The 223589-nt window shown below is 43.9% G+C and overlaps 1 protein-coding gene across 2 annotated transcripts; it reads right to left on the bottom strand.

The window, feature by feature from the left end:
- Positions 1 to 11756: 11756 nt before the first annotated feature.
- On the bottom strand, positions 11757 to 221193 carry LOC145346807 (1-phosphatidylinositol 4,5-bisphosphate phosphodiesterase gamma-1-like). Of its 2 annotated transcripts, none has more exons than XM_080194556.1 (32): positions 220459 to 221193; positions 125553 to 125702; positions 124676 to 124769; positions 123783 to 123830; positions 105053 to 105137; positions 98475 to 98555; positions 97271 to 97305; positions 95447 to 95519; positions 92533 to 92634; positions 90270 to 90388; positions 87777 to 87862; positions 84392 to 84512; positions 80738 to 80906; positions 77861 to 77980; positions 75107 to 75214; positions 73279 to 73469; positions 66935 to 67135; positions 65979 to 66098; positions 64663 to 64846; positions 63723 to 63800; positions 63057 to 63160; positions 61077 to 61173; positions 58665 to 58731; positions 49616 to 49779; positions 44771 to 44867; positions 41509 to 41733; positions 36921 to 37069; positions 34326 to 34440; positions 30936 to 31097; positions 27584 to 27672; positions 17573 to 17757; positions 11757 to 12972 (listed from the first exon to the last, which is right to left on the bottom strand). In XM_080194556.1, the coding sequence occupies exons 1-32, from the start codon at positions 220676 to 220678 to the stop codon at positions 12912 to 12914; spliced, it is 3900 nt and encodes a 1299-aa protein (XP_080050682.1). In that variant the 5' UTR covers positions 220679 to 221193; the 3' UTR covers positions 11757 to 12911. The 2 variants fall into 2 exon arrangements, with proteins under 2 accessions (XP_080050682.1, XP_080050683.1); XM_080194557.1 differs by having other exon boundaries at positions 73279 to 73466.
- Positions 221194 to 223589: the final 2396 nt, after the last annotated feature.

The following is a 223589-nucleotide window of genomic DNA, read 5'->3' as shown; positions in this document are numbered from 1 at the left end:
GGCCTAAAAACAGATCCTGTTCTTGTTTCCTGCCTCTATGGTGAAAATTCAGTTTCATGTGTCTGTCATTTTCAGATTCTCAGAAATCTGTGCAAAGAAATTCCATCAAAGTCCTTTCTTCTTGCATCTGGGCCCATTTGACCCAACTGGCCTATGCCAATACATACGTGCCACACGAACCTTCTCCCACTGAACTTTATCTGACCATATCTATCTGTCCTATCCCTTTCTCCCTCATGTACATATCTAATTTCTTCCTAAATGCACCTGTATTATTGACCTCAACTACTCCATGTGGCAACAAGATAGATATTCTAACCACTCTCCTGATAAAGATATTTCTCCTGAATTTCTTATTGGATTTATTAGTGATCCTATTATACTTATGAGCCCTAGTTTTGGATTCCTGACAAGTAGGAACATAAGAACTAGGAGCAGGAGTAGGCCATTTGGCCCCTCGAGCCTACTCCACCATTCAATAAGATCATGGCCGTTCTTTTCATGGACTCAGCTCCATTTACCCGCCCATTCACCATAACCTTAATTCCTTTGCTGTTCAAAAATGTATCTATCCTTGCCTTAAAAACATTCAACGAGGCAGCCTCAACTGCTTCACTAGGCAGGGAATTCCGCAGATTCACAATCCTTTGGATGAAGAAATTCCTCCTCAACTCAATCCTAAATCTGCTCCCCCTTATTTTGAGGCTATGCCCCCTAGTTCTAATTTCACCCGCCAGTTGAAACAACCTCCCTGCTTCTACCTTATCTATTCCCTTCATAGTTCTATATGTTTCTATAAGATCCTCCCGCATCCTTCTAAATTCCAATGAGTATAGTCCCAGTCTACTCAGTATATCCTCATAAGTCTATCCTCTCAACTCCAGAATCAACCTAGTGTATCTCCTCTGCGCTCCCTCCAGTGCCAGTACATTCTTTCTCAAGTAAGGAGACCAAAACTGTACACACTACTCTAGGGTGTGGCCTCACCAGCACCTTAGACAGCCGCAACATAACCTCGTTGTTTTTAATCACCATCCCTCTAGCACTGAATAACAAAATTCCATTTGCCTTCTTAATAACCTGCTGCACCTGCAAACCAACTTTTTGTGATTCATGCACAAGGACATCAGATCCCTTTGTACAGCAGCATGTAGTCCATTTTGTTGTTATATCTGTCAAAATGGATGACCACACACTTACCAACATTATACTCCATCTGCCAGACCTTTGCCCACTCACTTAGACTAGCTATGTCCCTCTGCATACTTTCAGCTTTCTCTGCACACTTTGCTCTACCACTCATCTTAGTATCATCTGCAAACTTTGACACACCACACTTGGTCTCCAATTACAAATCATCTATGTAAATTGTAAACAATTGTGATTCCAACACTGATCCCTGAGGCACATCATGAGCCATCATCAACCAGAAAAACACGCATCTATACCCACTCTTTGCTTTCTGTTAGTTAACTAATCCTCTATCCATGCTAATACATTACCTGTAATGCAGTACACCTTTATCGTATGCAGCTTATATCTTTTGTGTGGCACTTTGTCGGATGCCTTCTGGAAATCCAAATACACCACATTCCCGGTTCCCCACATCCACCACACTCATAATGTCCACAAAGAATTCCAGTAAATTAGTTAAGCATGACCTGCCTTTTCTGAACCCATGCTGTGTCTATCCAATGGGACATTTTCCGTCCCGATTTCTCTCTATTTCTTCCTTGATGATAGATTCAAGAATTTTCCCCACTACAGAAGTGAAGTTAACCGATCTATAATTACCATCCATTTGTCTACCTCCCTTTGTAAACAGTAGCATCACATTTGCTGCTTTCTAACATGCTGGAACCACCCCCGAGTCCAGCAAAATTTAATATATTACCACTAGTGCATTTGCTATTCCCTTCGCCATCTCTTTTAGTACTTTGGGATGCATTCCATCAGGGCCAGGAGACTTGTCTACCTTTAGCCCCATTAGCTTGCCCAACACTACCTCTTCAGTGATAATGATAGTTTCTAGGTCCCCACCTGCCATCGCCACCTTGTCATCAATTTTTGGCATGTTATTTGTGAGTTCCACTGTGAAGAGCAACACAAAATACCTTATAAATGCCTCGGTCATTTCCTCATTTCCGATTTAAATCCCCCTTCTCATTAACTAAAGGACCAATGTTTACCTAACCACTCTTTTCCATTCTATATATTTGTAGAAATCTTTGCTATCTGTTTTATATTCTGAGCTGGTTTACTCTCATCATTTATCTTTCTTTTCTTTAAGGCTTTTTTGTGGTTTTCTGTTGACATTTAATCCTCTAGTTTCCCACTTTGTATGTATTTTCTTTCAATTTGATACTCTCCTTTATTTCCTTAGATATTCATGACAGATTACCCCTTTTCCTATAATCCTTATTTTTCACTGGTGTATACTTTTGCTGAGCTCTGTGAAAAATCACTTTGAAAGTCCTCGGCTGTTCCTCAATTCTCACACTATAAAGTTTTTGCTCCCAGCCCACCTTAGTCAACTCTTCCCTCATCCCATTGTAGTCTCCTTTGTTTAAGCACAAGGAGGGATATTACCTTCTTACTTCCATCTGTATTTTAAGTTCAACCATACTGTGATCACTCCTTCTGAGAGGACCCCTAACTGTGAGATCATTAATTATTCCTGTCTCATTACCCAGGACCAGATCAAAGATAGCTTGCTCCCTTGTCGGTTCTGTTACATATTGTTTGAGGAAACCATCGCTGATATATGTTAAGAACTTCTCCTCGAGGCTGCCTTAACTGACCTAGTTTGACCAATCGCATGTAGATGAAAATACCCATGATAATTGCAGTACAATTTTTACATGCATCAGTTATTTCTTTGTTTATTGCCCACTCCACTGTCTTATTATTTAGTGGCCTTTGGACTATGCCTATCAGTGACTTTTTCTCCTTACTATTTTTGGTTTCCACCCATGTGGAGATATCAACCAGGATTTTACCCATTTGCCCTGCCCATGGATGGGTGGAGCAAGCCAGTAAAATCACACGAGAGCTGAAAAATCAGGATCACACCGGATTTCTTGGTTCTCGCAATCTTACAAGAGCCGGATTTCTGGTGAGGTCAACCTCTTGACAAAAATGGGCGGAGGCTGAATACATCATGTAAATGTGTTTTAATTCTGATTTAAGTGGCATTAGCGAGCCTGGGACTTAATCGACCAGGCTCGGTTGCCGTTCTGGCCTTGCCGGAAGAAGTTCTCTCCGGTGAGGAAATCACCTGATCCTCATGGAAGGGGAACAGTCACGTTGGCCTTGCCAGTGGAGCCAAGGGCCATTGAGGCCCTTCAGGGAGCCTCATCTTAGGACTGTGGGAGGAAACCGGAGCACCCGGAGGAAACCCACACAGACATGGGGAGAACATGCAAACTCTACACAGACTGTGACCCAAGAGAGGAATTGAAACTGGGTCCCTGGCGCTGTGAGGAAGCAGTGCTAACCACTGTGCCAGCATATAGAATGGGAGGCAGAGATGCAGTATGTATGGAAGACCGTTCCTCCGGGTGCTCCGGTTTCCTCCCACAGTCCTAAGATAAGCAGGTTCGGTGGATGGTCATACTAAACTGCCCCTTAGTGTCAGGAGGGCTAGCTAGGGTAGATGCATGGGGTTATGGGGATAGGGCCTGGGTGGGATTGTGGTCGGTGCAGATTCGATGGGCTGAATGGCCTCCTTCTGTACTATCAGATTCTGTAATTCTATGATTCTATGATCACATTGCGTCATTTCCTTGCATACATTACTACAACAGGTCTCTACAGTGAACCAAAAGGTGAAAATGTATAACACTTCCTCTCCCCTTAATTTGAATATCCTCAAAACAAGTTCAACATGAACGATACTCAATAGGTTAGTCATTACTATAAATTCAGGCAGTTTGGAGGTTGTTATGCTCGGAATGGTTGATACTGAACCTCTGGCATTTTCACCTTCACGCTGATGTCAGCAGTGGTTGGTTTAATCCACATTGACTTGGGAACTCTAGGTTGTCTCTGCAATTCCTGGCTTTGGGTCACTGTCTGGAGTTTGCACATTCTCCTTGTGTCGACATGGACTTCCTCAGGGTGCTCCGGTTTCTTCCTGCAGTCCAAAGATGTGCGGGTTGATTGACATGCTAACTTGCCCCTTAGTGTCAGAGGGACTAGCAGGGTAAGTAGATGGCTCTACAGGGATAGGGATGGGTGAGATTGTAGTCGGTGCATACTCAATGGGCCGAATGGCCTCCTTCTGTACTGTTGGGATTCTATGATAAGTGCTGAGTTTCAAAACTTCACATTCAGTGGTATCAAGCACATTAGACCTGCACCTAACCACTCAGCATCCAACAGACTAGCCGAATAAGCTGTCCTAACTTTCAAGTCTGGCACAAAGAAGCTCATGATTCCTTACTGGCTCGCAGGTCACTTCACAAGCAACATGCCAGCAGAATCATTAATGAAGCATCATCTCAGAATGAAACTGAGCCACATGATTTTAAATTTGCCACCAAGAGAAGAGGCCAACCAAAGCAAGTCATGATTCATGTCAGTCAACATTTATGGTGGATGATGCTGCGTATGTGAAGAATTTTGATAGTGGGTTGAGTTGGGCTCCTGGAATCATTGTCTCTAAAATTGGACCCCTATCTTATCAAGTGAACAATAGAAGGAAGGATTATCCAAAAACAGAGAATATGAGGGATGCCCCAACAGCCAATTTTGCCATCAGGAAGTATATTGCCCTAGGAAATGTTGCTGGGTGTTTTAGCACTGAAGTACCTGGTCATCCTGTGGCAGGCACAACCAGCATCTCCATGGAAACAAAGAGAACTGAGCGGCTTGGACCCGAAGAGGCATTTGTCATTGTGGTTTCAGCTGACAGCAATCCTGTGGAGATGTCTCAGAGAGAGAGATCCCCAGGATTCAGAAACTCGTTGAAAGACTTAATTTGTAATTGATTATCCATGTACTAAACGTTTAACAATATGGGAGAGTGCAAATTGAATATTGACGTTTGTATACAGAGACTTAAAAGGGGAGGGATGTAGCGATTGTCTTGTTAAGAATCAATCTTCAGAGGAAGGTGACATGACCCGGGGAACCAGTCGGGGAGCAGGGTAGCAGATTACCCTGATGGGCGTGGGCTTCTATACTTAGAATCCTCTTGGGAGCTGATTGCAGCACGTACCTCTGTATAGTTTAAACCTGTAAATAAGTGAATTGTGTTTTTCCTAAACTGGTGAATGAGTATCTTTACAGAGAATCATGTGCATAATTTGTGCTTAAGAGACTTTCAGAAATTTTGAATTGGAGATGTGTGTAATGACACCACTCGTGACAGGCTTGTTTGCGGCCTGTGCAACAAAACAACACAAAAATGGCTGTTAACTGAGAGTGAGAGTAATCTCAACCCGCAGAAAATCAATGAAATCGCTGTCTCCGTGGAGCTGGCTTCAAAGGAACCCCAGCAATTAAGTTGCTTGAATGCACAAAATCCCCGCTGAATCGACAACCAAATCTGCCAGGGCCTGTACATGTTGCCGGTGTTTAAATATCGAAGATATGAGCAGGACGAGGCCATTTGGCCCTTTGAGCCTGCTTCGCCATTTATTACAATCATGGCTAATCGTCCAACTCAATACCCTAATCCTGCTTTCTCACCATAACCTTTGATCCCATTCATGCTATATCCAGCCATCTCTCGAATACATTCAATGTTTTGGCATCAACTACTTCCTGTGGTAATGAACTCCAGAGGCTCACCACTCTTTGGGTGAAGAAATGTCTCCTCAGCTCCATCCTAAATGGACTACCTAGAAAGCCAGGGCGTTCTGCTGCTGAATGCTGGTGTAAAGACATGGAATGTCAAAGCTGTGGAGAAAGAGGGCACATAGAGTATGCTTACAGGAACGAAAATCAAACCATAAATAAAAATAAAAAACAGGAACACACCAGAAAACGTTTGAACAAAATAAAAGGAGAAATGTCCAAACTGTACAGCGGGGTTGAGAAGAGCAGAGACACACAGTCGGAGGAGAAGCTATTACATTTGATTTGATTTTATTTATTATTTTTGCATGTATTAGTATACATTGTAAAGTATTGTTTCTTGCCTGCTATACAAACAAAGCATACTGTGCACAGAGAAGGAAACAAGAGGGTGCAGAATGTAGTGTTACAGTCATAGCTGGGTGTGGAGAAAGATCAATTTAATTGCAAGATAGATCCATTCAAAAGTCAGACAGCAGCAGAGAAAAAGCTGTTCTTGAGTTGGTTGGCACGGGACCTTAGATTTTTGTATCTTTTTCCCAGCTGAAGGAGGTGGAAGAGAGAGTGTCTGGGGTGCATGGAGTGCTTAATTCTGCTGGCTGCTCTGCCGAGGCAACGGGAAGTGTATGGATGGGAGGCTAGTTTGGGTGATGGATTGGGCTACATTCATGCTGCCATTCATGCTACATTGGGCTACATTCATAAATTCTTGCTGCCTGGGGCAGAGCTGGAGCCATACCAAGCTGTGATACAACTAGAAAAAAGGCTTTCTACGAATATTGATTGGAGTTGCTATAGTTCTAGCTCGCTAGAGGGGTCAGTGTTTGTACAAAGCGTGCAGGAAGGTTTTTTGTCTCAGTATGTAGACAGGCCAACTAGAGGTGAGGCTATATTGGATTTGGTGCTGGGAAATGAGCCAGACCAGGTGCTAGACTTGGAAGTTGGTGTGCATTTTGGTGATAGTGACCACAATTCGGTTACGTTCACCTTAGTGATGGGAAGAGATAGGCATGAACCTCGGGTCAGCAATTTTAGCTGGGGTAAGGGCGATTATGAGGCTATCAGGAGTGAATTAGGAAGCATGGATTGGATTAGGGGATTACAGGGACTGGGAACGTCTGAAATGTGGAGTTTTTTCAAGGAGCAGCTACTGCGAGTCCTTGATAGGTATGTCCCTGTCAGGCATGGTGGATTTGGTAGATCTAGGGAACCGTGGTGCACTAAAAGAGTTGAGTCGACGGTTAAAAAGAAAAAGGAGGCTTATGTTCGGATGAGATTGGAGGGCTCAGATAGTGCACTAGAAAGCTTTAGATTGGCTAGGAGGGAGTTGAAGAGTGAGTTGAGAAGGGCTAAAAGAGGACATGAGAAGACTTTGGCTGAGAGGATTAAGGAGAATCCTAAGGCGTTCTATAGGTATGTCAAGAACAGAAGGTTGGTCAGGGCAAGATTAGGGCCAGTTACAGACAGCAGGGGGAAGTTGTGTGTGGAACCGGAGGAGATTGGAGAAGTATTGAACCAATATTTCTCTTCGGTGTTCACGCAGGGGGACATGAATATAGCTGAGGAGGACATTGGGTTGCAGGGGTGTAAAATAGACAGTATTACGGTTGATAAAGGGGATGTGCTGGAAATTCTTGAGGGGCTGAAAATAGATAAGTCCCCTGGTCCGGATGGGATCTACCCTAGGATTCTCTGGGAGGCTAGAGAGGTGATTGCAGAGCCTCTGGCTCAGATCTTCAGGTCGTCATTGGTCTCTGGTGTAGTCCCGGAGGATTGGAGGATAGCGAATGTTGTCCCATTGTTTAAGAAGGGGAACAGAGACTTTGCCGGGAATTATAGACCGGTGAGTCTTACTTCTGTTGTGGGCAAGGTTTTAGAAAAAATTATTAGGGATAGGATTTATAGTTATTTGGAGTGTAATGAATTGATTAGAAATAGTCAGCATGGTTTTGTAGCGGGTAGGTCGTGCCTTACTAACCTTATTGAGTTTTTTGAGAAGGTGACCAAAGAGGTGGATGGGGGCAAGGCAGTTGACGTGGTATACATGGATTTTAGTAAGGCGTTCGATAAGGTTCACCATGGTAGGCTTCTGCAGAAAATGCAGATGTATGGGATTGTGGGTAATCTAGGAAGTTGGATCAGGAATTGGCTATCAGATAGGAGACAGAGGGTGGTGGTGGATGGTAAATATTCATCATGGAGTACAGTTACGAGTGGTGTGCCTCAGGGATCTGTTTTGGGGCCACTGTTGTTTGTAATTTTTATTAATGATCTGGATGAGGGTATAGTTGGGTGGATTAGTAAATTTGCTGATGACACCAAAATTGGAGGTGTGGTAGATTGTGAGGAAGGGTGTCATAGTCTGCAGGGAGACTTAGATAGGTTGCAGAGCTGGGCCGAGAGGTGGCGGATGGAATTTAATGCGTGAGGTAATTCACTTTGGTAGGAGCAACAGATGTGTCGAGTATAGGGCTAACGGGAGGACTTTGAATAGTGTGGATGAACAGAGGGATCTAGGTGTGTGTGTACATAGATCCCTGAAAGTTGGGAATCAAGTAGATAAGGTTGTTAAGAAGGCGTACGGTGTCTTGGCGTTTATTGGTAGGGGGATTGAATTTAGGAGTCGCAGTGTAATGTTGCAACTGTACACTACTCTAGTGCGGCCGCACTTGGAGTACTGTGTGCAGTTCTGGTCCCCGCATTACAAGAAGGATGTGGAGGCGTTGGAGAGGGTGCAGAGGAGGTTTACTAGGATGTTGCCTGGTATGGTGGGGAGGTCCTATGAGGAGAGACTGAGGGATTTAGGGTTGTTTTCGTTGGAAAGAAGGCGGCTAAGAGGGGATCTTATTGAAACATATAAGATGATTAGAGGTTTAGATAGGGTGGATAGTGATAGCCTTTTTCCTCGGTTGGAGAAAGCTAGCACGAGGGGGCATGGCTTTAAATTAAGGGGGGGTAGCTACAGGACGGATGTCAGGGGTAGGTTCTTTACCCAGCGGGTGGTGAGGGATTGGAATGCCCTGCCTGCTGCAGTTGTAAATGCGTCTAGTTTGGGGGCGTTTAAGAGATCTCTGGATAGGTTTATGGACGAAAAGGGATTGGTATAGGCTAGTGGGTCATTGTTTTTGTAACTGGTCGGCGCAACATCGTGGGCCGAAGGGCCTGTTCTGCGCTGTAATGTTCTATGTTCTATGTTCTATGTTCTATGGTGAATCTGTAAAAGTTGGTGAGAGTCGTAGCTAACATGCCAAATTTCAAATTTTCTGAAAAAGTAGAGGCATTGTGGGGTTTCTTAACTATAGTGTCGGCATGGTGGGACCAGGACAGGTTGTCAGTGATCTGGACACCTAAAAACTTGAAGCTTTCGACCATTTCTACTTCGTTCCCATTGATGTAGACAGGGGCATGTTCTCCTTTATGCTTCCTGAAGTCAATGACAATCTCCTTCATTTTGTTGACATTGAGGGAAAGATTATTGTCATTGCACCAGTTCACCTGATTCTCTATCTCATTCCTGTACCCTGTCTCGTTATTGTTGGAAATCCGACCCACGATGGTGATATAATCCACAAACTTGAAAATCGAGTTGGAGGGTAATTTGGCTACACTGTCATAGATATATAAGGGATATGGTGGGGGGCTGAGAACACAACCTTGTGAAGCACCGGTGTTGAGGATGATCATGGAGGAGGTATTGTTGCCTATCCTTACTAATTGTGGTCTGTGGGTGAGGAAGTTCAGGATTCAGGTGCAGAGGGAGGAGGCAAGGCCCAGACCATATAGTTTGGAGATGAGTTTCATAGGAATAATGGTGTAAAAGGCTGAGCTGTAATCAATAAATTGGATAATAGGGGGCATGAGAAACAGGACAGTGAAATTGAAAATTGAAGAAGGAAGCCAAACAAACCGTTTAAACGCGAGGTCTGTACCACGTGCTTTTACGCCGAAGGTGGAGGCTGATTTGGAGTGACTGATGGTGATTTTCGAACCTGCCAGCATCATCAAATGGGCCATGCCTATTGTTCCAGTCATCAAGAAAGATGGTTCCATGAGGGTTTATGGCGACTTTAAGGTCATTATAAATCCAGTGTTTTGTCTGAACATTGCCACTACCTCACATTGAAGATCATTTGTGGGATTGGCAGGGGACCAAGATTTCAGCAGAGTTGACCTGAACCAGGCCCACTTGCAGATGTATGTGGACAAGAAGTCACAGGAATTTCTGACAATTGTAAGTCACACAGACTTTTTCTGGTATCGTATTTGCTCCTGCATTGTTTCAAAGGGCATAGGATCAGATCCTGAGTGGACTGAGCAGAGTCCAGTGCTTTCTGGACTAGTTACTGGAAAAGCTGAAGAGGAATACCTTTGAAACTTGGATGCCACTCTCCAGAGATTGGAAGACTATGGTCTGAGAGTCCGTAAGGACAAGTGTGAGTTCTTTCAGACCTCCGCTGAGTATTTGGGACATTGATTGATGATAGAGACATTCACCAATCTCCTTTTAAGGTTAAGGCCATTACCAAGCTGCCTGAACCTCAGAATATTAACCAGTTACGTTCCTTCCTGGGATTGTTGAATTACTATGGAAGATTTATCCCAAACTCGGCAACAATTCTGAAACCATTACATAACCTTTAGTAACAGGATATGAAAGTGGTCAGACTAATGCATTAACGCCTTCATGCAGGTTAAAGAAGCATTACTTAAGTCTGAAGCTTTCATGCACTCTGACCCTTGCAATTAACTTATGATGCATCCCCTCAAGTATGGGAGCAGATGTCTCCCACATCATGCCATTGAATGAAGAAAGACCCATTGTTTTTGCTTCTTGAGCATTAAACAAAGCTTAAAGTAACTATGCCCAGATTGAATGGGAAGTACCTGGGATCATCTTCGGAGTCAAGAAATTCCATCAGTTCCTGTCTGGGAGAGGGTTTACATTGTTCACTGACCAGTGTCCCACTTACTACCATTTTTGGACCACACACAGGAATTCTGTCACCTGCGGCAAGTAGAATGCAAAAGATGGACATGGCTCTTGTCTGCACATACTTATACCATTAATTACTGACAGTCAAGTTTACACTGTAATGCAGATGAAATTTCAAGTTTGCCACATACATGCATACATGCATACACGTCACATTCATTTTCCATGAGTAGAAAAACACTGGTGTAATCTTTCAATGGTAGTGTGCAATGTTGGAGAGTTCACCTCAAAAACACTCATCCACTTAGAATGTGCATTAGCAATGAGCAGAAACATTGTATCCATGAATGGACAAACAATCAATATAGACTCATACCCATGGCCAGCTATTCCCAAGGGTGCAGTGAGGCTACAGCAGGCAACCTTTGGCACTGTTCGCAGTGCTTGACCAGGCTCCCGATGTGGGCATCAATGTCAGGCTATCAGCTAAAAACTTCTGATGATCATCTTCATCTTTGATACACTCGGATGAGCTCTGTGTAATTCCTTTAGAAGTGACTCACTGCCTGGTACAGGCACTACTACTCTTACTCTCTAGAGTGTGATGCCATCCTGACGCTTCAGTTCATCCTTATGGGTAACAAGTGGCTTCAGTTCTTCAGAATATCATGTCACTTAGTAGAAACCGCTGATGCACACCATGTCATGTTTTTATAATGATATAAAGGTGCCAGTCACTCACAGGGGATTGGGTAAACGTGTTGTGGATTCATTTATTAAGAACAGGCACACGGTAACAGATATACAGGAGAATAAAGCTTGAAGACAAGGGCAACAGAGCTGTGTTTTCTGCTTAAAAATGAAACTAAATCGGATTGCATGACTCACTTCCTTTACAACACAGGAATGAAGCATGATCAGCTGGAAGAATCGCTGGAGAAAATATACCTGAGTTTGAATCTGCGACTTCAGGACAAAATGGCAAAGGGTGGGAGGACAAAATAAATTAACGCAACTACAATAAGGTATTAACACTGTTTATTGAATCTGCTCGTACTCATGTATTTAATGTCAACTTAAATGCTGGGATACATATTTTCCTTTACATCTTTTCTATTTATTAATGTTCGTGCTCGGTTCTACCTGTACGTCGGGCATTATAGACCCCCTTTTTTTTAAACTTTGTACAATTGAAACTTGGAAAAATAAAAATTTTCTCTAAAAAAAAAATCCACTCTTGCTCGTCTCCCAGCAGTCTGTCTGAGAGAATCAATCGGCGGCATCGAAGGAGCCTGCCTCCCAACCCCCAACCCTGACGTGGCCTTAAGAGTGGATGGCTGGAAGGGGTGGGGAAACCTGTCAACGGGAGCATAAACAAAGAAACACCCTCTCTTTGGAGAGCGACTCAGCAAGCAGAAAAGACTGACCTTTTTTTTAATTTTGAAATAGCAATCAATGCTTTTTCCAAACACTGTTGTTCCCTTTTATTCCAGAGCTCGGGGCTCTGGTGGATGGAACAAAATGTCCCCATGAATGTAACAATAACTGACCACCAATGTCCTCACCATGGTCACATAGGCATGGGACATTAAAACACCTTCACGATTTTTTTTGTTGAATGTACGGGTAGGTCCCCATTGGCTTTTTATAATAGTGGTGTCATCTGCAAAGTACGAGGGGAAAGCTTTCCAGGAAATAAGCGTGACACACAGGAAGAGTGATTGCTAGGCAGGACATCTAATGTATCGATAGTCTGGGCAAGAACCAGCAAGGGAGGTGGAGAAAACGCCAAGGAACTGGATATGCTGAATGAACTTCTCCATATTTGCATGAGACCTAACCGGCTGATGTGGTGCTAAGTTTCAGATCTGATGTAAGTGCATCTGTTTCTCTTCTTTATAGTGACACTTCTAAAAAAATAATCGGTCATCTGTGGATGTTACATGGTAAAGAGGGAAAGAAACGGAAATGTTAAAAAGGCACCAGAGCTGTATCATTAGTCTCTGAAATTGTCTCCAAAAAGCTTAGGCCAGCTTACACCATGTGCTAAATGGACTTCATACAGAAATTTTTCAGGACTGCCTGATCGTAGGTCGAAACTGCAAAGGGCTTCCATGGAAACCGATAGACGTCTTAACAACCTGCAGCCTTGGCGCTGCCAGACTCATGTGAATCTTTAGTTTTTCTTGTTCACCATTTGTTGCCGTAGTCTGTCTCTCTTTTTCTTTTCTATGAGTCTGAAAGGTCAAAAAAAGAAACAAAGGATCGTTGAGTTTATCAGTTCACTATAAAAGGCAGATGTACTTTGTTTCTGTGCTCCTCTAAATGAGGCAAGTTAGTGCTGGCGCTGGAATACTTCCCATTTCACATGCCCATCATTCGCATTAGGCATTCCTGGGTCAGATAAAACTCTGTGGCAGCAATCACACTTTGGGGTTAGTATGCCCTGGATCCAGCTTTCACTTCTGAACATTGAGCACACAATCTACGCTGACACCCTAGTGCAGTATTGAAGGAGTGCTACACTGTCAGAGGTGCTGGCTTCTGAACAATATCTTAAACTGAAAGCTCGTTTGCCCTCTCAGTTGGGTATAAGAGAATCTACAGCAATATTTGGAGAAGAGCTGGCCAATATTAATGCAGTAAGAAGTCTCATAACACCAGGTTAAAGTCCAACAGGTTTATTTGGTAGCAAAAGCCACTAGCTTTCGGAGCGCTTGCTGCTTTTTTCGTCAGGTGAGTGGGAGTTCCATTCACAAACAGGGCAATATAGTCCAACGCTGGCATTTCCACATCAATATTAATCCCACAGCCAAAACAGATTTGGTATTATATCCCATTATTTTTTGTGAGCACTTGCTGTAGGCAAATTGGTTACTCCATGTTGTACAGTACACAGTGACAACACTACAAAAGGCCTCATTGACTTAAGGCACTTAGGGCAACCTGAAGTTGTGAAAATACTGAATATAAATGCAAGTCTTTCTTATATGCCAAGTTAAAATCTCTATACTTTGTTCCAAAAACTCTTGTCTTTCAACCCAAACTCAGAGGTCTATTACACAACAGTGATATTTATTTCAGTTTTGTACATGAGCTATTCTGTGGCTTCTCTGAGTGAAATGGCCAATTTTTAAAAATCTATTCTTCACCTTGAGCTGCTGATTTGTATTGTTCAATCCTGGCTTCTGTGCAAAAATGGTGGCGGGCCTTTAGGGTTTGGCACAACTGAATAACCTGTGCAGATACTTAAGAAGCCAGTTTAAGTACAAGCATGTAGGTGTGGGAGGGGAGTCACATATGCAGCAGGCTGGGTCAGCAGGTTTCCTTGCCTGCAATATGCTGGATTATATCTTGGTGAGGTGGAGCACCTCAGGACATCTACTGCTAGCTTTTTTTCTTTCTCCCTTTAGTTTGACTTGTTTAGCAGATAGTGAAATTTGAATTCAATAAAAAAAGCTGGAATTAAGAAACCATTGTTGATTGTCAGAAAAACCCATCTGGTTCACCAATGTTCTTTAGGGAAGGAAATCTGCCATCCTTACTTGGCCTGGCCTACATGTGACTCCAGAGCCACAGCAATGTGGTTGACTCTCAACTGCCCTCTAAAGGCCTAGCAAGCCACTCACCTGTATCAATTGCTAACTGCAGTATTTACATAAGAATAGAACTAGGAACAGCAGCAAGCCATCTGGCCCCTCGACCCTGCTGTGCCATTCAATAAAATCATGGCTGATCTTTTCGTGGACTCAGCTCCACTTACTCGCCCGCTCACCATAACCCTTAATTCCTTTACTGTTTAAAAATTTATCTATCCTTGCCTGAAAAACGTTTAATGAGGTAACCTCAACTACTTCACTGGACAGCGAATTCCACAGATTCACAACCCTTTGTGTGAAGAAGTTCCTCCTCAACTCAATCCAAAATCTGCTTCCCCTTATTTTGAGGCCATGCTCCCCAGTTCTAGTTTCATCTGCCAGTGGAAACGATTTCCCTGCTTCTATCTTATCTATTCCCTGCATAATCTTATGTGTTTACATAGCGTCTCTCCTCATTCTTCTGAATTCCAATGAGAATTGCCCCAGTCTGCTTAGTCTCTCCTCATAAGCCAACTCTCTCAACTCCGGAATCAACCTAGTGAATATCCTCTGCAACCCCTCCAGTGCCAGTATATCCTTTCTCAAGTAAGGAGATCAAAACAGTCTCAAGAAGGCAGCTCACCACCACCTTCTCAAAGGGAACTAGGAATGGACAATAAATGCTGGCCTAACCAGCGATGCCCATGCCCCACAGATGAATAAAAAAAATCATAACTTGCTGGAAGTATGAGCTGACAAGAGGAGAGTCATGAGGCATCTGAGGCTTTGGTGAATGGCAGAACCAACAGTGTATCTCCTTCATCAGTGCGATTTAAGGATTGAGAAAGAAGCAGAGGAATGACAGAGGAACAGGTGGATTTGTGTCAAATCAGTTATAGAAAGATAAATAGAGGGAAAAAAAAGGACGGATGATTGAAAGAGAAAAAGGGAGACAGTGGAAAGTGAGAAATAAATTCAACATCCTGGACAGCTTATTAATTGCAACAACATGACTGAGCAGTTCAAATTGTTTTCTCCTCTGGGCCACTTGATTTGCATTGCATTAATGTCATAAAATTACTATCATAAAAAGGTACATGTGTCATTACATTCCAGCCCTAATTGGTTTAATGTGTAATTAACATGCAAATCCAGGAGGTTCTTAAAAATGACAGGAAACCTAAGATTGAGATGTCCCTTGTGTGAAGCAACGGCTGCCATGTGACACCAGCAAATTGGCCAGAAAATGCTGGAAAATTGCTATGATTCTCATCAATTCCCTAAACTTGCTAGCTGACTTGTGCATTAATAGCTTTATTTTTCCAGCAATTTTCAACCCGTTCATGAACCGTTCATGTTGAATTAGTACGATGAATCCAAATTTAATAGGAATTGGATGGAGACTATTACAACTCATTTTACAAGGAACTCTATGAGAAAATACCGGATGATTGGAAAACGGCTAATGTTACGCCGTTGTTTAAGAAGGGTGCCAGGCAAAAGGCAGGGAATCATAGGCCGGTTAGTTTAACGTCTGTGGTAGGTAAAATGTTAGAATCTGTCATTAAGGAGGAAATTGCGAGGCAACTTGAAGGGAATTGCTTGATAGAGCAGACGCAGCACGGTTTCATTAAAGGGAAGTCGTGTCTGACAAATTTACTGGAGTTCTATGAGGATGTGTCTAGGGCGGTGGATAGAGGAGAGCCGGTGGATGTGGTCTTTCTAGATTTTCAGAAGGCGTTTGACAAAGTGCCTCACAAGAGGTTATTGCAGAAGGTCGAGGGACATGGAGTTGGGGGTAGGGTGTTAGCGTGGATAGAGGATTGGTTGTCAAATAGGAGGCAGAGAGTGGGGGTCAACGGGTGCTATTCGGATTGGCGGATGGTGACTAGTGGAGTGCCCCAGGGGTCGGTGCTGGGGCCTCAGCTTTTTACCATTTATATAGATAATCTGGAGGAGGGAACCGAGTGTAGAGTGTCGAAATTTGCTGATGACACCAAGATTGGGGGAACGGCAAATTGTGCGGAGAGTGTGGAGAGTCTGCAGAAGGATCTAGATAGGCTGGGCGAATGGGCCAGGAAATGGCAAATGGAATTTAATGTTGGCAAGTGTGAGGTGGTCCACTTTGGTAGGAAGAAAGGTAGGAAGGACTATTACTTACGGGGCGAAAAACTGCAGCAGGCGACGGTGCAGAGGGACCTCGGGGTCCTTGTGCATGAGTCGCAAAAACCCAGCTTGCAGGTGCAGCAGGTGGTCAGGAAGGCGAATGGGATGCTGGCCTTCATAGCGAGGGGGATTGAATATAAAAGTAGGGAGGTCTTGCTGCAGCTGTATAGGGCATTGGTGAGGCCGCAACTGGAGTACTGTGTGCATTTTTGGGCGCCGCACCTGCGCAAAGATATTTTGGCCTTGGAGGGAGTGCAGAGGAGGTTTACTAGGCTGATACCGGAGTTGAGGGGGTTGAGCTATGAGGAGAGGCTGAATAAACTGGGCTTGTACTCGTTAGAGTTTAGAAGAATGAGAGGAGATCTCATTGAGACGTATAAGATGATGAATGGGATGGATAGGATAGAGGTGGAAAGACTCTTCCCGCTCAAAAAAGACAATAGGACTAGGGGGCACAGCCTCAAGATAAAAGGGGGGCGGTTTAGAACGGAGTTGAGGAGGAACTTCTTCACTCAAAGGGTGGTGAATCTCTGGAATTCTCTGCCCGTTGAAGTGGTGGAGGCTGCCTCGCTAAATATTTTTAAGACGCGGGTTGATGGGTTTTTGATAGGAGAGGGGATTAAGGGTTATGGGGAGAGGGCGGGAAAGTGGAACTGAGCCACGACAGATCAGCCATGATCTTATTGGATGGCAGGGCAGGCTCGAAGGGCTGGATGGCCTACTCCTGCTCCTATTTCTTATGTTCTTATGTTCTTATTCCATCTGTCCGGTGCTAGGTTTGAATCTAGGTTTCCAAAGTAAAAGGCCAGCACGTAGCCTACTGCTTTAAATTTTACCAGGCTGGGACAATTTTAACAAGGAGAGAAAAAGAGTTCTTTTAATTGTAGGAAACCAGTTGGTTGATTGTTCTATTAATGGCTCTTTGTTACAGCAATCCAGAAATAATCCCAGTGTACCATGGTCTCCACCGATGAATGGAACTGCATTCCTGTGGCCCCAGTTATTGTAAGAAAGTATCCCAGCCAGAACATTATCAAACTGTGTCTGAACATTCATGTATACAATTTTCTTAATGTTCCAATTTCCCATTTACCGTTTGTTTCGAGCTTCTGTTAGTTCCATCAGCTGATCCTGCGCAACCCTTAGCTCATCCAGTTGTTGCTGGTATCGGGAGTCACAGCCGTTGTTCCGCTCAAAACTTGACACCTGGTTGGAAAGCTCATTTGTCCGATCGCGTAGCTGCTGGATGGACGAGTAGAGGTTCTCATCGTCTTCCTCCTGTTTGAAAATAGTGTAATGACTGATTGTCATTTCTAATGCAAGTCACATTCAGACGGAGGTCTTTCGTCATACGTAGGCAATAGCAATTACTGCATTCTGCTTCACCCAGCATGTCAAGGCCACATATACATGGGATCAAATAAAGCCCGCCCAAGGGAATTCTAGTACATTAAGATAAAAGTCCTGCATTATCTTAATTTTTGTTTTTAGGCTGCAGTGACCAATTTTGCTGAGCAAGCCAAAGGAAACTCCAGAAATCTCATCAAAGATTGGTCCAAATTAATGGTCAATTGTAAATGCCCATAACTGGATGAGAGCAGACTATCTGATATAGATAGTGTCGGACATATGTTTAATAATAATAAAGTGGGAGATTGCTAGAAAGTTTCAAGTGATGATTGGGTACAAACTTGACAAGGAAAATATTGCAGAACTATGAGGAAAGAGTGAGGAAATAGGACTCGATCAAGGAACAGCTAGACGCTTGATGCTTGATGGGCAGCATGGTGACACAGTGGTTAGTGCTGCTGCCTCACAGCGCCAGGGACCCGGGTTTGATTCCGGACTCGGGTCACTGTCTGTGCACAATCTGCATGTTCTCCCCGCGTCCGCGTGGGTTTCCTCTGGGTGCTCCAGTTTGCTCTCACAGTCCGCAAGACGTGCTGGTAGGTGCATTGGCCACGCTAAATTCTCCCTCAGTGTACCCAAACAGGTGCCAGAGCGTGGCAACTAGGGGATTTTCACAGTAACTTTATTGCAGTGTTAACGTAAGCCTACTTGTGAAATTAATGGATTAATAAATAATGAATGCATGGCTTTCATCTTTGTTGCAAGATTCTATGAATATATCAAATTCATTTCCTCCACACAGGAAAAACAGGCAAGCAAGAGAAAACCAACTGTTTCAGATGGAGCGAGATTGATTGTTATAGAGAGGACAGATTCAAATAATCAAATGCGTGGACCATAATAAGAAAGATTTACTGCTTCATTGCTGAGGACATAAAGATCACATCGCTGACCCACACACAGAAATGTTGGTCAGCAAGAACTATACAAAATAATGTAATTCATCAATTTAAACTAGAACAAAAATCCCAGACCTTTACTGTATTGTTGAGGTTGGGGGAAAATGTTTTTATATAAAAGACTGAAAGCACTGAATGGTTCAACACTAAAAAATGGCTATCCAGGCATTAAATTTATTCTAATCGTTTCCTGAGGTGTTGAGGACTTGAGATGTATGAAAATGAGAACTTTGATGACCTTTATCATGCTACACAGTCTTTTATGTTATATTTTCATGGGCTGTGGCATCAACAGGCAAGACAAGTATTTCCTACTCAGTGTTAATTGCTCTTGAGATGGTGGTGGTGTTCTTGAACCACTGCATTCCATGTGGTAAAAGCAAAATACTGCGGATGCTGGCATCTAATTCATCACATCACCCACATGTGACACCACTGCTTGTGTGTGTCACTCTGTCTACCTGAAAGTGGTGGTTTCTGTATGCTCTGATGAAGGGCCATCTAGACTCGAAATATTGGCTCAATTCTCTCCCCCCAGATGCTTTCAGACCTGCTGAGATTTTCCAGCATTTTCTGCTTTTTTTTGTTGCAGTTCTTGTGCTCTAGGTACACCCATAATTAAGAAAGGGGTTCCAGGATTTTTGGCCCAGAAAAGGAATGGCGATGTAGTTCCAAGTCAGGATGGTGAGTAATTTGGAGGCGAACTGTCGGAGGTAGTGCTGTTCCCATTCATCTCCTGCCCATGTCCTTCCAGGTGCTGGAGTGTTGTGGATTGGGAAGGTGCTGTCAAAGGGCCTTGGCAAGTTGTTGCAGTGCATCTTGTAGACGGTACACACTACTGCCACTGTGTATCAGTGGAGGATGGAGTGGATGTTAAAGATGGTGTATGGCATACTGATCAAGCAGACTGCTTTATCATGGACAGTGTCAAGGTTCTTGGGTGTTGTTTGAGCGGAACTCAATCAGGCAAGTGGACAGTATTCTATCACAATCCTGACTTGTCGATGGTGGAGAGGCTTTGGGGAGTCAGGAGGTGAGTTACTCACCACAGAATTCATAGCCTCTGACCTGCTCTTGTAGCTACATATTTAAGAAGGTTATCTAGGATTGCAACAGGATCTTGATCAATTGGACTAGTGGGCTGATGAATGGCAGATGGAGTTTAATTTAGATAAATACTCGCATTTATTGCGTTGATGGAACTAGGGTAGGTCTTACTCAGTTAATGGTAGGGCGTTGGGGAGGGTTATAGAACAAAGAGACCTAGGGGTGCAGGTTCCATGAAAGTAGATTCATAGGTGGACAGAGTGGTGAAGAATGCATTCGGCATGCTTGGTTTCATTGGCAGAACATTAAATCCGAGAAGTTGGGACGTCTGTTGAAGTTGTACAAGACATTGGTAAGGCGACACTTGGAATACTCAAGTGCACAGGTCACTGTATTATAGAAAGGATATTATTATAGTGGTTAGCACTGCTGCTTCACAGCGCCAGGACATGGGTTCAATTCCTGGCTTGGGTCACTGTCTGTGTGGAGTTTGCACATTCTCCCCATGTCTGCTTGGGTTTCCTCCGGGTGCTCCGGTTTCCTCCCATATTCTGGAAGATGTGCTACTTAGGTGCATTGACCCGAACAGTAACTTCATTGCAGTGTTAATGTAAACCTTACTTGTGACTAATAAATAAACTTTACTTTAACTTATTAAATTAGAAAGAGTGCAGAAAAGATTTACTGGGATGTCACCAGGACTTGATGGTTTGAGTTATAAGGAGAGGCTAGATAGACTGGGACTTTTTTCCATGGAGTGTAGGGGTGATCTTACAGAGATCCATAAAATAATGAAGGACATAGAAAAGGTAGATAGTCAACATCTTTTTCCCAAAGGTAGGGAGTCTAAAACTAAAGGGCATAGGATTAAAGTGAGAGGGGAGAGATACAAAAGTGGCAATTTTTTTAGAGAGGGTGGTGAGTGTTTGGAACAAGATAGTAGTAGAGGTAAGTACAATTTTGTCTTTTAAAAAGCATTTGGACATGGATAAGATTGGTATAGAGGGATATGAGCCAAAAGAGGGCAATTGGGACTAGCTTAATGGTAAAAATTGGGCAGCATGGACAAGTTGGGCCAAAGGGCCTGTTTCCATGCTGAAAATGTCGATGACTCTATATGGCTAGTCCAGTTGTGATAACCCCTGAGAACGTTGATTGTGGGGCTTCAGCAATGGCAATGCCATTGAACGTCAATTACTTAAATCAAGAGACACCCAGAGCAAGTTTGCTGACAATACAAAGCCAACTGGGAACACAAGCTGTGAGGCCTAACTCTTCTGGTCATGTGTGCTATGGGAACCATTGTGGGTGTAACAGAAAATTTGACAGATCAGCCAAAGATCCATTAATCTTGGATGGGAATTGGCGGACGGGACTGGAGAATCTTGTCTAAAGAGGCTGCAATTTAAGTGAGTGGGTAACACAATGACATACAGGTACGATGTGGGGAAGTGTGAGGTTATTCACTTTGGACATTCTAATAGAAAAGCAGAATATTTTTTCGAAAACATGAATTGAATAGGTTGCCTCAGCAGATCAATGTAAATTTACACCCTGTATGGCTAAAAGCATTTGGCAAATCATTAGTCATACAATTACAAAGGTATAAATTGTGAAGTGATTCATCACATCATCCACATGTGACACCATTGCTTGTGTGTGTCACTCTCTCTACCTAAAAGTGGTGGTTTCTGTGCATACGTAAGTGTGTGTGAGCGTGTGTGTGTGTGTGTGTGTGTGTGTGTGTGTGGTTTCCGGTTCTGTGAGCTGCTGCCCTCTCTCACTATATGCAGGCTAATTAAACATTTTATCGATGAAAATAGCAAAATCTTCCTCTAATTACTCAAGACATTGTTATTCACTTCTACTGACTGCATCAAAGCTTCCAATGCTTCCATCCCTGCCCTACTGAGAGGGTGCCACTCAGTTCTCCACCATTCCTTGGCACGAGGGCTGAGCGTAAGAGTTTTTTGCGCAGTCAGTTGTAGTCACATAACAATCCTTTCCCACAGCATCTAATTGCCACGTTTTCTGTGTGGGAAGTTAAATAGGTCAACTATCTGCTTTCAAATTTTCCGCTTTCTCCACACAGTTACAGCAAAGCTCTTGCAAAGCTTTCTTGGAGTTTCCTTTTAACTGCTTCCTCTGTGTGCACAGGAGCTGATGAAGGCATTCGATGTGGAGGGTGCTATGCCTCATGGCATCTATTTTAGAAAGGGTAAGACTAGTATCTGGATATAACACCTCGTTCATTTCTGCCCTCTTTCTAATCACATAGCTGAAGGTGGGCAAGAAAATAGTGGTGTAAGGAATGAAAAGACTCTTTGGTCGGGTTGTGGAATTGGTTTGGGTGGAGATGAGGAATAGTAGGGGAAAAGAGTCACGAGTAGGAGTGGTCTACAGGCCCACTAACGCTAACCACAATATAGGCGTTTGCAATAAACAGGCAGCAATAATCAGATGATTTTAATCTCTAAACTGGAAAAATCAGATTGGTGGGAGAAGCCTGGATGAGGAATTTATAGAATATTTTTGAGATAATTTCTTACAGCAGCATGTTCTGGAATCAACCAGAAAGTACAGAATCATAGAATTCTTTCAGTGCAGAAGGAGGCCATTTGGCCCATTGAGCCTGCACCAACAATAATCCCACCCAGGCCCTATTCCCGTAACCCCATGTATTCAGCCTGCTAGTCCCCCTGACATTAAAATTTAGCATGGCCAATCAACCTAATGCACAAATCTTTGGAGTGTGGGAAGAAACCAGAGCACCCGAAGGAAACCCACACAGACACAGGGAGAATGTGCCAACTCCATGTAGACAGTGATATAGCAGGTCATATTAGATTCGGTATCATGTAATATAACATGATTAATTAATGACTTCAGAGCGAATGCACCCTGGGTAGCAGTGACCACAATATAATTACATTTTACATTCAGCTGAAAGGGGAGAAGAGTGGGTCTAAGACTAGTATTTTAAACTTAAATAAAACAAAGTTATCAAGAAAGCTGAGCTAGCTGAAGTGAACTGGGATACTAAGCTAGTGGTTGGATCAACAGAGAAGCAGTGGCAGACATTGAAGGAAATACTTCAGATTACTCAGAATAAGTATATTCATACTATGAAGAAAATTTCGAAGGGGAGGACCCATCATCTGTGGTTAATTAAAGAAGTTAAAGAAAAAGCATATAACCTGCAAGAAGTGAGTGGAGGATCTAACGATTGGTCAGAACATAAAGTGGAGAATGACTAAAAGGTTAATCAGGAGAAATAAATTAGAGTATGAGAGAAAGAAAACTACAAATGTAAAAAAAGATATAGTAGGAGTTTTTACAGGAAAAGGAAAATAATCAAGTGACGTGAGTTTTGGTCCTCTGGAGAGTGAGAATGGGTAGTTAGTGGTGGATAGTAATGAAATGGTGACTGGAATGAACAAATATTTGCTTTTGATGTCACAATAGAGGATACAAAAACATTCCAGTAATGACTATGTATCAGGAGATGGAAGAAGAGAGGAGCTTGGTGAAATTGCAATCACAAGGGAAGGGTACTGAGCAAACTGATGGAGCTGTGGGCTGACAGATCTCGGAGCCCTGATGCACTTCATCCTAAGGTCATAATAAAGGAGGCTAATGATGTAGTAGATGCATTGGTATCAATTTTCCAAAATTCGCTAGATTCAGGACAGGTTCCATCAGCCTGGAAAATAGAAAATACAACTCCTCTATTCAAGAAAAGAAGGCAAAAAATAAGAAATTATAGGCCAGTTAGCTTGATGGTAGTCATGGGCAAGGTGTTAGAATTGATTATTAAGGAGGTTAAAGCTGGGCACTTACTAAGTCTCAAGGCAAATGGGAAAAGTCAGCATGGTTTCATGAAAGGAAAATTACATTTGACTCATTTATTGGAGTTCTTTGAAGGATTAACACACGCTGTGGATTTGGATTTCCAGAAGGCATTTGATAAGGTTATTGTGAAAAACAAAAGCTCATGGTGTGTGGGGTAACGGATTAGCATGGATAAAAGATTGGTTGGCTGGCAGAAAACAAAGAGTATGCATAAATGGGTCTTTTTCTGATTGGCAGGATGTGATAAGTGGAGTTCCCCAGAGGTCTATGCTGGGGTCTCAACTTATTACAATTCATACAAATGACTAAAATGAAGGGAGTGAAATCATGGTAGCTGAATCTGCACACAAAACAAAGATGGGTAGGAAAGTAAGTTGTGAAGAAGACATAAGGAGGTTGCAGACAAATATAGATAGGTTAACTGAATGGGTAAAAATCCAACGGATGGAGCATGATGTAGGAAAATGTGAAGTTGTTCACTTTGACAGGAAGAATGATAAAAAATTGAATTATTAAAATGGAAAATGACTGCAGAGTTTCAAGGTGTAAAGGATCTGGGTGTTGTAATGCATAAGTCAAAAAAATTAAGAAGGCTAATGGAATGGTATCAATTATTACTAGAGGAATCAAACATAAAAAGAAGGCCGTCACGCTTCAGTTAGAAAGGGCATTGGAGAGACCATTGCTGGAATTTTACCAGCACACCCAGCCCAGAATTGGGGAGGGCAAGACTCCCAGAATGGAATTCTCTGTTGGCCTCGGGCGGGATTTTACAAGCCTCGCCCAAGTGAGGTTGTAAAATCCCGGCCCGTATCTCGAATACTGAGTGCAGCTTTGGTCCCCTTATTTAAGGAAGAATATAAACGTGTTAGAGATAGTTCAGAAGAGATTTACTAGCTTGATACCTGGAATGAGCGGCCTGTCTTATGAGGCAAGGTTGGACAGGTTGGGCTTACTTCCACTGGAGATTAGGAGAGTGAAGGTGACTTGATTGAAATATATAAGATCTTGAACAGTCTTGACAAGGTAGATTTGTAAAGGATGTCTCGTCTTGTGCATAAATCCAGAACACGGGAGCACTGTTTTGAAATTAGAGGTGGCCCTTTTAGGCAGAAGTGAGACATTTTGTTTTCTCTCAGAGTGTGTGGGACTTTGGAACTCCCTGCCTCACAAGATGGTAGAGGCAAGGCCGTTGAATATTTTAAAGGTGGAAGTACATAGAATTTTCTTAGGCAAGGGAATCAAAGGTTATCGACAGGTAGATGGGAATGTTGAATTTGAAACACAAACAGATCAACCATGAACTCATTGAATGGCAGGAGCAGGATCGAGGGGCTGGAAGGCCTACATCTGCTCCTAATTTGTATGTATATAGGAAAAATAGAAGATAATATAGCTCAAAATATTTGGAGCACAGTTACATCCTATTTCATCCTCATATCAAAAGAATGGGGAAATGGAATGCATGGCAGTTTTGAAATAATGAGCATTTAAGTAACCATATATTATAGTAATAAATTTGAAGATTACAAGATGTATCCAATTTAAAAGATTTCTATAGAATTTGGACTCCGATATAGTTGCTGGTCAAGATTTCCATAAAAGGTTGTGTGTGGAACACATGTCAAGTACAATGATGTCATCCTACCCAGAATGCACAGCAAAGGAGAGGAAGGAGTCCCCCTGGTGGTGAAAAGATGAATTATTATCTCCGTGCTATGTGGTCGGAAATAACTCTTGATATTTGACTCAGTAAAGAGAACCATTGCTTCTTTAAAAATGAACCATACTTTTCACATATTTTAAGGAAACTCTTTTCTTCACTAGTGAATTAACTAAAAATGCTGAGGTGCTATCTGTGGATAGGATTGAGAGATGGTGAGCGCTATGCATAACGTAAGACCATATGACAGTAAGATGAAGGAGCAGAAGTAGGCTATTCAGCCCATTGAGACTGCTATGCATCCCAAAGAGATCAGGATTGATCAGATATTGTCCACAACTCCAATTTCCTGCATTATCTCCATAACTCTTACTGATTAAAAACCTGTCCTTCTCAGCCTTAACACCCCAGTCTCCATAGATTAACTACCCTCTGAGAGAAGAAGATCCTTGACATCTCTGTCTTAAATGAGCAACCACTTATTCTGCGATTGTGCCCTCTGATCTCCCACAAGCTGAAACAACCTCTCAGCATCCACCCTGCCAAGCCCCCTGTAAAAGCCATTGGGTAGAATTCTCCCAAAAAAAATTCTAAGTGTTGTGAAAAAATTGGAGTAAACCCCACTGGTTTTTTCAGCAGGATTTTCAGAATGAATCTCCCACACACTGCCCCGCAGAGTGCACTGGTGAGAATATCATTACAAGTCTGGGGGTGGGGCCTGTTCCCGTTGGAGAGGACGGCAGCATAGCGCTGAGCGGATCATGGTCACGGTAGAGATCGGCACATCTGCAGCAGCTCCGCACTGTTGGCCTCCCGATCACTGGCTGTGTGACCACCCCATGTCCCGATCGCTGGCCACTTTGATCTCCCCCCACTCCCTCCGCATCCCTGGCAGACCCAACCTCTGATTTACCACCCCCCCGCCGCCATGCCCACAACCTGCAGCCCCAACCATCCCGGCAGGCCAAACCCCCAACCCTAATGGCCAGCCCCGATTGCTGACCTCCTTCCCTCTGTCACTGCTGACTGCAGAGTGACAGTGGGACCACCAACTCCCCACCAATCTCCCCCATCTGAGGCCCTGGACCCTACAGACACTGCCCCTGCTTTGGCCCCACCCCCTTTGCACTGCCCAATGCCTGATGGACAATGCCAAGGTGCCATCGAAGCATTGTCATTTTGCCCCTTGGGCAGTGCTGTGGGAGACAGTCCGGCACTGCCAAACTGGTTATGCCCAAAGGGCATCCCTTACCCCAATCTCCTGGGAGACTTCAGTCCTGGGCCCACTAATTATATTTAGATGAACATTTAAATAATTTATGTGGCCACATGCCAATTTCCAACGTGGAACTAACGATGCCAGAAGTCTGGCTATTTAAAAGCTTTGACTTTTCAGCATTCACTTTGTCTTTATTTTGCTCTTCTAAAAATGATTAAAAAGTGAAGAATAATTTACTTCCCATGTCGCTGTCTATGCAAATTCTCCAATGTGCTTTGGTAGCTTAGCCTACTTGGTGGTGTCATTGCTGCTTGACACTGAAATCTCCTTGAGCTGGAATCAAATTAACGTGGGCTAAGTTAAGATTCACAATTGAGATTTAGTGAGCTGGATTTTAGTGAGCTGAGTTTCTTTGAGGTCAGCAGTGAGTGCCATTACCTCATTGCTGACCACAAAATCTGTGCTCTTGATGAACCTTATTGGTAATTACTTATGGTTATTAGTAATAAACCCTTCGGGTAAATTCGTGATGGGTAAGGATCCATTTGGAATGACTCTTTAATGCTGTCATAATTCTATGTGATTTCGTGGAAATAATTTCTGAATCACTTAGAGTATAATAGCACTTAATGCACTGAGGGCAACACATGTAAAGTTAAAGTTAAAGTTTATTTATTAGTCACAAGTAAGGCTTACATTAACACTGCAATGAAGTTATTTTGGAATTCCCCTAGTCGCCACATTCCAGTGCCCGTTTGGGTCAATGCACTGGGTCAATGCACTAACCAATACTGGGTGAGGGTCTATTTTGATAGGCTGTATGGACACACATATCCATGAATGATTCTCTGCATAAATACTAATGTTTGAATGACTCAATGAAATGTGCAATTCTGTGAATGATTATGACTAGATGTTCTTTGCAAAGAATTTTTGTTTTAACAAGACAGTACAGTCATGACGCCTTTGATATGAAGGGGTAGATCCACTGTAGATCAAAAAACAAAGGTTTACCTTGGCATTGACTATCTCAATGTGAACAAGTAGAGAGGCCAGCTCTAGCTCCTCACTGTAACTGTTTTTCAAAGGCACGGATCTGTAACCTGTAAATAGAACAGGAGCTTGATATCCATCAGGGCATCACTGACAGTCAGAGGCATCAGCAAATAAAGACCATTCCAACCAGCTCAGTAACGTACAACGCAAACTCAGTGAGCACACCCAATATCAACACACCCACACAGACGTGCAGTCATATACACATGCAGTCAGTTACAGTTTGTGAACGGGCATTTACCCAAGAATGTTGGGATATCGAGCCATAAAATTGTAAATCGTAAAGGTCAAGCTTCAGTTCAAATGATAATATCCAGCAAGGCAATTTCTTCTACGTTTAAAGGGTGAGATAACAGCACTCCATAGCTTAGAGTCTCATAGTTATGAGCAATGTCTGTGAAAGTCTCAACTTATATGGGGAAATTATAGAATTCCTACGGTACAGAAGGAGGCCATTTGGCCTATCGAGCCTGTACCAACAACAATTCCAGCCAGGCCCTATTCCAATACCACTGACACTAGGGTCAATTTAGCATGGCCAACCAACCTAACCTACACATCTTCAGACTGTGGGAGGAAACTGAAGCACCCGAAGGAAACCCACGCAGACACGGGGAGAACATGCAAACTCCACACAGTGTGGACAAATGTTAATGATAACATAGGAATATGTGTATGTGTATGTGTGAATATCATCAGATCACTGATATAACTGTCTGTCTTGAAAGCCAAGCCTTATCTTGACAGTATCCAGCAATGATAATGGGAAATAATGTGCAGACATGATTAAATAAGATCAGAATGTAGGGATTGCACTTGCCTATGGTCATCACTTGCCTATGGTCATTTGTCCTTGCCAAATCTTGCAAAATAAGCCTTCTAAGAGAAAAAAAACCCATCATCGATGGATTCTACTGGTATGTATCAGAGGTGATATTGGGATTGAATAGAAAAACTGCTATCTATGATGGTATCAAAGAAATTTTATGAAATAAATTTTAATTGTATTTCAGGCAGGTGATCTGTGCGAGATGTCCTTTCAATAAAGTGGTCCATCCACTGGCACAGTTTGTTGAGTCCTGATGTATATAATTTGATAAAGAGTACATAGATGTTGAGAATCTAGGAATCATAGAGGTGCAAAGAAAATCTGAAGTCAAAGTTCATAAATAATTTAAAGCTACTGCACAAGTACAATGGGGAATCAAAAAGACTAATTTTGATTTTTATCTCAAAGGGGAGGAAGTTATGTTTCAATAACATCAACTTGCATTTATATAGCACCTGACATGTTTCAATTCTCTTCCCATGAGGTTGTAGTGATATTGTCACTGGAATAGTAGTCCAGAGACCCAGAGTAATACTCTGGGGACCGGGGTTTGAATCCCACTATGGCAAATGAGAAAATTTTAATCCAATAAAAGCTGGAATTAAAAGTCTAATGATGACCACCCATCTTGTTCACTAATGTCTGGCCTACATGTGACTGCAGATCCACAGCAACGTGGTTGACTCTTAGATGCCTTTTGCCCATGAACGAATAAAAAAACAAAATTAGACATCTAACCAGGTAACGGCACAGCAGAACAGGTGACCAAAGTCTTGATAAAATGTAGTTTAAAGGAATGTCTTCAGAGAAAAAAGAGGCAGAGAAATTTAACCAGGGGATTTCAGTCAATTTCAACAGATATGTTGGCTTTGAGTGTATAAGGGGACATGGAGAGTTACTGGGGACATAAGTTGACATTGAGTTGGCATGGGAAGTATGAAGGGCATAAGGAGTACTGGAGGGCGTACGTTGATATGAGGGACATGAGTACGGTCTTTTCAAAGGGTTCCTGAATCCAGATTTTGGTTCACAATTCCTCTGAAATACCAGGGAACAGGAAAGCTGGTCTGACTCCATGAAAACTGCCAGGGGTGGGGTGGGGTGGGGTGGTGGGTGGTTGGGGGGAGAGGTGGTGGTGGGTTTACCTTTCATGGAACCGACCAGGTTGGGGGTGTAGAGTGTGGGCTCGTTACCAACCATTATCCAGCCACAGAAGAAAACTGCCAGCAGACTTGGACTAATGGACTAATTCTCTTATGGTCCTTATGGAATTTTCAATGGCTCCAGATCATCCAAACTCCATGCAAATCGAGGCCAAAATATTAAAGCTAGAGTCAGGTCATTCAGGAGCAAAAGCAGAAAGCATTTTCATACAGGGTTGTAGAAATCTGGAACTTTCTCTGCTGTGGGTGAATGATCTAACCACTCCTGTTCCTAATCTTCCTAACAGTCCCATCTGGTAATGGCTTTGAAATTAAATGGCATCTCCAAATCTGTGTGTGGAAACAGAAAAGATGTTGATCTGATCTTCATGAGGATTGGCTGCCAGGCCTGTATCTCTACCACCATTCTCTGTGTCCATAGGTGGGCATCCCACTGGCTCCTCAACTGATGCCCTTTTCCATTGGAGGGGCTAGTATGGCTATGGTACAAACCCCCTTTCTTATCAAGAAAGAGTCATTTTTAAAAAATCGCACTTGTATAAGCTAAATCATATTATGTGTACATTGTTTATTTCAAAATGGCATGCAAGATAACATCCAACATGTCCAACACTTAACTGGGCAGTGGCCGGACTTCCCTAGGATCAAGGACTCCAGGGGAAGAAGCCTCACCCACTGAGAGCTACTGGCCAATCAAAGGCATACAGCTCTATTGAATGGTCATGTCACTGGGGAGGTGATGGCCACTGCTGATACGACACCCACTCAAGGCCTCGTATCATTACTGGACCCCAGACCATAGATGTGTGTTTTAGTGAGGTGGGGGGGGTGCGGTTGGTAGCAATGGCAAGGGATAAAGTTCTCAGCAGGACCCCCCCTTTTCTGAGACTGGGTCACTCAATCAAAGCTGTGATGTTACCATACCTCCCCCTTCAAGAAGCCCGCAAGGAAATATGAAAGGATTTGCTTGTTGTGTTCTCCGCATGGTGAGTTCCCTGCCCACTCGCTGTTGGGTACCATTGGCATTGGGATGAGACCCTTGAGTGGGCATTAATTCATTCACAGACTTATTTGACATAAAACGTGCCAGGGTAAGAGGACATTAAATTCTGCCTGGTCCCTCATCCTCCCCGATGTGGAGCAGAAGAGGACAAATTCGGAGTTGAATCCATGTTACACTGGATGTGGGTGTGCCCGGTGCTGTCAGCCTGTGCATCCCCAGCACTGACATCCCTCACACTTTCACTTTATTAAGACACAATGAAATAATGGGGGCGATTCTTCCACCCAATATTCTTCATACTAGGCTGCTAGTTACCTGTTTTAAGTCCTTTTACTGGATAGGTTGCCTGGGCTAGGAAGTTGGGGTCACTGAACATGTCCTCATCATACACAATGAACTTCAAGAAGGCAAACTCGGGATTGTTGATGTCAAAGACAAATTGCTTGAAGAGCCAGACAGGATTTAACCCATTATCCGCTAGAAGAAAAATAAAACATAAGGAAATGCAATTGAATAATGTTTCATTTAACATTTCTTTTGTCTGTGTTTCTTCACTTTTATTCCCACCTGTGTGGAGGTCCCTGTATAATTTCTGCAAGTAGCCATACCTTACCTGCCAAAACTCATTTCCAACATGGATAATGATCAGGAACTGGAACCTTGGCTGATTTTCTATCCATTTTGACGACAGTCATAACACCTCGGCTGAGACCATAGAATCATAGAATCTCTACAGTGCAGAAGGAGGCCATTTGGCCCATCGAGTCTGCACTGACCACAATCCCACCCAGGCCCTGTCCCCGTAACTCCATACATTTATCCTAGCTAATAACACAGGCCAGGGACTGAACCTGCAACCATTCTGGTCTATGTCACTGAGTCCATACTGGATACAGGACTTAACAACTGAGTAAATGTGTCAATGAGTAAATAGCTTAATATAAAAGTGACAGGACTCTTCAAAACATTATCTGGAGGAGTCTTACAATATGTGTTACAGAGCAAGACAAGTTACATGAGAAGGTTTATTTAATGGTTGCTCTTACTCTACCAACAATACCCTCCGCCCCCAACACATGGACACATCACATATACCATATAGCAGGCAACACTACACAATACAAAACGGAATATCCCATATTTGATTGCTCAGTTAGCTAGGGCAGCATAAAGAGACAATTGTGCCTTCCTCCCGGACTAGAAACAGGAAGAGTCAGATTTCCTCAGCTCAGCATTATAACTCAACAACCCATCTTGGACTCCTGAAGAATGGATCAGGTCTAGGCATACCAGAGAGTTGTCAATGAATGTGGATCTGTGTACTGGATAACAGACAAAGCCCTCCTGGGGAAGGGACAAGAAGTATTATAGGCCCTCCCTTATTATAAAAGAATATTTAGAATGGTTCATTTATTAATGAGGGAGACATGTACAATGAGTGTTCGAAGATTACATACTTCCTATTATTAAGAGAGATTAATGCAGTCGGCGTCAGTTTTATATATCAGTTTCGTGGTGGCTTAGGGTGACATTAATGGGAAATCCCATTAACAGCAGTAGGACCATTGAATCCTACTTTAGCGAACAGTGTGTCACCTCCCACCACCGAGAAACATGCGGCTGGGAGTTTGGAGAACCTTGCTCTGTATATTCACAGAGTGGTGTGTGTGAAAAAATGAACATTACACTGCAGGAGAGTCCCTTCTGATTTTGGGATATATTCAAAGGCATATTAAACAGTATTTTCTTTCTGAAGAGGATATTTTAGGGTACAGTATATGAATCGTTTAAGACATGATGGGCAGAGTTTTACTGGTTCGCGCTACCCATTGATGGAGGAAACCGGTAAAACTGCAGGAGAGCGGGAAATCAGGGTCACACCTGATTTCTCAGCTCTTGCAATTCTGTGAGAGCCAGGTTTCTGGCGATGTCAGCCCCTTGCCAGAAATGGGCAAAAGACTGAATAATTTATTCACGTTTATTTAAATGGAATTAGCCAGCCCGGTGCTGAGTTGTCCAGGCTCACTTGCCTTTATCGCCTTGCCAGGAGAGGTTCTCTCCAGCGATGAAACTAATTGCTTCCCATGAATGGGGAACAGTTGTGTTGGTCTTGCCATTGGATCGAGAGGCCATTGAGGCCCCCCTGGAAGGCTGAGGGCAGGGGGTTCTGCCTCTTGGGCATGCCAGCCTGGCAATGCCATCTGGCTTGGCACTGCCAGTCTGGCATCTGGACAATGTTCACTGGTCATCTTGGCATTGCTTGGTGGGCATGCCAGGGGCTGGGGCATAACAAAGAGGGCCTGAATGACGGTGGGGCCTGAAGGGGCAGCCTAATGGGGATGGCCCCTCAGATGCAACTGGATCATGGGAGGGAGGGGGCTGGCTGCTGCTCTTCAATCTGATTGGATTGGTGGTGGGGGCAGGGCGGCACGATTGGTTTGGTGGTGGTGGAGCAGCGTGGATAGCCTCTTGGGCGGTGTGCTCCTCACAATCGGCAACAGGTTCCACGATTGCTGTGGTTCTATTGAGGCTGCCTGCAGCAGCAGGGGCCTGACTGCTCTCCCTGTCTGTCAGGCCCCTGCTGTTGGAATTGCACATGTGCATCATCAGAGGTCTGCATATGCGCAATAACTCCCACTACAGTTGCTATTGCACACATGCAGACACAGAGGTCTACATATGTGCTATGGCACCCTCTGCAGGCTGGCAGGCAAATTAAGCCCAGTGCACTGCTTGCAGCAGCTAGAAACAGTCTAGGCCATATTTTCAATGACTAAGTGCATCAGGTTGGGCATGGAAACTCACGCAAAAAAACAGATCAGGAACTCTTCCATTTTCACACTAACTGGACACTGAGAATCAATCTCGTAAAATTCCACCTCATGTGTGAGTAAACGGCACATATTTGTACGGAACTTGAATCATTGGTTCCTAAAGTTCCTCATGTCACGTCAGGATCTGTTGCAGACTAACTAAAAGGGACTGATTGCTATGATTAGCCCAAAATGTCATGCTTGTCTTATCATGTGACTGCCAGGTGGTAGAAGATCTTTCTTCACCTCGCAATTCCTGATGTACACCATTGGGAGCAGAATAGAAACAGCTTCACTCTGTATACACTCCTGTTACACCCGAGTGTTCATTAGAGTAGTGTGGAGTGGACTTTGCTCTGTGTCCAGCCTGCTGGTACTTTGTGTACTTGCGCTGGAAGTACTTGACCTAGTCCCGTGAACTTTGTATCTGTTCCGTGCTGCACCTAATTTTGCATCCAAGACGGATCAATAGGGAGGGAATGATATATTGATTCTTGGCAAAAGGCCAACTGTTCTAATGGAAGGTCAGTGCATTGTAATGTTAACCCTGCACTCCCCACAGATGTCACCTGGTCTATTGGGTGCAAATCTCCAGCATTTTCCATTTTTACTTCAGATTTGCAGCAAGTGCAGTATTTAACCTGTTGTGTAGATTACTAATGACTCTAAATGTTGTGACTGACTGGGACAGTGCATGGGGTGCTGAGAATATCATCAGCTGATCTTCAATGTCAAAGCTCATGTGAAGGACTTCCCTTCTGTCTCCCCCACCCCCCCACCACAAAATATTTGCTGTTTTCAGGAAGTAAGAGAGAAAGTAAAAGGGAGGGAAGGAAAAAAGTGAGACTGTACATTCAGATCACCAGATAACAAGGGGAGAAGTTTCACTTACCCACCACCTCTGTCTTGTACTTGCTGGTATCATACTCTGCCCCACACACCTCAACCTCAACAAATGGACAAACAATACTCCTCCCGTTCTTGGGCAAGTGTCGCGCTCCCAAAATCTGTCAGTTTAAGAGAATGGAGTCAATAAGGACACACTCCCACAATTTCTCCTCCTATATTTTGTTTTAAAGGAGTGAGAACGTTGAATTTATCTTTCTTGCTCTCTGTTCCCGAAGAAATGAGGACATTTGCCATGGAGCTCATGGCAAAAGCTGAAGTCCTTTAATGGGGGGGATGTTGTTGCGTTGCTGCGGTTCAGGCTGACCATGAAACTCTACCACTCTTGCCACTGTCCATTAGTCCATCAGCAGAATTTGCAGGTTGGCAATTTACCACACCACATACAACGCCTTCTGGGGTGGGACTCGAACCTGGAGCTTCTGGACTCAGTAATAGGGCTGCTCCCCACTTTGCCCCAGGACCCCCTAAGCTAAAATTACATATCACCCTGTAAAATATCCATTTGCAATACCTGGCAGTACCATAGTCCAGTCGGGAGCTAAGCCATCCCAGTCTATGTTGATAGAGCATTCGTGTTGCCACAACCTACTGCGTGTCAGAGCTGAAGAGAGGCGCAAAAGCACACAGAATTCCTACAGGACAGAAGGAGGCCTACTGAGTCTGCACCAACTCTCGGACTGAGTATCTAACCCTGGCCTTCTATCCCGTCCTATCCCCGTATCCACAAACAGTTACCATGGCTAATCCATCTAACCGACACATCTTGGGACACTAAGGGGAAATTTAGCATGGTCAATCCACCTAACATACATATCTTTGGACTGTGGGAGAAAATCAAAGCATCCGGACAAAACCCATGCAGAAATAGGGAGAACATGCAAATTTCACATAGACTATCACCCAAGACTGAAATCGAACCTACATCCCTGGGGCTATGAAGCAGCAGTGCTAACCACTGTGCCATCGCGTCACCCAAAATCAGAACTGCACTATTCCATGATTTCTGCTGGCACAGATCATGGCTGAATAACCCAGCCACAGGAATTACCTGGATCTAATGAATAACCAAAGTACCAAAGCAGAGCAGGAAAGAATTTGCTTCTGCAAATGATCTGATCTGGAATGTAATGCCTGAAAGGGTGGTGGAAGCAGATTCAATAATAACATTCAAAAAGTGTATAACAGAAAAAAGGACAAAAATCGCAGCACTATGGGGAATGAGCAGACCTGTAGGATTAATTGGATGAGTCTTTCAAAGAGACAGCATAGGCAAAATGATCTCCTGCTGCATTTGTTCTATGAATGTGGAGGTAGATGGCGGACAACTAAAGTCTTGGGAGCTAAACTATAAAATCTGCATCGTAAAATGAGACATAAAGAACAAGAATCCACCTTGCTGCTTCAGTGATTATATTTGTTGGACTGAAAGACTGTATTGAGTGGGGTCCCACGTAGATCAGTGTTGGGACCCTTGTTGTTTGTGATTTATGTAAATGATTTAGACTTGAAAGTAGGAGGGTTGATCAGTAAGTTTGCAGATGATACGAAAATTGGTAGGGTGGTAAATAGTAAGGAGGATAGCCTTTAATTACAGGAAGATATAGACAGGCTGATCAGATAGGCTGATCAGTGGCAAAAAGAATTCAATCTGGACAATGGGGGAGGTGATGCACTTGGGCATGACAAACAAGGCAAGGGAAACAAGGACCCTGGGAAGTACCAAGGATCAGAGGGATCTTGACGTGCATGTACATGAGCCACTTAAGGTAGCAAGACAGGTGGATAAAGTAGTCAAAAGGCATATGGTATACTTATCTTTATGAGCCAAGGCATAAAGTTTAAGAGTAAGGTTATGTTGGAACTATCTAAAATGTTGCTTAGACCACAGCTAGAGTATAGTGGTGCAGTTCTGGAACCCACATGATAAATGGGATGTGACAGCACTGGAAACGGTGCAGAGAATATTTACTAGGATATTGCCTGGACTGGAAAGTTTTAGTTATGAAGAGAGATTGGATAGACTGGGGTTGTTTTCCTTGGAGCAGAGGAGACTCACAGGGGACATTCTTGAGATGTATAAAAATTATGAAGGGCGTAGATGGGGTGGACAGAGAGAAACTTTTCCCCTGAGTGGAATAACTAAGGGGCATAGGTTTAAGGAAGGTCAGGAAGTTTAGAGGGTGGTGGGAATTTGGAATTCACTGCCTGAAAGGGTGGTGGAGGCAGAGAGCCTCATAACATTTAAGAAATATTTAGATGAGTATTTGCATCTGCCAACCAGCTGCAAACCTGTTTCGAGTTAATGGGGTAGGTGTGGGGACTCCATACACAATGCCCAGCCAAATTAACGTCATCTAGGGACATATTGACATCGTAATAAAACATGAGGCTCCAACTCGATTCTGGCAAAAAAACAAAACCAGTGCCATTAAAATCAGTGGGAATAGAGCTAAAAATTAAGCTTTCCATCTTCACTGTTCCCACTCAGAGTGAAGGGGTATAATTCAACATTTGGTAGTTTCAACATTTGTCAGGTTCCTCAGATCTCTTGTGTTGAAACAAAATGGCGGCCACTTGCCTGAAGCTGCACAGTGATTGGCTCCACACCCTTGAGCGTGTTCTTGTCAAAAGGGTCAAAGCTTTCGTCTCTCATGATGTCGGGGTGTAAAACATACCCACATTTTCCATTCATGGCGAAGATTGCCTGGTTCAGCTGCATGGGTTTATCTGCAGAGAGAAAAAAAAGTCCCAAAGCCCTTTCAGATTCAAAGTTCATTTCCATGTTTTACCGTGTCAGTGATTAGGGTGGCACAGTGGTTACCACTATTGCCTCACAGCGCCAGGGACCCAGGTTCAATTCCTGCCTCTGGTGACTGACTGTGCGGAGTTTGCACGTTCTCCCTGTATCTGTGTAGCTTTGCTCCAGGTGCTCCAGTTTCCTCCCGCACTCCAGAAATGGCCAGGTTGGGTAGATTGGCCACACTAAATTGTGCCCCTTAGGCCAGAATCTTAGCACTGTTCATACCGGTGGAATTTTCCTATCCCGTTGCAGTGAGTGGAGATTTGGTTGAACACCAAATTCTCTGACTTTGCCGCAGCAGGAGCATGGCGTGAACGCCCAGTAAGATCGCGCCTGCAGTGTCCAAAGGTATGTAGGTTAGCTGGATTGGCCATGGTAAATGTGCAGGTGTGGGGGTGGGCCTAGATAAGATGCTCTTTTGGAAAGTCGGTGCAGATTCGATGGGCCAAAAGGCCTCCTTCCGCACTGTAAGGTTTCTGTGATTCTCCTACAACGCTCCCAATATTTACAGTACCTTCTCTGTTTAATACTGGAGTCTCACAGGGCTCTGATTTTCATGAATAATTCTGGAAGAGAGCAAGAGGGTAAATCCCCATTTTCCCGCTCATCCTCAGCCTTGGAAACCCTAAGTGAGTGACGTAAAAGTTACTCCTTAACTGGCAGTGCTTAGCAATTGGGAGCTTCACAGCCCAATTCTCATCGACAATGAAGACAGTCTCACAAAGGGTCACCAAATAGCAAACGGGAAACTGATCTCTAATCGGTTTAATCAGCTCTCTAGCTGAGGGATGCTAAATCCAAGTTTAATACCCTTAATACCCAATCCATCTGAGATCAGCTCGTTCAGCAGACCAGATTCGTCCGACTTTAGTTAATCATTAGCTCAATTCACTGAGCTTCTCTAACCCGTATGGCTCTGCTCTACATTTAGTAAAGGAGCCACCAGAGGGCATTTTCACATACTGGATATATATTGTATATACGAAATATTAAGGACTGGTGTAAATGTATTTTGTGTTGCTGGAGGAGGCCATTTGAAGCCGTTTGGGCTAGGGTCGAGTAGATTATAGTTGATGCCAATGCTATTGTTATAGTTATTGCTCCTGTAATTGTTCTTCAATCCAGCAGATGGGGCTGCAGTCCAATTATTTAACTCAAAGATGCCTTTACCACAACAACATAGAAAATCATTGCAGGACATTTCACACGTAGGATTGCCAAAGGTAGGACAGTGACTTCTGACTGCTCCCACACAGCTGCTATTGGGATGGCCCGGCCAGCACATGATGTAGCACCTCACCGTGGCAGTCATAAAGGTAACACGTGGCACATTGGTTGCCTCACAGCAAGACATCTCACAACACCAAGTTAAAGTCCAACGGGTTTATTTGGTAGCACAATTTTGGTAGCACAAATTTGGTAGCATCATGGTCTCACAGCGCCAGAGACCCAGGTTCAATTCCGGCCTTGGGTGACCGTCTGCTTGGAGCCTGCATGTTCTCCCTGTGTCTGCATGGGTTTCCTCCGGGTGCACCGGTTTCCTCCCACAGTCCAAAGATGTCCAGGTTAGGTGGATTGGCCATGCTAAATTGTCCCTTAGTGAATAAATTAGGGGCATTAAAGGGGCAGTTGTGTGGGGTTTCAGAGTAGGGTGCTGGTTATGGAGTCAGTACAGACTTGATGGGCCGATTGGCCTCCTCCTGCACTCAAAAGGATTCTATGCACTTTTCATTTTCTGATTGGATAATGCTTGGCTGTCAAACAGCCTTTAATTCCACATCCCTATTTTTATAAATAATAATAACAGAAATTTTCAAAGAAATTTTATTAAAAAGGTTTATGTCCTTCTAATTTCTCTCTGGTGTTGGCTGCAGGCCGATGTACAGACGGTTACTGTCTGTGTGGAGTCTGTACGTTCTCCCCATGTCTGCATGGGTTTCCTCCTACAGTCTGAAAGATGTTATGACCTGAACAGGCTCCAGAGTGTGGCGACTAGGGGAATTTCACAGTAACTGCATTGCAGTGACGAATAAATAAACTTTAATTTAAGTACAAGGCAAAGATTCCCTGATTGGCCCATCAACAGGATTCTTAATCAGGGAGTTCATACTCCAAAGGCCAACCTCAATGGTCCGAATGAAGTCATTACAGCAGAACTACAGATCTTTGATTGGATCTGTTGGTTATCTCTATTGTATGGCCTTTCCACTCTTTACTATTCATGTAGTGCTAGGCCTTAGCTTCAGCAGGTAGACATCTCTTTTTTGACATTATGCCCAGTGCTGCTCCTGGCATGCTCTCCCACACCTCACATTGAACCAAGGTCGGATCCGTAGATTGATGGTGAATGTTGAGCCAGGTTATGAGTTCACAGATTGAAGTAATTACAGGAAAATTAGGGCTGACCAAACTCTCGATTAAAGAGTTGTATCTTGGAGAGTGCCTTAGAGGAGATGGAGAGCGATTTAAGGAACAAATTGCAGAACATGGGTTCCCAACGGACTGGAGACCGACTGACAGTCAGAAAAGTTGGATTGATAGGATAGTGGCAGCGGAATTTTGGATGAGCAGATTTATGGATCATCAAGGTAACATATCTGGATGAAAGCTTAAGTGGGTGAAGGGCTGAGGTACAGGTGGGAGGTGGACAATGTTATGGAATCGTGGTCACTGTGATAGAGTGACAGTGGGTTTGGAAACTTAATCCAGATTGCTGAGGCTGTGAACGCTGGGACAGGTTAGAATCAGTGGCAGGGTTAAGAAGAATATGGTGGAAACTGAAGATGGTTGCTTTGATTTTCTCAGTTTTTGTCTCGAGGGAATCACAGTTTATCCAGTACTTGGTGCCAGACAGCACGAGGTAGGGAGAAGTCAAGAGAGATAGTGACAAAGTAAAGCTGGGTGTCATCAGCCCAGTTCACCAAGGGAAAACGTCTCAGGACTCTGGGTCTGTACTTGATGGAGTTTAGAAGGATGAGGGGGATCTGACTGGAACTTACAGAATACTAAAAGGCCTGGATAGAGTGGATGTCGGGAAAATGTTTTCATTAGTAGGAGAGACTAGCACCCGAGGGCAGAGCCTCAGAGTAAGAGGGGGTGAGGAGGAATTTCTTCAGCCAGAGGGTGGTGAATCTATAGAATTCATTTCCACAGAAGCTGTGGAGGCCAGGTTATTGCATATACTTAAGACAGAGATAGATAGGTTCTTGATTGGTAAGGGGATCAAAGGTTACAGGGAAAAGGCAGGAGAATGGGGTTAAGAAACATCTCAGCCATGATTGAATGGTGGAGCAGACTCAATGGGCTGAATGGCCTCATTCTGCTCCTATATCTTATGATATAGATAAGGAAGAGATGATGGACCACAGTGTGGATCCTTGGAGGGATCCTGAAATTATGGTACTGGGATGGGAAGGGAAGTCATTACTAGAGCTTTTCTGGATATGATCGAATAAAGTGAGAATGGAACCAAGTGTTGGAAATCCCACTGAGCTGGGCATCAGATGGAAGGGACTGGAGGAAGATAGTGTCAATGAGAACAATGCTTTTGAGGTGAAGAGAAAGAATTTGGGAAAGGTAGTTTGTTAGGGAAAAGAGAAAAAAGGCTGGGAATACTGCTTTGGGAGTTGAAAGGAAGAAAGCTGGAAAGTATATCCAGAGGATGAGGGAAAAGAAGCTGAGATCCTAAGCCAAGAATATTTAGATTTATGGCACTTTGGCCTGGCTTCCAGAGAATGCTGTAGCTGCCAGTCTCTCTGTGTGATTTCTATCAGGAGCAGTGCTGAGTGGGAGGTGCAAAAAGAAAGATTTATATAGCACTAGTCACACCACAGGATGTCCTACCTCTGAGAAAGCTACATCTCTTCACAGCTTTGGATACAGAGATCTAAATGTGCCTCTGTCCTGTTTCTGATATTGATTGAACAAGACTGAACTATAACCATCAAAAACCCACTGAAAATATAACATAGTAAATATCTTGTTTTAAAAAAGATTCTAGCAAAGAACCAGCACAAGCACGTAGGACTCAGTTGGAGATTTCTTTGGCTCTACAAGAGGGACTTAACATCCTTGTTTACTTTGCCAGTTCTCAGGTTGTTTTTGAACTTTCTGAAGCCCCCTCCCGTATCATTTTATTTATTTCAAGGCCAGACTTTTGAGGTTGAGAAATATGGACTGTGGATCTTTCTGAATCAAATAGCTGAATTTATATTTCAGAAAATACCCTGATTGCTCCCGGTGCATGGGTATGGGGTGGTTGTGAGGGAATGGGGGGAGGGGGTGGTAGTGGGCCCTTGCCTTCCTTTGGTTTGGAGCCAGTTTAACCCAGTCCCTGGCGTAGCGTAGCTCGTTGTCATGGATTTACCTGGCGTCTGGAAGTTGAGTGCAACCAGTTGGCTACCGCAGATCCACATGGGCAGGGGGTCGTAGTTGGAGGAGTCCAGGCGTTGCCCCTTGGGGTAGACACGACTCAGCTGCCGGTGGTTGTACTGAAGAAACTTTTTGCCCTTACTTTTGTTGGCGTATTTTTCCGCCTTCGTTTCGGGGAAGGACGACATGTCCCTGTAACAGGCCTTGTCTGTTCCGATCTCTGCCAGCGTGACAAAGCAAGGTTAGCAAAGAAACATCAATACAGAGTGGGCTAACCAGGTACATCAATTCACAAGAATCATTGTTCATCAATGATATACTAACCTTCCTGACACTTAGTGACTCCTTCTCAGGGTTGTGCAGCACAGAGAATATTTTATTTGCTGATCAGGAATTTCCTCGGAGCTCCCTGGCATTCCACACCTGTTGCTTTGGCAGAGGTGGGCGGGATTCTCCGGCCACGCTGGTTTTAATGCCAGAAATTCCCACCCGATTGTCAATGGCGTTTCACATTCTCCGCAACCTGCCCACTAAAATTCCGCTGGCGGACGGGATGGGAGAATTCCGGCCACTGTTTCCCACGATGTTACATCAGCAGGATTTGTGGAAATTCTGCATTCGCCAGATCAGAGAATTTTGCATTCCTCAAGAGCTCTGAGGGAGATAGGGACTTCCATTTCAGGTACTCAATGTCAGCACCGAATGCTCCCAGGTCAGAGTAGCAGAGGTACGAGCAAAATAAGGCTTGTTCTGGACTACACCAGCGATGGGCCTCAGTTCCAAAGAGAGACCCTACTCCACCAGCTAATCTGTGGGGCATTCTGTCCAAAGATGTGCGGGTCAGGTGGATTGGCCATGCTAAATTGCCCCTTAGCGTCCCAAGATGAGTAGGTTAGACTGATTAGCAATGGCAAATGTGTGGGGTTATGGGGATAGGACGGGGAGAGCGGGCTTGGGTACAATACCCTGCAGAGAGATGTCCCAGACTCGATGGGCCAAATGGCCTCCTTCTGCACTGTAGGGATTCCATAATTCTATGAGGCTGAAAATCAAACCCAGCTGCATCAATCTACAGATGCAAATTTTGCCTAAGTGGTGACAGATTGATTACCTCAGGTTAGTGAATGTCTTTCAAATGGCCTCACAGGATCTCTTGTCTGCACTCAGCTGATGTGAGTTACATTAAAGCCTTTTTAAGGGTGCAAAGGGCTGAATTCTCAGGGCAGCTTGGAGAGTCAGTCCTCATCAACTCCTTGATGTAAAGGGTTTGTGTGGAAAATCAGCTCGCTACTGCTGTACTGGGGAAAAAGTGAAGTCTTATTTTCCATGCCCTGATCCAGGGCCTGGGTTTATTCCCACACTGGCAGAGAGGAGAGGTTGTTAAAATGATGAAGAGTTTTGACCATGTGAATAGGGAAAGATCATTTCCACCAAGTAGGAACATCAGTGCTGTGGGGTTGTCGATTTAAAACTATCATTCGGAATGAGAAGGGAGGTTAGGAGAAATTTCCACAGACAATGGGTTTATTTGGGAGCAAATGCCACTAGCTTTTGGGGCTTTGCCCCTTCGTCAATTGAGTGGGGAGTTCTGATCACAAACAGAGCATATAAAGGCACGTGCTCTGTTTACAGAATACTGATTAGCATGTGAGTCTTTACAGCTAATCAACTCTTAAAGATTAAAGATTAAGACTTGATTAGCTGTAAACACTCACATTCTAATCAGTATTCTGTAAACTGAGTGTGTGCCTTTATATTCTCTGTTTGTGATCAGAACTCCCCACTCACCTGACGAAGGGGCAAAGCCCCGGAAGCTGGTGGCTTTTGCTACCAAATAAACCTGTTGGACTTTAACCTGGTGTTGTGCGACTTCTTACTGTGTTTACCCAATCCAATGCCGGCATCTCCACATCATGATTTCCATCAGAAAGGCAGATCAGATTGGGAGAAAGTGTCAGCAAATTCAGGACTTTCATTCTGCAGGGCTTCTGACAGGAGACAGGAGTCGGGCACACTCTCCACCCCACCCCCACCCCCCCACTCTCCCCCCATACCCCACCACCACCGGAGACAGTGTGGAGGCAGCCACAGGGGCTGCTGGGTGCTGAACTGGCTGTTTCAGAGGCATTTTGGAAACAAGAAGTTCCATTAGCCCTCACACCCCCTTACCCCATCCTCCCCCCACACTCCTCATGCCTCCATTCATGCCACCTCACAGTGTTTTGAGGGTGAATGGGCATAAAAGTCCCATAACTTGACATGGAGGTTATGTGGGGTTTTGGGGTACAAATGGAGGGGCACAGCTTGACATGAAGGATATCAGCGGCTATGGAGGGACACAAGTTGGGATGAAGGATACAAAGGGCCCTGAGGTGGATATGGAGAGACACAGCTAGTTTGGAGTGTATGAGAGGCCATGGAGTTAGATGGACGTCATAGATTGGCTTGCTGGGGTAGGTCCTGCTGGGAATCAAGGTAACTTGAACTAACCTTTCAAAAGGTTCCCTCATCAGGACTATGGTTCACGACACCTCTGAGAAGCCATGAGCCGTGACTCCATGAGGATTGCAGGGAACTAGTTCATGCCTATCCCCACAATGGAGCTGGCCAGCTAAGTGAGTGCAGCAGGCGGGCTCACGACCAGCAACAGACAGCACTGAGAACCCCCACTGGTGAAAATCTGAAACCCCGGGAATGAGATCGGGAAACTCGGAATCAGGTCTCAGCCTCTATTTTCCTGCCTCCATGGAGTCTATGAGAATCCAGCCTCAGAGGGTGGTTGGGGCATGGAGTGTTTACGCTAGGGAGTGATTGAGGCAGATTTCATTCCATCGCTAAATGGAAATGTGGGTAGATATTTGATGAAGGCAAAGAGATCTGGAGGGAAATCAGGCAGTCTGATTTGTTTTGGATTAGCCTAGTCAACAGCTGCCTGATAACAATAGCTTGTATTTTTAGCATAATCTTATCATAAGAGAATCTTTAGCATAGTAAAACATCGTGAGGCATTAGGGCCAAAGGCCACCTTCTGTATTGCAAACATCAATGTTCTTTAATAATGAGCTAAGCCTCGACCCAGACAACAACAGCATGCCCAATAAATGTGTTGGATTAGAGTCATGTTCCATCCTAATCTTGTCCACATGACAATTTGATTTGAAGGCAAAGGTAACTCAACAAAATAAACTGCAAGTAAATAAAGGGAAGGAAATTGAATGTTTCCACCTGAATGGCGAAATGTATTGAGTCAAACTCACTTTCTTCGTCAAAAGGCACAGGACGGCAGTAGACGACCAGCTCTGACAATTCCAATGCAATCTTCTTTCGCCTTTCCATGATTTTTCCTTCCTGCATCTGTTATAAAGAGAGATGGCCATTTAAAACCACGGTGGGAAGATGGTCACCACACAGACTGCAGCGGTTTAAGGAGAAGGTTCACCGCCACCTTCTCAAGAATAATGATTAATGCCAACTTTGCCAGCAAAACCCATACCCTGAAAATAAAAAGCAAACTTTCTTTCCTTATTGTCCTCTTCTGAAGTAGTTGATTCATCCTGGGTTTTGTTCCACTGGTTCTGCCTGTACCTTGGTCAAGTGACTACATGTAAAAATCTCGACAGGTCACTCAACCTTGCAATCCATCACCCTGAAATCTATCTGAGTCTCACCGAATGTCTATTAGCAGGTAATTTCTCATGGGGCAGCACGGTGGAACAGTGGTTAGCACTGCTGCCTCACAACGTCAGGGAGCCAGGTTCGATTCCCAGTTTGGGTCACTGTCTGTATGGAGTCTACATGTTCTCCCCGAATCTGCTTGGGTTTCCTCTGGGTGCTCCGGTTTCCTCCCACAGTCCAAAGATATGAGGGTTAGGTGGATTGACCATGCTAAATTGTCCCTTAGTGTCAGGGGGACTAGCTAGGGTAAATGGTTATGGGGATAGGGCCAGGGTGAGATTGTGGTCAGTGAATTCTAGATGGGCTGAATGGCCTCCTTCTGCACTGTAGGAATCTATGAATTCTATGAAGATAACAGGGTGGCAACCAGGAGTGGGATCTCTGGCTGACTTTTCTCCTCACTAGCCAGGGCATCTGAAGGACAGCAAGTCAGAGCTTGAGATGTGAACAGCATATCTGCCTCAGATGCACAAGAATCATTATATTCCTGTGGAATATTTGAGCATCTGAGTCCCGACCGATCTCACTCCATCGCCAATCAATCCCATTCCCAATCACACATAGAACATAGAACATAGAACATTACAGCGCAGAACAGGCCCTTCGGCCCACGATGTTGCGCCGACCAGTTAAAAAAAAAACAACAACAATGACCCACTAACCTAAACCAATCCCTTTTCGTCCATAAACCTATCCACAGACCTCTTAAACGCCCCCAAACTAGGCGCATTTACAACTGCAGCAGGCAGGGCATTCCAATCCCTCACCACCCTCTGGGTAAAGAACCTACCCCTGACATCTGTCCTATAACTACCCCCCCTTAGTTTAAAGCCATGCCCCCTCGTGCTAGATTTTTCCATCAGAGGAAAAAGGCTATCACTATCCACCCTATCTAAACCTCTAATCATCTTATATGTTTCTATAAGATCCCCTCTTAGCCGCCTTCTTTCCAGCGAAAACAACCCCAAATCCCTCAGCCTCTCCTCATAGGATCTCCCCTCCATACCAGGCAACATCCTGGTAAACCTCCTCTGCACCCTCTCCAAAGCCTCCACATCCTTCCTGTAATGTGGAGACCAGAACTGCACACAATACTCCAAGTGCGGCCGCACCAGAGTTGTGTACAGTTGCAACATAACGCTACGACTCCTAAATTCAATCCCCCTACCAATAAACGCCAAGACACTGTATGCCTTCTTAACAACCTTATCTACTTGATTCCCAACTTTCAGGGATCTATGTACACATACACCTAGATCCCTCTGCTCCTCCACACTATTCAAAGTCTTCCCGTTAGCCCTATACTCAACACATCTGTTATTCCTACCAAAGTGAATTACCTCACATTTCTCTGCATTAAACTCCATCCGCCACCTCTCGGCCCAGCTCTGCAACCTGTCTAAGTCTTCCTGCAAACTATGACACCCTTCCTCACTATCTACCACACCTCCGACTTTGGTGTCATCAGCAAATTTACTGATCCACCCAACTATACCCTCATCCAGATCATTAATAAAAATCACAAACAGCAGTGGCCCCAACACAGATCCCTGAGGCACACCACTTGTAACCGAACTCCATGATGAATATTTACCGTCAACCACTACCCTCTGTCTCCTATCCGCTAGCCAATTCCTAATCCAGTTCCCTAGATCACCCCCAATCCCATACATCTGCATTTTGTGCAGAAGCCTACCATGGTGAACCTTATCAAACGCCTTACTAAAATCCATATACACCACGTCCACTGCCTTACCCCCATCCACCTCTTTGGTCACTTTCTCAAAAAACTCAATAAGGTTAGTAAGGCACGACCTACCCGCCACAAAACCATGCTGACTATCTCCAATCAACTCATTACTCTCCAAATAACTATAAATCCTATCCCTAATAATTTTTTCCAAAACCTTGCCCACAACAGAAGTGAGACTCACCGGTCTATAATTCCCGGGGAAGTCTCTGTTCCCCTTCTTAAACAATGGGACAACATTCGCTAACCTCCAATCATCTGGTACTATACCAGAGGCCAACGACGACCTGAAGATCAGAGCCAGAGGCTCTGCAATCACTTCTCTTGCCTCCCAGAGAATCCTGGGGTAAATCCCATCCGGACCAGGGGACTTATCTATTTTCAGACCCTCCAGAATATCCAGCACATCCTCCTTATCAACTGTAACACTGTCCATTCTACTCCCCTGCAACCCAGTGTCCTCCTCAGCTATATCCATGTCCCCCTGCGTGAACACCGAAGAGAAATATTGGTTCAATGCTTCACCAATCTCCTCCGGTTCCACACATAACTTCCCTCTGCCGTCTATAACTGGCCCTAACCTTGCCCTAACCAACCTTCTGTTCTTGACATACCTATAGAACGCCTTAGGATTCTCCTTAACCCTATCAGCCAAAGTCTTCTCATGTCCTCTTTTAGCCCTTCTTAGCTCGCTCTTCAACTCCCTCCTAGCCAATCTAAAGCTCTCTAGTGCACTATCCGAGTGCTCACGTCTCATCCGAACATAAGCCTCCTTTTTCTTTTTAACCAACGAATCAACTTTTTTGGTGCACCACGGTTCCCTAGCCTTACCAATTCCACCTTGCCTGACAGGGACATACCTATCACAGACTCGCAGTAGCTGCTCCTTGAAAAAACTCCACATTTCGGACGTTCCCAATCCCTGTAATCTCCTAGTCCAACCTATGTTTCCTAATTCTCTCCTAATAGCCTCATAATTACCCTTCCCCCAGCTAAAACCACTGGCCCGAGGTTCATGCCTATCCCTTTCCATCACTAAGGTGAACGTAACCGAATTGTGGTCACTATCACCAAAATGCACACCAACTTCCAAATCCAACACCTGATCTGGCTCATTTCCCAGCACCAAATCCAATATAGCCTCACCTCTAGTTGGCCTATCTACATACTGAGTCAAAAAACCTTCCTGCACACTTTGCACAAAAACTGACCCCTCTAACGAGCTAGAGCTATAACAATTCCAATCAATATTAATAAAGTTAAAATCCCCCATAACAATTACCCTATTACTTTCACTCCTAACCAGGATCGTCTCCGCAATCCTTTCCTCAACCTCTCTAGAACTTTTAGGAGGTCTATAAAAGACTCCCAACAGGGTGACCTCTCCTCTCCTATTTCTAATCTCCGCCCATACTACCTCAACAGACAAGTCCTCATCAAACCTCCTCAAGATCCTTTTCCAAGAAGTTGATCACCTGGCTTCAGCTGCAACATGTATCACTGATCCACACTTCCAGGGAAAAGACCTTCAGTCGTGCAAGTGATATATTCATTTTAATTCACTGCTCATGTTAAAACCCATACCATGTTTTGGTGTTCTGTTCTGCAGTCATCTTGCTTGTGTCAAAACACACACACTACATGCAAATGTGCACACACACACACATGCATACATGCACACACACACACATGCGCACACACACAGACACATAACACACACACATGTGCACCGATACACATACGCACACACATAGCCACATGGGTACATACTCCCCGAATAGTCGTCAGGTGCAAAATATTCTCCTTTCCCTAACTCAGACTATGCCATGGCTAAAATCAGCTAACTCAACAAACAGCAATATAACAACATGCATTTATGTAGCATTTTCACTATGGTAAAGGTACTTTACAGCAGCATTATCAGACAAAGATTGACATCAAGCTGAAGAAGAAGATGTTAGACTTGTTTAAGGCAGTGGGTTATAAACTGTATTTTAAAGGATAAAAGAGGCGGGAGGGGTGATGGGATTTGAAGAGGGTATTCTGGAGCTTAGGGCTCAGGCATGGTGACCAATGGTTGGGGGAAGGAAATGGAGAGTGGACAGGAGGCCACAGACAGAGGAACAGAGAGTTCCTGGTGGAATATGGGGCTGGACATGGTTGAAGAAATAGAACAAAGAACATAGAACATTACAGCGCAGTACAGGCCCTTCGGCCCTCGATGTTACGTCGACCAGTGGAACCAATCTAATGACCCTCTAACCTAAACTATTCCAATGTTATCCATACGCCTATCCACTGACCATTTGAACTCCCTTAAAGTTGGCGAGTCAAATGGGGAAAGGTGAGGCCATGGAGGGATTTAAACAGAAATAATCACACATTCCTGTGTTCCTAGCAGAGCACAGTAAACAGGATGTGGTGCGGGGTGAGAATATAAGTTGTTCCTGGCTGTCTGAATTGGCTACTCACTAATCAAACTCCCAGTCAGCCGGAGAATGAAGTTAAATCATATTCTACTCCTTGTAAAATCAGCGAGGCCTCATTTAACATACACAGCTCCTTTAAGAACTGGGTAGAGAAATTGGGTGGAATTACTTTCTGCTTCACACGATTGATAATGAGGATGAGTTCAATTGTTCCAATATTTCTCAAATGGCTTTTGTCTCACACTTACTCTGGCATCTGCATTCTGTGTTGCCTCCCTGATCTTGGCAGCCCAGTCATTCAGATCCTCTTGACTATCTGCAGCCACATCCAACATCTGGACAGGATGGGACATTTGTTGGGAGTGGATGGTAAAAACGTACTGCTTGCTTCCTTTCCCTTCCTTCTGAATAACTGTTGAAGTAAATACTGAACACGTTAATATGGTGCGGGCAGTCGAGAGCACTCCATTAAAGCATCTAAAACATATTTGCAAAAAATCATTGGGCTCTGGTTTTATCTCCTCCACTCCCCCCTCCTTGGTGGAAACTGGGTATGGGGGAGGGTGGAGGAAATGGGCAATGATAGCTTCTCAGTGAGACTAGCTGTGACAGGAGAAGGTTCGTGAGTCAGCAGAAGTCCTCCTTGGGCTTCACAAGGAAACCTTAGAGAGGGTTAACGGAGTGGGGTATGGACCTGATAATAACCTCCAGTGGAAGTACCTGCCCACCCCCTCCCCTACACCACAACAAACTGTCTAGTGGGTTGCCAGCCTTGCATCCCCTTTCTCCAACCCAACTTTACCCCAATGACGTCATACTGAGGATTTTCACATAACTTCATTCTAGTGTTAATGTAAGTCTACTTCTGACGCTAATAAATAAACATTAAACTTTTAAACACTGGTTAGCACTGCTGTCTCACAGTGCCAGGGACACGGGTTCGATTCCTGGCTTGGATCATTGTCTATGCATAGTCTGCATGTTCTCTCTGTGTCTGCATGGGTTTTCTTTGATGCTCTGGTTTCCTCTCACAGTCTGAAAGATGTGCAGGTTAGGTGCATTGATCATGATAAATTCTCAGTGTACCCAAACAGGTGCCAGAGTGTGGCAACTAGGGGATTTTCACAGTAACTTCATTGTCATGTTAATGTAAACCTACTTGTGACATTAACAAATAAAGTTAACTTAATAAGATTGGTGAGCTACAGGCACAGGGTGACAAATGAAACTATGATGTTATTGCTAATACAGAGACCCTAGATAGACACTAGTTACTGGGAGGTTGTCACACCACAGGTTCAGACAGGCAGATGGGTGACTGCCAAGAGAAGCAGGCAGGTAGTGCAGGAGTCTCCTGTGTCTATTTCCCTTTCAAACAGGCATACCATTTTGGATGCTGTTGTGGGGGATAGCCTACCAGTGGGAGATCCCAGCAGTAGCCAGGTCTGTGACACCACAGCTGAAGCAAAGAGCAAGCAAGCAATAGTAATAAGGGACTCACTAGTTAGAGCCACAGACACCCATTTGTGCAATCGAAACTCCAGGGTGGTGTGTAGCCTCCCTGGGTGCAAGGATCAAGACATGTCTAAACGATGGCTGGACATCCTTAAGGGGGAAGGTGAGCAGCCAGAGGTCGTTGTACATATTGGTACCAATGACATAGATAGGAAAAGGGATGAGGTCCTGAAGTGTTAGTATAGAGAGTTAGGCAGAAGGCTAATGTGCAGGACCTCAAAGGTGGTAATTTCAGGACTACTACTGGTGCCATGTGCTAGTGAGAGTAGGAATAGGAGGATTAGGTAGATGAATGCCCGGCTTGATGGCTGGTGCAGGGGGCAAGGGTTTAGATTTTTGGATCATTGGGATCTTTTCTGGGGAAGGGCTGATCTGTTCAAGAGGGATGGGTTCCATTTGAACTGGAGGGAGTCTAACATCCTGGCAGGGAGATTTGCTACAGTCACTCGGGACGGTTTAAACCAGTTTGGCAAGGGCTTGGGATCCAAAGCAGTAGGGAGACAGAAGAGAAGTTTGAGGACAGCATGGAAGTTAAAGAGAGAACATTAATCAGTAAAGGCAATGTCAGTAATCCTAGTACCAGACAGATCAGACAGAAGCAAGACAGAGCAAGGGAAGTCCAGATTAAACTGCATTTATTTCAATGCAAGAGGCCTGACGGGCAAGGCAGATGAACTCAGGGCATTGATGGGTATGTGGGACTGGGGTGTAATAGCAATTACTGAAACATGGCTAAGGGAGGGACAGGACTGGCAGCTTAATGTTCCAGGATACAGATGCTATAGGAAACATAGAACAGGAGGTAAGAGAGGAGGGGGAGTTGCACTTTTGATTAGGGAAAGCATCACTGCCGTACTGAGAGAGGATAGATCCGAGGGTTTGGACTGAGTCTATATGGGTAGAACTGAGAAATAAGAAGGGGGAAATCACTTTGACAGGGTTGTACTATAGGCCCCCAAATGATCAGTGGGAAATTGAGGAGCAAATATGTAAGGAGATTATAGATAGCTCCAAGAAAAATAGGGTGCTAATAGTCAGAGATTTTAATTTTCCCAACATTGACTGGGACAGCCATAGGATTAGAGGGTTGGATGGAAAGAAATTTGTTGAGTGTATTCAGGAGGAATTTCTCATTCAGTATGTGGATGGCCCGACTAGACAGGGGCAAAACTTGACCTCCTCTTGGGAAATAAGGAAAGGCAGGTGACAGAAGTGTTAGTGATGGATCACTTTGGGACCAGTGACCATAATTCTATTAGTTTTAAGATAGCTATGGAGAATGATAGGTCTGTCCCAAAAGTTAAAATTCTAAACTGGGGCAAGGCCAATTTTGATGGTATCAGGAGGGAACTTTCAAACGTTAATTGGGGGAGTCTGTGGGAAGGCAAAGGGACGTCTGGTAAGTGGCATGCTTTCAGAAGTGTGTTAAACAGGATTCAGGGTAAACACATTCCTCTTAGAGTGAAGGGCAAGGCTGGCAGAAGTTGGGAACCCTGGATGACTCAGGATATTGAGGCACGTTCAGAGGCACATGACATGCATAGGCAGCTGGGATCAAGTCAATCTCTTGAAGAGTATAGCGGGTGTAGCAGTAGAGTTAGGAGAGAAATCGGGAGGGCAAAAAGGGGACACGAAATTGTTTTGGCAGATAAAGCAAAGGAGAATCCAAAGAGCTTCAACAAATACATAAAGGGCAAAAGAGTAACAAGGGAAAGAGTAGGGCCTCTTAAGGATCAACAAGTCATCTAAGTGTGGATTCACAAGAGATGGGTGAGATCCTAAATGAATATTTCTCATCAGTATTTACTGTTGAGAAAAGCATGGATGTTAGAGAACTTGGGGAAATAAATAGTGATGTTTTGAGGAGTGTACATATTACAGAGAAGGGGGTGCTGGGCGTCTTAAAGCGCATCAAGGTAGATAAATCTGCGGGACCTGATGAGGTATATCCCAAATGTTGTGGGAGGCTAGTGAGGAAATTGCAGGTTCCTTAGCTGAGATATTTGAATCATCAATAGTCACAGGTGAGGTGCCTGAAGATTGGAGAGTGGCAAATGTTGTGCCTTTGTTTAAGAAGGGCTGCAGGGAACTACAGGCCAGTGAGCCTCACATCTGTGGTTGGTAAATTGTTGGAAGGTGTTTTGAGAGACAGGATCTACAGGCATTTAGAGATGCAAGGACTGATTAGGGGCAGCCAGCATAGCTTTGTGAGTGAAAAATCATGTCTCACAAATTTAATAGAGTTTTTTGAAGGGCTAACCAAGAAGGTAGATGAGGGCAGTGCAGTTGATGTTGTCTACATGGACTTTAGCAAGGCCTTTGACAAGGTACCACATGGTAGGTTCTTGCACAAAGTTAAATCTCACGGGATCCAGGGTGAGGTACCTAAATGGATATAAAATTGGTTCTGGAGAATTGTTTTTCAAACTGGAGGCCTGTGACCAGTGGTGTGCATCAGGGATCAGTGCTGGGCCCACTGTTACTTGCCATTTATGTTAAAGATTTGGCTGAGAATATAGAGGGTATGGTTAGTAAGTTGACAGATAACACCAAGGTTGGTGGCATATGGGAAAGTGAAGAAAGTTATCTCCTATTGCAACAGGATCTTGATCAATTGGGCAAGTGGACTGACAAATGGCAGATGGAGTTTATTTAGACAAATGCAAGGTGATGCACTTTGGTAGACTGAACCAGTGCAGGACTTGCTCAGTTAATGGCAGGGCGTTGGAGAGAGTTACAGGACAAAGAGATCTGAGGGTGCATGTTCATAGCTCCTTGAAAGTGGAGTCACAGGTGGACAGAGTTGTGAAGAAGGCATTTGGCATGCTTGGTTTCATCAGTCAGAACATTGAATACAGGAGTTGGGATGTCTTGTTAAAGTTGTACAAGACATCGGTAAGGCCGCACTTGGAATACTGTGTGTAATTTTGGTCACCCTATTATAGAAAGGATATAATTAAACTGGAAAGAGTGCAGAAAAGATTTACTAAGATGCTACCAGGACTTGATGGATTGTGTTATAAGGAGATGCTGAATAGACTGGAACTTTTTTCTCTGGAGCGTAGGAGGCTGCGGGATGACTTTATAGAAGTCTATAAAATAATGAGGGGCATAGACAAGGTAAATAGTCAGTATATTTTCCCAAATGTAGGGGAGTCTAAAACTAGAGGGCAAAAGTTTAAGGTGAGAGGGGAGAGATACAAAAGTGTCAGAGGGGAAACTTTTTCACACAGAGGGTGGTGAGTGTCTGGAACAAGCTGCCAGAGGTAGTAGTAGAGGCAGGTGCAATTTTATCTTTTAAAAAGCATTTAGATAGTTACATGGCTATGTTGGGTACAGAGGGACATGGGCCAAATGTGGGCAATTGGGATTAGCTTAGAGGTTTTCAAAAAAAAAGGGCAGCATAGACAAGTTGGGCTGAAGGGCCTATTTCCATGCTGCAAATCTCTATGACTTTACGACCTGGCTCAAAGTAAGTCAAGACTGGCCAAGAAATATTCCTGTGTATAAGGTGTTTAGGAAAGGAAGAAAAACGGAAGGTGGTGGGAGTAGGAGTGGGTCGGAGGTACTGGGGGAGGGGAAGTATAGATTAAAGATGGGATTACTGGAGAGAGAAAATATTCCGGAGGGGCAAGGGTGATATCTCTCTGGTTAGAGATAAGAAATGAAAAAGGTGCATTAAAATTGATCAGTGTGTTATGTAGACCACCAACTGGTAGAAAGATTGTAGAGAAACACATTTGCAAAGAAAATACAGAGAGGCGCCAGAATTATAGAGTAAACATAATGGGGAGCTTCAATTATCCAAATGTAGACTGGGATTAAGTCATGGAAAGAGACAAGAGGGGCGAGAATTCCTGGAATGTGTTCACGGTCATTTTCTGCAGCAGTATGTTTCCGGTCTAACAAGAGAGTGGGCGTTCTTGGACATGGTTCTGGGGAATGAATTAGTCCAAGTGGATTAATTATATCAGTGGGAGAGCATTCTGGGGACAGTGACCATTGTATCATAAGGTTTAGTTTGGCCATGGAAAAGGACAAGGAACAATCCAGAGCAGGGATAATTACTTGGGAGAAAGCCAACTTCAATGGGATAAGGATGCATCTGAGTCAAGTGAGTTAGAACGAAATGTTGGCAGAAAAGACGGCGGCTGAACAATAGGCTACTTTCAAAAAAAATGTACTGTGGGCGATGTCAAGGTATATTCTGTTGAAGAGGAAAGGTCCAACAAATAAACCCAGAGCATGCTGAATGGAAGAATGCGTTCAGAGTGGCTAAAAGTAATGGGCGATTAGAAGATTGGGAAAGGTTTAAAAATCAACAAAGAATGACTAAGAAGTTGATAAAGAAAGGAAGGATAGACTATGAAGCTAAACTAGCACTAAATATAAAAAAGGACAGAAAGAGTTTTTACAAATATATAAAGAAGAGGAGGCTGGCTAGAGTGAATGTTGGGCCCTGAGAGGATGAGAGGGGGGATTTAGTGGTGGGACATGAGGAAATGGCTGAGTCCTTAAATAAGTTTTTTGCCTCGGTCTTTACGGAGGAGGGCGCAAATAGCTTTCCGGATATTAAAGATGGAAGGATGGTAGGAGTTGAGGGCTTGAATTCAATTATTGTCACTAGAGAGGTAGTGCTTAATAGACTAACGGGACTGATGGTGGACAAGTCCCCAGGACCGGATGGAATGCATCCCAGGGTTCTGAAAGAAATGGCAGCGGTGATAGTGGATGCCTTAGTGACTATTTACCAAAATTCTCTGGATTCCGGGGAAGTGCCGGAAGATTGGAAAACGGCTAATGTTACGCCGCTGTTTAAAAAAGGTAGCAGACAAAAGGCAGGGAATTATAGGCCGGTTAGTTTAACGTCTGTAGTTGGAAAAATGCTTGAATCCGTCATCAAAGAAGAAATAGCGAGGCACCTGGAAAGGAATAGTTTTGATAGAGCAGACACAGCACGGATTCGTTAAGGGGAAGTCGTGTTTGACGAATTTATTGGATTTCCATGAGGATGTGACTAGTGCGGTAGACAGAGGGGAACCGGTGGATGTGGTGTTTCTTGATTTTCAAAAGGCGTTTAATAAGGTGCCACACAAAAGGTTGCTTCAGAAGGTTAGGGTGCATGGAGTTGGGGGTAAGGTGTTAGCGTGGATAGAGGATTGGTTGTCTAATAGGAGGCAGAGAGTTGGTATCAATGGGTGCTATTCTGATTGGCGGTTGGTGACTAGTGGAGTGCCGTAGGGATCGGTGCTGGGGCCTCAGCTATTTACCATTTATATAGATGATCTGGAGGAGGGGGCTGAGTGTAGAGTGACGAAATTTGCTGATGACACGAAGATGAGTGGAAAAGCAAATTGCACGGAGGGTGCGGAAAGTCTGCAGAGGGATCTAGATAGGCTGAGCGAATGGGCGAGAACCTGGCGGATGGAGTACAATGTTAGCAGGTGTGAGGTTATCCACTTTGGCAGAAATAATAGTAGGAGGGATTATTATTTAAAGGGTGAAAAGCTGCAGCATGCCACAGTGCAGAGGGACCTGGGGGTCCTTGTGCATGAGTCGCAAAAACCCAGTCTGCAGGTGCAGCAGGTGATCAAGAAGGCGAATGGGATGCTGGCCTTTATAGCGAGGGGGATAGAATATAAAAGCAGGGAGGTCTTGCTGCAACTGTACAGGGCACTGGTGAGGCTGCAGCTGGAGTACTGTGTGCAGTTTTGGTTGCCACACTTGCGCAAGGATATTTTGGCCTTGGAGCGAGTGCAGAGGAGGATCACTAGGCTGATACCGGAGATGAGGGGGTTGGACTATGAAGAGAGACTAAATAGACTGGGTCTGTACTCATTGGAGTTTAGAAGGATGAGGGGGGATCTTATAGAGGCGTATAAGATAATGAAAGGGATGGATAGGGTGGAGGTAGAGAGATTCTTTCCGCTTAGAAAGGATAGCAGGACTAGAGGGCACAGCCTCAAGATAAGGAGGGGGCAGTTTAGATCGGAGTTGAGGAGGAACTTCTTCACTCAAAGGGTGGTGAATCTCTGGAATTCTCTGCCCGTTGAAGTGGTGGAGGCTACCTCGCTAAATATATTTAAGTCACGGGTAGATAGGTTTTTGACAGACAAGGGAATTAAGGGTTATGGGGAGCGAGCGGGAAAGTGGAACTGATCCACTTCAGATCAGTCACGATCTTATTGAATGGCGGGGCAGGTTCGAAGAGCTAGATGGCCTACTCCTGCTCCTACTACTTATGTTCTTATGTTCTTAAGAAGTGTGACAGATGTCAGGTAGAAAATTGGAGAATCAGGCAAAATATGGAAGGACCAGAGGGGTAGTGTAGTTAAGAGTAATGAGAAAGCATGAAAAGAAATGGGCAGCGAACATACAAGAGAATCTTAAAGCTTTCTACAAGTATATAAATAATAAAACGTGGTAAAAGAAAGAGTAGGGCTGACAAGGAATTAAAAAAAAGACTGGCACGTGGAAGTTGGAGAAATATTGGACGCATTAAACGAATACCTTGCATTCATCCTTACAAAAGAAGAAGATGCTACACAGTTCGGCGATTAGATTATCAACTGCCTATCCTAACAGCTAACTAAAGAGCCAGTAGTTGTCGCGTTTGTCTCAAGAGGGATTTTTTTGCCAGACTGGTCATTCTGATTTGCCCAGTAGTTAAATTATCCAAGTTCTGCCTGTGTAATTTTGAAGCTTGATTGATTGACAAGATGACTTTGGTTAGCTGTGAATGATACCGAGCTGTCCTATTGCTCGTTTGGACATCGAACAAAAGAATGAGATATAACTGAGATTGCTGCATGACGCTAGTCAGTCCCTTCTCGCCCTGCTGCTTTACAAGGCACAAGCTTGAAGGGATATACAGCGAGCAGTCTTTCACACACTGACTTTTCATCGAAGAATCCTGGTCCCAGCCTCAGATGTTACCACAGGGGTGGGTTTTAGGATGGTGCTAATGTACTAGCGAGCAATCAAATATTCAATTACTGCATGCATTCTATCTATTGCTCCATTTCAGCCTTTTTCTACTTCTTAAAGGGCACTAATTAGTAACTAACATTATCGTATCCCTCAGCTCCTTACTATACTCCTTATACACCTCTGACTGCACGGCCAAATTCCCCTCCAACTTGATTTTCAAGTCTTCAGATGTCACCACTGTTGTGGGCCGGATCTCAAACAATGATGAGACACAGTGCAGGAAAGAGATAGAGAAACTGGTGAGCTGGTGCGACAACAATAATCTCTCCCTCATTGTCAACAAACCAAAGGAGATAGTCACCTGGAGCGAATTCAAACCCACAACCGTCTGACTCAAAGGTGAGAGCACTGAGCCAAGTCTTACACAAAATGAAAAAGTGCTATACTGCAACTGTATAAAAAGTGGTCTTCAAAGTTGGGGCTAAGGCTGGGTGTGGGGGAGCTCTACTGTTCCTGCATGTGCTGTAACTGCAAGTGCTTAATGGTAACATTACTTTGGCATGAATATTTGCAGCACTGAACGAGGGCATTCGGCCCATTAAATCTGTGGTAGCTCTTTCTTTTGCCAACTTTGTTACAAATATGTTTGTACTATATGTCTTTGTGAATTGCTGTAGTGCCTTCATGGACCCTCTTGAGTTATTTTTAGGTGAATTTACTAAATGGTGCACTGTAAGACAAAATTAAACCTTTGGGTTTGTGAACATTTTCTGTCGCTCATGTTGCGGCTCAGAATTTAACAGAAGAAAGGAAGAATATAAAGGAGTGCAAGATCTTTGCGATACTGCTTACCGACATGACAAGTTGGAACATCTATAAATCCTTTGAGGAAACTTCCCAATGGACTGTTTTCCACAGACTGCAGATACAGAAGAGAAAAAAAATACAAAAGCACAGATGTAGCTGCATTATTTACAATACACATATAATACATACATACAATATATAACATATGTATAAAAGTTTCTGCCCTGCATCTGTCACACTTGAGTGTCATGCTGCCACATATGCAAATTTTAGAGATTTGTTTATAAAAAGAGGGCCAATTATTTTCAGTCTACAAAGGCATTTCCAAAAATTGGGTCTGGGATTATTCCAAAAGGATCCATTAGAGTAAAAGACAAAATACTGTGAATGCTGGAATCTGCTCTGGTGAAGAGTCATCCAGACTTGAAACATTGGCTCCATTCTCTCTCCACAGATGCTGTCAAACCTGCTGGGATTTTCCAGCATTTTCTGTTTTTGCTTTGGATTCCAGCATTTGCATTTGTTTTAAATGTGTGTCACTGTCAAACCAACATCTGGTGCCCATCCCTAACTTCCCTTGAGAAGGTGGTGGTGAGCTTCCATCTTGAACCTCTGCTGGCCGTCTGGTAGGGATACACTCTCAGTCCCATTGGGAAGGAAATTGCCTGGATCATGTTTAACAACTGCGGCAAAGCTGAGATGAAGGCCTGAATTTTTGTAAAGCCAATCTGTCATTGTGAAAATAGCTGTGGAGGAATCTGGAGCCCCGCTTCCGAACATGACACCGACCATTTTAACAGGACTGGGGAAATAGGGGCAAATTCCATATTGCACAGATGTGGTTAATGGGGGCATCAGCCCAGCCACCTCCAGTCATGGTGGGATTTTATGAATCGGAAACATGATGGATGGAATTTTTCCATCCTACCATCACAGGAATTGTAGTGGGCAGGATAGGACTATGCAAAGGTCCATTGACCTCGGGGGGGGGGGATTTTCCAGTCTTGGGGTGAGCATGGCTGGAAAATCCTGCTCAACATGTGCAGATTAGACATGGGAGGAGCAGGGGTGGAGTTGTGGAATTGCTTGGATAGGTGGGTTATCCTTTTGATGTGGTAAGTTAGCCTTTTCGATAAAGACCCAGGACACCTTTGGGGAGGTCAGGTGACCTTTTGGAGGCTTAAAGGCGCCTTTTGGGATTGTTAAAAGTGGTTAGGAATGTAAGTAAAATGCATAAACTCATTGGAACCATCAAGCTCAATGGAACTGTCAAGACAGCTTTAAAAGGAACTGTCAATAGAGCTGTGTCAAAACAGTCTGTCAACAGACCTGTCAAAAGGAACCACGGACAGAGCTGTCAAAATGAATTGTCAAAAAGAATTGTGAAGCTGTCAGAGAATTTAAAACTCCTGCCCTTTTTAATATCTGAAAAAAAAAGTGCTTGCTTATTTTACCCTATCTGTTGACATAATCCTGAGGGCGACTATTACTTTATTAGTGCTGCATCACTGACTTGACAACCTCCTATTATTACAGTGGGGTGCCTCTCAGTTCATAGTTTGATTATCAGTACCAACTGGTTATAGATTCTTTGAAGTGGGAATATGAATTCCAATGCTTGGTTTCAGAAGTGAACAAAGGAATGGGCTTTTATTAGAGAGTGGTTTTATTTTGAATTAGTGACTTCATCAATAGACGTTTAAGAACTTTAATTTTGCTCATCTTAACATGGCTCCGGAGATCTGCCCATGGTCGCCACCTCGTGTGTTAGTATGATAGGTGTAAGGGCTAATGGTGCTGGTTGGGAGGGCATGATTGTCACTAAGTTAGTATTTAGGCTATAAAGGGCCATGGGGGGAGGTGGAGAGAAGGTCATAGATTGGTATTGAGGGTATGAGAAGGGTGGGTAGTGCGGCATGGGTTGACTTGGAAGATATGAGAGGCCATGGGGCATAGGTGGTGGAATGAGGCATGGGAAGTGTGTGAGGGCTGCTTTATGTTTTATTGTTCTTTCAAAATACTTTGACACAGTGCTGGTGCAACAAATCAGTCCAGTCCACCTTCCCACACACAGTCTTTGTGCTTATTCCAGTGTTACCTGCCACAACTGCTATTTTCATCTACCCACCCCTGCGCTGAAGCCCCAACCAACCAGGGCACTTTCTCCCAGGTCAGTTTGAGGTGCTGTGAATTGTATTCACTCCACCCTCCTGGTCTGGGAGTGTAAAATCAGGATGAAGAGCTCAGTTAAATGGCTGGATTCTGCTCATCTACTGCAACGCTACACTAGAGACTGCACCCAGGAAGGACTGAACCCTTCTCCATTGGCATTTAATCCTCAGTTGGGAGTTGATTGGCAGTGGGCGGGAAGGGAGTCCCACCCATCTGCATTGGCAGCCATTCAGATTCACTGGCTTCCAGTCACACTATCGTGACAGATGTAAAACTCCTGCTTACCGCTTCGTCCTGTTCAGGAACCAGTGTGTTGGTCATCTCCTCCACATAATTTGCAGGAAACCACAGCTGTTTTTTTCCTCCATAATCTCCTCGCCACCTAATAGGGATGAGAAAGAAAACCCTTCAGGCAGAGGAAAGAAATTCAGCAGAAAACAGGAAATGAGCCATCTACAATGACATCTCCACTTTTTCTGGTACTTTCTGTTTTTGTTATTTTCTTCTCCTGGTCTTTTATTTGCTCCTCCCTATTATAATCACACAATGTATCACTGCAATTCTCCCATTCTCCTTACATCATACAGTGGGACTACATTAGGCTATTCTTTACCCATCTCTGTTACCATACAGAGACATGGATAATGTTCACTTCCTTCCATCACTATCACACCATACTTGAGGCACTGCAATATAGGCCACTTACTCCCTTCCACCTCACTGTAAATTGATCCACCACAAAGTAAAGTTGATAGAAACTGTTCCTAATTTTAACTGGAAACACAGCTGCACTGTTAAGGAGATATTTTGAGGTGCGATCAGAACTTTAGCATATATTCACATAAACACATACCTACGAACATGTGTGGACAGATATATATGCACATCCACAATAGCATAAAAATACGCACACAATAAATACACATTGTCAAAAATCAGAGAACAGTTAACTGAAAATTGAAGGTTACACTGCAGGGATAAAATGAGATGGGAGGGGAAGGCATTAACCTCTAGCCTTTGAACCTGGGAACTCGTGAGAAAAGATTTTCTTCTCTATTGTGTAGAAATGAACTTGGTGTATAGCTTCTATATCATTCCAATCGGTCATGAGCCAACAGTGAACAAGTGTCTGTAACCTGCCGTGAAATGGTCCACTCACATGGTAAACTCAGAATGGCTCTTGTGAGAAACACTGGGAGAATGGTGTGAAGGTACGTTGTCAGGCAGGGCATAAGGAACTTAGCTCCAGGCTTTTGAGTACTGCTGATAACTCTGTGCCTTGACATGTACTAACTGAAATCACCAATGCTGTGTTATAAGTTCAAATGGAAATGATTAAATTTTCCCTCATTTTGGGACCATGAATGTAAACTTTAGAGCAATGCAAGCCAATATATAGGCCGTGAGATTTGATTTCTGTATGTTTATTTATTGTATTTTGGGTAGATATATGTTTGGATATTATATAGTCAATGACTGTATGTTTATATATTGTATATTAGATGATTATATATTTGTATATTGGCAATAAGGTGGCTATATGTTTATATTTTGTATATTAGATGACTATATGTTTTTCTCCAAAGGAAATAATGCAGGGGATTTAACAAATGGGATGGGGCCATGTTGTTCAAATATATTAAGTAAAAAGTATTCTTAGTGTATGTTTTCTCATATTATGAGAGTGAAGTCCTACCTTTAATTTCTAGTTCTCACCATTTCCATTATAAACTGAGTGAAAGTTGGCGGTGGTGCATATACCCAATTTACTTAGTATATGACTTCATACTAGCAGTCCTTGGCTTCTTGTATTTCCAGCTTCTCACACAAATTCCCAATTATCAGTCTCTTCTATTCTCCCAGTCACAAATGAGCTCTCTACCTCTAATACTCTCAGCTCTCAGTCTCACACAGGTGGGCTTTCGGCCTCTCATATCTTCAATCATCCATCTCCTAAATTGGAAGTAGCTCAACACTCTCCCAGTTTCTCTTTTTTCTAACCTTTCACTCCCCAAATTCTCCATTCTCCTTTTCTTACTTCTGATGGCTTGATTTGTTCCCATCCCATATTCTCCATTTCCATTTATTAGAGACATGACCACACATCCTGTCGTGCTAACTTCGCAAAATTATGGCATCCCTCATTCACTTTTTCCACTTAACTTCTTGATTGCCAAATTTTCTTTAGAATCTCAGTTAACATCACAATCTATCTGACATAAATTTCAATTTTGAACAGCAAATCTGTTCTTTCAGTGAACTCACCATCCACCATCTTGCTTGTCGACATTGTGGATCAGGGCCTGTTTACAGAAAGATAGCTCGTCCTCTCTCTGGGCTTTATAATCGTACAGCGCTTTAACTGTGCACTGGAAGAGAGCAGAGTCAGAGTCCCACTGAAATGTGCTATTACTTTACATCTATTTATGAAAAAAGATCAAGCACTCTTCAATTGTCTCATAGTTTTTGGTTTGATCTTGAAGATTGGGACTAGGTGGTCTCCAACATGACAAAGCCTTTGGTCAGTGGATGGAGCCCAGTGCGATCATCTGTTTCTTTGAAGGCAGACGTCTTAACTTACACTCAGGTGGAATGCAAGCAATCCAAGGCAGTCTGGAATGTGGCTAGATGTCAGCCCATATAACAACGGGTTAGAGTGAGATTTCTGTATTTTCTTCCCTTACAATCTCTAAATATCATCAGCAACATTACTTGTATTTTCCACACCTTCTAATTGAGAAAAATTGCCAGACTGGTGCCCAGTTTTGCCCATGTCAATTAAAAACTGAATTAGGGTGGTGGTGAACCCATTCTGCTGCAGGCACTCCACCAACCTGGACCAATATAGACCCCAGAGATGAAAGGACAGTGTGATGGCCTACCGTGCCACCCAGCTGCATGGATCAAGATACTCAGACATCTACAACTTACCCTTGCAGTTGGCATCTTATTGGCTTCAACGTAAAAATGAGGAGTCCGCACTTCATACAGGGCTCCATAGTCCAGTTCCTGAAAGGAAAGGCATCAATAATCAGTGAGGAACACAGCCATCACGCAAACCAGCCCTCCATCCATTGACTCTGTCTACACTTCCTGCTGCCTCGGCGAAGCAGCCAACATAATTAAGGACCCCACGCATCCCGGACATTCTGTCTTCCACCTTCTTCTGTCAGGAAAAAGATACAAAAGTCTGAGATCACATACCAACCGACTCAAGCATCGCGTCTTCCTTGCTGCCATTAGACTTTTGAATGGACCTACCTCGCATTAAGGTGATCTTTCTCAAGATAAAGGGGGGGGGGGCGCGGTTTAGAATGGAGTTGAGGAGGAACTTCTTCACTCAAAGGGTGGTGAATCTCTGGAATTCTCTGCCCGTTGAAGTGGTGGAGGCTACCTCGCTAAATATTTTTAAGACGCGGGTTGATGGGTTTTTGATAAGCGAGGGGATTAAGGGTTATGGGGAGAGGGCGGGAAAGTGGAACTGAGCCACGACAGATCAGCCATGATCTTATTGAATAGCGGGGCAGGCTCGAAGGGCTAGATGGCCTACTCCTGCTCCTATTTCTTACGTTCTTATGTTCTCTACATCTAGCTATGACTGAAACACTACATTCTGCACTCTCTCATTTCCTTCTCTATGAATGGTATGCTTTGTCCATATAACATGCAAGAAACAACATTCTTCAATGTATACTAATACATATGACAATAATAAATCAAATCAAAGCCTGATAAGTGAATCTCTACACCAGCAGCAGCAGCTGAATGTCCTTATGTTGTTCTTGTCCTCAATACAGGCATCAGAGAATTGAGAGAGACAAAAGCAAACTTGAAAAGTGAAGGAACAAAAATCCCTGCTCTCCTCACTTACCGTTGTGCCCATCTTCTCCAAAGTTTCCTCATTAATTGGGTACCGCAGTTTCATTTTACGATACAGAGGGTGCTTTTCATAATAATTCACCAGATCCACCAGGCTCTCAAATTCTGCTGAGCTACCCAGCATGAAAAGGCGTCCCTCCTGCTGAATCCGGCAGTGTTTAATTTTCCCTTCCGCTCTAGAAATCACAAACAAGATGTGTTTTGTACATGAGGCCGGAAACACATTCTCACACTGATTAGCAGCTAGGGAGCCAGTTTTCCAAATGCATCACACCATGCTGAATTAATTTTCTGATTTTTTTTGGAAGAATCTCCTTGAATCTTTAAGTTCTTTTACTGCTTATTGTGATGAGAGACGTCAATGTCAGGGCTGTGAAACTCTTCTCATTTCAGGCGCTTGTGACAATATGAGGCACACCCAGTCAGGTATAGCGCAGGTTAGACAGAAAGTTAAATGCCCTCTGTTCATTTTACAAGGACGCACATCCAGCCCAAACACAGGGGAATGCCTCCTCCAAGCTGATAGTAAAAGAGCAGCCTCAGCAAACAGCCTATAGTGACATTGGACGGCACGGCAGCACAGTGGTTAGCATTGCTGCCTCACAGTGCCAGGGACCAGGGTTTAATTCTGGCCTTGGATGACTGTTTGGAGTTTGCACATTCCCCCGTGTCTGTGTGGGTTTCCTCTGGGAGCTCCACTCCCAAAAATGTGCAGGTTAGGTAGATTGGCCATGTTAAATACCCCTAAGTGCCCAAAGATTACAGGTGAAGTGAATTTGCCGTGGTAAATGTGTGGGATTATGGGGCTAGAGTGGGAAGGTGTATCTGGGTAGGATACTCTTTTGGAGAGTCAGTGCAAACTCAGTAGGCTGAAATAGCCTCCTTCTGCACTCTAATGTATTATTTTAATGTAGTTCAATTCTTCACTCTGATCAATGGTGTTGGTCTCTTTGAGTGAGATTGTCAAACCAGTGCTGAATCGGGAGTAGTTTATTTTCAAACAAACAAAACTTAATTCATTTAAGACCTTTTCACTTAGTAGACAGCTGAGATTTACACACCATCTGACTAGCCCAGATGTGAATCTCAATCTTGCAGGTAAAATGCAAGTTGCGAATCTAATATATAATTTATCAACTGATCACTTTTTCTCTTACTAATGTTAATGGATGACTCCTGCATCAAGCCCCCATTCACTTTTGAGTCTATGACCCATTCAGAAATCTGACTGCTTAAAATAAAAGGACCGTTTGTGAAATCTGAGTAACCTACATGATTAATTCAGTCATACCATTCATGTTCACTCACCGGAAGGATATGGCGTACGAGTTGAGCTCATTCCTTTTACGTACTAAGAAGGCTCCATCCCGTGGCACTCTCATTAGCATGTGCTCAGCTTGTAGACGTGTTAGGTTGGCATGGTACCACCTGATGGAATAACTCATCTTCAATTATATTTGCATTTCACATCACATTCTTTTCTCAATCAATCAACAGCCCCTCAGTTTTGCCATCACAGGTCTCTGCCATTCCTTCCAAGGACCACTCAAACCCATGTCCTTTGTCACACAGAGGGTGGCAGCTGCATGGATACATCATCATCTCCATATTCCCCTCAAACTCACAGAGCATTCTGTCTTCGACATACATTACCAATCCTTCGGTGTTGTTGGGTCAAAATCCTGGAGCTCCCAAACTGCGTTTATGGAGCAGTTTCACCACACGGACTCAAGAAGAAGGCTCGTCACCATCTCTCAATGGCAACTAAGGAAGACAATAAATGCCTGCCTTGCCCACAGTCTGAAAAATTATATAACATTATAGCCCACAAAATATGGAAAACTCTGAACCCTCTCAATTTTCCCCTCCCCTTATAAACAACAAGATTTTATAACCCAAGCTTGAAGAGCCATACAGACTCAAAATGCTAACTCTGTTTCTCTTTCCATAGATGCCACTAGACCTGCTGAGTTTTCTATGTTCATTTCCTATGTTTAAGGTCTGCAGCAAATTTGCTTTTTATCATCAAAGCACTGCTTGATTTAACTCATATTTTCCCTTCAGCCTTCATAGTACCACAGGCTGTGGACCTCTGTTAGGTTCTCAATTTAAAAATACAAAAAAAAATCATTTGCACAAACAAAGGTATCTTTTGAAGCATTATGAAGTTTCTATGGTGACGTGCATAACAGATTACCAGCATGAGCGATGAAAGGCCTTCTGAATTTAAAAACTGATGTAAATGTATTCTAGTTAACACTCACTCTTTGCTTTCATGAGCATTTGGCTGTGGTACTGGATCTGTTAATCTCATCTCAAATTCATTACAGCGCAATGGAACCTCCCGGTAATGGCTGATCAGGGTATAAAGGCTGTCGAAGACCAGATTGTCCGTTAGGTAGAACTTGGTAGTGCCAGCTTCTTGTCTGGAATGGATGCGGCAGTGTTGAACCCTGCCAGATCTCCTGTGCAAATTGAATAAATAAATCAGATCAAAATCAATTGATGGTGGAGCTCAAGTAAAATTGTAATGAAATATCCAGGAGCAAGTAATCTCCCTAATCTTATTTTTGCCTAGAATATTAACTCTACTCAAACATCGTTTTCCATAATGAAATGGCAAAACACAGGTTTGTCTCTCAGATTCAAATACAGCCATGATCTTATTGAATGGCGGGGCAGGCTCGAAGGGCTAGATGGCCTACTCCTGCTCCTATTTCTTATGTTCTTATGTTCTTATCTAATTCCAATCTTACTATTGTTGAGATTTGCCAAATGGAGATGAGACAATACCTTACTGGAGGAAAGGAAAATGGGGAGGTAGTTGTGGTTGTTGGAGATAAGTAAACTCAGTCTCAGGACATCACTGCAGGAACTCCTCACAGTAGTGTCCTAGACCCAAACATCTTCAGTTGCCTCATCATGACCTTCTCTCCAACATGAAATCAAAATTGTGGCTATTCGCTGACGATTGCACAGTGTTCAGCACTATTCACGATGTCTCAGGATTTGAACCAGTTCATGCCCTTATGCAGCAAGATCTGGATAACATTCACACTTGGGCTGTTAAGTGACATGTAACATACATGAACCACAGTGCCAGACAATGATCATCTTCAACAAGAAAAAATCTAACCAAATATCCTTGACATTCAATTACATTACCATCACTGAATCCCCCCACTATCAAAATCCTGGCCGTTACCATTGACCATAAACTGAACAGTGCTTACCATATAAATAGTGTCGGTACAGGAGGAGGTCAGAGGCGGGGAATTCTGCAGAGAGTAACTTACCTCCTGATTTTTCAAATCCTCTCTACCATCTTTAAGGCAATAGTGTGGAACGTGAATGAATATTCTCCACTTGCCTGGATGAGTGTAACTCCAGTAACACTCAAGAAGCTCAGTGCCACCCAATATAAAGCAGCTCGCTTGATCCACCAGCTTAAATATCCACTCCCTCCACTACCAGTGCACAGTGATACCAGCCTATACCATCTACAAAATGCAATGTAGCAACTCACCTAGGCTTCTTTGACAGCATATTCCAAATAGATGACCTCGACAACATAGAGGGACAGGGGCAGCAGATGCATGAGAGCACCACCATCTGCAGGTTCCTCCCCCAAAGTCACACAATGTCCTGATTTGGAACTATATCGCCATTCGTTCACTGTTCCTGGGTCAAAATCCTGGAACCTTCTCCCAATAGAACTGTGGGTGCACCTACACCACATGGACTGTAGTGGTTCAAAGAGGTGGCTCTCCACCAGCTCAAGGGGAATTAAAGATGGTCAATAAATGCTGGGCTTGCTGTTGATGTCCACATCTCGGGAGTACAACCAATAAAAATGTCATTTGGCCCAATAACTGTGCAAACCATACAAAACAGATCCAGCCTAACCTCTTTTTCCAGCTCTTGGTTTGTAGCCTTGTAAGTTGTAGCACTTCAAAGGCACTTTAAAATATATTTTAAAATGAGATTAGGGTTTCTATCTCTACTATCTTTCCAGTCAATAAGATCCAAATCCTCACTGCTCTCTGGGTGATAAAAATCACTCCTCATTCGCCGTCTAATCCTTCCACTAATTATTTAAATCTATACTCTAGCTTACTGACTTCTCCACTCAGGAAAATCGATCTTTCCTATTGATTCTATCTGGACCCCTATATTTTGTCCACCTCAAATAAATCATACCTCAACCTCCATTGTTCTAAAGAAAGTAACTCCAGTCTGTCCTCATGGTTAAATTCTTAATCCCTAACAACATCCTCCTACATCTATTCGATCTGTCTCTATTGCAATCATAACGTTGCTATAAGGGGACATAGCTTTAAATTAAGGGGTGGTAATTATAGGACGGATGTCAGAGGTAGGTTCTTTACTCAGAGGGTAGTAAGGGAGTGGAATGCCCTGCCTGCAGCAGTTGTGGACTCGCCAACTTTAAGGGCGTTCAAATGGTCAGTGGATAGGCATATGGATAACATTGGAATAGTTTAGGTTAGAGGGTCATTAGATTGGTTCCACTGGCCGACACAATATCGAGGGCCGAAGGGCCTGTACTGCGCTGTAATGTTCTATGTTCTATAATGAGAACTGGATGCAAAACTCTTGATGTGGTCGAACCAGTATTGCATATAGTTATGGCATAAAATCTCTGTTCTTATTTCTATACTTTGGCTAATAAAGAAAAGTATCCCATATGACTTCTTCTCCACCTTATCTATCTGTCATCCTGCCTTCAAGGAATATTGGGCATGCACTCCAAGATCCTTCTGTTCTGTTACACTTTTCAGTAACCTACCATTTATTGTGGTTTCCCTGGCCTTGTTTGTTATGCCCAGACTTCTCTGATTCAATTTCATTTGCCACTTTACATTTTATCGCAACAGTTTTAAGTTTTTGTATTTATTTATTAGTGTCACAAGTAGGCTTAGATTAATACTGCAATGAAGTTACTGTGAAAACCCCCTAGTCGGCACACTCTGGCACCCCTGCGGGTACACTGAGGGAGAATTTGGCATGGCTAGTGCACCTAATCAACATGTCCTTCAGACTGTGGGAGGAAATGGGAGCACCCAGTGGAAACCCATGAAGACATGGGGAGAATGTGCAGACTCAGCACAGACAGTGGCTCAAACCAGGAAATGAACCTGGGTTCCTGGCAATGTGAGGCAGCAGTACAAACCACTGATTTGACAAAGGGTTATTTGGACTTGAAGCATCAGCTCTTTTCTCTCCTTACAATTGCTACCAGAACCGCTGAGATTTTCCAGCATTTTCTCTTTTGGTGCTAATTACTGACATCTGTTTGCAGTCTAAAGCTTTCTTTCTCACTATCAACCATGCAATCAATTTTTGAATTATTCACAAACTTCTTAATCATGATCTCTACATTTACATTGAAACATTTATATTTACCACAGAAGACAAGGGAGCCATTACTGAGCCCCACGGAACCCCATCTGATGCAACATCTGATGCTCCAGTATCAAACAGTAAGTGGAGTGTCATACAGATTTGCCTGAATGCATAAAACATTTTCTTCAGTGCAGTAAGTGATACTTCTTTCCATTATAAGCATGAATTACTCCGAGCTTATCCAAAACTTCATAGACTCAGAATAATTCTCTAAAATCTTTCAAATGCGAATCGAGAAGACTAGACCAATGGGACATTTCTACTTCCTAATGTAAAGAAGTGAATTGCTTAAATTAATTGTTAATAGTTTCAACCACTTCAAATTGGGTTGAAAGCAACTCAAATTTAATTCACTCTGGTGGTGAGTATCCATCAGAGAGATAGAAAGAGAGAGAGGAGACAGAGAGAGGACAGCAGAGACTTTCCTTCTGTCCTTGTGGGCTTGGACAAAAATCAAATACTTGCTCCAGAGTTGTCTCGAGTGGTCCCATGCATTTGCTGCCCTTGTCCTTCCAGCTGGTAGACGTTGTAGCTTTCGAAGATGCTGCGAAAGAACCTCGGTGAGTTGCTGCAGTGCATCTTGTATATGGTACACCCTGCTGCCATTGTGCATCAGTAGTGTTGGAAGTGAATGTTTGAGGTGGCTAATAGCATGTCAATCAAGCAGGCTGCTTTGCTCCGAAGGGTGTTGAATTTCTCGAATGCTGTTGGAGCCTCACTCATCCAGACAAGGGGAGGGCATAGCATCACACTCCTAACCTGGTCCTTGTAGATGGTGGGCAGGCTTTGGGGATTTGAGAGGTGAGTTACTCATTGCAGAACCCTGCATCTGACCTGGGCTTGTAGCCACAGCATTTATATGGCTGCCACAGTTTAGTTTCTGACATGTAGGAACCACCCAGGGTGTTGATCGTTGAGGATTCAGCGATGGCAATGTTATTAAATGTCAAGGGGAGATTGTTAGATTCCCCTATTGGGGATAGTCATGTAGCATGAATGTTGCTTTCCATTTATCAGCCCAAATCTGAATATTATCCAGGTCTTGGTGCATATAGACATGGACTGGTTGTGAATGATGCTGAATATTGTGCAGTCATCACTAAACGGAAAGCTCATTGATTAAGCAGTGCAGATAGCTGAGACTAAGATGCAACCTTGAGGAACTCCTGCAGTAATGTCCTTGGGTTGTCATGGCTGAACTCCAACAACCACAACAATTTTCCTTTGTGCTAACTACAACAGCAACCAGCGGACAGCTTTCCCCCTGATTTTTATTGACTTCAGTTTTGCTCCTTGATGCCATACTCGGTCAAATGTTCCCTTGATTTCAAAGGCAGTCATTCAAATCTCAGTTCTTTTGACTATGTTTGGACCAAGGTTGTAGGAGCCTGGTGTCCCTGCTGGAACCTAAACTAAGCGTTAGTGAGCAAGTTTTTGCTGTATAAGTGTTGTATGATAGCACTGTCAATGACATTTCTGATCACTTATTTGACGGTCTGCCTTGATATTCAATGGCATTACCATTGCTCAATCCCCCACTATCAACATCCTGGGATCATCATTGACCAGAAACGTATGTGGACTAGCCACATAAATACCATGGCAACAAAAGCAGATCAAAGGCTAAGAATCCTGTGGCAGGTAATTCATTTCCTGATTTCCCAAAGCCTGTCCATCATTTACAAAGCACAGATCAGGAGTGTGATGGTATGATGGATGATTGCATCAAAGACAAAACAACTCACTTGACTGGCTTCGATCCACAAACATTCACTCTCTCCATCACAGTGGCAGCAGTGTGTACCATCTACAAGTAGCACTGCAGGAAGTCACCAAGGATCCTTAGGCAGCACCTTCCAAATCCGGGACTGCTACCATTTAGGGTAAACACAGTAAGAAGTCTCACAACACCAGGTTGAAGTCCAACAGGTTTATTTGGTAGCAAAAGCCACTAGCTTTCGAGCCTCTGACCCTTTGTCAGGTGGGTGGAGAATTCTGATCACAAAGGAGACTTCAAACTCTCCACTCACCTGACAAAGGGTCAGAGCCTGAAAGCTAGTGGCTTTCGCTATCAAATAAACCTTTTGGACTTTAACTTGGTGTTGTGAGACTTCTTACTGTGTTTACCCCAGTCTAACACCGGCATCTCCACATCATGACCATTTAGGGTAGCAGATATATGGGAGCACCACCACCCGGAGGTTCCCATCAAAGACCACACACGGTCCTGACTTGGAAATTTATCGCCGTTCCTTCCCTGTTGCTGGGTCATAATCTTGGAACGTCCTCCCTAACAGCACAGAGGATGTACCTACACAAGAAGGACTGCAGCAGTTCAAGAAGACAGCACAACACCACCTTTTCAAGGTTGATCAGGGATGGGAAATAAATTCTGGCCAAGCCAACAATGCCCACATCAAAAAAAAGTAGACTGATGAGGTGGCAATTTTCTGAGTTGGATTGTCCTGCTTTTTGTTGACAAGACATACCTGGGCAATTGTCCACATTGCTGGGTAATGCCTGTGCAGCATTGTACAAAGAGGGATTGTGATGCTGTAGCCTCAAGTTTTCCAGTTTTATACTCGCTTTGAATTCAGGGTACCTTGGGACTGAGTATTCTAAGTGTCAGCATCGGCCCAGGTAGACAGAAGATTTTGAGCCTTGACAATGCGGAGAGTATCACTGGCAATTCTGCTGCTCTGAAACGTTAGCCAGGATTTTCTGGCCCCGTTGTGGTCGGATTCACTGTGGGAGATTCAGCAGAAGCAGACTATCATGGCAGTAGGCGAAGCCAGAAACACCCACCCTTTTTTGCAGAGATTATTTGACTGCTATTGTGCCTATGTAGGTCTGGACTTGCTTCTTCTGACTGGGTCTATCAGACCACCAAATTCCCCTACCTTCCTTACCCATTGGATGAGGTTACGCAAGGACTAGGGGTAGCATGCACCGAAGGACATACTTTTTCCTGGGTTTACACCAATCACAAAGATAATAAATATGCCAATGAACTGACCTTGAACCCTCAGATAAACACCCTTCTAGGCAGAATCTGTGTACATTGGTGTAAAAGTGGCATTAACTCACGATATGGCAAATCCTTAGAGTGGTCTGTTTACAGAATTGGACTATCCAAATCTTATCAACTAAGTTTTGTTTGACTTCACATCTAAGTATTACTTACCAGAAGGACAGGGTGTAATCGCCCACAAACGTCTCGCTCTCCCGCACAAGGAAGGTGCCGTCCTTTCCGCCGGTCTCGGTGCAGTATTCGTGGAGGAGCTTCTCGGCGATCTGACGACCGTCTCGGCCGCCGCCCAATTTCCCGTGGAACCACTTCTCGCTGAAGTGCAGATCATTGTTGTTGAACTCCTGCTGAGAACCGCAAAGCAGGGCCAAGTGTAACCATCTGACTGATACCAGGCCTGATCATAGGAAACTCGAAGTGGGACTGAGGGCAGTGACACTCACTAACTACTTGTGGAAGGGCCACAAAATCTCGCCAATTTCTTATCTGCTTGTAGATGGTTCCGTGGAATGCTGCACTACGGACTGATGGATTGCAGATTGTGTGGGGAATCAGGTGCACTGTCAGATCACTATGGGCCAACACCTCGTAGAATCATAGAATCCCTACAGTGCAGAGGTAGGCCATTCGGCCCATCAAGTCTGCACCAACCACAATCCCACCCAGACCCTATCCCCACAACCCCATGCATTTGCTCTAGCTAGTCCCCCTGATGCTAAGGGACAATTTAACATATTCACAGAAAGGAAACAAAACCTGAGACCAATGCTTTTAAAACTGCTTATGATATAAAGGGCACCATCGCACAGTATAGAAGCCAGAATGGTCCCCTTACATTTCTGGAATGTCACCCCAAATATGTAGCTGTCAAAGATACAGGCTCGATCTTACAAAAAAAATTTGAAGTGCCGAAAGAGCAAGAAAATGGGAGAGAATGGCACTGGCTTTTTCCAACGAGCTGCAAGTCGTAATCTTAGGGCACTGGGTGCAAAAATAGAGCCCAGATGTGATTCTCGCCAGAAGGGGGTGGGGTGTGGTGGAGGCGGTGGGAGGGTTAATTAATCATGTCATTAATATCAAAACGATTTTGCCAACCAAACAGGGCTGATAAGATTGTTTGTGGCGATAAAACAAGCGCCAAGCGATTTTCTGCCTCTCAGGCAATTGTACCACTTTACTTCGTCAAACAATGGGCTGGGTGAGGTTGTGAGATCATGCCCCACATACCCGTCCAGTTACAAAGTTAGCCAGTGTAAAACTAAAACCCAGGCTCTGTATGGTATTAGTTATAGTACTGATTATATCACATGCTTTTCATAACTTTTCAAAATAGTAGAACAAAACACTGTATAAAACTGTGGCATTAGCCAGAAATTACTAAATAAATTCATTAACAAGCCCAGCACTCTAACTATTACACTATCCCACTCCATAATGTAGCATGGCACTACAGTTTAAACATTAGGGGCTGAAGTCCAAACTTGGAGTTCAAATTACAAAGAACCCAGTGAGGTCTTGCTCTCCAGGCTATTGGCATCATCGGGACCCCCTTGAACTGGAATAGTGCCTGCTAATTTTCTAGCAAATATGCATTAGTCTCAGATGATGGAAGAAAACAATAAGTTAAGATTTAAGTTCCCTTGGTGGTTGAGTGAGTAATTTCACCAATCCAAACTGGAGGATCCCTGATTCCAATTCCAGCCTGTGCTACAATAACTGATTTCAGACTAAGGGGACAACAGTTGGGCTTTGCCACTTTGGTGGGAGAGGGAGAGGCCAGCGATACAGATCGCCATAGAGTGGCTCCTTCAGAGAACTTATGGGTGCTCAGATCTCTAGTGAAGATAGAGATCAGGTTTTACTGTGATGATCTGTCTAGTATTCACCATCCGCTTCAAGGATAGCAACTAAGGTGAAATATAGCTGTACCCCAGAGTGAGTTAGTACCTTCAAGAAAGAGGGATTAAAAATAATGGTGTGGTACCTCTTTCTGTTCCTCTTCCTCTTCATCCTCATTGTTCTGGTACCTGGATGTTTCCTCAGAGTAATAAATCTTATTACTAGTCAGGACAAAGTAATGTGGGCTCCAGTTCTGCAAAGAATAAATCATTGTTAAAACAAATCACTCAGATAAAGGAGGGTAGGAGAAGCTATGAAGCTGGGCTAGCACTTAATATAAAAAAGGATAGCAAGAGTTTTTATAAATATATAAAAAGGAAGAGGCTGGCTAGGGTGAACGTTGGTCCTTTAGAGGATGAGAAAGGGGACCTAGTGGTAGGGGATGGGGAAATGGCTAAGGTCTTGAATAACTTTTTTGTTTCTGTCTTCACGGAGGAGGACGTGAATAATTTGCCGGGTGTTAGCGATGGAAAGGTGGTAGGACTGGAGGGTCTTAATGACATTACTGTTACTAGAGAGGTGGTGCTCGACAGACTGGAGGGGCTGATTGTGGACAAGTCCCCAGGACCGGATGGAATGCATCCGAGGGTTCTGAAAGAAATGGCGGAGGTTATAGTGGATGCCTTGGTGGTTATTTTCCAGACGTCGCTGGATTCCGGGGAAGTGCCGGAAGATTGGAAAACAGCTAATGTTACGCTGTTGTTTAAGAAGGGTGCCAGGCAAAAGGCGGGGAATTATAGGCCGGTTAGTTTAACGTCTGTGGTAGGTAAAATGTTAGAATCCGTCATTAAGGAGGAAATTGCGAGGCATCTTGAAGGGAATTGCTTGATAGGGCAGACGCAACACGGTTTCATTAAAGGGAAGTCGTGTCTGACAAATTTACTGGAGTTCTATGAGGGTGTGTCTAGGGCAGTGGATAGAGGAGAGCCGGTGGATGTGGTCTTTCTGGATTTTCAGAAGGCGTTTGACAAGGTACCTCACAAGAGGTTATTGCAGAAGGTCAGGGGACATGGAGTTCGGGGTAGGGTGTTAGCGTGGATAGAGGATTGGTTGTCAAATAGGAGGCAGAGAGTGGGGGTCAATGGGTGCTATTCGGATTGGCGGTTGGTGACTAGTGGGGTGCCCCAGGGGTCGGTGCTGGGGCCTCAGCTATTTACCATTTATATAGATGATCTGGAGGAGGGAACCGAGTGCAGGGTGTCGAAATTTGCTGATGACACCAAGATTGGGGGAAAGGCAAATTGTGCGGAGGGTGTGGGGAGTCTGCAGAAGGATCTAGATAGGCTGGGCGAATGGGCCAGGAAATGGCAAATGGAATTTAATGTTGGCAAGTGTGAGGTGGTCCACTTTGGTAGGAAGAATGGTAGGAAGGACTATTACTTACGTGGCGAAAAACTGCAGCAGGCGACGGTGCAGAGGGACCTCGGGGTCCTTGTGCATGAGTCGCAAAAACCCAGCTTGCAGGTGCAGCAGGTGGTCAGGAAGGCGAATGGGATGCTGGCCTTCATAGCGAGGGGGATTGAATATAAAAGTAGGGAGGTCTTGCTGCAGCTGTATAGGGCATTGGTGAGGCCGCAGCTGGAGTACTGTGTGCAGTTTTGGGCGCCGCACCTGCGCAAGGATATTTTGGCCCTGGAGGGAGTGCAGAGGAGGTTTACTAGGCTGATACCGGAGTTGAGGGGATTGAGCTATGAGGAGAGGCTGAATAAACTAGGCTTGTACTCGTTAGAGTTTAGAAGAATGAGGGGAGATCTCATTGAGACGTATAAGATGATGAATGGGATGGATAGGATAGAGGTGGAGAGACTCTTCCCGCTCAAAAAAGACAGTAGGACTAGGGGGCACAGCCTCAAGATAAAGGGGAGGCGGTTTAGAACGGAGTTGAGGAGGAACTTCTTCACTCAAAGGGTGGTGAATCTCTGGAATTCTCTGCCCGTTGAAGTGGTGGAGGCTGCCTCGCTAAATATTTTTAAGAAGCGGGTTGATGGGTTCTTGATAAGAGAGGGGATTAAGGGTTATGGGGAGAGGGCGGGAAAGTGGAACTGAGCCACGACAGATCAGCCATGATCTTATTGAATGGCGGGGCAGGCTCGAAGGGCTAGATGGCCTACTCCTGCTCCTATTTCTTATGTTCTTATGTTCTTAGATCCTCTCCTTCCCAGATCTTGGACTTAGAGGCTATACTGGCTAAAAGTGCATCAACACCTCAGAGTAGCAAACCACTGCTACATTTCTAGTATTTACGTGAAATCCTTTAAAAACGAGGAAATGACAGCAACTATATTTCAAATGACTCTTAGGTCTGGACTTCCTTTACGATGAGTGTGTATAGGGGCTTGGTAGAGTGGAAGTGCCCAACAGAAATTACTGTGCAAGCTTCTCATGATTTCCCATGCATTCTGGGAGCTGCTTCTGTACAATCGACAATCTGTACACACAGCAACCCACCCTGTAACCTGACGCATTTTGCATGGCTAATCCCCCTAACCCACACATCTTTGGACACCAAAGTTCAATTTAGGATGGCCAATTTACCTAGTCTGCATGTCTTTGGAGTGTGGGAGGAAACCAGAGTACCCAAAGGAAACCCATGCAGCAGAGGGAGAATGAGTAAACTCCACACAGTCAATGATGGGCAGAATTAAACCCAAGTCCCCGGTGCTGTGAGGCAGCAGTGCTAACCACTGCACCACCATATAAGTATATATATATATAAATATACAGAAAAAAACTCATCACACTCTAATTCATTACCATCATTTCAAAATTGATGAACCTCTTGCCTTCCTCAGTCTTAGACCAGCCAGTGTATTCGTGACAAGGGCGGAAAAGCACTTACATGGTCAATGGGGTCCTCCAAATACAGGATGCCATTTTTAATGGAATTGCTGATGTCATTTTCTGAGTAGCTGGCTGAGGAGACCTCTTCATACAGGTTCCCTTCCACTAGTTTCTTGTGCTTCAAACCAACAAGAAAATAAACATTAGATGAGTGTTAACCTGTGAGACAGCATTCCAGATTGACAGGCTGAAGCAAGCACAGTAACACAGTGAATCCAATGAGTCATAGAAGTTTACAGCATGGAAACAGGCCCTTTGGCCCAACTTGTCCATGAGGCCCAGTTTCTGTGACAAAGCTAGTCCCAATTTCTCACGTTTGGCCCATTTCCCTCAACACCAATCTTACCCATGTAACTGTCTAAATGCTTTTTGAAAGACAAAATTGTACCCAGCTCAACTACTACCTCTGGCAGCTCATCCCAGGAACTCACCACTCTTTGTGTGAAACAAGTGCCTCTCTGGACCCTTTTGTATCTCTCCCTTGTCATCTTTAACCCATACTCTCTAGTTTTAGACTCCCCTACCATTGGGAAAATATGTTGACTATCTACCTTATCAATGCTCCTCATTATTTTGTAAACCTCTATAAGATCAGCCCTCAGCCTCCTATACTCCAGAGAAAATAGATGGTCATTTTTATCACAAAATAAATTCTAATGAATAAACGAAGGAGGTGCCTCCCTGAATGACTGATGTTTATCTCATCTTTTGGACTGGAAGGTCCTAGGTGTCCGACCAGTAGTACCAGGGTGCTATGCCCATTACATTCTAAGGCAGGAAATTGGCCAGGGGTCCTGTTGAAAAGTTCAGATGTCAAGGAAGGGAAAGACCAGGCTTTGTTGTGATGACATCTCCTACAATTAATAGCTTAATTTTTAAGTGATTGGACTCTACCACACCATGGGGGATGGGTTTTCAGCATCTCAGCCCACCTGATGTAAATCATAGTTTCAGTGGCATCTGCGGGGGAGGCTCACATGATGGTGGCCCCTGAGGCAGTCCATGCATTTCCTCCATGAGCTCTCAAACTGCTAACATGGACGGCTAAGCTCAGACTGAAGAGTGATGCCTCTTTCAGCAATCAAAGAACTGGGGTTGCATTGGGCATGTACATATCGGGGCGGCATGGTGGCACAGTGGTTAGTACTGCTGTCTCACAGTTCCAGGGACCCAGGTTCGATTCCCGGCTTCGGTTACTGTCTGTGTGGGGTTTGCACATTCTCCCCGTGTCTGTGTGGGTTTCCTCCGGGTGCTCTGGTTTCCTCCCTCAGTCTGAAGACGTACAGATTAGGTGAATTGGCCATGCTAAATTCTCCCTCAGTGTACCCAAACAGGTGCCAGAGTTTGGGGACTAGGGGATTTTCACAGTAAGTTCATTGCAGTGTTAATATAAGACTACTTATGACACTAATAAATAAACTTTAACTTTATTGACGCCATCGGTACCATTAGGTTTGTCCGCATGCAGCTGAGGCCTAAATGGATGCAGTGGCCTGTTCTAGCAGCATACCGGAATGAACCAGATACTAATGCTCTCCCTCAATGTCCCATTAGCTTCTTCTGTTGATTGTATTTGGCACAAGAAGAGGTGTAACTGCAGTAATTCCAATTCAGAACTAAAAGGCTCCAATTGCAGCAACCACGCAGTGTACTTGCCATTCTTAAGAGAAGCCCAGAAGGGAAAACTAGTAAAACAGAGAAATACGGATACTGGTCTGGACTGATCTTGTATACCTTAAAATGGAACTTCAGTAAAGCGGGAAAATATTGAGAATACTGGCCTGAACCGTTTTTTCTTATTGAGAGAACAAAGTATGATTTTAAAAATTGCCCAATCACATAGAGGAGAACCTTGCTGGCACTACAGACACAAATCAAATGAGATTTTATTAAAATTATGATAGCAAGGTTTACTAGGATGCTCCCGGGACTTGATGGTTTGAGTTATAAGAAGAGGCTGGATGGACTGGGACTTTTTTCCCTGGAGTGTAGGAGGCTTAGTGGTGATCTTTTAGAAGTCTATAAAATAATGAGGGGCACAGATCAGTTAGTTAGTCAACACCTTTTCCCAAAAGTAGGGGAGTCTAAATGTCTAGGGAAGATACAAAAAGGTCCAGAGGGCAATTTTTTCTCACAGAGGGTGGTGAGTGCTTGGAACAAACTGCCAGAGGCAGTAATAGAGGCAGGTACAATTTTGTCTTTTAAAAAGCATGTATAATTCCATGGATAAGATTGATATAGAGGGATATGGACCAGATGCAGACAATTGGGACTGGCTTAGTGGTTAAAGAAAAAGGGTGTTATGGACAAATTGGGCCAAAGGGCTGTTTCCATGGTGTAAACCTCTATGACTCTATAACTATGAAGGTTATTCTTGGGAAGGTCATAGAATCACACAGTAGTAATCGGTTCTTATAGGCAATCATCTTAGTCCCACACCCCTGTTCTGTTCACGCATGCTATCGTTTCTTTTCTCTTCAGATATTTTACAGAATTTTACAGTCCCCCCAAGATGGTGCCTCCTACCATCAACCCTGTGGACAAAACTCTCATTCTCTTAAACTCCAATGAGTATTGGTTGAACTTGCTCAATGCTTCATTGGTCGCCAGCTGTTGATGAGTTTCCATCTAACCACTAGCACTTTAGTTATTTCTCTTCTACTTTCATTTTTGGTGATATTCTGCTCTGTGGGCTTACATGCGTCAATGTTAGGAAAGAAAGAATGGCACAGAGGAGGAGACTGGCAAAGCTGTTTAAACTGGGCCCGACTGCAGCAGCTCAGCTGAACAACATGATGGATCTGGAATTGAGCATGGCAGGCAGAGTCAAGCAATAATCAGAATTCCTGCCACAGTAAGTTACCAACTCACCTACCTTTATCAGGATTTTTTTCTTCAGTTGATTGGGTGATGGGAGTTCATCTGCATTGATGTCGACAGGTTTAGTCAGCAACATGTCCCCAAAGACCTTTTTGAAATGAGATGCCATATTTCGCTGCTGCACAACACTGCAATGGTCTTCAATTGAGAGGATTATCGGATACCTGCGAGGTATACATTTGAAATCAGTTACTCCCCTGTGTTGTTGTGATTCTCATACCTTAATAAATATACTTAAGATGCAGACACATCATTAAAAAAAACACATAATTTATATGTCAGCTTGTCTCTGATATCGAAGGTTGTGGATTCTGACCTATTCCAGGACTTAAGCAGATTATAATCACTTAAATTTAAGTTTATTTATTTGTGTCACAAGTACGCTTCCATTAACACTGCAATGAAGTTACTGTGAAAATCCCCGATTCATCACACTCTGTTTGGGTACACTGAGTGAAAATTTAGCATGGCCAATGCATCTAATCAGTATGTCTTTTAGCCAACACAGCACTGGGAAAGTGCTAATTTATCATAGTTCCAGAGGAACTATGTTGTCCAACATCACCAAATAAAGATTATCTGGTTATTGGTCTCACTTGCTCTTTGTAGGACCTTCCTGTGTATATTGGCAGTCACTTTTATTCATTGATTCAGTACTTGGATGACCCAAGGGTGTGTGGGTGGCTATAGAAATACATTCTTTTTATTCTGAGTTTTCATTTAGCTTGTGCAGTCAGGTAATATCAATGTCATCTGGGATGCTCTCACAGGAGTTGCGCTTCTTGAAAGTCTACCTTATCCCACTTCAGTGTGTGTGAGAGAGAGGGTGAATGAAAGAGAGTGTGTGTATGTGTGTGAAAGTGGGAGTGTGTGAGAGAGAGTGTGTGAGAGAGAGAGTTTGTGAGGGTGAGTGTGAGAGAGAGCGTGAGAGAAGGAATGTATGTGAAAGAGAGTGTGAGAGAGTGTGCGAGGGAGAGAATACAAAAGAGTGTGAAAGAAAGTGCGAATGTGTGAGAGAGAATGTGTGTGAGGGAGAGAGAGTGAGTGTGTGAGGGCGAGAGTGTGTGAGTGTGTGTGTGTATGTGTGTGAGTAAGTGAGTAAGTGAGTGATTGAGTGAGTGAGAGTGACTGTGTGTGGTTGTGTGTATCTGCGTGCATATGTATAAACTGACCAGCTTCATCGGATGACATAGGATATATGGCACAGAAACAGGCTATTCTTGATACTCAGTTTAAGTCTCCTCCCATATTTTCTTCTCTAAATCTTATCACTGTAATCCCCTAATCCCTTCTCTTTCATTTGTTTTCCTAGCTGTAAGGAAGACCAGGCTAAGTATAATAATTTAAATGTCATATTTATAATATTTATAACTGGTAAAGAAGACAAAATGTTCTAGCATGTCTCCCAAGCATCGCGTGAGGATGAGAAAAGGACGATGCAGCAGTGACCAAAAGTGAATCAAAGGGGTTGATTTTCCAGGAGGTGACATGGGTGATTTGGTCTGGTGGAGATATTTAGAGAGACAATTGTATTTTATGGAGTAAACCTGTAGGAAAGGGGATTGAAAGGAAAGCAGAGTTGAGAAGAGGGTGCCAGCAGGAACACAAGGCTGGAACCAGCAACTCGAAAGCTCTGAAGCAACGTGTAGGTGAAGACAAGGATCTTGAAATTGGAAGAAAGGCAGCCAATGTCGTAATGATTAGGGGGAACAAGGCTTAGAGCTAGATTTTCACCATGGAGGAGGGAAGCTTGAATATCCCGATTTGGCAGAAACGTTGCCATGGAAATAGGCACTGCATGCCCATTTTTGATCCACGGAAATAATTCAATCTGGCCTGCTACCTCCTGAGGCAGTTCAGAAGCGGCCATGTAAGGGATCAAGTACTGGGGCAGACTGGTCAGAATGCCGGCCTCAAGTCTTACTGACTTCAGCCTGGTTTTATAAAAGGCTGTTACCCTCTAGCCTTCTGCAGTCCCACATCCACTATACCTCTCATAAACCTCGTCCCACCTCCACGCCCCTCATACATTCACGTCAACTCCATGACCCCATGACAATTCCATGCCACTTCATATCCTCATGACCCCTCATATCATCTCCAAAGCCCATCATCCAGTATCTACAGGCAGACCACAGGAGCCATGTGGTGATGGAAAAAATAAACTTGTAACCATAGAATAGAATCCCTAAAGTGCAGAAGGAGGCCATTCCGCCTACTACATCTGCATTGACTCTCCAAAAGAGTAGGAAGAAAGCAGAGTACCTGGAGGAAATCCACACAAACATGGAGAGAACATACAAACTCCATACAGACAGTCAGAATTGAATGTGGGTCCTTGGTGCCCTGGCACTGTGAGGCAGCAGTGTTAACCACTGTGCCACCCACAATCGAAGAGCTGAGCAATCAGTCATGCACACTTGATACTGAAAAACTCATAAAACTCATTCAGACAATTTAAATCCCCTCGAGAAGCCACTGTATTATAAGACCTTCTGTTTAGTAACCAGAGTAAAGGCAGTTAATCTTTTAATAGCCTTTTAAAACTGTCAATCAAAATGAAAAGGCAGTTCCTGCTGAGATAAATGGGTTTTGAGCTTTTGAAACTCAGCCAAGAATTCTAAGAAGCTCAGTTTTAGTAAAAATACTTTGGTTAATGTCAATAATTAAGTCTATTGAAACTTCAGGAAAAGATGGGAATTATGTTTTTGAAACTATCCCAGATGGACTGTCAATCAAGGTCTTCTAGCAGTTGTTTTTAACTGTTATTTACAGGCTGTTTATTATGTTTATAGGATTGGAGATTTAGAGATTATGACACTTAAACAGAATTTATCCAGCCTTCAATAGTGTTTTCTCATCCTCATCAAATCACAAACACCACACCATGGGTTAAACTCTTGCAACAGCCAAAATGGGGTTTGTTTGAACTCAGCACTAATTTCAAGTGGCCCTAGATTGTTGCCGCTGTGATTCCTGCTCTTCCTCTTCCCCCACCAGCCAAAAATAGAATATGCCGGAAACAGAAGAGGGCCTCCAGCATCCAGACCCTGCCCTCAATTTTGAAAGACCTTTGGAACTGGCCTGGCTCCACATAACGCTGGCCCGAGAATCAGTTGGGTGTAGACATCAAAATGGGCAGTGGGGGTAAGGGAGAGACAGGATTAGGGTGATATTTCAGAAGTGGAATTAAGTCAAGTTAGCGGTTGACAGAATGCAGAGCTTGAAAGTAAACTTAGGGTCAAACATGATACCAAGTCTGTACAGCATCAGGCTCTGTCTGACTGAGCCACCCAGGAGGAAGAACAGTACCTGGGCTTTTGGTATGAACCAAACAGGATACTCTCGGTCTTGGCAGTATTGAGGTACTTTATGATGGCTAAGCAGCCGGATATTGGAGTAGTGACCATGGCATCAAGGGTAATAGCAGGAAGGTAAAGCTTGAACAATGTTGGGATTGACCTTGTATCTACAAATGATGTTGTTGATAGGCAGTATGGAGATGAGGAAAAGAAAATGGTCAAAGGTGAAGCTTTGAGACTCTTGAGGTAACTTGAGGTAGTGGCAGGAAAAGGAACCATAGCAAAATGATGGTTTTTGACAGGTATGCATGGAACTAAGGTAGACCCAAATTATTGGAGTAACTTACTCTGAGGTGACAAAGGCATGCTCCTTGATTGTGAACAGCACATCCAGGAATTTGATTTTGGAGGTAAGAGTGTGTCCGTGGTAAATAATTGGTAGATCATCTGGGCCGTCCCAGCAATCCACTGCAAAACAAATCATCAATCAGTCAATCGCAAACTGGAGTTATTCAAATAAACCTTTGATACAGCTAAGGAAATTCCTTGTGATTTCTGCAGGAAGTCCAGATTACGGGTGAGATTTTCCCAGCTCTCAGCCGCATATTTCCCACTGGCGGGAGGTTGTTTGCTGATGGAAATTAGCTAATGTTAATGGAAATTCCCTTTGACCTCACCCCACACTGGAGGGAAACCCGTGATGGGGGTGGGAGCGGAGGACCCTGCCGGCGTGAACAGCTGGAGAATTCCAGCCTACATTTTGCAAAATACGTGAAGTTCAATCTGTCTTTAGAACAGATAGGAAGAGGACAGTGTGTGACATTAAATAGACAGCAATGAGCACCCAGTGACAGGACTGAATCACAAAATGAAGTTTTAACTGCCCTTTAATTTTCATACAGCAAAACAACCAGCCCAGTCAACTCTGCAAAGTCCTTCTTCTTACCAATGTTTGGGAACTTTTGCTGGTGGCAGGATCAGGAGCAAATGCTGGACTGTTTTTAATTTTACTGTACATCACTGGCCTAAGCCTTGTTTCCTCCCCAATCATTTATTTTAAAAAAAATACAATTAGCGCATCTATACCACTAACATCATCAGGAATTCCCATATGTTAGTTTATAATATTCTTAAGTGTTGGAGCATGAAATGAAGTTAGAAAGGCAAATGCAATGTTAGCATTCATGTCGAGAGGGCTAGAATACAAGAGCACCGATGTAGTTCTGAGGCTGTATAAGGCTCTGGTCAGACCACATTTTGGAGTATTGTGAGCAGTTTTGGGCCCTTATCTAAGGAAGGATGTACTGGCTTTGGAAAGGGTCCAGAGGAGGTTTACAAGCATGATCCCTGGAATGAAGAGCTTGTCGTATGAGGAAAAGTTGAGAACTCTGGATCTGTACTCATTGGAGCTTAGAAGGATGAGGGGGGGATCTTATTGAAACTTAGAGGATACTGCGAGGCCTGTACAGAGTGGACGTGGAGAGGATGTTTCCACCAGTAGGAAAAACTAGAACCAGGGGGTGCAACCCCAGGTTAAAGGAATAGAACATAGAACATAGAACACTACAGCACAAACAGGCCCTTCGGCCCACAAGTTGCACCGATCATATCCCTACCTACCAGGCCATAGAACTATCTGTAACTCTCAATCCCATTAAATCCCACGTACTCATCTAGAAGTCTTTTAAAAGACCGCAGCGAGTTTGCCTCTACCACCACCAACGGCAGCTGATTCCACTCATTCACCACCCTCTCAGTGAAAAACTTACCCCTAACATCTCCTCTGTACTTGCTCCCCAGTACCTTAAACCTGTGTCCTCTCGTAGTGACCATTTCAGCCCTGGGAAATAGCCTCCACCCTATCTATTCCTGTCAACATTTTATAAACCTCTATCAGGTCACCTCTCAACTTTCGTCTCTCCAGGGAGAAGAGACCTACCTCCCTCAACCTATCTTCATAAGGCATACCTCCCAATCCAGGCAACATCCTTGTAAATCTCCTCTGCACCCTCTCAATAGCTTCCACATCCTTCCTGTAGTGAGGCGACCAGAATTGCGCACAGTACTCCAAGTGGGGTCTGACAAGGATCTTATAAAGTTGCAGCATTACCTCCCAACTCCTAAACTCAATCCCTCGAGTAATGAAGGCCAGTACACCATACGCCTTCTTGACCACATCCTCCACCTGCGAGGCTGATTTAAGAGTCCTATGGACCCGGGCCCCAAGGTCCTTCTGCTCCTCAACACTGCTAAGATCCCTACCCTTGATATTGTACTCCTGCATCCCATTGGTCCTGCCAAAATGGACCACTACACATTTATCCGCGTTGAAGTCCAACTGCCACTTCTCCGCCCAGTCTTGCATCCTATCTATGTCACGCTGCAACTTCTGACATCCCTTCAGACTATCCACAACACCACCAATCTTCGTGTCATCGGTGAACTCACTAACCCATCCCTCCACTTCCTCATCCAGGTCATTTATGAAAATGACAAACAGCAAGGGTCCTAGAACAGATCCCTGGGCACTCCACTGGTGACCGACCTCCATGCAGAAAAAGACCCATCCACGACCACTCTCTGCCTTCTGCAGGCAAGCCAGTTCTGGATCCACAAGGCCAATGCCCCTTGGATCCCATGCCCTCTCACCTTCTCAAGAAGTCTTGCATGGGGGACCTTATCAAACGCCTTGCTGAAGTCCATGTAAACCACACCCACCGCTCTTCCTTCGTCAATGTGTTCAGTCACATTTTCAAAGAACTCAACTAGGCTCGTAAGGCACGACCTCCTGTTGACAAAGCCATGCTATTTCTGATCATACTAAACTTCTCTAAATGCTCATAAATCCTGTCCTTCAGAATCCTCTCCATCAACTTACCAACCACTGAGGTTAGACTCACCGGTCGGTAATTTCCCGGGCTATCCCTGCTCCCTTTCTTGAAAATAGGAACCACATCCGCAATCCTTCAATCCTCCAGAACCTCTCCCGTCTCCATCGACGACGCAAAGATCATCGCCAGGGGCTCTGCAATCACTTCCCTCACCTCCCACAGTAACCTGGGGTACATCCTTTAAAACAGAGATGAGGAGGAATTTCTTCAGCCAGGGAGTGGTGAATCTGTGGAACTCTTTGCTGCAGAAGGCTGTGGAGGCCAGGTCATTGAGTGTCTTTATGACATAGCTAGGTTCTTGACTAATAAGAGGATCAGTGGTTATGGGGAAAAGGCAGGATAACGGGGGTGAGAAAAATATCAGCCATGATTGAATAGTGGAGCAGACTCGATGGGCCGAGTGGCCTAATTCTGTTTCTATTTCTTATGGCCTTATGTAAGGTTGCATAACTCGGATATCATTCCTTTCGTTTCCTCTGTTCTTCTATATATTGTGTCTTCTATATATTGTCTTCATTTAATGAGAAAACCACACCGACCAAAAAAAGCCAGGTTCAAATCCTGCACAGCGGTGAGTCAGCTGAGGCAGTCTGAGCAACGTTTCGATTTGCTCATCACTGCGAGGGTAAGGAATGGACAATCAGCCAATGTTTCCATTCCTGGCTGCCATTGCATCTCGGTGGATGTCAGCTGATACTGGAATCGAGCTGGGCCTGTGCTGACTCTGGCAGCTTACCTGCCCAGGATAAATAGCTCTGGTTTTGAGGAACTGCATCATAGTGGATCCACGTGCTGAAGGGAGGAAAAAGAGTTTGAGATTCAGAAAGAGGACAGCGCTTACGTTCAATGCAACGGCATCCCATCCTTAGGCACCGGGCATAGGCTTCTAATGATGACTCACTCGAAAACTGGTCTCCAGTCAGATACCTGGAAGAGATGAAGAATATTTCAGAACTTCAGTCGCTGTGACTTGTACAGATAGTGGCCCCTGATATTCACAGGGATTTCTCATAAATCCCAGAAATGTGGGGCAGATTTAACAGCAGGGCCTCATTACCATTTCCTTACTGCAGATCCCAGCAGGGTCACTGGCCAGGTTGATGGGCTGGCTGATCGCTGGGCCATAACTGGGGCTGTTGAGGGTAGTTGTGAGCAACCATGAAAGATTGAGGGTTGGTGAACAGTGCCAGTCCACCATTCGAGATGGAGGGGGTCAGATTGAGAAAGATTGTGGGGCAGAACATAAAGATTGTGGATGTGGGATGGCTGAATGCAGAAAAGACTCCTGCTTCTCCTGACTCACAACCGCATGATCCACTTGTTCCCATCTCCATTTGGCTGCCTGGATTAGTGAGGCCTGAAAATGCAGCTGGTCGGTGTTAAATTTAGGTCAGACTCCCCAGTGCACTTATAATAATGAAGTGTTTCGCCTCTCAAGGGCAGAGCAAAGACACACCATGCAACCAAACGTTTAACTGCAGACAGCCTTTCCCCCAACTTGTTAGAATCATAGAATCCCTACAGTGCAAAAGGAGGCCATTCAGCCCATCGAGCCTGCATCAGCAACACTAAGAACATAAGAAACATAAGAAATAGGAGCAGGAGTAGGCCATCTAGCCCTTCGAGCCTGCCCCGCCATTCAATAAGATCATGGCTGATCTGAAGTGGCTCAGTTCCACTTTCCCTCTTTCTCCCCATACACTCCCTCACCCAGGCCCTATTCCCGTAACCCCACCTGCTAATCCTTCTGACACCAAGGGGAAACTTAGCACGGCCAATCAACCTAACCTGCACATCTTTAGACTGTGGGAGAAAACTGAAGCACCAGGAGGAAACCCACATAAACACGGGGAAAATGTGCAAACTCCACACAGATAGTCATCTGAGGCTAGAATTGAACCTGAGTCCCTGGTGCTGTGAAGCAGCAGTGCTGACCATTGTACCACCATGCTTATAAGGGCAGAATTAACATTTCCTCCAGTCCTTCTTACTGGTTGAGACAAATGTAATAAAATGCCTCATTAATTCAACATTCCACATCAGGGTTAACCCGTCAGTGGGTGGAGGCACTGCCTCACCCGTAGCTTATAAAGGTGAAGTAGGAGAGAAGACCACCTTCAAACTGCTCTGCCGTTTTCTCTGGTAGCTTTTTGCACACCACCAAGATCGATCACATGCTTACCAGAAAGTTAGAGATGTCCAAAAAATGGAGAGGAAAATAGGAAATCATAGGAAAACGTGAAGAGGTTGACCAATATCACGATTGTTAAATTTACATACTGTGCACTGATTGTCTTCACAGTTAACACTGGATGCTTTTCCTGCAGAGAGTGGTGGGTGCCTGGAACGCTCTGCCAGAGTAGGTGGTCACAGTAATTAGTATAACAGTATTACTGTGCTCACCTCAGTCCAACACTGGCATCTCCATATCAGAGTAAGTGGTGGAAGCAGGCACATTAGCAACATTTAAGAGGCATCTGGATGGGTATATGTATAGAGAGGGAATAGAGGGATATGAACTGAACAAGAGAAGGTTTTTTTCAGTGTAGTTAGGGCATCATGATCGGCACAGGCTTGGAGGGCCGAAGGGCCTGTCCCTGTTCTGTACTTTTCTTTGTTCTTATTCCTGAACCCACAAGCTAACATTGAGTTCAGTGGCTCTTCACCCCATTGATGTGAATCCACATCACCAAACAGTGTTAAAGTAATATTCACACAATAAATGGACTCATGTCTTTGATGCTATGCACTGTAACTCCTCAACCTTTACTTTGAACCCACTGCAGCCTTTAGGAAACAATGCAAATCAGATGGACTTTCATCTGATTCCCACAATCTAATCTTCTGGCAATCGCCCAAGTCTGGCAGAGGTTCCAAGGATCATTCCTTACCTACACCCACCCCTTCCTTCTGTCTTTCAATTGAATTGAAGCTAAAAACAAGATGCAACATTGAGGTTCAGCAGGGTGTTCTGTAATTTCCTTTCTATCCTGTGTGGAGTTAGTTGATCTCACGAGATGGTGTAGATAAAGTTGTGATTCAGAATTTCAAAGAACAAAAAGTGCAGTCAGGAATCTTGCTCTTGATCACTGGAATGCACATAGAAGCATAAGATTTGGATGAAACCCGATTATAATGGAATAAACTGCCAGAACTCAAAATTTTATCTACGGAGAATAATTGACTGGACATGGTGTCAGAGAATGGCTGTCACATCTGGTATCTTAGCCCAGTGGGAGTTAGTGCCTTCAGGAAAGAAGGAGAGAAAGTTAAGGGTAATATCAAAACCAATTGAGCACACTTAACAAAAAGACTGAACAGAGCTTTACTTAACGTGTTGTGTGATGATGAGATCCAGTAATACGAAAGGGGGTGGTTCATTTCCTCCAAAGACACACGTTCAAACCTTGAATCCAGAATCATGTTCTCTTTCGAGAACAGATAGGCCAAGAACTAAAAGACAAACCAAACAGATGAATTCTCAATCTTCAGCGCTCTAAATAAATCTGAAGGATAATTTTATTCTCTCTTTTATTTTGGAATCGCTTTTACATTTTCATTGAAACCTAAGGGAAGAGTTAAGGTCAATAGTGTAAGATTCTGTACTGATTGAGGACATCAGGAAGAAGGAAAGGTCCCTAATTAAGGGTTAGTAATGCTGAATCTGGTTCTAAAAATAACCTGTAAACTGCAGGAGAAAGGGACTTAGGGAGTTAGGGGACTCATATATATGCATATGACTCTTGAGGAAAAATGAGCTAGATTAGGAGCTGACAGAAGCTGATTTTAACACAGAAGAGTAAGAGGATAGAGGGCACCACATTTGAGGGAAGAATAAGAAAGAAGGCTTAAACATTAAATAGCTAGTATGGGTGTGTATATTTGCCTCTTTGCCTTCTGAAGCCTGTTGGCCCACACATCACAACCTAGGTGTTGGAGAGCCACTCCTATATATCAGCTAATGTTTTCAGTTTGTCAACCAGTACATTTGAGCTGGAGCTGCCTCAGTTGCTGCACCATTCCAGTTTGATTTGATTTGATTTGATTTATTATTGTCACATGTATTAACATACAGTGAAAAGTGTTGTTTCGTGCACGCTGTATAGACAATGCATACCGTCCATAGAGAAGGAAATGAGAGAGTGAAGAATGTAGTGTTACAGTCATAGCGAGGATCTAGAGAAAGATCAACTTAATGGAAGGTAAGTCCATTCAAAAGTCTGACAGCAGCAGAGAAGAAGCTGTTCTTGAGTCAGTTGGTACGTGACCTCAGACTTTTGTATCTTTTTTTCCCAGGAAGAAGGTGGAAGTGAAAATATCAGGAGTGCGTGGGGTCCTTAATTATGCTGGTTGCTTTGCCAATGCAGCGGGAAATGTAGACAGAGTCAATGGATGGAGATCCAAGCATTTTTCTTTTGATGGAATGCCACTAGAGGAATCATAGGATTAGACCAGACTCTATCTATTCCGTGATATATTCTGTCTGCGGTCTTGTCTACATCAATGGGGATGAAGTAGAAAGGGTTGGGAGCTTCAAGTTTTTAGGTGTCCAGGTCACCAACAACTGTCCTGGTCTCCCCATGCTTACGCTATAGTTAAGAAAGCCCACCAACGCCTCTACTTTCTCAGAAGACTAAGGAAATTTGGCATGTCAGCTAAGACTCTCACCAACTTTTACAGATGTACCATAGAAAGCATTCTTTCTGGTTGTATCACAGCTTGGTATAGCTCCTGCTCTGCCAAAACACAAGGTACTACAAAAGGTCATGAATGTAACCCAATCCATTAAGCAAACCAGCCTCCCATCCATTGACGCTATCTACACTTCCTGCTGCCTTGGCAAAGCAGCACGCATAATTAAGGACCCCACGCACCACAGACATTCTCTCTTCCACCTTCTGCGATCGGAAACAGATACAAAAGCCTGAGGCCACCAACTGACTCAAAAAACAGCTTCTTCCCTGCTGCTGTCAGACTTTTGAATGGGCCTACCATGCATTAAGTTGATCTTTCTCTACACCCTAGCTATGACTGTAGTACTGTATTCTGCACTCTCTTGTTTCATTCTCTATGAACAGCACGTTTGTCTGTGTAGCACGCAAGAAACAATACTTTTCAATATATTAATATATGTGACAATAATAAATCAAATCAAAAAATATTTAGTTGGATCAACATCTTAAGTTGAGACTATTCTTGTAAGTGCCATTTTTTTGGTTCTTCCCTGAAGAAACTTTATAAACTAAAAGTTTATAAGGGACTTACACCTATGATTTCAAAGCATTGAACACTTGAGTTGAAGTATAAAGGATAATAAGTTCTTCTCTGGCTTCCTCTTAATTGCTTCAGTTGAGTTATCTGCTGGAGGGAGGGTCAAGCTAGAATCTTGCCAGATTTCTCACGTCATTGCCTCAAGTAAACAAGCTATACATTTTAAATAAACTATGGTTGGGGTTGAGACATTTGGCATATCTATAGGAGTAAGTGTGGGCCCAAGCCACACCACAATATATTGCAATTCTGTCCAAATCAAGTTACGACCATTTCACTTGAAGATCACTGAGAATGATTGAAATAAGGCAAAAGTGTAGATTTACCTCATCCAGTTGTAACGCAGGGTCTGATATCTCTCGCAAGGGATCTTTAAAGTAATTAAAGATGCACTCCCGAACTTTGTTAATGTCATTTGCCCAGCTTTCCTATGGAAATACAAATCACAGCAATTAAGTGGATCCAATGAGCTATTTTTACAGCCTTTTCAACAGGAAATTAAATAAAAGTGACACATGCATAGAATTTAGATGAGTTTGACTTCTTCCCATCCACTTCTATTGCAGACATTCTTATACCCAAGTATTTTCTGATCAGTGTCCACTACTGCTATTGCTCTTTCACATTATTATTATTGTACTGAGTTTCAATGGACCACATCTCTTCCCATTTACTGTCATTAAGTAGCCATCCAAAAGTCCAGACCATTCTGCATTCACTCCCAATCCCTAGAATTTCAATTGGCCCATTTTTTTACAGTTCTATGATTGATTTTTATTGTGTCGAATAAGCAAATCATGATCAGTTTGTGATTTGCAACTCTTTCTGATATGATCCATTGGATCACATAGCTGTGATCAGGCAATTTTTAAAATTGTCATACTCAATTTCAAATGGCTCATGGCCTCACTGTCCCTCCTCTCACCCCTGCCCACAACTCTGTAATCTCTATCCTTCAGAGAACTCTGCTTTCTTCCAAATCTCTACATGCGTGCATCCTCCCACTTCCTTCATTCACCATTGGTGTAATTGTCTTCAACCATCCCAGATCCTTAACTTTGGAATTCATTTCCTTAATTTCTTTGGCCTGAATTTTCACACAAAGAGGTCAAGTTCTAATGCGCATACCCAGGATTCACAGAGATGATGGCACATGTTAAAGTGTCATTGCCTCAGTCTAATCTAATTTTGACTAGTGGGATGCCCAAAGCACAATTTATGCATCGTGGATTTGATAGGAGAAGATGTAAAGCTGCCTGCATTCTTTGGAGAGGTGGGGTACTCTTTTAGAGAGGTGGAGAACCCTTTTAAACAAGATCCCAGGACACTTTTGGAAGAAATCAGATATGAGGGCCGTGGAGAGTGTTGGGGAGGGGGGCATAGGTTGGCATGGAGGTTATGAGGGACCATGGGTGGCAGAGCATGAGGTGGCATGGATTGCCATGGATGGGGCATAGGGAGTATATGGGGTGGGTGAAAGATGTGAGGAGTGAGGGCTGTTTTATTCACATTTTAAGCACCAAAATAGGCTTTGCACCCACATCAGCTGTACACGTGGAGCCTCTGAACTCCTTACCTGAGGAAGGATGACCTTGCTATAGAGGAAGTGCAGTGAAGGTTTACCAGGCTGATTCCTGGGATGGCAGGACTGTCATATGAGAAGACACTAAGTCTGTTAGGATTATATTCACTGGTCTTTAGAAGAATGAGAGGAATCCCATAGGAACTTATAAAATTCTAACAGGATGAGACAGGGTATAGAATCACAGAATCTCTACAGTGCAGAAGGAGGTCATTCGGCTCATCAAGCCTGCACCAACAACAATTTCACCCAGGCCTTATCCCCATAACCTCACATATTTTTCCTACTAATCCTCCCTGACACAGAGGGGCAAGTTAGCACGACCAATCCACCTAACCTGCACATCTTTGGTATATGGGAGAAACTGGAGGAAACCCACGCAGACACTGGGAGGACATGCAGAATCCACACAGACAGTCACCCAAGGCCGGAATCAAACCTGGGTCGCTGGTGCTCTGAGGCAGAGGTAGTAACCACAGTGCCATTATGCATGCAGAAACAATGTCCCCAGTGGTGGGGGAGCCTGGAACTAGAGGTCATAGTTTGAGGAAAAGGGGTAATTTTAGGACTGAGGTGAGGAGAAATTTCTTCACCCAGAGAGTGGTCCATCTGTGGAATTCATCACCACAGAAAGTAGAGGCCAAAATGTTGTGTGATTTCAAGAAGGAATGAGATATAGTTCTCGGGTCTGAAAGGATCAAGGGATATGGGGGGAAAGTGGGGATCAGGATATTGAATTTGATGATCAGCCAGGATCAGATGAATGGCGGAGCAGGCTTGAAGGGCCAAATGGCCAACTCTTGCTTCTCATTTCAGGACTTGAAATAGCCTGCCACAACTCCGGTTTTTCACCTAACACTACCACAGACATTATCACAGAATAAGGTTTCTCGTTCCGAACATAAAAAAAATGAAATGAGAAAATGGCCTCCACCTCCCACAAACTGCAGATGGTCTTCTCTATAATGAATACTGCTAATCTAATGTGCTGCTCAAACATTCCCTGACTTCTGGTATTTGTGTGGCTTTCACAGCAATGTGAGAGCGCACGGGGAGGAGAACCTCCATGGGAATTCACCTCATGCAACCTTTTCTCCCAGAAAATTCATCAGCTCCACAAGGCCTCCTTCAGTGGGTCAAAGCTCTCAGTATCAAAAGATCCTTTCTTCTCAGGATGTCTCCAATGCACAAATATCTCTCTGAACGTTGACTTCCCAAAAGTGCAGGAAGGAATCCAAATGTAATCATGCAAGAGATTTGTGCAAAGTTGACATAATATGAACCAGTGCTGATTTGTTGACTCGGTTAAAGAGAGACTTAAAATCATTACAGCATTTGTACTGTTCTTCTCAGGACCTCCGTGTTAAGTCAGAGATCACCGGGGAGGTAGCTCCAAAGAGGAATAGTCTGAATAGTCAAGCCACAGGTACAATAGGGTTTATTGAAGAACTGAACTTCAACCCTCAAGTGGCTGTAGGGGTGGTATCCCTGGCAGGTCATCTCATACCTCAGGTCACCTGACCTGTCCTCTTAAAGAGGCTATATTCTCTTAAAGGGAACATCCCAAACCACTTTGCAGCCAGTGAAGTGCTTCAGAAGTTTAGTTACCATTGAAATGTAGGAGAGAGTCTCCTCAGCTTTTGATTCAGTTTACCTACCTTCTGATCATATTGCAGAAACTTCTGGAAGTCATACAGAGAAATTTGACACAGCTCAGGCCTCTCCACATTCCTGCACACAACAACATAATATTTAAACAACTGCCAAAAGTAAGCAGAATTTTTCATTGCGGGTGTGATTATTTGATGTGCTTAGGATATGTAAATAAAACGATAACTGGTTTTGGTAGTAGTGCGGTGTGTGCTGCACGATCCATTAACCAGCTGTAAGAACTGGGACCGAGCTCCGCGTCAGGTCATGTTTTGTTAATGCATTTTCTTCACTTCAAGTGGGCTTATGGGATCGGGCACACAATTTGAGCTGAAATTTTTTATATAGCTAAATGATCTTTATACTCAAAGTTATCAGAGAATTATAGAATGGGAGAGCACAGAGGCATCATTATCATTCTTAATTTGTGACTTCAGACTTGACTATTCCAATTGCTCTTGACTGGCCACTACTTTCTATTAACTTCAGGTTACCAAAATACTTTTGCCTATGTCCCAACATGCAACAAATCCTCTTCACCCACCATCCCTGTTCTCTATAATGCACACAGGGCAGCACAGTGGCACAGTGGTTAGCACTGCTGCCTCACAGCGCCAGGGACCCAGGTATGATTCCTGGTTCGGGTCGCTGTCTGTGTGGAGTTTGCACATTCTCTCTGTGTCTGCGTGGATTTTCTCGGGGTGCTCCGGTTTCCTCCCACAGTCTGAAAGATATATTGGTTAGGTGCATTGACCCAAACGGGTGCCGGAGTGTGGCGACCAGGGGAGTTTCACAGTAACTTCATTGCAGTGTTAATGTAAGCCTTGGGACCAATAAATAAACTTGATTTGCTTCTAGTTATGCAATGTCTCGATTTTAAAATTCTCATCCTTCTATGGATTTAATGGCCTCTTTTTATGGGTAAGATTAATACGAGGGTTGCTGCTTGACCCAGTTTGCAGCACTCTTGGTTATCAGTCAGATATGGATGTGGTTTCAAATCGGAATACAGTAGTTCTAAAGGTACCACAGGCTGACTGGTCTCCTTCAGTATTAAATATAACCATGAATCAACAGAAAGTTTGGTGAAGGGGGCATTCCAGAGGAAATTCACTAGGCTCATTCCTGGGATGAGAGCGTTGTCCTATAATGAGACTAAATAGTCTGGGTCTGTATTCCTTGGAGTTTAGAAGAGTGAGGGAAGACTTTATTCAAACATATAAGATTCTGAAGAGGCTTCACAGCGTAGATGGTGAGGTGTTTTCACTAGTGACAGGGTGTCAGACAAAGGGACATAGTTACAAGATAAAGGACCGGATATTTAAAACTGAGGTGCACAGAAATTTCTTCTGGCAGAGGGTGGTGAACCTCTGGAATTCTCTGCTCCAAATGGTGGTGGAGGCTGGATCATTGGAAGTATTGAAAGTGGAGGTGGATAAATATTTGATAGATTAAGGAATAGAGAGTTCCGGGAAAATAGCACAGCAAAAGAGTTGAGGCCGGCATAGATCAACTATGATTTATTGAATGCTGGGGCAGGCTTGAAGGGCCTGGCAGAATACTCCTGCTCCTATTTCTAGTGTCCTAGTGAAAAACCTGGATTGACAGTTCATACAACACGTTGCACAAAGGAATCAACAAATTCAGTGAAGCAAACTGGCCAGATCAAACTTAATTTTCATTTTGTTCAAAAAAAGCTAGGCCTTAATCTGTGAGAGGGTGATTGCTCCAAGAGTCCATTTTTAAGTGGAGCAAAGGCAATGGTCAAAATTATATTAAATTGTACTAAAAAGACATTCCGAATACAATTCAATCAAAGAGAAACTCCTTACCTCAGAGGAAACGAAAGCTCCAATTGCTCAATTATCTACACACACAGAAACAGAGGTTGTATAAACAGAGAGTAACCAACACTTAGCAAAGAGTTGCACATTGCAATCAAATAGAGAGATCCACTTAGCTTATCAATACAGCATCTGGGACTGGCTTCTGTGTGGAAATGATAAGATAGCCAGGAGTAACTTGGTCCAAGAGGATATAAACCAAGTGAAAGGGGCCAGATGATGTTTTTTTTATTTCATTATGGGTGGCATACTGGTTAGCACTGCTGCCTCACAGCACCAGGGACCCAGGTTCAATGCTGGCCTTGGGTGACTGTCTTTGCGGAGTTTGCACATTCTCCTTGTGTCTGCTTGGGTTTCCTCTGGGTGCTCCGGTTTCCTCACACACTCCAAAGATGCACAGGGTAGGCTGGCCATGCTTATTTTGCCCCTTAGTGTCAGGGTAAAAACGAGGGTTACAGGAATAGGGCCTGGGTGGGATTGTTGTCAGTGCAGGCTTGATGGGGCAAATGGCCTTCTGCATTGTAGGAAATCTATTATTCTATGAGTTCAAGCCATTTTAAGAACACAGGGACCAGAGATCCTCCATCTGTTTATATTATGAAATTTAACATAATACAATGTTATGTTATATTAACATTATAATATGTTAATTATAGTTATATGTTATTATGTAATTATAATTATATGTTAATTACCCTTAACATAAGATCCCGTATGAATTGTAGATAATATGAGACTATTAATAGGGAATTTGCTTACTCTGGATACATGGTGAGTAAATAGCACACTCCATCAATATTACAGGCAATAATGGATCCTGTCAGAGAATAACAGACTCTGTGTATTATGGAAAATACAGTAAGAAGTCTCACAACACCAGGTTAAATTTCAACAGGTTTATTTGGTAGCAAACACCACTAGCTTTCGGAGCGGGGCTCCTTCGTCAGGTGGGTGGGGAGTTCTGATCACTCCCCAGTCCAACACTAGCATCTCCATATTGTGGAAAATAGCAGACCTGTGTATAACATAGGGAAATGGCTGATCTGGTGTTGATTACAGAAAGTAGCAGATCCTATATATGGTATTGGGGATATCTGACTGTGGGCACATTTTAAAATGATCTGGACAACATCAATTCATTCAATTGTTCTTCAGGCTTGTAGTCAATCCATTCCTCAAGGTAAATACTCACTGATTTCTGTGCGTCGAACAACAGGTTTCTGTAGAAAAGAATGAACTGAGCATAGTTCATATCCACCCTTGTGTCCACTTCCTGTCAGGGAGATAAAGCACAGGTACAATGAATCCACATTCTCTGTTACTGTCATTGTGCTATCATATTGGAAAATATTGACCATCATTTGGATCATCCAGCCTGTCCCTTTCCCACATGCCCAGTGCAAGCTGCCCTGTTACAAATCCCCCCAGTTCATTAAGGTTCCTATGAATAATACTTGGAAAAGAATTATTTTGCCGATCACAGTGTTTATGCAGCAAACACTCAAGGATATCAATGTAACATTATAATCCACATGATTGATCTGCAAGCAATTATGTTCTACACATGATATTCCCAAAATCCCAAGTGGACTAGACCGATGGCATTTCAGTGAATTTGATCTCTGCTCAGATGTGTTCTGATAACCTTCAGTCTTGTTCAGTTAACCTTTAATTTAAAGGAATTAATCAACATTATCATAGCTTTAGGGTAGTATTGTTATGCTTTTAGTCCAATGTTAACACAATATTAATTGAGTTTTAGTCAACAGCGTCAATGCCATATTAATTTAGTTTCAACACATCATTGGAACAGTATTAACACAGCACTGATAAAATGTTAGCATAACATTAGTGCTACTTTATTACATCATTAAAACAATCTCAAATCAACTCTAAAGAAGTACCAATCAGTATTCATATACTTTCAGCTGACACAATAGCAATGCAGTAGAAATCCAGCATTGTATTTTGTTTATTGATCAGAAGATATGAGCATTGCTGGCTGGACCAGCATCTGTTGCCTATCCCTAATTGACACTGTGTTAGTACAGATGTCAGACGGCATTAATAAAGCATTAGCACAATGTTAGCATAATTTAGTATCATTGAGGTATTGTTAAGGCAACGTTAACATATAACACATACAGTACTAAAACAATATTTACAAAGCATCCACAACAGCTGTATAAGGACACACGCCACACGCGGAACACTGTGTGGAGTGTTGGTCTCCTTGCTGAGAAAGGATGCGCTGGCAGTGGAGTGGGTGCAGACGAGATTCTCTCAGTTGATTTCGGAGTTGAGAGGGTTGGTTTTTGAGCAGGGACTGAGTAGACTGGGGCTATACTCATTGGAATTTGGAAGGATGAGGAGGGATCTTATAGAAACATATAACATTAGGAAGGCAATAGATAAGATAGAAGCAGGGAGGTTGTTTCCACTGGCAGGTGAAACCAAAACTAGGGGGTATAGCCTCAAAATAAGGGGAGAAGATTTAGGACTGAGTTGAGGAGAAACTTCCTCACAAAGGGTTGTGAATCTGTGGAATTCCCTGCCCAGTGAAGCAGTTTTGTGATGTTTTTAAGACAAATATAGATAGATTTTTGAACAGGAAAAGAATTAAGGATGAGTGGGCGGGTAAGTAGAGCTGAGTCCACAAGAAGATCAGCCATGATCTTATTTATTTTACTTATTTATTAACGTCACAAGTATGTTTATAGCAACACTGCAATGAAGTTACTGTGAAAATCCCCGAGTCGCCACACTCTGGCGCCTGTTTGGGTACACTGAGGGAGAATTTAGTATGGCCAATGCACCTAACCAGCATGTCTTTCGGACTGTGGGAGGAAACCGGAGCACCCGGAAAAAACCCACGCTGACACAGGGAGAATGTGCAGACTCCGCACAGACAGTGACCGAAGCTAGGAATTGAACCAGGGTCCCTGGTGCTGTGAGACAGTGTGCTAACCACTATGATTTTATTGAATGGCGGAGCGGGCTCGAGGGGCCAGATGATCGACTCCTGCTCATAGTTCTTATGTTCTTGCATTTATGTTCTTAATATATTAATGATATGTGCATATTATTAGCACAAGAGTAACTCAAAATTAGCACACTATTCATGTAGTATCAGCACAGCATTAACACTGTGTTAACTGAAAATATTTCATACAAAAGGAACAGGAATAGGCCATTCGGTCCTTTAAACCTTCTCAGCCATTCAGTTCGAACATGGCTGATCATCAACCTCAATGCCACTTTCCTGCACTATGTCATTGACGTCATTGTCTCCAGAAATCTATCCATTTTTGTTTGAACACGCTCAAAGATTCATTGAAGAAATTCTTCATCATCACAGTCTTAAATGGCCTGCTCCTTGTCTTGAAATACTGTTCCCTGGTTTTAGAATGACCAGCCAGGGCAAATATCTTATCTACATCAAACCTGTGACTGAACAGTTTTGGTCCTCTTATCTAAGGAAAGATATACTGGCTTTGGAGGCTGGTTGATGAAAGGTCATCCAGACTTGAAACACTGGCTCTATTCTGTCTCCACAGATGCTGTCAGACCTGCTGAGATTTTCCAGCATTTTTCTGTTTTTGCTTCTGATTCCAGCATCTGCAGTATTTTGCCTTTATGATCTCAGTGAATGTTGGAACAGGCACGATGGGCCGAATAGCCTACTTTTGCTCCGACATCTTATGGCCCTTTAAGTTTTGATTGTTTCAATTAGGTGACTTCTCATTCACCAAAATTCTAGAGAGTAGGGACCCTGGCTCCTCAATTCCTCCTCATAAGACAACCCACCATCGCAGTGAGTATTCTGCTAAACCGCCACTGTATTCTCTCTATGGCAAGCCTATCCGTCCTTTAGGTAAAACAGTGCACCAGGTGAGCTCTTTATTAATTTAGATCTTTACTACTCTGTTGAGAAAATCTCTTCTAAAAATAATTCTGGCCTTTATAGCTACTTACTAATGCTGCTCAATGCCGTGCAATTCTGGAGGGCCCTGGATACATTAAAGGGTGATATTTTTAGTACCAGAGGCATAATTAATGACTGAAGCAGGTATGGGAGCTGCCATTATAACACTGTCACTCCCTATAAATATTCTAATGAAGTTTTAAATGGGGCCTCTTTCTATCAATTACATTTTGTTTCTGGAAATGTGCATTATGTGTAAACCCAGAGTTATGAGTCTTTGCTCTTTTTTATTCCTCTAACTCGTGCGCATAACCAAAGATCAAAATACATCACTGCCAACTGCAATGCCATGATACCCCAACAAACTGGTGTGCCAACAAACTAAGCTAGTGGAGGGCTGTGCTGTTGGTAAGTATAGAATGAGTTTTACAAAGGTTGCATTTGCTTCTAAAGCATGTTCAGTTGTACCGATGTGACGTCTATGCGAGTGACACAGGTCAAAAGTCTACTCATTCCCCCCCCAGTCTCAGTGTGATCCTCATTATCTCCATTTAGCTTCTCATGCCTGTAAGCAAAATTCAAACTCACAGCAATCCTCATGAGAAATTAAACTGACAGCCTCTCTGCCTTTTTTTAATATAAAATCTGGGATGCGACAGCATCATTGGGATAGCAAGGAAAAGAGGAAAGGATTGAATGAGAATGCCTTGGTGTTGCAGAGAAAAGAATAAGGCACAGGTTTGAGATGAGAAGGAAGTGATACAAATGGATCCAGAGGGACAATATTTTCACTCAGAGGGTGGTGAGTGTCTGGAACAAGCTGCCAGAGGGAGTAGTAAAGATGGGTACAATTTTGTGTTTTAAAAAGCATTTAGTTCGTTACACGGGTAAAAATCGAGGGATATGGGACAAATGCAGGCAATTGGGACTAGCTTACTGGTAACAACTGGGCGACATGGACAAGTTGGGCCGAAGGGCCTGTTTCTATACTGTAAACCTCTAGGACTCTAATTCTTAGTTTATCTTATGGTGTATCATATGAAAAGCTATGTGAAAAATGATAACATCATTCCAAAACAGCACGACTACTCAACAGAAAATTGGGAACTCTGACCTCCATAGCTAATTTCCCCGTCTGTGCCATCACCTAATGAGATTGTTTGCCATGATAATCAAGATTCCTGTTTTCTTCAAGTATATTATTTTACTGTGTTTCAGAAAAGGCTTTTAAAAAATTGCTTTTGGAAGCAAAATAGCTTTTCTGCACATATGTGGACGAAGCAAAATTGCTCAGAGAGGTATCGGCAGCCATCTTGTGTGGCTATCTTGCCTTGGCACAGGCCGGACTCTCCACAAGTCACTGCGACATGTTTCGCGGTGGTGACCCGCCATGGGCTGGTGCGGGATCTTCTGGTACCGCTGCGGTCAACCTGTTTCCCTATTGTTTGCACCCCAGCATCGCTGGGGAACATTTTAGCCAGGGTTTACCATTGACAGGACTGGAAAATCCTGCCGGTGCGAACAGTTTGCAGATTTCGGACAAAGTGTTAAAATAAAATCAGAGGGAGCACAAAGTCAAATCTATTAATGTCCAATCAGCTAATGTAATTGTTCTTCTAGAATTACCTTAAGTCAAGGACAGATCTCAAAAATTAGAGTCATGCAGCGCAATAGGATGGAATCTGATTCCCCCAACCCTGCACTGGGGAGGTGTACAACTCACGTTATTGAGCTATTAAGGTTGTAACGATGAGTTAGCAACCAGTGGAGGTCAAGGTCTTTCCATACCTGACATTTTTATCCTGAGTCTTTGAGATTGTAAAGTGGATCTTTGTGATATTAGGATCCATAAAAAAAGCTTGTAGGAGGAAGGAGACATGATACAGGCAGCATGTCCTGTCTTTTTCATTAATCAAGGATTATAATCGAGGGAGATATAAATGAGTTTTCCAGTCATGGGGGAAACCATGGAGAATATTAGCTTAGTGGTCATTATCATGTCATAAACTGTTGTTAACACTTGCCTAAAGAACGAATGAATGAAATAATTTGTGTTTATTTTTGTACCTTATCGCCTCCTTAGAAAATTCCATTGCACCTTATGGGCAAAGAATTATCTTTGAAGTGTGGTTAATGTGTGCAAATGCATCAACTAATTTGCACAGGGCGATGTTCCCGCAATGAGTAAATGAATAAATGACCAATTAATCAATTTTCTGTGACATATGTTGAGGAAATAGTAATGACAATGCTATGGGATGTCCTCAAATCCCCTAACCAGGAAGGTGAACTTTGGCATAAAGCCAGGAAGGTGAATCTTGGCATAAAGCCACTGGCATCCTAACATCCAATTATGCTCTTTAATTGTGAAGCTTTCAGCACACTGAGAATATAGGCCTTGTTAAACAGGCTGGAGCTCTCTTCCATCTTTATGGCCTGTCTCTGAACACAACATAAGGGTTCAAGCCACTAAGTTTGTTCATTCATAGCCAAGCTTCTGGAAGGCACAGATCAGTAATTCACATCCGTCATAACTGAACAGAAATTTACTTTCGTTTCAGGGAAATACATATTATTGGATATAAACTTGAAAGGAAGAAAATTAGAGGACAGCAGGAAATGAGTAGGGAAATGGAACCAATTGGATGGTTTTTCAAAGAGCCAGCACAGCAACTGGCTGAATAGCCTCCTTCCATGCTGTAAAATAAAAAATTCTAAGTTGTGTTTTCTGTAGGATCGGAAATCTCACAGTATGGGCCCTTTTCTTGGATATATTCGAGGAAAATAAAGCTGTTGAGATAGGGAGTTCCCTGATTTGTATTATTGGATGTTATTATCAGGTATGGTACCACCCTGCAAGCCACTGGAGTAGCTCAGTTAAGGAGTTTGTGATGGTGACATACTGAATGTTTTCCATTCTCAGTCGTATAACCCCTTGGGAAAATCTTTAAAGAGAAAAAAGAAAGTACATTTAAAGGGGTGCATTATGAACGTGCAAACATATGAATTAGGAGTAAGAGTAAGCCAGTTGGCCCCTTGAGCCTGCTGTGCCATTTCATGAGATATTTCACCTCCATCTTAATCAAGAATCTATCTACCTCTGCCTTAAAAATATTCAAAGGCTCTGCCTCTATTGCCTTCTGAAGAAGAGCATTCCACAGACTCACAACCTTCAAGGGAAAAAAATTCCCCTCTTCTCTGCCTTAAATAAGCGACCTCTTATTTTTAAATAATGACCCATAGTACTACGTTCTCCCAGATGAGGAAACATCAGCTCCACATCTACCCTGTCAATATCACTCAGGATCGTAAAGATTTCGATCAAATTATAAAGTAAAGTTTAGTTATTAGTCACAAGTAGGCTTACATTAACACTGCAATGAAGTTCCCGTGAAAATCCCCTAGTCGCCACACTCCGGTGCCTGTTCGAGGGAGAATGTAGCACAGCTAACCAGCAAGTCTTTGGACTGTGGGAGGAAACCAGAGCACCCGGAGGAAACCCTTGCAAACACGGGGAGAACGTGCAAACTCCATACAGTGGCCCAAGCTGGGAATCGAACTTGGGTCCCTGGCGCTATGAGGCATTAGTGCTAGCCGCCATGCTGCCCTTCTAAAGGCCTTCTTGCTTTTTCCTCTTCTAAACTTTGGTGGACACAAACCTAACCTCTCCAACCTTTCCTCATAGAACAACCAGGCCATCCTTAGCATCGGTCCAGGAAACCTTCTGTGAACTGCTTCGAATGCATTTACATCTCTCCATAGATAAGGAGACTAATATTCTGATTTCCTGATCTATAAAACTTTGAGACAAACGGAGGAGTTGCAAACAAAGTTTATCTACTTACCAACAGCCTGTCCCGCAGGAACCTCATATTTGGGACTCTGTAGTTGACTTGAGGAAGCATAACCTTTAGATCCTTCACTGTGATACTAGAAAAATAAATATTCAATATATAATTGATAACCATACAGCAGGATCAAATCTCGTAAGAAAGTCAGAATAAATGACAGGCAGGATAAGAATGATGAGGAAAGATTGAAAAAAAGGCAGATATAAATGAGTGAAATATATAGGGTAGAGATGAATAAATGCTTGTGATCAGAAAAACATCAACTTGTACTTATATTACATTTTTCCGTTGTAAAACTCCCCATGGTTCATACAGGAGTGCTAACAATTTGACAAGAAGCCACATAAGGAGATATTAGAGCAGTGGAAGATGTAGGTTTTAATCACAGAATCATGGAATCCCTACAGTGCAGAAGAGGCCATTTGGCCCATTGAGTCTGCACTGACTTCTTGACTGAGTATTTTACCCAGACCCTCTCTCCTGCCCCCTATCCCCATAACCCTACACATTTACTATGGCTTAATTTCATCTAACCTAAACATCTCAGGACACTAAAAGGTAATTTAGCATGGCCAAGCTACCTACTGCATATCTTTGGATTTTGGGAGGAAACCGCAGTACCCAGAGGAAATCCACGCTGCCAAACTGAAAATCATGCCAATTGTAGATCTTCCGAATCTGAAATCACACTGGGATTCAGGGAGGATGCAAAAACAGAAAATGCTGGAAAATCTCAGTGGGTCTGACAGCATCTGTGGAAAGAGAAGAGAGCCAATGTTTTGAGTCTGGATGACCCTTATTCTCTCTCCACAGATGCTGTTAGACCTGCTGAGATTTTCCAGCCCTTTCTGTTTGATTCCAGCATTAGCAGCGTTTTGCTTTTATTTCAGGATAGATGTGTTCAGTCAGGATTGCTGTCCAATAAGGGCAGCCAGGGTGAATACTTTCCTATGATGTTCAGCAAAGGGATGTCCCAATAATAGGCATGAAGTGGAGATGCCAGTGTTGGACTGTGGTGAGCACAGTAAGAAATCTCACAACACCAGGTTAAAGTCCAACAGGTTGATTTGGTACCACAAGCTGTCAGAGTCTCGCTCCTTCTTCAGGTGAGTGAGGAGTTGTGTTCACAAACAGGGCATTTACAGACACAAACTCAATTTACAAAATAATAGTTGAAATGTGAGTCTTTACAGGTAATTAAGTCTTAAAGGTACAGACAATGTGAGTGGAGAGAGGGTTAAGCACAGGTTAAAGAGGTGTGTATTGTCTCCAGCCAGGACAGTTAGTGAATCACAGGCATTTAGCCTCTGATCTTTGGGTAAGCGTTCTCCAAGGCTGCCTTCACGACACACAACGCAGAATTGCTGAGCAGAAACTGATAGCCAAGTTCTGCACACATGAGGATGGCCTCAATCAGGATCTGGGGTTCATATCATACTATCTGTTACCCCCACGACTTGCCTGGGCTTACAAAATCTCACTAACTGTCCTGTCTGGAGACAATACACATCTCTCTAACCTGTGCTTAACCCTCTCTCCACTCACATTGTCTGTACCTTTAAGATTTAATTACCTGTAATGACTCGCCCTCCAACCATTATCTTATAAATTGAGTTTGTGTCTATAAATGCCCTGTTTGTGAATACAACTCCTCAGTCACCTGAAGAAGGAGCAAGACTCCGAAAGCTTGTGCTACCAAAACAACCTGTTGGATTTTAATCTGGTGTTATGAGACTTCTTACTGTCAATGATAAGAACAGAGGAATTAGGAGCAGAAGTAGACAAATTCAGCCCTTCAAGTCTACTCTGCCATTCAGTCAGATTTTGGCCAATCTCTCCCTGGTCTCAAATCCACTTCTCCACCTGTTCCCCATATCCTTTTTTATTAGAAATATATCTATCTCCTTCTTGAAAGCATTCAACGATTCAGACTCCACCGTGCTACGGGCAGCGAGTTCCACAAATTCACCACCCTCTGTGAGAAGCAGTCCCTCTCATCTCAGTTTTAAATCTATTGCCCCAAAACCTATATCTGTGACCTCTTGTTCAAGATTGCCCCATAAGAAAAAATAATTGTTATAATCACTGTGATTGCACTTGTTTGCATACAGGGTCATGATCTTTGCATCACCCATACCTGGGGGTACTGCCTCCACTCTCCAGCAAAGACAGAGATGTTTATGCTTCAGAAGTGCCAACTTCCTGTACTCGATGAGTTCAGGCAGCATGGCACGTGGAGTTTTACCCTGGAAAGTGAGTCGAGAGCTGCCAGAGTAGATTGAATATCCAGCTCTGTCATGAAAGGTTTTCTATGGTGTCTAGAGTTTTCTTGGTGAGTGTTCGCCCTAGAGTATGACTCAAAGTAATGTTCCACCCATTTCTCCAACTGTATACTGTAGTTGGTGATAGCCTTCCTGTCTTTGTTTTCAATGACGCAGGTTTCTTTGCTAATGACCCTGATGTCTTTTTGATCTCTTTATACATGTCTCTGACATTCCCTGTGTCGAAGGACACCTGGATATTCTGACAAAGTCGTAACCAGTAATCATTGGTGCAGCCCCAGACTGCTGGACAATATTTTGAGCAGCTCTTACTGCATTCAGTCTTCTCTCTTGATCTCTCTCGATGCGGAGATGTGGAGTTGGACTGGGATAAGCACAGTAAGAAATCTCACAACATCAGGTTGAAGTCCAACAGGTTAATTTGGAATCACGAGCTTTCAGAGCGCTGCTCCTTCATCAGGTACACATCTTGGGACACTAAGTGGCAACTTAGCATGGCCAATGCATCTCACCTGATAAAGCAGCAGTGCTCCTATAGCTCGTAATTCCAAATAATCCTGTTGGACTTTAACCTGGCATTGTGAGAACTTCTCTCTTGATCACTCTTATTAATGGCAACATGGTAGTTAGCACTGCTGCCTCACAGCACCAGGACCCTGGGTTCAATACCAGCCTCTGTTCACCGTCTGTGTAGAATTTGCACATTCTCCCTTGTGCTTTTGTGGGCTTCCTCCAGGTGCCCCAGTTTCCTCCCATAGGTTGGCTGGCCATGCTAAATTGACCCGAGTGTTAGAGGGGGGTTGGCAGGATAAATGTGTGGGGTTACAGGAATTGGGCCTGGGTGGGATTGTGGTTGGTGCAGACCCGATGGGCCGAATGGTCTTCTTCTGCAGTGTCGGGGTTCTATGACACAGTAAGGAGTCTGACAACACCGATTATTTGATAGTAAAGTCCAACCGATTTATTTGATAGTAAACTCACAAGCTTTTGGGGTTTGTCCCGTTGTCAGGTGAATGGAGAGTTCTGGCCTCAGACAGAGCGTATAACAGCACAGACAGTTTATAGATTACTGATTAGAACGCAAGTCTTTACAACTAACCTGTTATTCAAGTCTTAAGGATGCCAACAATGTGAGTGGAAAGAGCATCAAGCACAGGTTAAAGAGATGTGTATTGTCTCCAGACAGTACAGTAAGTGAGGTTTTGCAAACCCAGGCAAGTCATGGGGGTTTCAGATAGTGCAACATGAACACAAGATCCCTGTTGAGACTGCTGTCATGTGTGCGGAACTTGGCTATCAGTCTCTGTTCAGTGACTCTGCACTGTCGTGTGTCGTGAAGGCTGCCTTGGAGAACGCCTACCCGAAGGTCAGAGGTCGAATGCCCGTGACCACTGAAGAGTTCGCCAACAGGAAGGGAACAGTCTTGCCTGGTGATTGTTGAGCGATGTTCATTTATCTGTTGTTGTAGCGTCTGCATGGTCTCCCCAATGTACCATGCTTCGGGACATCCTTTCCTGCAGCGTATTAGATAGACAACGTTGACCGAGTTACAAGAGTATGTACCGTGCACCTGGTGGATGGTATTCTCACGTGGAATGATGTCATCCATGTCGATGATCCGACACGTCTTGCAGAGGTTGCTGTGGAAGGGTTGTGTGGTATTGTGGTCACTGTTCTCCTGAAGGCTGGGTAGTTTGCTGCAGACAATGGTCTGTTTGAGGTTGTGCGGTTGTTTGAAGACAAGAAGTGGGGGTGTGGGGATGGTCCTGGCGAGATGTTCGTCTTCATCAATGATATGTTGAAGACTCCGGAGAAGATGTCACAGCTTCTCTGCTCCGGGGAAGTACTGGACGGCAAAGGGACGGCACCGTGTCCCGTGTTTGTCTTCTGAGGAGGTCGGTGCGGTTTTTTGCTGTGGCGCATCAGAACTTCAGAGGTTCTATGACGCCATGAATATGAGTGGACACAGGGATATCTATATTGGTCCTGTACTAAGCTAAATTGTCCAAAAACAGATTCGTCCCTCCTACCATATAATTTAAAAAATAATCTACACCCAACACTATGTCCAACACTGATGTTCATGAGGGAAATGCACATGAACCACACTTTGGCACGGGGGCAAAGCTACGTGAATGAAGATTTTGGCAAGGGTTTCGCACAATCAGGGGGAAGAGGTTGAGTAGACTTGGAGGCAGCATCAAAACTGGCAACAGTTACTGGTGCAAGGCGTTTGAGCTTAAAATTGGCACGGCACGGTGTTTAGATCAACACTGTTCCCAGGATATTCCTGGCCGGAGACTGTTTTTAATCAGTGCATTTACTGCAGTGGCCAGAGTGGCACAGCAGAGGGCAGCAGCTTTGATACTGTGCTCCGTCTGCAGGCCATGTGTAATGATGCACTGGCACAGACCCAGTGAACTGAGTAACAGAGTCCAACAGACTTGCACTGAACCTGACAGATGGCTAAAGGCTAACCTGCTCCCCTTGTGGGGTGGGGGGAGGGCAGTGAATCTGTTTTGGGGGGCTGGAGATTGGTGTGGTTGCGGTGGGGGGGGGGGTCACTTGCTGTCGGGGGGGGGGGGGGCGGGATCTGCCAGAGAGCAGGGTGGGGTGGTGGGTATTGGCACAGCTGGTGGGGAGAAGGGGTGCTGGAGATCGGGGCCATCTGGGATGGGGGCGGTTGGAGCTGGCCTGGGAATGGTCAGGGGCGGGGGGCGGGGGGTGTGGCCACGATCAGGCTGTGCGGGTTTGTTGGGGAGGAGTGGGGGGGAACAGCAATGCAGGAGTACCGGGCTGGCCAGTGATCGAGCTGGCCAGCAAACGGGAGGCTGACAGTTCGGAGCCACTGCACATGCGCAGGAACCCTCTGGTTTCAGCATCCCGAGCAGGAACAGGCCCCGCTCTCTGACATCTAATGATATTCACTCTGGTGGCCTCTGCATTGCACAGAGTGTGGGAAATTCTCGTGTGAACTGTCACTGAAAAAAAACAACTTGAATTACTCCAGTTTTCCCGCAAATTTGACACTTAGAATTTTTTTTGGGAGAATTCTGCCCAGAAAATCTATTCGTAGCATCACAGAATACCTACAGCGCAGAAGGAGGCCATTCAGCCCATCGTGTCTGCACTGACCACAATCCCACCCAGGCCCTATCCCCATAACCCCATATATTTACCTAGCTAGTCCCCCTAACACTTAGGGGCAATTTAGCATGGGCACTCCATCTAACCCGCACATCTTTGGACTGCGGGAGGAAACCGCAGCACCCAGAGGAAATCCACGCAAACACAGGAGAATGTGCAAACTCCACACAGACAACGACCCAAGCCGGGAATCGAACCCGGCTCCTTGACACTGTGGGGCAGCAATGCCAACCACTGTGCTACCTATCTATTGATGACTATGAAACCATTGTCAATTGTCGGAAAAACCCATCTGGTTCACCAATGTCCTTTAGGGAAGGAAATCTACCATCCTTACCTGGTCTGGCCAACATGTGACTTCAGGCTCACTGCAATATGGTAGATTCTCAACTGCCCTCAGAGCAAGGGCAATTAGGGATGGGTAAAGTCAAAATCATAGAAATCATAGAACCCTACAGTGCAGAAAGAGGCCCTTCGGCCCACTGAGTCTGCACCGAACACAATCCCACCCAGGCCCCCATACCCCTACATATTATACCCAACAAATGCTGACCAGCCCGCGATGCCTTTCATTTATAAGAGAGAAATATCTATCAGGCTTTCTCTCTTACAAGGCAGAGATTCCTGCTTGCAGACCTTGTTTTGGAGAAGAAACAGGAATTTGTACCTGCCAGGGCTTCTCGGCCTTTTGGCTAAGATCAAATATAGTATCGACATGCCACACTTGGTTGAAGTCATTAGGTTAAAATTTAGCTTCATTTGAAGCAAGTTTTTAAAGCCGCAACTCGGCCTTTTGGCTAAGATGCAAATGAGATCAAGCCTTGGAGGAGGAGCTATGCCTACTCCAATCAGCGTGGATCATGTAGATCAAGCCCAAGACAGGAAGTGAGGGCCCTGTCTGGTCAGCTTGGATCGGGAATGTCTCAAGCTTGTTGAGATTCTGAATTGGACTTGATTTGACTGAATTGGATTAAAAAAAATTTGTACCTGCCAGATTTTACATGACTGCTCATGTTTGGCAGAATAGGCAGAAGATTTCAATCCCCTGCCCTTTTCATTTAATCTCCTGCAGATCTGCATTGCGCTTGTAATTCCCAGAATATCTCATCTTTTCTCTCACACATAAACAAGGGAAGTTACACATATATCTGCTCTCTTATTTTTATTTTCATAGAATCGTAGAATCCCTACATTGCGGAAGAAGGCCATTCAGCCCATTGAGTCTGCACTGACTCTCCAACAGAGCACCTTACGTAGGCTCTATTCCCATGTATTTATCCAGCTAATCTCCCCAACCTAGACATCTTGGGACTCTAAGCGGCAATTTAGCATGGCCAATCCACCTTACCTACACGTCTTGGGACACTCAGCAGCAATTTAGCATGGCCAATGCGCCTAACCTGCACATCTTTGGATTGTGGGAGGAAACCCACACAGACATGGGGAGAATGTGCAAACTCCACCCAGAGAGTCACCCAAGGCTGGATTGAACCGGGTCCCTAGCGCAGTGATGCAGCAGAGCTAGCTACTGTGCCACCGTGCCGCCCAGATTCAGATATAGTTCCGACATGTAAGACACATTGACACATTTTGCTCTTAGTTATAACATAGCTCCATAAAAGGGTTTGCAATAGTCTCTTTCCTTTTGGTTCTAAGTTTTTGCCTTAACGCTGAATGGTTTTCTCACCTGGATACTGTGGTTTATTGGAATGTTGAAAAAAATTGAGGTAATTTTGATCTTATGCAATAATTTCAAATGGATGATCACAAAGCACATCTTTTACATCGCTCCCCATGTTATTTCTAGTGAAACCAATGGCTGTCAAGTCGCCCACAGAGACTGGAGGTTTTGAACGGGCCTGGTGGGAAGCTGTCTCAAGTTGAGAGAATTGTGCCAACAGCCAAGGGATTTTGTACATGCTGGGATGATTCGCCTGTGGTGCTCCCAAACAAAGTCAATGTGCAAGGAATGGCAGGAATTTCTAGTCAGAAATTCCATTTATTCTGATGCGATCTTAATGGCCATATTTTGTTTTATTCACATATGGAACACGGGAATCGCTGGCTGGCCAGCATTTATTGCCCATCCCTAGTTGCCCAAGGGCAGTTGAGAGTCAACCATATTGTTGTGGGTCTGGAGTCACATGTATGCCAGACCCAGGTAAGGATGGCAGATTTCCTTCCTAAAGGATACTAGTGAACCAGATGGCTTTTTCCGACAATGGTTTCATGGTCAGCAGCAGATTCTTAATTCTAGATGCATTTTATTGAATTCAAATTCCACCACCTGCCGTGGTGGGATTTGAGCCCAGGTCCCCAGAACATGAGCTGAGTTCTTGCATTAATAGTCTAGCAATAATACCACTTGGCCATCGCCTCCCCTTAACATGGATACCAAACAAGAGTGACTGCTTTTCAAACTGCAACTCATTGGTTGTGGAGATCTTTGGAAAGTCCAGAGGGTGCGATAAGACATGATGAAAATGGAATGTTCTTACTTCCCTCTTCCCTTCACCATGTTTGATTGAGGTACCTTGAAATGTTAAGGGGGCATTTCTGCTGCTCTGGGTTAGTTCTCACTGCTCTGTATAACATTGTATTGCAGGGATGTCACAGCCTATCGCATACCATGATTGACCACTCTGGGAGCTCATCGTGATACCAAATACCAGAATCTTTTACAAAATGCAAATGCTGCAGATGCCGACAATCTGAAATAAAATGGAAAATGCTGGAAAAATTTTGCAGATCCGGCAGCATCCTTGGAGAGAGAAACAGAGTTTACCAGACTGATTCCTGGGACTGATGTATGAGGAGAGATTGAGTCAGTTGGGATTATACTTGCCGGAGTTTAGAAGAATGAGGCGAGGCCTCATAGAAACCCATAAAATTCTAACAGGACTATGCAGCATAGATACAGGAAAGATGTTCCCGATGGCTGGAGAGTTCAGAACCAAGGGGGTCACTGTCTAAGGATACAGGGTAAAACATTTAGGACTGAGATAAAGAGATATCTCTTCACCCAGAGAGTACTAGCTGTGGAATTCTCTACTACAGAAAGCATTTGAGGTCAAAACATTGTATGTTTTCAAGAAGGGGTTAGATATAGTCTTGAAGTGAAGAAGATCAAAGGATATGGGGGAGGAGGGGAGATGGAAACAGGTTGCTGAGTTAGATGATTAGCCAAGATCATAATGAATGGTGGAGCAGGCTTAAAGTGCCAAATGACCTACTCTTGCTCCTATATTCTCTGTTTCTATGTTTAACATTAATGTTTCAAGTCTGTACGATCACGTGTTGACTGTGTGTCTCTCCACTGTTCACTGCCAGACCTGCTGAGCTTTTCCAGCATTTTCTGTTTTTATGCAAGAATATTTTACATTAGAAACCTAAACCAGGTTTGGCAGGCAGGGCTCGTGACCACTGGATGTCGCAAAGCACTTTACAGCCAATGATGTGCTTATTTAAGTGTACTCACTGATGTAATGCAGGAAACGCGGAAGCTAATTTGCACTCAGTGCGCTCCCACAAACACAATGTGAGAATGTATTTTGTGATGTTGGTTAAACACTGAATATTGATCAGGACACCAGATCCCAGCGCTTGTCTCTGAAATGGTGCCTGGGATCTGTTACCCGAGCAGGCAGATTAACATCTCATTTGAAAATGCGGCCCGGTTAACATGTAATTGTACAGACTTGAAACATTAATGTTAAATATTGAAACAGAGAAAATAGGAGCAAGAGTAGGTCATTTGGCACTTCAAGCCTGCTCCACCATTCATTATGATCTTGGCTAATCATCTAACTCAGTAACCTGTTTCCATCTCCCCCCCTCCCCCATATCCTTTGATCTTCTTCGCTTCAAGACTATATCTAACCCCTTCTTGAAAACACACAATGTTTTGACCTCAAATGCTTTCTGTGGTAGAGAATTCCACAGACTAGTACTCTCTGGGTGAAGAGATAGCTCTTTATCTCAGTCCAAAATGTTTTACCCTGTACCCTTAGACAGTGACCCCTGGTTCTGAACTCCCCAGCCATCGGGAACATCCTTCCTGTATCGATGCTGCCTAGTCCTGTTAGAATTGGTTAGCACTGCTACCTCACAGCGCGAGGGACCCAGGTTCAACTTCCAGCCTCAGGTGACTGTCTGTGTGGAGTCTGCATGTTCTCCCTGTGTCTGTTTAGGTTAGAATCGTAGAATCATAGAAACCCTACAGTGCAGAAACAGGCCCTTTGGCCCATCGAGTCTGCACCAAACACAGTCCCATACAGGCCCTACCCCCATATCCCTACATATTATACCCACTAACCCCTCTAACCTACGCATCCCTGGATACTAAGGGGCAATTTCTTAGCATGGCCAATCAACCTAACCCTCACATCTTTGGACTATGGGAGGAAACCGGAGTACCATAGAACCATAGAAAATTACAGCTCAGAAACAGGCCTTTTGACTCTTCTTGTCTGTGCCGAACCATTTTTTGCCTAATCCCACTGACCTGCACTTGAACCATATCCCTCCACACCCCTCTCATCCATGAACCCCTCCAAGTTTTTCTTAAATGTTAAAAGTGACCCTGCATTTACCACTGTATCCGGCAGCTCATCTCACACAGACCCGGAGGAAACCCACGCAGACACGAGGGGAACGTGCAAGCTCCACACAGACAGTGACCTGAGCCGGGAATCAAACCCAAGACCCTGGAGCTGTGAAGCAGCAGTGCTAACCACTCTGCTACTGTGCCACCCTCTGGGTTTTCTCCGGGTGCTCCGGTTTCCTCCCACAATCCAAAGATGTGCAGGTTAGATGATTTGGCCATGCTAAATTGCCCCTTAGTGTCCCAAGATGTAGCTCAGTGATTTGTTGTGTTAAGTGCACAGTGTTACAGAGATAGGGCGGAGGTTGTGGGCCTGGGTAAAACATTCTGTCAGAAGGTTGGTGCAGACTTGGTGGGATGAATGGCTAGCATCCGCACTGTAAGGATGCTATGGTTCTATGGCACCTCCAACAGTACAGTGCTTCCTCAATTCTGCAGTGTCAACCTTGACTTTTGTGTTGGAATAGGACTTGAACCTGGAACCTTGAGATAAGACTGGCAAGGAGGTGAGGGAAAGAAGGAAAAGAGGAAGAGAGGTAGGTGTTGGAACGAGTGATGATCAGGACACCAGGGACACCAGGACACCAGGCTCTTTGCTAAAGAGTGCTGTGTGTTCTCTTATGTTCGGCTGAAAGCACAGATATGTGTTCGGATTTTTTTCCGATGTGTGGCGGAATGTGAAATCTGGATCACACTGGCAGGAATATGTCTGCATTACACCTGCAGTGTAATATATGCAGCGTGACATCTTGAATGTGATGCATGAAGCAGGATACCAGTAGTGTGAGGTGTAGGTGACAGACACAAACACTGACATAGGGGTTTAATTTACTTCTGTGAAGAAGTAACTGCAGACTGCCTCTGTAAAACACACACTCCATACAGAAACTCAGTTAAATGGGGGAGCGGAGACATTCTGCTTGATATTCTATGATGCTGAACCACCAGTTGGGAAGTAGAATTGACTTTTTTCATTTTATATTTTAGCACTTTCCTTAACTTTTCAACTTAGAAAATCCAGCGTTTTCATCAGGATAAGCAAGGGACTGTTTATTAGCTGTCAGGTATTTTTGACATCAGGTGGGTGGGGCTGTAATATTGAGGTGTTATGATGCAGAGAAGCTATTCTACAATAGAGAAGGTCTTGTGGTCCTGTGGTGACATCCATAGCTCTGGGCCAGAGGTTCTAGGTTCAAATCCCACTTTAGGACTTGATGACCAGGGAAGGTATACTCATAACACAGCCAAACAGATCGATTATCAATATGTAATTCCTTCCAGTGCACCAGATAGCCCGCAGTAAGACAGCAAGAGGTTCTTATTCAGCCATTCAATCACTGCAGTGATTTGCCAAGCGTAATCATGGACCAATCCTCTGGAAGTCCATGGTTGCCAAGGTCTTCTGAGGGAATGGCATCTGGAGGAGGAGGATTATGCAGCAGCGGGGATGCTAAAAGTAATCTGAAGCTTGTTTATGGAGAAATAATTGTGAAAGATCCAACAACAAGAGCACTAGCCAAGTTGAAAGAGAATCGGAGCGTGTAAAGAGATTGTGATCAGATGCACTTCCTGATTCACCTTCTCTAATTAGAGCAAGTAACTCAAGGGTCCTCTGCTTATTTCAAAGTGACCATTAAACCGCAAAGTAACTTTTAGTCCCTGCTAATGATAAAGAGGTCACTGATAACAGCCAACCTTGTAGGAACCAATCGATTGTTTTCAGGCTCAGATGAGATTCCCTGAAAGAAGGTTTATGAGGGAGGATGCAATCCTTTGAAGAGGTCTCAGGGGTCTGATATATTTCTGACTCTGGTCACTGGGGGCTGCCTTTGCTGCTGTTAAAGCTCCATTAAAGCCCTTTCAAAGATTGATGCTGGTAACTAGATATCCAATTCTGCGGCATCTTCCCAGACTGGGAGGCAGTGGCAATGAACCACAGTCTGAGTCTCATGAATCAGCTGAATCAGCAACATCCCCAACCTCCTGTTAAACCTGACACCGAATGCTCCAGTCCCCACTGTCTAAACTACACATGGACGGCTCCAGCCTGTATTGATTTTAACATCTGTTAAGACATTAAAGGTTATATCTGTTTCTTCCTAAGTGTTCAGGACATTGGTGGAGGGGTACATGTGTGTCAAAGAACAAAGAAAATTATAGCACAGGAACAGGCTCTTTGGCCCTCCAAGCCTGCACTGACCATGCTGCCCGACTGAACTAAAACTCCCTACTCTTCCAGAGACCATATCCCTCCATTCCTGTCTTATTCATGCATTTGTCAAGATGCCTCTTAAAAGCCACTATCATATCTGCTTCCAATACCTCCTCTGGCAGCGAGTTCCAGGCACCCACCACCCTCTGTGTAAAAAACTTGCCTCATACATCTCCTTTAAACCTTGCTCCTCGCACCTTAAACCTATGCCCCCGAGTAACTAACTTTTCCACTCTGGGAAAAAGCTTCTGACTATGCACTCTGTCTTTGCCCCTCATAATCTTAAGCCTCACTGTAATTGATTAGAGTTCAGCACTCATTTCATTAAACACATTCCTGCTATTGGGCAGATGGAACAACAGAGAGTGGCACAGTGATTAGCACTGCTTCTTCACAATGCCAAGGACCTGGGTTCAATTCTGGCCCCGGGTGACTGACTGTGTGGAGTTTGCATATTCTCCCCATATCTGCGTGGGTTTCCTCCAGGTTCTCCAGTTTCCTCCCACAGTCCATAGATATGTGGTTTAGGTTGAATGGTGATGCTAAATTGGCCCTCTCAGGGATGTTAGCAGGGTAAGTACACGAGGTTACAGGTATAGGGCCTGGGTGGGATTGTTGTCAGTGCATGCTCAATGGGCTGAATGGCCTCCTTCTGCATTGTAGGGATTCTATGATTTTGTGATAGAGTTACTTCATGGGACTATGTTCAACTGGAAACAAAACACTTTGCCAATTAAGTAAGGGAAATTATTATATTATATGTTTTAATATTATATTTGTAATTCTGCATCCACATCTAGCAAGACGTAGACAACGTTCAGCCTGCGCAGCTACCGATGACCAAAGGAGAATCTAGGTGTTGCCCCTTGACATTCAATGACATTACGATTGTTGGCTGCCTCACCATCAACCTGCATAGACTAGAAACAGAACTGGACCAGCCATATAAATACTGTGGCAGGTCAAAGGCTGGGAGTAATTCTGTGGAAAGTAACTTATCTCCTGGCTCCACATAGCCTGTCTACTAGGCACAAGTCAGGAGTGTGATTGAACGCTCTCCACTTGCCTGGATGAGTGCAGCTCTAACAATACACAAAAAGCTCAATACCATCAAGGTTAAAACAGCCACCTTGATTGGCACCCCAAACCCCATCTTAAACATTTACTCCCACCACCACTCACACACAGTGGCAGCAGTATTATCTAAAAGATGCAACTCAACAAGCCTTCTTAGACAGTAGCTTCCAAGTCTTTGACTGCTACCATCTAGAAGGACAAGGGCAACAGTTGTATGGGAACAGCGCCTCTGCAACTTCCCCTCCAAACCATACACCAAATATTTCACCGTTTCTTCACTGTTGTTGCGTTAAAATCCCGGAAGTCTCTTTCTCATAGCACCCAGGGTGTGCATATACCACATGGATTGCAGCAGTTCAAAATATAAGAATATAAGGACCAGGAGCAGGAGTAGGCCATCTGGCTCCCCGAGCCTGCTTCGCCATTCAATAAGATCATGGCTGATCTTTTTGTGGACTCAGCTTCACTTACATGCCTGCTCACCATAACCCTTAATTCCTTTACTGTTCAAAAATTTATCTATCCTTGCCTGGAGAACATTCAATGAGGTGGCCTCAACTGCCTCACTGGGCAGAGAATTCCACAGATTCACAATCCTTTGTGTGAAGAAGTTCCTCCTCAACTCAGTCCTAAATCTGTTTCCCCTTACCTTGAGACTATGTCCCCTAGCTCTAGTTTCACCCGCCAGTGGAAACAATATCCCTGCTTCTATCTTATCTATTCCCTTCATAGTCTTATATGTTTCTATAAGATCTCCCCTCACTCTTCTGAATTCCAATGAGTATAGCCCCAGTCTACTCAGTTCTCTTCATAGGCCAACCTTCTCAAATCCAGAATCAACCTCATGAATCTCCTCTGCACCCCCTCCAGTGCTCGTATATCCTTTCTTAAGTAAGGAGACCAAAACTGTACACAGTACTCCAGGTGTGGCCTCACCAGCACATTATACAGCTGCAACATAACCTCGCTGTTTTAAACTCCATCCCTCTAGCAATGAAGGAGAAAATTTCATTTGCCTTCTTAATTACCTGCTGCACCTGCAAACCAACTCCTTGAGATTCCTGCACAAGGACACCCAGGTCCCTCTGCACAGCAGCATGCTGCAATTTTTTACCATTTAAGTAACAGTCCATTTTGCTGTTATTCCTACTAAAATGGATGACCTCACATTTACCAACATTGTACTCCATCTGCCAGACACTCGCCCACTCACTTAGATTATCCATATCCCTTTGCAGACTTTCAGTGTCCTCTGCAAGCTTTGGTCATCAATCATCTTAGTGTAATTTGTGAATTTTGACACACTACCCTTGGTCCACCACTCCAAATCATCTATGTAAATTGTAAACAATTGCGGTCCCAATACTGATCCCTGAGGCACACCACTAGTCACGGATCGCCAACCAGAAAAACACCCACTTAACCCCACTCTTTGCTTTCTGTTACATAACCAATCCTCTATCCATGCCGATATATTACCTGTAACACTGTGAACTTTTATCTTATGTAGCAGTCTTTGGTGCGGCACCTTGTCAAATGCCTTCTGGAAATGCAAATACACCACATCCACAGGTTCCCCATTGTCCATTGCACATGTAATGTTCTCAAAGAATTCCACTAAATTAGTCAAACATGACCTTCCCTTCATGAACCCATGTTGTAACTTACCAATGGGAAAATTTATATCCGGATGTCTCATTATTTCTTCCTTGAAGATAGATTCAAGCATTTTCCCTACTACAGAAGTTAAGCCAACCGGCCTATATTACCTGCCTTTTGTCTACTGCCTTTTTTAAACAGTGGCGTCACACTTGCTGTTTTCCAATCTGCGGGTACCACCCCAGAGTCCAGTGAATTTTGGTAAATTACCACTAGTGCATTTGCTACTTCTTCCACCATCTTATAAGAAGGAAGCTCACCATCACCTTCTCAAGGGACGTTTGGGATAGACAATAAATGCTGGCATAGCCATGATGCCCATATCCCATGAATGAATGAATAATAAAAATATATTAAAAAACTGTCCGGTAAAACCTACCCTTTCTTAAAAATGTATTCTTTCATGGGACATCATTGGGAAGGCCAGCATTTGTTGCCTGTCCCTAATGTCCCCTGAACTGACTGGCTTGCCAGGTCACTTCAGAAGGCTTTTCCTGATAAAATAGGGAGTAAATGTGTTGTGCACTGGGACATTGGTCATGCAGTCTGCAAACTCCTAAGTTTAAGGTTAGCTGATCTCAGGCAGGGAAGCAGTCAGATGTGCAATAATTGGCCTTCTTCTTATGCTTGTGTCAAAGAGGAGTCAGCCAGGGTGCCCCCTCCTGATCACCAGTGAAGTCACACAAGAGGATAGACATGTGTGTGAGTCAGATGAAAGTGGATCAGCGTAAGACAATCTGCAACTCATAGATACACACTTCCACACATCTGGACTATGTAGCACAGAAGAGAGTTGGAGAGTCAGTGCAGATTTGATAGGCTGAATGGCCTCCATTTGCACTGTAGGGATTCTATGGATTCTAAACTGTGACATAGTCCAACCTCACTGTTACCCCAGAATCTCCAACTAACGTACAGGGAGGGAGAAGCAAACTGCGTTCTTTTTTCCAAGATTAGTGATTCCTATTTTTTTCATTTGTGAGACTTGGTGTCACTGGTTGGTGAACATTTATTGCCCATCCCTGGTTGCCTGAGGGCAGTTGAGAATCCTAACTTCACTGGAAAGGGCACAGCAGGATTGAAATTGGATGTGACGTTGCCTTTCCTTCGCCCCAACACCACCCCACAAAAATCACTGCACAGAAACCGAGGCTGGAATTTTTAGGATGATGAGCACAAGGTGCTCGTCATTCAGAGGGTGCGTGGGGAATACAACCCCGCTGACTCTGGCAGACTTGCTGCCATTTTACCCTCAATTGAACATTGATTGGCTGGAGGCAGGACTTCCATCCACATTTGGAAGAAAGCCCATCCAGGCACAGCGCTTTCAGTGGCTGAAAGTGGTACTGCAGGCTCGTGCTGCAGTCCCAGGACTGCACTTCTGCTAAGTATTAGTGTCCTGCCGAGGAGCGGGTAGGTGATGCCCTGAGGAGTTGCAAAGTAGGGAAGGAACGTGGGAGGGCCTGAACTCTCCATTCCTTGAGTGGAGGCTGGTCCCAGCCTGAAGGATGCTTCCCACCCAAGATCGAGGGTGAGAAATTCTTTCTGCTCACCACCCTCAGTCATCCGGTGCCCTTAAAAAGTTAAGCCCAAAAAGGCATATTGGCAGGCTTCCCATCTGAGGCTCTAGTCATCCTACAATAAAATCACATCCAATACAATGTCCCAGAACCCCCTGGGGGTGGAAGTATTGGGGGAAAGGCAAATTGTGCGGAGGGTGTGGAGAGTCTGCAGAAGGATCTAGATAGGCTGGGCGAATGGGCCAGGAAATGGCAAATGGAATTTAATGTTGGCAAGTGTGAGGTGGTCCACTTTGGTAGGAAGAATGGTAGGAAGGACTATTACTTACGTGGCGAAAAACTGCAGCAGGTGACGGTGCAGAGGGACCTCGGGGTCCTTGTGCATGAGTCGCAAAAACCCAGCTTGCAGGTGCAGCAGGTGGTCAGGAAGGCGAATGGGATGCTGGCCTTCATAGCGAGGGGGATTGAATATAAAAGTAGGGAGGTCTTGCTGCAGCTGTATAGGGCATTGGTGAGGCCGCAGCTGGAGTACTGTGTGCAGTTTTGGGCGCCGCACCTGCGCAAGGATATTTTGGCCCTGGAGGGAGTGCAGAGGAGGTTTACTAGGCTGATACCGGAGTTGAGGGGATTGAGCTATGAGGAGAGGCTGAATAAACTAGGCTTGTACTCGTTAGAGTTTAGAAGAATGAGGGGAGATCTCATTGAGACGTATAAGATGATGAATGGGATGGATAGGATAGAGGTGGAGAGACTCTTCCCGCTCAAAAAAGACAGTAGGACTAGGGGGCACAGCCTCAAGATAAAGGGGAGGCGGTTTAGAACGGAGTTGAGGAGGAACTTCTTCACTCAAAGGGTGGTGAATCTCTGGAATTCTCTGCCCATTGAAGTGGTGGAGGCTGCCTCGCCAAATATTTTTAAGAAGCGGGTTGATGGGTTCTTGATAAGAGAGGGGATTAAGGGTTATGGGGAGAGGGCGGGAAAGTGGAACTGAGCCACAACAGATCAGCCATGATCTTATTGAATGGCGGGGCAGGCTCGAAGGGCTAGATGGCCTACTCCTGCTCCTATTTCTTATGTTCTTATGTTCTTATAAAATTCTAGCCTTAGAAAATTGATGGCACTGAAGGTGGTCATTTGGTTCATTGTGCCCGTGCCAGCCACAGAACTATCCAGCTTCAACCCAGGTCTTGGTCCATAGTCTTACAAGTTACAGCACTTCAAACGCATGTTCAAGTGTTTTTAAAAAATGCAATGGGGATTCCTTCCTCTGCAGTGAATTCTAGATCCTCATCACCAAGTGAAGAAATATTCTCCTTGCATTCTCTCCAGTCCTTCTGCCAACCACTTCAAGTCTATGATCCCTGGTGTTGCCCTCTCTGATCTCTGCTCTCCACTGTTTCTAAATATCACATAGCACCTGGGTCTCGGGTTTGATTCCCTGGCTTGGATCACTGTCTAAGTGGAGTTTGCACATTCTCCCCATGTCTGCATGGGTATCTTCCAGGTGCTCTGGTTTCCTCCCACAGTCCAAAAGACATGCTGGTTAGGTGCTCTGCTCACGCTAAATTCTCTCTCAGTGTATCCGAATAGGTGCTGGAGTGTGGCAACTCGGGGATTTTCACAGTAATTTCACTGCAGTGTTAACGTAAGACTGCTTGTGACACTAATAAATAATCTTTAAAAAAAACATATTTTCATGCAGCTCAACTAAGTCTCCCCTCAGCCATGTCTGTTCCAAAAGAAAAAATAATCCCAATCTCTGAAATCTTTTCCCATGGTTAAGATTCTCCACACTTGGTATCCTCCACACCCTCTCTCTAGCAATCCTTCCTGGACTGTAGTGACCATACACAGTAGTCTGGCTGTGGTTCACTTCTTGTACAATTCTAACGTAATTGTATTTGCACCTTTGCCAATAAATGAAGCATGTCTCCTTCAGCCAGCTCCACTCAACCTCTCTCTATCATTTAAGACGCCCATGTGAAGAACACAGAAGGTCATCTGGTGTCTGTGGAACCATAACCCTGCCGGACGCAGGGGAAGGATATGGGGAGTTACAAAACACGCAGCACTCCGCTGCAGGTTAAAGCCAAGGAAATAGAGTGATACTGGAGTGAGAGAGTGCGAAAGACAGAAGAATAAAGAAAGAAACTGGATTTTCTAAATGGCACGCAGTAGGAAATGGGTAAACCCTGTCAAATGTCAAGATGCCCCTGCAACTCACCTGTTTTCTTTGTTCCTGTCCATCATACTAAACTGCTTCCTTAGCCACCTGAAAGCAGAGAACAAAGCCAAAGTTAGTCACTCTCAGAGGAATAAGTGCTACAGCATTGTGATTGTTGGGCTGAGTTTGCTGACTACGGCCATTATACAGGGGTCGACTCCCATCAAAATTTATCTTAGGGCTGTAACTTCCTCTAGTAGGTAACATGTTTAGGTGAATCACATGGTGGAACTTTCCTGTCCTGCCAGCCACGGGAATCAAAGCGGGCAGGGGCAGACCACGAAAACGTCTGTTGAACTCGGGCTGGAATTTCTGACCTTGGAGTGGGTGTGGCCGGAAAATCCCATCCCAATATCCTTTTTCTTAAATTAGGCGCTTAAACTTGCAACATTCATTGCTGTATTGTCAGTTAAAACTATCCCTCAAAAACTGGTGACAATTTCAAAAACCTAGCACATTCCCAAGCTGGTTCCCAGTAGAACCGAATCTCCATTAGTAATGTGGATGACCCTCATCTGCCCTCTGAAATAGCCGAGCAAACCACTCAGTTCAAGGGCAACTAGGGATGAGCAATAAATGCTGGTCAGCCAGCGATGCCAATGTCCCATGAAAGAATTTTTAAAAATTAGATACTGTGATACATGTGTATGTATTGAATGTTCGGTTTTACGACGTGGACTGCCCCTTTAAGAGCACAGGTCAGGCGATCCCTAGTTAATTAGTCCTCCCAGTGCATGACTCTGTTGGGCAGCCTTAGAACTGACTGAACGAGTGTACATTTTAAATAAAGAGCTCAAAGTATTCAAGTTATTAAGCCGACTTGGTGATTCTTTATGCACCCTTAGCACACAGAAACATACACAGAAGGTATAATTTCAGGAATCATATCTTACCTTTCTACCTGGAGTGGTGTTGGAGACTTCTGAGTATCCTGCACTAACCAATTCAATCCGGTTATCCATAAATTCACATCATCTTCATTGAATGCTGTAGAAGAGGAAAATCTTTATGGTTAGAAGGCACAATGGAAATATTTCATTCAACCACATTGTGCGCTCATTAAAGGTGAAAATTTGGGGCAAGTAATGGAGCTTCAGGTACCAAATGTCATCAGGCAGTGTTCCCGGCCACACAAAATAGGATTGAGGCAGAGGCAATTTTCCTGTATTTAATTTATCAACACATATCCAGGATTGTTGAGGGTGGTGTCAGTGGCACAATGAGCCATGTATCTGCTCTGTATCAAGGGAGCTCTACTCAACATCTAACTAATGCTACACTTGATATGAGACAACTTGACAGGGCAAAGTTGAATGATCGTTAATCTGCATATAATTTAGATTGTACCTGATACCATAGAATCGTAATCATGGAATTCCTGTAATGCAGAAGGAGGTCATTAAGCTCATCGAGCCTGCACTAATTCATACCCAGGCTTATCCCGTAACCCTACATATTTACCTCGCTAACCCATATATCTCAGGACACTAAGGGATAATTTAGCATGGCCATTCATCATAACCTGCACATCTTTAGACCCGGAGGAAACCCACGCAGACATGGGAAGAATGTACAAATTCCACACAGACACTCGCCCAAGGCCAGAATTGAACCCAGTCCTGTCACTTTGATGCAGCAGTGCCAATCACTGTGCCACCATGTCGCCAACTTGGCTTAATGCTGATACCAAATATCATAGTTCAGATTTCATTTTCCAGCACTGGCACCTCTTTCTATTTGATGAACACATAAAAGATTATAGTAACTTACCTGAAAGACTTAGTGTTTTCAGTCGGAATTCCATTCCATACAGAATGACCAAACACAGGTTAGCATCCAGTTTGCGTGCATCGTCTGGGTAACGTTCAAAATCTCTAGAAATTTTCCCAGGCCGAATTTCCTTAATTTCCCGAATGTCGACTATATAAAAAGAAAAAAATGCATGAAATTTTAGGCTATCCCACTGATTAAGACAATAATAATAACGAATAATAATATTGTAGCTGTATGATATTTCTGTCACCAGTTTTCATTTTGAATTTCCATTCCCAAATTTATTCCATATAAAATTTTCCACAGTTATAATGCAAACCTGATTCTGTAAAACTTTTGAAACGCCTATTATACCTCCCTCTCTTCAAAGCACAATCGTTAGTGGTTGGATGTAATTATAGCGTGGCAGATTTACACGGATACATTTAATTATAACTGTGGATCCAGGACATAATGGGAATAGAAAAATTAAAAGACATAATTACGGAATTTATAATGTGGACTGAATTAGGTTACATACTTGGTCCAATGGCCCTCCTGCTCACTAACTCCACTTCATTTGAAGGCTATACTTAGTCTTCAATGCCTATGTGCAATGCTACAAGAGATCAACCAATAATATATTAAAGGCAGCACGGTGGCACAGTGGTTAGCACTGCAGCCTTACAGAGCCAGGGACCTAGGTACAATTCTGGCCTTGGGTGGCTGGTTGTGTGGAGTTTATACGTTCTCCCCATGTCTGCATTGATTTCCTCTGGGTGCTTCAGTTTCCTCCCACACTCCAAAGACATATGGATTGGCTATGCTAAATTGATCCTAGTGTCGGGGAATTAGCAGGGTAAATATGTGGGGTTACTGGGTTAGGGCTTAGCTGAGATTGTTGTCAGCGCTGGTCTGATGGGCTGAACAGCCACTTTCTGCACTGTAGTAATTCTGTGATCTTACCAGTGTGTGTACTTTCTATCTACAAAATATTATTTCCTGTTGGTGTGTTTCAGCATTTTGATCAACTTGTATCCATTATATATGTTAAGAAATTAAACTTGTCACACAGTAATTATCTCATCGTGTGAACAATTGCACTGTAGCCCTTCAGACTTTGTGTACTAACCAATTCTCCATCTCTTTTTCCAAAATGGCAATATCTTTTTAGTTTAGGATTATAAGGAGTATAGAGTTATAGAGTCATAGAGGTTTACAGGCTCTGTGGCCCAACATGTCCATGCCATCCCGTTTTTGCCACTAAGCTAGTTCCAGTTGCCCATATTTGGCTCACATCCCTCTATCCCCTTCTTACCCATGACTTTTCAAAGATAAAATTGCACCCGCCTCCATACTGCCTCTGGCAGCTCATTCCAGGCACACCACTCTCTGTGTGAAAAAATTGCCCCTTTGAACCTTTTTGGATCTCTGCCCTCTCACAACTGAACCTATAGTTAAATATAAATATAAAAATAAAATTGAAATGTTTGCCAAAACTTCATAGGAGATAACTTTTAAAATACAAATATACAATATGACTTCAGTTCAATTATTTCTCCACTTCACCCGAAAACAGCCTTTAATATTGCCATAAATTGTTTAAAACACTTCTTCCTCGCCATTACTTTTTCTCAGTAACTGAAATTTCTGATCTCTATAAAACCTAAAGTTGAACATAATTAAATATTATGCACCGTTTAGATAGGGTAGATGTGGAGAAAATGTTTTCACCCGTGGAAGTATCCAAAGCCAGGGGCTATAAATATACGATCTCACTATTAAACCCAAGAGGAAGTAAGGGGACATGCTTTATTTGGAGGGCTGTTAGAATGTGGAGCTTACTACTTCTGGAACTGGTTAAGATGTAAAGCTTCTCAAAAGGAAACTAGATAAATACATGAGAAAAAAGGGAATAAAAAGATATGTTGAAAGACTGAGATGGGATAGATGGAATATGTAGAGACTCATGAGAACATTAAACACCAGCAGAAACTAGTTGGGCTGAATGGTCTATTTCTGTGCTGCACAGTCGATGCAATGCTATGTAAAATAACATATATTTTAAAAGTACATATTTCACTATAAGATGCTTAAATGCATCCCCTTTTTACTTTTGTATCTTTTAATGCTTTCGCTTTATTTGAAGGCTTCCAGCCTTTTCCAAACAGCATGAATTTTAACTTGATTTGCTCTGAGCTATGATGTGGTGAACTGAATTCTGCCTGTATTGTGCTTTGTTGATAATTGGGAAAGGCAATGCTAATTGCTTAGACCTATGTGACAAATATTATATTTTCTAACATCTTCAGAAAACATAGTGGAGGACATGCCCCTGTCTACATTGAAGGTGATGAAGTGGAGATGGTCGCGAGCTTCAAGTGTTCAGATCACCAATAATCTGTCCTAGTCCCTCCAAGCCAACACTATAGTTAAGAATGCCTACCAACACCCCTATTTTCTCAGAAGGCTGAGGAAATTCAGCATTTCCACCACGACTCTCACCGATTTCTACAGATGCACCACAGAAAGCATCTTTTCCGGATGTTTCACAGTTTGGTATGGCTCCTTCTCTGAACAAGACAGCAAGAAACTACAAAGGGTCACGAAAGTAGCCCAGTGCATCAAGCAAACTAGCCTCCCATCCACTGATTTCATCTAAACTTCCCACTGCCTCGGGAACGCAGCCAGCAAAATCAAATACCCCCACGCCCATCGGACATAGTCTCTTCCAACTTCTTCCGTCGGGAAAAGATACGGAAGTCTGAAAACACGGACCAACCGACTCAAGAACAGCTTCTTCCCTGCTGCCATTAGAATTTTGAATGGCCCTGTCACACATTAAGCGATCATTCTCTTTACCCTATTGGTAACTGCAACACGATATTCTGCACTCTATCCTTTCCTTCTCCTCTATATACTTTATAAATGGTATGTTTTGTCTGTGTAGCATACAAGAAACAATGCTTTTCACTGTATCCGAGTACATGTGACAATAATAAATCAATTCAATTCAATCTATGAAACCGCTAGAGTGAGAAAGGCCAACAGGAAGTGCATTTCCTCATTCTAGATTTGCCTTCTTTTTAACAAGTGTACAAGTAAAAAAGAAGAAGCTTATGCAGCTGAAAATAACTCAGAATTATAAAGTTCCAGTGTGCAGCAGGATTCCATCCATGCCTGTGTTGAGTCTAATCCCAATCCACACTGCTTTTTCCCCAAGTTTCCCCTTCTAGGTATTTGTCCAAATCCATTTTAAAAGTTACAATTGAATATGCTCCCAACAATCTTTCAAGCATATTCCAAATCAATGTTTCAAACATATTCCAAATCATAACAGCCAGCTGCATTAAAGAATTCTACTCATCGTACATTTAATTTTAATTCATTCACTCATTCTTGGGACCTGGATGTTTCTGGGTGACCAACATTTATTGCCCATTCTGAGTTGCCTGAGGGAATTGAAAGTCAACCACATTGCTGCAGTTCTGGAGAGACATATAGGCCAGACCAGGTAAAGAGGGCAGATTACCTTCCCTAAAGAACATTAGTGAACCAGATGGGTTTTTCCGACAATGGTTTCATGGTCATCAGTAGTTTCCTAATTCCAGATATTAAAGTAATTAGCAAAAGAATAAGGGGTAAGTCCTTTAGTTGACCACCACTTTACCACATGCGTGGCAATGGAAATAGCTTCTTCCCACTTACACTAATAGTACCTCTGGTTTATAATTTGAATACCTCTACTAAATATTCCTTAACTTTCTCTGCTACATGGAGAACAATGCCAGCTTTCCAATCTCTCCATATAACTGAACTCTCTGATAACATTTTATCCAGTTATCACCACAAGCAACTGGGTGGGCATCTTTGTCCAGGAAATGGCTATTGTTGGACATAAATTATGATGTTTCAGCCCTGGTGAGAATGGATGAGTAGCATTTGAGAATCATCACATCAATATTTAATAACTATACCTTTGATTGACTGCCAAAACCAGAAGAATCAAAGGCAACTTGCAGAAAAACCATTTTAAATTAATCAAATTCAACTACTCCACTCACCTTTAGTTTTACATTTCTGATGGTCATAAAAGCACAGAATGTGTTAGAAGTCGAGTTGAATGCTTTCTCATTATGGTCAGCTAGTGCCATTATTAGACATCACCTAATGTCTTGTGTAGCACAGGACACCGACAAGTAGAATTCCCTTTTACGCTAACCGAGGAATATGTCTCGGTCCCAGGTTCAGAAAATGCCCTGTTAGTATCATAGGATGATGAAAGGGAATTTTCACAGGAAGTTCATTGCAGTGTTAACGTAAGCCTACTTGCGCATTAATAATTAAACTTTAAACTTAAAGTGCATAAGAGGCCATTTGGCCTATCAAGTCAGTGCCATCTTGCTGCAAGAGCAATCCAGCTAATCTCACACTCCTGTTCTTTGCTGATAGCTTCACAATTCCTTTCTTTTTAAGTACTTATACTTTTGAAAGCCACGTCTGAATCTGCCTCCACCACTTCTTTAGTCAGTGAATTCCAACCACTCAATGTGTATAAATTATTTTTCTCGTGTTACCTTTGGCTCTTATGCCAATCATCTTAAATCGGTGTTCTCTGACTCTCAGCCCTTCCATCAAGGGGAACAGTTCTCAGCTCTGACCCCCTCATGACTTGAACACCTTAATAATATCTCCTCCCTATCTTCCCTACTTTAAAGAGAACAACTTCAACTTTTCTAATGTACCGATATAGAATTAGGGACCTTGAGGTGAAGGATCCTCTTGGAGAGAGTGATCATTGTATGGTGGAGTTTCTGTTGCAGATGGAGGAGGAGAAAGTGGGTTCCCGGACACGTGTCCTTTGTTTGAATAGAGGGGAGTATGGTAGGATGAGAGAAGAATTGGCGAATGTGGACTGGGGGAGCGCGTTGGAAGGTAGGTCTGCTGAGGAGCAGTGGAGGATCTTTAAGGAGATCTTTCTTGGTGCTCAGCAGAAATTTATTCCGATGGTTAAAAAGGACAGTAGGAAGAGAGGTAATAAGCCGTGGATAACGAAGGAGGTGAAGGAAAGTGTTAAATTAAAAGCGGAGGAATTTAGAGTAGCTAAGAGCAGTGGGCGAGAAGAGGATTGGGAAAGGTTTAAATGTCAACAAAGATTGACAAAAAAGTTGATAAAGGAGGGTAGAAGAAGCTATGAAGCTGGGCTAGCACTTAATATAAAAAAGGATAGCAAGAGTTTTTATAAATATATAAAAAGGAAGAGGCTGGCTAGGGTGAACGTTGGTCCCTTAGCGGATGAGAAAGGGGACCTAGTGGTAGGGGATGGGGATATGGCTAAGGTCTTAAATAACTTTTTTGTTTCTGTCTTCACGGAGGAGGACGTGAATAATTTGCCGGGTGTTAGCGATGGAAAGGTGGTAGGACTGGAGGGTCTTAATGACATTACTGTTACTAGAGAGGTGGTGCGCGACAGACTGGAGGGGCTGATTGTGGACAAGTCCCCAGGACCGGATGGAATGCATCCGAGGGTTCTGAAAGAAATGGCGGAGGTGATAGTGGATGCCTTGGTGGTTATTTTCCAGACGTCGCTGGATTCCGGGGAAGTGCCGGAGGATTGGAAAACGGCTAATGTTACGCCGTTGTTTAAGAAGGGTGCCAGGCAAAACGCGGGGAATTACAGGCCGGTTAGTTTAACGTCTGTGGTAGGTAAAATGTTAGAATCCGTCATTAAGGAGGAAATTGCGAGGCATCTTGAAGGGAATTGCTTGATAGGGCAGACGCAACACGGTTTCATTAAAGGGAAGTCGTGTCTGACCAATTTACTGGAGTTCTATGAGGATGTGTCTAGGGCGGTGGATAGAGGAGAGCCGGTGGATGTGGTCTTTCTGGATTTTCAGAAGGCGTTTGATAAGGTACCTCACAAGAGGTTACTGCAGAAGGTCAGAGGACATGGAGTTGGGGGTAGGGTGTTAGCGTGGATAGAGGATTGGTTGTCAAATAGGAGGCAGAGAGTGGGGGTCAATGGGTGCTATTCGGATTGGCGGTTGGTGACTAGTGGGGTGCCCCAGGGGTCGGTGCTGGGGCCTCAGCTATTTACCATTTATATAGATGATCTGGAGGAGGGAACCGAGTGTAGGGTGTCAAAATTTGCTGATGACACCAAGATTGGGGGAAAGGCAAATTGTGCGGAGGGTGTGGAGAGTCTGCAGAAGGATCTAGATAGGCTGGGCGAATGGGCCAGGAAATGGCAAATGGAATTTAATGTTGGCAAGTGTGAGGTGGTCCACTTTGGTAGGAAGAATGGTAGGAAGGACTATTACTTACGTGGCGAAAAACTGCAGCAGGCGACGGTGCAGAGGGACCTCGGAGTCCTTGTGCATGAGTCGCAAAAACCCAGCCTGCAGGTGCAGCAGGTGGTCAGGAAGGCGAATGGGATGCTGGCCTTCATAGCGAGGGGGATTGAATATAAAAGTAGGGAGGTCTTGCTGCAGCTGTATAGGGCATTGGTGAGGCCGCAGCTGGAGTACTGTGTGCAGTTTTGGGCGCCGCACCTGCGCAAGGATATTTTGGCCTTGGAGGGAGTGCAGAGGAGGTTTACTAGGCTGATACCGGAGTTGAGGGGGTTGAGCTATGAGGAGAGGCTGAATAAACTAGGCTTGTACTCGTTAGAGTTTAGAAGAATGAGGGGAGATCTCATTGAGACGTATAAGATGATGAATGGGATGGATAGGATAGAGGTGGAAAGACTCTTCCCGCTCAAAAAAGACAGTAGGACTAGGGGGCACAGCCTCAAGATAAAGGGGGGGCAGTTCAGAACGGAGTTGAGGAGGAACTTCTTCACTCAAAGGGTGGTGAATCTCTGGAATTCTCTGCCCGTTGAAGTGGTGGAGGCTGCCTCGCTAAATATTTTTAAGAAGCGGGTTGATGGGTTTTTGATAAGAGAGGGGATTAAGGGTTATGGGGAGAGGGCGGGAAAGTGGAACTGAGCCACGACAGATCAGCCATGATCTTATTGAATGGCGGGGCAGGCTCGAAGGGCCAGATGGCCTACTCCTGCTCCTATTTCTTATGTTCTTATGTTCTTATGATATAACTGAGGTCTCTCCTCCCTGCAAGATCCAAAGTGAATTTTTTCTGCACACTCTCTGAGGTGATAAAGTGGATTTTCCACGTCACATACAAGCTATTCACGAATCTAGTTAAAGTGATTTGACAGACAAATCCACAGGTAGCAAAGATACAGAATCTGGGCTTGATTTAAACCCTTGTTTTGGTAAAAATGCTTTAATCCATTCCACCATAGGGTCTATTTCATTCACAAAAATCCCTTTTACAAGAGCTCCTCATGGCAAAATAATCCTCAGATTGATTCAGAACCACCAGAAAAAAAACATGCTTAGAAAGAGTTAATGAAACTTTAAGTGCTCCTGAAAGCTCCAGTCATTCAGTGCCTCTTGTCTACATTCACAAATGGTTCTCACTCGAGCTGTTTTCTTCTTCCGCCAGACAATGATAACATTGCATGTCATGTTTTCCTGCCAACTTTTCCTCTTTCCCTCCTATCCTGAAAGAATTGACTGCTTCCTTAAGCATGACTCCACAGGCACTCCTCACTATCTTATCCACGTGAGCATTTTCTTAACACCAAGAGGCTACCTACTTGCCAGAAGGGGCATGACAGATGAATATAATTCTATTCTAATTCAATATCCAGGTCCCTTCACTTTTCAATGGGTTGTGACAACAAGCAGCAAGACCTGGATTCTTAGCCAGTAACCTGGGGAGGTTATATGGGGAGGCGATGGCCTAGTGGTATTATCGCCAGACTATTAACCCAGAAACTCAGCTAATGTTCTGGGGACCCAGGCTCAAATCCTGCCACAGTGGATAGTGGACTTTGAATTCAATAAAAAATGTCTGGAATTAGGAACCTACCATGAAACCATTGTCGATTGTTGGAAAAACCCATCTGGTTCACTAATGTCATTTTGTAAAGTTTATTTATTAGTCACAATTAAGGATTACATTAACACTGCAATGAAGTTACTGTAAAATTCCCCTAGTTGCACACTCTGGCACCTGTTTGGGTCAATGCATCTAACCAGCACGTCTTTCAGATTGTGGGAGGAAACCAGATCACCCGGAGGGGACCCCTGCAGACACGGGGAGATCGAACCTGGGTTCCTGACACTGTGAGTAGCAGTGCTAACCACTGAAGGAAATCTGCCATCCTTACTTGATCTGGCTTACATGTGACTCCAGATCCATAACAATGTGATTCTCAACTACCCTCTAAGGGAAACTTGAGATGGGCAAAAAATGCTGTCCAGTCAGCATTGCCCATGTTCCACAAATGAATTTGTTAAAAACCTGTGATATCTTTATTGTGAGTAATCAGTATAAGCTGGAGATTGAACAAGAAACATTCCCGGTCAGAATGTTTCAGAGCAATTAGCTTGTAAGCCTTTAGGGGAATTCTTTCATCATTTACCCACTTTTCGGTCAACTTGAGAAGGCTTAAAAGTAAAGAAGTGGTTTGGTTTTATAAAGGGTTTTATCCAGCCTCAGAACATCCCAAGTCATTTTATAGCCAATTAAGTACTTTTGAAGTCAGTCACTAATGCAAAGGTGTGGGAGCCGTTTACACGCAGCATGGTCTGTGAGACAGCGATTAAATAAATAGTTGTTCTTAGTGATGTTGATTAAGGCATAAGTATTGACCATGTTAAGTTTGAGAATGACATTTTCCAAATGTAAATAAAAATCTTAAACCTTAAACAAAGCCTACTAATTAGGAACAAGGGAAGCTCTGGCTAATGTTAGTTAGGCAATAGATTAAAAGTTTTTTGCGGGGTGGTTAAATGAACAATGGCATTTAAAGAAACAATTCAAAATGTTCAACAAAATTACATTTCATTGAAGAAAAACGTTCAGCAAGACTTATCTGTGGCTCACTCAGCAAGTTTATTAGATGAAAAGAAGAGACTTAAAATGTTGCAAAAGACAGTAACAAGTCTCAGGATTGGGAATGTGTTAGAAATGAGCACAGGGCGACCGTAAAGTTGATAAAAAGGGAATAAAATAGAAATTTATTTTATATTTTATATAAAAATATTTATATTTTATATAAACTAAAATATAAAAAAAGGATTTATAAAAAATTGAAAGGAAGTGATTAGCTAAAGTAAACATTGATCCCTTAGAAGCAAAGACAGATGAAATTATTATGAGTAACAAGAAAATGGCAGAGGCATTGAACAAACATTTCGGGCAAAATTTTACCGGCACGTCTGCCCAAAGTTCGTACACTCCCACCCGAGGTCAATGGGGAATGCCGTTCTCCCAGCCTCGTGCCAGTAAAATTCCGTGTCTACTTTACAGTAGAAGACACAAGTTCCAAACCAGAAATTGATGATAATCTGAGATCTAAAAAGGATGAGGAAATTAGGAAAATCAATATCAGCAGAAAATCAAAATCAGAATGCAGTTCTGGTAGCCAACCTACCAGAAGGACGTGGAAGCTTTGGAGAGAGTGCAAAGAAGGTTCACCAGGATGTTGTCTGGTCTCGAGGGTGTTGACTGTGAGGGGAGTTGAGAAACTTGGAATGTTTTCACTGGAAAGTCGGAGGCTGAGGGCAGACTGGTTAAAGGTCTACAAAATTATGAGAGGCATGGACAGGATGGATAGTCAGAGGCTTTTTCCCAGAGTGTAACTGTCAATTACAAGCGGGCACAGGTTCAAAGTGAGAGGGGGAAAGTTGAAGGGAGATGTGCGGGGAGAGTTTGTCATGCAAGGACTAGTGGGAGGTGGAAGCAGGCACATTAGAAACATTTAAGATGCATCTAGATGGGTACATGAATAGGGAGGGAACAGAGGGATATGAAACATATCCCACAAATGAATAAAAAAAATTTGCAGAGATAGAGGAAGTGCAAGTAACAATATTCCAAAATTCCTCACATTCAAGAGTAGTCTCACTGGTTTGGAAGTTGGCAAATGTTACTTTTCAAGAAAGGTGATCTTCAGGAATCTATTATTAAGGAAATCCTAACAGTGCACTTATAAAAGCATAGCATGATTAGAACAAGTCAACGTAATTTTGCAATCAGAGGCCAGCAACACCACTGGGGGGAGGCAGTGGCTACTATCAGTATGACATTTAGCTAAGGTTTAGTATCGTTGCTGAATCTCAGGCCACAGGTAAGAGATGGCGAGAACGGCATTGTGGGGTGGGGCTGTGTGAGTAGGGGATGAGCGGGTCAGCAGCAAGGGCAGGTAGTGGCTTTCAGCAGCTACCTTCCTGATGCCAGGTCCCTCAATCAGGCACTGAGTGGCTATGACTGAGAACATAAGAACATAAGAAATAGGAGCAGGAGTAGGCCATCTAGCCCCTCAAGCCTGCCCCGCCATTCAGTAAGATCATGGCTGATCTGTCATGTCTCAGTTCCACATTCCTGCCCTCTCCCCATAACCCTTAATCCCCTTGCCTATCAAAAACCTATCAACCCGCGTCTTAAATATATTTAACGAGGCAGCCTCCACCACTTCAACGGGCAGAGAATTCCAGAGATTCACCACCCTTTGAGTGAAGAAGTTCCTCCTCAACTCTGTTCTAAACTGCCCCCCCTTTATCTTGAGGCTGTGCCCTCTAGTCCTACTGTCCTTTCTGAGCGGGAAGAGACTCTCCACCTCTATCCTATCCATCCCATTCATCATCTTATACGTCTCAATGAGATCTCCCCTCATTCTTCTATATTCTAACGAGTACAAGCCTAGTTTATTCAGCCTCTCCTCATAGTTCAACCCCCTCAACTCCGGTATCAGCCTAGTAAACCTCCTCTGCACTCCCTCCTAGGCCAAAATATCCTTGCGTAAGTGCGGCGACCAAAACTGCACACAGTACTCCAGCTGCGGCCTCACCAATGCCCTATACAGTTGCAGCAAGACCTCCCTACTTTTATATTCAATCCCCCTCGCTATGAAGGCCAGCATCCCATTAGCCTTCCTGACCACCTGCTGCACCTGCAGGCTGGGTTTTTGCGACTCATGCACAAGGACCCCGAGGTTCCTCTGCACCGTTGCATGCTGCAGTTTTTCGCCCCGTAAGTAATAGTCCTTCCTACCATTCTTCCTACCAAAGTGGACCACCTCACACTTGCCAACATTAAATTCCATTTGCCAGTTCCTGGCCCATTCGCCCAGCCTATATAGATCCTTCTGCAGACTCTCCACACCCTCCGCACAATTTGCCGTTCCACCAATCTTGGTGTCATCAGCAAATTTCGACACCATACACTCGGTTCCCTCCTCCAGATCATCTATATAAATGGTAAATAGCTGAGGCCCCAGCACCGACCCCTGGGGCACTCCACTAGTCACCAACCGCCAATCCGAATAGCACCCATTGACCCCCAGTCTCTGCCTCCTATTTGACAGCCAATCCCCTATCCACGCTAACACCCTACCCCCAACTCCACAGTTGAGGGATCCCCCCACAAGCAAACATGGCAGGGTAAATATCAACAGTGGTGGAATGCAACACTTAATTGCTCACTTAAGAGCCTCAATTGATGGCGGGGGAGGAATGCCTTTCAGAGGCCTTCTCACTGGGGAATTAATCAGGAAAGAGGCAGGAAGGTGGCAGGGACTCAGCTGCCATCCTCTGGCCTGGTTAAATGCTCTACTCATCACCAAACTCACAGGGAAGGGCACAGGATTCCTCCCAATAACTCCATTATCATTGTGTTATCTTACTAACATGATGGTAGAAGACAAACCAGGTGTACGTGGCCTTTTACCAAAAGCAATTCCTCTGTTCGTACATTCAGAAGTGGAGGAGAGCAAGTTGATGGAATAAAGAAATATATTATCGCATCAAACATGCTAGTGTTTGATGCCATTTCTCTCCTTAATGGCCTCACAAGACAAGCCACTTAAAAGTAAACAGACTAATGTACCATATATTAAAACTAACACATTGAAGATTGCCGTGAAAGCCACTACTGGTTCATTTGTGCATAGCAATAATTTCTAGGCTAGTATCAAATATAAAACATGGGATTATAAACCTTTAAACGCTATATTTATCTTTCCATAATTATTCATATCGGAGATAGAGGGATTTAAACCATATGTGGGAGATCCTTGAGTTTAATATCTGTGTCCAGCTAGAGTTGTGAGAGCAGTATCTGATCCCCGATTTCTTACATGCCTCATCTTGCAGTTTTAGGGCCCCTGCTTTGATAGCAAGGAAAGTGGAAAACACTTCCAGGAGGTCAGTCCTCATCTGTTGCCAGTCTGGTTGCCAAGACAACCCTGGAATGCCGTCAGGAAACTGCTGACATCATCTGCACCAAGCTGCCAATTTATGCAACAGCCTCAAATAGGGTATCACAGGTTTTGCTGTCTGAATCATCACATAAATCAGACTTTAACCTGATTCCCTCCCACCCTGTATGCTTAGTCTCTACTCAGGTTTGAGACTGTGTGATCAGGATTTGATATGTCAAGGAGGCTGGAAGGCAAATGGTTAGAATTTAGGTTACAATTCCAGACATTTCTTGTTAGACCTCACTTAGCGTACTGTGTTCAGTATGGGTGCAGCACCACACAAGAGATGTATTGGATGAAGAGGGCATTGCTAAATTATCAGGACAGATTGCACAGACTCGCTTTGCAATCAGTTGACTGTAGAAGATTATGGAATGATCTGTGTGGGTCTTTTAGATGGTTAAAGAAGAATATAGGAGATAGAAACTGTTTCCTCTGATGAAGAAGATTTTTATTTAATCATGGGACCATGGGCTTCATTGGCTGGCCAGCCTTTATTGCCCATCTCTAGTTGCCCTTCGAGGGCAGTTGAGAGTCAACTACATTGCTCTGGCTTTGGAGTCACATGAAGGGCAGACTGGATAAGGACAGCAGATTTCCTCCCCTAAAGGACACTAGTGAACTGGATGGATTTTCTGACAATTGATGATGGTTTCATGGTCATTAGCAGATTCTTAATTCCAGATTTTTTTTATTGAGTTCAAATTCCACCAGCTGCCACAATGGGATTTGAGACTAGTTCCCAAGAACATTAGTTTCTGAACTAGTAATCTGGCAAGAATACCACTCGACTATGCCTCCCCTTGTTGCAAGACAAGGAGCTACAAAATTAAAAGTGCAGCTAGACCATGCACTGGATATACATATCAGGGAAGGGTTGACAGGGTGATCCACTTCTTGTTGAGGGATGACCAAGTAGATGTCTTTAAAATGATAGAGGTTTTTGACAGAGAGGAGTTGGAGAGAATCTATGATTCTATGAATGTCCAGAATTCTCCAGTCTTTCTCGCCCTGTCAACACTGCAAAAGAGAATGGAGAATTTGGCACTCAGTGAAATCATATTCATTGCAGTGGGACTGGAGAATCCCAACTATAGGCGAGGTCGGAGAATCCAGCCCAATGTATCCTCCCGCAGGAAAGAACATAACAAAAGGCCAACAACACCAAGAATCCCAGAAGGAAATTCAGAAGGAACTCCTTTGCCCAAACAATGATGAGAATGTGGAATTCCCCACCACAGGGAATGGTTGAAATGAAGAGTAAAGGTACATTTAAGAGAAACACTGGAGTAAGGGAAAGGGGAAGATTGGTAGGATGGTAGATTTGGATGTGGAAAGATGGGAGGAAGCTTCAATGGAGCATAAATACCAGCATGGACTGAATGACTTGTTTCTCTACTGTATATCATATGGATACAGGAAATAGGAAGGACCAGGAGTAGGCCATTTGGCCCATTAAGCCAGCTCCGCTATTCAAACAGATCATGACTGATCTTATGCTGTTTTCCCCATCATTCCCATGTTCCTTGATGTCATCGACTCATATAGCACAGAAATAGGCCCTTCAGCCCATCATGTCTATTCTGACCATCAAATACCAATCTATGTTAATCTCAAATACCAGCATTTGATCCATAACTTACTAAGTATGTTTTTTGCATGCTTCAAGAGTAGCTGCCTCCACTATCCTCTCAGGCAGCACGTTCCATACTTCCAACACCCTCTGGGTGAAAATGATTTTCCTCAAATTCCCTCTAAACTCCTCACTTTAAACCTATGCTCTCTGGTCTAAGGCACCTCTGCCATGGGGAAAGGATTCTTATGATCTACCCATCTATGCCTCTCATGATTTTGTATACTTCTATTAGACAACCCCCAGCCTCTTCGGTCTCTGCTGTTCCAGGGATAATAAACCCAGCCTATCCAGTCTCTCCTTATAGCAGAGATTTGCCATCCCAAGCATTGCCTGTGTAATCCTATGTAATACAAGGCTTCTCAAATTTACCCTCTAGTTTTAGTCAAATACCTTGATCCCTTTTATCTGGAGAAATAACCTGGAATTGCAATTAAAATGAAGAAATTCTGCCTTGGCAACCAAAATGGAGTAGGTTTAATGAGTTGAAGGCCAACTCCCTGTAAACATGTGCGTTCCACCCCCTCCAGTAGATGCTACCAGAGGCAGGTGTAAGGAAGGCAAACGAAAGGCTGAAGATCTTCACGAACTATATCAAGTCATAGACTTCCCATAAATTAACACGCACTTTAGCAGCCCCAATTCATGAAGCAATGGTTAACATTTAAACTTCTGTGGATGTGAGACACAGTTCTAAGAAATAACTCTTTCCAGAAATATGTTCCACAGGCTGGAGAAGCAATAAAAGTACCTACAGTAACTCTTGCATTCCTTAATATTCTCTGTTTGATGAACTTTTTTTTGTGGGGGAGTCAGAGTGGTTTTAACCCCTGCTTTTGTCAACAAAGGCTCTTCCATTAGCAGAAGGAAGTAGAATTTTCTAAGGTCTTTCAGTTGCAGTGCAGTTTTGTGACCTTGGACACATTACAGATGGACTTTATACTTGGAACTGCCTGAGTCTATTGTATTAACAGCAGCTGTACCCTGATAAACTGCACAAACACATTCGCCTGTCTGCAAACCTTTGTACCTCTGCAGCTTATTCATAAAGAACATGAAATACTTCAACCAAAGGGGATATTTTAAACAATTGCTGAAGGGTTTAATCCAGGTGCATTATTTGAATGTACAAAGTTGATTTGGATAGAAAGCCAATAGACCTGATGGCTCAGTGAGTTCCACAAGTATACAATCCTCGGTTTGTGCTCAGTTGTCTGGCCTTAGCAGAGGTAGGAATGTTAACAATTTTTATTGGTTAGAGTGCGCAACATTAGCTACATTCATAACTTTGATTCTCATCCATTGATTCATGCCTGAATTGATTTGGACACTGTGCAAGAGTGGCAGTGGGCACTTAGTCCCCACCAGAAAATAGCTTGCTAGATGTTACACTTAATTGTGAACAAGTCAGATTAAACTGGATGGCTCTTTGTCAGCACACACAATGGACCAAATGGCCTGCTCCCATGCTGTAAATTTGTATGATTTCGATGCTTCTATGAAGAATGATTATGTGTGCAAGGCAGTGGAAGGTGTCTTGTAGGAGGTGTGCTTCAGCAATGAGAGGGTGCCGGAGAAGGGATTCAAAGGGTGACTAAGCCACCATGCTGCCTGTAGGCTATTCAGGTTGTGCCCATTAAGTTTGTGGCAAAATAGATGATTTGACAAACCAAATAGGAATAAATATGTATGATCTGAAAGCCATCACAGAGACATGGAGGGGGATTTTTCAGCTACACTCATCCCAAGACTGGAAAATGCTGCCCTGCCCACTATGATTCCCATGGTGGGCAGGATGGGAAAATCTTGGGTGACCGAGGCCGGAAACTGAATATTCAAGGGAACTAGATGTTTCAGAAGGACAGGAAGCTTGAAGAAGATCGTGGGCCAGTTGCGTTAATTAAGGATGACATGAATACAATAGTGAGAGATGACCTTAGTTCTAAAGATCACAATGAAGAATCAGTTTGGATAGAGATTAAAAAAAACAAAGTTAAGAAGTTACTTATGGGGGTAATTTATAGGTCCTCTAAAGGTAACTATTACATTGAAGGACTGAGTGCATAAAAAAATCAGCGTGGAGCTGAATAAACTATGCTAATGAGTATTAACATTTCATTAGCGAGCCCAGGACTGAAGTCTCCAGGCCTGCGAGAGGCTGCACCATCCCCACCCCCCCCAAGAAGCAAGAGTGTTTCACTCCAGCTGGGTTTACGACAGTTCCCCACTAAGGGGAGCTGATGGCCCAACCCCGCTGGAGTGAATGGGGCCCCAGGAGGTTGGGGGTAAGGGGGGTTGCCCCCATGGCACTGCCAGCCTGGCTCCCTGACATTGCCCAGAGGGCACACTGGCATTACCAAGGGGGCAGGGCCAGAGGCGGACTAAAGCAGCGGGTCCCTTTGGGGGAAGATCGGAGGGGGTGGGGGGGGAGGGGGGGTGGGTTGTGTGGGGGGTTCCTGCTGCCACTCTGCATTTGCCAGTGACAGAGGGTGGGAGGCCAGCAATCAGAGGGGGAGGGAGTTAAGCGACTAGGACTGCCAGGGAATGGTGGGAGGAGATTGAGACGGGCCAGGAGGTGGGGGTGGGATGAGAATCAGCCACAGTCTGTGCAGCAAAGAGGGCCCTACTGTGAATCACGATAAAAAACAGGGTCAGAGCCTATTCCCGCTCGAGAGGCTGGCAGCATAGCGTACTGGGTGTGCCACTGCATATGCACTGATCTGTCAGAGTGGCCCCACAAGGAGCTGGCCAGCCCCACGAAGCCCATTGCTACTCCTCTGACCCCCCCTCCCCACCCCTCGATTGCTGGCCTCCTGGACCTCCCCTGGGCCAGCCCCAGTGATCCCCCCCTCCAACCTTCTCCCCTACCCCTGGCCAGCCCTGATCTCCAAGACTCCCCCTCCCATCCACAATCTTAAACACCCTGCAGCCCTGGCAGCTCTGACCAGCACAGCAGATCTGATCTCCGCCCCCACCCACCCCAACACCTCAGCCCCAAACCACACCCCCCCACCCAGCCAGCACCCAGCACCCTCTCCCAACTCACTCCACTGGTTGTCGTCCTCCCGCCCTCTGCCTGTGATCCTAGTGCAGAGAGGCGGTGGGACCCCGCTCTCACTGATTGCCCACCCAATAAGCCCCCTCCCTTTGGCCCCACTGTATTGGCGCTGCATGATGCCTGTGGGCAGTGCCAACATGCTGCTTGGCATTGCCAGTTTGCCCATTGGGCAGCACCATGGGGCCAGGCTGGCACTGCCCAAGGGAACCACCCTTACCCCCAACCTCCTGGAGGGACCTCAATGGCCTTTCTTCACTCCAGCGGGGTCAGCTCCCTGTTCCCTGTTAGTGGGGAGCAGTTGTAAACCCCACTGGAGTGAACTACTCCTGGCAGGGTAGGGAACTGGGGGGGGGTTGGTGGTGGCAGAGACGAAGGGTGACACTAAATTACTAATTTCTATATGGTATCAACTCTGTGCCAATTTCCAGTGTGGAGCTGATTACTCTGAAAATCTTTGACTGGAAGATGTGCTGAGGCTGGGCATCCAGCAGGAAGCCCACAAAATGACCTCCACTGATGTAGTGCAGTGGGCTGGGAGAATCAGCCCCAGGTGCTCCCAAATGGACGACTGTGGGCAAGTGCCCCACAGTGGTTAGCACTGCTGCTTCACAGCTCCAGGGACCTGGGTTCGATTCCTGGCTCGGGTCACTGTCTGTGTGGAGTTTGCATATTCTCCTCGTGTCTGCGTGGGTTTCCTCCGGGTGCTCCGGTTTTCTCCCACAGTCCAAAGATGTGCAGGCTAGGTTGATTGGCTACGCTAAAATTGCCCCTTAGTGTCCTGAGATGCTTAGGTTAGAGGGATTAGCGGATAAAATATAGGGATGTGGGGGGGGTAGGGCCTGGGTGGGATTGTGGTCAGTGCAGACTCAATGGGCCGAAGGGCCTCTTTCTGCACTGTAGGGTTCTATGATGATTCTATGATGAAGTATTGTGACCAATCAGAGGGAACGGAAGGGTCCACAGAGGCGATAGAGAGAGAGGGCTAAGTGCTGCCAACATGGAGGTGGAACCTGATACTTTTGGACGATACTGCCAATGGGTGATAGGTGGGTTGGAAATTAGAGGGAGCTGAGGCTAGATTCTTGGGAAGCTTGACAGGTAATAGAGCATGGTAGACATTTCTCCCTTGTGGAGAAATTGTGGACTATCCTGCATCTACATTGATAGTCTGTTGCAAAATTATAGGGCTGCACGGTAGCACAGTGGTTAGCACTGCTGTTTCACAGCACCAGGGACTTGAGTTTGATTCCCGGCTTAGGTCACTGTCTGTTTGGAGTTTACAAATTCTCCTTGTGTCTGCGTGGGTTTCCTCCAGGTGCTCTGGCTTCTTCTCACAGTCCAAAGATGTGCGGGTTAGGTTGATTGGCCATGCTAAAATTGCCCCTTAGTGTCCTGAGACATGTAGGTTACGGGGATTAACGGGTAAATTTGTAGGGATCTGGAGGTAGGGCCTGGGTGGGATTGTGGTCTGTGCAGACTCGATGAACCAAATGGCTTGTTTCTGCACTGTAGGGTTTCTATGATTCTATGTTCAGTTGGGAAGGTCGTGCCTTACTAACCTTATTGAGTTCTTTGAGAAGGTGACCAAAGAGGTGGATAGGGGTAAGGCAGTAGATGTGGTATATTTCAGTCACCAGCGGAGTGCCTCAGTCACCAGCGGAGTGCCTCAAGGATCTGTTCTGGGACCCTTGTTGTTTGTCATTTTCATAAATGACCTGGATGAGGAAGTGGAGGGATGGGTAAGTAAGTTCGCTGATGACACGAAGGTCGGTGGTGTTGTGGATGATCTGGAAGGATGGCAAAAGTTGCAGCAGGACATAGATAGGATGCAGGACTGGGCGGAGAAGTGGCAGATGGACTTCAACGCGGATAAATGTGTAGTCGTCCATTTTGGCAGAACCAACGGGATGAACGAGTACACTATCAAGGGCAGAAGTCTGAGTAGTGTTGAGGAGCAGAAGGATCTTGGGGTCCGGGTCCACAGGACTCTTAAATCGGCCTCGCAGGTGGAGGAGGTGGTCAAGAAGGCGTATGGTGTACTGGCCTTCATTAATCGAGGGATTGAGTTTAGGAGTCGGGAGGTAATGCTGGAACTTTATAAGACCCTTGTCAGGCCTCATTTGGAGTATTGTGCGCAGTTCTGGTCGCCTCACTATAGGAAAGATGTAGAAGCTATTGAGAGGGTGCAGAGGAGATTTACAAGGATGTTGCCTGGACTGGGAGGCATGCCTTATGAAGTTAGGTTGAGGGAGCTGGGACTCTTTTCCCTGGAGAGACGAAGGTTGAGAGGCGACCTGATAGAAGTTTACAAAATGTTGAGAGGAATAGATAGGGTGGACTCTCAGAGGCTATTTCCCCGGTTTGAAATGGTCGCTACGAGAGGACACAGATTTAAGGTGCGGGGAGGGAGGTTCAGAAGTGATGTTAGGGGTAAGTTTTTCACTCAGAGGGTGGTGAGTGAATGGAATCGGCTGCCGTCAGTGGTGGTGGAGGCGAACTCGCTGGGGTCTTTTAAAAGACTTCTGGATGAGTATATGGGGTTTAATGAGATTGAGGGTTATAGATAGGTCTGTAGGTAGGTAGGTGATGTGATCGGCGCAACTTGTGGGCCGAAGGGCCTGTTTGTGCTGTAGTGTTCTATGTTCTATGTTCTATGTTCTATATGGATTTTAGTAAGGCGTTTGATAAGGTTCACCATGGTATGCTTCTGCAGAAAATGCAGACGTATGGGATTGGTGGTAATTTAGGTACTTGGATCAGGAATTGGTTAGCAGATAGGAGACAGAGGGTGGTGGTTGATGGTAATTATTCATCATGGAGTTCGGTTATGAGTGGTGTGCCTCAGGGATCTGTTTTGGGGCCACTGCTGTTTGTAATCTTTATTAATGATCTGGATGAGGGTATAGTTGGGTGGATTAGTAAGTTTGCTGATGACACCAAAGTCGGAGGTGTGGTAGATTGTGAGGAAGGGTGTCGAAGTTTGCAGGGTGACTTGGACAGGTTGCAGAGCTGGGCCGCGAGGTGGCGGATGGAGTTTAATGCGGAGAAGTGTGAGGTAATCCATTTCGGTAGGAATAACAGATGTGTTGAGTATAAGGCTAACGGGAGGACTTTGAATAGAGTGGAGGAGCAGAGGGATCTAGGTGTATGTGTACATAGATCCCTGAAAGTTGGGAATCAAGTAGATAAGGTTGTTAAGAAGGCGTACGGTGTCTTGGCGTTTATTGGTAGGGGGATTGAATTTAGGAGTCGCAGCGTCATGTTGCAACTGTACACAACTCTGGTGCGGCCGCACTTGGAGTACTGTGTGCAGTTCTGGTCCCCACATTACAGGAAGGATGTGGAGGCTTTGGAGAGGGTGCAGAGGAGGTTTACCAGGATGTTGCCTGGTATGCAGGGGAGGTCCTATGAGGAGAGACTGAGGGATTTGGGGTTGTTTTCACTGGAAAGAAGGCGGCTAAGAGGGGATCTTATAGAAACATATAAGATGATTAGGGGTTTAGATAGGGTGGATGGTGATAGCCTGTTTCCTCGGATGGAGAAATCTAGCACGAGGGGGCATGGCTTTAAATTAAGGGGGGGTAGTTATAGGACAGATGTCAGGGGCAGGTTCTTTACCCAGAGGGTGGTGAGGGACTGGAATGCCCTGCCTGCTGCAGTTGTAAATGCGCCTAGTTTGGGGGCGTTTAAGAGATTGGTGGATAGGTTTATGGACGAAAAGGGATTGGTTTAGATTAGTGCGTCAATGTTTTTTTTTTAAAAATAAGACTGGTCGGCGCAACATTGTGGGCCGAAGGGCCTGTTCCGCGCTGTAATGTTCTATGTTCTATGTTCTAATGGCATGGAGGCACTTGTTCCCCTTTACCCAATCTTCCCTTGGCTCTCATCCTGCCATTCACACTGGCAATCTCACACTCATTCAACCCAATTCACATTGGCACTCCTTCTGATTCTGAAGACCAGTTTCCTCCCCCTCCCCCATTTGCACGACCAAGACCTCCTGTTCATGGGCTGAGAAGTCACGAGCCAGTGACCCTGCGAGGAAACGTCAGGGATGTGCTTGAGCGAAAGGAGTGCTGATTTCCAACTGTTAATCTGATTAAAATCAGGGTAACTTCAGAACGCTGTCCACGTGGAATGCGGTTCGTGGACTTGAATGATTAGCTTGTGGATCTGATTAGCTTGTACTAACGTCTGTGCAGCTACTTTACTTTCCTATTGGAAATAGCTGTAATCCTGCCAGGATAAATTATTTTTGGCTTTCAGGCATACTTTAAGGATCCTCTGAAAGGCTGGCAATTAGTGAAATATCAAAATCATACTTTTGCTTCAGGGGGGAAGGGGAGACGATACCAGAAGGTCAGACAAAATATATCCCACAATGTCAATGCCCACATTACAACCCTCCACCGTGAAAAACATTCAAACAGACACTGCTGCAAACCTTGCTTTTGTGTAATAGAAGGGATTGAATGTTTGGTATAATTACAGCTTAAGTTACAAACTCAGCCCACTCCAATTTTACATGTCATAGGCCCACATTCAATGCCACTGAGAGTTGTCAGCTGTATTTTGGAGCTCTGTCAACTATTTCCTTTGAAGCTGGTGGCCAGCTTTTGCTCATTTTTGAGGTTAGTGTGTAAGCAGCAGGCATCACAGTCAAGCTCAACATTACTCCGCTCGCAACAGTCGCTGGTTGTGATTTGGAGTGGGCTCCTGTTCCTGTTTTTCACTCTCCTCAAACAAAAAGCGCTGACATCAACTGCAGTTACTATTCCATCTCCTGAGCTGAAACCAGCAACTAAATCTGGGATCGATCAGCAAAATGAACTTGCTAAGCAATGAGTGATACCAGATATATATCTGAATGTGAGGGGAGGCAGTGAAGTTGTGGCATTGTCACTGGACTGGTAATCCAGGGATCCGTGGTATTGCTCTGGATTTGAATCCCATCATGGTGAAATTTGAATTTAAAAAAAATTTAGAATTAAAAATCTAATGATGCCCATCATTATTTTTCAAGTACCGGAGACATCAGGAACACTCCTGTAGCTTCAACGGAAATAATCTGGGCCTGTAGCCAAGAATGATCTTGATGCCTGGCAGGCAGGCCCTTGGCCAGCCGCAGGTGGCCCTCGTCTGGCAAGTTGCATTGGGCGCTTGTTCAGTTCCTCAAGTTTGCTGGTTTATATGAAGTCTGGGCTTTAAACTAATTCTGGCTGCAGTATGTCTGGCACGAAAGGGAAGCCAGTGTGCTCGTCTAATTCGCCACCCAAATATGAAAATCCACCCAGCTTTCATGGTGGCACAGTGGTTAGCACTGCTGCTTCAGAGCGCCAGGGACCTGGGTTCAATTCCGGCCTCGGCTGACTGTCTGTGTGGAGTTCCCTACGTGGGTTTCCTCTGGGTGCTCTGGTTTCCTCCCATGCTTCAAAGAAATGTGGGTTAGGTGGATTGACCCTGCTAAATTGCCCCTTAGTGTCGGGGGGATTAGCAGGGTAAATATGTGAGGTTACAGGGATAGGCTTTGGGTAGGACGGTCGTCAATGAAGACTCTATTGACCCAATGGCCTCTTTCTACACTCTATGATTTCTTGCTCGCTCTGCCTTTACAGCGTTAAAAGATAATAATCTCTGTCTCTTAATTGTTTACCGAACCCAACTGTCAACAGATCAACTGATAATTTATTGACTGCAAAATTAAACTGTGCCTGTAGGTACATGAAGCAAAACATGTGAGGTAATTTTGAACTCACCCACACATCAGAAAGCTGAGAGCATTTTATTGCCTGTCTGTTTTACAACCTGCCTGAGTTGATTTTTTTATTGACTTCGGTGGACAGTAAAATTGGGCTTAGGAGAAAATGGGCAGCTGACCTGATTGTGACCCTCTCCCTGTTTCTCACTTTCTCTAGATTATTGGGTGGCACAGTGGTAGGGTGGCACAGTGGTAGCAATATTGCCTCACAGCTTCAGGGTGCCAGGTTCAATTCCGGCCTCAGGTCACCATCTGTGTGGAGTTTGCACATTCTCCCCATGTCTGCATGGGTTCCCTCCGGGTGCCTCCCACAGACCAACGGTGTGTGGGTTAGGTTGATTGGCCATGCTAAATTGACCCTTAGTGTCAGGGGAATTAGCAGGGTAAATGTGTGGGGTTACAGGAATAGGGCCTGGGTGGGATTGTAGTCAGTGCAGAATGGATAGGCCGAATGGCCTTCTTCTGTACTGTTGGGATTCTATGATCTAAATACTGCGGATGCTGGAATCAAACAAAAACAGAAAATGCTGTGAAATCTCAGCAGGTCTGACAGCATCTGTGGAGAGACAATAGGGCCAACGTTGCGAGTCTTGATGACCCATCCAGACTCAAAACTTCTCTCCCAGCGTTTTCTGGTTTTGGTGCAGGATGGATGATGCATCCTGGGAATTCTCGGGTTATACAAAACAAATCGCATCACCATTCTAGTCAAAAATATCAACCCTAGGTCCAAGGTTTTGAGGGAGGTGCCAGTCTAACAGTAAACATTTTGATGAAGACTATAAACGATATTTAAATAGATTTTTAAAAATCACATCGCAGTGAAATCTGTAATTTATTGAGTTTTGTAAATTTTAGGTAAACCATTACTTAGAGTGTTCAAAATTTGTATTACTGAATTTGATAGGATAGTGAAAAATAATTCCAAACATATTTTGAGAGGATTGTAGGAACACAACCTAATCGCTATGACCTAGCAATCAGGTTATGCAATCAGAGGCGATCAGGGTTTTTTATTATAAATGTATACACAGGAATTTACAGTGGCAAATGTTGACACAAGAAACCGTGACAATAGAAAGTCAAGTACCATAGACAGGAAATGTGAGATATTTAAGTAAGATTTTTAATCAATACTTTTAATATGTCAGTGATTCAGTTGATAGGTAATATCACATCAATAGTCGCGCCACACATGTACCAGGCAATGACCATCTCCAACAAGACAGGATCTAACCATTGCCCCCTAACATTCAATGGGCATTGCCTTTACTGCATTGATCACTTTCAATATCCTGGTTACCATTGACCAGAAACTTAAATGGACTAGCCATATAAATACTGTAGCTACCAGAGCAGGTTAAAGGCTAGGAATCCTGCAGTGCATAATTCACCTCCCGATTCCCCAAAGCCTATCCACCATCTACAAGGCACAAGTCAGGAGTGTAATGGAATACTCTCCACTTGTCTGAATGAGTGCAGCTCCAACAACACTCAAGAAGTTTGATACCATCTAGGACAAAGCAGCCTGCTGGATTGCTATCTCTTCCATCAACATTCAATTCCTCCACCACCAAAGAATAGTGATAGCCACGTACACCATCCACAAAATGTACTGCAAGAACACACCGAGATTCCTGATGCAGCAACTTCCAAACCCACAACCACTACCATCTAGAAGGACAAGAACAGCAGATACTTGGGAATACCCCAACCTGGACTTTCCCATCTAAGTCACGCATTATAAGAACATAAGAACATAAGAAATAGGAGCAGGAGTAGGCCATCTGGCCCCTCGAGCCTGCCCCGCCATTCAATAAGATCATGGCTGATCTGTCGTGGCTCAGTTCCACTTTCCGGCCCTCTCCCCATAACCCTTAATCCCCTCTCTTATCAAAAACCCATCAACCCGCATCTTGAAAATATTTAGCGAGGCAGCCTCCACCACTTCAACGGGTAGAGAATTCCAGAGATTCACCACCCTTTGAGTGAAGAAGTTCCTCCTCAACTCCGTTCTAAAACGCCGCCCCTTTATCTTGAGGCTGTGCCCCCTAGTCCTAGTGTCTTTTTTGAGCGGGAAGAGTCTCTCCACCTCTATCCTATCCATCCCATTCATCATCTTATACGTCTCAATGAGATCTCCCCTCATTCTTCTAAACTCCAACGAGTACAAGCCTAGTTTATTCAGCCTCTCCTCATAGCTCAACCCCCTCAACTCCGGTATCAGCCTAGTAAACCTCCTCTGCACTCCCTCCAAGGCCAAAATATCTTTGCGCAGGTGCGGCGCCCAAAACTGCACACAGTACTCCAGCTGCGGCCTCACCAATGCCCTATACAGCTGCAGCAAGACCTCCCTACTTTTATATTCAATCCCCTTCGCTATGAAGGCCAGCATCCCATTTGCCTTCCTGACCACCTGCTGCACCTGCAAGCTGGGTTTTTGCGACTCATGCACAAGGACCCCGAGGTCCCTCTGCACCGTCGCCTGCTGCAGTTTTTCGCCCCGTAAGTAATAGTCCTTCCTACCATTCTTCCTACCAAAGTGGACCACTTCACACTTGCCAACATTAAATTCCATTTGCCAGTTCCTGGCCCATTCGCCCAGCCTATCTAGATCCTTCTGCAGACTCTCCACACCCTCCGCACAATTTGCCGTTCCCCCAATCTTGGTGTCATCCGCAAATTTCGACACCCTACACTCGGTTCCCTCCTCCAGATCATCTATATAAATGGTAAAAAGCTGAGGCTTAGCCATTCCTTCACTGTTGCTGGGTTATAATTCTGGAACTGCCTCCCTAACAGTAGCATTGATGCACCTTCACCTCAGAGACTGCAGTGTTTCAAGAAAGCAGCTCATCTCAAAGGCAAATAGGGTGGGCAATAAATGCTGGCCCACCCATGATGCCCACATCCCGTAGATAAATTGTAAAAAATTAACCATTTTTGAATGCAGTGACAGGTGACGTAATAAATGGGAGTCATGGTACAGATCAGCCATGATCTAATTGAATCTAATTGATTCAGAAAGAATCGAAGTGTTGAGAGGCTTTTACCCTGTTCCTACTGTCCTTGTCTTCCTTTAAGTGTTATCTTCCTCCCCATAGATTTCCCTCAAATAATTTGGGGGGAAAATGAGCAGAAACTGGCTGAAACTAAGGAAAAACATATTTATCAATATAACCAAAGAGCAAGATGGATACACCCTGGGAATGCTCAGGTTTTACAAATTGAATCGCATCACCATTTTAGTCAAAAATATCAACTCTAAGCTCAAGGTTTTGAGGTATGTAACTAGGCAGACTTATTCTACACAACAATGTGGATGGCACGGTGGCACAGTGGTTAGTACTACTGCCTCACAGCTCTAGGGAGCTGAGTTCCATTCCCAACTTGGGTCACTGTGTGGAGTTTGCATGTTCTCCGCATGACTGTGTGGGTTTCCTCAGGGTGCTCTGGTTTCCTCCCACAGTCCAAAGATGTGCAGGTTAGGTTGATTGGCCATGCTAAATTTCCCCATAGTGTCTTAGGATGTATAGGCTAGAGGGATTAGTGGGGTATATGTGTGGGGTTGTGGGGATAGGGCCTGGGATGGGATTGTTGTTGGTGCAGACTCGATAGGTTGAATGGCACTGTAGGGTTTCTATGAATGACCCACAAACAACAACCAAGAGCGTCATCCAGACTCGAAATGTTGGCTCTATTCTCTTTCCACAGATGCTGTCAGACCTGCTGAGATTTTCCAGCATTTTCCATTTTTGAACCAGTGGACTTATTTGTTGGTGCAAATGCCTGAGAGAAAAAAAAATGGTGTGGAAATGCTGGTGTTGGTCTGTGCTTGACCCTCTCTCCACTCATATTGTCTGTACCTTTAAGACTTAATTACCTGTAAAGACTCGCATTCCAACCATTATCTGGTAAATTAAGTTTGTGTCTGTATATGGCCTGTTTGTGACCATAAGTCCTCACTCACCCTATGAAGGAGCCTGAGACTCCGAAAGCTAGTACTGCCAAATAAACCTGTTGGACTTTAACCTGGTGTTGTGAAACTTCTTACAGAAAAAAAAACAGGAATGGAAAGGATTAAGTGTCATAAGAACATAAGAAATAGGAGCAGGAGTAGGCCATCTAGCCCTTCGAGCCTGCCCCGCCATTCAATAAGATCATGGCTGATCTGTCGTGGCTCAGTTCCACTTTCCCGCCCTCTCCCCAAAACCCTTAATCCCCTCGCTTATCAAAAACCCATCAACCCGCGTCTTAAAAATATTTAGCGAGGTAGCCTCCACCACTTCAACGGGCAGAGAATTCCAGAGATTCACCACCCTTTGAGTGAAGAAGTTCCTCCTCAACTCCATCCTAAACCGCACCCCCCTTTATCTTGAGGCTGTGCCCTCTAGTCCTACTGTCCTTTCTGAGAGGGAAGAGTCTCTCCACCTCTATCCTATCCATCCCATTCATCATCTTGTATGTCTCAATGAGATCGCCCCTCATTCTTCTAAACTCTAACGAGTACAAGCCTAGTTTATTCAGCCTCTCCTCATAGCTCAACCCCCTCAACTCCGGTATCAGCCTAGTAAACCTCCTCTGCACTCCCTCCAAGGCCAAAATATCCTTGCGGAAGTGCGGCGACCAAAACTGCACACAGTCATGGAGAATAAGCTTTGAAAGCATCCTGATATTATACAGCAGACTGCTTGTGCCTTTGCTTTAATGTAAGCAAATCTCTTGCTGTACGTGCTGTCAGAAGGATGGAACACCATTTTGGGAAGCAGCTTCATTTTGTGTTTTCAAGGGTAAAGATATTGGAGATACAGCTTCAAAACAGCTTTGGTGCCTTATTTGATAGGCAAAATCTTTAGCTTCTGTTTCAGCTGTGTGTTCTGGGTTTTTTTCTACCTCAATGTGGCAGTCTGAGTATGAAAGGAACACATCGCAAGTGTGCATGTTCTGCCTCCATACTGAAGACCTGGGTGCTGTTTAGCACCTGAAAAATAAGCGTGGCTCTTGGCTAAAATTGGGGTGTGCCATGAAATAAATCCAGTCATTTCAGAAATATGCTGAGTGATTACCATGCCCACTGTTACACGTGTTGAGCAAGTTAGATCCTACTTGGTTACGAAGCATTGGGTTCTGTGGTTCCCTCCATTTACAATGGACATTGCTGCTTTGCCAGAAACAAATAAGTCAAACTCTCAATTTTACTTCAACGGATCTTCCAGGAATTTGACCAGCGTTTTGGTAACTGTATCCAAGACATTGTACAATGCATGGTCCATTAATCTGTAGCATTGTTCATTTTTCAAGAAAACAGGTTGGATTTACGGTTAGTCACCATTTCGCATGTGGAGTGATTTGGTTGTTAAAATCCAGTAACAATGTACTCAGTTTTTCCACATGTATTTGACTGGGAGGAGGGTGGAGGAGATGGGAGGTGGTTGGGTGGGGGTGGGAGGGGGTTTGGAGGGGGGGGAGCTGGAGGGAAGGGAGGAGCGACCTTTGTATTGAGCTGATTTCCAAAGTTCTATTTTCGGCCAATTGCAGGAAACAACAAAAGGGACTGTAACAATCAGCTGATCGGGAAAGGCTCAAGCTGACGGAAGCCCCTTTGGTCTCAATCAGCACATCCTGTCTCAACTTCCAGTAACAAAGGGAAAATAAATCCTTGCAGAACTGTGCCCGTCTTGGCTGAAGTGGTGGGAACTCGGATATACATTTGCAAGTGCATAATTTCCCAATCTGAATCAAAGGACAATATAGAAGGAGTCCTGTGAGCCACCTCCTCGGTAAACCTATCCAATTAGTCCTGATTTCTTTGCTCTTTCTTTCGCTGCCATTCAAGTATTTGTTGAACCTTCTTCTGAATGTTGTCACTGAATCAGCTGCCACCATCCTTGCAAGCAATGCGTTCAAGATCACAACAACTCACTGTGTATAAAAATATCCTCTCTGCTCTCTTTGTCAATCATCTTCAGTTTGTTCATTCTGGTTACTGAGCCTTTAGCCACTGGAAACAGTTTCTTTGTTTGTGATTTCCAAAGTTTGTGATTTTGAACACCTCTTCTTAAACTTTTTGGCTCCCAGGAGAACAACCTAAATCCTTCAGTCTCTAAGTCCCTCATCCCTACAAACTCTTTTTCAAAAAATTCTTCTGCATCTTCTCTAAGGTGTTGACATCCTGCATCCTTGACCATCTGGCATGGTGGCACAGTGAATAGCATTGCTGCCTCACAGCACCAGGGACCCCGGTTCAATTCCGGCCTCAGGTCACTGTCTGTGTAGAATTTGCACACTTTCTCTGTGTCTGCGTGAGTTTCCTTCACAGTCCAAAGATGTATGGGTTTGGTTGATTGGCCATGCTAACATGACCCTAGTGTTGGGGGATTTGCAGGGTAAGTGTGTTACAGGAATAGGGCCTGGGTGAAATTGTGGTTGGTGCAGACTTGATGGGTCGAATGGCCTCCTTCTGTACTGTAGGGATTCTATTATTAAGGTGTAATGCTGCCCAGAACTGAACATGGCTACAATCTAACCACTGTTTAGTATAACTTGGTTTGCACTCCATTCCCCTATTAATAAAGCCAAGGATAATATACACATTCTAGACTTGTCCTCTCACCTCCAAAGATTTGTGTACATTTACCCCCAGATCTTTCTGTTCCCACACCCCGGTTAGATGTTTCTATTTAGTTCATGTTGCCTCTGCTCATCCTTGCTAACAAAACCTAGAATTTCACACTTCCATGTTTCACATTTCACACTTCATCAGTCTGTTTATATCCTCCTGAAGTCTGTTCTCACCATTCACGGTATTCTTAAGTTTTGTGACATTTGCAGACTTTTGACATTACTGCTGGAATACTCAAGTCCAGCTCATTAATATTTTATCAAAAAGAAGTGGTCACCTAACAACGACCCTGTAAAACACTGCCGTGTACAACCCTTCACAGTCTGAAAATTAATAATTTATTATTTTCTCTCCTATTCTGGTTCTAATTTTCTATTCTGGTTCTAATTTAGTATCCATGTTGCCACTGTCCATTGATTCCATGGGTTTAATTTCACTAATAAATCTATGCTGTGGCACTTTGTCAAAAGCTTCATCCATAAGGGCAGTGAACAATTGTCAGCAAACTGCATGGATTGTGGAGGGCAACACAGTTGAGATTGGCCCTCTCCTCAGCGAATGTTCATAAAATACAGTTTTCAATAGAAATTATTAGATATCAATCAGAAACAGGCATCCTGACAGATTTTCTCCTCTTTTGAGTTGATCAAATGCAGAACTGGGATTTTGCTTGGAAACTTCCAGCTCTATGTAGCCAATTCCACACTGAACAATATCCTGGCTCGAATCTTCCAATTCCCACTTGGAAATAAGTGGACGTATTAGTGAGAGGCAACATGGTTTTGTGAAGGGAAGGTTGTGTCTCACGAACTTGATCGGGTTTTTCGAGGAAGTGACGAAGATGATTGATGAGGGTAGGGCAGTGGATGTTGTCTACATGGACTGCAAGTAAGGCCTTTGGCAAGGTCCTTCATGGCAGATTGGTGCAGAAGGTGAAGTCACATGGGATCAGAGATGAGCTGGCAAAATGGATACAAAACTGGCTCGGTCAACAAAATCAGAGGGTAGCAGTGTAAGGGTACGTTTCTCAGTAGAGGACTGGGACAAGTGGCGTTCCTCAGGGATCAGTGCTAGGATCTTTGCTGTTTGTAATATATATAAATGATTTGGAGGAAAATGTAACTGGATTGATTAGTAAGTTTGCAGGCGACACAAAGGTTGGTGGATTTGCAGATAGCGATGAGGACCATCAGAGGGTACAGCAGGACATAGATCAATTGGAGACTTGGGCGGAGAGATGACAGATGGAGTTTAATCCAGACAAATGTAAGGTAATGCATTTTGGAAGGTCTAAAACTGATAGGAAATATACAGTAAATTGTAGAACCCTTAGGAATATTGATAGGCAAAGGGATCTGAGTGTACAGGTACACAGGTCACTGGAAGTGGCAATGCAGGTGGAGAGGGTAGTCAAGAAGGCATACGGCATGCTTGCCTTCATCGGCTAGGGTATTGAGTTTAAAAATTGGCAAGTCACGTTGACGCTTTATAGAACCTTAGTGAAGCCGCACTTGGAATATAGTGTTCAATTCTGGTTGCCACACTACCAGAAGGATGTGGAGGCTTTGGAGAGGGTAAAGAAAAGATTTACCAGGATATTGCCTGGTATGGAGGGCATTAGCTATGAGGAGAGGTTGGAGAAACTTGGTTTGTCCTCACTGGAGCAATGGAGTTGAGGGGAGACCTGATAGAATTCTACAAGATTATGAGAAGCATGGACAGAGTGAATAGTCAGAAACTTTTTCCCAGGCTTGAAGAGTCAATTATTAGAGGGCATAGGTTTAAGGTGCGAGGGGCAAGTTTTAAAAGAGATGTACGAGGCAGATATTTTACACAGAGAATGGTGGGTGCCTGGAACTTGTTGCCAGGGAAGGTAGTGGAAGCAAATGCGGTAGTGACTTTTAAGGGGCATCTTGACAATGACATGAATGAGATAGAAATAGAGGATATGGTCCTTGGAAGCATAGGGGGTTTTAGTTAGGTCAGGCAGCATGGTGGGTGCAGGGTTGGAGGGCTGAAGGGCCTGTTCTTGTGCTGTGATTTTCTTTGTTCTTTGTTCAGGGCAAGAGTGTCCACTTATCGTTACTTTAAGACTAGCTTTACTGAGCAAGGGTCACATGATCTGAACAACTAGTCAACATTACTGGGGGAAATCTCTGTAATGGGGAGAATCATGGAAGTATATAATCCCTACAATGCAAAAGGAGGCCATTCAGCCCATCAACCCTGCACTGACAACAATCACACCCAGGCACTCTCCCTGTAATACCAAATATTTAGCCTGCTAGTCTTTCTGACACTAAGGGGCAATTGAGCATGGCCAATCAACCTAACCTGCACATCTTTGGAGTGTGGGAGGAAACTGGAGCACCTAAAGGAAATCCACGCAGACATGGGCAGAATGTGCAAACTCCACACAGACAATGACCCGAGGCCAGAATTGAACCTGAGTCCCTGTGCTACAAGGCAATAGTACTAACTACTGTTAAGTGCACCCAACTCCAAATCATTCAGTGAGATCGTGGGTTTAGTGAAGGGTAATTTTCAACACAAACTATCAGCCATAATGCAGAGATTCAATTTTAATTCGAGGGTGAAAGCCCCAGATTAATCAATTGTGACTGATACTGCTAAAGTACAGTGATTACTAGAGCGTTGTGATTTTGGAGCGACTCGAAATGACATGTTGCAGGACTGGATAGTTTGTGGTGTAAGCAACAACACCATTCAGCATCAATTGCTAGCAGTAGTCGACACAAATTTCAAATGGGTAATGGAGATAGCGCTAGCCATGGAAAACGTTAAAGAAGATTCAGAGGAATTCCACAGCACACAAAATGGTGCCATACATCAATTGCTGTGGCCCCAAAACCACCAAAGCAACCTCAAAGTGAGAAACATTTCCAGTCACCCAAGGAATAAAATATACCAGAGGCAATTATACAATTATTGTTAATGTGAAATGTTACCAGTGTGGGGTTAACTACATTGGATATTAATAATGTCCACTTGCAAATATATTTTCAAACATGAACCAGGGGTACATGTAGCAAATACAGATAATCTTAGCCATCTACGCTTGTGGGAAAATGTCATATGTACCCCCATAATGTCATACTGTCTTGGCATTAAATTTTCTGAGCACATTGCTACGTTTGTTTGAAGCAGATCAAGAATTGGACCACTTGAGATCCCTTTCTTCACAAAGGGAGAGACAAGGTACATACAGGGTGCATAAATGAGCCAGTTTCCAAGGAAGTTAGACCATTCGTTACCTGCAAAAGTGAATGGAGCTGTCAGCTTGGCATCATACTCTGGGAGCAAGAGTAGTCATTCCTGCTCTGAACTGAATTACACAGCACTCATCCTGGAATCTCTAAAGAAGAAGAGTTATATGTGGTTGCCTGGCATTGATGCAGGTATCGAGAAGCCAGTCAAGCACTGTCAACAGTGCCAACTGCTTCAAATCTTGCCTGCTACAGCTCCACTGCACCCTTGGACACGGCCTGGCTGCCATGAGTATGAATCCATAACAATTACACTGGTCCATTCCTGGGCACACTGTTTTTGCTCATGATTGATGCACACTCAATGGATGGATATTTTTGAGGTGAAGTCACCTACATCGCATGATACCATCAAAACGTTATGCCAATGCTTTTCAACTCACAGATTACCCAAAGTCATTGTATCAGACAATGGAACTGTATTCACAAGTGCTGAATTTCAAAACTCCACCACTCTCAATGGTATTAAACATATCAGAACTGTGTCTTACCACCCAACATCAAACAGGTTAGCTGACAGAGTCATCCAAATTGTCAAGTCTGGCCTAAAGAAACTATCAGGAGGAAAATTGGAAATCAAAATTTCCTTCTTAGGTACCGGTCCCTCCCACTCCATATGCAATAACAGGACTTCCATCAGAAGAACTGTTAATCAAACACTGTCTCAGGATGAACCTTAGCCTTCCAAAGTAGCCTGGGACCAGTCAATAGAATTAGAAAGCAAGCCATGATTCACATCATAGAACATGGAAATATTTGATAGTTGAAGACGTATATGTGAAAAACTTCGGTGAACCAAGTTAAATCCCAGGAATTATTGTCTCTGAAATCAGACCTCTTTTCATACCAAATAGACATGGAGGGATGGATCGTTTGTAAACAAGAGGACCACACAAGGAGTAGAGGTATGCTCCAGCAGTCAGTGTTGCCATCAAGAAATATTTTCAAACCCTTAAGCACCAAAGTACTTAATCGACTTGTTATAGACATAACTGATAACTCCTTTGAAGCAAGTAGTAATGAACTGTCTGTGCCAGTAGAGGAACCCATTATTACAGCTCCTGTTAATATCAATGCTGTAGAAAGATTGCAAACTATAGAATTACACCTTTCTACCAGAAACAGAAATGTCCTCAAAAACTTGATTTATAATTACTGGAAAAATGTATATGCTGTGTAATTAAACTCAGGACAAAGTACAAGAGTAATAATTTGTCAGATTTTGATAGTGTTTTCTATTCACCTGTATAAAATAATCTAATAAATTGTGAAAAAGAGTTAAAGGAGGAGGGATGTGGTGATTCTCACCTTACTGAGTAAGGGTCACAATCAACACTTAAAACAGGGAATCTCTCTAAGGCGAGTTTTCCATGTTAGAAAGTGTTTATTTTTAATTCATTTATGGGATTTAGACCAGCATTTATTGCCCATCCCTAACTGCCCTCCATATCAGAGGGCATTTGATTGTCAACCACATTGCTGTGGATCCGAAGTCGGCCAGACCAGGTAAGGATCACAGATTTTCTTCCCTAAAGGGAAGGAAACTTGAATTCAGATTTCACCATCAGCAATGGTGGGATTTGAACCGGGTCCCTAGATGTTGTTCTGGGTTTCTGGTTCAGTGACAAAACCTCTGCCTTCCCATAGTGCATTATGGACTAGATTGAAAAATGCAACCAACGAAGCAACCTTATAAATAAACTTAGTTTGTTCAACTTAAGAAGCATCCAGGAGTATATCTTCATACTTACCTTCTAATTTTTTTTTAAGCCAATCTTCCATTGGAGGATCCTGCAGAATTCAATCAATATAGGAAACTTAAGAGATGTCAGCGAAGAGAACCCACACAGATACTATGCTCCATTTTTACGGCACTATCATATTCTGGTAAGTATTCACTAACACACTGAAAAACTTTGGAACTTTTAAACAGCTTTACAGTGTGTTAGTGAATATGTGTTGTAGGATCGGTGAGGAAAGTGTGTAAGGGGATAGGAGATTGGATGAGGTTTGTGGTTAAGGGGATAATGTGGATGAGGTTTCCGGGACAGAGATAGGGTGGATTGGGTATAGGAGTAGGGTGGTATCTGATTAGGGTGAAAATGGATGCAGTGGCATCTGGGTAGGATGTGAGGTCAGGTCAGGAAGGCAGTATGGGCCAGGTGGGGAGACAGGAGACTGGGGAGAGTTGGAGGATCATGGGGATGTTAAAAGGTCGGGACGTAGTAGGATCGGGGGAAATTAGAGGGGCAGAAGGCAATTGGGGGTTGCAGGGAGTCAGGCATTTGGGGGAGTCAGGGGAATTGTGGGGGACCATTGACCAGAAGCTGAACTAGCCATATAAGTACTGTACAAGAGTAGATGAGAAGCTCGAAATCCTGTGGTGAGTAATTCACCTCCTGACTTCCCGAAGCTTGTCCACCATCTACGAGGCACAAGTCGGGAGTGTGACGGAATGCTCTCCACTTGCCTGGATGAGTGCAGCTCCAATGATACTCACAGAGTTTGATACTACCCAGGACAAAGCAGTCTGCTTGATGGCACTCCATCTACAAACATTCACTCCTTCCACCATCAATGCACACTGGCAGCTATGTGTACCAACTGAAAGATGCCCTGCAACAACTCACCACTACTCCTCAAAACAGCACCTTTCAAACCCAAGACTGCTCCCATCTGGAAGGACAAGGGCAGCAGAGACCCAGGAACACCATCACCTGGAAGTTCCCCTCCAAAACACGCACTGTCCTGACTTGGAAATGTATTGCTGTTCCTTCATTGTCGCTGGGTTAAAATCCTGGCACTTGTGGGTATACCTACACTACATGGACTGCAGCATTTCAAGAAAACAGCTCACCACCGCTTTCTCAGGGGCAATTAGGAATGGACAATACCTGCTCAACTAACCAGTCTCATGAATGAATAAAAATAAATTGAGAGAAGCACGGAAGTGAGAGAGGGAACGGATTAGTGGGAGTCACTGGCTCTGAGGGGAGGAGTAGGACAGTTAAAGGGGATGAGTAAGAAGGTCAGGTAGGGAGTTGGAGGGTCAGGGAGATGGGGAGCTGGGTTGGTCAGTTATATAGTTAACCAGGACTTACATCAGGATTTCTCTGCCTAACATTTCCTGGGTAACTAAGCAGGCTATTAAGTCAGAACTGCCCAACGTCTCTGACTCCAGTTCAGAGGTGGCTACTTTATCAGAGGGCGCTGGGGAGCAGGGAATTGCCCCTTAGAAGTCCAAACATTCCAGGCAATTCATGTGACATCAGTGGACCTTATTTTGTCATTTTGATTCTAAATACTGGGTGGACTTGAAACAGAGAGTTGTTCAGATCCGACTTTTAGACCCGTTCTCAGATGTCCCCCTACACATTCTGCATGCAAAAATATCAGCAAGTCCAAATCATGCTGCAGAAGCCTGTGGACAGGGCTTAATGTACCTGAAATCCTGCAACTACGATCGACGCCTCCAACTGCGCATGTGCAGAAAAATAAAGAGTGCAGCTCCCCTGCCACATCCCTCCCAGGCCGGATAATGCCTCCCCACTCTGTCCCCACAGATATTGTCCCACCCTCCCCCAACATTATTGACATTTTTATCCCCCAACCCCTGCTACCCAGACAGATCATGGTCCCCTCCCACTCCCCTCCCCCCCACCAAACTGATCTCAGGCAGAGTGGCAGTGAACCCCCCTCCCCACCCCCCAACTGATCTCAGGCAGTGTGGCAGCAGACCCCCTTCCCCCCACTGATCTCAGGCAGAGTGGCAGCGAACCCCCCTCCCCACCCCCCCAAACTGATCTCAGGCAGTGTGGCAGCAGACCCCCTTCCGCCCACTGATCTCAGGCAGCATGACAGTGGAGCACCCCCCCCCTTCCCAATCTAAAGCAGAGAGAGCTATCAGATGCTAGGCACCAACCTCTTCACTAACTGAAGCGCCCAAATCGAACTTTTATGGGGCGTGTCTGTTTTGCGCCAATTTGGGATGGACAAATGCAGTGGTAAAGGGGGAAGTGCTGGTAAAGTTTGGGCGTGCAGTCCGTTAAGTCAAGTTAAATGTGTGCAAATGTCCCGATCATGACCATTTTTGGGTCTTGGTAAAGGGGGATCGGCACGGAGGTGAATACAGATCGCACTAATCGCCTCACACCTGACTTTACCAAGTTTCCGTGCCTGAAAACGGGCGCAGCGCGATGGTAAAATCGGGCCCAGTGAGTCAGGACTTCTGCAGGGTCCTAACATGCCTGTTGGGGAGCAGATCTGATCTCCGACAATCTGGACAATCTGAGCTCAGCACTTACTCAGCAATAAGCTTATCGGGTATAGTTTAATCAGAAGAATTGACATAAAGCACTTCATTACATTAGAGTTGTGGCATTTCCTAATCTCCTTTCTCGTATTACAAACTGAAACACAATGTAACCTTTACCTGTAAGTGTGGTTGATAATAATTAGCTCATCTCATGTACTGAAAGCATTAATTTTGCTGAATTTAATCTGGTAAGGCCTATTCCAGATAAATAATAATCACCTTGCTGTTATAAACATTTGCTGAGAGGAATACATACATTGGCCTGTGTAATTTCCCTCAATTTTCGCTAACTTTTTGCTGATTTTAAATTTCTAATGAATATTATCAGTCTGAAATTTCACACAGTGCTCTCACTGATGGTCATATTGGCTGCATTATGCACAGGTTGATCTCAGGCTATGCTAAATTGCCCCTAAGTGCCCTGGGTGCATAGGTTAGAGTGATGAGTGGGGTAAACATGTAGGGTGGTGGGGTTAGGGCCTAGGTGGGATTGTTAGAGTCACAGAGTCATAGAGGTTTACAGCATGGAAGCAGTTCTTCAACCCAACTTGTCCATGCTGCCCCTTTTTTTTAACCCCTAAACTAGTCACAGTTGCCCGTGTTTGGCCCATATCCCTCTATACCGACTTACCCATTGAACTGTCTAAATGCTTTTTAAAGGACAAAATTGTACCTGCCTCTATTACTACCTCTGGCAGCTTTGTTCCAGACACTCACCACCCTCTGTGTCTGGAGTTGGGCCTCTGGATCCTTTTGTATTTCTCCCCTCTCACCTTAAACCCATGCCCTCTAGTTTTAGACTCCCTGACCTTTGGGCAATTATATTAACTATTTAACTAATCTATGCTCCTCATTATTTTATAGACCTCTATAAGATCACCCCAAAGCCTTCTACGCTCCAGAGGAAAAAGGTCCCATTGTATGTAGCCTCTCCTTATAACTCATACCACCAAAGATCGATAGCATCCTAGTAAACCCCTTCTGCACTCTTTCCGGTTTAATAATATCATTTCTATAATAGGGTAACTAGAACTGTACACAGTTGTCGGTGCAAACAAGATGGACCAAATGGCCTCCTTTTGCACTATAGGGTTTCTATGACTCTATGAACACATTGGTGAGTTCTCACTACCATGGACATCTCTAAATCCTTTCAAGCACTGTGCACTTTAAATATATTGCACTTTACCCAAGGTGTTGGAAGTGACAAGAGCAAAGTATAGTGAATGGTGGAATATGGACAGGAAAGTTTGGAAACACTCAGCAGGTCACACAGCTTTCGTGAAGAGGCAAACAGAGTGAATGGTTTGAATTTAATGCCCTCCTCCATGGAGTGTATGGGTAGCGGGTGGACATTTAATCAGTTGGGAGGGTGATGGGCAGCACTTCAGTAGAGCTGCCTGCCTCTGATTGGCCAGCAGCTCTCCAGTTGGCAGGGCTTCCACCCCAGGAGTTTCTGATCCCAAGGCTGGTTAATGCAGTGGGCATTCCTAAAAAGACGTGTCATGGACCTGCCAGCTCCCCAGCTGGAGAGAATGATCACTAACAGTAAATGCTGCCCAGTGTTCCAGTTCTGATGAAAGTTCATCAACCTGAAATGTCAACTGTGGGCATGACTTTTGCAGGCACATCTGCCTGAGGCTGGTGGGCAGACCTTGGAATTTGCCCAATTCTGGCTACCCACCACGAGGGTGAAAATCCAGGCCACTTACTCATTTAGCCTCCTGCTTATCTTTAATCCTGATGGCACCCTGTATGATGAGTTGAAAGTTTTGAATAAATCTGACAGAATTAAGGTTGATAAATTACACTAAGGTGGGAATAATTTAGGCAGCACTGCGACAGATTAGTCCCCAGATTAGTTCCATTTACCAGAACAAAAGTCAAAACAGGATTTAATGTTTCGTGGGGAGTTGTTCAGACCCCAGCTGGAATACTCTGCTGTCTGGTCACTCAATCACAGAAAGGATATCGGCGCTCTTGCAAACAAGCAATAAACATGATTCCAGTTCAGGAATTTCAGTAATGAGGAAAATATCAGGAAACTGAGCATGTTTTCTTTGGAAAAGCAATGTTAAGATTTCCCAAACTGAAAAGGAAATTGACAAGACTTGATTCCGGCACAGTGACTGACAAACAAGAAAAATATCCCACTGAGTTTGGAATCATGGAACTTGCATCGCACCTTGAAACTGGTGCACATGTCTGCCACTTTGTGTCAGGGTAGAGAGAGCGAATGTTTGTGAAGGGGGTGACACTCAAGTGGGCTGCTTTGTCCTGGATGGTGTCAGGCTTCTTGATTGTTGTTAGAGCTGTGCTCATCTAGTCAAGTGGAGCGCATTCCATCACACACTCGACTTGTGGACAGACTTTGGAGAGTCGAGAGATGAGTTACTCACCACATAATTCCCAGCCTTTGACCTGTTCTGGCAGCCACAGTATTTAAACGGTGAGTGCAGCTCAGTTTCTGGTCAATGGCAACCCCCAGGATTTTGATAATAGGAGCTTCAGCAATGATAACACCATTAGATGTCATGGGACGATGGTTAGATTCCCCCTTGTTTGGAGATGGCCATTGCCTGGCATTTGTGTGGCAAGAACGTAACTTGTCATTTATCAACTCAGGACAGAATATGATCCGGGCCTTGCTACGTTTGGACATGGACGGCTTCAGTATCTGAGGAGTTGTGAACGGTGTGGAACATTGTGCAATCATCTGCAAACATTCCCACTTCCGATATTATCATGGAGGTAAGGTAATTGATGAAGCAGCTGAAGATGGTTGAGCCTTGGGTATTACCTTGAGGAATTTCTGCAGAAATGTCCTGGGACTGAGATGGTTAACCACCAATAATTACAAACATCTTCTCTTTGACTCCAGTTTTACGCGGGCACTTGATGGCACACTTTATCAAATATTGCTTTGATGTCAAGGGCAGTCACAGTCACCTTGCCTCTGGAATTCAGCTCCTTTGACCATGTTTGAACCAAGGCTGTAATGAGGTCAGGACCCTGGTGAAACCCAGACTGAGCATCAGTGAGCAGTTTTTTCTGAGTCAGCTTGAGTCTGCATCCCACAATGACAAAGAGTATCTGAACAGAAACATGTCCCTTCTCTTAAACTTTGACGTGTTACACCAAAACTAATCCACTACCAGCCCATTAAATAATGAATGAAAGTTTGTCTTGCATGAATGCACTTCTTAATTATGCTTAGAGAAAATGACTGTCTTCCATAGAATGGCTAAGATTAGGAGTCTACTTTGTAAGAAGTCCACTTGGTGAAAAATCATGCATGTGAACCTGAGTCCTCATATAGAGTCCCCTCCCACCATGGGAATCATAGCAGGCTAGGATTTTCATCCTCGTGATGGGTAGCCAGAGTCAGGAAAATTCCCAGTCACATGGATCATCGCAAAGGTCCATTGATTTCGGGCAGGATTTTCCGATCTTGGGATGAGAGCAGCAGGAAAATCCCACCCATAGAGTCATATGGCTCTATATGGGGATAACTCATTGGGGGAGTTTTCCCGTCCTACCTGTCATGGGAATCGTAGTGGGTGGGGGGCAGACCATGCAAAGGTCCATTGAACTTGGATGGGATTCTCTGGTCTTGGAGAGAACAGGGCCAGAAAATCCCACCCTGTGTCTATCATTAAAATAGCAGAACTATATAAAAGGCCAATCAGTTGTTCAGGGAAATGCTATTGAAACAAGCTCCCACAAAGAAGAGAATCTTGATTCTGATTTTAAGACCAATTGTCTTCAAATGCAAAAAGTCAAGAAGGAACTAAAAATATTTAATGGGATTTTGCTCTCAGTTCTCCTCATTGGATCAGTGAGCACCTTTAATGTTTCATGTGGTATTGAAGATCAAGAATGCCCTCGAATTTATTTCTGATCTATTCCTGAGTTCATTGCTCTTAGTCAGTATGGTTTTAGTGTCCCTTAGGCTTTGGAGGGGAGGAGGATCAACCATTGTTTTCTGTCCTCAGCAGTAAGTATGTTTGGAATGTCAAGGTGTTGTGCTATTGCCAACCCATTGTCCCCACAATGGTGGATAGTTTGCCAAGATTCACAGGTTAAACCACTGTACAAAGAAAGACAGCTGAGATCAAGAATCTGCAAGGCCGTTAGCAGTGGACACGTAATCCAAGATTAGGGACCATGAATATAAATTAGTCACCAATGAATCCAATAGAGAACTCAGATAGAACTTCAGTAGTCGGAATTTGGACACACCACTACATAGATAGGTTGAGACAAATAGGATAATTGAATAGCATATTTAAGTGAGGGTTCGGTAAACAAGTGCAGGATAAAGGTTATCTTGATAGCATTTAATGAAGAGGGTTTAACTATCTGCACTCTCGGGTGGATTTAAAAGATCCCAAGACACTATTTTATAGAGAAGTAGTGTTCACTCTGCTATCCTGGTGAATATTGAACCTTCAATCAATATCATTAAAATGGATTATTTGTTCTGAATGAAAATGTTTTTCGTTGAAAAAAGAGTTTCACGTTGCTCTCGTCAGGAAAAATACAAGAATGGAAAATTTCAAACGATCACAACTGATCCCAGAGGCCAACGGGGTTGGGCTACGTGACAACTCTGACTGACAAAGGAAGCAATGGAAAACTATTGACTCCCTAAGCAACTGGGTAATGATTGAACACATTTGTTTTGTTTGCAGAGAATGTACATTACTTCTAGCAAGAATAACTGAGTATTGTTACGAGCTTGACTGATTATCTTAAACTGGTTGTTAGTGTAGCTATTAACCCACTCAGGATTGTTCAGCAAGTGCTGCCCAATTGGGGAATCACAGCGAACAGTAAGGCTGGAATTCTCTGGCCATTCATGCCGTCGGGATTCTCTGGCCCCAACGGTAGTGCACCCCCTGCCGTGGGTTTCCCAGCAGCATGGGGTGACTTCAATGGGAAATCCCGTTGACAAAGGGGGACTGGAAGATCCTGCTGCCAGTGAAAGGCACGCAACCTCCCACTGCCATGAAAAACGCTGAGGGGAGGCCAGAGAATCTCGTCCGTGTTGTCTTGTTTGGGGTTTTGTCAGCAGTTGTTCACCGTACAGTCTGTACTCTGCCAGTTGCAAACAGCTAGAAGAACCTGCAATTTGATTCAATCAGCCAGTCACAAGGGCACACAATCTACATAACTGGTTTCCGACTGACACTGAAATTCAGAAATGACTTTGCTCAGTTGTTGGAGGATGGATTGTCTTTTTGGACACACGGTAGCATCCGGTTGATGGAAAATACCGCACACATAGCCAGTGGCTGTTTCTGGAATACTAACGTGCGCAAGCTGGATTTTCCTATGTCACTGTCAAAAGTATTGAACTGGCTGTAAAACATTCTGAGACACCAAGGTCATGAAATAGATGACATCTGTCTTTTTTTGATACTGGTTATTCTGGTGAAGAGTCTAATCTTTTCAGCAGCTGACCAATTCCTGTTTTGCGCTTCCAACATTTTTTTGTGGCTATTTCATATTTCAGCATGTGTGGGACCTCAACAAATCAGAGTCATCTCCTCAATGCTTATTTCATTCTTTCTTCTTCAGCCAACAATGAAAAGTTTACCCGATTCCCACTTTTCTTTTAAACTAGCAAATAATACTGAGATAGTTAGATAACGCATATATCTTTCATGGACAGTTCACTCTCAAATCCTCCATCAATACTATGGAGTCAGTCAACAGTAATAAGCAGCTGGATATACAAATGTACAACATGGAAAAAAAAGCCCTCCCCACAAACACGCCCACACATATGGCTGAGCGATGCCACAAGGAAATGATGCATGCATGCATGCAAGCTGATGACACAGACTTCACTATTCAGACAGCCCACTGGCTTTCAGCCTGTCCTCACTTTACAATCATCAAAGGTGCTCTTCATATTCACTCCATCAAAACTGCGGTTTTCTTCATGAAAATAAATAACTCAACCCAGCAGCTTTCGAGCTTACACTACTCCTTCAATATTGGTTTCGACTGCAAAAGCCCAGCCATATTCACTCTTGAATACAACTAAGGGCCTGTGTCAGTGACTTTGGCTCAACTGGGGAACTCAAGTTTGGAAGCATTGCTTCTTGCACTGGGAGAGTGAGCTTGAAGCCAAGCGATGGCCTAGTGGTATTATCGCTAGACTGTTAACCCAGAAACTCAGCCAATGTCCTGGGGACCCAGGTTTCAAATCCCACCATGGCAGATGGTGAAATTTGAATTCAACAAAAATAAATCTGGAATTAAAAATCTACTGATGATCAAGGAACCATTGTCAATTGTTGGAAAAAAACCCATCTGGTTCACGAATGTCCTTTAGGGAAAGAAATCTGCCATCCTTGCCTGGTCTGGTTTACATACAATTCCAGAGCCACAGCAATCCGGTTGGTTCTCAACTGCACTTCAAGGCCAACTAGGGATGGGCAATAAATGCTGGCCTGCCAGCGACATCCATGTCCCGTGAGTGAATTTTAAAAATGCTAATTCTGAAGATCAAGCTCAAACTAGAAGACTGGTTTGAGTCTACGATTCATTATAGGAGAAGTGGGACTCCACTCGATTGCTTAAATGAGACTAAGACCTCATCCAACATCAACTGGGCTCTACATAGGTTTGAAATTGTCCAGGAGAACTATATCAGACATGGGGCCTAACATACTCGAATCCTCACAGGAAATATTCAGCTTACTCCTTTAGTTCTATGACAGTGAAATTGTAATGCTGCACGGTGGATTGGCTGGTTAAAGAGTAATATCATAGTGACAACGAAAAGCCCATGTTTACACCTTGCCTTTGCTAAGACAGTTTTTTGCAGCCAGATTGGATGTATGGGTGTTACAATTAGCCCTAACACCCCTGGTAAGGGAAATTAATTAGGGTTCCTGCAGCTGAATGCTTACCTCATTTAAACTGTGAATGTAAATATGTATTGATTACTTTTTCTTTATTCTTTCATGGGATGTGGCTGTCGCTGGCTGGGTCAGCATTTGTTGCCCATCCCTAATTGCCCCTTGAACCGAGTGGCTTGCTAGGCCATTTCAGAGGGAAGTTACGAGTCAACCACATTGCTGTGGGTCTGGGGTCACATGTAGGCCAGACCGAGTGAGGATGGCTGATTTCCTTCCCTAAAGGACATTAGTGAACCAGACGGGTTTTTAGGACAATCAACAATGGTTTCATGGTTATCAGTAGGCTTTTAAATCCAGATTTTTTTATTGAATTCAAATTTCACCTTCTGCTGTGAAATTCCCCAGAGCATTACCCTGTGTCTTTGAATTACAAGTCCAGAAACAATACCACTATGCCATTGCCTCTGGGAATTCAGACACAGATAGCAGCATGGTCAGTCAATGCTTTATAAGTTTCCTGCATCAGGGCTATCTTCACACCCAGACTATTGATATGCACTCTTGTCAAGTAAAATCAGTGCCAAAAGAGATAAGTTTCAAAATTAATCCCAATAAAAGTTCCATGATAACCCAGAAAATTTTCACTATCACCATGTATGTAAGTACAACCTTTTATCATTAGCAATAACTTGTATTTTCTGTCAGCCAACAGAAGAACACACACATGCATACACATACACATATACATATCCACACACGTGCAGACATGGACATATACATGAACACACATATGCAGACACATGTTTATACACACACACATGCACATGTATCAACACACATACACACATGCACGCACACAGACATATATACATACACATAAATTCAAATATGCACATACATACACACACATAAATATACATACAAACACATATAAATACAGGCACACACATACATATACACACACATACATACACAATGAGTAAAGGGGGAAATAAGTCCAAGATAAGCAAGAGAGGTCATGAGAGGATCAGAAAGGAAAAGAAATAGGGTCGGGGGGAAAGACAGGGAAGAGAGAAACTATGCTGGCCAGCTTGGTTGTGTTCAGAGGTCTATAATTACTAATGCAGCTTACATCACTATATTCAGTGTAATGTCTCAGACATGCACTGAGCAAATAAAGTGGTGCAAGAGTAACAGCAGATCTCACACCTACAGTTTGTCCAATGTTGACAGTCCTTTAAATTTCTTTATACTTCTGTTCTCCTCTAGCCAAAGAAAAGATTGGAGACAGTGCCACTTTAATTTATGATTATCTTCACACCCAGACTATTGATGTGCACTCTTGTCGAGTAAAACCAGTGCCAAAAGAGATAAGTTTCTTATATCCCCAAGCACAAAAAGCACCAATGACCGGCTTCAATAATCCTTCTGTTCCAGAACAGAAAAGCAATCTATGGTGCATGAGCCAGCCGGAGATAAATCTCCATCAAATTGTCCCAGCTTTCCATCTTCATTTAAACATAGTTCCTCTTTGGAAGCATGGGATCAGTGAGGTTACTTTGAATTCTTGCCCCTACATCACTTTGAGATTGCTTTGTTGCTTCCAAAGAAGCATTATGTTCCATAAGCAGCACTTGTAGAATGTAGGTCTGACTTTGTTGATAACACTTCCATTTCTCGCAGACGATTGAGGATGTAATCCTCCCTCAAGCACTTAATCTAATTTGTTAACTCAGCAAAGGACAACAACATCAATTGGTATTTACATAGTGCCTTTAACGTGTTAAAATATCCCAATGCACTTCACAGGAGGTCTATGAAGTACAATTTGACACCAAGGGTGGAATTTTCAAAGAAGAAAGAACAATACAGCACAGGAAACAGGCCCTTCGGCCCTCCAAGCCTGTGCTGCTCATTGGTCCAACTAGACCATTCATTTGTATCCCTTCATTCCCAGTCTGCTCATGTGACTATCCAGATAAGTCTTAAATGATCCCAGCATGCCTGCCTCCACCACCCTACTTGGCAGTGCAAAGTTTCCACTGTGCTCACCTCAAAAATCAGAAAACTCAGTCCAAGGTTAATGGACTTTTCTGTGGTCCACTATAACCACCCACCTCTCCCACCACCCACCCCCCACCACCCCCCCCAGCCCCCACTCCCCCCACCCCCACCCCCGAGCCCGCTATGATTCCTATGGTGGGCGGGACAGGAAAATTCCCTCCTGTTCATGTAAGGAGATATTAGGGCAGATGACAAAAAACTTGGTCAAAGAGGAAGGCTTTAAGAAGTGCCTTAAATTTGATTTGATTTATTATTGTCACATGTATTAGTATACATTAAAACTATTGTTCCTTGCACGCTCTACAGACAAAGCATATCGTACATAGAGAAGGAAAGGTGAGAGTGCAGAATGTAGTGTTACAGTCGCAGCTAGGGTGTAGCGAAAGTGCGAGCTAGTTCCATTCAAAGAGCTGATGGCATCAGGGAAGGAGCTGTTCTTGAGTCGGTAAATAGTTGTTTGGTAACACAGAAAGAACTTAAGTATTGCTGAAAAAAAAACATATTGTCGAAGATTAAGTGGCTCCTTAAGGGCTTCATTTGGCTTCCAGTCCATTTATGCTTTCCTATTCCACACTTAATTGAGGGAAGTCAGGATGCAACTTCCACCTCACACCTTCCCACTCAATTAAATTGTCTTCCACAGGGAGAATTACATTTCACACACTGGGAATTCAGTATTCCCAATACTTAACTAAAATAAATTTCTGCTCATCCATTTCTGGAAGTTGGCCAAGAAATCTGATCATTTAGAGAGAGAGTGACCGGATCAAGTGAGGCGGTGGTTAGTTAGGGCTGGGTACTGTCCACCTATCTGTGGAAACTGATGTTGTGCTTTCAGGTGATGTTCACGAGGAGCCGCAAATAGTTCAATAGGATTGATCCTTGGGGGAACCAGAGATAACGGTACATGGATAGAACATAACATAGAACATAGAACATTACAGCGCAGAACAGGCCCTTCGGCCCACGATGTTGCGCCGACCAGTTACAAAACAATGACCCACTAACCTAAACCAATCCCTTTTCGTCCATAAACCTATCCACGGATGGGAGGAAGATTGTTCCAGGTCATTCTCTCAATTTGGTTATATAAGTAAGAATGTGACCAGGTGAGTGCAGTGCAAGTAAATTAGAGGTTAAGTGTTGTACAGGATAGTATGGCCAATTATCATAAAGGCAGCAGACAAGTTTAGAAGGGAAGAGAAAGTTTGTCACTCATAGAATCCCCACAGTTCAGAAAGAGGCCATTCAGCCCATTGAACCTGCACTGACAACAATCTCAGCCAGACATCATCCTCATAACCCCACATATTTACCCTACTAATCTCCCTGACACTAAGGGGCAATTGGGAATAGCCAGTCAACCTAACCTGCATATCTTCGGACTGTGGGAGGAAACTGGAGCACCAAGAGCAACCCCACGCAGACAGGGGGGGGGAACATGCAAACTCCACACAGCCACCCAAGGCCAGAACTGACCCCAGATCTCTGGCGCTGTGAGTCAGAAGCGCTAACCACTGTGCCACCCCACTTTAGATGCTATTTGTTATTTTGAGGGGAATTGTTTTGTTTATGGTAGGGATGTAAAGCTGATTGGAGGGATTGCGACGGGGATTATCGTGGTATTAGACTATTAATCCAGAAGCTCAACTAATGTTCTGGGACCCAGGTTTTAAACCTACCATGGCAAATGGTGGAATTTGAATCCAATAAAAACCATCTGGAATTAATAATCTACTGATGACCATGAAACCGTTGTCGATTGTCAGAAAAACCCATCTGATTCACTAATGCCCTTTAGGGAAGGAAGTCTGCTGTCCTTACCTGGTCTGGTCTACATGTGACTCCAGAGCCACAGCAATGTGGTTGACTCTCAGCTGCCCTCAGGCAACTAGGGATAGGCAATAAATGCTGGTCAACCAGCAACACCCACGTCCCACAAACGAATAAAACAAAACGTGGAATTCCGAGAAAATAGAGCACAGATAAGGGAGGCAGCAACCTTTCCAAGATCTGTGGAGGTGCTGCATTATAGAAGGTGTCACTTGCAGATGAGACAATAAACTGAGTGTCCATTTTCTCCTTCAGGTAGCTGTTTTAAAAAGATCCTTGTTCAAAACACAGCTGTGAATTATTTTTCTGTATCATGGAAACGTTCCTCCTTCAACCAACATCAACAAAACCAGATGAATGTGTGAATCATTTCATTTGCAGTTTGTGGGACTTTGCTGTGTGCAAGGCTGCTGCATTTTCCACAAAGCAGTAGTGACTATATTCGGAAGGAACTTCATTGGCTGTGAACTGGTTTGGAAGGTGAATGTGATTTTTTTTTGTACATGTATCCAGAATCTGTGTCCTGAGAGTAACTTGGAGAACTGTAATATGACAGATTGTGGTTACACTTGCGAGCCCATGTTTCTGTTTTGATGAGATGTTAAACTGAGAGATGGACATTAAAATCCAGTGGCTGTACTTGATCAAGAATGGGTATCCTGGACAACATTCTTGCTTCAACTAACCCCATCAAAAACATACTTTCAGGTCACTTGTGAATTTCCCTCTTTGTGGGACCCTGGTGTATTCAGATTTTCATAGAATACGATCCAGACATTACAGAAGGAGGCCATTCAGCCCATCGCATCTGCACTCTCTCTAAAACAGCGTCTTACCAAGGTTCACTTTATGCCCTAATTCCATAACTGCACACATTTACCCCACTAATTCCTCTAACCTACAGATCTTTGGACGCTAGGGGGCAATTTAGCACAGCCAATCTACCCAACCTGCACATCTCTGGACTGTGGGAGGAAACCGGAGCACCAGATGAAACCCATGCAAACACGGGGAAAATGTGCAAACTCCACACTGTCACCCAAGGCTGAAATCAAACCTAGATCCCTGGCGCTATGAGGCAGCAGTGCTAACCTCTTTGCCACAGGGCTGCCAAACTGAATTCAAAGTTACCTGCGTTACAACAGTGATTATTTCAAAAGTAAAGTGCTTGAGATGTAAGAAAGAAGTGATGAGGTACAATATGAAAAAATGCAGGTTTCAATTTGGAGAATCATTTTAATTGAACAAAACTAAGCCAATGCAGTCAACTATGACAAGATATTTCATGTTGTCCAGAACAATAGTGTCAGAAGACAGAACCTGCACTTGAAGATAGGTAAATTCAAAACTGTTCTGTGGAAACAATAGGTGAAATTTAATGGAGCTTCCTGGAGTGAGTATGATGTGAGAGGTCCAGGTGAAATTGGGTACCAGGGTTGCCAACTGGAATTAAATATATTAGGTTCATCACATGACTTACATCCATGCTCTAGCCCTTAGTCAGCCAACACATGTATCCTTGTGACATACAGGACAGTACGGTGGTTAGCACTGCTGCCTCACAGCCCAGGGACCAAGGTTTGATTCTTAGCTTGGGTCACTGCCTGTTCAGAGTCTGCACATTGTCCCCATGTCTGCATGGGTTTTCTCCTGGTGCTCTGGTTTCCTCCCACACTCCAAAAGACGTGCTGGTTAGGTGCAATGGCCATGCTAAATTCTCCTTCAGTGTACCCAAACAGGCACCAAAGCGTGGCAACTAGGGGATTTTCACAATAACTTCATTGCAGTGTTAAGCCTACCTGTGACACGAACAAATAAATTTTAAACTTTACTGCCTTACTATGCCAATTGGAAAGCAAAAAGACTCATTGGGTGATGCTTGAGTGTCAGCCAACAGCCTCCTTTTCACTCCATTTTCATTGTTTCAATACCTAACTATCTTTTTTAATGTCCCGATGATTTTTGCAGCGTGCCGGAGAATAATCTTCAATTTCTGGAGTCTCCAGGTCAATCCTGGAGGGCCGGCAAACCTAGCAAGCATCTGCATCAGGCTCCTGAAGCTAGTTAGGAAACTGTCACCAAGTAAGCAGGGATGAGAAGGACCAAAGCAGGAATGTCGCCCACCAGTAGCAGGAAATTTGTTAAGCTCATTCATGAACTAGTCGAGGGCAGTTATCCCTGAGCTTACTGCAAATCAGGAGTTGCTCAACTCTCCTCTGTAAGGTTGCCCAGTATTGGCTTTGCCTGGATCTCCTCATTGTCAGGCACCCAACATCAGAAAAGGTGGGGTAGTGAAAGCCACACCCTACTCTTGCCTCCGAACCTCCCACTCTCATTCACCCCCACTCTACTTTGTCCAGACATCCAATGGCAATCCACGGGCTGGGCCTTGAAGAATCATAGAACCCTACAGTGAAGAAAGAGGCCCTTCGGCCCATCAAGTCTGCACCAAACACAATCCCACTCAGGCCCTACCCCCATATCCCTACATATTATACCCACTAACCCCTCTAACCTACGCATCCCTGGACACTAAGGAGCACTTTCTTAGCATGGCCAATCAACCTAACCCATACATCCTTGGACTGTGGGAGGAAACTGGAGTACCCGGAGGAAACCCACGCAGACACAAGGAGAATGTGCAAACTCCACACAGATAGTGACCTGAGCCGGGAATCGAACCCAGGACTCTGGAGCTGTGAAGCAACAGTGCTAACCACTGTGCTACCATGCCAGAAGTACCAGCTGTAGCCACTGCTCCTGGTGGTGCTACTTGCAATGAAGCATTGCTGCCCTCTGAGTGGCCGGCAGCTCTTAGGGGGCCATGTTTCTGCATAGAAGGCCTCCCAAGTGACACAAGGCTCCTACCAGTTCTCCAGTTCTCTTTGGTGAGGTGGGGGGGCTTGTTGATGGGTTGGGGGAGGTGTTGTTGGTGATCGGGGGTGGGGGGCGGGAGCGGTGTTGTTGGTGGTGGTACCAATACGACTTGCACTAAATCCCGGGAGCAAATGGTCAATTTGTTAGAACTAGCTCCCTATAGGGACAACGAGAAAAGAGAGCAAAAGAGAAAACACTGGAAAATCTCAGCAGGTCTGGCAGCATCTGTAAGGAGAGAAAAAAGCTGACGTTTCAAGTCCAGATGACCCTTTGTCAAAGATAAAAGGCATAAAAAGTGGCAGATATTTATGCTACTCGGTGAGGGAATGAAAGGTAAGTCATGGCCATAGAAATCAGGGGAAAAAATCTGCTAATAGCTGTCCACAGAGAGAATAAAGTGCGTGAATGGCCAAACGGCAGAGAAGCTGCAACAGATGAAGATGTTGGGGGAGGCAGGGGGGGAAAAATGGGACAGAGGTAGAATGTAGAAAAGGGGAAGCGGAGGGAGAAAAGGTAAGGGTTAAAGTAGGGGGAAAGAGTGGGGGGGAAGAAAAATGAAGAAAGACAAAAAAGAAATTAAAGGTAGAGAACAGTAAAAAATTAAATAAAGTAGAATAAAAACAAAGCGGGCCAAGGTGGGGTAGAGCAAGTCATCTGAAGTTGTTGAATTCGATGTTGAGACTGAAAGGCAGCTGGAAGATGAGATGCTGTTCTTCCAGTTTGCGCTGAGCTTCACTGAAGCATTGCAGCAAGCCAAGGGAGAAAAGAGAGCACTGAATCATCCAAATTAAATAGCTTCTTATCAGTGAATAATGTTTTATTTCAGTGTCACAATCCAAATGCTTTACCAAACCAGTTGGTCTAGTTTAAAAAATTAACCGGAGTATAAAGGTAAAAGCCGTAGGGAAGACAAAAGTTGATTTGCAATTTGGTTTCCAACACAGTATGAGCGGCGTTGCTTGTGAAATTGTTAATGGATGAGTCACAAATCTTTTACATTCTTCCATAACCGGCTCAGTCTCATTAGCTGAATAAAGAATCAGTTGGTTGATCAGTCTCGCTCTTATGATGACACTCATCTGTGTGTATATTTTATTGATAATTTATGGCTATCATGCTTTTGAACTTTGCTCTCTTACTCTTCTTATGTTCTATATGTGACAGGCAGTTTGAACTGAAAAGCTCATCAGGTGGATTTTTCTGATTGGTTCTACCTGTGAAATAGGTGCACAAAGTGAGAGTTCAGAGGGACAGAGAGAAATCATTGTGCGCTGTGTGTTTGGGCAGAGAGAGAGAGAGAGAGCCCAGAAAGCAACAGGGGTTTGGAGTGAGAGAGAGAGAGCCCAGATTTTAGTTTGGAAAATATGAAAGTAGTGTGGGGGTTTCCTTTTTTGTCCAATATTTGCAACTTATCTTCTGTAGGTGGTGGTATAGACTTCAGTCGTATCCATTTTCAATATGTGAGCAGAGACAAGGAGCAGGAATTTCTGGATGCACTCACCCCAAAACCAGAAAATCTGCCCGAGGTCAACAGACTTTTTCATGGTCTGCCCTGTGCCTGCTACAAAAGATTTAAGAGAAAGTTGCATTTTCAACTACAATCAAAGTGTACTCCAGATGTATCACAGCTTGGTATAGCTCCTGCTCTGTCCAAGGCCGCAAAAAACTACAAAGGATTGTGAACAAAGCCCAGTCCATCACATAAACCAGCTTCCCATCCATTGACCCTGTCTATACTTCTCGCTGCCTCAGAAAAGCTGCTAGTATAATCAAGGACCACACACATTCCGGATTACCATTGTCGATTGTCGGAAAAACCCATCTGGTTCAGTAATGTCCTTCAGGGAAGGAAATCTGCGATCCTTACCTGGTCTGGCCTACATGTTCCATATGTGATAGGCAGTTTGAACTTAAAAGCTCATCAGCCCTGGGCAACTGTCCAAAGAGACAGTTGCCCAGGGCTGAACATAGAACATAGAACACTACAGCACAAACAGGCCCTTTGGCCCACTACTTGAGCGGATCACTTCTATACCTACTAAGCCATAGACCTATCTATAACCCCCAATCCCATTAGATCCCATATACGCATCCAGAAGTCTTTTAAAAGACCCCAGCGAGTTCGCCTCCACCACCACCGACAGCAGCCGATTCCACTCATTCACCACCCTCTCAGTGAAAAACTTACCCCTAACATCTCCTCTGTACTTGCTTCCCTGCACCTTAAATCTGTGTCCTCTTGTAGCGACCATTTCAGCCCTGGGAAATAGCCTCTGAGAATCCACCCTATCTATTCCCCTCAACATTTTATAAATCTCTATCAGGTCGCCTCTCAACCTTCGTCTCTCCAGGGAGAAGAGTCCCAGCTCCCTCAACCTATCTTCATAAGGCATGCCTCCCAATCCAGGCAACATTCTTGTAAATCTCCTCTGCACCATTTCAATAGCTTCCACGTCCTTCCTATAGTGAGGCAACCAGAACTACACACAGTACTCCAAATGGGGTCTGACAAGGGTCTTATAAAGTTGACCCTTGAAGTCGAACCTAGATTCCTGGCACAGCAGTGCTAACCATTGTGCAGCCCATTTAAATAATATTCAGCTCCTTCATTCTTCCTACCAAAGTGCATACTGTTACATTTTCCTACATAACATTCCACCTGCTAAGTTTTTGCCTACTCAGTCAATCTATATTTGTGGACAGTTTGGCTGGAATTTTACCAGCATTCCTGTCCTGATTCTGGAGGCAGTCGAGGATCAGAGAACGGCATTCTCCGTTGGCCTCCGGCAGGATCGTACAAACCTCTGGCGGACGTGCTGGTAAAATTCTGCCCTCAATGTCATCCTGACCACATGCCTTCCCACACATTTTTGTGTTATCTGCAAACTTGGCAATACTACATTCACTTCCTTCATCCAAGTCATTAATGTATATTGTAAATAACCTTGGCCCCAAGCACTAATCCCTGTGACATTCCACCAATTCCAAGTTGTCATCCTGAAAATTCCCTCCTATCCCAACTCTCTGTCATCTATTAGCAAGTGTATCTTTTATTTATGCTAATATAACACCTTCAACACGAAGGAATTTTATGTTATGAATTACAATTTAGAAAGGGGACATCAGGAATAGTGACCCAAAGTTCTTTGCTGAAAATCTGTAATTAAATCAGATTGCATGTAAAAAAAAGTTCTTTACTCAGAGAGTAGTTGGGGTGTGGAATGCACTGCCTGCTGTGATAGTGGAGTCGGACACTTTAGGAACTTTCAAGCAGTTATTGGATAGGCACATGGAGCACACCAGAATAACAGGGAGTGGGATAGCTTGATCTTGGTTTTGGGCAAAGCTCGGCACAACATTGAGGGCCGAAGGGCCTGGACTGTGCTGTACTGTTCTATGTTCTATGTACATGTGACTCCAAAGCCACAGCAATGTGGTTGACTCTTAACTGCCCTCCAAGGGCAACTAGGGATGGGCAATAAATGTTGGCCAGCCAGCGACACCCATGTCCCATAAATTAATTAAAAAAACTCTCTTCCACCTTCTTTCATCAGGAAAAAGATACAAGAGTCTGAGATCACATATCAACTGACTCAAGAACAGCTTCTTTGCTGCTGCCATCGGACATTTGAATGGACCTATCATATATTAAGTTGATCTTTCTCTTCCCCCTATCTGTAACAACAACACTACATTGTGCACCCTCTTCTTTCTTTCTCCCCTTTGTACTCTGTGACAGTATGTTTTGTCTGGATAGCACGCAAGAAGCAATACTTTACACTGTATCCCTATACATGTGACAATAATAAACCAAATCAAACCAAATCAAAAGGTGCGACAGGCACCCAGTCTGTGTCTTCAAAAGCATTTATAAAAGGAAGGGAGCTAAGAGGCAGCAGTTAATTACAGCCAAAGGAGGAGTAGGTGTAGAAGAAGCCAAATATTCATACATAGTCGAAGGAGAGAGAGATCTAATAGATAGGCATTTTGCCAACGTTAAACAGAAGGGAGAGGAACACAGGCAGCTTCTCCTGTAGTGACAGTCAAAGGAAGGAGTGGTGTAGAGACAGTCAACCATCTAAATCGTAGAATCCTACAGTGCAGAAAGAGGCCATTCAGCCCAACAAGTCCGCACCAACCACAATCCCACCCAGGGCCTATCCCCATATCCCTACATATTTACCCACTGATCCCTCTAACCTATGCATCCCAGGACACTAAGGGCAATTTAGAATGGCCAATCAACCTAGCCAGCACATCTTTGGACTGTGGGAGGAAACCGGAGCGTGCGGAGAAAACCCACACAGACACAGGAAGAACGTGCAAACTCATACAGACAGTGACCCAAGCCAGGAATCGAACCCAGGTCCCTGGAGCTGTGAAACTGCAATGCTCACCACTGTGCTACCGTGCCACCCTCAATCAAAAGCAATCAAAAGGACTTGTCTGTTGAGGTAGTATGGGCGGAGATTAGAAATAGGAGAGGAGAGGTCACCCTGTTGGGAGTCTTTTATAGACCTCCTAAAAGTTCTAGAGAGGTTGAGGAAAGGATTGCGGAGACGATCCTGGTTAGGAGTGAAAGTAATAGGGTAATTGTTATGGGGGATTTTAACTTTACTAATATTGATTGGAATTGTTATAGCTCTAGCTCGTTAGAGGGGTCAGTTTTTGTACAAAGCGTGCAGGAAGGTTTTTTGACTCAGTATGTAGATAGGCCAACTAGAGGTGAGGCTATATTGGATTTGGTGCTGGGAAATGAGCCAGACCAGGTGCTAGACTTGGAAGTTGGTGTGCATTTTGGTGATAGTGACCACAATTCGGTTACGTTCACCTTAGTGATGGAAAGGGATAGGAATGAACCTCGGGCTAGTGGTTTTAGCTGGGGGAAGGGTAATTATGAGGCTATTAAGAGAGAATTAGGAAGCATAGGTTGGACTAGGAGATTACAGGGACTGGGAACGTCTGAAATGTGGAGTTTTTTCAAGGAGCAGCTACTGCGAGTCCGTGATAGGTATGTCCCTGTCAGGCAAGGAGGAATTGGTAGGGCTAGGGAACCATGGTGCATCAAAAAAGTTTTTCGTTGGTTAAGAGGAAAAAGGAGGCTTATGTTCGGATGAGACGTGAGGGCTCGGGTAGTGCACTAGAAAACTTTAGATTGGCTAGGAGGGAGTTGAAGAGTGAGCTAAGAAGGGCTAAAACAGGACATGAGAAGACTTTGGCTGATAGGGTTAAGGAGAATCCTAAGGCGTTCTATAGGTATGTTAAGAACAGAAGGTTGGTTAGGGCAAGATTAGGGCCAGTTATAGACAGCAGAGGGAAGTTATGTGTGGAACCGGAGGAGATTGGAGAGGCATTGAACCAATATTTCTCTTCGGTGTTCACGCAAGGGGACATGGATATAGCTGAGGAGGACACTGGATTGCAGGGGAGTAGAATTGACAGTGTTGCAGTTGATAAGGAGGATGTGCTAGATATTCTGGAGGGTCTGAAAATAGATAAGTCCCCTGGTCTGGATGGGATTTACCCCAGGATTCTTTGGGAGGCAAGAGAAGTGATTGCAGAGCCTCTGGCTCTGATCTTCAGGTCGTCGTTGGCCTCTGGTATAGTACCGGAAGATTGGAGGTTAGCGAATGTTGTCCCATTGTTTAAGAAAGGGAACAGAGACTTCCCTGGGAATTATAGACCGGTGAGTCTCACTTCTGTTGTGGGCAAGGTTTTAGAAAAAATTATTCGGGATAGGATTTATAGTTATTTGGAGAGTAAAGAATTGATTGGAGATAGTCAGCATGGTTTTGTGGCGGGTAGGTCGTGCCTTACTAACCTTATTGAGTTTTTTGAGAAAGTGACCAAAGAGGTGGATGGGGGTAAGGCAGTGGACGTGGTATATATGGATTTTAGTAAGGCGTTTGATAAGGTTCACCATGGTAGGCTTCTGCAGAAAATGCAGATGTATGGGATTGGGGGTGATCTAGGGAATTGGATCCGGAATTGGCTAGCGGATAGGAGACAGAGGGTGGTGGTTGATGGTAAATATTCATCATGGAGTTCGGTTACGAGTGGTGTGCCTCAGGGATCTGTTTTGGGGCCACTGCTGTTTGTAATTTTTATTAATGATCTGGATGAGGGTATAGTTGGGTGGATTAGTAAGTTTGCTGATGACACCAAAGTCGGAGGTGTGGTAGATAGTGATGAAGGGTGTCATAGTTTGCAGGAAGACTTAGACGGGTTGCAGAGCTGGGCCGAGAGGTGGCGGATGGAGTTTAATGCGGAGAAGTGTGAGGTAATTCACTTTGGTAGGAATAACAGATGTGTTGAGTATAGGGCTAATGGGAGGACTTTGAATAGTGTGGATGAGCAGAGGGATCTAGGTGTATGTGTACATAGATCCCTGAAAGTTGGGAGTCAAGTAGATAAGGTTGTTAAGAAGGCATACGGTGTCTTGGCGTTTATTGGTAGGGGGATTGAATTTAGGAGTCGCAGCGTCATGTTGCAACTGTATACAACTCTGGTGCGGCCGCACTTGGAGTACTGTGTGCAGTTCTGGTCCCCACATTATAGGAAGGATGTGGAGGCTTTGGAGAGGGTGCAGAGGAGGTTTACCAGGATGTTGCCTGGTATGGAGGGGAGGTCCTATGAGGAGAGGCTGAGGGATTTGGGGTTGTTTTCGCTGGAAAGAAGGCGGCTAAGAGGGGATCTTATTGAAACATATAAGATGATTAGAGGTTTAGATAGGGTGGATAGTGATAGCCTTTTTCCTCTGATGGAGAAATCTAGCACGAGGGGGCATGGCTTTAAATTAAGGGGTGGTAGTTATAGGGCGGATGTCAGGGGTAGGTTCTTTACCCAGAGGGTGGTGAGGGATTGGAATGCCCTGCCTGCTGCAGTTGTAAATGCGCCTAGTTTGGGGGCGTTTAAGAGATCCGTGGATAGGTTTATGGACGAGAAGGGATTGGTTTAGGTTAGTGGGTCATTGTTTTGTAACTGGTCGGCGCAACATTGTGGGCCGAAGGGCCTGTTCTGCGCTGTAATGTTCTATGTTCTATGTTTAAAAATCAAATGCAGTCAAAAGGAATTCAGGCCAATTGCCAAGTTGTCAGTACAGGTGAATTTGGAAGGGAATTTGGTTTTCCTGATCCATTCTCACAGTAGGGAACCTGGTCTTGCGCACAGGCTGCATTATTGAAATAATCAGTAAGTCACGTGAGATGACTGAATTTCCAAAACACACTCCTGTCTAAGGCAAGAAAGTGCTGGAGCATGGCGACTTCTTGCAAACTGTGCCCAGCATACCCTCTTAATTCTATCTTTTACTCTAGTTCTATGCTTCTATCTTATATTAAGTTGATCTTTCTCTACATCCTAGCCAAGACTGTAATACTACATTCTGCACTCCTTTTCTTCTCTATGTTTTGTCTGTATAGTGTGTAAGAAACAATACTTTTCACTGTATACTAATACATGTGACAATAATAAATAGAAAAAAAAATGTTGGTTTAATTCCCTACTGGGAAGCGCATTAATATCATAGAATCATCGTATTATAGAATCGCTACAGTGCAAAAGGGGCATTTCGACCCATCGAATCTGCACAATTTGCACATTCTCCCTGTGTTGATGTGGGTTTCCTTCCACAGTCCAATGATGTGCAGGTTAGGTGGATTGGTGATGCTATTTTGCCCCTTTGCGTCAGGGAGACAAACTAGGGTAAATGCATTGGGTTATGGAGATAGGGCCTGGATGGAATAGTGGTTGGCACAGACTCAGTGGGCCAAATGGCTTTTTTCTGCATTATAGGGTTCTATGATTCTACGAAAAGTGAAGATCAAAGCAGAAACACCCTAAGGACTTCACCCGACACCCCTTCCCCACCCCCACCCACCAAGACACAGGATCTCTCCTCCTCTGGGAACCCCCATCATCATGGACACGGTACCACCCCTCCATCCCCTAGGGGTTCCCGTCCACCCAACGTACAGAGGCCTCCCTCCACCAGGGGCCCCTCACACCCTGACAGACACTGTCCCTTGGCTCTGCCTTCCCTCCACCCCCAGTTTGCCAGGTCCCCGTTTGTTCAGACTGTTGTAAGCCCTGTTGATGCAACATCATGCCGGCAGGGGATGGGGGTAGGGAATTAAAAAATGAAGGGATAATGGAGCAGGGAAACCTGCTAGGTGTGATTAAATGAATGCAAATTGGGTGCCTGACCTTTCATGGTGGAAACCCCATTATATCAATGGCAGGAGGGGCAAGGACGATCTCAACAGGGAAGGCATCTGGGGATTCCCTTTGGATTCTCCGCCTGCTCTGGCTCTCCTGCCCATCAAAAGCAGGGGCAGAACTTCCCCCATGCCCCCGTCTGTTTCTCTCTCCCTAGATGCTGCCAGATCTGCTGATATTTGCAGCACGTTTTTTTTTAATAAATCATTCATGATGTTTTATTTTACATTCAATGGAATTTTCCCCAGGGTTCTTATATATTTGATGTTTCAAACTTGACCAGAAATATCTGTAATAATTGGACAAAAGAACATTCTTCTTTCATGTCTTGCTATTTCCACCCGATCTCACTTCACCCTTTCTACACAAGCAGCAAATGGATGATTAACTCATTAAGTACGTGAGCGGTTGAATGCTGCTACACCACAATCATTTCAATAGCACTCTCTGCTGTGCCTAACCTCTTTAAGGTTCCACAATGGCTATCTGAAATAAACATTGCTCTTTCCCAAGCCCACTGCTCCCCAGTGAACCTGCATTTCCATTTCTGAAACCAAACCAGCTGAGCTGCATCCTCCTCAATCCATCTCCAATTAGACTGGTACTTGGCTCTTCTTATAATAGCACACTGCCCCATAGAGCATCCACACTCCTGGCTTCATCACCAATACAGAAAGCAGCTCCACAACTTCTCACAATAGTAACATTCTCTCTACAGCCTCTCTAATCACATGTTTTGTTAAAGCTCCTTAACTAATAGAGGATTCTCTCTCCATCCCGTTGTCTGCAGCAGCCATGTTACTGTAACACGCTCAGTTCTGAAGATGGAATTTATCAACGGGTTCTGATTTTTAAAGGAGACACTGCCTGAGAGTTGAGTGGTTTCACCCAGTGAATAATAAAGGGTGTGCCTTTGTATAGCACCTCATCAGGACACCACCAAGCACTTGTATTCACACGTGACAGTTTATCTGCGCACAGCAAGATCCCACCACCAACAGTGTGCAATCGGATAATGAGATTTTTCGGCCACGCTCACTGCAAAAGCGGAGAAACTTGTCCGAGGTCGATGGATGATGCATGGTCTGACCCCCACTCGCTATGATTTTTATGGTGGGCAGGATGGGAAAATTCTGGTGGATCTGATTCAGTGATGTTAGCTGAGGAATATTTATTGGCTAGGACAGGAAATGCCCCTGTTGTTTTTTGAATGGGATTCTGAACGCCCATATAAGATAGGGCTATGATGTAATGGAGAAAAGCTTCAAAGCCAGTCTGCAGAAAGCAGGGGTGGGATTTTCCGGCTTTGTGCGCCCCAGGATCGGAAATTCCCGCCCGAACTCAACAGACCTTTAAATTGCTCGCTAAACTTTCTATCTCGCCTGCTACAATTCCGGTGGCGGGCGGGATGGGATATTTTTGGTCAATGTGTCAATAAGCAAGCAGTTGTTAACCCCACAGACCAGACTCCCCAAGGTAGCTGCAGAATCAACTAGTATTTATTCATTCAAATGTATGTTCGATGGATTTCTTACAGAAAATAACATTTGGTGCATGAATCATCTGAGACACGCTAAGGGGTAACATGTTTGGGAGGAACAGGCTCTTAATGTTCTCCAACACTGGGTGGATTTTCCTTGCATCAGGTATGCCAGTTGATGGGGATTAATTGCAATGATGAATCAACAACTTAATTATCATTGTGTATCACAGGAAAAAACACAAATACTCCAGTTTAATGACTCTTAATACCACTGGCAGTGTTATGTGCATAGAGAAAGGTTATCTTAAGGTGATAAATTCATTACAAAGGGTGGATGTTGCTGGACTTGTATTTAACTTATATTTAAGGAGGAGTTCAACATACTTTTAATTGGTAATGGGTTGAAGGGTTTTGAGGAGAAGACAGGAAAATGGGGATGAGAAGCATATCAACCAAGATCGAACGGCGGAGCAGATTCAATGGGCTGAATGGCCTAATTCTGCTCTTATATCTTATGAATTTATGGACAGCTCCAAGAAGAATTGAAATCTCTGCTTCAAATCAACCTGTTTGTTAGGAATCAACTATCCTTCCGAGGCCAATGGCATGTAGCCCACATCTCTCTCTCTCTCTTTCACCCTGGTCTTTTCCATTTGCAATTCGCTGCTGCCCACCCTCATCCAGCTTTCCTTCCATCTCCTCAGGAATTTCCGTCACTGTGAGATTCTCCATTCCAGCTCCAGCCTTAACAGAACTCTACACCTCACTCAGCTTCTGGCAGACAGCACATTCAGCTCCTTCTCCCACTCTCACAGAATCGGATAGCCATTCATCTCCTTCAGCAAGCCAGGCTAACCATTCTTCCCATGGGACACCAAGCTCTGCAAAGCTGCTGAACGCCACACAAAAATATCCCAAGAAAACCAAGGGCGTAGAAAAGTCCTCACCCTCCACCGCCACACCAGACCCAATCTAATAGTCATCATGGCAACCACAGCAGAAGTCGAGGAGACAGTTCGATCCCCCGAGTAGGAAAACGAGATGGATCACGTCTTTTTATTGTCTAACCATTTGTATGTTCCCATCTTCTTTATCTTTGCTGAGAAATCAAGGTGAAAGGGAGAGGTTCATGTTGCAGACATTAGCAGGGACGCAAAGAGTAGGGCAGAAGGTGTGGCACATCAAGAAATGTGATTAAGTGACATCAAGATTGGTTTTTAACAGTTTGTAAATTGCAGTAGGAAAGTAAGGTTGAGGGAGATGGGGAGTTTGTGGGAAAGAGCAAGTTTATGAAATGCTGCAATCTGAATGCTGCATAGAAGCCTGTATTAGGATTCTTGCATTAGGATTTTCACTATATCACTAACACTAAGTTCCCAGGCAAGCCTGCTGCCCACCTGAAAATGTTCTTTGCATATGCAAATCAAGAGTTTAATGCCTCTCTGAGAATTCCTTCTGGAAACTTGTTCGTTCCAAATACAGCTGAACCAGTGGTTCTTGAAGATCCCAACAGAAATGTACATTTTTATATACTAACATTCATGTGGCGCCGAGAATAAGAGTGTTCCTCTGAGCTCTGTGGTCTTACTGCAGGTTAGTCTCAACCTGTGCTATTTCCCTTCCAACCTGTTGCCGGGGACTTACCAGACGCCATGCTGTCAACAAGGCAGACCACACAAGCTCAGCTTGCTCCTTGATTTATTGAAGTGAGGCCAAAGCCCAAATTTAAGTGAGTTGGAGCCTCCAGTTCTTGCTGCTCCCTCTCCCTCCCTGCTGACTGTTCTTCAAACAAAAATAGGATGACCTTTTCCAACTTCAATGAATTTTGATTTCAATACCACAAGGACGCATGGGATTGAAAAAAAAAATTTAAAAGGGAACATTTGGAGTTCAGGAGAAGGAAATGCTGAGAAGTGCATTCTGGGATTGCATCTCCACATCCACTACACGGAGGTTTGCCAGGTTCTTTCCCAGACTTTGCTCCGTGAGGAGATTTCTCTCTCAAAGCCATGTTCACTAAACAAAAGGGAGCTGATGTAACTCACATCTGGACAGGAAGGTTGTAAAGTTGGATATGATCAGAAGGTGGGTGGAAAGTATTAGTTCCAGGCATGACCATAAGAGTGTCCTCAATGGAACTCAACTATTCACACCAGTTCAGCTATTCATGGAATCATAGAATCTAAAGTGCAGAAGGAGACCATTTGGCCCATCGAGTCTGCACCAAAGAACAATCACATCCAGGTCCCTTCCCTGTAATCTCACAGATTAGGGGGATGGATAGGGTAGAGGTAGAGAGAGTCTTCCTGCTTAGAAAGGATAGCAGGACTCGAGGGCACAGCCCCAAGGTAAGGAGGGGGGGCAGTTTAGATCGAAGTTGAGGAGGAACTTCTTCACTCAAAGGGTGGTGAATCTCTGGAATTCTCTGCCCGTTGAAGTGGTGGAGGCTACCTCGCTAAATATATTTAAGACACGGGTAGACAGGTTTTTGATAGACAAGGGAATTAAGGGTTATGGGAAGAGAGCGGGAAAGTGGAACTGATCCACTTCAGATCAGCCGTGGTCTTATTGAATGGCGGGGTGGGCTTGGGGGGCTAGATGGCCTACTCCTACTCCAATTTCTCATGTTCTTATATTTACCCTCCTAATCCCCCTGATACCTATGGGCAATTTAACATGGCTGATCAACCTAACCCCCACATCTTCAGACTGTGGGAGGAAACCAGAGCACCCAGAGGAAACCCATGCAGGCTCAGGGAGAATGTGCAAACTCCACCCAGTCAGTGACCCAAGGCCAGTGAACCTGGGTCCCTGGCACTGTGAAGCAGCAGTGCTAACCATTGTGCCACCTAATTGATGCTCTTTCGAGGTTAACTACTTGTTGGAAAATATGTCAGCTCCGCTCAGAGGATTAAATACATCGGATAGAGTTATAATAGGGCAGAAAGCGATCTCTCGGAGGCAAGGGTCATTCATATTTTCTGAGCAAGCAGAGTGACACAACAGACTTTGGTGGAAGCCAGAATGTGTCTGATAATTGTTATGCCACAAAGGAGTAACTCTTTGATGCTGTGTTTTGCTTGTCCAATGTTGGTGCCAAATCTTCCCCCAGGTTTCCCTGGAAAAGTGGACTATTCTGGGTGGCCAGGGTGAAGCCTGGGCTAGAAAGTGCGCACCCAGTCATTCTGCAATGCAGTCAGGCACCACAGAGATATTCCATCTGCTCCTCAGACCATAACTGAGACTGTGCCAGCTGTGCTGTGAATGCGTCCGTGAGAAATATTTAAATGTCTCCAGCTTGGGAAGTTATCCAAGATCAGACGTTTCAGACAGGAGGCTGGCAGAATTCCTAATCAAACCCACTTCTGCCAACATTTCAGGAGCTCTGCTCCATTGTTTGTTGCTCTCTGACTAATGAGGAATATAAATGTACCTTCCTCTACTCTAAAGGGCGACAAGGATAGCAAATAGATTACGGAGTAGTTTCCCAGGTTTATAATGGGCCATGTAAGCATCAACCTCACCCCTGGGATAGCACTCTTGCCTTTGTTTGAGAAGGTTAGGATTTTGAGTCCCATTTTCTGAGTGTAAAAATATGGGCAGACATTTCAGTGCACCACTGTCAGAGATCCTTTGGATAACATGTTAAAGTAAGACTCTCTTTAAATGGATATAAAATGATCTATAGTGGGGGAATTTTGCTTGGTGTTTTATGCATCCTGGCATCAATATTTCTCCTTCAACCAATGTCATAAAAAAAAAGGTTAGTTAGTCGTGGCATTGTTATTTATGGGATCTTGCTTTGCAAATCAGTGGCTTAATTTCTCTATATTATAACTGTGACAATATATCTAAAGTACTCCACCTTGAAAGGCGCTACATAAATGCAAGTTCTTCTTCATTGTTAGGCAATCCTCTCTGATCCACTAACTGCAAACAAGTCTTGCTGAGATGAAAATGCTCAGCTCTGTATTTTTGCCTCCCTAAATGCTTGTGTTAGCCAAATCATCATGGAGTGTAAAGTTGAGACATTCAATATTGAGGAGAAACGGGCTTGACCCAGATCCACGCCAAATTAACAATCTTCCAACGATATGTAGCATGAGTGGCAATTGAGAGAGCCCCACTTGACAAAGATATCCTTCAGACTAAAAGACAGCAATAATTGTCCATATTAAATATAGATATTACATGATAGAACCTTTACTGATTATTAAGAATGCATTTCTCTATATTATAGGCCCTTGGGATTGGATTTTTTTGTCACTGGGCAAGTCCACCCCCTGGCACCCAAAATGGAGGCAGGAGATCTTACTTTTAAATTTCCAACCTGATTCTCACCAACCTCTATTTTGACTGGTGCAGGAAATGCAGCAGACAGCAACCTGACACTCACTCTCAGGCCCAATTTACCATGAAGAAAATAACATGCACCTGCAGGTTTATTCAGAAATTGGGAACGAAACAGTGGAATAGTTTGCCTCACAATTCCTGAGTTGATAGTGAACCCTGGAGTCTTATAGCTCAAAGGACTCACATCTGAGTTTACTCTTTGAAAGGAGTTTATTTATCAATGTCACAACTAGGCTTACATTAACACTGCAATGAAGTGACTGTGAAAACCTCCTAGTTGCCACACTCTGGCGCCTGTTCGGGTACACCGAGAGGGAATTTAGCACGGTCAAGCCACCTAACCAGCAAGTCTTTCAGACTGTGGGAGTAAACCAGAGTACTCAGAGGAAACACATGCAGACACAGGGGGAACGTGCAGACTCTGCACTGACAGTGACCCAAGCCGGGACTCGAACCCTTTCCCTGGTGCTGTGAGGCAGCAGTGCTGACCACTTACCACCATGCTGTTCAATAAGTCCATTAATTTGCCTTTTCCCCATAATCTGGATTTTTTTCCATTTTCAACTATTTACTCAATTCCCATTTTAAAGTTATAACTGGTCTGCTTCTCCAACCTTTCTTCAGGCAATGCATTCCAGATCATAAAGACTTACTGTCGTAGAATCACTACAGTGCAGAAAGAGGCCATTTGGCCCATTGAGCCTGCACTGACCACAATCCCACCCAGGCCCTACTCTCATATCCCTACATATTTACCCGCTAATCCCACTAATCTATACATGTCAGCACACTAAGGGGCAATTTTTAGCACGGCCAATCAACCTAACCCACACATCTTTGGACTGTGGGAGGAAATTGGAGTACCCGGAGAAAAACCCACACAGATACGAGGCGAATGTGCAAACTCCACACAGACAGTGACCCAAGCCGGGAATTGACCCAGGTCCTTGGAGCTGAACCACTGTGTAATCCAATAACCCCTCATATCCCCTGTGAAAGTTTGCTCTTTAAGTGTTCTAGCTGCAAACACTTAAAAATAGTGCCCAAAATAGAAAAAGAAAACCAATTATTTGCAGCCTAAAGAAAACAAATCCCCAGTGACAAAAAATACATTCTAATTAACTTCAGGAGTTACATCTGAAACATTACATAGAAAGAAACCTAATCTGATCTCTCACTGGCATCAAGCTCTGTTCACTGCAGTTGGGTTCAAAGCAGTTGGGCGCTTGCGTCTCAGGAAAGCTGAATAATAAGAAACACAAAAGCAAATGATTACAGCAGCTGCAAGTTGGAAGTAATAATAGAACAGATGAAATACTCAGCAAGTCAGACAGCATCTGTAAAGACAGAACATTTCAGGTCACTGAACTTTCTTCAGGACTAAAAATGTTCAAGCTGTTAATGGATTTTAATTAAGGACAGAGTCAGGAGAAGAGGGGATGGGGGAAATTTGAAAAAGAAGCTTGGTGATAAGATGGAAGACAGGAAGAATTAAATGACAAAAAGGGTGATGGTTCAAGAGAAAAGTTTATTTATTAGGGTCACAAGTAGGCTTACATTAACACTGCAATGAATTTACTGTGAAAATCCCCAAGTCACCACACGGTCCTTCTTTTCAAACATTACGGCAATGCTTAATCTCCCAGACTGCTTCATATTTGATGAACAAAACCTTCCCTTGATACAAACTAATTTTCTGCTTGTCTTTATGTTCCAGTCACCCTCCACGTACTCTTCTCCATCAGGAATCTATTGTGATCAAAGACATGGGGCTGCACTTTGGCCATCAAAACCCACAGCTTAAGTCAGGAAGATTCCAGACTCGATACAGCTATCTTGATTAAAAGGTACCCCAAATTGTGAGATATTCACTCTGGGGAGTAAGGTGTAGGGTGAAGTCAGGCCCGTTGATGTTGAAAGCAAGGGATTGGTCATGGGAGTGGGTGTGTGCCACGCTAGGCTGATTAGATGGCCTGTCTTAGTTTTCTGGGACTTTGTCCCAGTTCTTCTGGAATATTTTAGACCTTCTATTCCTCATACCTCATAACTTTTCACTCTCCCACCCACACCCCATGGTCCCTTGTAGCCTTTGCCAGTATCCACCATGGGCAAACATTGAGGAACCATTTGGAGATTAAACAAAATAAACTGTTAAAAATGGAATACAGCTCACACTATACAGATTCAATATTGGGAAAAAAAAACTTTCTTTCATGAAAACACCAAAGCTCCTCTTATAAAGACAATAATCCTTTTATTCACACTGCTAATCATTTAACAGCATCTTTAAAAAGTCAACAAACTGTGAACACAGAACACCCTCTTGCAATAACTGTAGCTTTTAAAACTCAGCCAAGCAGTCAGAATGAACAGCCCTAAGAGACTTGTCGACAAAGATCTCTATTGAAACTGTTCATACAAATGTTGCACCAGCTGGTCTGTCAATCAAAGTAGTCCAGCGACAATCATTGACAGCAGAACTTATCCCCCTTTCTGGTCTATTTATGTCCGTGGCATATATTTGTGGTGCACACATTGTGGGTTAAGGGCTTTGCAACATGCCAAATGGGATTTATTTGAACTCAGCACTATGTTTAAATGGCCCTGTTGTGTTTGGCATTCATATATGAATCATACCCTTTCCCTTACAATTATTGGCAAAAATTATTTCTGTTGAACAAGGAGGTGTGATTTCCACGTTCAAGTGTCCCCACTGCCTCCACATTTTTTGAAGGTCTTCTGGGTTGTTCCTTCCCCTGTATTGGGTTTGGTGGTGGAGAGCATTTAACCAGGTGGGATAGTTACAAATGGGGAGTCCACAAGCTTCCCACTTCCACCCCGATTAAATCCATGATGGAAGGTCCATGGATGGCCATCTCATCCCACTGCCAATTCAGGAATTTAAGTGGACAATTAATGCCCACTTAAGGGCCTCACTCCACCACTGCTTGTATGAAGCAAGAGGCAGATAGAAACCATGACAAACAAACCTCTGTGCTGTTGCTTGTAAGATCTCGCGGGTAGTCCATAGTTCAAAAACTTTTGTTCATGGTGCTAATCATTTAACAGCATCCCTGATTGAGGGACCCAGCATGGAGAAGAGGATACTGGTTGGGAGCTATCCCTCCTTCCTTTGCTATTAACTCTCTCCCTATCCATAACACCCTCGTGTGCTCAACCCCTGTGCCCTGGGTCCCAGTGACAATCCTAGGCCCCGAATGGGTGTCAAGTCAGCAACAGCCCACCCATATAATAGTGCCTGTTTGGCCAGCATCTCTTGGCAGGTGGTACTTCTCTCCCCATGGTCCTTGATCCTGGGGAAGTTCTACTGCCATAAGTAGCACTAGCAATTTGGAAGGCCTTTTTTAAAGTAGACAACATGGGGTGCCTGCTGGATCTTCAGTCAGTGGGCAAGACCCTAGCCCATTAAATACTGCCCATAGTGTCTGCAAGACCTGTGAAATTATACTGAATGGTCTGGTGGTAAGGGACAATACTCTATATCTAACATTGGTTAAATAATAGATCAATAGAGGCAGAATATACTACGCCATCAGAGCTTTATACCTAGAAGCTGGCAGAGGAAGGACTGGTAACTGATCTCTTCTAATGTATGACCACCTGTAAACCCCTAAGGGTTTGTTTATCTCCCTGAATATTAAATTCAGAGATGTAGCGTTAACGTGTGGGGCACCTAGTGTTCTAGAGTTTGATAGTCGGGACTTCTACACATTTCAGAAATTGACTGTTGTCAAAGAGTCACAACCAGCTGCTCCTTGAATAGCAGATCATTAAATATCTTGCAAAGGAGCAAATCAAAGAGCAGTAAGGGCTGAGGCTGGGCTGGGCTCCCGACTACCTTATAACCCACAAAACCGAACAACCACAGCATTAGTGTTGCCATTTGTACACTTGGTCTTTGACACAATGGGGAAACACACACTTTCTACTATGGGATTTCAGATTGCCAGGTGCAGCTCTTATATTATGATATTGCCTACAGCAACAATATTGTTACATAAATACAGGAAAAATGATGTCTAAGGGGAAATAATCCCTCTCACTGCATGACTCACTCTAAGAAGCATAGGAGCAGGAGTAGTTCATTAAGCCTCTCAAGGCTGCACCAACATTCACTTAGATCATTGCACATCAGTGCCTTAACTCCATTTGCTAATGTTAGTTCTGTAACCCTCAGTACAAAAATCTATTGATCTCAGCCTGGAAAGCTCCAGCTGACCAAGCTTCCAGAGCCCTTGCTTTGGGAAAGATTGGGCGGAGAACTCAATCTTTCCATCCTCGTGACCTAACTTTCATTTTAAAGCTATGTTTCCTCATTCCAGATTCCCCTATCAGAGGAAAATTTCTCCGCCGTTCTCCAAACAAATACTTTTAAAATGTTTTAGCACCTTGGTCAGATCACATCATGATAGTCTAAGCTCAAGGAAATACAAGCTTGCTTTAGGCAATCTGTTTTCACAATTTCAACTTTAAACTCCCTCGCTGACCAACATTGGAACAAGCTAAGGTTGACTGGGGCATGGTTAGTGATTGTGTAGTGGGGCAAACGGTTAGATTCGAATTTCACTCATCAGTCATCAGCAGGTTTGTGTCTTGGTTTGCAGAAGATAAATGGAGTAAGGGTGGTGGGTGGGAAGGAATGAACACAAGGCAGATCAAAAGATGAGGGGAAAAGAAAGAAAAGAGGAGAACGTGAGAGAGCAGAGACAAAGAGAAAGAAAGCAGATGACAATTGTGTGGTACTGTAAAATAGAGCAGGGTTATTATGTAATTCTCATAGAATCCTACAGTACAGAAGGAGGGCATTCAGCCCACTGAGTCTACACCAACCACAACCTCACCTAGGCCTATTCCCATAACCCCACACGTTTCCCTAGCTTGCCCCCCTGATACTAAGGAACAATTTAGCATGGCCAATCCACCTAACCCACACATCTTTCAGCCTGTAGGAGGAAACCAGAGCACCTGGAGGGAAGGCACTGGGGCCCGAGCCAGGAATCGAATCTGGGTCCCTGTGAGGTACCAGTGCTAACCACTATGCTGCCGTGCCACCCTGGTCGATTCCCAATCCAAGTTGATCCAACTCAGAATGGTTTTGGGGATACTACATTTGGCTTCATTGCATGTTCTTGGGAATAGAATTAAGGGAGGCAGGAAAACAAAACCCCTTTTGTCCAGACTGTTCGTCTGCAAAAAGGTTTTAATAACTGCACAAATTTATTGTAAATAAATTGCATAGTAAAGTCAGTGGCTTTAAAAACTGCTTTCTAAAAAAAAAAATCAGTGTTTTGAAGAGTTTGTGAACTTTACACACCCACAGACATTATCGTGGGAAAGGAAGACTTGTTCTATCTGTAAATAAATGCGACTGTAAAGGGACCTCAATCATTTTACTCCCAATTTGTTTTTATGTACAATGTAGATTGGAATTCCTCGGCCATCTGACTGTGTTGGAAGCAGGAAGTAGTTTGAAATGCTGAACACACGGGGGGGTGATTCTAACTCCAGAAACTGGGAGGGGTGGAATCATCAGGGACGCTGAAATTTTGAGAATCCCAAAGTCAGCACCAAATTGCCTCTTGCCTGCCCACTTTCTGCTTTACTGGGAGCGAGATAGCGGGCAGACAACAGATCTGCTCCCGGCTGGCAGGTTCATCTTTTAAATATTATAATGATGTTACTTAGAACATAGAACATTACAGCGCAGTACAGGCCCTTCGGCCCTCGATGTTGTGCCGACCAGTGGAACCAATCTAATGACCTTCTAACCTAAACTATTCCAATGTTATCTGTATGCCTATCCACTGACCATTTGAATGCCCTTAAAGTTGGTGAGTCCACAACTGCTGCAGACAGGGCATTCCACACCCTTACTACCCTCTGAGTAAAGAACCTATCTCTGACATCCTTCCTATAATTACCACCCCTTAATTTAAAGCTATGTCCCCTTGGCTCTATAAGAACAGGATCCCAGGTCTTCTTGTATTGGGGACTCAACGTACCCTGGAAGTTATGCCATAGGACCCCACAGAAATCCCAGTGAAAGGGCTCCGTGGGAATTACCAAGAAGTTTGAACTTCTGATGGGTAATTTCTGGACCCTCCTAAGAAGCTTCCAACTCTGAGTTGGAATCAGAAGCTTCAGGCAATTACTGAATAGTCACCAGGAAATGTTAGACAGAAAGATTCTAGCCTTAACATTTGGGTAATTATACAACTGACCCTATTCATACACATACACCGACTGACCACCCTAACTACCCCATCCTGAAACCTGACTAGTCCCTCTGAACCCCAACTACCTCCCACGTCCATGCACTGAGTTGGTTTTACAGACCCACCCCCCACCCCCGCCATTGGAAGATCGCTCAGAGGAATTGGAGGAAGGTGAATATGCAGCTTTTTGCCTGATCAGCGTTGGAAATAAAGTTTCTGACGTTGATTGGAAGATGTGGCTCAATAGATCAAAGCTGGGTGGGTTAAGTGGATTGGCTATGTTAAATTGCCCCTTAGTGTCAGGGGGATTAGCTAGGGTAAATGCATGACGCCATGGGGATAGGGCCCAGGTGGGATTGTGGTTGATGGGCACTGTACAGATTCTATGAGAACATAAGAAATAGGAGCAGGGAAGGGCCATAGTACCCCTCAAGGCTGCTCAACCATTATAATCAGCCTGAACTTTGAGGTCAACTCCAGTTCCACATTCTATCTCCATATTGGTGTTTGGAAATCTATCAATCTCAATTTTGAGCGCACTCATCAACCAACATCCACAGCTTTCTGAGAGAGAGGTTTTCACATTTTCACAGCCATCTGAGTGAAGACATGTCTTCTCATCATAATCCAAAATGTCCAATTTATCCAGGTCCTTAGCTCTTGACTCTCTAGCCAGGAGAAAGAGCATCTCAGCATCCATCAAATCATCTGGTAATTTCATACATTTAAGTGACATCAGCACAGTCCAGCCATCAATCTAGTGAACTTCAGTTCTTCTTTAAAGAAATTCTTTCTTGGGCAAGGAGAACAATACTGTACACAGTGCTCTCATTAAGGTCATGTATAATTGCAGTAAGATTTCCTTATTTAATATTCTTATACTCCAACCATCTTACAACGAAGGTTAATTGCTCGCGGTTTCTTTGGGTTGAATCCTGGCTGCCAGGCGTCCTGGCTCTCAGGAAACCCAGCAGCTAAATTGGGGTGAGGACCGTTTCATGGAAAATGTAAGGGCACTTAAAGCATTGGGTTTTGACCAGGAGAAGCATCCCACTGAGCCACTGTATCTGCTTCCCTACTCACTACTGTTTCCAGGGATCCAAAGAATCCTCCTGCAAAGTTGACCCGTCTGGGATAAGCCACCATCCCACCTCATGCCTATACTAAATCCCCCTCTCCACACACACACACAAAGATCTGGACACCAGCACATTTTCACAAACATAGCTGCAGGCTGTAACTTACTCCTGATGCCTGTGAAAATTCATTCATGGGATGTGAGCATCCTTGGCATGTCCCGTCCATCCCCAACTTTCCTTGGAAAGGTGATGGTGAGTCACCTTCCGAAATAAAACTAAATGGCTTGCTAGATTATTTCAGCGGATGGTTAAGAATCAACAACATTGCTGTGGGTAAGGATTCAGACTCGGACCAGATAAGGTTTGTGTGGTAGCATGGCTCCTTTAATGGGCGATCCTTTGCAGGCCATGTGACCAGGCCAGAACCAACGGAATGCAAACCTGGGCCTATCGGGGGAGAGGGTACACATACCTGGGAATGGTGGCTGAAGTTGGATTCACGGCATTGGTGGGAGAAGATCTGTAGAGTTGTGCTGTTAAAACCCTTCATTTTATATAATTCTTCTTAATCAATAAATCCTTTTGTTCATTTGCCACATCGCGTCGCCTTAATTTACTATAGTATGGATGGTAGATTTCCTTCCCAAAAGGGCATGGACTAGCAATCAATCCACTAGTTTCATAGTCACCATTACTGATACTAGCTTTTTGTTTCAAACATATTTAATTAATTCCCTCTCAATTCCCCAGCTGCCATAGTAAGATTTGAGTTTATGGCTCTGAATCATTATTCCAAGCTTCTGGATTATTAGTCCAGTAACATAACCACAATATCTCACTGTGGAGTATTTGACATGTCCCCTGGCCAAGCCTGTCCATCAGGCTTCCAGATGGCGAGCTTCTTTGGAACAATGATACAGTCTGTAAAGTTAAAATGCTACAGCTTGCAGGGTCCAAGCGAGATTTTCTGGTTTTGGGGCGCGCACAGCCTGAAAGTCCTGCCCACTTACTCCACTAATTCCCCTAATCGATACATCATGGAACGCTCAGAGACAATTTTGTTTGGCCAATAAACCAAATTTGCGCATCTTTGGGGTAGGTGGAGGAGGTGTGGCGGGGGGGTGGTGTGGGGTGGTGCATGGACTCAGTTAGCTGGATAGCTGGCTCGTGACGCAGAGTGACACCAACAGAGTGGGGTTCAACTCCCACACCACCTGAGGTGTGGTGATCCGCAGCTCTCATTCTTTTTTCACCTGGGATGATGGCAACTTTACCTAATGTACACTGGCTTCAGAGTATTCAAATGACCAATTTCATGGGAACTGGCATCTCGCCCACTGGAATCTTAAATTTTCAGGTTGTGTCATCCGACACTGAAATTACCATTGTTTAATAAATAAAACTCAAACTGTAGGAATAACTACTGTAATATTAAATCAAAAATACTAAGTTGAAGAGTGGAATTTATGTATGAATATTCTGTTTAAGTGTCACCTACAGCTTAGTGATGGTATTTGCATCTCTGAGCCAAGTACAAACAGGGTTGAGTACAAAGTACAGACTGACTGCAGTGGTGATACTAGCTTTCAGATGAGGTAGTCCTTCCTGTCTGTCCTCTCTGGTGGCTGCAAGAGATCCCATGAAATGAAATCCCATTTCAAAGAACAGCAAAGGAGTTCTCCACAATGCCTCAGCTAATCATACAGTGTAGAAGGAGGCCATTCAGCCCATCGAGTCTGCATCAACCACAATCCCATCCAGGCCCTATTCCCGTAACCCCACATATTTACCCCGCTAATCCCCTCGACACTAGGCTCAATTTGACATTGGCCAATCCATTCACCCACACATCTTTGGATTGTATATTTATTTCTCAACCAAAAGACTAAAAACAGTTTGTCTGGTCCTTATTATGTCGCTGTTTGTGAGACCTTGCTGCTGCATTTCCTGTATTATAACTGAGATGATACTTAGAAGGTAATTCATTGTTGTGAAGTGCTTTGAGACATTCTGAGGTCTGAGAGCTTTTTGTAAGAGGTTTTAGTGACCTCGCTGGCCCATGTTATGCTGCCATTTTATAATGAGCTAGTGGTCAGTGATAACCTGCTTCTGCAAATTTGCCACATCTTCCAACAGTTAGAAACTTCTACTGACAATAGTCTATTTGTGGAGGGCTTGTACAAACCTGTGCAACTTTTCCAAAACCAATTTTATTTTTCTCAATCATTAAATTTCCAGTGAATTCACTTCCCATTAATTTGCAGTTCTAATTATCCCTCAGTCTAAATTTAACACTCAGAGCTGTTCTCTTGCCATTAGGGACCAACGCAGCCTCAGATTGTCTGTCTGTTTTAACTGAAGTCCATATTTCCTTTGTTTCCCTGATTTTTTTTAGTTTATTTATTTATTAGTGTCACAAGTAAGTCTACATTAACACTGAAAAAAATTACTGTATAAGTCCCCTAGTCGCCACACTCCAGTGCTTGTTCGGGTACACTGAGGGAGAATTTAGCATGGCCAATACACCTAACCAGCACATCTTTTGGACTGTAAGAACTGGAGCCGGAGCCCCAAAGGAAACCCACACAGACACAGTGAGAATGTGCAGATTCTGCACGGTGACCCACGTCAGGAGTCGAACCTGGGTCCCTGGCAGCAGTGTCCCTCCACTCCCATCGACTGGCTCTGCTCCCCATCCTCAGTAGTCCTTTCTGTAACCTCATAATGTGCTCCCTGGCTGGTCTCTGAGCCATTGCACATGAATGAAGCTTTCTGAGGTCCAAAAGACTGAACATCTACGGACAGTTGCAAATTTCAGAAGGCAAGATCTGCAGAAAAAGGCAAGGTCTGCAGAAGAAGGCAAGCTCAAGTTGCCTTTTTTGATTCGTTCATGGAATGTGGATGCCACTGGTTAGACTAGCATTTATTGTGCAACCCTAATGACACGAAGGTCGGTGGTGTTGTGGATGGTCTGGAAGGATGGCAAAAGTTGCAGCAGGACATAAATAGGATGCAGGACTGGGCGGAGAAGTGGCAGATGGACTTCAACGCGGATAAATGCATAGTCGTCCATTTTGGCAGAACCAACGGGATGAACGAGTACACTATCAAGGGCAGGAGTCTTGGTGGTGTTGAGGAGCAGAAGGATCTTGGGGTCCGGGTCCACAGGACTCTTAAATCGGCCTCGCAGGTGGAAGAGGTGGTCAAGAAGGCGTATGGTGTACTGGCCTTCATAAATCGAGGGATTGAGTTTAGGAGTCGGGAGGTAATGCTGCAACTTTATAAGACCCTTGTCAGGCCTCATTTGGAGTACTGTGCGCAGTTCTGGTCGCCTCACTATAGGAAAGACGTAGAAGCTATTGAAAGGGTACAGAGGAGATTTACAAGGATGTTGCCTGGACTGGGAGGCATGCCTTATGAAGTTAGGTTGAGGGAACTGGGTCTCTTTTCCCTGGAGAGACGTAGGTTGAGAGGCGACCTGATAGAGGTTTATAAAATGTTGAGAGGAATAGATAGGGTGGATTCTCGGGGCTATTTCCCCGGGTTGAAATGGTCGCTACGAGAGGACACAGGTTTAAGGTGCGGGGAGGAAAGTACAGAAGTGATGTTAGGGGTAAGTTTTTCACTCAGAGGGTGGTGAGTGAATGGAATCGGCTGCCGTCAGTGGTGGTGGAGGCGAACTCGCTGGGGTCTTTTAAAAGACTTCTGGATGAGTATATGGGGTTTTATGGGATTGGGGGTTATAGATAGGTGTTGATGTGATCGGCGCAACTCGTGGGCCAAAGGGCCTGTTTGTGCTGTAGTGTTCTATGTTCTATGTTCTAATTGCCATTGGAAAGGTGGTGGTGAGCTGCCTTCTTAAATGCTGCAGTCTTTGTGGTGTAGGTACACTCACAATGCTGTTAGGTAAGGCATTCCAGGATCTTGACCCAGCGACAGTGAAGGAAAGGCAAAGTCAGGATGGTGTATGGCTTGGAGGAGGACTTGCAGCTGGTGGTATTCCCATGCATCTGCTGCCCTTCTTCTTCTAGGCGGTAGAGCTCATGAGTTTGGAAGATGTTGTCAAAGGAGACTTTGCTGAGTTGCTGCAGTGGCATGTTACTGATAGCACACACTGCTGTCAATGGTGGAGGAAGCAAATGATGGATGGAGTGTCAATCAAATGTGTTCTGGACGTTGTTGACTTACTTAAGTGTTCAGTTTCTGGTCAATGGTAACCCACAGGATGTCTTTGGCTCCATGTCCTCCACTGAAGTCGATGACTATCTCCTTCATTTTATTGACATTGAGGCAGAGATTATTATTGTCGCATCAGTCCACCAGATTCTCTATCCCTTTCCTGTACTGTATTTTGCCATTGTTTGAGATCTGACCTACTATAGTGGTGTTATCGAGCTAGGGAGGAATTTGGTCACTCTGCTGCTCATTTCCAAAGTTCTGGCAACCCATGGTTCCTGAACACACTCACCTACATTAATCCCCAGCCTAACAACTTCGCAAATATAAAACTCTCATCATTATTTTCAAATCCTTCTATGACTTTATTCCTCCCAATCTGTGTAAACTCTGGCAGCCCTAAAACTCCCCTCAACCTCTGCATTCCTCCAATTCTAGCCTTTTGCACATCCCCAATTTTAATCACTTTGTCACTGGTGGTAACAGAATATCTATAGTGCAGAAGAAGGCCATTCAGCCCATCTAGTCTGCCCCGACTCTCTGAGAGGGCATTTTACTCAGCTCATCCCCTGCACCCTGCCTATCTCTGAACCACATGCATTTACTATGGCTAATCCACCTAATCTGCACATCTTTGGACTGTTGGAGTAAACCGGAGCACCAGGAGGAAATCCACACATACACAGGGAGAACAAGCAAACTCCACACCATTGCCCCATAAGTTCCCCACAACACCAGTGCCTCACAAAGCTGTGTCTGCAGCCCTGTACTCCTTGTACAGCAATCACTGTTCGGGTTTGTCGATGACACCACTGTAGTGGGTCAGATTTCCAACACTGACAACATAAAGTACAGGAAAGAGATAGAGAATCTGGTGAACTGGTCCGGCAACAATAATCTCTCCCTCAATGTTAGTAAAATGAATGAGATATCCATCGACTTCAGGAAACCCAGTGGACGACATGCCCAAATCTTCATCACTATGGATGAAGTGGAAAGGGTCGAGAGCTTCAAGTTGCTAGGTGTCCAGATCACCACCAACCTGTCCTGGTCCCTCCATGCTGACGCTATAGTTAAGAAAGCCCATTAACGTCTCTACTTTCTCAGGTGACTTACGAAATTTAGCACGTCAGCTACGACACACCAACTTTTACAGATGCATCATAGAAAGCATTCTTTCTGGTTATGTCTCAGCTTGGTATGGCTCCTGCTCTGTCCAAGACCGTAAAAAACTACAAAGGGTCATGAATGAAGTCCAATCAATTACTCAAACCAGCCTGTCATCCATTGACTCTGTCTATACTTCCCGTTGCATTGGAATTCATAGTCCCACCTTAAAGAGTCTATAATCCTTGAGCTGTCCAGCAGAGGCGGCAAAAGCGGATTCTGGGAGAAGTCAACTCAGTCATTTTGATTGTATTGTGGGTAGCCGAAGAACTGGTGTCAAGGAGTGGTTAAGCCCGAGACATTACATTAGTGTTTCCCTCCCTCCCTCCTCTTCCAACCAAAAAAAAGGCACTGTGAGGAAGGCAAGCAAAATAAAAGCAAGGTAAGATTCTTATTCTTATATCTTTCTCAAGTGTACAAGGGCAGTTGGGGCAGTTATATGCTCCTCCTGTCAGATGTGGGAAATCAGGGAGCTTTCTAGCGTCCCTTATGACCATGTCTGCAGGAAGTGTGACCAAATGCATCGCCTCACAGATCATGTGGTTCGGTTGGAGCAGCAGTTGGACACACTGCAGAGCATATAGGGGATAGCCCTAGGTTCGGGGAGGTGGTACACCACCGGTTCAGACAGGTAGATAGCTAACCGAGAAGAGATGCAGGCAGGTAAGGCAGGAGTCTCCTGTAGCCATTTCCCTCTCAAATAGGTGTTTTGGATATTGTTGGGGGGGGGGGGGCGGTGTCTAGCTTCTCAGGGGAAAATACCAGCAGCAACCTGGTGTTTGTGGCACCAGGTGTTTGTGGTTCTGCTGTAGAACAAGATTGGGCTGAGTCCTAGCGAGTGATAGTAGAATGAGATTCAATAGTCAGGTGCACAGTCATTTCTGAGCTGCAAATGAGACTCTAGGATGGTGTGTTGCCTCCCTGGTCCTAGAATCCAGATGTCTTTAAGCACATACAAGTCATCCTGAAATGGGAGGATAAAAAGACAGATGTCATTGTCCACATTGGTACTAATGTCATAAGCAGGAAGTGGGAAGAGGTCCTGCGAAGACAATTCAGGGAGTTAGATCAGGAGATAAAAAGAAAGACCTCGAGGGTAGTAATCTCAGGGTTACCCCCACTGCCAAGTGCTAATGAGACTTGGGACAGGAAGATAGCACAGTTGAACACATGGCTAAAGAGCTGGTGTAGGAGAGGGGGCTTTAGATATATAGATCATTGGAATGTCTTCTGGGGAAGGTGGGATCTGTGCAAGAAGGAAGGGCTGCACCTGAATTGGAGTGACACCAATATCCTGGGTGGGAGGTTTGCTAGTGCTGTGAGGGAGGGTTTAAACTAGAGTGGCAGAGGGGTGGGAACCAGAACAGCAGGCCAGTAATTGTAGAAACTCTGGGAAAAAGTGAGACTGAGATAAACATAGCGCAGAGTAAGAGCAGGCAGGGGAAAGCTGAAGGGCTCAGTGGGACTATAAATCTGGAGTGTGTTTGCTTCAATGCAAGAAGTATAACAGGTAAGACAGATGAACTGAGAGACTGGATTACTGCTTGGAATAATGATGTCATTGGTTATGGTGACATGGTGAAAGGAGGAACTGGACTGGCAGCATAACATTGCAGAAGGAGAAACAAGGGAGATGAGAGAGTTACACTGCTGATTAGGGACCGTATCACAGCAGTGTTGACAGATGACACATTGGAGGGATCTTGTAGTGAGGCATTATGGGTGGAGCTCAGGAATAAGAAGGGTGAAATCACAATGTTGGGAATAAACTATGGATCTCCCAACAGCCCGCAGGAGGCATGAGAGCACTTGTTTAGCTTCTGGGCCTTTTGGTAAGGATCAAGTGAAGTTTTGCTGTGCTTGGTTGAAGTCATGAAGTTACACAGAGGCTTCATTTGAAGCAATTTTTTAAAGCGGCATCTTGGCCTTTTGGCTAAGATGCAAATGAGATCAAGTCTTGGAGGAGGTGCAATGCCTACTCCAATCAGCTAGGGTCATGTAGATCAAGCCCAAGACAGGAGGTGAGAGCCCTCAGCTTAGATCAGGAATATCTCACTTGCTGAGACTTTGATTGGATTAAATTGGATATAAACAAAAAAAAAGTGTAGTTAGATACTGAAAAGGTGTGAAAAAAGCAGGATAGTTACGGTGGGTGACTTTAACTTCCTCCATGTCGACTGGGAATCCCTGACATCCATGGGCTCGGATGGAGAGCTATTTGGTAGGTGTGTCCAGGAGGGCTTTTTGATACAGTATGTTGACAATCCAATCAGGGAGGAGGCCATACTAGACTTGGTATTGGGGAATGAGCCAAGCCAGGTGATCAATGTTTCAGTGGGGTAGCATTTTGGGCTCAGTAACCATAATCCCATAAGATTTTAGATAGAGTCACCTGAGTCATAGAGGTTTATAGCATGGAAACAGGCCCTTCAGTCCAACTTGTCCATGCCACCCTTTTTTTTTTAAAACCCCTAAGCTAATCCCAATTGCCCACATTTGGCCCATATCCCATTGTACCCATGGATCTATCTAAATGCTTTTAAAAAGACAAAATTGTACCCGCCTCTACTATTACCTCTGGCAGCTTGCTCCACTCACCACCATCTGTGTGAAAAAGTTGCCCTTCTGGACACTTTTGTATTTCTCCCCTCTCATCTTAAACCTATGCCCTTTAGTTTTACACTCCCCTATCTTTGGGAAAAGATATTGACTATCTTTCTAATCTGTGCCCCCCATTATTTTATAGGCCTCTATAAGATCACCCCTCAGCCTCCTACACTCCAGAGAAAAAAGTCCCAGTCTATCCAGCCTCTCCTCATAACTCAATCCATCAAGTCCTGGTAGCATCCTAGTAAATCTTTTCTGCGCTCTTTTTAGTTTAATAATATCCTTTCTATAATAGGGTGACCAGAATGTCACACAGTATTCCAAGACTGGCCTTACCAATATCTTGTACAACTTCAACAAGACGTCCAAACTCCTGTATTCAATGTTCTGACCGATGAACCCAAGCATGCTGAATGCCTTCTTCACCACTCTATCTACTTGTGACTCCACTTTCAAGGAGATATGAACCTGTACCCCTAGATCTCTTTGTTCTGTAACTCTCCCAAAGCCCTATCATTAACTGAGTAAGTCCTGTCCTGGTTCAATCTACCAAAATGCATTAGTCTAAATTAAACTCCATCTGCCATTCGTCAGCCCACTGGCCCAATTGGCAACGATCTCGTTGCAATTGGAGATAACTTTCTTTAGTGTCCACTATGCCACGGATCATGGATAAAGACAAGAGTGGCCCTTGGGTGAGGGTGCTTAATTGGGCGAGGGCCAATTACACCCAAATTAGACAGAAACTGGGGAATGTGGATTGGGAGCAGCTATTTGAGCAAAGGGGTATTTTCACTATCTAAATGGATCCACAAAGTTCAGACCTGCTTTTACTGACCCTAATCTGCAAATTCAGGTTTTATGCTCCCGGCCTACCCAAATCTGGCTTCAGGGGAGATAACTGGTGATTTTAATTGGCCAGCTACCTCTGTAAACATCACATGAGCAAAAAAGTGAATCACTCCCATTCCTATCAAAATGGGATGTCCCCTGCTCAGGGCCAGAACTTAGGATTTGTGGCCACTTTCACCATTTTTGTCATCATGTGGTGAAATTCTGGACCTAAATCAATCACTTCCTAGAACCCTGGCTGAGTCATTAATTAAAGTAGCTTAGGGTAGGTTTTAAAATTGATTTATTATTGCCACAAGTAGGCTTACATTAATACTGCAATGAAGTTACTGTGAAAATCCCCTAATTGCCACATTCCAGTTCTTGAGGGAGAATTTAGCATGGCCAATGCACCTAACCAGCACATCTTTTGGACTGTGGGAGGAAACCGGAGCACCCAGCAGAAACCCATGCAGACATGGGGAGAACAGACAGTGACCCAAGCTGGGAATCAAACCCAGGTCCCTGGCAATGTGAAGCAGCAGTGCTAGCCACTGTGCCACCCCTTAGGTTACTGAATAGAATAAATTGGGGTAGGGTTGTTAATTAAGAGTGGAGGGAAGGGGTTTTGCTAATTAGAAGAGGTGGGGCTGGATTATTAATTTAAATAGGTGTAGATCTATGAATCTAGGTAGGTTAGTAATTAGAGTAGGTGGATTTACTAACTAGAGTAGGTGGGCTGTAATTGTTCAAGTGCAGAGAGTGGGAATTGCTAATTCAAGTAGGTAGAGCTGCCTGTACCAATTTGAATAGATGAACTGTTACTAATATTTGTTTATGAGTTGTTGTTTTTTGACTGAGTGAAGTTCATGTTGATAATTTGAGTTTTATTTCCCTTCATGAATGTACTTGCTTTTTATATAATTCAGTCACATCCTCTCTCCCCTGTCATAAGCTTTGTGTACTGTTTCTACATTTAGAATCAGGAACTTGAGGAAGGACAGGATTGAAGCAAATATAACTACACCCAAATCCCATTGCCTGCTAAGGCAAAGGTCTGATATGTGCTAATATTTACTGAAGTCTGGTTTGGTGTTCTAACTTTAGTGTGTACTGACAAATCATTTCCTGTCTACTTATAAATCCAATTTTTTTTGTTAGGGATGGCAAGGAGGATGGATGTGGCTGCAGAAGGTAATATATTGTGTCAATAAACATACTTTAGAACAGAAGTGATGAGGAGAAGGAGGAATAGAGAGATGGCAGAAGAGAAGACTCAAAAGATGAAAGGGGAGGTGATGGCCTAGTGGTATTCCTGCTGGACTGACCCTCAAACTCAGTTAATGCTCTGGGGGATCCAGGTTCGAATCCCACCAAGGCTGATGGTGGAATTTGAATTTTTTTAAAAATTGGAACCAAGAATCTATTGATGACCATGAGACCATTGTCGATTGTCAGGAAAAAACCATCTGGTTCACTTATGTCCTTTAGGGAAGGAAATCTGCCATTGTTACCTGGTCTAGTCTACATGTGACCCCAGAGCCACAGCATTGTGGTTGACTCTGAGCTGCCCTCCAAGGGCAACTAGGGATGGGCAATAAATGCTGGCCAGCCAGCTACACCCATGTCCCATGAATGAATGAAAAAAATTAAATTGGTGGTGCTGGCTTACTAATTAGAATAAATGGGGCTGGTTTTAATCATTTGAATTGGTGGAAGTGCACTTAATAAAATATGTGGTGCTGAGGTTGCTAGTCAAATTTCTACTAATTACAAGAAGGTGGAGCTAGATTACCAGCTAGGTGGGATGTGTTACCAGTTTTACAGATCTGAAGTATCTGCAATATTTTGCTTTTAGAATAGATTGATTGATTTTGCTGATACTTACACAGCTGATGATATTGTTGCCAATAGTGAGATGACAGAAGGAGGGTATAAACAAGGGGCCTGAGTTGCAGAATTTGGAATTCGCAGTGGGTTTGGGGGCGATCACACAGATAACAACAGGTGAGTCCACGAATGAGTTTCAGCATGTATATGAGAATTTTCTTTGGAAATAAAGGGGTAATGGGGAAATGGGACTGATGGCTTTTAGGGCACAGCTAAAAGATGTGCATATTTGTGAACTTTTGAAATTGTGTGCAAACTAAAGGACTTCATTCCCAAGGTACTGAGCAATTGGTTGCATGACTCTCATAAAAATTAATGGAACATCATGCCGTGATCTTGACCTTATGCCTGATATGCAATTCCATTTCTGGTGTCACTGATTTGTAAAATTACTGCTTATATCTATTACGTGGAAGAATCCGATCTTCTATCTCACCATCTAACATAACCTGATGAATGAATTGATTGAACTTTTACTCTCATGTTGCACAGTGTCACCCGAACTGCCTTAATAACGATCCGCAACATCCTGGCAGTCACCCAGTCCCTGCGAAAGAGGTAACACTTGGAACATAACACCTGCATGCTTTTATTGTTTAAATTGGTATTTAATATATTTTAATACAGTTTTTTTAATGGCACAACTATCGCCATTGCTCCTTCAGGCTCCTCCTTCAGGTCCATCCCACAATTGTTACTCTGCATACTTTCCACATTCCCATTCTGTAATGGAAATTCAAAACCTTGTCACCTTTTCTAACTCATCCTTCCTTGGCAACAGGAAACTGGAACTGTCATTTTCTATAATAGACTTGAGTTTAGTGTCACCTTGCTACTACTTGTTCATTTATCCCATTTCTACCATATTCCTTTCAACTTGGCAATTACTCACATGCAGAGTGTTGGTTGGTCTTGTCAGCAAGCCTTCTTAACTGAAAACAATATCATGCTTCACGGTATTAAGACAGGCTTCTCTATGGTATCCACTTTCAAGCTCGTCCCACTTCCTTTGTCCCACCATTGGTGGCTGTGCCTTCAGCAAGCTAGACCTTAAGCTCAGGCTAGACCTTCCTCCCCAAACCTCTTCACCTCTCCATTCTCTTTCCTCATTGAAGCTGTTCCTTCAAACCAACCTCTTTGATCAAACTTTTGGTCATTTGTTGTCGTCTTCTTGGGTGCAGTGTCCGTTTCTGTTGCATTTCAGTGAAGTGTCTGAAATGTTTCACTATTATTAAAGGTATTATATAAATGTAAATGTATACACTTAGATGTAGATATTATAGTGCTGTTGTATCAGTTAAATGTAACAAGTCTGCCTGTCTCTGATGTGAGCTCTCCTGCTCATTCCGTAACTTAATAAATCCACCTGTGACAGGCACAGCTTTGCTCACAATTTAATGTAACAGGTTTGTTTGCAATGTCTGTGACTCACATTGTCCTGCTGTTATGCTTTAATGTAACATGACCTGCTTTGTCCCACTTCCTTGCTTTATTGCAAAATACTTGCTGGTACATACACTATGTCCTTTTGTTATGTTTTAATGACACTTCTCCCGGGGCACAATTCATTTTGAACTCTTCTAAGTTAACTTTGCACATTGTCAACAGCATTGTGCTAAAACATAACTTGTGGAAATGATTCAAAAAATCAAATGTACACCTTTTGGGATAATAGAATGACTGGAGGTGAGATAGGCGCTGAGAAAAACACTGGACACTGAAAAGGTGATTGTGCACTCTTAATTAACAAGACCATTCCTCTCCCTTTGTGCCAATATGCTAGTATGACTTGATAGTAGAGTTTTAAGTTTAAGTTTATTTATTAATGTCACAAGTAGGCTTAGATCAACGCTGCAATGAAATTACTGTAAAAGCCCCCAAATTGCCACACACTCCGGCTCCTGTTCGGGTACATAGAGGGCGAACTTAGCATGGCCAATGCACCTAACCAGCACATCTTTTGGACTGTGGGAATAAACCAGAGCAGCCGGAGGAAACCCATGCAGACACTAGGAGAATGTGCAGAGTCTGCACAGAGAGTGACCCAAGCTGGGAATCAAAGCCAGGTCCCTGGGGCTGTGAGACAGCAGTGCTAACCACTGTGTGACCATGCTGCCCCACTCTCCTCTGTGTTAGACATTCTGTGGATTGAAATCCCAATCTGGATTTTGAACTTAGATTCTAGAGTGGCAGATCAGTGCAGGACGGGGCTGTACTTACAGAGGTACTGTCTTTCAAATGAGATATTAAGCTCTCAGCTGATTGGAAATGTTTCCATGGTAATATTTAATAAAAAAAGGCCTTTGCACCTGGCCTTCAGCTTAACTAGCAGCATAAGAAAAAAAGTAATTTATCTCTTTTTTTTCTCTTTATTTCTTGAAGTTTTCCAACATTGACTATAACATCTTGATGGTAATAAAATCTTCCAAAGAGAAGTATAAAACAAAGTAGGACACCAATACAAATAAGGAGATCTTAGGTCAGATGACCAAAAGCTTGGCCAAAGAGTTTTAAGGAGCAAGGGTGAGGTAGCAAGGCAGTGAGGCTTAGGGATGGTATTCCAGAGATGAGATAGGCTTAACGAATTGAAGTCACAGTCACCTCAAGTGAACAAATGAAGTTTGGGATGTTTGAGAGGCAGGATCAGAAGAGGGAAGATATCTCAGAGTAGTGGGGCTGAAGAAGATGATAGACAGGGAGGCATGGGGGATTTGGAAAAGAAGGATGAGAACTTGAAGATTAAGATGTTGCTTGATCAGAAGCCAGTGTAGAAATAGGAGCAGGAGCGAAGGCCTTTCAGCCCTTTGAGAATGTCAAGTCATTAAATGAGATCATGGTTGATATTCGACTTCAACATCAGTCTCCTATGCTATATCCATATCCCTCGATGCTTTTAATTTATAGAAATCTATTAAGCTCAGTCTTGAACATACTCAATGACTGATCCTTCACAGCTTTCTGTGGCAGAGAATTCCAAGGATTCATCACCATCTGAGTGAAGAAATTCTTCCTCATCTGTTCTAAATGGCCTGCTCCTTACTCTGAGACTTTGTCCCTTGGTTCCAGACACCCCCAGCCAGGGAGAAACATCCTTCTTGCATCTATCCTGTCAAACTCTAAGAATTTTATATGTTTGAAGGAGATCACTTCTCACTCTTCTAAACTCACAATAACACAAGAAATAGGTGCAGGAGTTGGCCACCAGGCCCTTCAAGCCTGCCTCTCCATCCAATATGATCATGACTGATCTGTGCTGGCCACAACTCTTTTTCTGTGTCATTTCCCCACAGCCCTCTATTCCTCGATCAATCAAATATTTATCCACCTCCACTTTCAATACTTCTAATGATCCAACCTCCCCCATCCTCTGACGAAGAGAATTCCAGAGATTCATCATCCTCTGCTCAAAGAAATTTCTATGCACTTCAGTTTTGAATGAATGGCCTTTTATCTTGTAGCAATGTTCTCATGTTTGAGACTCAAGATAATTAGCCTGGTGAACCGTTGTTGCACTCCCTCCAGGGCAAGTATATATTTCCTTAGGTAAAGCGACCAAAGCTGTACAGATATGATGTGGAGTACAGATATGCCAGGTACAGTCTCACCAAGGCTCTATATAATTGCTGTCTTACCTTTATTCCCTATTAGCACTTCTTCATTTCTTAATGGTACCATTAACACCCACTTTGTGTTATGTCCATGACATCTTTGTCAATCTCTCCTTAGCTCTGACCTACCATTATCGTTCCATTCACCCCTCTCTAACTACATAATTAATTTCATTTCTATCCCTCTTCAATTCTGTAGGACTGTAATATGGACTTGCAACATTAACTCTGTTTTGCCCTCCCCAGATGCTGCCAGACCTGCTGAGTTTATCTAGCATTTTCTGTTTTTATCTATATAATTACAGTAAGGCATCTTTACTTCTATACTCAAACCCTGTTATATTAAAGAGCAGCATACCATTTGCCTTCTTAATTGCTTGTTGTATTTACATGTGACTCAGGAACAAGGACCTCTAGACCTTTCAACATCTCCCAGCCTCTCACCATTTAAAGAGCACTCAATATTTCTGTGTGCAATCACACATTTCTCCATGTTGTGTACCAGCTGCCAAATTTTTGCCCACACTCAGTTTCTCCAGATCCTCTTGAAACTTCTTCATAACCTCCTCACACCTCACACATCCATCTAGTTTTGTGTTATCTACAAACTACATCTACATTGCGCAGGTGCCTCAATCTCCCAGTGCGGTGGGAGACCTCCTGGCACACCCCCCCATCCCATCATAAGAACATGAGAAATAGGAGCAGGAGTAGGCCATCTAGCCCTTCGAGCCTGCCCCGCCATTCAAAAAGATCATGGCTGATCTGAAGTGGATCAGTTCCACTTTCCCACTTTCTCCCCATAACCCTTAATTCCCCTGTCTATCAGAAGCCTATCTCCCCATGATTTATATATATTTAGCGAGGCAGCCTCCACCACTTCAACAGGCAGAGAATTCCAGAGATTCACCACCCTTTGAGTGAAGAAGTTCATCCTCAACTCTGATCTAAACTGCACCCCCCCTTATCTTGATGCTATGCCCTCTAGTCCTGCTGTACTTTCTGAGCAGGAAGAATCTCTCTACCTCTACCCTATCTATCCCCTTCATTATCTTATACATCTCTATAAGATCCCCCCTCAGCCTTCTGAACTCCAACGAGTACAGGCCCAATCTATTTAGTCTCTCTTCATGGGCTAACCCCCTCATCTCCAGTATCAGAGTATCATCAGTGGCAGTGTAACCCTCCCCCCACGCAAATACAGATTACCGGCATCAGAACCTTCCCGATGAGTCCCCCATCACAAACATCACTGTAGCCCACCCACTCCGCAGCACCCCACTGTACGCAATCCCTTTGCCAATCACCCCCCCTTGCAAACACACTCCCTGCCAATCACTCCCCTTGAAACATTCCCCTCTTCCCCCCTCCATGCAGAGCTCTCCCCACTCAAACTTTCCCCCTATCATAGCCCCAACCCTATTCAGGCCCACCCCCCTTGGCATTGCCCTGGCACAGTTATGGTACCAGGTGGACACACTAGGGTGCCCAATCGGCACTTCCAGGCACCCAATGCCCGATGGACACTATCCAACCATGCTCCAACCACTACTGGCCTTCAGTGGCCTCCGATCCCTCCCCCACACCCCCTGGCATGGTCATGGCACCAATAAAGGGGGCAGCATCTGAGAGGCCGAAAGCGGCCATGTCACCCCTCCTTATGTTATTCGAAGCATGACATTAATATTCAAATTAGAATGGTCTCTATCCAATCTCACCAACAAAATAGGGCCAGGAAGATAGAACAAAGAACAAAGAACAACACAGCACGGGAAACAGGCCCTTCGGCCCAACGAGCCCGCGCCGCCGTCCTACTATCTCAGTGACCTATTCATGATTTTAGTCTACGTCTAACGTGCGAGGATCAGGGAGGTCCAATTTAGGGACAATTTTAGTACCCAATCAATCAGCCTAAAAGCACATCTTTGGGGGATGTGGGAGGAAACCGGAGCACCCGGAGGAAACCCACGCAACCACGGGGAGAACGTGCAAACTCCCACAGACACAGGCCCAAATCCATATGCTGGCTGTTCCTCATTAGTCCATGCCTTTTTAAATGACAATTTCTTCTGTCTCTCAGATTTATTTCCAATAGTTTTCCCACCACCAAGTTCAGGCTAATTGGCCTTAGATTACTCGGACTATTCTTTCCCTTCACAGCAGTTTTCCAGTCTTCTGGCATTATGGTTGTAGCGAGAGACAACTGGAAAAAGATGGTCAGAACTTCTATTATTTCTTCCCTTGCTTACCTTAGTAGTTGGAATACAGTTCACGGTGCTGAGTGTTAAGAATTCTAAACGACTTAATATTATTTCCCTCATAATGTTTACCCAATCCAGTATTTTGCACTCTTCCTCCTTAACTACAATGTCTGCTTTATCCACCTCTTTTGTGAAAACAAATGCAAATAATTCATTAAGAACCAAACCCACGTCCTCCATCTCCACATGCAAGTTACATTTTTGGCCTCTAATAGGCCTTATTCTTTCCTTCATTATCCACTTGCTCATTAGGCATTCATGGGCACATAGAAACACGGAAAACAGGAGCAGGAGTAGGCCATTTGAGCCTGCTCTGCCATTCATCATGATCATGGCTGATCATCCAACTCAATCGCCTGATCCTGCCTTCCTCCCACATCCTTTAACTCCCCTTCGCCTCAAGTGTTATATCTAACAGCTTCCTGAAAGCAATCAGGCCAGAATGTTACCACCATTCCCTCAGGGGGCGGGGGTGGATTTTCTCATCCCGCTGTAGTGAACCGAGATTTATCTGCATGCCAAATTCTCCAACCTCGTTACAACGGGAGCATGGCATGAACAGACAGTAAGATCGTGCCTTCAATGACTTCCTGTCGTAGCAAATTCCATCGGATGACCACTGTCTGAGTGAAGAAATTTCTCCTCATCTCTGCCCTCAGCAGTCTACCCTGTATCTCATCTTTTAGCTTTCCTTGATTTTCCTTGCGAATATTTTTTTACTTTGCTTTCCTGATATATTTTTTAATTTCTCCTCTGCATTTTCAGGCTTCCTGCAGTATTGAGCTCTTCACAGCAACATTTTGCCTTATTTTACTCTGTAGCTCCCAGACATCTGAGGGATCAGGATTTGGGAGTTCCACCCTTTTTTGTGAAAACATATTTTTCAGGATCTTTTCTCTTTATCTCCTCCTCGAATGCCTCCCACTGCGCTGACACTGACTTACTTTCAAGTAATTGTTTCCAGTTCATTTTGCCAAATCACATCTCAGTTTCGTAACACTGGTCTACAAAACTTGTGCTAATATAATGCAAGAGGGTCAATGGACTTGAAACGTTAACTGTGCTTCTCACTCCACAGTAATGCTACCAGGCCTGCTGAGTTAATACAGCATTTTCTGTTTTTTGTCTCAAAACTTGGTTTTATCTGTATTTCTTTTTCATAACTACTCCACATCTAATTGAATTGTTCTCATTAACACTAAAGTGCTATCACACTTATACCCCTTTCAGCTTCACAGAATCCCTATGGGCACAAGTGGCCACTTGGCCCATCAAGCCTGCACCGACAACAATCCCACCCAGGCTCTGGTTCCGTAAACTCACATATTTACCCTGCTAATCCCCTGACACTAAGATCAATTTAGCAAGGCCAATCAGCCTAACCCGCACATTTTTGGACTGTGGCAGGAAACCGGTGCACCTGGAGGAAACCCATGCAGATACAGGGAGAATGCGCAAACTCCACACAGACAATGACCCAAGGTGGGAATTGAATCTGGGTCCTTGGAGCTGTGAGGTAGCAGTGCTAACCAGTGTGTCACCATGCCGCCCCGCTCCTGAAGTCATTCCTTAAAACTAAATTCAGAACTCCCCTTCTCTTGTTGAGTTGGCTAAGGACTGACTAAAGAGATTCTCCAGAATGCATTTTAAGAACCCTGTACCCTCTGTACCTTTCAGACTGATTTTATCCCTGTTAATAGCAGGATAGTTGAAATCTGTTACTGCCATGTTATTTCTGCACTTCTCAGAAACTGATGTACCCATTTGTCCTTCTAGCTCCCTCTGATGAGGGGCCTATATTGTATTCCCAGTAGTATGATTGACCTCTTGTTTGTTTCTTCAATCCATATGGCCTCAGTTGATGCTCCTTTTACTGCATCATCCCTTCTCTCAACTGTGATTGTTTCTTGAAACAATATTGCAACTGCTCCTCCTTTTCTGTTCTCCCCTCTGTCCAATCTCTGTAACCAAGAATGTTGAGCTACCATTTCTGCCCTTCTTTCATCCAAGTTTCAGTAACAGTTATGGTTTCATACTTCCAAGAGTATCTATTTATACCCTTAGCTCTACCTTCTGCACGAGACTCCTTGCATCAAAGTACGTACCAACAAAATCACTGAAAACAGAATCACAGTTGTCTATTTTCTGCCTTACGTTTCCTTCACCTTTTATTACCATTTACTAATTTTCTGCCTTCTATTTCAAGCTTTATTTCTCTTCCTCCTTAATCCAAATCAGTCAAATCATCCAACATCTTACTGAATACCAAAGCAGGCTCAATGGGATGAATGGCCGACGCCTGTTCCTATTTTTTACGATCTTTAGATCTTAGTGCTGGCTGAATGAATGAGGAGCAGGTGTAGAGGGGCAGGTGTGTAGACCAGCAGTCCCTTGAGCGGGTTTTTGCCTCTAACTGGTATTCAGTTCTGAATGTTAGTGAGGGTGATGATTGCTCCGAAGACCAGAGCCAAGGTCACACAGCAGACTATGTGGCACAACTGGACATAGCCAGGAGGAGAAAGGTCAGGAAAGAGATTCAATAATTCAGGGAATAAGGAAACATTTCTGTGGTTGGTGACCTGACTCCAGGATGGTAAATTGCCTCCCTAGAGCCAGAGGCAAAGATATCACTGAGCTGCTGCCTGGCATTCTGAGGGAATGCCAGGAAGTAAGGATCTATATCCATACCAATGACACTGGGAGGAGGAGGGATGAGGTCTTGCAGGCAGATTTCAGGGAGCTGGGAAAAAATTTAACAAGCAAAACCTCAAAGGTAGCAAGCTCTAGATTAATGCTGCTGGGAGTAATAGAAATACTGGTGAGTATAGAAACTGAAGGATAGCATAGCTGAATGTGTGATTAAAATAAAATACTGCAGATTCTGGAGATCTGAATTAAAAACAGCAAATGCAGGAAAAACACAGGACTGGCAGCATTTGTGGGGAGGGAAATACAGTTAACGTTTCGAGTCCAATATCAATTCTTCAGAATTCCTCAAGTTCTGAAGAAAAATCATATTGCAGTTGAAAGTGTGGCTGAGGAGCTGGTATAAGAGGAAAGGTGTTAGATTCCTGGCATACTGGAACCAGTTTGGAGAAAGTGGAATCTGTACGAATTGATAAGTGCCCCTTAACTGGGCTGGGACCAATATCTTCGCAAGGAGGAATGAGATACACTGAAGATGAAAAGGAGACATAAACACACGTTTGTCAGCTGGGAGTTAAATCATTTTTCAACCTAATAAACACTAGCAGTAATCTACTGCTAACTACCTAGGAAGTAAAATCCTTCCCTGGCTCTGGATTCTATTTCATCGCTCTATGAAAAAGTGCTTTCATAAGAATTAGTAAGAATGAATTAGCTGACTAATGAAGTAACTTCTATGGATGAGCTTGAGGACTATTTATGAATCTAAATGCCTTCAGTTTTATTCCAAACATTTCAATCTGTAGTCAGATCTGGGTTTCAGGCAATCTTTGTGCCTACAGCAGGCAAACTCTGAACATCTGCTGCAATCGGTTTCCAAAGGAAAAAGAAACTTTGGAAATATAACAGAACAGAATCATAGAACCATACAGCGCAGAAGAGACCTTTCAGCCCATCGAGTCCGGATCTACACATTAGAAACACCTGAACTTTCATTTACCAGCGCTTACCCATAGCCTTGAATGTTATGATGTGCCAAGTTTTTAAAGGATGTGAAGCAACCTTCTTCTACCACCCTCCCCACAGAGCACTTCAGACCATTAACACCCTTTAGGTAAAAATGTTTTTTCTCACATCCCCCCCCCCCTAAACTTCTGTCCCCCACCTTGCATCTATGTCCCCTTGTGACTGACCCTTCAACCAAGGGGAACAGCTGCTCTTTATTCACACTGTGCATGTCTCTCATAATCTTGTACATCTCGATCAAGTCACACCTCAGTCTTCTCTACTCCAACAAAAACAACCCAAGCTTACGCAATCTCTCTTCGTAACTTAAATTTTCCATCCCAGGCAGCATCCTGGTGAATCGCCTCTGCACCCCTTCCAGTGCAGTCACATCCTTTCGATAATGTGGTGACCAGAACTGCACGCAGTACTCCAGCTGTGGCCCCGCCAAAGTTCTAATTCCAACATAACTTCCCTGCTTTTGTAATCTATGCCTCAATTGATAAAGTGTCCCATATGCCTTTTTCACCACCCTACTAACATGCCCTTCCACCTTCAGAAATCTGTGGACAAACATGCCAAGGTCCCTTTGTTCCACAGAACTTCCTAACGTCCCACCACTCATTGAGTACTTTCTTGTCAAATTACTCCTTCCAAAGTGTATCAGCTCATGCTTTTAAGGATTAAATTCCAACTGCCACTTATCTGCCTGTTTGACCATTCCATCCATGTCTTCTTGCAGCCCAAGACATTCTGCCTCACTGTTAACTACCCATCCAATATTTGTGTCATCCACAAACTTACCAGTCCTACGTCATTTATATAAATGATGAATAATGGGGGGGCGCAACACAGATCACTCTGGCATGCCACTGGAGGGTGGCTTCCAATCACTAAAGTAGCCTTCTGTTACCACCGTCTTCTCCTACAACTGAGCCAATTTTGAATTCACTTTATCAAATTAATAATATGCATCCAGTTCTCTCAGTCTCTTGACAACTCTATCTAATGATAGTTGATCTCTACACACAGTTTGTGGTGAGATTGAAACTAAGGGCCGTTATCGTAACATAGTCCCTGATAAATCCAACTCAGAGTTCAGGAGAAACCACAGTGTGGTTAGAATGTGAAACTCGCTACCACAAGGAGTAGTTGAGTTGAGTCATATAGATGCATATAAGGGGAAGTGAGATAACTACATGACAAAGAAAGGAATAGAAGGAGATGTTAATGCTGTTAGATGAAGACGGTTGAGAGGAGGCTTGTGTAGCGTATCAACACCAGCTTGGATCTGTGGAGCTAAACAGCCCCTTTCTGTGTTGCAAATGTTATCTAAGAGTGGGCCCTGAATTAGTTAACCTCAGTGCTTGAATGCACAGTTGACATTAACCAAATGGGCTTATACTGAAGAATGGCCACTAGTGTGAAGTACCAAATGAGAAATCAATGCGTCTTGTATCTCTACCTCAACCAGAGTTGATCGCCATTGAAGGAGAGGGGAATCTGGATCTGTACAGCAGAACCAAACAGAAAAAAATAAATGAATTCTCAAACCTATTGGGATCCATTATTTTATTGCTACAACCTTTGTAAATTTGTGTTAATTAAAAAAAATTAAAGCCTATCCTCTGGCACCCGGACATACTCTACTCCACCTTTTCCCGTCGGGGGAAAGATACACAAGTCTGAGGTCACTTACAAACCGACTCAAAAACAACTTCTTCCCTCCTGCCAACAGACTTTGGGCCTACCTCATAATAAGCTGATCTTTATTCAATAAGCTGATCTCCCCATAACCCAGGGCTATGGGGGAGAAAGTGGGAAAGTGGAATTGATCCACCTCAGATCAGCCATGATCTTATTGAATGGTGGGGCAGGCTCGAAGGGCTAGATGGCCTACTCCTGCTCCTATTTCTTATGTTCTTTCTCTACATCCTAGCTATAATTGTATCACTACATTCTACACCCTCCCCTTTACTTCACTATGAGTGGTATGTTTGTCGGTATAGCATGCAAGAAACAATACTTTTCACTGTATGTTAATGCATTTGACAATAATAAATCAAATAAAAAATCAATAAAACATCCTTTTAATTGAAATCAGATGATTGCTGTTACATATTGAATAATTGGAAGTCACTGTACTGTCGGTGTAATTAAAGGTTTTAGGTCATTTACTATCGTTGATGTTAATTAATTGAGAATGAACCCTCAGTATCTCTTTCTTCACTGGAGAAACAAATTATTTTAGCAGTGATCATAATATGGTGTTGAGCATATTTTACCAACACACACACACACACAAAATGAACTGGTTATATCTATTACATATTTCCCTGAACATAGTTTCTGTTCAATATATATGATTCAGTCAGCTGTCCAATATTAGTAACCCTGTTCACACAAACAATGCAATGACTGTACACTCTGTACCATCTCTTTTCCTTCTCTATGAGTGGTATGCAGTGTCTGTACAGCATGCAAGAAACAATACTTTTCACCATATACTAACATATGTGGCAGTAATAAATCAAATCAAGTGACTTCATTCACATACACCATGTAATAACAGAGGAGTTAAGCAATTTAAAGTTTGTATCTCTCCTACTTTGGAGGACACACTTAGGTCATCTGGTTTTGATGCTTCCATCTAAGCTGGTAGCTGCACATTATCTATTATCAACATGCCAAGTGCTTTTATGTTTCACTTACTTTCTCCTTCGATCTTGTCACACGAACGGCACCAGGTGATCTGCCTGGTTTCCAGTTTAACCTGAAAAGTTTTCCTCTCTGGTCGCTGGGATTTCTTCTGATAGTACAAAGTCATGACGGTCCCCAGCTCCAAGTTGCGGACCATCCTGCTAACTTCTGCCTCCATCCTCCCATCTTCCAGCAAAAATCCGTTTGGAAAACCCACCCTGGACACTGACATCTTCAGAGCATCATCCAGGAGATTATTTTAAAATCTGGAGGTGGGTAAAGTTTCGATCCGATGGAGATCACACGTATTTTAATTAAGATTGGCAAATTGTCCCTTTTTCTCTCTTGTCTTGATTTTTCGCTGTATAGTCAGTCTCCTTGTTGGCCAGGGGGATTAAGTAAGCGGATACTGGGGTTCCCTTCTCTAATACGTATCGGTACAATTAAACGTGGAAAATAAAATGCCAGTGGAAATCGCTCCAGTGATGCGGTGTTGGATCCTTGCCTGTTTCCTGGATGTCTGGACGTTCCTCTGGCTGTCAAACCCTCGGTTGCATTGGCAGACGTATTGAAGATGGCTGAGTATTCCTCTCTCTATATATATCTCTACACGCACACATACAAACACACATGCATGTACATATTATATAATCCCCTCTTTTTTGTTGTGTTTTGTCAGTTTCAGTCCAAGTGAAATCGACACGGTCGAAAGGCACAGCCGAGCCCAAAGGAAACAGCACATACACACATAGCCGGAAAGGGATCAGAGACAGGAATCTGAAATATTACAGGCTCCGGGGAGGAAGGGGGTGGAAGAGAGAAGCGGGGGGAAAAGAGTGCGAGAAAGAATGAAAAACAGCGACATCTAGAGAGAATAAAGACTGTAAGGAAGGTGTGTGGAAGAGAAATATATGAGGCAAAAGCGAATATTAAATAGGACAACTGTTAGTGCTAGTCCTGCGTGGAGGAGGCAGGCATTCAAGGATAACCATTATATAATACTGACACCTTACAAACACAGGCCTCCAGCTGAGTTGTTTTTTGGGGAGCGGTGACTTGTGGGGGACAGGCAATGCAAAATTAAGACAGATGCACAGAGCCCATGTATTAAGTGTAACCAAGGAAAACATGCCAGTAGAGAAACAGGATAAATTTACAAAAAAAGTGCTGAGGTTTCGCTGGGAACCACTGTTGGGCCACTTAACACTAAAGGACCATTCCTGTGACAAATGGTCCCACCTTTGGAGGCTCCATCACTGTCTCGCAATAATTGCCAAACAACATATGAATTTCAGCGTGTACAGACACAGTGAAGCCGTTTGTGTCATGACCTTTGTTCGGTGTTTCTAGTGAAATTAGAAACACCCCATTCAAAGTAAATTAGTGATTATGTTGCTAGTCACAGCGGTCAGATGAATTCTTAGACTCCGATGCAGTGAAATAGACACACGAGTGGGGAAGTGAGTGCAAACCAAAGTAGACGTAAATATGTTATCACTGACATTTAGAAAAAAAACGAAGCCAGAAAGTGCTAGAAAACACTCAGCAGCTTAGGCAATATGTGTGAAGAAATAAATAGATAACTATCAGGAATAAATAAAGATAAAAGCTGCAAATACTCAGCAGGTCAAGCAGAGTCTATGATGAAAGTTTTGATGAAAGATCTTCTTGACCTGAATGATTAATTCTGTTTCTCTCCACAGATGCTGCCCCACCTATTGAGTATTTCCAGTATTTTTTATTTTTATTCCAGATTTCCAGCAATCTGTTGCTTTAGTCTTGGTGACCTTTCATCAGACCTATTACAATAAGATTGCTACTACTATGCAATGGCTTTTATTTAATCTGTATGCTATTATACGCTCAGCATATGGTAAATTACAGTAATAATAAAGTTGATTTATTTGTCACAAGTAAGGCTCACATTAACACTGCAATGAAGTTACTGTGAAATTCCCCTAGCCACCACAGTCCGGCACCTGTTTGGGTCAATGCACCTAACAGGAGAAGGAATCTTATCTGTAGATAAGAGTCATCCCAAGGAGGAGGAAACATGCTAAGGGGAGGACGAGGCATCCATGGCTGACGAGGGAAGTCAAGGACAGCATAAAAGCAAAAGAAAAAGCATACAAAGTGGCAAGGATTAACGGGAAACCAGAGGATTGGGAAGATGTTAGAAGCGAGCAGAGGACAACTAAAAAAGTAATAAGGGATGAAAGATGAAATATGAGTGTTATCGAGCTAGTAATATAAAAGAAGATAGGAAGAGTCTTTTTCAATATATAAAAGGTAAGAGAGAGGCAAAATTAGCCACAGGAACACTGGAAAAATGAGGCTGGAGAAGCAACGATAGGAAACAAAGCAATGGCAGAGGAACTGAATAGTTATTTTGCATCAGTCTTCACAGTGGAAGACATCAGTGGGATGCCAGAGCTCCAGGAACGTCAAAGAGCACAGATGAGTGTAGTGGCCATCACTAAAGAGAAGACTCTGGGGAAACTGAGAAGTCTGAAGATGGATAAGTCACCTGGACCGGATGGACTATACCCCAGGATTCTAAAATATGTACCTGAGGAAATTGTGGAGGCATTGATGGTGATCTTTCAGGGATCACTGGAGGTATAGAAGATACAGTACAAGTCTCACAGATTTATTTGATAGCAAAAGCCACTAACTTTCAGAGCGCTGCTCCTTCGTCAGCTAAGTGGGAGTTCTAGGGAAGGTATCAGAGGACTGGAAAGTAGCTAATATAACAGCACTGTTTAAGAAGAGAGGGAGGCAGCAGATGGGAAATTATAGGCCAGTTAGCCTGACTTCAGTCATCGGCAAGATTTTAGAATCCATTATTAAAAATGAGATCACAGAATCCTTGGAAGTGCATGATAAAGTAGGACTGAGTCAGCATGGCATTGTCAAGGGGACTGACAAATGTCTGACAAATCTGTTAGAGTTCTTGGAGGAGGTAACAAGGAAGTAAGATAAAGGAGAACCAGTGGATGTGATTTATTAAGATTTCCAGAAGACCTTTGGAAAAAATTATTAGGGATAGGATTTATAGTTATTTGGAGAGTAATGAATTGATTGGAGATAGTCAGCATGGTTTTGTGGCGGGTAGGTCGTGCCTTACTAACCTTATTGAGTTT

The sequence above is a fragment of the Carcharhinus amblyrhynchos genome, chromosome 8 (assembly GCF_965287045.1).
Source record: "Carcharhinus amblyrhynchos chromosome 8, sCarAmb.v2.hapA, whole genome shotgun sequence".
NCBI classification, from domain to species: Eukaryota; Metazoa; Chordata; class Chondrichthyes; order Carcharhiniformes; family Carcharhinidae; genus Carcharhinus; species Carcharhinus amblyrhynchos.
This window is presented reverse-complemented; position numbering and strand designations above follow the sequence as displayed.

Bases quoted from the DNA above. Each gene is read 5' to 3' on its own strand.
- LOC145346807 (XM_080194556.1), bottom strand. From the start codon at position 220,678: ATGTCAGTGTCCAGGGTGGGTTTTCCAAACGGATTTTTGCTGGAAGAT. The intron at 124,770-125,552 runs GTAAGTTACTAT...CCTCTTCTACAG, and splicing joins GAAAACACTAAGTCTTTCAG to CATTCAATGAAGATGATGTG. The intron at 90,389-92,532 runs GTAAATCTACAC...TTTGTCTTTTAG, and splicing joins CTGCGTTACAACTGGATGAG to TTCTTGGCCTATCTGTTCTC.